Raw genomic sequence first — 288,358 nt, forward strand, 5'->3', positions numbered from 1 at the left:
GGGGTTAGGTGTTTAGTCGTGATGGTCAAGGTTGGGGTAAGGGGCTGGGGGATGCATTATGTCAACGAGGGTCCTCACAAGCATAGAAGTACGAAGATTTACACGTGTGTGTATGTGCTCCTGTACTTGCTACATAGTGAGGACCAGAATATGCATTTTACAAGCAAAGTGAGGACATTTTCTGGAAGTGAGGACATTTGGCCGATCCTCACAACTTCAAAAGGGACCTTTTATGGTTAAAACTTGGTTTTAATGTTAAGACTAGAATTAGGTTTAGTTTAAGGTTAGGATGAGGGGCTGGGGAATGCATTATGTCAATGAAAGTCCTCATAAACATTGAAGTACAAGTAAGTGTGTGTGTGTGTGTTTCACCATCCCATGCATGGTGTCGTAAGACTTCAATAAACAGAACAAAGCCTCTCTGGGGCTGGGACAGAAGGGACAGTGTGCACACAATAGATTCAATAGATTTAATATTCACAGAATCACAACACATCTGTCACATAATTGTCTCAGAGGAGACTGTCTGCTGTCTATTATTAGATAAACAGGCGCCTGTCCCACCATCAGTAAAACTCATTATGGAATATCAGAAAATGCCGTCAAGAGAGACACATTTTTAACGATATCTATGCGGTTTCTTGTGCATGATGTATAAGAAAAGCACATACACACTTTCAACCAGTTTCTGTATCCTTTCAGTACAAATCTACAGCCAGTCAGGCTGAAACTCTTCTGTTTAAAGTACTGTATTTAAGCCATTGCTATGAATAAGTGATGAGGAGCTGTAATGTTGCTGGAGGTGAGTAGGCTCGTGTTTGCTTTAATGTTTTGCTTAAGTACCTCACATTTAGTGTAGCTTAAGTATAACATCATGAATTTCTGACTGAGAGACACAATTTTCACCTAAACTCAAGTGCTCGAGGGGTTGATTCTATTTTTTCCAGATTCATAGGAGGATTTGATGTTTTTCTGAGTGGTTGATAATTTGTTACATGATTTCTGTTTTCAGGAAATGGAACATTTTAGGCAATTTAGGCAGTGTGATGTTGACTTTATTCTCAAATCCAAAATACAGGGCTGTGCAAATGTCTAAGTAAGAATGCTTTCAGAAATATAAAATCTAATAGTTTATTTTTTATCAATTTACAAAATGCAGAGTGAGTGAACAGAAGAAAAACCTAAATCAAATAAATTTTTAGTGTGACTGCCTTATGCCACCAGCAGCAGTTCTTCAGGTACACTTGCAGTTTTTGCAGGAACTCAGCAGGTAGGCTTTTCCAAACAACTTGGAGAACTAACCACAGATCTTCTGTGGATGTCGGCTGCCTCAGATCCTTCTGTCTCTTCATGTGATCCCAGACAGACTCGATGATGGTGAGATCAGGGCTCTGTGGGGGCCACACCATCACTTCCAGGACACCTTATTCTTTATGCTGAGGGTAGTTTCTAATGACTTTGGCTGTATGTTTGGGGTCGTTGTCCTGCTGCAGAATAAATTTGGGGCCAGTCAGATGCCTCCTTGATGGTATTGCATGATGGATAAATGTCTGCCTGTATTTCTCAGCATTGAGGACACCATTAATCCTGACCAAATCCCCAGCTCCATTTGCAGACTCATCAGTCCAGAGAACCTGCTGACATTTTTCTGCACCCCAGTTCCTGTTTTCTTGCATACTTGAGTCACTTGGCCATGTTTCCACGTCGGACGTTTGGCTTTTTAACTGCAGTTTTTCCGTGAAAACCACTTCTGGCCAGACTTCTCCAGATAGTAGATGGGTCTCACTGGTTTCTGCTGGTTCTGAGCTGATGGCACTGGACATCTTCCAATTTCAAAAGGAAATAAGCATAATGTGTCTTTCATCTGCTGCACTAAGTTTCCTTGGTCGACCGCTGCGTCTACGGTCCTCAACATTGTCAGTTTATTTGTGCTTCTTCAAAAGAGTTTGAACAGCACACCTTGAAACCCCAGTCTGCTTTGGAATCTTTGGGTATAACCTTGTTGATGCCGTAAAACTACCTTGTGTTTTGTTGCTGTGCTCAATCTTGCCATAATGACCTGTGACATGAAACTGTCCTCCACAAGCTCACCTTGGCAACAGAGTTTGGCTGTTCCTCACCCAGTTTTAATCCTCCTACAGCTGTTTCTGTTCCAGTTAATGAGTGTGTTTCAACCTACGTATGAAACTGATGATCATCCGCACCTGTTTGGTATAACTGGTTCATCACACACCTGGCTATGATCCTACAAAATCCCAGACTTTTTGCAAGTGTACCTGGAGATTTGATGCTGTTTTGAAGACAAAAGTTGGCCTGATTGATTGAGATTTTCCTTCTGTTTGCTTACTTTTCATTTTGTAAACTGATGAACATAAACGATTGACTTATATATTTTTTAAAGCATTCTTACTACAGAATTTCCTCACACCTGCCTAAGACATTTGCACAGTACTGTAAATCAGTGAATATTGATCTGATATGTTGATTATTGGTCTAATTGGTCTTCATATGTGTTTAAGGCACAATGAGACTACGGTGTGTGATAATAAATCAGCAGACATCTTTTCAATATAAGGTTACAAAGTGCTTTAAGATAAAAACAGAGAAAACGGATTGAAACGTCAGCTGAGATCGGGGATTAGATATACGCTGTAGTGAGGAGAGACATCAGTGACAGACTTTGAAAATCACAGGTGAAGCCAGAGGCGCTGTGGGAAAGATAATCAAGATTAAAAAATTTGAGCCGATGACAGTTATCACAGCTGAGTATGAATACTGATCACAGAGTGGACTGTGTGGTGTGTCATACTCTGTGTGATCGGATGGTTGTAGTAAACGTTAATGCACAGCCGGAGGCATTTTTATGTCTAATTGAGTTGATGCAATGATGTCCCATGACGATATAATGAGTTTAAAGAGGATGTAAACAAACTCGTTAAACTCACAGTAGTTATCATTCATATATTAATGATATCAGAAATGTGGTTACGCCACTTGTTGTCATTTAACTTACAAACACATCAGCTGCACTGAGTCAAAAGTTAGAATCTCATCTGCTCTGTGAGAAGAATAAAAAGCATCAGCATCATCAGAAGGAAGATTTTCATTTTATAACACCAACATTAGTCAGCATTTGAAGTGACTAAAGTGTGTCACGACCAGAAGCACACACACACGAGAATGGACTCAAAAGCTCGACACAAGGCAAAACAGATTGAAAGAGGAGCACTTTACAGGACAAGGTACCAAAAAACAGACTCTATTAAAAATTCTTAGAAATAGGTACTAACCTGACTAGACTCAAAAACACTCACTACAAGAAACTCTTGCTATCAATGACTAAGGACACTGGAACGCTCAACACAGGACAGAGGAAAACATAGACAATATACACAGCAGGGAAGGGAGCTCAGGTGGAAACTATCAGGGTGGAACAAACAATCCCAGGAGCGAGAAACACACAAGGGGAGGAAGTCAAGGGACCTGAAACGAGATGGAAAAGGTGAACGAAACAATAAAACAGGAAGTAACAGAAAAACACATGAACTAAACTTAACAAACTTGATGACACATAACAAAGTGAAAACGGGCCAAATGTTTGATGCATCTGAAAAACAACTCTGTTAGAAGGACTTCCATTAAATGAAAGTCGTATCAGTTGATTGACAATGTGGTTGAAAGATAAAAATATACAGAAATGGTAGACATAAAAACAACAAATTGAATATAAAACATTAAATTGAAATGAAACACAAACTATTTTGATTAATATACACTTGTGGAGATGTATAATATGTTTATTCTATGTAATTATGGGTATACATTTACGTACATACAGATGAAATATGTACTTAAATATAACCTTTTTATTTCAATATTAAATGTATAATGTATTTCGTAATATATTTCCATTTTCCACTTGTTGTTCTTCCTCTTATTCTCATAAATTTCATGTCGACACATCCTTGGACAAGACACTGAACCTCAAATTGCTCCATGCAGTCCTCCTCCACAATAAGATTCCTCCTGTATGAGTGGGTGAATGTAGCGATGAAGTGCTTTTAATGATCAAAAAGACTACAAACATGCCATAAAAGTGCAATCCAATTACATTAAGACTGCAACAGGCCTTTTTCACAGAAGACATTTTGATATGGCTCAGTGGGAAAAGCATAGACATAAATAGTCAAATGGATGATGGCTGAATTCCATTTAGCTGCCTCAGTTTTAGGGTCCTGGTATTGTGCACGCTGGTTCGGGGACACCTCAATAGAATAGAGCCATCATTAACATTATTAATAATCTGTGCTCTGCAGTCAAAATATCTGAAAAGTGTTAGTGTTTCTTCACAAACTTAACATTTTTAGAGAAGCAGCACCTTGTGTTAGACTTTTGTCCATTCTTGGTCACAAGGGTGTATACTGGCAGCGTGTACTTTCTTCCCCTGTTGCGTGCAGGACAAATGTGGGAGTGGTAGCTGGGAAGGAAACTGTAAAAGCACTCATGGACTGCTTCCCAAATGGATTGGTTGTGCATAAACTGTAAGTGACCAACCAGGATTTTATTTATAGACGACCACAAGTTCACCATTCATGTTTCTCTGCACACATGCTGTTTTCAGAGCAGGCAGACAAAGTGCAATCTATTTGCAACCAATGGACGTCTATAAAAGGGACCAAAATTCACATTTAATGAAAAATGGACTTTAGGGTGCACTTTTATTACAGATTATTTGTAGTGAGTCACAAATCGCAATTTCATTCAGTCCACATTTCCCACCTGGACTCCGGTGTCTTTATTCGAGTGCCTGCTGCACAATTCCCTGATGGCATAGAGGCCATCTGGCTAGACGCACATTAGAGTGTAGTATACTCTATTAGCCAAGTGCTTTTTTTAATACTTAGTAATGCTTTATCACAAAGTTATAAAAGAGCATTAGATGTCCTGATGTTTATATTCTAACATTAAACCAGCAGCTATCACAGTAACCACAGATTTGATGAATGAGTGTTGTTTTCATTCCAGTATTTACTGATGAAAATCTGTGATTTTAATCCTCTAAATACTCTGCGCAGCTCTCATTGGATAGCTGATTTATTATTGCCCTCTTATGTTCCAGATATCCACTAAAGCAAAGTCTGCCAGGCCTCAACCCATTAATCCAAAATGAGACAACAAGAGAGCTCAGATGAGGCAGAGGATGGTCTTCATTTGTTTTCTTCACGCTTTAGTCCCACTTTTCCATAAAACTTCATGTTTTATGGAATAAAGAAATAAATCAAATCATGTCCCAAACATGGAGTGTTGTTATTATTAGATATATTGAAGTTCTATGTATTTGTTTTACGTTTCATGGACGCTGTGGATGAATTTATTAACTGGTGTCCATTACAAAGTTAATAAAAAATCTGACACAGGTTGTCAGATCTTTTACCTAAGCACAAGTAATAATATGTCTAAAACAGTGTAAAAGTACTTTCACTACAAATAAGAGTCTTGCATTCAGAACATGACTACAAATGTATTAGCATCAAAATGTAGTTAAAGTAAATGTTATTCAGAGTGGCACATTTCAGAATAATATAATATATATGTTTATAATATATACAACATGTAAAATAAGTTTTATAGTAATAAATCATTGAATTATAATTATTAATGTGTAAGCATCACTAATGGTGTTGCTTATTTCTTACTAGTTCATATGCTGCCAGATACTTTAACCTATAATAATACATGATATGTACAAGAAGGGCCAAAGTCGTCTCCACCTGCTGAGGAGACTGAGGTCCTTTGGAGTGTGCAGGACTCTGCTCAGGACTTTTTATGACTCTGTGGTGGCGTCTGCAGTCCTCTATGCAGTGGTCTGCTGGGGAGGAGGGAGCACGGAGAGGGACAGAAAGAGACTGAACAGGCTGGTCAGGAGGGCCGCTTCTGCCCTGGACTGCTCCCTCGACTCCATAGAGGAGGTGGGTGAGAGGAGGACACTAACAAAACTCAAGTCCATCATGGACAACCCCTCTCACCCCCTGCACCCTGCAAGAAGGAACGCTACCGCAGGTCATTTCTCCCATCAGCCATCAGACTCTATAACACCAGCATCACTGGCTGATGTTAATATACTGCCTACCATCCATGTCATTCCATTCCTGTCTTAAGTGTAAATATCCTATGGTGTAAATATTTATTTCATTTCATCACAATCCATATATTTATATTTATATTTATATTTATTTTTGCTATTTTTGTCTTTTCTATTGCTTTGTTTTTTTCACTCTCCCTGTCTATATTGTTGCTGCTGTAACAAGAAAATTTCCCCCTATGGGGGATCAAATAAAGAAGTCTAAGATAATAGAGATAGATAGATTCATCAGTTGATTTATATTCTATATTATAATCTGCCTACTAGTACGGCTAACTAATATTGTCAGATAAATGTAGTGGAATAAAAAGTACAATATTTCCATCTGAACTGTGATGGAGCTCAAGAATAAAGCAACAGAAAATGGAAATACTCAAGTGAAGTACGAGTATCTTAAAATTGCACTGAGCACTTGAGTAAATCTGTTTTTATTCAACTGTTGGCACATACTTATAAGCTATTGGCTATTATCTTTTTTATTTTTCCTCTTTAAGTTGTGCTATTTAAAAAAAAAAAAATACTTTATTGAAACACTTTTGCTTTTTATGGTCATTGGAAGCTATTTTTTTTAATGTCAACAGCACAAAATAATTTTTACTGCCTTGAAATATCATGTTTTTTGTGTTTTGCTCCTTGTGCAAATAAATACACTAAATTAAACAAAGAAAATCATAGTTGAGTGTGATAAATGTCTGATACAGGCCATTTTTTTAAGTATGTGAGGTTACAGCCAAAATGCATTTCTCTCTATGCAGACATAAAATAAATGCATTTAGCACCAGGATTCTGGATTCTATGAATTATGGCACCTGGAGATGCCACAGGGGGCTCTGAGGTCTTCATATATGATAAGCTGTGCAGATTTCTAGCTCCGCCTCTTCCAAGAGTTGCTAGAAGCAACAGGAAGCGACAACCCCAAAAGAGTGCACACACACACACACACTCACAGTGGAGGCCGAAATCATATCGGCTGATTGGCTTCTCCACATCAGATCCAGAGCTGGGCTGCGAAAGCTCAGACCTGCAGGACTTGTGACCCGGTTCTGCAGAGTTATACGTGGCAGATTAGGGAGCATGTCCTCCCCGTGAGGCTCAAGTGAGCTCTACCTGCAGCAGAGGACAGACAGCCGAGGTGAGTGCACTATCTGAGCTGTAGCGCATAATTAAAACTGATTTGTGACTCATGTGTGCGACACTTTGACAGCGGACGTTTATATAATGTAGCACAGATGTGGAAGTGGAAGTTGCAGGCGGTGGTCTGTCTCATCCGCTGCCCGTCTGTACTTTGTTTGTTTTGTTTTGTGTTTTGAATGTTTTTCCTCCGCCACGTCAGTCAGCATGTAGGTGAAGATTGGGAGGGGGAAAAAAATAGTCCGTGTGGTCTGTTTGTTGCTTCACTTTTTTTTTTTTTTCGTTGCCAGTTTAATTAACAATGGGGCGCTATGGAGGAGCACCACGTGTCGGGACAGAGGGCCTGTTTCTCTCTGCCTCCGCCCACTGGCCTTCAATGTCCGGCCACATTTGACTTGATCAAGGAGATAAATTAATGAAATGTGTGGGGAGGAGTGTGAGCTTCCGCCTGGGTGGTAATCAGCCCTCATGGTGGTCAGTGGGACAGGCGGGTACATTAATGACCAGAGACATCAGTGAAAACTTCCAGGTGTGGAGCTAAAATCTGCCCCCTTTCTGTTTTCTCTGCTGGTGCGAGCTCCTCTTTCAGTGGAGATGAGGTGACAGGATGTTTTCAGGGTGACAGGTCATGCACAGCCCCAGCCACTTCCTGCAGGACCAGCAGTTTGACATGAAGACCACCATCAAGCCTGAGCATTCAGCATGATAGTGATTCTGCAATCTAGTGAAATAATGTCATTTTAAATCAAATGTTCTGTTTTGAAATGAAGGAGGGGACACTGCAGATCAAGCGGTTAGATTTTATTAGTGATAAAAGCAGTCACAGATATGTTAGATGTAGTTTAAAACCTAGAGAATATATATTATTTATGTCGTTTTTCACGTAGAGAGTTGAGTTTTTTTTGTTGTAAAACGCCCATCTCAGTACATATCTAGGTCATAATTAACCAAATGTAAGAGATCCTATCAAAAATGTGAGTTTCACTGGAACTTCAAACTGTGTCAACACCAGTATCCGCTCTATTAGAAGATACTTTCACTTTGGCATCTTACAGTAGAGACCTTGATATTTACCCCTTTTTTTTCACCAGGCTCTGTCTTCTCTGCAGTTGTCAGACATTTTTTGGCCATTTGTGGCTGTGCAGCCTCCCACAGCAGTTGCCACACACAGTCTGCCTACAGAGGGAAGTTGCTCACCCGCAAAAATCGGCTTAATCACTTTTATGTGGCATCGGACGTCTGCAGACGGCGGTCTGTGAGCTCATAACGAATGTGTCACAGATGAAGGGGCGTTCTTGAAGAACGAAACAGCAATGAATGAAGCTAAAGTAGCATTTAAATGTATTTTTTAAATAGCATCATAAGTTCTGGGAAGGTTACTAATGTTTATTGATATAATTAAACGATATGAAAAGCATCAGGGAAGCCTTTTCATAGGGAAAAAGGAATAAATTTAAGTTAGTATTATTATTATGAATCACCTGTAACCTTTAGATCACAGTTTATTTATGATTTTAATTGTTTACTTGAGGCTGACTGTGTGGTTCAGTACAGTAATTTACTGCCCAGTATTTGGCCAGTCGACGACATTATAGTTGCCCGAAAATTGTAACACAATTGAGGCGCATTTGGCTTCACGTAAACGGTGTATGAATGATGCAGGTGACATCCAGTCACTGCTTACTGCTCATTAATTTCGCTAATGAGTTTATAAGTTTTATAACGGGCAAAAAGAAAATGTAAAGAGTGAAATACATCACTATCAATATTGCCAAAGCTGTAGTGTATGAATTTGGTCATTTATGTGCCATAATTTGACACAGCAAATGAAACTGTTTGACTATTAAGACATGCTGATGGTTGTTAAACTAACGAATATAAATGCTGGCCGATATCGGCTTAACAAATAAATGTGGACTCACTGTTTGTGAAGCAACAGGTCCCTTTTCATCTAATATATCAGCTTTTTTTGATGTCGTACTTAAATATTAAAATATTACGACTTAATATAAATATTAAGTCGTACTTATAAACAAATCCTTATTAATCAGACCAAATTAGAGGTTTTTATGTATGTGTATCAAAGGGAAAGTTTACAAGTTTATTTCTCAGTTCAGTCCTGATCTGAATAATGTAGACGGGAGTTTGTATGTCTTGCAGATACACAGGAATGCAGGAAGATTCTTGTCCTCTGACTCAACTGCATAAGAGGAAGAAATGTAGTGTGTTCATGTTGACTAGTGCAACATCTCTCCCTCTTATTAAATGAAGTTCATTTTATACTTCTATAATTGTGGTTTGGCAGCATATCTGAATATTAAGCCGCATGTCATTTCTTGTTCTGTGTTGCCGCCTCATGCTGTCGACAACAAAAATTGACAGCCACATGGAGATTTTGGAGAACCTAGCTTTGGAAAATGAAGAGTGTGGTACACAACAGAAGAGAATGAATTCCTTGTTGCACTCCTCGTTTTCCACTTTCCGTGGATTGTGTTTCTGCCCTTTTGTTGCTGTACTTTTCTCACTTTCACTTTCACACTTTGCCTTCCCACAGTGATCATAGTCTATACACAGTCTGGCACAGCACAACACTGACATGTTTTCTGTGGACAGCTCAGTACTTTATTGATATTTACCAGTCGTGACAGAGTGGCAGGTACTGTTTTCACTGTGTGTGTGTGTGTTTGTGTGTGTGTGTGTGTGTGTTCATGGCAAACATTGGTCCTGGAGACACCTCTTGTAGTTGAAACTACCACAAGGCTGATGATGGCTGATGGCCGCTTTCTGAGCAAGGGCACTGGCAGTAGCAGGGTAGGAGGTAGCGTAGAGGCCATTGCTCCCCACTTTACTCCCCTGGCCCACATTAAGCCGTGGATCACTGTATCCCAGTTCCAATCGATCATTCCCTTCTACGGATCAAGTACAATCTAGATAACCTTCAGTCTTTATTGTTACAACTAACAACAGCAACTAGCATGATACATCTTACAAGATCTGCACATGCTGATGCAGTATTTTGCATAAACATCTTTTAACAACGACAATTACGTCCTTAATGAATAAAAAAATAGGAAAAAGCACATCAGACCTTTACTTGGGCCTATTGAATAAAGCTGTTTGCAGCAGACACACCAATTTGGTGACATTGCTGGTGTGATCCCATCACACGATAGTGTCTAGTGTCATTATTCACATTAAAATGACACATTTTCAAGCTTATATTTATTGGTTTGCTGCAACTAACAATTATTTTCATTACTGAATAACCCACTGATTGTTTTCTCAATTACAGTACATGTTTTGTCTATAGAATGTCAAAAATAGCAAAAATATTCAGTTTACCAAAAACTCTATCTGTATTTTTGAGAAGCTAGAACCAGCAAATGTTTAGCATCTTTCTTTTAAAAAGTCACCAAAACTATTTATTGAGTATTGAAATTTTCTCGCAAGTCAGTTGACTTATCAAATGATGGAATTGAGCAATATGTAGTTTATACTTATGATGTCCCTCAAAATGACCTGAAAATATACCTGAAGTATATGTTGCCACAGAACAACACAAAACAGACAATGCCACATTGCATTATGGGAAAAGTTGATTGACTAATTTCTCTACAAATTATTGAGTCTACAAGCTAATCTACAATTATTGAATCTACAAATTATTCAGCTGTTGTCACACAGTTTGTGCAGTATTAGTTGGCTGGAAGTTACAGTGTTAGTCAAAGATGTTTACATGAACCTAAATTCAAGATTATCTGGACAACTGTGTGCAACACGTGGATATGATATTGGTAAATGTGAGGTAAAAATTGAATGATAGTGGTAAAAAGCAGAATTTAAATTGGAACTTAATGGAGCTGATTCAACTTGAGCATGACTGAAAAGAATCACAATTTGTGCAGCTTAGGGCACACTCTGTCCTTAGATTGACTTGGATAAGGAAAAACTCATTTTAATGGTGACACAGGACTTTTAATAGTTATTTCTCCATCCAATAAACACTGAGGCAGGTGTCCATCATTCCACATCAGTGAGAACTTGCCTTAAATCGCAGTTATAGCCTTGAAGGCGGCAGGAGGAAGAGGACAGGTGTTAATGCTGAGTTAGATGGAAGGGGTTAACTGAGGATGGAGGGGAGAGGGTGTGGGAACAGGCTGAGCAGGGCGCCCCTATTCCAGGGGAAGTGTACCAAACTGGTTTGACAGATTAAAGGCTAAAACTTGAACAAAGGGGAGAAAGGAGTGGGATGATGCTCTCTCTGCTTGTGTGCCTGCTGCCTGGCAGGAGGTGGGAGTTGGCGGAGAGGCCGGGGGAAAGGTAGAAGCAGTGGGGGAAAAAAAAAAAAAAGCTGTCTGGGTTGAGTGTTTCGAAGGCGCTTTCTGTGCTGGCACAGTGTACGTGTTACGTGTATTTGCTTTAAAATGGCGTCCGTAACAGTGAGTCATCTGACTTCTTTCAGGAGGTCAGGTACTTTGTCCTGTCGCTCGTAGATTATAAAACATTTGGCGAATGTAGAAGAGCGCTGATAATGTCCTCTTTAGGTAGAAATATGTCACATTTCAGCACTTTGCTCCTAAAGTACCTGGAGAGGTCTTATGAGGATTCACTCTAATAGAGGCCAGCTCAACCAGCCATAAAATGTTGTGCACTTAGCTCCAAGCGTCGTTGACTCCCGTTGCCAGAATGGTTGCAATATACTGAGAAGTGTTATTTATTAGTGACCCCGCTTCTCACTGAAAAGGTGAAAAGTGTAGCTGAAGCCCTCGTCACGTGTATATGGTGTTAAAGCTGCACCAATCAATATTTTTAAATGTAATAATGTTTCAGATGACTGTGTTATTTGAAAGGGGGTGCGTGTAGTGAATCATCGCTCCACAATGCAGTTTCCCCTCAGCTCTACAGACTGTTTTAGCACCTTTCAGCTCTTTGTTTTGGTTCTACGGCCCGAAACATTATTGTTTTGATTCTCGCCGCTCTTATCGGGGTCATCTGTAGGTTCTCTCAGAGAAAAAACTCTTCACTGACCGACTCTACCGCCGTCACTCAGCCACAAACAGCCAAACACCATAAGACAAAACAAGCAACTAGCTTGTTGAACGTGAACGTACTACAACATTTATCAGCTGAAGAATCAGATATGTCCCTCAGGCGTTGGTAGAGACCAAAACAGACCTAAAAAGAGAGAGAATATTGGACTTAAATCCACCAGGTGGGCAGAAACACGAGTGCAGATGAATGCTGAAATTACTTTGTGTCTCCTGAAGGTGTAAATCAGCAACCGTTCGCAAACACCTGTGCGCTGTAACGTTTGTGAAGTGATAATATGCCAAAGTTGTGTTCAGCTTGTTCTGTTAATGCAGTTTTAAAGATATCTCTTTATAGCAGTATATATTCCCTGTTGGTGATGATGAGCTGAACTTCATTGAAACCTGTTGCCGTTAGACTTTGATAATATAGATGACAGTTATATAAAGATGATATCTACTGCTGTTGCGTTTATGCTGAGGTAACTATAATTATCTCTGGTTGTGTTTGGTCATTGTGGGAAATCAGTGAGCAGAACTGCTCTGTAGCATTACTTATTTATTATGTCTGCAATGTTGTCGAGCTGGACAGCAAACCCCTCTTTGATGCTGCCTCATACAGCAGTCCTCTAACTACTACACATTGGAAGAAGGTCTGTTTTACAAAGGGAATAACTGTAAAGTAGAAAAACAGGTCTTGTCCACATTCATAGATTATAGTGTTAAAACACCTTGGTTTGTTGCTGTGCTGTTTGCGAAATAAATAACTGAGAATTTCAATGACTGCACCGCTTCCATATTTCCTCCTTGGACTCTGTGGTTTACTGCTCCGAACATCAGCAGCTGCTCTGACTCATGGCTAAACGAAGCTCTCCTCCTTCTCTTCGCACTGGTGCATCCTGCAGCCGAGGAGTCACTTGAGAACCCCTCTTTTTTTCCCCTTTCTTTTTCTTTAACAAGCTGCGGCCATTTGGATGCAAAAGCTCGAATGCAATTAAATGGGTGAAATAAAGGGGAGTTTTGCTACAGGTCATATTAGACGCAGATTTCAAGGAATTTACAGACCTCAAGAAATCATGAGCATCATGAGATATAATGTCCAGAGCTCATGAAAGTGTCTTGTGGTTGAAAAGTTATTCTGAGACAAACTGCTGGCAGTGTGACTGAAAATACATTCTGCAGTTATTCAGAAATTCACACTGAAGCTCAAGAGCACTTGAGGACAGTTCTGTCTTTATCGCTGTATATCCACCAGCCTCTCGCAGCCAAAGTCTGAGAGGAGCTTATTCCCTGCCCAGTACAGAGAGAGTTCATTACACTGGATTATTGCTGTCGGATATCATGTACGTTTTTATTCATTTAGACATTTTTAGCCACACGAGTGGATAGATGTTGGTCCAGACTTAAATGTCTCAACAACTATCGGATGGATTGCCTTGAATTATTATTCAGATATTCATGAGACCCCCGCATGATCCTCGCTGCCATCAGGGCAAAATCTTCATTTGCTTTGGTTTATGACCAAATACCTGCATAACCAATGATACTCCCATCAGCCTCAGCGGCACTCTGTGTTTGGACCTAATTGGCTGTAAAATGGTAAAATGGCTAAACTACAGTAAGTGGTGAATCTGGTCGATATTAGCAGATAAACCTCAGCATGTTGACACAGTCACTGTGAGCATCTCCGCATGCTGACCTTAGCATTTGGCTGAAAGCACTGCTGCGCTGAGGTACAGCCTCACAGAGCTGCTGGCACGGCTGTAAACTCTGTCTCATTAGAATATATATATATATATATATATATAGACACACACACACAACATTTAGAAACACAAACGTCTGCTGTAATAAGTCGATGAACATAGAATCAAGAAATGACAAATATCAGGAGACATCTGAAGAAAATATGGACTTAAAATATAGATAGCAGAAATAAAAAAAAATAAAAATAATGCCAAACAACATGAAACGTGAAACACGAAAAGCAGTAATTTATCCCAGATCTGTCATCTTTACTTTGGGGGTTATTGTTTGTTTTTCTTTGTGTTTTGCCTTCCCTGTTTTGTCAGAAATATATCGTCTTCAATTATCTGTTTTGACAGAACAGTAGATTCTTGTTGTAACTATACTATTTATACTTATTCAAAGTGTGTTTACTTGGTAGATCTCATTGTAATTAATAGCATTCATAACTGTTTCATCTGGTTTGTCTCTCAGTCTGTTTGATGATGGCCATGGCCCACGGCACCAGTATCCAGTATGAGCCAGTGGCAGAGATCGGAGGAGGCGCTTACGGGACGGTTTATAAGGCCCGGGATACAGAGAGCGGGCAGTTTGTGGCTCTGAAGAGCGTTCGTGTCCAGACAGACCAAAACGGCCTGCCGATCTCCACAGTCAGAGAGGTGGCTCTGCTGAGGAGGCTGGAGCAGTTTGACCACCCCAATGTGGTCAGGTGAGACGGTTAAACAAAGCGCTGTGTTTTCAGCCTGTGTGGTCTACGATTCTCTGGGAACACGTCTCACACAAGTCGCACTGTTTTTGATTCTGCACCACAGGCTCATGGATGTATGTGCCACCCAGAGGTCGGACCAGGAGACTAAAGTCACTCTGGTGTTTGAGCATGTGGACCAAGACCTCAAGACGTACCTAGAGAGAGCCCCAGCTCCAGGATTAGCCCCTGGCCACATTAAAGTGAGAACTAACTTACACAATAACTAAAAAAAAAACAAACACACACACATCTGTCAAATATGTTAGAAAGAAGAAGTGTATGGAGGATGGATCGTTTTTAGCTATATTGGGTCTTCGGCTGACTGTTGAAATATTTAGTTTCAGTTGACACATGCCTGTGTGTGTTTGCAGGACCTGATGAGGCAGTTGCTGTGCGGTCTTGCATTCCTTCACTCTAACCGCGTGATGCACCGAGACCTGAAACCAGAGAATATTCTGGTAACCAGCCAGGGCCAGGTGAAGCTAGCTGACTTCGGGCTGGCCAGGATTTACAGCTGCCACATGGTCCTCACTCCTGTGGTAAGAACTCACCTGGAACATACCAGCAGTATACAAAGCACCTGCTGGTTTCCATTCATTTCAGTTCAAAATAAATATTAACCATCACTGAATTTGGTTTAGAACAAACTAATGTTTTTTTGTTGCTAAATTATTCATTCATGAGCATAGCTTGTTATTTGTCTCCTGACACTTTAACACAACCTCTGGTGAGTCTTCACCAATGTCTGCAGCCTGGAAACTGTAGGAAATTCTTAAATAATCTGGTATTTATGATGTTTGTGTCTCCCAGGTGGTGACGCTGTGGTACCGACCTCCTGAGGTTCTGCTGCAGTCCAGTTACGCCACACCAGTGGACATCTGGAGCACCGGCTGCATCTTTGCTGAGATGTTCAGACGCCAGTGAGTCAGCAGGATAATGTTCATTTAAAAAAAAAAAAGACTGGTGCTGTATATTTAAGTTTCTATGTTCATGATGATCATGGTGTTATCATTTGATACACTATTATGCCTGTGTTTTAAATCCAGGTCTAAAAATATGTGTTTGTTAACAGGAACAGATTTTGATGTAATTTGGTGAGAAGAGGGGCCTTGGGCAAAGGAGCAGTGCATTAGATTTGGGTAGCGATCTAATTCATGAAGTTAAAAAGCAGCAGAGATTTGATTACATATCCTGAAGGTACCTTTGCACGGCGGAGGTTTGTGCTTACAAAGTGAGTTCTTCATGTAACTCCTCAGGCTAGCTCAGCATTTGAAAGGTTTCGGGGAGAACTACTGCTCGGATAATGTTCACTGGCAATGCTATTTCGAATCATCTGACATCTTTATACATCACATAAATCAAAGGAAGAGAGGTTAGGGTGTACAAAGCACAACACCCAGAGGCCCATGTCAGGCCTCTTATTTGTTACTAAAATACTTGGTTGAGTTTAGGGAAAAATTGTGTTTTTGGCTAAATGTCGACAAAAGCATTGTGTTTCAAATCAGCGCTGACTATTTTGAATTTACCCCAAATCAAGTATTTTCTGTAAGTTAGTGCTTGGAATCGCCTAAATGCAATCCTATAAAGGTTAATCATGCTTCAATTGACAGGGAATCATAGATAAAAGGACTGAAGTACATTGACAATGAACAGTTTGCAGATATCCATCCATCCATCCATCCATTGTCTATACCACTTATCCTTAAGAGTCGCAGGGGGGCTGGAGCCAATCACAGCTGACTTTGGGCGAGAGGCGGGGCGCAACCTGGACTGGTCGCCAGTCAATCACAGGCACACAGAGACAGACAACCATTCACTCTCACACTCTCACACACCTACGGGCCATTTAGACTCATCATCTAATCTAACCTGCATGTCTTTGGACTGTGGGAGGAAGGCGGCATTATAAAACTAATGCTAATTATCTGTATGTGAATGTATTTTTTAGGAGGAAGGTTTGCACACATATGGGTGAAATTTCACAGCTTTAAATTTTATTGTCCCAAATACACTTTGATGCTCTGATAAAACAGAGCATCAAACACAATAGTATGGGTATAGGTATGCTCCAACTTTGGACTCTCCTCACTGACTATACTAAGTGCACGTATGGCTTAGTGACCAGATGTGAGTGTCCAGATTTTAACATATGACACATTTTTGTGTCAGATTAAGAGCCACTGTGATGCCTTTGCCAGCAGTTCAGGAGGGTTCAGATTGTATCTCTGTCTCGCTTCCACATTACGAGGTTATCTTTGGCCCTGGGGAAATCTGGTCTGGATCTCAGACCGTCGGTTCAGTGAACTGGTGCCAAGCAGCTGGGCTTCGCCACGCATGTCACATGTTACAGCACGGCTCTGCCCTCCTTTCAAACCAAGTCTACAATAGATTTACTCCAAATATGCAAAAATACTATTAATCGATTTTTAAATGTGACCTGGATGTAAAGTCGTTGTTATTAATGCATACTGTAGTTGTCTTAAATTAAGTGAAGTGTCCATGAAGTGTCACCAGCATCATGCATGCTGTGCTGATACACACTCACTGACAGCTCAGAGGCTTTGACCTGCTACAACACATCCAGCAAAAGTCTTAACGTGTGAATACAAGTGAACTTCTCTAGCTGAGTATTTTGTGTTTGGGCTGCCAGATCCCAGATCAGCTCAGATCCAGTGCAGTGACGTAAAGAGCAGCTCCATCTAGTGGTAAAAATGACAGATTGCACGACGACAGCGGTTGACTTCATGCCTCCGAATAATTGCCTTGGAGACAGTTAGTATAATGATGGCGGTGATGCTATAATGACACACTGATAGAGCAGAGTTACAGGGTTATAATATTATAGCTCATAGAATCGTGAATATTAACAAGCTGATCTGGGTGAGATGGTGCAAACGTGTACAAACACTAGAATCATTCAGCTTTCCCTTCATGCCAAACTGCCAATCTGTGTCTAAGGGGCGTCATTACTGTTTGCTCTCCTGCACAAACAGGAACTACAAAGACGTGAATGTGCTTCAATTTGTTAACTTTGGGACAAACTTTCTGTCTCTTAGACCTTTGTTCTGCGGAGAATCAGAGGGGGACCAACTTGGGAAAATTTTTGAGTAAGTAACAAATAGTTTCACAGTTATCTGACCAGGAGATGTATCGGCATGTGATGCATTTTATACCTATTTAACTGAAAATGATGTCATTACAGCGTTATTGGCTTGCCACCAGATGAGGAGTGGCCAACTGATGTCACACTCTCAAGAAAAAACTTCCCCCCGCTCTTACCTCGCCCTATCACTGACTTTGTTCCAGAGATAGATGAGCAGGGGACGCAACTATTGCTGGTAAGACCTCACTGTGAATTAGAAATTGAAGTGTATGGTCCATCCTGCCGGGTAATTGATTCATTTCCAACTGTATGCAGAGTTGAAACTGGGACAGTAACAGATAAGTGACCTCAGACTCATGACTCTGATGTTCGACACAAGCCACAAGAATTTCACTGGTGCAATATTACAAATTCTTGTGACCAATGTTACTTATCCAGCCGGTTTCAGTAGAGGAGAGAGCAGGACTGAGAGCAGTTCTCTTTAAAGAAAATTATGCTTTCTGCATTACAATTTACACTGCTGGTTAAACTGAGAATAGGACCTAAAACAAGGAGACGTACAGTAAACGTATACAATTATAAAGCTGGCGGTATATTTTATTTTGCCTCTTGTTATGATCTACAACATATAGGTTAAATAATAAAATCCTTATGACAAATAAAGATAACAAATGGGTTTCATTTGCTAATTTTTGGTGAATTTTCTCTGAATTCTTTCTCTCTCTCTTGTTAAAGCAATAGTTCCAACATCATGCAGTGTCCACTGGTTGCCTGGCAACTGGTCCTTGCCAAAAAATAATGTTTTTAGTAAATTATATTTTTTAATTAAATAGTATGGGTTACACAGAGAGGCAGGCTATCTGTAAGCTAAGCTAAGCTAACGTGCTGCCGGCTCCAGCTTCATTTTGATCGTACAGTATCAACCTCCTCAAGGCAAGAAAGAGAACAAGAGTATTTCTGAAAATGTCGGACTGCTCCTTTAAGATCTGAAAATGGACAGTGATGAAGCCTTAATATCCTGCTGTTCTTTCTTCCACAGAAAATGCTGACCTTCGACCCCTTGAAGCGAATATCTGCCCTGAACGCACTAGAACATCCATATTTCCGGGATGAGGAGACATTGACTCAGACAAAAAGCTGAAATGATGCAGTGAAACATGCAGCGAGAGGTAACAGAGTCTAAGTAAAGACCTGGCCTAACCATAAAGGATTTAAATTTCATTCAGCGCATTGCCTTTCCAGATGTCTGGGTTTTGCTTTGGGATGTTTTTTTGTCACTCCTGCACCAAAAAAGGAAAACGCCTGAGAAATGGAATTTAAAAAAAAAAAAAAAAAAGAAGAGGAGTGAACTTAGGGATCACTGGCATGCTTTCCAACATGTAAATGTCACAATTAATGATGTTAACATGTCATGTCTTCAAGGACAGTACCAGTGTTTTTGATGTTTGATTTCTGCGTCGGTCTCGTCAGCAGGGACTGAAGTGTCTGTCATCTCCTCTGAAATGTTGCCCTTGTTACTCTCGTGCAGCGTTTAGACAGAAGGAAGCGGAGATGTCGTCTTTTTTCGTTCCAGGCTGAACGAAGTCTGACAGAAATGACACCTCAGGGTTAGAACAGCCAGTCGTTAGTTATCTTACTGTATTTGTGTCAATATTTATCATGCAAAAGAAAAAAATGACACCACATGCTTGTGACAGGCATTAAGCTGTCTGAAGTAGTAGAAGAAAAACGCACAAGAAGAGACAAAAATACTGGTATTGCCCTTTAATTACTCTCATTAGGTGAAAGAAATAGTTTATTTTATCGGAGGACTGAAGGGTTGAACCTCATTTCATGTTTAACATTTTTTGCTAAAACCATCTGAAATCAACCAGCACTGCAACTGCAACTAAATAAACAGATTTAATCACATCCAGACTTCATTTGTGTATTATTATACAAACTGCAGTCCATATAAAGAGAATACATTTGTTTCTATGAAAACTGAAGTGGACTGAAACATTTTGTGAAAAAACTAATGAGCTCTATTAATTACTAGCAAAACTTTGGCCTCACTGCACTGCTTCTGTCCTCTAAGGCTGACCAAACAAACATGGCTGCCTGAAGCAATGAAAGCTGCTGCTTTTTCAGTTTAGTTCTCTGGTTCTTTTACAGTCGCAAATATACAGCAGGTCAAGGTCCAAAAACATTACACTTCCCATAATGCAGCTCAATAGCGTCTTTATGTCAGACTCTGCAGAATCGCCCACATCTTTCAAACTCTACAGCCTGAGTTTGTAACTCAGAATTTATGCTAAAGATTTGTAGTTTCCAAGTCCGAATCCTGGTGACACCACTGCAATTAATCACTCAAGCTTTAGACTTATTTTAGACTTTAGACTTAAAATATTTTTTACACCTTTTCACACTCAAACCGTGCAGCTGTTTTCACTTGCTGAGTAGTATGTTCCATTCTTCCCCCTTTTAAATTATGCAGAATTGTCATTGTGGTCTTAATTGATAATGAAGAATCCGATGAATTAACTACAACAAAAAACACCTGCAATATGCCCCAATCTAAAATAATGTCATGTTATATAAAAACCAGTCATACACTGTGTGATTTTTTTTTTTTTTTTAAGGACTAAAAGGCTATAAAGGCATATTTGAGGATTTGGGGAAACACAATTATTCACTTCCTAGCTGAGAGTTGGGTGAAAAGATTGATACAACTCTTGGACTAAAATATTTAATAATCTTCTAATCAAACTCAGGAAAGCGAAAAAACAAAATGGAAATTAAATTTAAGAACCCAGCTCCAACTTTTATGCATTTCTTCCTCCTTGTCATAGCCAACTAACTGGAACTAATTCATCAAAATAAGAAACAAAAATCTAAAATCTACGGTGCAAAAAGTATCTTCAATCTGCTGAACTCCAAATCTGCAAATGGAAAATATCATGTGTCACATGTTTCTGACCTAAATGAATCCGCAGTACCTACTTAAAGCTAACAGCGCATTAAAGTGCTGTAGATATTTACAGTTATTTTTGCTTTAGTTTACCTCCTGTAGGGTTTAGTTTAATCTTGTTTGGTTGCTGGTAATTGCTGTGTTTTCGTCTAAATATCAAATTCATTCATAAAGGATCTGGAAACGCAGGTTTACCTTTAAAAGGGACAAATTAAATGCAAATTAAGTTGGTTTTTGAAGCATTTTTAGAAAAAATGCTGACAGGTGAATGATGAGACGAGCAGATGGAGAAGTGGCTTCCCCCTGAAGAGAGACTGTGCAGTGAAAGGAAAAATATTTTTAACAGCCATTTTATGCATGTTTTATATCCAAGAAGCTCATTTTTTCCTTCCCTCTCTTCTATATTATTCTTCTCAACGTCATCATCATCACCTGCAAAGCCAAATTACTATCTTCAGTGTCCTCTCCAATTTAATCTAATTACACGGTACTTCATGTAGTTTCCCCTCCTGAGCATTTTTTATTCTTTTTCTATTTTATTTCCTATTGCAATGATCCATAGACGTCCAGATTTCTCCCTCCTCACTTTCTCACCCAGAGGGGACAGAGTGAGGGAGCGAGAGAAAGCAGGAGCTGCCCATAAATTGCTTTTGAAAGGGAGAGAGGAGAGGAAGAGCTGGAGACAGAGCAGATGCATTGGCAGGAGCAGAGCTGAGGGGGGTTTTCTTTCTCCCTCCTGTCTCTTTTGTTGTGCTGCCACAGATAAAAATCTGATGAACGTGGGCAAGGACCACCACCGTCACCACCACCTCACTGCAAGCCTCTCGTCCCCAGCCTGTTTGCCGGAGCTGGATCCAGTGTGGAGCTGGTTGTGCAGCAGGCTAACGGCGGGCTAGCAGGGGGGCTGCGAGGCTCTGTGGCAGCGAGAAGAGGAGGAAAAAAAAAAAAGGAGGAGGGGCCGTGGTGAGCTGGTGGGCTTCCTCTGCCTCACAGACACATTTTATTGACTTGCTAATTGGATGAGGCACTCGGAGGAGAGGATGCGGTGAACGAAAGGAGCTGCTCTCCAGAGAGGGGATACATGCACAAGGAAGCATTGCTTGGGTTGTGCAAATCCGGCTACTTCATCTCTCTCTCTTTTTTTTTTTTTTTGTAATTTTCTGGAGACATAACAACAGATGTTTTTCAGTATCTCCCAGTGACCCTCACACCGTGCATACATAATTTTATGCATGACATTGTCGAACGGGAGGCTCAAGCTGCTAGACGCTTCGTGACAAGTGAATGATTTCCATTTTAATGTTTTTGCACCCTGTTCCCTTTCACCTCTTTTTTCCCTCTTGGACTCATCAGCTGGAGCTCTTTTTTGTCAGCCTTGTTTGATGTGCCATTTGATATGAATGGTAATCTGATGGCGAGATAAATTCTTCATCAAATCAAATGTACAAGGAACTGTGTAATGGGTATTCTTCAGGAGAAATGAAGGTATGATATGAGCAAAAGCCAAGACACATACTGTAGTAAGGTGGCATAATTCAGCCAGAATTCATTTTAGCCCTAGTCAAGAAATGGATCAAGCGAATGTATTGACTGTTGCATAATTCCAGGCTGTAATCTGAGGCTGAGGCATCAACACAGTAAGAAGAAATGTTTTCTTGTATCGACCTGTGTGTCTCCATGTCAGATTTGTACAGAATAAATGAGTTGGAAAAAGGGAAGCAAAGCAAAGAGAGGGAAGGATTATGAATGAATCAGTGGTAGAGACCAGTAGTAGCGGTGTGCATTGAGGAGGATTAATGGAGGCATTAAAAAAACAGTCTAGACTTGTTTCACCACTGGGTCAGCCTTTTGAATATATTCTGGAAATTTGCAATTTGAAGTATTCCTCTTTTTTTTTCTTTTCCCAATGACTCTTCATTTCTCTATTTTAAAAGGAAACAGGGATTCCTGTCAAGTGCACAGGCCTGATAACAGACACGAACAGCTACACAGGGTTTGATGAGGCGCCTGTGTTTGATCTTGATCTTACATTTTCTTTCTCCTCCGCTCCAGTCTCGTCCTGGTTGCCATGACTGAGGTGTGCAGTTCTGGCTAGGTGAGAGAGCAGGTGCCACTGTGCTGAAGTCTGCTGTCCCAATGAGCAAGGCGGGCAACCCACAGAGACGCACCACCTACCTCATTTCCCTCACTCTGGTGAAGGTTGAGGCTGTGCCAGAGGATGTAGCGGAGAACCAGAAGGAGGCTCTTCCAGAGGGGGAAGGGAGCCCTAAGAAGGAGGAGGAAGAGAGGGAGGTGGGCCGTGCCCCTGAAAGGGAGGAAGGACCTGAATGCACTCAAGTGGTGGCGGAAGACAACACACAGGTGGAAAAAGAAGAGGAGCAGGTGCAGGTCAAATATGGCAGCCCCATTGAGTACTGGGGAAAGCCTGAGAGGAGGGAAACCCATGGATACCAAAAAGACATTGTATCTTTTGGTAAAAGCAAAGATACTTCTTTTGTACATCCACCTGTTCGGCAAATGGTCAAAGTGTATGGAGGAACTACCTCCGAGGGAACGGTGCGCAGAGAGGGGCCTCGCTCAGATGCCTTGCGCCCAAAGACGGAGCTCTACAGGGAGCCCCCAATGCTGTTCCTAAAGGGTGAAAATGGAGCGGACCTCAACAGTCGCTCACGTTGCAGCCTCCCTTTTTCCATCCCGCCACAGGTCAGCCAGCGTCCTGAAGTCCTGATGAGGTCACATGCGGGAGGTAACTCCGCATGCTGGAGGGAAGCCAGAGAGGCCAACACAGGCCTGTATCACTCTGCTAAGACTTTGGATCGAAGGGATAACCGTTTTGGGGACCAGTCCCCCTTAATGGCAGCTACAACTCTGGGGCCTTACAGGGCGTCCTGGGCCGACAGCGATGGCAGAGGCATGCTCATTCGCCCTGGAGCTCCCGCCAGCGGAGGATTTTCAGGCGTGATGACCAGGGACAGCCCTCAGGGGGAGAGATTTAAGACGGTTTCTATTTCCTTCCCTGCACCTCCTGCCACAGATGTGTCCAGGCCTCAAAGAAAAGGTACAAGTCGTACCCTGGATAACAGCGACCTACATTCCCTCTCTGAGGACCTGAAGAAGGGGAAGGAGGGCCAGGGAGGAACAATCCAGCGAGCTCCTCCTCGTGACCGAAAGATGCTCAAGTTCATTAGCGGCATTTTCACCAAAAGTACAGCTGCACCACCCACTGTCAACACTGCACCTCCCCTCTACCCGCCTGTGGAAAGGGGCTCGAGTGAGGAGGAAGGTAAGGCCACCTCCACCATGCTTCCACTGTACCCGACTTTTGATGTTTACAGCGATAATCGGCTTAATAGTTTATACCAATATTTGTATTCATATAACTTCATCATTGTTGTTTTTGAGCCCCATAGGGCTGCACACACCAAACAATATAAAGAGGAAAACAATCATTAAGAGGAGAGTTGGTCACGTGAACCAACAGAGCCACATTCACACACACACACACACATTTATCTGTAAAACAAATGGAAAACAGTTCTTCTGTGAGAATGCGGTGGAAAAAAACACATCTGTTGGTTCGGTTTTAGTTCACCCATCAGTGCTCACTTGGGCTGAAATTAAGAGATTAAGAAGACCATTTTGTTTAATGTGATTACACAGGATCACATATTTATTGTCACTTACATTGTTCTCTGGAGCTATGTGGACCTAAACCAAAAAGTTTATGCTCAAATGCTCATCTAATTCATTAATTTACTTAAACATTTCATTTATTTTGGGCATTAGTGCTGTAAAATGTGTGATATTTAATTCAGCATGAATATATTATGCATATTTTCATGCAAAGTGGAGTTGAGTTTGACTATATCACCAAAATAAAGTGTGTGGTTATTTCCTGGTAGAACAAGCTGTTGTTTCCTTAGATTAAATAAATGAGATGTGTCTTACACTTCGTGTATGCACTTGCAAGAGAAATTCATGTCTAAACATGGACACAAATGAATTAAAAGCTTTACTGATGAACAGCATCAATGAGTTATATAAGGCAAGTTTAAACTCCAGCTGAAGACCAACCAGCTGAAAAACCACCTGAGATCAGTCAGGTCTGAGCAATCTTTTATGGCTTTGAGGAATTTTTCTGCTGTTTTATTGCTACCCTGAGCTCTCAGAGAATCTAAAACGGATTCTTAGAGCCACAAAATAAGTTGCAAAAATGTCATTCAGTGAAAAAATATTGACTTTCATAACAAACAGTGATGTGTTCCTTTGTAAATGTAACACAGGACTATAGAAAAAGAAATATGAAGATCTTACTTGGGAGCTGTAAGAGGGAACAATTGAGCAAAGTTTCAAAATCAAATGGATATATTTGTATGGCAAGTAGTGAGTACTGAAGTTAAGTTGTGAAAAGAGCAGCATGTTTGCAGCAGTTATGGGACACTGATCCTATTGATAGTCAGATTTCACTCGTTCGTGTCATTTTTTTGTGGCAAAATACTGAACATTCTTTGTTTCTGGCTTCTCAAATGTGAGGATTTTCTGCTTTTCTTTGTCTTTGGTGATAGTTCTCAGTATTTAGGGGTTTTGAAGTGGTGTTCAGGCAAAATAAGCTATTTGAAGACAGTGCATTGGATTTTAGGACATTTTTATGGGCATTTTTTGCTGTTTTCTGCCATTTCACAGACCACAAACCAATTAGTCTAATAGTCAGATGAACTTTTAATGAAAATAATCGTTGCAGCTTTATAATCTAAACGTCAAGTTAATCATCTTCCTTGACAGAAGCTGGATCTATTTCTAAGGATATAGAATATATAGCCCTCCAGGAGGTCTGTGAATGAGTCTGTCAAACATACAACTCAACTAAAAACTAGCTACAAATATGATTCTAACTTGCTAACTTTAATGTTGCAGACAAAGATTTTAAAGTTTAGTACAAATTGTTCTATTTCAGCTTCGCCCTGCGTTTTAATAGTGGAGAGCGTTGAAATGCTGTTTTGTGTCTCTCTACTTTTACCAATGTGCCGGATATGTGACGTGAAATGTTTTGGATCTCTGTTATGAGGGATTATGCAAACCCTGACACTCAGACAAATGGAAATTAGTCCCGTCTTGTCAGAAACTATGAAATCACATGAAATATTCAGACCTCTCTATGTGAAATAAAGGAAATTATGCAACTTTATCAATCTTTAATCTTTATTGATACATACTAAAGAAAATCATCTATGACAGAGAGTGTGGTATTGGAGTAAGCTCTGAATAATTTGTCAGTAGTAAGTGGGACATGAATAATTAAGGTTGGGGATACACAGAGCTGTGTTCATCGGAGGAGCGAGGAGAGCGGGACCTAGCTACTTCCTGCTCTGTGCATAGAGTTAATCAGCCTTCAAATGGAGCCTATTCATTCGTCGATGCTATATTCTGTCTAAGTGTTTCTGAGCAGCATAGTCAACATTGTGTCATGTTGAACCTGCAGTTTCAGCACATTGTGTCAGTATTCTGAAGATAAATGGAGATTATTCATCAAATGTAATTTAGAAAAATATTTGTCAGCATGTCAGACACCCTCACTGGTATATTTTCAGCATCATATGTGCACAGGTGGACATCGTGTCTCTATGCCTCTCACGCACGTCGCTGTATCCATGAGAGACCATTTATTGTATAGAGACCCGGGCTGGAGGCTTCTGGAAAATGGAGTTGCCATGGCAACAGCAAGCCGTGAGAGATGCTATTTGGTCTGTGGTGTGACGCCGTTGATGGAGGAGAGTGTGGGCGTGGGGATTGCCCAAAGATGGGGATGAGGGGGTTTAAAGTTAGAATCTGTGTACCCAGAGAGGCGGATGACAGCGTGGCTCCGCCCGAACCCAACGTGACCCGACCACTTCAGAGTGTGTGTGCAAACAGTATCGGTGCTGTTGTTGTTCTGCATTGAGGGTAGTCGCTTTCACAGTGTTATCCAGAGTGTGTGTGTGTTTGTGTGTGTGTGTGTGTGTGTGTGTGTGGGTTTGGGTTCACACTTTCATTTGTCTTTCTCTGGTCAGCCTCTTTTCTGCTAATGTGTATGGTGTCCTTCATGGCTCTGTGTGTGTGTGTGTGTGTGTGTGTGTGTGTGTGTGTGTGTGTGTGTGGGTGGGTTTGGGTCCACACTTTCATTTGTCTTTCTCTGGTCAGCCTCTTTTCTGCTAATATGTATGGTGTCCTTCATGGCTCTGTGTGTGTGTGTGTGTGTGTATGTGTGTGTTTTATTAAATGTCCATTGGCAGAGACACCTTTGCTGTAATTCTATTGAGGTTAAAGCCAACCTACTCAAACCTGAATGTTAAGCGCCACCTCACTACAAAGATATGCTCAGCAAATCATTTAATGTAGAATTTAAATCTTTAAAATATGAATAAATTATTTCATGAAAGAAATCGGCATGTTTTAAGAATCGTTTTGATAATTAATTAAATAATTAGTTAATGCTTTGACGCAGTTTAATTTTTATCCCACCTTTTTTCTAGAAGTTTCCAAAACCCTGAAAGTAGTGGATATATTCCATCATAATGTAATAGTCTTTGAAGGAAAAAAAACTTTATGGCTGAATATGAGATATTAAGTGATGTGTGATCAATATTTCCTACAGAGTGTTGCACTGAAATACATCCATGACCTCATAATGAAATTAGAGAGTGAGCAATCGAGTAAGAATACATTTTAACAGTTGGTTTGGGGCTGTAACTCTCACACTGTGACTCCAGCAATAACTGAACAAATGTAACTAACCTTGCTGTCTAGTTTGTTTTAATGAAGTTTTTAAATATAATTTGGCTTTTTTTACAAAGTCTTATTTTAGTATATTGGCGCCAAATCTTAGCTTGATTTACTAAACCGACTCCCACACGACAATCCCGCACAGCTGTTGGATCATTATGATCAGAGTAAAGCATTGAAATATATATTTGGCCATAATCTCACAACTATGTGTCATCGTGACGCTTGGAATATAATGTAGGTTTTTAATATTAACACTCAGTCATCATATTGTCACTGCCAAGTGGATGTCCTTATCAGCAACACCAAAGCCAGAAAACCAACTCAAACACAGCTCTATTTAAGTTCAATAAATAACGGATCATCTCAGTAAAGTAAATGTCAAAATACAATGAAATGAGGTGCATGACAGCTTCTGTCTTGATGGGGTTGTTTTATATCCTAGTTAGTAAGTGGTTTAGTAAATCCTGATGCAATGCAAAGCCTATAAAGACCTGACGGAGGAGCAAGTTTCTCCGGAGATGCTGCTGTCTGCTTGAGAATTAAAACCGTGCTCTGCAAACACATGAGTCACTTGATAGCAGTTATTTTCTATCATTTCTAAAAGAGATGTTTCCTTTTTATCTGATGCAAAATGAAGTTGCAAATTTAAGAAACCAAAATTCCTGCTTCCCGTTAAAAGCCATCCATTTGAATTAAATTGGTCCCAGATTCAGCCCTCAAGACTTATTTTTATTAAGAGAAAATCACAACTAGTGAAATAATTTCACATTTCCTGGTGCACTTTCTTCTTTTTATGAAATATTTCAGAAATTATGGTCAATAAAACAACACTGGATCACTGCACAAGTATCTACACAAGGCTCTTGCTCTTGGCTCATTAATAGACATCAAGAACTCGAAGCTTTTTGATGAAACAGCACATCAAACATGCACGCAAAACATTCTGTAGTAGCACATCATTTCTTATTTTAGATTATCTGACATGTTTTTGACCCAAATCTGCTTCTTTAAAAGTCTTTTTGAATTGGGTTTCACCTTCTTGATACCACAGAGCACCATGTGGCATATTCTGCCTTGTTTCAGTTGAAACAGACTTCTGCAAAATTCATGAAATGAGAGAAACCGCTCTGGGAACAAGACGAATTATCCCACCACAGCTAGTTAACATCTTTTTTTAGATCAATATGAATGAATTAGTGACTTATTTGGAGGGTTTTTTTTCTGGGTGACCATAATAAAAGGCAAAAAAGTGGTATGTCTAACAATGTCAGGGTAAACTAAAGACATCTGCCATGCTCAGTAACTCACATAGACGTGCTCATTTGTACACTTGATTGAATTTTCTGGGTGCTCGCTGTCTGGGAGCTGCAGCCTCTCTTCAGCCTGACCCTCCTCACTGCATCCTCAGGAATCAGACCAAACCCGCTCAATGGTCAGCACTGACTATTTTAAAGGAACATTTTGTAGAAATATGCTTTTTCTCAGTTGGACAGTGCATGTAGAGAAATAGGTCTTGGTCTTGTTTAGCTTCACTTAGCACAAAGACAGGCAGACAAGCTTTGCTCCTCATTGTGAAGTTACCTACTTTACATATTTTCCTCACTCTACACAAACCCTGGTGACTCATGGATGTGTTTGTGGCTAGTTTGGATGCTAACAACATATAATGTGTAAACAGCTTTGGTGTTGTTAAAAGGTGTATTTCTTGCTTTTAATCGATGCTCACCACATTTGTGTCCCATTTGTATCATCACAGATCCCCTGTATGAAATACTTCTTAAAGCAGATCGGTATGTCTGAAAATGGTTAGCTATCTTGTTCACAGTCAGATCAGAAGGTCGATGATAATTTCATCCATGTGTTTCCAGTTCAGAAATGGATGTGGGGAGTTTTCCAGCCTAGACTAACAGAAAGATGGGAGGAATGCAAAAACCTAAATGTTAGCTCTGTTAAAGGTGAAAGCAAAGCTTCCAACAGCTCCAAATGGATCTTCTCTATGTTTGTATCCTGTATCTTGTTATATAGCAAGTTACCAACACATCATATCATTATAAAAAACAATCTTTGTATTATTGAATCACCTCTCCCACTTTTTCCTGTCAATTTCTTTCCTTCAGCTGCATGCACCAGCAGTCAGGAATGGACCATGAGCCAAACTGTACAAGAGCTTCACCTGGTGAGCATGAGGACGTAGCTTTCACAAAGCGGTGAGGGGGATTTGATACTAAATTAATCTCCTCTCTCGCCATGTGTGTGTGTGTGTTTGTGCTCTGCAGGGTGTTTTGGGAGGTCTGTGCAGTGGGAAGTCTGCTCTGGTCCACAGACACTTGACAGGAAGTTACCTGCAGCTGGAGAACGCTGAGGGTCAGTTTCACATGTCCTCGTCTACAACTGTTGTGTGTTTTTCTATGATGTTGTCAGTACATAACTGAGAATAGACATTTCTACCTCTCATACACAGGCGGAATTAATAGTATTGATACTGGCTGCATTCTTTTTGGATGATTCAAGTGTGCTGCCGATGCTATTAGATATAGTACATGGGTTTTTCCTGCTATGATAAGATAAGATAAGATATCTGCAGTAAAAATCATCTCTTGTGTATTTTTTCTGCTTACTTACAGGGCGTCAGTACATTAAGGACGTCCTGGTTGACGGACAGAGCCACCTGTTGATAATCAGAGAGGAGACAGAACTCCCAGGAGCTCAGGTGAGTTGGACGACTGATTAAACTTGATGTAATTTAGTCCTTACTGTAAGCTCTGCCCCTGTGTATTTTGAGTGCCGACCTTCTCCTCTTCCCCTCTCCTCAGTTTGCATGCTGGGTGGATGCAGTTATCTTGGTCTTCAGTTTGGAAAATGAGGCCAGCTTCCAGGAAGTTTACAAAATCTACCACCAGCTTGCTATCCACCGGCCTGTTTCCGAGATACCTTTCATAGTAGTCGGCACTCAGGGTGAGACACTCACACACAACATGTGCTCTGATACAAATGTTTGCAGAGCTTCTGTTCCATTTGTCTTTTGTGCTCTTTTCTAGACAAGATCAGCAGCACCAACCCCAGAGTAATAGATGATGCCAGAGCCAGACAGCTCTGCTCAGATGTGCGGCGCTGCACTTACTACGAAACCTGTGCGACGTACGGCCTCAATGTGAACAGAGTCTTCACAGATGGTATGAGTCCCTTGTGAAGCCAGTAGCCGAGCGTTGAGAATTCTGCTGCAGAAGATGCAGGAATATGAATATTATTTGGTTTTCTTTCGGGCTAATGTTTGATTTCGTATTCCGCAGCTGCTCAGAAGATCATGGCAGCCAAAAAGCAAGCTGCTCTGCTGGCTTCCTGTAAATCTCTTCCTAACTCTCCCAGTCACTCTGGGGGATCCACCCCAGTGTCGGGTGTCTTTCCAGGACAGGTAAAACTGTTATTGGACCATCTGTTCCATGCTGTCTGAAGAAATGATACAGCGTTGTACCAATTACATGTACCTTGTCTTTCTGAGTGGATTGTATATTTTAGGCTGTTGTAACAAACTCAATTATCTTCCTTTTTTGCTCAATTATCCGTCGCTCCCGCCCCCGTCCCCTGGGGCTCTCGCTCTTTCCTCTCTTTAGGCCAGTAACGGTGGTCAGAGCAGCGATTACTCCTCATCACTTCCCTCCACTCCTGTGATCAGTCATAAAGAGATCGGCAGGACAGCGAAAGGGGAAAAACAGGACAGCGCCACGCCTGGGACAGTCCGCAGTGCCACCCGGAGACGCACCTCCCGGTTTGCGGTACGTGCTGGTCATGTGATTGGTTTTTTAGGGGCCCAAGTCTTAAAAGTCTGACAGAAGTTATTTCAGACTGCCCTCTCAAACAGTTTTCATGTTTTGCTTTGAAAATAATAAAAGAGGCTACTTTTCGCCCCGCGTAGTCTCTAGATAAATGCATTCTTTTCGATGTTTGATGTTTCAAAACCAAACCATGAAAGCCTTCTTCCAAACAAAATAATCAAATAATGGACATATAAATAATGTATGAGAAAAGTCATTAATCACCATAACTTGGTTTGGAATTTGACTGTGAAGCTATGAAACACTAACTTCTGATTAATATGGAGCTGAATGGTGAATGTTTAATGTAAAGTCTGTTGCTGTCTACAGTCTACTGCTATAAAACCTGCTGGGATTATCTGACATTGTATTTAGAAGATTGCTGATGTTTTTTTTGTTTAGAATTAAACCTGTATTAATTGCAATATAGTTGATCTGGCGAACATGTTGGTAGATAAATGCTTATTTTCTTACTCAACAGACACTGAGCAACTTAAGTATTCATTTTGAGTTGTATTTTTGTCCACTTGATGAGTGCAAAATAAGCTCTGGTTTGTCTTCACTCCAACTGCTTCAGGCTCTTTAGTTTCTTAATGCTCCGCTGTGTTCACCAGCTAGTTGCTAACTTTGTTTGTCTGCAGGCTTGTACAGTACAGTGGGCGAGCTGTGTCTGCTGCTGAGGTTGATGAGACTCAACCAGAACAAAAAAGTTGCAGGCCATAAAACCAAAGCAATGAGCCAAAACAAGCTAAAACACTCCATACAGTTGCAGAGTTGGGTGATAATCTTGGGTTCATCATTATAAGCGATCCCTTTCACATTACTCGTCATCATTTGATCCATTGTTTAATATAGAAACATTGATTAGTGCAGCTTTAATGTAAGGCTACATGGCACTCACACTGAACTTCCAGTGATAGCGGTCACATCTATAATCCATCTTCTGCAGTCAGCAGAAACTCTATTCCTGTTTCCAAATACTTTTTATGACTTTGTAATGAAATGCACAGCAGTTCATTAAGAGAATGTCATTATTTTATGAGTTCTACCTTAAATCTTTTAGCCAATAACCCCATTAATGCCTCTGATGCAGTCACTGCTCTTGTCCCTTGTTTAGGGTCGGCGAGGCAGTGACTCAAACAGAAGGAGCGCAGACTGTAAGGGCGATCTGGGCAGCGGTCGCTCCATTCCCATCAAACAGGTAGGACACAGATTTGCACTTAATGCAGAAACAAATATGATGCATTTGATGACCCTCTACAGAGGACAACACACCGGCAGTCACTAGAAATCAAATGTGTGAAGGCAGTTTCATCATGCGGAGCGATGAAGTGCTGTGATCTCCCATATTGGCCCGATGAATAGGATGGTGGGTGTTTTTGGCTGCCAGCAGTCGTCATGGTGCTGCAACGTGTGCGACGAACACACAAGAAATTTGCAATAAATTCTCACTCTTCAGTCTTGTCACCTCCATCAGGGCATCTTGCTGAAGCGCAGTGGGAACTCGCTCAACAAAGAGTGGAAGAAGAAGTATGTCACGCTGTCCAACGATGGCATACTGTCCTATCACTCCAGTGTCAATGTGAGTCAGCGTGTTGACAGAGCGCCCTGAAGCGTTATGCTGCTGAAAGCACCACTGATGGCCCGTGCTTGATGGTAATGGCTGATGTTTGGCTTGGCAGGACTACATGCTGAATGCCCCCGGGAAAGAGATGGACCTTCTGCGAGTGACAGTGAAGGTGCCAGGAAAGCGACCGCCTCGTGCTGTACCGACCTGTGGCCTCCCGGTCGGGCTCAACGGGCGGGTCAAAGATGTGCCGGGACCCGAGGGTGTCAGCCCAGGTCAAAGAATAATGATATATGTTAAGACGCCTCAAAAAAACACTCTCCTTATGGAATTACATAGTATTTCCATATCCATTCTAGCATCTTTGCACTACTGTCTTTGTCCGTTTTTTAAAAATATATTCACATTGTACATAGACCTCTTATGTTTATTTTTTTGCTTAAGTTAAATGTGTCTTTGTTCAGCTTTGCTGTTTTTGTCACCCTTTTTGTCTGATTATGTGTGAGTACACGAGAGCAGTGGAAAAACCAAAGTCAGATTTCTTGTATGTGTTCACATACTTAGCCAATTAAAGCTGATTCTGATTCTGAAAAGTATAAAACAGTAACAAAAAATTCAATCTAATTACTACTTTTTAATTACCAGAGGAATTATAGCAATATCTTTTGAGCCTCAATGAGCAAGAATGATGAAAAAAAAAGACTGAGTTGGAGAGGAATGCAGGAGCCAGACTTACAATAAATGTACTGTTCATTGGATTTGAAGATTTCTTTTTGTGAAGAGGGGTCAAGCCTCTGTACTAGAATGTAGAAAAATTGCAAGGGAATGCAAAATCTCTGCAAAAGAACAAAAGAGCATCACAAGGGATTTTACAAGCTACAGAAGAGTGTCATACTCTCAGTCATACTCTGTTTCTTTTGTTTTCTCTGGTGTTCATACAAAATCAGTAATGTATTTTTTACATTTCAGTGGCTCCGTTTTACATGTCATGTTTGTTTAAAATTCCCTATTATTTAAATGCACGCTTGCTGTCATCTCTTTAGTCCCGGTGAGCGCCAGCAGCCTCCTGCAAGTGGAGGAAATGGAAGGGCTGGGTGGAGCGCTCTTCCTGAGGAGCAACAGAGGCGTGCAGCGATGTCCCTCTACATTATCTAACCACGCTCAAAGTGTTGGTGAGTAAAGGACCCTCATTTGTACATATATCTAGCATAAAAACATATATGTTTTTGAATGAGATACATTAAATTTGGGGCTTTTTGTCCTGTTGATCCTGTTGCCAGACTCTGCAGTTGAGGGCGTGTCCAGCTCCTCCTCCACCAAAGACGTAGGCTCCTCCTCCCCGCTGACAGACAGGAAGAAGCATCGCAGAAAGAAGAGCATGAACCAGAAAGGAGATGCAACCATCGGCCAAGCAGATGGTAAACGCCATATGTGTTTTTATATTCAGCATTTAACTCCCCAACAATAATAGCAACGATCAAAATAGTTTTATCTAAACATTAATAATTGATAACTTAACATTAATTTTGATAAATAGTCTCAACATATCACGTTTATTATTTCCTCTCTTTCCCTCATTGTCGTTTCTGTGACATTTTCTGTCTTCACATGCAGCCAAACGCAAAATGTGGAAGCTCAAAAGCTTTGGTAGCTTAAGAAACGTAAGCAAGACAGGTAATGTTGATCTGTCATGTCGCAACTTTCACACTCTGACTGACCTTCTGCTCATGTCACTCTGTCTGCTTGTGTTCCTGTTCTTGTGCTTTCCTGAGGGACGTTATATAATTTCTTGTAGAAATGATTTTACCTTAGATCTTAGCACGTAGGTCAGAATTTTGGTTATAATTCAGCAGTTTGTTCACATAAGAAGACTTGTGTATCCCTACTATCCTTATTTTTAACTCTAACAAACTGTTGCTAAAATTTCTACATTTGCACATGTGCTTTAACTTTCTGAGTGATATCTGCTGAAAAATGCCTGGTGTGTTGTATGCTCTGTGTATAGTTTTTCTGTATAGCTACTGTTTATTTCTATTTTTCTATTTATGTATTTTTTTTCTAGTCCCGAAGCAGTATTGAAGGTGAAAGGACAAGAATTTCATTGTGCGACGAAGCTTGTTTTTTATCTGTACATACGACAATAAAAAGATTGAATTGAATGTTTATGTTTTCCGCTGTCAGATGAGGAGAACTTTGACTTCCTCATCGTATCGAGCACTGGCCAGACGTGGCACTTTGAAGCCCAGAGTGTGGAGGAGCGGGACTCCTGGGTCCAAGTCATTGAGAGCCAGATCCTGGCCAGCCTGCAGCTGTGTGAGAGCAGCAAAAACAAGGCAAGAATGAACAAAAGGCATTCAGAGCGTTTTCTATAGAGAATGCATACACTGTTTTTATAATGATAGTTCCCTTTTTATACTCTACTGTCATTAATTAACTACATTAATTATGCCCATGCTGAGTTCACAACCCCCAATTCATCATGTTTTAACTGTACAAGAACGCTAATTATAAAAAAGTACAATAAGAAAAGCCCTCTAAGCATTTAAACTGATGCATCAGAAAAGACAGAAGAGATAAATGTGTGCTTAAATAACCTGTTCACATTAAATTCATCCATTATCTCCATGAATCCACTTACATTTAGCCAATCTTTTCTCGAAACAGCCAATATTGCCTCAGATTTTACAAGATTTTTTTTCCATGGTTTTAATTTGTGTCACTAATCATATTCATTATCCATTATCCATTATTATTACACACAATGAGATTAAAAAAAAAAATCCATTGATCTATAATCCAATCCGATTTTACATTTCAAAATATGCGTGTGAAGTCTTTATAAGTTCCCTCCACATTCCCTCCAACAGGATGCTGATGGGTCATACTTAGCATATTTGTTTGGGCTAATAAAATACTGCGTTTCCGAGCATATTCTCCCCACGTGTGAAGCAATTGTGTTATGTGCGCTTTTGCAGTGACAATGTAACCGACAAACGACAAAACGTTATGAATATTTTAACTCTGTGTTCTCTCAGTTACACCTGAAGAACATTACAGGCATAAAATGCAGCTGCAATGCCATTTTTGTGCATTTGTAGTATCGTGTGGCCCCACGTTTACCTGCCTCCATCCAGGAGGGCAGAGTCACACACACACCTGAGGTTGTGTTAATGCAGATCAGGTGCTGTAGAGCAACACTGGTATGCAAATTGGCATGAAAGTGTGTCTGTGTTTCCGTCCGCTCAGACCACCTCTCACTGCGAGCATACAGAACAATTCAATTCATTCTTTTTTGGTGGCAGATGCACCAAATGTAGCTGCTCAGCTGTTCCAATCAGGAAAAGTTTATGTTGCTGTCTTGTAAACTCCTTAAACTGATTATTTCTTTACTTAGTATTTTGTAGCAGAGGCGTCATTGTACTGTGCACAGATAACTGTATCCAAATATGACTACTGGAAGACAACCATACTTATTTTCGGCATTAGATAGCAATCATGGAAAGTACTTTTATGACACTGCATGAAATGTTCTTTCAAATCTAAAAGCGACATTATCTGCCCTTGGAGGTACATTTGGAGGGCCGTGTAATCATATTTATGTGCTGTGTATTTGCACCTTGGGACTCCTGGATAAGAACAGTTTTCTCTGAGGAGGAGCTGGCCTGGACTCTCTTCTCAATAGGAAACTGTTACTGCTGCTGCTTTTAAAAGCATGACGGCAGCGAATTTGATTGGTCGTTACCAGAATTCACTCCATCTCCAGAACTGTATGTGAGTCTGTCCACTAATGAGCTGTTCTGGTTTCTGTTTGTTGAGTGGAGAGCGCATCCTGGTGTGGGCTTAGTTCAATCGTCACCAAAACTGATAACTGCCAGTAATATAATGATTGTGAATGATTACTTTAATCCCGTGATACATCAATTTATTAGTGTTGTGAGAAATGCATGTCCCATGAGGCCAAATCCAACAATTTTTCAGCTTTACATGGTGATAATAATGAATGTAGCCATCTTCCACAGCATTTTCACCTTTTCACAATTATAATCATCGTAAGTAGCAATAGCTAATATCACAGAGGGTTTGTTAGCTGGTGTCTCTCCCATTTTAACCATGCACTGTGTGTGTGTGTTTTCCACAGGCTCGCAAGAACAGCCAGAGTGAAGCAGTGGCTCTGCAGGCAATTCGAAACGCGAAGGGAAACAACTTCTGTGTCGACTGTGATGCTCCAAGTTAGTGACACATTATTAACAGCTTCATCCTGTTTGTGCATGTTCAAATCTGTGTCTGGTTTTGGTTCATTAATCCATCTCGTCTCATGTCAGCCCTGTCCATGCATCGTCGTTCCCCAGAACCCTCGTTTGTCTGTGCAATTATCTGCATTTTTGCTCTCTTTTTTTTTTCCATTTCAAAGTCTGTAATGCTGACATAAAACATCACACAGGTTTTGTGCATCCATCCGTCTTTAGTGGGTGAGGGAAGAATGTGAAGAAAATCATTTGTGGAGCTCTTGAAGCTCTGCACATTCTCACACTAGTTGAAAAAAAAGGCCAACCAATGAATTGTTGTTTGGAAAGTTACAAAAATCTGGTTATTCAGAACCTCACCTATCTTAGCATCTAAAAGGAGCTTTTTACATCTTAGACTGTCCAAAGAAACCTGCCTTTGGACTATATATTGGCATTTAGCATACTGAATTTAAACACAGTAGCTTGTTATTAATTCAGATGTTGTAAAATCACAAAATGATCATGACAAATGACGGATGATGGAGCTACTTTCTAGTTTACAAGCTGTAAACACTGCAACTGTGAAAAAAGTGAGTGACCATTCATGTCCCATCAGTCTTTTGTGTGTGATTTGTGAAATTTGAGCACATTTCTTATATGCAGGGGAAAATTAGAGGTAGTTTTCAGTATTTATACTCCGTATATTCTGTTGTTCTTGAACGTTTGAAGGCAAGTTGAAGAAACTTACTGACATGTTGATTTAGAACAAAGATGAACCTGAATGCTTTAGTGAATCTGAAGTGTGTCACTTTCCAGGCCTTGACATGACTTCATTTCCATAAGGAAAAATATCAGCTAAAAAAAAGCTATAATACTTACTGCAATGTAAATGGACAGAGTAGGAAGGGACGTACCAGAATTTTACCGTGTTTGATTTCAGTCCAACACAATTGGCTGCAAAGCACATTAATGATGAACATTAATTCTTAGATATAGTTAGAAAATTGTCATTAATATGTCCTGATATTGAAATCAGTCCTTCAGATATTGCTAGACCAAAGAAAATGGATCAAATGCTGAATATTCTCAAAGTGTTGGAATAGTTTAAAGGGCCAGAGTTTCAGAGGAAGACATTGTGTGGCATACTGGCCGCAGATTCAACAGACCTGCTTTAAAACTTGTCCAAATGGGATTTCACACACCTCACACACCTTCAGACACTTTCGAGGCAGCACTTGACCTAACTTTAATAATTAAATGGCACATAACAAATTAAAATGGCAGAAATCTTTCAATAATTTGCTGTGTGTGTAACCTCCTTCTCTAAGATCCAACCTGGGCCAGTCTGAACCTGGGCGCGCTCATATGCATCGAGTGTTCAGGGATCCACAGGAATTTGGGGACCCACCTGTCACGTGTTCGCTCGCTGGACCTTGATGATCTGCCAAGAGAGCTCACGTTGGTTCTCAGTGCCATCGGCAACCACATGGTCAACAGTATATGGGAGGCGCGCACACTGGGCCGTAAACCAGCACCTGATGCTACACGGTACAATCACACAGCTCAAAAGAGACAATAATGCTATGAGGTGTGCCATTACTGATTTGACATAGGACAACCCTGCTTAGAAATTATGTCTGATTTTACAGGTTTCAGTAGAAAGAAACTGTCATTCTTGAGCAGGAGAAAGACGAGAAATGTGTGTCACTGAATATTCATCATCCTCTCATCATTTCTCTTCTTCTACTTCGTCTTTGCTTGTTCAGTGAGGAACGGGAGTCCTGGATCAGGGCCAAGTATGAGCAGAAACTGTTTGTGGCGCCGTTACCTCCTCCCACTCCTGGCGAGGGCCCAGACATCACGCTATCTGGCCGTCTCCTCTTGGCAGTGATGGAGCACAACCTCCCCAAGCTGCTGCTCCTGTTGGCCCACTGCTCTAAGGAGGACATTAATGCCCCCCTCAGCCTGGCGCTCTCCTCCAGGTCGCTCTTGGCGTTGCGGCTGCCCGGCTCTGCCCTGCACGCTGCCTGTCAGCAGGCTGATGTGGTGATGACGCAGCTTCTTGTTTGGGTGTGTTTTCCAACCTCTCTGATGTAGCAATCAATAAAATATCTGCATGGCTGGTCTGATTCATGCCACCAAAGAAGTGCAATGCACAGGAACAGAGGTACAGTGAAGGTGCAGTATTGACAAGGTGTGAAATGGCTTCAAATTTCTTCTTAGTGTAAAATATTGCATCACAGAAAACCATCATGTTGAGTTATGCTAAACTGGGAAAATAATAAATGTTACCCTTCAAGAACCTCTAAGTGATTCCCTCAGCACAAAAAAAGGCCTTAAAACAGATGACTCAGCAGACCGCTCAAGGTGATCTATGTGTGAAAGGCACTAAAGCTCTCTGAGTCACACCTTGTTAGGATAATTTAAGACAGTCCTGTAAAATCCGACATGCAAATCATTCCACCTATGATAAAACATCCTTAAATATAGATTGTGGGATAATTACACGATCCAGGTATTTAATCTTCCTTTTTTTATTGACTTCAGTATGGCTGTGACGTCCGGTACCGGGACGTTCAGGGGCAGACAGCGCTGGCTCTGGCTCGCAGTGCTGGCAGCCAGGAGTGTGTCGACATCTTGCTCCAGTACGGATGCCCAAACGAGCCGGCCTCCTCCGTCGCCACGACAGTCGGGTTCGCAGCAGCAGCGGCGGCGCCCGGCTTCCCTGTTGCCATGGCGCCAAGCCTGACAGTTGCCACGACGCTCAAGATCTCGCACAAGAGCGGAGGCACCAGCTTGAGTTACAGCACCTCCAGGAGAGCAGTGTCATAATTGAAATGTGGTGTGGTAAAGTGTGTGTGTGTGTGTGTGTGTGTGTGTGTGAGAGAGAGAGAGAGAGAGAGAGAGAGAGAGAGAGAGAGAGAGAGCTTGTCGCTTTGCCCTCATAATGTCCTGTACACTCACACAGGTCAGCAGGACTGATGCACATGTTGCCTGATGTTGCACTCCCTGATCTTTTAAAGGGTGGGTGTGTGTGTGTGTGTGTGGGTGTGTGTGTGTGCGTGCGTGCACGTGTGTGTGTGTGTTTGTGAGTGATGAAAACACTCACTGGTAATCACACAGGCACATTCGGTCTGCGAGGATGATTAAACCAAAACAAAAAGAGAAATTTTCCAGACTACACTTTCTGCGCAGACTGTAAGATAAAGAAACATGACATTACGGATTAACAGGAATGTATTGCACTCTATACCAGCTGGTATGATTCATATTTCATCATGCAGTCAATATTCAACTTTATTCCTCACTTGATCCAGAATGGAAATTTGCCTTCAGCCTCAAACAGCTTATCTGAGCATCTAGAGACCAGAAGTAAAGAACTGCAATAAGTTTACTACTTCACTGATGGACGTCTGTATTTTCAAGTCTGTCTCTATCTGCTTGAAATTCCAACCTTAAACACGTCCACACTTTATTTACACTTTGTTGACCGAATGTTTTAAATTCAGAGTGCATATACTGTGTTACGCTCAACACAGCCGACTGTCCAGTGCATAAATAATGTTGTGTAAGCTGAAGATTTAAAAAAAAAAAAAGAAAGAAGCCTTTACAGTGACTGAAAAGGAGAGGCAGTTTTAAAGATAATCAAAATAACTGTATAGAAATGCATTGATAAAATATTATAATTCTAAAACTTTAAAAGTGCTTCACTTTCGAGATTGTTATTGTATGATTTGTACAGTTGGTTCTGTGTATAAAACTCAAAAGGGTTACTCATAGCTGTTCAGAGATTTCCTGCGCAGCGTCTTGGTTTGGTTTTCCTTTAATAACCACCTGATTAACTCTTTGACTATCCAAGACTGAGATTTCTATGTTATGTTTGTATCACTGTGTGTGACATACAGTAAAACCTGTACATGATGTGCGCATTAAGACTCCAGCAGCAGCAGCTCATTATGAAGGCGAGTGTAATTCTAGACGTGTAAATGAACAAGTGAAATGCCTTGATTTTGATTGAATGTATACAAAAACAGATGGTTGGAGTTCATTATTTCAAACACTAACCTGTGTTTTCCAGACGATGCAGTTTTGGTGGACTGTCAGGGCGTGTTATTTTTTACTTAACTAATATTATTCCTGCTGTGACTAATTAAATAGATGGTTTAATAGGTTAAAACTTGGCAAAGGTTCTGATCTATAAAAGTGGGCCTTCGAATGACTGTGATTATATTTGTAAGTGGCTGAAAACCAACCTGAAATAGAGGAATGTTGCCCAATTGAATATTTTTAGAAAGGCATAAATAACAACCCTCCTGCAGTACTGTATGTATTTTTTGTGTTAATCTGAAGACGCCGCTGAGTGTACATGTCCGTGATGTAAGCATCCTCTCCATTTGTATTTTTTTACCCATGCAATGATTCATAGAGCATTCATTATCAATACACTAAGGCTACTGCCCAAGCTTTGTGTGTATGTGTGTTTATCTGCGTCTGGGCTCGAATATCTTTTTATTTTTTTTTACTTATTTGGTCAATTCCAGCTGGGTCAAGCTTACAACAAGTGTTAATGAGGGTCAGGGAGACTTCAGCCAACAGGAGTTTCATGCAGTATCGTTACATCACATATGCAGCTGTGCACAGAGCTCGTGTCTCAAACGGAGCTGAGAGCTGAGAGCTGTTCTCTGTTGCAGGGGGGAGCCAGTAGACATCGCTTAACGCTCGGCTAGCATTTGGAGATGAGATCTTCTGGATCAAACCAGTTCTTGTTAAAGGCCCCAACTGGTTTTTGACCTACTTCTTTCTAGGTCGAAGTCACGGGCTCATTTTTATATCATGATACCCTCGGCGAGATGGTTTCGCTTTTATGGATTCACAGAAGTAAAGTGATTTATTTCTGTTGCATAACAAACACAAAAATGTAAGAATTGGTAGCAGTTTGGTAACATTTGAGATTTAGATCTTAGTGTTACATTGAAATATCAAAAATGTAAGGTTAGGATAAACCATAAAGGAGCAGGTCACCCAAAAACACAATTAAGCTTTGATTTTTTTTTGCTGTCTGTTTCCAAACATAATCCTTTCTGTGGAATTTGGTTTATAATACTTAATAGTGTTCACTCAGTGGAGTTTTATGCATCACTAAATTAAAACTCGCTGCACTGCACAAAAAACTTCTCATGTAAAGATTAGCGATATTGAGTATTTACACCCATTAACTGCTGGGACGGGGCTGCAGCAGCTATTCATGAAACCATGAATATTCATGAAAAAGGTTTGTGTCTTTAGTAAGTCTTTAGTAACTACTTTGTAGAATCAAACTAGTTCCTTACTAAATTGGGTTACGCTAATAAAACTTAAGAAATGTCTGAATGAAGGTGAAATGTTGAGAATAAAGTCAAAGGAATATGTTATTGATATGATACAGTTTGGCAACTGCCAGTCACTCTCCTAATTTGATTTGATGGACAAAAGATTTTTTTCTTTTATTCTTGATCTTTTTCTCCACATTTTGACTTTATTCTCAGAATGCATTTCTTCCCCCTTATGCCTGGCCTTAATACTCCTCTTCCTCCTCCTATTTCAAATACAATACCTGACTAAAAAACAGATGTTTGTCATAGTCTAGACATTTTATCTCCTGATAGTACAAATCTAGTTTTATACAGTCTAAATGATATAAACTATAAATACATTTAATATTTTGTGTTTGTCTTCTTTTCCCTCCTCTGGCTGTTTGTCCACTCAGCTATTAAAACTGAAACCCTCAGGATAATCATGGAGGGAGATTCAGGAATGTGTGCCAGGAGGACTGGGACAGAGGAGAGGGAGTAAAACAGGACAAAAATGAATGCCTTACCACTGAGAATAAATTTTAGAGGAACATGTGCTGTTAGATCTGCTGTTCCTTGTAGCACATTTTGCTTTCACTTGCATTCACTTGTTAGGGTTACACCAATCTGAACTTTGTGATGCCTTTGATGCTTCACCCTTGTGGGTTTATTTTGCCGTTAAATAGTTAATATCATTCAAAGGCAAAATATCTGCTATACAGCATGAGGCTGGATCCAAGCTACAACATTTGACATAAAAGCTCTTTGATCTACTTTAATAATTTGTGTGCTACGGTGCCTTTCAGATGATGCAAGCTTGTGTGTAGCATACCCTGAAGCTAACACAGCATTGCACTGCTATGTGGTACAATAAATACTGAACTCTTGAGTGGAGATTCAGCACTACTGGAGATGTGCAAGTATTATAAAACCTCTCAGTTCCTGGTTTCCAAAACACAAATAAGACCATGTGTGCTCAAATCTGCAGCAGCTGCTTATTTTACTGATATTTACAGATTTAGGGCAAATGTGTTTTTTTTTTTTCTTTTTTACTGACAAGGAAAGAAAAAACGGTGAAACTGTTTCCAGATCCAGAGCAATCTCTAATGAGATTGTCAGTCTGATGTATTTGTTTTCTCTTTGTGAAAGTAGGTTTTAATAGATGGAACTCATTCGGCATTGTTAAGTTTGTGCCATTTATTTCAAATCTTCATTTGACAACATTTTGTGTAAGATAACATCTGTCTTAATAGCTTAAATCACACATTTGCTGAAAAGGAGATGAGCATTGTATTAGTCCTGATTGAGACGCCGTTGATTTGTCCAAATTGTCCAGATTATGTTCTTGTTGTCACTCGTGGGAAAAGAGGGGGTCACAAGTTAATATTAAAGAGCAAAACAATAACCTTTCTGCCAAGCAGCGGGCAGCGAGACTTCCATTGCAGCATAGTTGGACAATGAATATGTTGAGAAAACATATTTTTCTCATCATCTCCATCCCCTCATTGGCCACTAGGAAGCACACATTTGTTTACTTCCATCAGCTCATATTATTTGTTAGCAGTCCTGTTTCTCTGCCTGCCGCTCCCAGCCAAAGTCAGCATTGCCACAGTTTTGAATGAAAACTAAAGAAACCCCATTAACAACATGACTTTTCCTCCTTTCTGCAATCTGCAGAGGTCCATTCAGGATTAATGCGCAGTTACAGTGCAGAATGATTTGGAGGGTAAATGCTCGAAAACCATGTGGATCATTTAGAACTTAAAGGTACATTTTCAGTGCTTTTTGATGTTGATTTGAGATGACATAAGTGTTGCATACTGAGACCCCTCTTGTATTAAATGATGATGTAGCACGGACTGAATCTTCTAACTAGGCAAAGATCTTAGTGATGAACTCCCGGAAACGTTTAGCGTACTGCTCTGGATGAACTGTCGAGATTTCTGCTCCTGCCTGCAAAACACACACAGACACAGTCGATCAAAGATAACAGAATGGAAACTGAAGGCAACCTTTCACACTTTGCAGGATAGAGATGTAAAGCCGGCGTATGCTAAGCAGCCCCTTTAAAGTGCACTGATCTCTCACCCTGTGTTTGACAGCCTTGGCAGCGTGAGCGGCTTTCTTCTTGGTGTCGTACTGCGTCAGCACGTCAATCAGACCCATGAAATAGACCTCCCTCCGGGGTGCACCTACATGGGGGTGAAAAACAGCATTTGGTGAGTGGTATTGATCTGCATGTATGATCTTATCTGCTGTAGCCCAGCACGAGATGAAGGTTAGGTGGATTACAGCTCAGGACTCCTTTAACCTACTTAAACTCACCAGAGATATCTCAGTTGTCAGGACTCACCTACAGTGCTCTGAATAGCGTACACATCCACATAAGGGTCGAACTCCCCGGGACCCATCGGTTTGTAGGAGTTCATGTAGCCACCAATCCCCTCAGGTGAGGTGGAGCCAGCAGCAGGAGCCAGGCCGTTTTCATCCTCCTCTTCCTCTTCATAGGATGACTCCATCTCCTCCTCCTCCTCCATCTCAGCCCGCTCCACATCATGGATGCCCAGCAGCAAGCTGTAGTCCATGATCTTCATACGCACCAGAAACTGCAGCAAATGGATACACGCGCACAAATTATGTCAGAGAAAGCATTTTCTGCAAGCATCTTCAGCATTCAATTTTCTTACCTCGATATCTCTGTTGAGCTTGTCCATGATCTTCTCCTTCTCCTCGTCGCTCACATAAACCTTTTGCATGTTATTCCTGAAGTCTACGTCTTTATAAGTGGGAAGCTCCTTCACCTGGAAACATGAAGTGAAGGTGATCCACTGTAAAATTACATTTATCCTGGAAATCATAATATTTATTAGCATGTTTCTCATTAAAACTCAACCAGCCATCTTATTTTGGTTTGACATAAAAGTCAAATAATATTAGGCAAATGTTTTCCAAATCAACACAGTTGGAAAGATCAAAGCTCATAGTTCTGCAGTTATTTAAACTCCATCCATTCAACCAGCTATTTTTCAGTAATTTTTTTATCGAGGTCAAAGCCAAACAGAGGGGTTCTGATGTGAAAACAGTTCTGAAAATCAAATATCAAAATCACATTTGTCACAATGCACAAAACATATTAATTAGATACAATATAGGAGATGTGATCTGTCCTCGCTGACACACTTTTTAAAAAGTACATTTCTGCTGTATGTTGTTAGAAATGCAGCATGTCAGACTGGGGGAAACAGCATGAATATACGTCCACACCTTCAGACAGGCTGGTGGCACAGCAGCAGCCTATTCAGACTTGTTAAGCTGCCCTCGTTAAGCAAACCACAAAGAATCTTGCACTTAATCTGATTTTTCTCAATTTGCTTGCAGTGGATCTCACCATAACTCTTTCATACACTAGGGTCTTAAAGGCAGGGTCTGCAACTTATTTTAGAAGCACTTTTTGTTATATTGGTCTGAATTGGTATATTGGAATTCTCGACAGCAATCAATAAATGAAATAGTTTGACAAAAAAGAAAATCCTGTATCTGTGGCAGCAATGACCGCAGGAAGGCTGACATGTCTGTCGACCTATGTACAGTGCAGCCATTGCATCCTCCACAAGGCTAAAGCTAACAAGCTAGTTGCTCAAGAAGGGCAGAGAAAGTGCAGCCAAACTTTAGATAACAGCACAGCGACCGTTATGAGTTACCAGCACGAAGCACACCGAAAAACAAGAGAGAGCCGCTGTTGACTGCAACAGACACAAGCACAGCCTCTGAGGCCAGCTGCCTCAGTTGCTATAAGCTAAAGATAATGTTGCCTTGTGACGGTTTATATGATTGTGGCATTTCACAGAATTTTTATTGGTTAGACTGAAAAACTAACAGATGCTGTCAGTCAGCGGTTGTGTAGAGAACGAATGAGGGACCCAGCAGTGGTGCCCAGTCTCCTCATCTATCGTGGACTCGTCCTCCAGCAGTAACGTTAGTCAGGTAGCGAGTTCATGTGTTGTAGGGGAGTGGCTTTGGGAGAAAGCCTGAAGGGAGGAGGTCGGAAATTTTGGGTCGGATGCTTTCAAAATCTTGCTATTGGCCTTGTTTTTTTATACATATAATGCAAAAGCATTGAGCTGGTTCAGGGGTTGTTAAAAGGGCATTCCACCATTTTTACAAGACAATACTAATGCTTGATTATATTGAAAACAAACCAGACAACATCCCCTCTGTAAATCAACACAGTTGTAGGGCTGCAGAGTGTAGTTAGTTTAACAACAGCTTCTTATAAAACCTTAACCTTCACTTTAGCTCACCTTCTCTTTAAAACTTGCTTCACGAGACACCAGGGACCCCTGAGGGAAAAAAAGACTTCATGAACTCATAAGCATTAAAGCCCCTGTGTGTAGAATTGCCTTTGTGTGAGTAAAGCATCTCTCAAGTTAGAGACTTTAAATGTTCCAGTGTGCCCGCTCTTCCTTTCACAAATCTCTACATTTTCTTCTTCATAAAACCCAAGAAATCCAGTCAGTGAATCCTCATCTAGCTAAATGTCTCCTGCAGGATTTACCTTGAGATCATACTTCCTGTGTACATGCAGTCTGTGGCTGAACATGTTCCTCATAACTAACAGGTAGGTGTCCTCGCTCTCCACAGTGACTCTGTACATGGCCAGGAACTGAGGGAGCAGCGTGTTGCTGTGGCAGGTGACAATGTGCTAGAGGGGAGCAGCGAAAAATACACAATGAATGATAGGAAAACAAAGGACGGATTAACCCAGTTTCATTAAGGCAAGATACAGGTGGATCGGGTAAACATTTCAAACTAATAAATGATAAAACTAATCTAAAACTCTTATTAAAAAAAACGTATATAAATCAGGCTATGAATGATATATGGACAAACCCTCAGTAAAAACCTTCAGAAAATCGACAGGAATAAAACCAGACAGTTTGGTGTTTGATAGTTAGTTAGACACAGTTTAGTAAATTGAACATGTGACTATTAGAAATTTTATTTCCACTTGTCTGAAAGAGGACATGAAAAAAACAACTTTTTTGCAGTTGGTGCACCACAGGGAACCATTAAAGTCACCTCACAATATCTTCCTGGAGATTTCAACTACATTTCACAGCCTTATCAGTTTAAGGGATTTGCTCAAACTTAATCTACTGACCGAGGTCCTATGACGTAGTTCAAGGCTCTGGAAATCTTACATTCAGATTTATTATCATCAAATACGTGTGGGACAGGATTTGGCTTCAAACGTTAATGAGCCTTGGCCAAAGGCGTCTTTTCACAAAAGACATTAATACATATTAACATTATATTAAAATGGCTGAATTCCACTTAGCTGCTTCAGTTTCAGGGTCGTGGCATTGTCCACGCTGGCTCACTGTCACACTGTCATGGCACACTGGGATGATTAATTATAATGGAGCCATTATTAATGTTATTAGTACTGCATGTGCTTTTTGTACTTTGTCAAATGTCTGCTGTGAGAAAAGGTCCATTGTGAAAAAACAAATGCAATAACACATGAACAAAATTCCAATGTTGTGTTTATTTTGCCAGCGTATAAAGTTACTGAAACAAATGTTCTCTGTTTCGTTAAACGCCTTTGAGGGAGCGCAGCTTGCCCTTAAATCTTTCCCATCAGTCTGCTCTTCACACATTTCTGTAGAAACAGAGGTGGTCGTGACTGGGAGTCTTTGTTGTATATTACATATTGTTCTAAACTCGCTTTTAAATGTAAAAACAAGAGCTCAAGTCATGCACCATTACTTGTAGAAGGAAAAAACTGAAAATGCCAACATACATCTCTCAGCTTTGATGTTGAAAAAACCTTTGCCATGGCAACCAAGGTTAGCACAGAATGAGAGGAAAATATGTGACTAATGGAGTGTATCCTCAGATTTTAATGGCTGAAGTTTAATCACAAACTAGAAAACAGATCAGCTCGCTACATTATGGGCTAAGATAATGGTTTGCTCGGTGTGAGAGGACATTTAAACCTCCCACCACCACTAGTGAGCCCTCCACCCCGTGTCAGTCCCACCTGGTGATACTCAGACAGGATGTTGTGCATCTCCTCCACCTCCTCGCTAGAGATTTCTTTCACCACCAAAGTGCGGTCGTATGATGTCAGCAGCAGTCCCACACACTGTCCATCCTCGTCTTTGAGTGGAGGACTGCGGGCCAGAGACACCTGTGTGCGAGAGAGAGGACAGCGACGTGTGACATCAGCTGGACAATACATGAAACAGCCATCACGCCGTTAAATAACCAATTCTCTCAGAGACACCGAAACATAGTTTCTAATGCAAACAGACAGCACATTTTGAACGATGCGGCCTATTTGTGTCCGTGTTATATATATTATTTATTATGTTATTATATATTATGCTGGAACATTTTGCACAGATGCACACTATGGTTCAAGACATTTCATGCATCACTCTTGTAGATGTGCAGAATTAAAATGTTTATCGGCACATAAGTGAGCGAATTGTACAATATGGCTCGCACACAGTAAATGTGTGGTTAGCAAATGTGCACTGAGCAGAGAGGATGGTGCCTGTGTGTGTGTGTGCCACCTGGCCCATGCAAATGTTACACAAAGGAATGCAAATGTAGAAGGGATTAGATCAATGCATGCAGATAAGTGTCTGGTTTTATACAAAAGAAAAAAGCACTTAGATGCTCTGTGTCCATGTTTTTCAAACATTTTGTCTCATCTTCACGTTTTTTTTTTTCACAATTAAGCATTGATTGTGGGTTTATCATCATATAATCATACCTGGTAATCTTGGTCCTCGATCCCAAAGCGCTCTCGCAGGTTTCTGAACACCTGGGGACAGTACTCTTTGAATTTGAACTGTCCTGGAAGATTCTCTCTGGGGAACAAGGACGATTTAACACATTAAATAAGAACAATGAGGCTAGATTCACAGTGCTGCAACATTCCTCACGTGACATCTAATCAGAAACAGGAGCAACAAACGCTTCATGAAATAAATATTCTAAAAGAAAAAACTATTAGTAGATGATTAAGCTTAACATAAAGTGTTCTGCTTTCACTTTCTACACCCTCTTAAATACGACACAAATATATTTCATTGCAGAAAAGAGAACATGATTAAATTCCTGCTGTTTCTACACTGATATAGTCATTCAAAATAAGAGATAATAGCCAATTACACATTGTGTTTATTAATTAACATTATATATATATATGTATAAATGTGTGTGTATTCTATTATGCCACTAAAACATGAAGTCCATATGTGTTTAATGGCACTTGGGTGTCGAGTCTACCAGTTTATTAATTGTCCAACTTGACACCTGCATCGTTGGTTATGTTCAAACTATTTGACTAAATTCTTCTTTATCATCCAGCACTTCAAGTTGTTTCCATATCAAGCAACACTGGAAAACAAAACTGTGTGAACTCTCACCAACGTAACAGCACTTTATTGTGAGGAAAAACATATTTAATTGTTCTGCCCACCTCTGTTTAGAAGTCTTTACACGACCTGGATTCCTGAATGGATTAAAGGATTATTGAAAGCCACAAGTTTTCTACACTCTGTCCGTATGGAAACTGAACCTCTGAAGACAGAGTGTATAGTGTTGGATATCAATTTGAAACTGGCTCTGTCGAACACTGTCTCTGAGTCATGCTCATCCCCTGTGACCCAAACAACACTTTCTGATAAATTCACCAATTTAGCTCTTTTACTGTCGTGTTTGTCTGCGACGTGTTAATGTCCTTGTGTTGCACAACCACTGGGTGAAAATAACGCTGCATTTCCAACTCTAGTATCCAGTCATTCTTTTACATATAGCTCTGACAATGGCGCATACTGCAGCCCATCACCCAGACAAGCTGAATCATTACTTCTTTCATCTTTTTAGCTTGTTTCACTGTTATTGTTAGTGCTGTAGCCGTGGTAGTTTTAAAGGCACTGTGAGGGTAGAGAAGATTTGTTGCCCTCCAAAAAGGGGGTCTGCTATTTCAGATAAGCACACTAAGGCAAATAAATCATGAAATCGGTGCAAATCGCAGGAAGCAGGATGAAGGTTCCTACAATCAGGGCTGAGTGGAGACACAGTACTTGTTGAAGAGGTGGTTGTTGACTTTGATCTTGGTGCTGGCTCTGAAGTCGTCTGGGAGCAGCATGACAGGTACAGGTACCTGGCTCAGGTCGTTGATCTGCGCATGATCAGCGGATAAGCGGTTAATGGACACGTTAAGGCAGAAGAGGCCAATAGAAACACATAGCAGACACACACACACACACACACACACACACACACACACACCCACCGCGTGATTGACTCCCCACATCAGCACGCTCAGCACCGGGTCACTGGCTCGGAGAACCTCCACTTTCTGCTGCACAAAGTGTTTCTTCTTCGTCTTCCTTTTGGGCGCCAGGGCGCTCAGAGGGTTGGAGGTGGCGCTGGGAGGAGAAGACATCATCACACGGACCAGAGCGTCCGTCTGTGAGCGGGGTTGTAGTTTGGCACGGAGGCGTCCTGTGTGTGTATGTAAAGCAGGCTGAAGTCCGCCCTGTGGAGTCAACGGAGCCAACTCACCGCCTCCTGGTCCAGAGAGGTTTCCATTCAGACAGGTGACGGGTTGAGCCAACACGATGTGCTATTTGCAAATTATGACACACTTATAATAACAATAATGACATTTTTCCCATACGGGCTCACCAATAAAACAACAGAGCAGTCTAGTAACAACTAATATCTGTGTGAAACTGTATTTAGTGGGTTTTGTGCTAAATGACATCATATTCAAAGGCGTGTTTCACAGCCTTTTTTGCTTGAATGGAGAAACGTCTGATCTACATCACAGGTTATGATCTTGCTGTGGGATTGAGTAATGAGCAGATCAACCGTAGAGTAATTTTCCATCACATATTGCTTCATTTGAAGGATTTTTGGTTTCACAACCAAAAGAAATAGTAGATATATTGTTTTCAATACTCATTTTGATGTTCTTAATTACCCCTCACATTTATCTTGGGACCCTATGATGGGGGGCCCTGACACTGAGTACCCTTCATTATACTAAGGTCCAATACAAGTAGTCTCAACAAATAAAAAACATATCCATTACAAGGTTTTAATGGACTATTGCAAACCATAGTTGTTTCTGTTCACTCTTTGTAATCGTGTTCTCAGTGCTGCAGAAGTTATTGTGCTTTCGGCAGCCATTATGACAGCTTTCATAATGGTTTTATTGCAGCCAAAATCAAATAGTTAATCCTGTGCGATTACAGAAATCACCAAGGCACTCAGATTTTTTAAAAAGAATATTCATATGTGAGTTTTTTTTATTGTGATCTCAAAACACCTTTATTGTCCTTCTGTTCAATTGTATGAAAAAAAGCAACGTATTGTATTGTACGTATTTATATACCTTCCTCTTCTTCTTCTTCTCTTTTTCTTCATTTGCAAGGTTAGTTTTAAGGACTAGATGGATTTACTTTTTCATTAAAAGCAGTTTTTTTTATTCAAAAACAGGTAACAAAATGTTCTTTAAATGCACTAAAATCCACAAAGCATCCATAAAGTCTCTTATGGATTTGTCAGTCTTAACTTCCTCTTATTGATCAAGAGGGACATTTTACTAATGAGTGTCAAAAAATAAAATCATAACAATAATAATGCCCCCCTGTCTAATTCTACTTTACAAATTCAGGTTCTTAGAATAATACCTCAGGTGTATGCTCTTATTGGCACCCACTGATAAATTACGTGTTCTGTTACCAGCAATATTAACATAAATATATAATATTCAAAGTAACATAAATAAAAAGGATTACATCAAGACATTATGTACAGCAGTTACAGTACTACAATTACAGTGGTTTCAAAGTAAAGAAAAATACTGAAAATACGTGAATAAATATACATTTGTCCCAGTCATATTGTTCCTGAAACTTGGTTGATGATTGATTGATTGATTGGTTGGCATGAAATATTATTGGAGTTGAAATGTCAAAACGTGAAGATGAACACCTTGAATTTTATGTGCAGCTTTAACTGTAGGTGCAGTTTCTCCAAGTCTCAACAGAGTCTCTTGTCACAGTGTAACAGTCGGCTGGATGAGTTCATGTTAATATAAATTTGATATATTACATCTACATCTAATATAGGTAGATGTGAAAGGAATGTCTAATCAATACAGTCCTAATATGTTCAGTAGAGGGCGCAAAGAGACAAAGTTACACCTGATTTCGAAGCAGCTTCTGATTGGTGGAGAGCGGCTCCACCAATGAGGAGCTGCTGGATGAAATGCGAGACTGTGTTGAGCTCCTTGAGATTCCTCATGGTGTTCCTTCATCTTTATCTCATATCTGAAGCGTCAGCCTCCTCTGCTTTCAGTCCAGGCTTTGTGCTTTTTAACAACTCAAGCTGCCCTTCTGTTTAGTGTTGGAGGAGACCGGCATGCCGTTCTTATCCACGCACCAGCACCTGCCACGCTGCTTACCTCGAGACGACCAACACTGCACAGACAGAACAGGAAAATACATTGTTTTAGCGAGCACGCGTCTACAGGAAAGTCTGTTTTCAATGATTCCCTATAATTCGTAGTGGTTTGCAAACTCACCTGCTTCTTTCTGAAGAAACCACGTTTGTCACAGTTGGGCATGTAGATATCATGCTGCGAGTTGAATAAATGGGCATCAAGACCTTTGATAAGTGTGGTTAGCAGTTTACGACACGGAGCCTGTAGGATCAGATCAATAGATTAGTGTAAGCACAAGCCCGATTGTGTGTAATCCATGCACTGTTTCTCTGAATTACTGAGGTCATTAGATGCAGAGGATTTCTACCTCGTTTGGGTCCTCAGTAGGTGCTGGATCTGGGATCAGATAAAGAGAAAAACATGTAGTATTGATCACTTATTGCTGTGTGAATGCCTGTTTAGATCAAACAACATTCATTCTATTGTGAGGTCCGATTATCCTGTCTGAGAAGTCCTCAGCAATAGTTTTTAATTCTGATTCTGATTAAAAGCACTGTTAATACAAAAAGCACTAATAAATGAAGAGTAGAAATCAGTGGTTATACTGCGGTCACTGCATCATAAAACATTTTTCATGCAACCTACTGCGATGTCTCACCACATCTCCTTATGCTAAAGTGTTTTAATTTAACAACTTGTGAGCAGTAGGGCCATGGAAAAAGAAACTCAGGTGTGTAAACACAGGTGTGTTTCGGCGTTCAAATTGTCACTTGGCTGGTAAAAACTTGTGATCAGATTACAGGAAGATTGATTGAATGCTTAAATGTGAAACAGAAGTAAATGAAACTGTTAAAAACAGACAAATAAATCAGCGACAGACAGACAGCGTTGGTGTTGAAAATCAGCACACCTACATCCGGACCACCCTGCTTCATTCATTCACGTCGTCTCCTGAGTGTGAATCTTACCTGCCGTGCGAGTATGGTCAGTTGGGCTGATGCTGCTAGCGTTACTGCAGACTCCCCTGCCCTCCAGCAGGGCACGGAGGGGCCTGGGCTCATCCTCTGGAGGTGCACAGCGTAGACCGTGGGCACAGCTCACAGTGTAGACCCCGCATGGTTCTCCGAAGGCTGGAGCGGTGGCGTTTAGATCTACAGATGGCTGACTCTGTGAGGTCTTTGATTTACAGGTGGAGCATCCTCTGGATGGCGTGGTCAGCGGCACTGGGCTCGACAAAGCCGGCTGCAGGAGGAGCAGTGCCAGGATGTTTAAATACTGAAGCATCTCACACTGAAAGCTGTCCGCTAATAGATGGTACCAGTCCAGTCTCCTACAACTGGCCTTTTTCTATGAGAACTTAAAATCAAATTAGATCCACCAACTGCAGTGTGTCTGTGTATCCAAAAGGTGGATAGTAATTCCCCCAAGCCAAGACAAAGTGATAATGAGGCTGACAGACACTGGCAGCAGCTTTTAAAGAGCCCAAACCAGTGGAGAAAGGTATGGGAGGGTACGTGATGGAGAATGTTAGTTTTCCCTCTCATTTCCACACAGCTGAGCACACCCCGTTTCCCCCTTGAATCTGACACACACGCTCACGCACGCTCATACCATTTGTTGCCTGTCATCTTGCAGGACAGTAATGTTTTCTGCACGGACATAAATCACAAGTGATCGCTGCGTGCGCTACTCCATTGCTCTGCCTTTTCCCCCACTGAGAGGGTCATTTATTTACAGAGGCGACACTTTCATTGTAGCCGACCAATCACGGCTCAGCATGTAAATTTTTTGATCACCGCTGTTCATCATAAAAAAAAAAACAAAGAAACATCAATTGGAATATTCCCATCTGTTTCTACAGAACTGATTAGATTTTGTGTCTTATAATCTGTCACCGTTTGTTGTGGCTGAAAACTAAAATGACCAACGTGAGTAAAAATATACATGTTCATTCATTACATACAGTATTTTTTTTACTTGAATGATTTGCTTAGATGCTACTTTGCACTTGTTCTCTGCTACATTTCACAAGCAAACATTGTTCTTTTTTTCCTCCACTACATTTACCCAACAGAGGCAATCACAGATGTGACATGTAAAACCTATAAGGAGATTATTATATATGATGTAAATAGTTAAACGCAGCTCCACCTCAACCAAGTACAACATTAAGATGTTTTAATACAATGCAAGGCTCTATAATAATCGGGAGTTTTGCCACAGTACTGTGCTCTTTGTGCTCATAGCATAGTGAGCTTACAATATTGTACTCTGAGCATGATTTGAAATTCAGTTAAAAGAAATCTACAAATGAACTCGCTGATCTTATAAACTACATTAAAAGTCTCTGGTCCTTCCAACCTTTCGTCCTTGTTTTTGACATCATTGTGACGTCTCTTTAAATAGCAACCACTAAACAAACACTTTGTTCATGGAGCGTGTTTGCAGAGTTTGTAGGGCTGCGGGGCTAAAGATTCAGAGGAAGCGGTCGACACTGAGAGGCTGAAGGAGTGCCACTCAAGGTTGGATGACTAAGACATTAATAACCACGGGCAAAAAAGTCCCACCCTGCAAATTCCAGTGTCAGTGAGTCACAAACAGATCAAGTTAGAAGACATGAGCTCAAAAATCAGACAGCCTTATAACATGATGCACTGATATCCTACTTGCTGCCACTTAATCTCTGATACATATAAAATATGCTGTAGTTACATATTGTGCGTAACCCAATAGGCAGCCACAGAGAGGGTATGATGACGTAAATATCATTTCTCACCATATACAGATGATCTTTCAGTTTGCCCCTGAATATCTTTAGATGTATTAAGCCTCAGTGGAAGATACTGAATTTGCAGGATTTGTGCAGTGACAATGTATCTGGATTTTCTTTATATGTATTGAATATGACAGCTTCTTAATTCAGTTCTAGAAAAGATACCGGCCTGATTTATATCCTATATATCACAACATAAAATTACATTTGTCCTTTTTGATGGAAGGTTTTATCCATATGGTCCCCCTCTAGTATAATTTACTAATGGGAGCTTATGCTCAACATTGAAAGGGTCATAAAGGAACCCTTAAAGGAAAGGTACCAAACAATCCCTGTCTATCCAGACAATGTTGGTATAAGGCTCGTCTCAGAAAATAAAATTTCATATTATTATTTTTGTATGAAAGAAAAAAGTTTTATTATGACATTGAAGTCACTGCTTATTTATTTTAACGTCTTCAAGTCTTTTTTTTTTTCAGAATTCATCCTTGGTTGATTTGTGTGTACTGCTCATGTAAAACAGACGTAACACGCCATCTGTAAAACTAAAGGAAAAAAAACTTTTTTAACACACACACACACACACGCACACACACACACACACACACACACACACACACACGCGGCACTGCACAGGTTAAGCGTCTACTGTACACACGCTCTGAATTAATCCTGTGCTCTGATTGGCTGGGAGGGCGGGACTTCCGACAGCGCAGGTTGGACGTAAAGTGACAGACTTCAGCTCCTTAAAATTGGGAGAAAACCCGAAGGACGACGCGTTACAAGTTTTAAAACAGTAAGGAACCAACACAGGACACGTAGGCTTTGGACAGTTTGTTGATGACCTGAGGTATAGTCATGTTTAAGGCACATTATGAGCCGCACAGCGTGATTATGTTGTGTCTTGAAAGCAGCTCGCCGGCCAACCGAGTCTGGGAAATGAGATGCTGCCTTTAGGGTCGCCTCGTAAATAGGTACATCGAAGAGGTCAACACGCCACAAATGATAGTATGTGGTTATAGCTCGGGTATTTGTTTACTTTATGAAAACACATACTCAAGTTAGATACTCTACTGTTGCATTCAGACGCGTCTGGGATGAGATCTTTGTTTTCTCATCGCTTTGGAAAAATTAGCTCATAATTTCCTTTCGCTTTTCATGTTTCAAGAGGAGCATATTTTACCCCTACGCAACTTTACTACGCAGTAAAATACGTCTGCACTGAGTTATTTATTTACGTGGATCCGAGAAAAGCTGATTTAAATAACTTAGCAGAGGGCAGAGGCATACTAGATTACATGTGGTATGTCAATTTGACCTGAAACAAGTCATTGGTGAGTTGATTGACAGAAATAAAAATCGTTGAAGTGATTTATTCAGTAGAAATGCCATTCCTCAGTTCCTGTATTTCAAGTTTGTAGATTTTCTGTTTTTCTTTCTTATTCTGTTGTTAACTGATTTTCTTTTAGGTTTTGAACTGTTGTTCAGACATTTTATAGACTAAATTGATTCATGATTTGAGAAAACAATAATAATTAGTAATAAAAACAATAATTATTTGCTACCCTACACCAGTGAGGCACTGAGTTGAAATGTTGGCATTTAGGTTTGCAGTGTTTCAGGTAGAGAAAGACCAGAAACGCATCACTGACTGTCTCTTATACCCAGGCATTAACACAAGAGCCAGGCTATACTTCACTCTGTTGACGTCAGCATTGGGTGGGAGACACCTAAGGGACACACCTGACCATCTCAGCACTTACATGAATAGGGGACGTGTGTTCAGGCCTGCGGGCAGCGCACAGTCGCTGTCCGAGCCTTTGCTTGTCTTAGGAATGTGGGATTAAACGTAAATGGAAAAACACAAATGCACCAACCGCTCTCACAGGAAGGGCTTGGCCTGAGGTTCAAAGCCAGGTCCTTGTTGTTGTCAGGCAGCAGCGGAAATCATGTTGCGGTCAAATATGTTGTCCTGTGCTACTACTGCTTTTACTTTAAGGTATCTCTTTTCCCAGCAGCTTTTACGGCTACAATGACAGACTGAAGAAACACTGGAACGTTTGTTTGTTTAAATAAAAAAAAATCATCAGGCTCAAATTATAAAAGCTTCCTTTTGCCTTTAAATAACTATCTAATGTTGTTTGGCCTTGTTTTTACGATTCTGTGATGCAGTAATACATCTTTTTGATTTCTTTGCCCTGTGTCCTAGATTGTAATGATTTTCAGACATGGACGACATAAACCTTCACTATCGCTTTCTGAACTGGAGGAGACGAATTCGAGAAATTCGTGAAGTGCGAGCAGTGCGATACCGGGAGCGGCTCAAAAGGATGCTGAGGGACGGAGACATACTCAGGTACCAGTGATGAGCCGCAGACACTTTGGACTGGAGGCGAAGTCTTTGAGCCTGCTTAGCCAACCCTCCACTTTGCTCGCATTTGGCAGAAGTGATGGTTATGTTAATATTTTGTTTTTCTTTTTGGATCTCATTGTAGGTATCATGGGAATTCAGATGAAGTTGGATGTTTTGTGGCGGCCAGGCCGTTGTCCAGAAGAAACCGCTATTATGAAGTAAGAGCTGATCATGTCCATGATTATTAGGGGAACTTACTCCTGATCCACAGCTTCAGTGTGTGAATGTGTGAAAAGACAAGTCTCCTCCAACTTAGATTCTCCCTGTGTGAATGCAGTGTGAATGAGGATGTAATGTAAATGTATGTATATATTTACCATTTATTATAACGACACAGGAGTCAAAACAAAACACTTAATCAGGGAAATATTATAGTTACACTTGTTATTCTTGAGTTCGAACCTTTAAATCTGCCGGCTGGGTCGCAGTATAAGCCGTGTTTGTGTGGGTTCTCTCCGAGGACTCCGGCTTCCTCCCACAGTCCAAAGACATGCAGGTTAATTGGTGACTCTAAATTGCCGTAGGTGTGAGTGTGAGTGTGAGTGTGAATGGTTGTCTGTCTCTATGTGTCGGCCCTGTGACTGACTGGTGTACCCCACCTCTCACCCAGTGTCAGCTGGAATTGGCGCCAGCCCCCTCGCGACCCTGAAGGATAAGCGGTATAAGATAATGGATGGATTATAAATATAGGACGCATGTAAAAAAATTATTTTTTGTAGCGTTGATGGACACTTCTTGTCCCACAGTTCAGTGCATTACAGAAATAGAGGAGGTCCTCAGAGCTCTATACATTAATTTCTTGCACGCCATCTGTCAAACCTGTGAAGATCGTGATGATTAAAGTGTTAACTTTTTAGCATTAGTATTTATTATGGATTTAGGATGCAGCCCTTGTTGTGTGTTGATGAGAGGAGACTTGGCAGGCCATCTTGCCTGACTGCTTACCTTCATCTTTTTGAGCCATGATGAAAAAGAAATCGTTTCGCTTCCCAGAAGCAGCACTTACGTGAAAAACAAAGATCTTTCAGCTTGGAAATAGATTTATTGAATTATTTGGCAGCTCTTTTTACATTGTAAGCCGGGACTGGACGTACAATAACTGCTGAAGCTAACGCTGAAATCATGTATGCCAAAACAATTTACACCAAAGACTGAGGCACTATTAGCTGTTAAGTGTCAGTCCCAGCACAGAAAATAACACCAATGATATTCACACTGAATCACTTCTGAATGCTGAGCAGGTTTTCCTGTTTGTATCTTGTGCTTGAACCACTTTGATGTTGACACACTGTTCAGTCAATGTATCAAGATCAATTAGTGCTGAAAAAAAATATGTCTTGGTGTCTTTTGATTGCATCATTATAGAGCCTTTGTGATTAAGACAAGACAATAATATATTTTGGGGTCTGAAAAACCAAGTAGGAAGAGCTTTAGTCTTCACTCAGTGAATTTAGTCACATTGCCTGCAGATTTAGAATAAATGCTTTTAATATTTATTCACTTCATACAAATGTGTTTTGAGCCCCACCCCATAGTTACTGTTGCTATGCCTGTCAAGCCCTCCATTTTAGCATCAAATACGCCGTTTACAATGACAACAAACGCAGACAGAGGAAGACAGACACAGGCTTCACAGATTTGGCCCATATCTGTTGATTTCCATCCATCCATCCATCCATTATCAATATCCGTCACGGTCACAGGGGAGCTGAAGCCAATCCCAGCTGGCTTTCTTGATTTTGCCGTGAAAATGGGAATCCTGTGAAATTGGGTCTTAAATACGCACACGATCAATACTTCCATCATATTGTCAGCACAAGTCAGATTCAGACTTTAGTTTTAAACAGCCTCAGCTAGTAGCCAGTAAAATCTGTCAGCTTGTAATGAGGTCAGTAGTGTAGCACACTCACTATAACAAAGAAAGAAAAAACAGAGTGATGCTCTTTACTTTACATGCAGGAGTTGTCTGATCTCAGCCCTGACAAATTTGTTTCAACAGAGCCAAATGAATTGCGGCTCATTACGAATCATGTGCTGGTTTGTTTATGTCACTGCTCTTGGTAATCTAGACAATGCAGCACACAAACATCCCAAGACAGTGACTGTTTCTCTGAATCAACCAAGTTCGAACTTGTCTAACACACACATCCTGTCCCGGTCTGACACGGAGTGAAACACTAAATAACCCTCCCAACCTTTTATACTTTTGTGTGCTTCATTATTGTGACTCACTTTGTGGGTGTCACGTAGGAGGAGGGAGGAAGCGATTTGCGTAAATGGGCATGTGAGCTAATAAACGATTGTAGATCTGACGGTAGATTTTTAGAGTTCATCTGCATGTTTTGCACTGACACAGAAGAAGGGACGTGTTACTTTTCATTCTCAGGAGAGCACAGTTGAGGTCATGGGAAAGAACTTAAAAGTTTCCTCTTCTCCTTGCCCTGGATTTGCCAGCAGCGCTCCGATTGCAGTGCAGCGCAGTCCATGTAGGGCTCCCCAGGGATGATGTCATCTGGTCACTATTCAGTTATGATAACAATGGTAAAGGCCAGCTCTTTACTGAGGGGTTTTCACTGTGAACCAACATGCAGCGCTGTACAAAGAGAGACCATATAGTTTCAGCTTGGTTTGGAAACTTGATGAAGTGAAAAGAGAAGGGGTGCCAGCCCGAAAGCCAAAAGCAATGGCTTGTAAAAATCTGGGTTGGAGCCTGAAGGAGCAGAAACGACAATCTTTTCTGGCAAATAAACCTGCGGCACTCAAGCTGACATTTTGAAACTTTTATGTCCCCTTGTATGATTTTCTAACCTTAAAATGTGTAAGACTCTTAACTACCAGATAGTGTAAAGTAGTGGATTGTAATTAAAGGACGGGTACGTTATTTTTTTTTTTAGTTTTGAGGTGTGTATATCATTCTGTAGGTTAATGTTCTTCCTGTATTGAAATCGGAAAGTCCAAGTTATGTATGTTTTAGCATCACAATGTAAAGCTACCGGCTGTGTGTTGATGCTCGCGTCTCTGAATCTGACCGTCTTTTCTTGGTTGATAATTCTCCTCCCGTGGTCTCTGCAGGTGACCATCATCGATACAGGAGTGCGGGGAATGATCGCTGTTGGTTTGGTGCCTCAGTTCTATAAGCTGGACCATCAGCCGGGCTGGCTCCCCCATTCTGTGGCTTTTCATGCTGATGATGGCAAGTACGTGGCAATGATGATTTTCTTTACATATACTGTGGACCGAATATGGTCTATTTGATACAAGACGTGGAGATGCAGTAGGCTAATGTACTGTCTGTTTTAAAACAACAGCAGGCTTTCATATGAGCCTGGTTTTTGTTGCTGTAATCCTTCCTCCTGCCCACACTGGGCCCTAAGAGATCTCCTCTCAATGTGTTTTCAGTGTCTGTTAATGAGGAGTTCACTTGAGATGAATTGGGGGAAGTCCTGACTGGGGAAACTTGCATATTTCATGCTCACTTCTCAGAAGCTGTCACCACTTTTAGCGCGAGCTCTGTCATTCAGTGTGCGAGAGCACTTAGTCTAACATTTTAGGAAGTGGATGAAGGTTTGCTGTATGGAGTCAGATCAGTTTCAGTATGAATGCACACCGAAGGATTCATAATTGTATTCATTTATATTTTAGTATTAATTATTGATATATACATATTTTTCAATGCACATCTAGATATTTAGCGTTGTGTCTATAAATGTAAAAAAAAATCCATATATAAGAAAAAGATCATCCACAAATATATGTTTTTAAAAGTATTTTCAGTTTCATCAAAAACAGATTTGGGTGTTGTTACATTTAATTAACAAACCTGTAGAACCTGCATTTACAAACTGCTTAACGTGTGTGAACTTAACTGCATTACTGTGTGTGTGTTTTGTGAGACTCCTCTGACACAGCTCGATTCGGAGATAAGTGAAGATAAGTGGAAACTCAAGAGTATGATTTAGTGTGATCACAGAGCATCACACTCATAGATATGCACACTGTGTAGTGAAGGCTATATATATATATATATGGCATTATGAGTTAAAAATGTGAAAAATGCCAATTTTCTGCTCCTTTTGAGACGTTCTAACAAGAAAATTGCCAAAACTAAGCAAAAAGGAGTAACATTTCACAGGTGAGAAGTTGTTTTACAGTATTAGTGTATTGTGCAGCTACGTGATGACATTGGATGATATCCTCCCTCCTGCTTAGCATGTGGGGAGAATCATCTATATATGAATCCTGAAATATTCTTGTGACTCTTTATGTGTGTGTTCATCTCTACTGAGACTGATCTGATTTTATTGTACTGTAAGTTTAGTTATCTACCCTCTGAATGTTTCACCTATGTGTCCTTGTGTTTATGATAATAAATGTAAATCCAAGACAATGCTGAAACACCGAAAAAAGTCAGACTAACAGCGCAGAAGCCCTGCTGTCTCCATCACAGGGAAAGTTTTATGCCTTCATTAGAGCTCAGGCAGTAGAGAGATGACCGGGAATGACAGTAGAGAGATGACCGGAGGATGACACTGAGCAAAAGTCTCCTGCTGGATTCGAGGACATTTCTGCTCATGGTGCAGCACCTTAAAGTCTTAGGTCAGCAGGGTGCTCCATTATTTTCGGAAAAATTAAGTAGTATAAAAATCCAGGAGAAAATAAAATGCAATTTGCAGCACAAACTCCAGGCAGTATAAACATTTACAGTATATTTTTTCTTAATTTTACCATTCCTTATAGGGAAATAATGCAGGTGAGCTGCTGATTAAGTTCTATTTTTTCCTTCATTTTCTGTTACTGGAAGAAACACCTGCAAAATCTGAAAATAATTAGCCTTCATGATTAGCCATTTAACCGCCTCTACTTGTCTTTCCACAGACTGTATAATGGCAACACCGTAGGGCAGCAGTTTGGTCCAAAATGCTGCAGAGGTGACCGAATCGGCTGTGGAATATCCCTGGACTCAGATGATGGACAGTTAACAGTGTTTTTTACCAAGAATGGCAAAGAAGTAAGTGCTCCACTCCATCACATCACCGTAGACAGAATTTATTCAACCAGCACAATTTTACAAGTGAATTTATTCATAGTTCCAAGTTACTGCTCCCTAAACAACACTGTATCTGAATGTGTGCCTAGGTCGGCAGTGTGGAAATCCCAGCATCCCCCGATGCTCTCTACCCTGCTGTGGGAATGCACTCTTTGGGGGAAGAAGTGCTGTTGGACCTGAACGCCGACTGGGGGATGGAGGAGGATGATGGACAGATGATAGTTGATAGTCATGAAGAGGACTGGAGCCGTCTCCATGACGTCAAGGTGACCGGCACGGTAAGTCCTGTGAAAATATATATGTATATATATATATATTACCAGTCCTGCTGTGAGCAGGTCCACCAGTCAGGGGCATTAAAGGTGACTGGTTGTCGTGCTGAGGTTCATGCTGAGTAATGATGAAGCAGAGGGAGTATCTGCATACACCAGATTATTGGTGTGGAAAACATCAGAAAGCTTTTATTAAGGTTGGCTAATATTTGAAGCTTGACTCCATAGACCACATTTTAAGGACATTACATCACTTGTTTGTCACTCCATAACTCACAGAGGTCCTTGTCATAATGTGAAAACTACTTAGGCTCAGTTACATTTACATCAGCATCCTCATCTCTGCTTGAGGCCCGAGGCTGCAGTAACAGCTACAGCAACATAATGCACTCGAATCTCCATCCTGTCTGCAGATAAAGTTGCATTGTGGGTAATGTAGGCATCAGTTTTTGACAAGGAAGAATAATGTGTGTAATAAAAACAAAAAAAACAATATCTGCGGTTCTGCTGCATCACATTTGATAGTTTTTTTTGAAAATGCCCATTGTGAGTCTCTGTTTCAGGAGTGCAGAGCTACATTGGAGAAGTTTTTATTAAACAAAAAGTTTATGAAGACGCCTAACCCTAGCTGTTTATATTCTGGTCAGCATGACCTGACACATACAAACTCTTACCAAGTCTGACTCTGTCTTCTCAGTTGGCTTTCTTCAAAATCAAATAAGAAATATGCTGACAAGCATGGTATCAGTGACCCTTACATGGAATTATTGGGTCTATGTTAAATCCAGAATAAAAAAATCTATATGGAAGATCAATAAGGCTTATTGATCTTCCATATAGATTTTTTTTACTCTGGATTACTCCGGCCTCATTGAATAAGGCAAAGTGCAAACTTAAAGATACCAAGTGCTGAACCAAATTCTTAAGTAAATATTAGCTTTTGCTAATTAATGTAATAATATTTATATATAAATATACAATACACAATAATATATTACATAATAACATATTATGTAATAAGAGAAGATAGCTTGTATGAAAAAATACTTGACTCTCTCTCTGGTTGGGTCTCCACCCTCCCTGTGATGGCAGAGCTGCCGTGTTTGTGTCTGATTCAGGCGTTGATACACACGAGTCCTGAACTGAAAGAGGATGGGAGGAGATCGCAGCTGTATAGCCCGCGGGCAGGAGCGAGTAACCTGTATGCCACCTGCGCATTTAATCATCCTTTATTGCTACAAATGCGGCCCTGTCCTGTATGAATGCACGGCCCACAAACCGCAGTCTGATCTCCCTGCAACTCATCAATTACGTGCAGGTCTTAACACTGCATGAGAGCTGTCAGAACAGAAACCACGTCAGTAACCAAGCAAGAGTGGTGTTCTTCTGTGGGATTTCAAGGCTCATGAGGGGGGAAGACTACTGTGCTTTGATATTGCTTTTTTTTTTTTTACGTTTTGTGTCTTGTAATTATTACCTCTCAATTTGTCCAAGCAACAATTTCAAGTGCTAGCGTGTTACGTCAGGCATTTATTTGGACACAGTCTTGAAAAGTTGACACGCAGGTAGTTTGCACACTAATGTTTATTGAGACACACAAAATCCAATATTGCCTACAAATAAACAGAACCTGGTCCAGCTGTTTACAGATCAGTTAGTGATTTACTATCAGCTTTCATCCAAATGAGGTCAGCTGCAGTTACAACACTGGAGCGGCTGTTTACCTCTTCAGGTTGTGCTTACACACTGACAAAAAAGGAGGTAAAGTAGAGTGTATTAAGAAAACACAAGTTTTCCCAAAATGAATCAGGCTGTCAATGCTGATGGATGGGAGTCATTTAAATAGGTGCACAATATAAGATTTAAAATGATAAACCAGTATCATGTTGTTATTGGTGCTGAAGTGAACTGAGTGTTTGGTTTAATGAGATCTCACATTTCAAACACTGTTGGTCTGTTTTTGAAATCTAATGCAACTAGCTGTTTGTTAATAAAAGAAGAGTGGATTTATGTAGGGCCTGGCCACCCATGGTGGACGACACCCTTTTTTTTTTTTGCTAATAATGTTAATATAGACATGGTTGTGTTGTGGTCCCATGTGTGCTCTGATGACATCTGGGGAAAGATCACCCTGGAAAAGGATTCAGCTTTGGTGGTGTTGACTTCCTGTGCTGCGTGTAGTAAACATTCACGCTATCTCTGTTGCTTTTAGTACCCAAACACAGTGCAGGGATGACGAATCCAAATCCTGCCCTATTTTTCCAGGAGGAAAGAATTGCATGACGTTGCGACCCATATTTTCATCTCCTCATCTAACATCCTTAATAGGATAATGTGTGAATAAAACATGCTCTCTCATCATATTCAAGTCCCGTCTCTACCAACCTGTGAACGGAGCAGCAGCCATGCCAGTGCAAAATCAGACATGCTATCACTAGCAGTGCAAAGCAGTGTACATTCTGGGATCAAGTCCAGGATTTTTTTCATTATAATAACTCGAAAATACTCTTCCTCCAGCTTTGTTGACACACTAAACATAGAGTAGGTTTAAAAACCTGCTTTACCAAAGCTAGGTCGTGTTTATTTAGTTCATTTATTTAGTTAACGACACAAATAACCAGGATGTTTTGATGGAAAAGCTTTTTTTTTTTTTTTTATTAATTTAAAGTCAATAGAAAATATGGCAAGTCGTTTTATTCCTCATTAACGTCTACACACTGTTTGCACGGATTAAGAAAAAAACAATGAAAATAGTGCATTATGTGTTATGGAGGTTATTGGAACAGAAGCCTTGGGAATAGGGCAGCACTTCATCTCTCTATCCATCTATATGGGACAGAGAGACCGCTTAAAACGAGCCCATGCAACTTTTTCTGAACAGCAGCCACATTATATTTTCAAATGATAAAACAGTAACCCAAGTAGATGAAGCTCATTAAGTCAGACATGTATTGATTTGAATAATATTGCAATGTTTTTATTGCTTATTCAACTTTTCCTTTCCAAGACTTTCTAAGATCACTGTCTCCCATTAAATCTGCATTCATTGATTTTTTTTTTTTTTTTTTTTTTTTTTGCCTCTTGGAGGCAGCAGAACAAGCTAAATATACAATTTTGATATTCTATAACTTTACAAAGTTGCGGCGAATGCTTAGCAAGGACAGTAGCAACATCACCTGGTCACACATTCAGCAGCCATGAAGCAACATTAGCATTTGATGGAGTCGTGTTTTTGGCCACACTGCAAATGTAAATCCAATATTCACTCTTCTTTTAGCTCTGTTTGTCTCGATCAGCTACTGAGAGAAATATCTCTTTACCCGTTAGGTGCTTCACGGTTTTCACCAATAAGGTAGTTGCTGTCTTTGTCTGTCTGTCTGTCGTTTGGTGCTGGGCAGGTAACACGTAGTAGGTTTATCAGAGGTTTTTAGCTGAAAAGAGCAACAGGAAAAAAAAGTGGATTAGAGTGGAGTTTGGAGATTGGAAAATGAAAACCACAAGATAAAAGAGGCTAAAAGGAATAAATTAACCGTGAAATCATTTAAGTAATAGCAAAGTGGGGACCAGAATTAACATTTAAGTTTAAATTGACATTTACAGGGATTTTTTTTTTAATAGTCAGCATTAAGCAAAATTCCATGGGGCACAGTATCATACTGTTTTAAATTAATATTTTCACATAAATGCTCTATTGTTTTCTCATACTAAGAAATGTGCTAAGAAACACATGAATCCAGTTTCTGTGTCCAGTCTTAACCTGCAAGTGTCGCCGTTGTTTCCACAGCTGCTGGAGTACGTGGGTAAAGGGAAGAGCATCGTGGACGTGGGCTTGGCTCAGGCCCGTCGGCCTCTCAACACACGCTTCCACTACTATGAGCTTGAGATCACGGATGCTGGAGAGAAGTGTTACATCGCCCTGGGGCTGGCACGCAGGGTAAGAGCCTCCTCGTTTCAGTCATCGCCATAACGATCATATGTCATAATCATTGACACACCATGATGACACCCGCTGTACAAGCTCTGTGGTTATCTGTCGGTAAAGAAAACTTCTATCCCCCTTCTGCCCGCTCCTCGTCATCGCTCTCCCTCATACGCCCCACTGCTCTCACTGTTTCCAGTCCGAGTGATGGATGACCGTAAGAGGAAAAGCTAACAACAGAATAAATATTGTCTCATTTCACCCCCACATCTGGTTTTCCAAGAAAGCAGGTTGTTCCATTTACATGCTAATCTACCAGTTTAACTACAACACCAAAGTGAAGTATGTGAAAGGTTGGTTATGAGATAAGATGAGAGCATCGGTTTTGTCTCTGTTTTCTTTCTGTTTCTGCCTTCTTTTTTTTTTACTTCCTCTTTCCAAGCAGTCAGTCACCAGACACAAGGAGGAATAAATAAAAAAGAATTATAAGCATGCTAGAGTTCCTCAAGCTAAACAATGTTAGGTTAATGTCCTAACTAATTTTTCTCAATTAGCTGGTATTTAATCAGAAATGCTGAAATGCAGGCAAGTGTTGATCCGTATTTTTGAAACAGATTGGGTCTGAGAGAAGACCTGTTGACTGTTTACACATCAGAGATGCAGTCGGCTTCATTTGGCCTCCTATAAAGTCATCACGAACTCGCGCACGTTCTGTTCAATATAGATAAAACAGCGTAGTAACTGCTGAGGATGCAGTCACGGTGTCATTTGAGTGACCGTTATGAAATGAAGTGGCTCGGAGATTGCTGCTTGTTGTTCGCGGTAGCTGGACGCTAATTGACTGAGCGTCACTCTTCCTAAGCACACTGCTGTTTTGCCAGCTGCGATGGTGCTCACAGCCTGGGAGGTGGTGGATCACTGTTGCACTCGCCCTTAAACATTGAGCTCCCCCTGACTTCCTCCACTATTAGTTACTGCGTGCGGGCACGCCGCGCCCTCGGGTCAGATGGCACGGAGAATGGAGCTCTGTCATTTCACTGATTGTTTTCCAGGAATTGTTTTTCTCGATGTGTCTGCGGTTCTGTTGGCGCATTATAAATCCATCAATCGGCCATTCCTGAGGTTTTCTACCATCCCCCCCGTCATCTCCTGCAACATTCATCAGTCGGCTGATGGGAAGCGTTACCCCTCACTACAAAAATCAAAACAAAGGTGTCTCTCTCTGTCTCTGTCTCAGGGTAACGCATGCTTAACAGTTAGTAGTTACTCAGTGGTTGCTTATATTGGATAAAAGAGCAATTGTTCACAGTGCATTCCTTTTCTCTTTGTCGCTGCAGGGAAAGGTCGTACTGTTTTCTACGCATCAGTCATTACAGACACCTTATCTCTTTAATTCTGTGTTATTCCCTCAGCTATCTTCTCATGCTTTATCCCCCCAGTCAATATTAGATCTGTTTTATTACAAAAAATTCACGAATCCGTCCCTCCATAGAAAGTCACTGCAGTCTAGAGATGATTTAGCTGCTGTCACTTCGCTTGGTGAGAGATGATGTTGGTTTGCTGTTTGTCCAACAAACAATCTCCACAGAAGTGACACTTGCAGGAAGCTCAGTATAAAATGAGTGCAGCTCGGTTTGGAGAAGTAAATAGCAGGTGTCTACTGGTCTCTGATGAATCACTTTGAAATATTCTAGCCCTCTCAATTAACTGTTATATTCTATTGAATGATATACCCCATAGATTATGCCATTTTCCTCTGCAGTCACATGGCGTGCAACCCCAAATTTATTTAGGGAAACCTTCTGAAGGTAATTTGCAGCGATGCTTTTACTCTTCTTTGTCCCGATCAGATTAATGCCAACGCTCCTACTACCACTAAAACTCATCATCATCATCATCATCATCATGCACCGCGTGCTTCACATGAAATAGACATAAATGTAACATAAAAACCATTCAAATACAATATATGATATTAAATGGAAGATAAAGGTCATTGAAAATGAATCATTGAATGTCATTGAATTGAAATTAAACAAGTTAAATATAGAATTCATAGAAGCTTAAAAGTAAAATACAACATTTTGAATGGCCGCTGTACTGCCCTTCAAAATCATATTTTTTTTGTTTGAATCCAAACGTATATTATTTGAGATCACTATTAACATCATCATCATGGTTTCACAGGACTACCCCAAAAACAGACACCCAGGCTGGAGCAGAGGGTCCATAGCCTATCATGCAGGTGAGTGTTGGCTGGTGTGTTTTCTAATGAAATCCACATTACAGTCCAACCCAATAATTATTGTGGTGTTATGGGCAGCGCCAGTGTCTTTTTATATTTTGTCCATATTTATTGTGTCACACACTTTCTGGCAAAGGTACAAAATACAGATTTGTCAGCATGTTTTTATTTTTAATTATTATTTGATTATTAATGATATTATTGATAATGGGTTATTATTATTTCTATGTAGCTGTCTTTGGCTTCCACCAGACAGAAATAGCCAGAACGGTGCATTGCTGAGTAGTTTCTAATAAAACAACAATAGAAGTACTCTTCTTCCAGCTCAATGTTTGTTCTCCTCCGTGTCTGCATGGGTTTCCTCAGGTTGCTCTGGTTTCCTCCCACACTCTAATTCATGCAGGTCAGGTGAACTGGAAACTCTAAATTGCTTGTAGGAGTGAGTGGGAATTAGTTTGTGTGTCTGTACAGTGTGCGTCGGCTGAATAGGATCAGCGGTTACTTGACACAGCTAAACTAAATGTGTTCGATTTATAGAAATGTGGCAGATGTTGTCCTGTGTTTTGTCAGTATGTGACTTAAAGCTGTTGTCCTCGGTAGATGATGGGAAGTTGTTCCAGGGCAGCGGGGTCGGGGACGCGTTTGGACCGCGCTGCTTCGAAGGGGACATCATGGGCTGTGGGATCATGTTTCCACGTGACTACAGCCCTGACTGTGGAGGTGAAAGTCTTTTTCTATAGTTCCCAAAGCACTGTGCCTCATTATTTTACAATCTCTAATCGTCTTTCTTTTCTTTTTCTGCGTCTGGGTTCTTTCAGATGACGTAGACGACTGGGACCTCGAGGCGTTTCCCAAACCCAGCGAGGTCCAGAATGACTTGTACGCAAGCAATGAAGATGAGGAGGATGAGGGAGAAGACTTGGAGGGGAGGAAGGTCACGGTGAGATACTTTAAATCTAGGAATATCAGAATTCGCTTTGTTTGCCAAATATGTGAACTCATACAAGGAATTTGACTTAGAAAATATAATATGCTGGAATAAATATAGGATACAGTATATACAGCTTTCTTGAATTCAATGATTATATGTTTAAAAACCTTTTCATCAACTCCAAAAATATACTTTAGAATGAATAGGTACAGTGGAAGTTTGGTGTAACAGGGTTATTGCACAGATAGTTTCTGACACTGATGTTTACGGTGCATCGGAGTGACGACTTGTGGGTAGAAACTGTTCTTGTGTCCGGGTGTTTTGGCGTACAGTGATCTGTAGCAGAGGGGAGAGGTTGGAACATGTTGTGTCCATTGTGTGCTGGCTTGCAGTCATGTCCTGAGAGTCCATTGTAGTCTGTTCCTGTCCTATTTGGCGGCCGATCCAAACCAGACGCTGATTGAAGTGCAGAGAGCAGACTGGATGACTGCAGAGTAGAACTGGATCAGCGTGAATATAAAACCAGAGGCGCTCACGCCTTCAGTGCAGATATTCATGTCGTCTCTCTGCTGTCCCCTTGTGTTTGTTTAAACAGGTGTTCTTCACCAGAAATGGAAAGGTGGTGGGCAGGAGGGAAGTGGCCTTACCTGTAGGAGGCTTGTACCCCACCATTGGCATGATGAGCACTGGGGAGAAGGTCAGAGTGGACCTGCACCCCCTCAGTGGCTGAGCAGTGTCTAGGAAATGAAAACTGAGCCTTAAAATCAGAGCAAGGACGAATGATTGAGCTCTGGTGCGTTTTGGAGATGAGAAAATAAATAATATCTCCACATATCAACTCCAAGATGTTGGAAAGTCACTCCAGTCAAAGGGCTGACTGTGGCTCCCTCATGCTGTAAGACTAATCAAACTTTCTGGCAGAAAGTTTTTATCAAGAATGATCAAAATGATATATGTTATATTACATGCGTGCCTCAAAGAAGGGCTTTATAATTACATGGATTTAAGTAACATTGTTAAACCAGGGGTTTGTAGGGGTTAAACACTATTTTTGTCAATTTCAGGAAAGTTAATAAAATAACATAAAATGCCAAAAAAAAAAGGGTCTCACCAGGATAATGAATGTAAAAAAACAAAACAATCAGAGCTTACGTGGACCCTCTTATCAGCAATAGCATAAGTCAGCAGATATGTAGCGCCGCTCTCACAGCCTGCAGCCATTCTGTGCTCATTACCAGAGCTCTGCTGTACTTCCTCCTATCGATGGTGCGTTACTGACACTCACTGGTGAGAACGGTAGTCTGAAAAATAAGGCTCAGAAAGTCTTCCCAAAAAAAAAACCAAAGTAGCGCACTGAATGAACAGTGAGTTTACTCTGTGCTGCCGTGCCAGTAAAACTAGCTGCTTTATCGCTGTGGTTCTGTCAGAGGGTGGGTGCTTGTTCTGATATACAGTCATTACAGCATAGTTTGCGGCAACTGTGCCAGCCACATGCATCAGGAATTACAGGATAATCAAATGTCAAAACTATTTGTTTAATTAAATCCAAACTGTCATTATGACCTTTTAATTGGTCACAAATCAAGGTTGGTTGTTATCTCATGACTACCTGCTGTGCTTTTTTAATCAGGCCAAACTGTAGGCGGCGTACTGTCATTAAAAAATATGCAGGTTGTAATCACTCCAAAATCTTCTGATATTGCTCTAAATGTGATTTTCCAGTAGAGATATAGATGGTGTAATTACACAAATGTTCTTCAAGCGTTAAGCTTAATTTGCCTTACACACACAAACCAATAAAACAACTGAGGTCTATTTTTAGATGAATGAAAAGAACTCCAAACTCGCTGAATCCTGTCAATAAATTGAACCTCACGGTAAAAAAGACACATTTGAATTCTGAGGATCATGAGGTGTTTCGGATGAGATGGATACCAAATGTCTCAAAAAGGAAAAGAAAAAAACATGAAGAGTATTAAACCCTGTCAGGATGAGAAAAATGGAGGAGTAAACATGGTTCACTAGTAAATCAGTTCAAAATTAGAATATTTTACTTTAGATCTGAATGTTGAAAATGAAGCCATACTGTAACTAATATTTGCTGCTCTCAGGTATATTTGAAATCAAAATCTAAACAACTTTTTTATGGTTATTTCTGTGATTTTGCTGTATGTTGAAGTCAACCATTGATTGCCACAAACCTTTAATACATTTTTTCTTGTGTTTTTTTTTGTGTCCCAAACATTGCTTTCCTAATTAATCTATTGTTTAGAAACTGAGGACTGTTAAAGTAAAAAAACTTTTCTTTTCGTGACATCAGATTTTACACACAAAACCTGCCTTTTACTATAGAGATACATTATAGATTTCTGTGCTACAAGTTGTGACTTATCCATGAAAATATGAAAAATAGGCTATTAAAGGTGGCAATTTTAGAGGGTTTTAACTTTTGCCTGCAATACTGTATATTTTTGGTTACATTTTCATTTTTTAATCTGACATAAACAGATATAAGAACTTGATTTTGTATGAAAGCTTTACAACCTGATTGCTTTAAACATTTCACCTAAGGTGCAAAGTGCCTGTATGAAAAGATCCAGTCTGCAGGTGTTGGAAATGTTCCACCTGAACGTTGGTTCTTTGTGACTCTCTAGTTTGTGGATCCACATTCGCTCTTCTTCACTTCATCCCAAAGCTGTCGCATCTGTAGACTCTGAGAAGATTTAAAAACGCCTCATTGGATCCACGTTGGGTCTCTTATCTTGCCGGGGTTTGCATTTGAATGACAATTAATTACATCCATGAAGTTTCTCCCTGGTCAGCAAAGTTTTTAAAGACTCTGGTGTTCATGTGATGCTCGACTGCTGCTCATTGTGTGCTGAGGAAACACTCCGCACATTATCAAATCAGTCTGTACTGTAGACGGGGTGTAATTGTATGTGATTTGTCACTGTCATCGTCCAGTTTTGGTGATCTCACTATGTGTTAGTCACTATCTTATCTCTCAAAAATGATGGTCTTCTGCTGCTGTTGGCCGTCTGCCACAAGCTTTAAATATTTAGCCCCAAATTTCTTGTTTGTTTAATTAGACATGAATGAAGTTAAACATAATCAGGGCATTTTTCACTTTCTCTCAGTCCAGCCCTTTTGAACATCCTGTCGTGTATGTTTTTGTTTCACCTTGACTGTTCTTTCTTTTCACTTAAAGCAATAAGATAAACGTGCCATAAATAATGTACAAGAAAATAAAGAAGAATAACATTCACCAATGTGCACCAGTGGCCCTGCTTTCACTCTTTACTGTTGCATCAAATTTAATATAAGTAACATTTAGTGCTGACTGCTGGGTTTAAATGCAAATGAGGTCATTTTAGTTTTGTTTCAAATGCAGACCTAACAGTTCAACCCTTAAATTATGTATGTGTAATGAATTTTCTCTTTCTCTTGTGTGCCAATCTAACCAATTTCTCTAAAGGAGATAACACCTGCCATGCAGTTAAGAGTTTGCTCTTTCTTTTGCTTAGTTGTTACCATGGCTGTCTCGGGACACGGGACATAAATTAATGAAGATAATATTCTGACAAAACTGAAAACAAATGCACAATAAGTCTGATAGTGAATCATGGAAAAGACTCAGCTTCCTCAGAGTTCCTTATTGATGTATTTTAATTGTGTTTCAACTACAGTTAAGACTGTAATGTCCAACATGTCATCGTACAAATTATTATAAAACAGTGCAAACATTCTACGGCACATTTTAATATAATATAAAAGTGTTACATGCGACATAAACCGGATCGCATGTGAAAATGTTACACATACATCCAGAAGGCCCAAAGAGATGATATATATTGTGCTATTAGACTGATAAGATAGCTCTCAACTATATTTTCTTTCCCTTTATTGTGGAAATGATGGTTAGAACAGTTCAAAAGAAGATTTTAACAGGACCGCGTTGTTAATCTGCATATAAACGCGATTCCTTTCTGACAGAGCCATGGTGGAGGCGTCAAACAGCCATTAGACAGTATATGTGATTATGTATACAGTAGCTCTAGTTGTATTTCTACAAAACCAGAGAGCCCCCTGCAGGATAGTTTTATTAAGGTTCACTGACTTGAGTGTATACTCTCTATATAACTGTTACTTATGACTGTTAACATGCTGAGGGGAGGTAAAGGCTCAATAACAGTCAGACAGCATAGCGCTGACACCGACGGTGTCTTCATCCCTGAGAGAAGACGAGACCTGCACAATGCTGGTTTGGAGGTTTGCTGAAACCCAGTCCACATTATTCTATTTTCTGTTCTGTTTTGTTTTTCCTTTGTTCACAATCCAAACTAAGGCAATGTGTAAAAATATGAACTATAAAATACAAATTTATCCTCCAACTACATTTTAAAACTAGAGTGCTGGTGTACGCTGTTTGGTAGAAGATATTTAGGCCTTTTCTGCATTCTAGAAAGAGCAAAAATACACATAATGACTGTTTTTGCTTGATGCAGATGGTCATTAAAAAGCACTTACAGTATAATGGTTTTTGGACACACCACCTGCAAATCATGCGCTACTGATTGTGCATATAATTAGCAAGAGATGAGGTCCTGAGCTGCAATGTTTCAATTTAACAGAGGCCCACCTTCCAGTATGATCAAAAGTCATATATAAGCTGTATTAGATATTTTTACAGTATGTAATTAAAATGAAAAAAAGAGGCATTTGCACTTTTTAAAGGCAGTTATTGCATATATATATATATGCACACACCTATTACACATTTTTGCATCTTAACACTAAAATCTGACAAAGCTAAATTTGTGATCTACATACGTATACCTTAGAAAAGGAGGGTGGACATGTAAGATGTTCTTATGAGTCGGAGTCGGAGTCCTCCTCCTCTGCATAATAGCGGTTCCTCTTGATCATCTCCTCTGCGCTCAGCTCCTCAGCATCACTTCCGTCTTTGTCCTCCTCCCAGAAGCCCACATCCTGGGAGGTGCGATTCTGTTTTGCCTGTAGAGGTGGAGACGGGGACGGTGAGATGTCCGGAGAGATGCTTCTAAGAGAGCCCTCTTCCACCGCCATCTTGTCTGCCGCCGGCTTTCCTCTCCATGCTTGTTCGTCTCTTTCTTCCTGTTCCTCGGGCAGAGTCTCCACAATGGTCTCACTTGCACTTGCTGCACTTGGCATTTGAGGCAACGTCTGCTCTTTCTTTTCCTGTTGCTGAAGCTCTGGCTTATTTTCCTTGAGCGGTTCTTCGAATGAGTGTTTTTCCTCAAATGATGTTTTCCATTCCTGCAGGGTTTTGAGGGGGCGACGAGGTTCCCTGGATCCCAGGTTGGGTGCGGGGCTGGGTTTGGCTACGAGGGTAAAAGGCCGACTGCGTTCCTTAAGAGAGGAGCTCCTCCTCAGGCTCTTCAGTTCAGCCCTCTCTGAGCTCTGGAAGGATGCCGCCGGTGCCTCGTCCTCTGGGGGCCACTTGGCTTTCCACGGTCGGCCTGAGACCCCTGCCTCAGTGACTGGACTGACTGCTTCTGTCCCTGTGTGGCTCTCACCCGCCGGGGGGGGCCAGGCAACCCTCAGCCTGCGCGTCTCGGCCGGCCTTTCTGTCGACTGAAGTTTCTCACCGGAGCTGGCATTTGCCTGCGCACGTGTCTCCAGTAAGGCAGTCAGGTCTGTCACCTTAACCTGTGGGGATGTCTCCAGAGTTGGGGAAGGCTCTTTGTCGGAGATAATCTCAGCTGGACGTGTCACTGCTGCTGGTCCCGCTTGTTCTTTTGGCTTCACCGCCTCCTCACCTTCATCTCCATCAGCACGAGGCTCCCAAAGCTCCTTGTGAGGCCGATGGCCAAATCCCTCATCATAGTTGCCTTTAGCTTTAAACAGCTGGTTGAAATGGGGCTTGCAGTAGACGTTTCCATGCAGAGAGGCATAGTTCCCAAGACTAGATATAGAGAGTGCCAAAAGATAATATTTAGCAAATTTCCCTGTTTGTGGTTCTTGAACAGTCAGCCATTGAGGAGATTTTAAGTATATTTACTGCTTATGTCACAATATATGATGGAAAATTCAGGAAATATGCAATGAGTGGAAAACTAACCTCAGCTTGGTGCTGCAGTGAACACAGCGGAAGCAACTTTGGTGGTAGACATGCTGAAGAACCCCCAGCCTCTCCAGTGGGTACACCGTTTTTAGACAGGCGATGCACGTCTCCCTCACTGGTGGGCAGAACTTCTGCACACACAATAACAGGCACATGTATCCATCATTAACAAGATTTCTTTTGATGAATTATGCATGTCTGGTGCTGGTTATGATGACTAACTCACCCTGGATGCTTTGGGTTGCCCGCTGCTCTCCCCTGAAACAGACAGAATATCGTTCTGTTCTACCCCTGAGCCATTTGGGTATATTGATATTGTAGTTAATGTTCTATTTCACGTTCTACATTACAGGTAAGACTCTATCAATAACATTAACATGGGAATGTGTCCTGGGAGAATCCGCTAAGACTCACCATTGCACTCAGGTGCAGGAATGTGTTTCTGATTTACGGGTGCAGATGTTTTTGGAGCTGGCACCTCTGGGGCTCTGGGACCCTGGAGGAAACACAGGGTGAAAGAAAGGAGGAAAACAAACACTTGTGTAAACTGGCTGTTACATAATGAACCGCATTTTCCTTGTTTCTGTTGTGTCGGAAGGAAGAAATTAAATGGAAAAGGAAGACAGCAAACAATGTATGTGCATTAACATTACAGTGCTGGGTAGAGCTGTAGAGGAAGACTGTGTTGCCTGGATTACTACTATGTAAACTTTTCCTTTGGCTTGTTAAAAAAAGCTCAGTCATCTTAAACTTGTATGTATGAGAACTGACTTATTTGAGATCATTTTTAATAGTTTAAAAGTGTCAACAGTGATATTTTTTAATGTGGCTGGAAAAACTCCAGTAATATGGGAGAAACTGTGAGTATAGTTGTTAGAGTATGATCACTTATGTATTTATTTACGTATTTGCCACAATTACGGATTATTGGAGTTACTTAATTCCCATTTAAAGGTTTTTTTTGTTTTAATTAACATCATTTCACAAAATACTTATGTCTTGATATGCAATACAATGAAGTTATCTAAAAATAAAAGATGTTTAATACTGCGATGTGTAAAGAAATGTATTACATATGGCGGTTTGTGTTAAACTGCTATTAAGAATGTTTTAACTCACAGAGCGAGCAGTGCCTTGTTTAGAAACAGCAGCCTGGTACTTGGCCATCTTCTCCTTCATGGATGTCGACTCCAACACTCGGTCAGACACAGGCACGCCTAAAGCAGAGGAGATAATCACACTTGATGCTTCGACTGTGGTTCTGCTGCAGTGAACCCACATTTAACAACTGATTGTGGTTCAGTTTAAAGTATCATTTGTGTCTCGCACTGCCGTGCTCCCTGAAACAACACAGTCCGAATGAAAGATGACAAATATTGCTATTCGGTGTGTTTGTCTTTACCATGTTGGTCCATGTCGTCTGATGAAGCACTGCGCAGTTTCGTCCTGCCAGCCTGTGAGAGTCAAACGATTGTTGGAATCAGAAGTTCAGTGATTCTACATGGCAGCATTGTTTACTTCTATTATTTGTAGTTTTCCAGAGGGTACAGAGCAGGTTTTTACTAGATTCTAGAGCTTACTATGCTAGTCTCAGTCCAAGGATGAGAGAGTCTGAAATTCAAATTATTTCGAACATTACTAACATTATTGGTTTCCAGGTTGTAGTTTCACAGCCTGTATGTGAGACGTTGTCTGTCCTGTTTCCAATTCCTGCATATCACAAGTCATCAGGACTGGTGTAAAGGCATCTCATACAGGTCAGCACAGGGTAGAAGATGGCTAGTGGTGGTTGTATTCTCGTAAAAGCATAAAAATATAACTAAAACCCCAGATTTCCAAATTAACTTCTGAAATATTTTGTCCAGAATTATTCTTGCAACTTTTTAAAAAAGCTCTCAAGAACAGTATACCTGAATCCTGGCTCCATATGCTACCTTTACTGATCACATGGAAGCCTCTGACACAGTATCATGAGAAGGTCGTTAGGAGCATACTTCCCAAATACCAAACTACAGGCTCCATCTCAGTAACACTGCACTACAAGACAGAAAAAATGCCAGATATCTGCATGGACAGCCACCAACATGCCTTTGACTTGCAGTGCAGAGAACAAAAACTACTCCATTGCCCTTTACTTTAGTGAAAGAATGAGCTGCGAGTGTGTGTGTGTGTGTGTGTGTGTGTGTGTGTGTGTGTGTGTGTGTGTGTGTGTGTGCAAGTCCACGTGTCACCAACACTAATGAGTAAGCCAGACTGTTTCTCTTAGCAGGTATCCTGTACACACAAGTGGAAAACAGTTTAGGCCAATTAAAACAGCCCAGCTCTTATGGCTGCTTTACTGAAACTGTTGAGTCCTGTTGTACCACCTTCTTCCTCATCTAAACGCCAACTGGATCATAAATACGCTCAAAGCTTTGGTTAGATGGAGGCCTGGGTGCATTGGCCAACAGTATAAGAATGAGTGTTAGAGTGTTACAGTGCTCATAGTCTAGCCTGTGAATCCTCACCAAACAGCTTTTACACTTCTTCTTTCCAGGTGGTGACGCAATGGTGTTAGTCATACTATTAAGCAGTTTTTAAATGACAGCATGGGAAAAGTGACGGAGCGCGAGTAAAATAAAATGTAGGAGACATGAGAGCTGTGTTCCCTTTCAGTTGATTGTGAGTATTACTTTTATCAAACTTAACAATAAGACATAGAAAAAACTGGAAAACCAAAACCTAAAACTGAAGCCCAGGACTGCTAAGACATCCAGAATACACACTGTGGTTAATGGAAAGTGAGATAAAGACGGCTGCTCCTCAGAGGTGATCCTCTGAAGAATGAAACAGCCCTAGGTCAGGAATGTTCCTGCATTCCTCTGCTGAGGAAGGTGAAGAGTGGTGGGCTTGTTGTTTTGGGCTCAGAGGGAGAGACAGACACACACCAGGAGAGAGTCAAAGGCTCAGACAGAAATAGGTAGGGGAGAGACAGGGCGAAGTCCATGTGGGACTCGGAGGAATACATTTGAAAAGAGATGAGAGGATATGAAAATCTTAAATATGTAAATATGCTTAGCACTGTTTTTTTTGTAGAGGCAGTAGGGCCAGAGAAAGCAGCTTGGCTTGTTAGGCTGTTGGAAAAGTCATTATGGTCAGTAACAGGTGACTCTCTGTCTTTCACATGTGTAAGCTAATTACATAGTGGCCGATTCATGAGAGGTAAACTGGGCGAGTAGTGGACAAACCTTGTATAACGACAGCGACAAGTCTTGTAAATCATGATCTGCGTAGTTAAAAGTTCCTTGAAAGAAGCAAATGAATCGTGGTCGCAAAAGGAGCTTCAGGTTATGAAACAAGATTCTCAAGAATTGAGAGTCTCAAGAATGTTTTACTGGGCTGACCAACACCAGCGTAGTAAATGTAAACCATCAACAATGTGGTTACAATTAATGCCTGAGAAACGGGGCCAATAACTGCACAGCTGCTGAAGCTGTCAATAACGAAAAGACTAAGAGAGCCTCATTCATGCAAACAAATGTGATCTCAATTAATATTATATGTATGAACAAGCTGTGAGGTTTTCTACCAGTTTTGTAGGTGCTTAAATAATGTAATTATTAATGCACTGAGTAGGATGTCCTGGTTTGTTCAAGTGTTGATCACGTTGTGTCTCATGTGTATTCTGTGTACGTCCTTTAGCAGTTTCTGTATCTACCTTGCCCACGGCGTCCTCTCCCTTCTCAAACTTCATCTTCAGGGTATTCATTGGCACTCTGGGTTTTTCATAAGAGGCACAGGGGCTGGTTGGAACTTGCTCTTCAAGCTTTTCAGGTCTGTCACAGCGTGTCAGCTCACCCCTGTCCATCCCTCTCTGTTCTTCACCTTTGGGTGCTTCTGGAGCTGCTGAGGGCTGCTGGGCACGGCTGGCTGGAAGCTGACCCCCCTGAGCGGTCAGCAGGCCGGGGCTCTTTACAGGAGGACAGTTCTCAGTGATAGAAGCAGCCCTGGTCAGAGCGGGAGGCCTGGAGCGAGAGCTGGACTGGCTGGGAGGTGCGACGGAAGAAGGCTTGTCCTGATCAAGGTTCCCTGCCTGCTCCCAGCGCTTCTTCAGAGCACTCAGGTTGGCCGACCGCAGGGAGGGTGCTGCACTGTCAAAAGACTGTGAGGAAGAAATTAAAAAGCAGTTACATTTTGAGCATTTCAGCATTAAAGCAACAATATACAGTCTGTTCCTCTTATGCTGGTGTCACTCTAGGTCCAGGCTATCATCAAAGCCAAAACAGTACAAAACATACAGCCCAATAAACCCCACTTCGGCACGATGGAATAAAAGAAATGCCAGAATCTGGACTTTGCTTCACTGACAGATGACGTGAACAGCTGTTCAAAGTTGATCCAGGAAATAAATGTTTTGCTGCGGCAGCTGAGGGCAAAGATTGGCTCAAGATAAAGAGATAGCAGCGCTGAGCATACAGGCAGATTTTTCTTGTCAGCTGCATTCCTTTCCTCAAGACAACTTCACCTTTACCAAAAACCACTGAGGAGGGCTCTGCTCAGCACTCAGCCATTCATGTCATCAAAGCATGTCGAGCAGCAGGCGGCACAACAGAACAAGAGGAGGCATACTACTACTGCATGACCTCAGCGAACTTCCTTAATCATAAAAGAGGAATGAGACGATGGAAAAAGAGGATGTGGACTTGGGAATAAATCAGTATCTTATCAGTAAACCAATCAACTAATAAATCTTAGAAAACATTGTTAGCTTTTGTAGGCAAACTTCCCAGCCAAGGACAGGTCAGTAGGAAATATTTAGACACTTTTATATTGTGAGAATCTTGGTTCCTAAAAACCAAACAAAACTTGATTTAGAGTTAGTTAGAGACAACAAGATAAAACACACAATTAGTCCACAAAAGACTCAACTATCTTAGTGTGTCAGTACAGCAAATAAATCTGTTGAATCTGCAAATAAGTTAAATGAATATGTACATGCACAAGATGGACAGACAACAGAGAAGAAAGGAAAAAAGAAAGACATAAAAACAATAAAGAAAAAAGGACTGAACAAAGGGCACAAAACCCCCAAAAGCGGACAAAACGACAGACGTACAATTACTGTCTTTGTGAGGCAAGTCCAGGGCGACCGGGAAGCACTGCACAGTGACAAGATTGTTCCTGTTTTTTAAGCAAAAAGAAAAAAAACTTCTGTGAATGTGCTGGAGTGGCCAAACGAGGAGAAAGCACAACCAGACAACTATGAAAGTGAGAGTCCTTTGGCTGGTCCTTGTCCACAGGTCAGTGTGCTGACGGTGAGAGGCAGAGCTCTCCCAGATAGTTGCAGCTAGTCAAAATCCGCTCGTAAGAGCTGGTCCGACCCCTTTAACACCAGGAAAGTGAATGACAGAGAGAGAAAGAGAGAGAGAGAGAGAGAGAGAGAGAGACAGAGCAAGAGCCAGAATACCCAGGAAACCAGAGCAGGAAATGATACATTCAGGGAAAAGTTAACTCTTTGTTCACTGTGTCAGCTTTGACATTTTATCTCCACTCGCTACTAATAAAAGGCGCCACATAGGATTTATCCTTATGGACTGTACAAAGGATTTAGATAAGGCAAATACACACATACTACAATAATACAACATACACACTACAAGACAAGATGGAAGGAAAAATACAGAGACAATACAAGAACAATAGCCATTCAAATAAATCATTATGTGAGACCAGGAGTGACTCATAGCAGTGTTATACAGACTGTTAAACACTACTCAGATCTTAGAGACTGTGGGACTTGAGTCCAGATCAAGGCGGTCTCAGAAGACACATACCACACACTATAAAGGAAAATGGTCGCCATTTATTGTGGTGGTTGTATTTGTTAGCTATAAAACTGACTAATGTTTGGAGTCTTTTGTTTAAAATTCCTGTACCAGCAGGAGATGAAACTGACTTGATTGAAGAATGTGTTGGATCAGACATACTAGCCTGAAGGAGACGTTACACACTATTAAAGTGCCAATGCACCTCTACAAATCACCCATGGGTGAAGATGCATTGATTTTTCAAACACTGATGACACCAGACTAACCAGATTCTGGAAGCTCAGATGACTGTACCAAACCCATCTTGTGGTTTTTGATCTCTGGTTTGACCTAGTGTGTTCATACCCTTGGAGCTGGAAGACTGAGCACAGTAATTAGCTCCACTGTCAATGAAGTTCAACAAGTTGTGAGACCAGCTGCACCAACTCAATTTGGAGACCGTCAGGCATGCTGCGGCATTTGTTTTTTCACCATGGAGGAAAAAAACTCTCCCCAATGTGATGATAGGTCAGAAACATTTCTGTGGTGGTAAGAGGGCCAATTTACTCCATAAAATGTAACAATGTGGACAAAAATTCTGTAATTCATATTTTGATCAGTAAGTTACAAGACAAAACAATCACAGATGTCCCTCAGTTACCAGAGTGCTAAATGATGTCCAAAAGCACCACAATAATCAGTTTTCAAATACATCAAACAGAGAAAAGCAGCAGATCTTCACATTTGAGAAGCTGAAATAAAAAATATTTTGATATTTTTAATATATTTTTAACAATTTTCATTAATCTATGCAATTTATCAAGTGGGCTAACAATTACATTTCCCCCTTCCCCCAACTCCCCCTCACACACACACACACACACAGAGACAGATGGTCTTTTACGCAGCTCATTCAAACTTGCCTCAGCCACTTCAGGACACGTGTTCTCTGCTCAAATACATTAACTAGACTTCTGTATCTCTGTAACAGTGGCATCAGCTTACATTTACACAGAACACAGATCACTGAAAATGATTACGGACTACGATGAATCATACTAAAAATGTAAATGAGTATGCAGAATTAACCAGACAACCCAAAGGTGTCCGCTTGACAGAAATTAGCCCTCAGAAATTAGCATCTTTTAAGTTCCGTTTGTTAAAAAGTATGTAATACAGGAGAGTTGGCGTCACAGGCATTCATATCACGTTTCTACACAAAACCTTCTCGTAACTGTCATTATCATCCAGATCATTAAACAGAGACCATAGAGGCTAACAAGCTTTAAAGCAGCTGTCTCTCTCTCTCTCTCTCTCTCGCACACACACTGGATACGCACACTTAACATTCGCCACATTTGATATACTACACCTACAGCAACATTACCTTATATTTCTTCATGGTATTAGCTGATCAGTTACTAATTTAATCTCAGTCCTGCTCTGTTTATCACAGTTTCACATTGACAAAGCTGCTAAACTGAAGTTGGATCTGCAGAGAGCATTGCATGGGGGATTACACTGTAGTAGGATTATAGGTTTGATTGCCTGCCCATTGTAACAAGTGGCCAATGAGAGGTCAGCCAAGACAAGACATTTGGCCCAGACAGTGTGTCGGCATAGTGAGTGTATGTCTGTGTGTTTTAATTAGTTTAGCACTGCCAGCAGATACTGAGCAACTGAAGCAGCGTGCACACACTTGATTTAATCAAGTCATGTCATCATCATGTGCTTTGCTAGGAGATGGTTATTATAATGCTGTAAACAGGACGTATCCAGATTGAGTGTGTATATTAATGCTACATACTGATATTTCATAAACTGCAAATGTCTCTCAGATGAATTAAAAGGTCTCCAGCGTCCTGTATAAAAAGCTTTACGGCGATACTTACTCCTTTTTTCTTCTCAGCACTTGAGTCCTCAGCAGCTCTCTGGTACCTGAGAGACACAGAAACAACACTGACCTCTGGTGACGCAAAACAAAAACAGACTCCGAACCTTGAAAGCTGTTCAAAGGGTAATCACATGAATTCTGGCTGCAGAAATGAAATGCAGAAGCAGACTCAACATTAGTCTGAACTTAGAACAATTGGTGTCACTCAATAAATCCCTAAACAGAACTCAATCATTTTGTATCATTTCAAGTATTGTCAAGGTGATTTAGCCGATGTAAAATCCACTCCTGGAACTGGAAAGACACAATGGCATTATCTAGAAATAGGTTAAACGCCCGCTTGTTGCGTTACAGATAGTTTTACAAGTGTACATTTAGAGCAAACTTTGCTGAAAACCAGGCGCCACTCACTTGGAGAAGCGTTCAGCAATGGCATTGTTCCTCCCACGGCCACTCAGAGACAGCTCCTTCGCAGTGACACGAAGGGACTGTGCCGTCCAGGACCGTCGATTGAATGGACCGCTCTCCATCTCTGGCAGCTATCTGAGTACCTGAAATACAAACACAACGATGGTAAGCCATGTTCAAGTAAACCTATTGTGTAACTTCACTTTATTATCATTTCTAAACCTACTAGAAAAAAATAAACTTTATACCATTAACCAACACCTCCCCCGATTCTAGATTTGGATTTTAAAAAAACAGCCAGTGAAGCTTCTCTGTCCTGAAAAATTCCCTGCTCGTCTCCATCCTCTTGTCTTGTATTTGTTTACCAGTCTACCATTTACAAATTGTCCGTTTTAGTCGATTGAGACCACAACACTGGCAGTATTGCATGGCATCACCTGAGAAGAACTACATCTATCTTGACTTGTACAGACTCATCAGAGCGATGGTGCCAGAGTCCAGGTTGGCGCATGTAGAAGAACTATCTGCTGTCTGAGATCACTGATTTACAAAATGTGCTCCATCAGTTTAGCTCTCGTCGCCCCCCCTCACACACTGCTTGACATGCATACCAAAATACGCTGTATGTGCTCATTCAGTTATGCATGCACAAAAACAAGTCAGCACGTTCAAACTTGCACACCAGTGTGTGCCGCTTGATTGCAAGACAGAAACACAAGCGGCAAACAGCAAAGGCGAGCACACTATCATTATGAGAGGGTGACTGGCCGAGGGCAACATTCACAGAGGACCAGAGAAAAGCAGCAGCGTAGCACATAAAACTTTCTTTAGCTTCACTCGAACAAACCCTGAACTTCTGATACAGTTTCTGTGTCTGGAGAGAAGTTTCCTAATGTCAGAACATGAATCCCTCTTTTAATGCTCAGACAGAATGTGTTTAAATCACCGTTGGGCACAGCTGATAAACTCAAAGATCATTTCGCTCACTGTCTGGGCTTTTTCGCACGGGTGCATCTATTACATCACCAGTCAGATGCAAAGTGACACTGGTGACCAGTGGCGTGAGGACTTTGGACTAAAGTGAGTTTCAACACAGCCCTGATTCTAAACGCTCAAAAACAGTCAAATGCAACCACACCTGTGACTGTAAAACCTACATAGTTGAATACATTTACACAAATAGAATACATAGTTGTATATATTACATATTATCAATATGTACTCATATTTAAATACATGTCATTATTTTCAGTTTCTGTCAGGCTACTGTTCATGTGTCTGGATTGGTAGAGCAATAACAAAAGAAATAGTTAGACACAACCCAATGGTATGAAGGACAGTCCACTGCTCAAGTACATTATTTCTCTTACAACTCAATAGCTTAGGGCTGTTTACTGTTGCTACAGTTTTTGAGGCCTGACGGGCAAGTTAGTTTTGTCTATTGGATGTATTTAGTTCTGTGTAAAGTTATTCTATTGGTACCTGGATTTTAAGCACAAAAACAGCCTAGTTTGGTGTCCAAGCTGAAATGGAGCTTTGTTAAGTTCTCCTTTCCTGGGACACACCCTGAACAGGCCACCTGTCCGTCACAAGGATAACACGGGTGGACAGACTTTAGAGTCACAAGTCCACCTCTTTTGCATATCCTTCAACTGTTTAAAGGAAACCCAGAGCAAATGAAGAAAACAGGGAGAACATACAGAGCAAACTCCCTCCACAAAAGCGACGAGGGTTGAGGGTTGAAACCCTCTTGCACAAAGAGGGCGGCTGAGTTGACGAGAGCTGTCATTTGAAAATCAATACACCTCCAGCAGGAGATGTTTCTGATTGAAATGAATGACGGGGTGGGGTCATAGCACGCTTTTCCTGTATGTGAAAACAATTGCAATACTTTACATTCTGACTGTCTTACTTATCACCTGCTTTAGATGCCTGAGAGTAAAGACAGTAAATTGTCTTCACGGTTTTGTACAAGACGCTAAGATCACCATTTTAACCTTTTAAGCTAAATAAAAACTGTACAAACACATTTGAGCTCCATATTAAAACTTTTGCAACTCCAACAGACAATAAATAGACTTTCATTTACCTACAACTGGTTTACTTGACCTTTTTCACACATCAGGAAACAGGTAAATGGAATTTAATGAATTGGCACTCTGCTTTCATGTTTGACAGCTCCACACCTCCTGGCATGATATCAATAATTTCATATATTACTTCTCGGAATTAGAGTTAGTCTGAGAACACAGACTAACTCGTTGTTATCAATCAGAGGTGACAAAGGTGACAAAATGCAAACAAAGCCTTTACAAAAGGTCCCCTGTTTCCGCAGGGGGTGAGGTGCACCAGAGCCCTGAAACCACCGCAGGCTATCAGATGTATGAGCTTTTGAAATCTGATAATCTAAACGCCGGCACTCAGCTTCATCTCCATCACTTGTTATCAGCAGAAGGTGAATACTGACCTTCCACCCTTCGCTTTGAGACAAGTTCTGCTTAACAACAGGTAACCACAGCACAGTGGGATACAGTGTGACTCATGGGCAAGGAGGAGTCTGCATTGCTTAACACACGGATGACTTCAGACACAATTATTACAAGAAACAAAGGAACAATGTGTTGTGGAAATAATTTGTAGTTTGACCCCAAAGTGCTGAGGCGATGTAATAAACAGCCCTGCTCAGAGGCCAGCATGTTATTTAACTACTAACTATAGCTTTAATTCCAGGTGTGAAGCTGTAGTTATACACTGTAAATACTGTTTTATACTTTCATATAATTTCGTTACATGTAAGTTCTGTTGAGTCAGAGGAGTACAACCTGAGCCTCCAGCACAGACTCAGCAGTTGGACTGGTTTGGCATCGTTTAACAGGGAAGAAAAGGTGAGCAAAAAGGGAGTGTGTGCACGTGCCTTATTATCAAAATTAATGTAAAACACACAGTCATTATCCCACTTTTTTTTTTTAAATACATACTTCTTTTAAAAAAAACAGCACAGGCTAGAGTCATTAACACATGTTTTCACGTCCTTGCTGTGAGTTTAGTCTTACCTGTGCGGACTTCCGTCGTGTCTCTCCCTGAGTGAAGCCTGCAGACACCTGACACTCGCTGCTGCAGCTGCGTCTCCGCCCGCCCGGTGTGGCCCGGCCGGTAGGAGGAGTGAACACAGAGGTGTCCTGGGAGTGGAAGAGCGGGGTCATGTGACTTTATACACCAATGACCTTGGGTATTGCATTACTCCTACCTGGTGCGTTTTCTGTCTGTGTGAGCGGCGCACGGCTGCATACCACCCACCCGAAATTCCTGAGAACAACGTGTTCGATTATTTTTTAAAGCGAAGAGAAACTAAAAGGAAGTGAGCAGACTTACTCAACAACTCAGACCTCTGACAGCTTGTGGACTGACGCAAAGTGTATCAGAGTGTATATACAGAAAAATAAAGATCTAAGAACAAAACCAACAACATCCAGAGAGACAAATAACAGGAGGGGGAAATTAAAAATTATAATAATAACAATGCATAATAACAATAAGATAAGATATTCTTTTTTTAATCCCAAGACGGGGAAATTTACAACGTTACAACATCAATGGGTAACAAAAATAGTGTTATGTGCAATACAATACAAATCACAAACTGTGATATAAACAGGAGGAGATGTGAAAAAAATATGTTTAGACAATATAATAATAATGATGATGATAATGATAATAATAGTGATAACAACTGTATTTATATAACAGATTTCATACACAAAATGCAGCTCAAAGTGCCTTAGAATGAATGAGAAAACAGAAATGAACTGCAATAGGTTACATTTAACCTAACGTCCTGCAGAGCAATAGAAGTGTTCAACCATTAGTACTGTCTAAGTATTGTTGGTGTGCATGGTGCATGGGATGTTTGCATTACATTTGCCTTCTAAATAAAGCCTCCTCAACAGTGTAGTGAGAAAGGCGATCGTGCAGCTTTAATTTGAAGACCTTGTGTGATGCTGCAGCGTTGCCAAGCATCCGGCCTGCTCAAGACTCCTTGAGCAAGGCACTACATCCAGTGAACCCCAGAGCTGTGGCAGTGAGGCGGACCAATCGCTCTGCAGGGTACAACAAGTTAAATCAGACAGAATGGTGTAAAAGTGAGATTTTTTTAAGAGTTCCATGGATTCCCAAACATGGATTCCCAATGAAACAGTAGCTTACCTTCAGTTAGCCTACATACCTACAGAAAGGGACATTTTTGTCAATTTAGTCAAATAATATACAGCCGTTGCTCACTGAAAAACAACACATGATAAAAACATATTTCCTTTCCACTGAATTTTTCAAACTGATAACAATAATAGCCTGCTGCAATGTGTCCATATCACTATGTCTTGACACTGATGCATTATCCTGGGCAGTACTACTACATATTACCTCACAGCTTATGTATTGATTCTAATTTCCTATAAATAAAATATAACAGCCTATTTAGGGACTTAAAATGTCTACATTATTCTCTCTCATTTGGCCCACAATCCATCAGTTTTTATTGTCTTGATCCTATAAATGATGCTGAGCAGCAAATTACACAAATTCATTCACAATTTTTGTAAGAATCCTGACAACAGTGTCCTGTCGGTTTAAAACAATGGAGTGTTTCTGTGTTTTAACCGCTCACAACACCATATAAAGTATAATAAAAGATTTAAGATCACTTTAATTCTTAGTAGACAGGCCATTTTGAGTGTTTACTATGCAGATAATAGTCAGTGGGGGTGATTTTGGACAAGGCCACATTTTGATGTGAGAAAAATACCCAGTCACTATTGTGGAGCTTGCATAGGATGAGCATGAAGAACCAGCTACAAAGGCCATTGTATAAGCAACCAGTAACGAAACAAATGGAGATTTCCCCAACTTTAATTAGAAAAACATAATGCCAGAGGCTAATTAGCTGATGTGTGAGAACCAATTAAGGAAGAGGCTGTAGCCTATAATTTTAGTTTGCAAACTAACCGTAATGCACAAAAGAAAGGAGCAAAGATCAGCTCACTAGAATAAATCAACACTGACACAATTAACGATGACGCCATCTCCCGTTAACGTTAAACTGCATCTTGGGAGGAGCTACCTCATAATAATCAATTAGACCGTAAAATTAAAAGATTAAACGACGGTAAAAACAATTCTCTTATTATAATAATAGTCATTGTTTGTCTGGCTGATGGGAGGCGGACTGAGCCACTAAAACTACCGCCGTGTGTGTGCACGACGCTGTTTTTCTGTCATTTTAGTGTCCACTCCTTCTTTTCCATCTGCGTCTTTTCAGCCGTCGTCTGCAACAAACTAGAGGAGAGGCCAGCTCCACCACAACACCAGAGCCTCACAGATAAAAGTGGGCGTCAAATCCTCTCAGAAATACACATATACACGTATAAAAAATAGATAATTAAGTAGATCTTGTTGGCGCATCGCTGTGTGTTGTCGGGGAGCTGGCAGAAGAAGATGACCCTTTTCTCTCGGCCTGAGGAGGCTGTGCTGCTGTGTGGGGGAGTGGGTTACATCCTGTGGCGTTTCCTGTGTTTGTAAACTAGACGGTCTTGAAAACGTCGGGGCGAGTGAAGCTAAAAGGTAAATACATATATTCTCATATTTTCCCTCGATGCTCGGTGGATTCTGACCGTGCTTTCGGTTTTCTGCTGTCTCATTTGAAAATATGCACGCTCGGAAATGGTAGCGAAGGGATTTGACTGATATTACAGCGCCAATGTTAGCCGTTGCTAGCTAGCTAGCGAGCTAACAAACGTTAGCTTAATCATCGGGAGGGGGAGGCACTCGCAACGACGGCCATCACGAATGTCTTTATCGCTCAATCGTGTCTTGAACCACTTGAACTGGTGCCTTGTAGTGTTATTACTAAGAAACGATCAATTGGTCCAGTCTGCAGGATAGATACTCTCGTAAAGCTGCTGTATCAAACCGATGATCAGGTGGGCTGTAAAATATGTTCGATGATCAACGTTTCAGTGGGCGAGGGCGCCAGCGAGCAGCTAGCTAGCTGCTGTTAGCCAGCTTGTTCAACATCAGCAAAACTAACGCTGGGTGGCAGAGCGAAGGCCAGCTAAGTCAGTGCAGGAAAATACTTATTTATTTCCACATTACGTTGTTGTTATTGTAGTTATGGTATTTCCTCTGCTGGCCACTAACACAACGAGAGCCAATGAAATGTAGCGATGCGACGTAGCCGTGTAGTCTTTTAATTAGCGTTAGCCAATGTTAGCGTTACGCTAGCCGTCTATTTTCCCAGCTAGCGCTACATTAGGTAGCTAACCAACGCTAATGGCGAAAGCACCGTAGCGTTAAAGTATGTCTTTGCCTCCGTCTTACTACAGTAAACCTGTATGGTGGCACACATGCTCGGCAATTAACTTGCGCCCCAGTCAGAAAAAAAAGAACCAACGAAGCCAAAATGTAACATTAATCCCGAGAAAGCCATCACAATAAAAGAGCAATGTTTCTTTGAGTAAATTCATGGCCTCCTCGTAACACACTTATTAAAAAACCCATGTCAAAAATGCACAACCTACGATTTGATTCACCAAGTCAGCATGGGTGCAGACTCGGGGCTTTGCCTGTATGGATATATGTATATTTTCTGTCCACATATGAAATTGTAGCTTTTGCATCCTCCCTCAGTAGTAAATGTAGAAATGTAGGCTTCTCCTTTGGAAAATTGTTCCCATTTAACTTAACAAAATGCTTAGATGTTAGAGGTTTTCATTTTTTCAAAAGTTTTGCAGCCAAAGTTGCACTGTACACTGTGAATAAAGTAACATTTTTTTTTATTAGGAATGAAGGCTCTTCCCTAACAGATTCACCACAAATAATAAATTGCAAATGCACTATATTCTGTATACTTTTAAAGCAGTTCATTGTTCTCTGGATTTAAATGTAATATAAATATACATAAATCCTAACTTTTATACACTTGAAACTAATACAGCAGTAGACAATTGAATCAAATCATTTTGTACATATTGGTGGTGTGCTCGGTTGTATGTTAAGATGAGGCGACATGCATTGTAGTAAAAGCTGTTCAGTGTCAGTCTTCAACCTTTTTGTTTTGATTGACACTGCAGGCGTTTACTGATTAACAGCCTTTTTGGGGCTTTTATGTGTGTGTATATTTGAATTTTGACCTGCTAGAAAATCTCAGATTTAAAAACACTAATTAGTCATACTCAAAAAATCTGTCTGAGTGTGCTGTAGAGATTTCTCCTCTAGATTCTTTGTTATTCATACATTTTTGTGCAGTCCACAGTATGGACTATCCAGTATGTATATCCAAGCCTTATATTGGTGTGCTTCATGATTGAGTTGTTATTGTACTGTTAACTGCTTTGAAAACTAGTGAAGGAACTTTGATTAAGAACTAGAGAGGTAACTAATGTGATATAAAATAGTAATTATATTGGGCAGAATGGAAATATTACCTTTAGTGTTTGGTGTCTAACTGGTTATTAATCCAATCCAGTTCAAGATTTCTAGGAATGAATGTGCTTTTCAATTCCAGTTATCAATTCCTTAAAGCCAAGTTTCAGTGTTCCTCCATCAGTTTCAAAGTGAAAGCATTCAACATCATCAGAAGTGTACAGAACCTCTGCAAAACACAGTAGCGATACAGCAAAATACTGTTGCTGTGCAAAAATAATTTCATGCCAGAGGAGGAACCAGTATTTATAGCGTAGTGTAAGAGTGGACTGTCTTTGATGCCTACAGTAGCAGTTTTAATGCTTTCAAATCAGCTGATGTTAATGCAACCGCCATAAGTCAACAATCATTGAACTTGTGAATTGTATGAAAGATTTTTTTCTTTAAACGAATGCAAAGAAGATAATACCAAACCATTTATAGCAGCTGGTGTATTGTAGTGTTTCCAATATCATGCAGCACATTTTTATCGCATTAACTAAAAGTTTATTTTGCTGATTTAGTCCTGAATAATTTTTCAAACATCTAAAAATGCCATCTAAGGTTGACGTCAAATTATCCTCAAGTGCAATATGATTGATATGATATGTGATTTTCCATATCTAAAGGGGTAATATTATGCCTTTTGGGCTTTATTTTCATTTAATATATTTTTCTTGTGTGTCACCCAGCAGGGAAATAGGCAGGATGGGTAGTAGTCCCTACCATAACTGAACACCACACCATGCATTTGTAGGGCCTATGCAGAAGCAAATAATTGTGGAAGTCATGCCAGTTTTATTCATGTAGCCCAATAACACAGGGCAAAAAAATGGATGTAACCTCAAGTCCACCCATTGCTTACTATGGTCAACTGGGGTAGCCCCAAAAGAGAAAAAAATGTAGCTATGTATACATTATGAGTCATCAAATCTAAGCCACAACTAGTATAAACTGACTCAGTATACTCTACTAAAGTCTATGAACAAAAACCAAGCCAAACCATATACATACAATGGTACTCCACAAAGGAAGGATATTTGTGTGTTTATATTATGTGATGTTTCAATGTCGTTGTGGAAAAAGAACTTTCCCAACAGGAGTTCATGGAATATGTAACGATAAAGACAGCGTGTGATGCTGTTGTAATTTAATGTTTGTCTGTTTCATCCACCTCCTCCTCTTCCTCAGTTTTAATGCTAGATGAGTGAGGTGGGTGTGGCTTCCCACCAGCCCGACCATCCTGACTGACGGATCTCTGGATGACCTTGTCCCCACCCCTGTCCCTGCGCTCACATACACCACAGCAATGTCACATCTGCCCAGCAGCTCAGTCCGCGACCATATGAAATGGGTTTGTTTTAAGAACACCAAAGTGGTTACAAATAACTTTACTTGCAGTCTTGTGTCACTCAGGATGTTGTCGTTGATGACTAGCTTGGCAAATGCCACGTCACTGGCAATATTGTCTGAGATGCAGATCATTTGAAATTGCGGCCTGTTTGATATGGTTGGTAAAGAGTTGCTCTTCATTCTTTTTCCTCGCAGGCGGGGCTGCTTGGCTGCGAAGCTGTCCTCTCCAGTATGGCCCTGATGCAGGCCAGCTCCATGGCTGCTCCGCCCAAAAAAATGATGGCTCCACTTGGCCATGGACCACCGCAGAGAGAGGGTCCTGACCGTGGTCCCCAGAGCCACATGATCCTCCCATCTGGAATGAGCTGTCCACCCCTGGTTAGGACCCTCTTGGGAAATGGGCTGATATATTTCATGCTTGTAATATTGTGAAGGGTGTAAAACCGTTGCTTTTATGGAGTTAGAAATTTGAAGCGGGTGTAAATGCTTGAATCTTGATTATTTACTCTACTCTAAAACAACCCCTACTTCTTGTTTTTGTGTGTGAATATTTATATATTCCTCCACAGCTTTCCTAAAATCTTAAAATTCTACTTCTTAAAATTTCGATTTGCTTCAGATGACCAAACCAGCACAATATATGGACTGTATTCCACATCCCTCAGAAATTATTCAAATAGTTTAAAATTGTATTGGTTTTACAAAAATCAAGGTGCAAACTTTACAAACCCAGCTTCTTCAGCTAGCACATGATAGATGACTTATTGCTTAATTTTAGTCATGTTCAGATTTTTTTTTTGAAAGCCAACAGATCTGATATCAGGAAATAATTGACCTTTTCTGGCTCCGTAGCTTATCCGGAAGGAAGGTGAATTCCAAGCTCCCCGCCTGCTGGATGAGAAGGAGATGAGGGCCAACGAGGACATGCAGCAGAAAAAAAAGAACAGGAAATCAGTAACGCCCTGTAAAGTGAGAGAACAAGAGGGAAGGGGAGGGAAGGTCAGTGGCTGTGGTTGCTAAACGGGGAATGGTCTCTGCTCTGCATGTTCATTTTTCCTCACACACGAAATTGTGCCGATAGCTGCTCGAGCACGTTTTTGTAAAAGCACTTAACTTTATTCAAGTGCGTCTGACTTGGGGCTTTCATGTGTGCACTTTTTGTTGGTGTGGGGGTGGGGGGAGGAGCCCAGGGAAGATGTGGAGGGGGTGGAGGATCTCTGGAGAGGAAAGAGGGGGAGGGGAGCAGAGTGAAGCCGAGCACAATAACTGCAGTTGTGTGCATAACAGGGGGAGCAGTAACATGAGGGCATTAGGCCATCAGAAGGGATTGTGGGGCATTTCTCAATTCAAATGTTAATTACACGTAGTAAAAAAAAAAACAAAACAAGACAAACGTGCTTGTTCATACCAAAGATAATTTGGGTTTTAGAAAAGATAAACCATTAGAAATGTAAATGAAAAATTGGACAATGTGTGCAAAGCCTCCAGCGTGTAATCATATGCCTTACATTTACTGGCATTTTACTGGAGTTTTAGATTTTCATCAGTTTCAGAGCAGTAGTGGGTGGGTATTTTTGGCCAATTATGAAATCTGTTTGTGGTCAACTGCACCTTTCATGCAAAACATTATTGATGTACTGTTAAATTGACTGAAATGTTGAACCATTATTCTTTACTGTCCTCATTAGGGCACAGGTGGAGATGAGAATGGTCCATCATCCAAAGTGCAGAAAAACTTTATTTGTGATCACTGTTACGGAGCATTTAGGAGCGGATACCACCTGAAGAGACATATCCTCATTCATACAGGTATGGGTCATGTTGGGAACAGCTCACGTTCACAGTTAAGCCAAAACAGCTTTTAATGCCTGATTACATGAATCATTTGTTGAAAGAGACCCTGAAAAGCTTGAGTTGGACTGAATCTAGGAGTGTGCAGCAACTGTAAGGTTTTGCAATGGCCTGCTTAAAAACCTTGTTTGGTTATAGCATTTGCCTCACAGCTAAATTGGTGGTATCTGTGGGGACTTTGACTAAAACTGGTGCTCTTCGGTTTAGGGGAGAAGCCGTATGCTTGTGCCGTTTGTGACATGAGGTTTATTCAGCGTTACCACCTGGAGAGACACAGCCTCATTCACACGGGTATGCGTCCTTTAACCGTACCCATATTGCATAAATCGGACTACACCTGTTGTCCGTCACTTGAATCAATGGACAGATGCTCAGGGTTCTTTTTGTCTGTGGACAGTAATTTCCAACAAAGCCACCCCCCCCAAAATCTGTTCACCCCAAAATATAAAGCACAGTATTTGTCTTTTAAATATTGGTCCCCCATCACCAGGAAGAATTTTTAATGAAGGCAATGTAATACAGTGTGGTCCAATGGTCCAAAGTCCACTATTAAAACTTGTTGTTTCGACATTTATGATAAAGTTGTTTTTTCTTTTTTAGATATGTTAGTTGCCACAATCCTAGCTTACCTTTTTACTGGCATGTGGAAATGCTTGCAGGGTTTGAGATCATTGAGCTTTATTTTAGAGGATCCCAGAGACGTTGGAGGCACATTCTTCCCTTTCTTCAGAATATTATGTGTGGTTGCACTCTGATGCCTGTGGAGGGAGAAATCTGTCCCTCATGTGTGTCATAAACTTCAACTATTGTTACAGACGAATCCAATTTTTAATTCAAAATTGGATTTGTCTGTAACAATAACTTTCCTCCCATCTACAACTGTGATTTGTCAACATTGTTTGGCCTATGCCCGTTTGTGGCCCATGCCTGGGTTTTGACTTGTTTTGTTGTCAAATTGTGTCAACGAGTAAAGTGGGAGGTTCTTTGTTCATTTGAATATGTGTTCTTCATGCAAATGCTGTTGGGTCCTGCAGTGATGTCAGGTTGATCCACTGCTCTTCACTACTTTCTTTTGACTAGTTGAAAGTACATTAGAATTGAAACTCGGTTTAGTGACTCATATGTCTGACTCTATTACAATATACTATTTGTATGTTTAGGTTTTTGTGACGTTTCTGTGTGCCACAGGTTATTCTTAAAACAACTATAATTAATTCTGTAAGTAATTAAGTAATTATATCGATTATGTTTCTGAATGATGAGAACAAACAGTTCTGTAAACAAGACGTTTTGATAGTGGACTTGAAAGTGGACTCAAACTTGTGGACCCCAGTATATGTATGAGAAAGCCTCCAAGCACAGGCCGCAAAAAAACATGCAAGATTTATTTATTTTTTAAAATCATTTGTCAATGTTATTATTACTTTGTCAGTGAAAATAATTGCATGGACATCAAAGGACTATGGTCTTAATTGTGTATATATAAAGTGAAAACTGAGGACTTGGTAAAAAAACAATTGTGTTGCACCCTTTCACACAAATTCTTTGTTTTTCATTGTTTTTAAGAAGTATGCTGTGGGTAAGTCAACTTCCAACCTAATCGTTTTTCAAGTCAGTGACTGCCGCCCCAGTATTCACCAAAAGAAATGCATCAGTAGTAAACTAATGTTAACCAAATCTGCCCAACTCAGTTGGCAAGTTTTATGTATACGTATGTATGTATATATTATTTTATTCCAATGTCCCAGTAGCCTCAGTAAGCAGTTGCTCTTTGTAGCAACACTGCATCTGTTCTTTCTGTTATCCACATAATAAATTTTGTGATTTATTTTTTTTTTCTTTTCCACATTTTCGCTCATTTGATAGACTGAATAGCTAATAATTTTATGCTCTGTGTGTGTAGGGGTGAAGCCGTACGCTTGTTCCATGTGTGACATGAGGTTTTTCCAGCGTTACCACCTGGAGAGACACAGACTCACTCATACGGGTATGCGTCCATTTACCGTACCCAGTTCAACTTAAGAAACTTTACTTAATCAGCTAGTCTCACTGAGACAACATACCAGGCCCAAGCCACCCTTTAGGAGTTGATGGAAAAAATCTTGAAAAAACCCTAATATGTCAGACTGATATCTGACTTTAGAAAGTTTACACATTATTATTCATTTTCCCATATTAAGGGTTCCAAACTGTATATGTAGAATTACAAAAATATCAGTGAGAACTAAAATGGCTCCTGTGGACCCCTCAAAGAGTATTATCCCTCTTGTACCATTGCTGCTCAACAACATTTACTCTGTTTGGCTTTATATTTTGCCTGTTTTGTTTTTTATTTTCCGAGGATATTGTTAGCGGTACTCATTGAAGCGATAAAGCTGTTTGTTAGCTGTTATCATACATTTTGTACACAGAAGTGTACAAAAGAAAGAAGTTAGTTCTGCACATTTTGCGTATGAATGAAATGAGATACAATTTTTATTCTCAATGGATTTATCCATCATGGTTATGAGGATATGTGATACGATGTCATAGCCGCTGCATAAGAGACGGGGGTGACTGGTCACAATGCATTACAGACAAAATAATATAATTTTGCTTCAACAAGACACTAGCTCAGTCTGCTGTTGGGGAAAATCTGGTAGTTAACGGCCATATTGAAGTAGCAGATTAACTGAGAGGCCATGGTATATTATGGGAATAGTCCTTTGATGTCCACATATATTTTACATGCAGATTAATGGCTGCACAGCTCGTGTGTCAAAAACTGTAATTGTCTGGCTTTTTCATTTAATATTGTTATCGTGTAGTTGCACAGTCGCTTATACAGATACTTCTGCTGTAAGTTTATGGCGGAGATCAGATTGGAAGCTTGTCAAAGTTGGGGCGGATTGTCACTTTGGAGTGCTAGAAAACAAGCACACTTGCAACACAGGCTTTCATGCCACCATGAATTGACTTCAAACTTGCAACAAATATAATCACCACAATGTTAAGAACAAAAATGTCGTTGACACTTGTATTAGTGAATGGTGGAGAAGTGTGCTAACGTCTCTCCCTCAGCTGGCCAGTGTGATCACCGTCTTAGACATCTCTCTGCTGTCTTGCTGCTGACTTGTTTGTCATGTGTTAAACGTGCTCGGCTTGTATCCTGTTGCTGCTTTTGTTCCATGTGCAGTTTGTACTCCAGATTATTGGAAAATGAATGCTTCCCATTACAGAAGACACTTTTACTAATTAGAAGTAAAACAAATCACCCCTTCGCATGAAGCTTGATTGGAATGTGTAATGTCTGCCAGGTCCTAGTGATTTAATGCCTGTGAATAATGCTTTCCTCTGATGCTTAAGGAACGTCTTAGCTAATGTGTTGACACTTTGTGTATGTAGGGGTGAAGCCGTACGCTTGCTCCATGTGTGACATGAGGTTCTTCCAACGTTACCATCTGGCAAGACACAGCCTCACTCATACTGGTATGCGTCTGCTTACCCTAGCTCATTAGGTAGTGGTGTTTTAGAAGTGCCTTAGCTTTTCAACTCATAGCAGTGTAAACAGAAATTTAGGGTGTCTAAAATCACTGCCAGCTTCAAATATTCTCATTTTCAGAAACATTAAGATGTATCCAGACATGTGTTAGGATGGTAGAATATAAAACATGCGTTGATGATTATGTGTTGAAGCTCATCTGTTTCTGTTTCTAGCATATATTTACATACTTTTTGTGTGTGTAGGGGTGAAGCCATATGCTTGCTCCATGTGTGACATGAGATTTTTCCAACGCTACCACTTGGCAAGACACAGCCTCACTCACACGGGTATGGGTTTCCCCTTCTTTGCTACATTAGAGCCCAAATACCCTGTTTACTGAAGCTCATCTGTACCTTGTTTATAAAATGACAGTAGTCTAGTTTTCTTTTAAATATCCATGAGCAGTCCATGCAACTTTTATGGCATGCTAGAGGAATGCCTTTTTAGTTGTTCTTTATGGCACCATTTTAGACAGCATTTCCCAAGTTAGAGTGCCTCAATTGGTACTTCACTGCAGTGCCTGTAAATTACACCTTGTCTTGTCTCAGAAGACTTTTTCAGCCTTTTCAGTGCATGTAGACATTGAAAAGCTGCACTTATTTCAGCATAAAGACATTTTCTTTGAGGTACTTTTTTTTGTTTTTCTTCACGCATGTTGAAAGATTAGAAAATGTTAGCTAAATGCCTTTAGTGTGACATCATACTGGCGCTGCTGCTCTTGGCATGTCTGGATACATAATATAAGTGAGTGTGTCCTGTTCAGTTCATTGTGTTGTTTTTACAAAATATTTTGCTCTGTGTGTGCAGGGGTGAAGCCATATGCTTGCTCCATGTGTGACATGAGATTTTTCCAGAGATACCACCTGGCAAGACACACTCTCACCCATACGGGTATAAGTTTTACGTATCCCTCTCAATTGACAGCATCAGGGGTTGTAGATATTTGCCCTTGTGTGTAGGCATCGCCTGCCTTAATCCATATATCTTGATTATACAAGGTTAAAGTTAAAGCACTAGTAGATTTTTTCTTTCTTTTCTGGTGTATTGATTGTATTTGCTTATTGCTTTTAGGGTTGACATGACACATTTTATCTCTTGTATGTATAGAGACTAGTAGAGACCTTGTAATGACCTAACACTGACTACTGTTTGTAAAATGACCTATTTTGTGTACATAGTTCATGAGAACACTTTTCTAAAGTTTGGTACTGTGTGCGTTTAGGGGTGAAGCCATACGCTTGCTCCATGTGTGACATGAGGTTCTTCCAGCGTTACCATTTGGCAAGACACAGCCTCACTCATACTGGTATGCTTCAATTAATTGTTCCCCTTTCACTATGAAACTTTCATATAAACAACATACACATGATTTTTTTTTTAAATTCCCTCTATATACAATACCATAATTATGCCGTTGTTGATAAATTAATTTCCCCTTCCTAAAAATGTTTAATAGAATTTTTAGGCTTTGTTGGAAAACTGTCCACTGAAAAAGTGACTCTCTGTGTCAGTTACCATGTTTTGTGATTAACGTTGTAATGGTACTATTGCATGTGTATTATTGAGTACTATATTGCTACAAATGAAAGGTACATTACACTAAAAAGCGTTTTTAAATGCAGGCATCAAGACGCTAAATTTCTCAAGATTTTATCAGGTAAAAACAGCAATGTTTGACCTGACTAAACAGTGAAATGGTGCATCTTGAACATGGTGTTACTCAAAGTTTCAACATTAAAATGGTTTTCTACCACCACCACTAGCAGTTTTGCAGAATGACTGAATATTGCTCAAACTGGTCCAAATAGCATCGCGTAAGCCCTGTTTCTCCTTAATTGAGGATGCACAGTAACTCTTGATGTCCGCAGGTTCTTAAGCTCTTTTTCGTGTAATGTCTCCAACAGAGTTTTGTCTGTAATAAAGCATGCAAGAAGTAACAGCCTGAAAGTATTTCATTAAGTCTTTATAAATCTTGGTGTTCATGAACTTCACCTGTGTGTTGAAATACATCTGACATTCTTGTGCTCTGTTTAGGGGTGAAGCCGTATGCTTGTACCATGTGTGACATGCGGTTTATACAACGTTACCAACTGGAGAGACACAGTCTTACTCATACGGGTATGTCCTCATTTTTTTAACCATGACACGCTCTCTCTTTCCCTCACTTTGGTCATGCATGCGCTCCACATTAATGCTCACATGGCTGCTTCAAACTCGAGTTTGTATTGCTTTCTGTCACTATCCTGACAAATATTTCATGTAGCATCAACAAGGAGCTTCATAAGCACTTGCATAACAACTTTTCCCATAATTTGCATATGAAATGACATGATGACCATGAAGCAAAAATGCCAACACCACTCTTTTCAGACTTTATGTATTTGAAGCAGTTCAGTTGTAACTGGAAATTCTACTTTGAAACAATAGAGTACACAGCTTTGAAAAATTTGTTTTGTAGCCCAAACATGACTCCTAATCCTTCATATTTCCAAAAAAGCAGCCAAATTCTTATGAATACTTGAAATGCATAAACCCTGAGAACACATGAAAATATTTCATAGGCACTTTAGTTCCAAGACTCTTAGTGTCTGTGCCTTGCAGCCTCAAAGACATGAGTGCACATTAAGGTCTCTCTTCTCTATTTTGATACTTATCAAAACCTTTTTCCTGTACTCTAAAATCAAATTGAGTCAGGGAAAAACAGGTCCATGCTGTAGGTGTGTGCTGTAGGTGTGTGACTGCCTACAGAAACCAGATTGGCCCAAGCTCCCATTATTATGGACTCAAGGATTTTCACACACCGAGTCTGAGTCCTGTTCATTTTGGGGCAGTTGTGAAATTATTCTACAGTCAGTAAACAGTATATTGGTCTTTAGGGGCTCAAAATCACTGCGTGGGGTCTGAGTTGATGTGAATGGGATTTTATATTTAGTTCATATTTAGGCTAAAATTCACACAGGGAAAATTATTTTCCTGTAAAAAAAAAAAAATTCTAAACATTCAAATTTAGCTGCCTGCTCACACAGCATAGTCATTGTGTCATTTCACATTCAAAGTAATGGTGGGGAAATAATCTTTGTCTATCATGTTTGGAAACTGATTGTGTGTAAGGATATACTTTAATTTGCCAGTCTGCTTTTATAGTACAGTTTGTAAAACTAGAGGAGAGTGAGTGGTTTATTTTTGCTTAAATGTCAAGATAGGTTCTGTGTGGTTTTTCAGAGCACTTTCCATCACTATGACTATGAATCAGTTTTTGAAGCTAAATAACAAGAGTTGCTTTGCAAACAAATGTCTAATCTTGATGTGTTGTGCATAGTTGTTTACCAACTGCCTAAAATTGTCTCTGCGATCAGCGTTTCAAAAATCCCAAGTATTTGCGTCAACAAATCAATTCCAGAAATCTGTGCTCAATATGTTTAAATTATATGAACAAGCACCTGTTGGCATAGTGTTGAAAATTTGCTATTGTGCTAGTTGGAATGTGCCTTCTGGGGATTTTGGTTTCGTCGCGATTAATTGCCTGGTCATTTGGTAGATTTTTAGGTTTGATGATAATTTTGCTGTCTACATAGGATATTTTCATTATCACTCAATTTAAACGTTGACCTTTTGCTTTCGAGCAGTTACAGTTGAAGATAAATCTGGTGTGAAAACGTCATTTCCAATTGGATTAGCAGATTTTTGAAGCATGCTGGAATTTCCAGTTGAAACAAAGCGCTGATGAGTGCAACCAAACTTTACTAAGCAATTAGTAAAGTTTAACGTCGATCATTTTCGGCAGTTGTGTGTTTTATTCTAAAGTTGGTACTTTGTGTGCATAGGGGTGAAGCCGTACGCTTGCACCATGTGTGACAAGAGGTTTTTTCAGCGCTACCACCTGGCGAGACACAGCCTCACTCATATGGGTATGCGTCAGCCAATCTTAACCCTGTCACAAAATTAGGATTGTGCAACATCTGTATGCTTGATCTAGTCTTAAGTATCTGTGTTTAAACACAAATGATATATATGTAATATCAGATAGATGACCTCATCATCTCATGTGTTGTGTTATGTAAGTGGACTGTAGTTCCCCTCTGGGAATTTTGTAATTTGAAACAAGCATCTTTCGATATCATATTGTATCCTTGTAAGTAATTTTAGGGTATGACATTGGTTATTAACCACCGATATCAATTAAATCCAGATTGGTACTCTGTAGTCATAGAATAGGAGCACAGGTTTATTTATTTTCTCTTGATGGCAGAGACACAAAAATAATTCTGTTGATGCTCTGCGTTTAGGTGTGAAACCTTACGCTTGCACCATGTGTGACATGAAGTTTTTTCAGCGTTACCACCTGGCGAGACACAGCCTCACTCATACGGGTATGGGTCCGTGCACCGCGCCCATGACATTCAGTGGTAGAAATCAGTGTGCACATTTTAATTAATTTTAATTTTAATTCACTTCAGACATGTGCCTGTTTAATTTAAGGGAAATCTTAGTGCAGCTTTAACAAAGATTCCTAGTCTGTTGATGTTAGCTGTTGTCAGTTAAGATAGATAACCCTAAATCTTTTTTTTTATTAGCATTTTTTTTATGTTTGTTGGAACTACAACACTATGAAATGGTTAAAGGCATTATGAAGAAAACTTGTGAGGAAAAAGAGTTGTTTTTGCATGAATTGGCAATTGTGTGGTTAATAACCAATAGCGTATATATTAATTCCTAAATTAAAAGAGGCAAAGTAATATGATATTGCTACTTTGCATTTAGGTGTGAAACCTTATGCTTGCACCATGTGTGACAAGAGGTTTTTTCAGCGCTACCACCTGGCAAGACACAGCCTCACTCATATGGGTATGCGTCCGCCCACCTTACCCATGTCACTGAGATCAGACTGTAATCACATTATGTCAGACACAGAGCCAGCCATCTTAGGTAGTTTTCAGTACTCTTGATTGAGCCTATCCTTCAATATTTCAATATGTGAATACAATGCAAAACAAGTCTTAATGTGTAAAGCAATACAGAACTGCAACATCATCAGCTCATGTGATGTGTTAAGTTGTGGATTTGAGAATTGGTTCACACAGTTTCATGTATTCTTTTATTGGATTTCAAGGAGAAACAACCATTAAAAGCAAAAATGCATTTCTTCAAAAAGAAAATTTCAAAACGATTCTAAAAAAGTGGTTAACAACCCATCAATTCTGGATGGATATTTGAAGTATATTTCTCATTGATGGATTGTGAACACAAAAAATTGCCAAGTCTGAAAATAATACCATAATGCTCTGCGTTTAGGTGTGAAACCTTTTGCTTGTACCATGTGTGACATGAGGTTTGTTCAGCGTTACCACCTGGCGAGACACAGCCTCACTCATACGGGTATGGGTCCGTGCACCTGCCCTCCTCACATTAATGTAGATCACTATTACATAGTCTTTATTGTGATTATATAAGCAGCGCAGACAGACAAATTAGCAGGCCAAGCAAAATATTTGCATTACTAAATTTCTTAAGTCCAAGTAGGTAATAATAACTGATCCCCTCTAGAACGTTTAGCACCTTTTTAATGAAAATGCATTTTTAAAAAACTCGGTAGAACCACCAATACCAACACATTTGGCCTCGTCCTGTGCTTTTAAAACGCTCTTGCATTTTTGGTCACCACAGCTCTTAGAAATCGTCTCTCAGAAAATTCCTTCATTAGCCCTTCTTTACTAGGCGTGATTACTTGTGGTGAAACACTCACTTCATTGTGTTTCCACATTGAAATGTGCTTCTAAAGACTGACAAAGGAAAAAAAAAAAATTATTAGCATGATTGAAATCCTACTTTGGCCAATAGCCTGTTAACATAAGGCTTACAAAATTAAAGGCATTGATCGCAGTGCTCTGCGACTATAATTTTAACTATTAGAATAATAATGGCTAATCATTTTGATTAGTGATGTAGCTAAAGCGGCCAATTGTGTAGTTGTCTTTGCTGGTAACAAAATGCGTTACATGAAGGAGACTTTTGACACATCTGTTTGTTTTTGCATGAATTGGCAAATGTGTGGTTAATAACCAATAGATTAGGCATTTATTTGTAAAGAATGAAAATTGAGGCAAAGTAATATAATATTGCTACTTTGCATTTAGGTGTGAAACCTTATGCTTGCACCATGTGTGACAAGAGGTTTTTTCAGCGCTACCACCTGGCAAGACACAGCCTCACTCATATGGGTATGCGTCCGCCCACCTTACCCATGTCACTGAGATCAGACTGTAATCACATTATGTCAGATAAAGGCTCTGCCGTCTGAGGCAGTTATTACTATTCTGTAAGAGTAACTAGTTGTACATTTTTCTTGATCAAGGTTGTCCTGGATTATGATTGTAAATACAACATTAAAGCAAGTCTTCACATGTAAATGAACACAGGACTGTGACATCATCAGCTCATGTGATGTGTTTAGTTGTGGATCTGAAATTTGATCAACACAGTTTCATGTTATTTTTTATTGGACTTGGAGGAAAAAAACTCCACAGGAAAATTTCACATAAAAGTGGTTAACAACCCATCAATTGTGAAAAAGTGTTAAAAGTACATTACTGATTGATGGATTGTGACACAGAAATTAAAAGTCCTGAAAATAATGTATTGATGCTCTGCGTTTAGGTGTGAAACCTTTTGCTTGCACCATGTGTGACATGAGGTTTGTTCAGCGTTACCACCTGGCGAGACACAGCCTCACTCATACGGGTATGGGTCCGTGCACCTGCCCTCCTCACATTAATGTAGATCACTATTTTCACTTTATTGTGTTAATATGAGGGATACTGAAGTGCAGTTACACTAATAAGCTCAACGTATGCTTTTTTTATTTGTAGGTGCCCAGGTTAGTTGCCATTATTAAGATATTTACATTACTAGTACTTAGTTTCAAGTAAAAAAATCACACGTGTGAGATGAAGACTAAGTGTAGTGATGAAGCAACAAACGCATGTTGCCCTCCAGAATTGTTGGCGGATAATTTGAACCTCTTGTGTGTTACACACTCCCAGGTAATCTAATACCACTCTAGCAAAAACCTGAGACACCATCAGCGTGTGTCTGTCTGCCTTCGCTCTTTAACTTTAATTTACTTTAATTTCAATCTCGATCCAGATGGTGTCAGTGGAAATCCTAAAGGTGAACATTCAGGTTTTGATTTGTTTTGGCAGGTTTTTTTCCTTTGTTCACTACCCTTTTTAAATAATATTTGCTATGTGTAGCAGTAATACTGGAGGGCAATTCACAAAGTATAACGTGGATACACAGGATTGAGTATGTTGCTTTTTAGCTAGGTTGTAATTCCGTCTCCAGTTCCAAGAAAAGTAAGTAAATAATCAAACTTTTTTTTTTTAAACCCATATTTATCATAACTAATTTTGGTTTGACAGAAGAAATAATTTGTTTTGCACACAGAAGTGCAATAAATCTAAACCTTTCTCTAAGAAGTAAATAAATCCGAATGTGTTATTGAAACCCACCTTACCAAAAAACAGTCTGTGTATCGCTGCATGTTATGAATCAACCTAAAAAGATTATTTTTAATAACAATTCTACCAGGATGTCTCTCATTTTGCATTTACGATAGCATCCGATTGCACGCAGGCAGTAATAATGTAGTAAACATCTTACAATATTGATACAAAAAAATCTTTGAGTAACCTCAAAATCAGATAGTGACTTGATGAAACTTAATATCCAGTAATGACTGGCTCACATTCAAAGTGAAAGATTAAAAAATGACCATTAATTATTTGTTAACATCCTTGTGGTATAATTATGATCATCATAGACTGAAGGTGAGAGGATGCTGAAATAGTGTTGTTGCTGCTGTGTCAAATAAGGATATTTATTCAGACAGCGACCAAATGTTGCTCACATAGTGAATATATGACAGATCTTTGTGTTTTGTTTTGAAAACAGACATGTTTAGCTCCACATTATGTGACTTACCTCCATACTTTCTAAAAAAAAAAAAAAAGCAAATGCACATGACATTCTAAGAAATGATTAGCTTTTATCTCTGCCAGTCTTTTAGCCCTGGTGCTAGCCTGAGCTTGAAAGTTGTATTTCTTGTACGTGTGGGTGGTAGGGCTAATATATTGCTCTGTGTGTGTAGGGGTGAAGCCGTATGCTTGTTCCATGTGTGACATGAGGTTTATTCAGCGTAACCACCTGGAGAGACACAGCCTCACTCATACGGGTATGCGTTCCTTTACCGTACCCATATTACCGAGAAAGGCTCTGGCGTTTGCAACACAACAGGGTCACAGCAAACTCGAGTTTGGATTGTCAAGTCATTTGATGGGATGTTGAACCAGCCTCAAAAATACTCACCCCAGTTTTTGGGGCCACTATGTTGCGTAGATCTGGGCCACGAAAAGAAAAAGAAAAAAAAAAAGAAAAGAAATTCCACTCTGATCTACACATAATGAGTTGATGACGAGGCCTTTTAGAATACCCATTTTCAGATGCTGAAACTACACTCTTCAAAGTTACTGTTAGGGCAGTGTGTAAGTGTAATATAGTTTGAAAATAAAGATAAAGTGAAAGGCTGCACGCAGTTTGTTGGTACGAGACGCTAAAATTGATGCATTGACTGTGTATTTGTGTGCTCTTTCAGGAGAGAAGCCATTTGCTTGTGACATGTGTGATATGAGGTTTATCCAGCGCTACCACCTTGAGAGACACAAGCGTGTCCATAGTGGGGAGAAGCCTTACCAGTGTGAACGGTGCCAGCAGGTATGCATGCACACAAACCAGATACCGTCATTTAATAATTATGTCATTCAAATTTGTTCTTTGTGACACTTAAATGCCTCATTCAGATGTATACGTGTGCAATATGAAGATGGAGTTCTTGTTGTGTTAAGATAGACTCTGTGCTTTGTTGTGTTTTTATCTGTTATAAGTATTTAAACAGATTTATCCCACATTTACTTGAATTCTTAACCATACCCAATATGTGTGTTTTGAAGAACTTTTCACGGACAGACCGGCTGTTGCGGCATCGGCGGTTGTGCCAGGGTCGCAGCGTAGCCAAAGTAGAAAACCAGCCATGCTGCGAACCCCGCCCGTACCCCCAAGAACCCCCACCCGCTCCCCCCACCTGGAGTCCCCTGCATCCCCCTCCAGGCCGGCTGGCGGTCTGACATTCCACCTGCCCTACACCCACAAGGCCGCCAGAGACGGGACAAGCCACAGGGTTTCTTCTTCTCAGCTCTGTGCCGAGTGACGCCACACTCTAACACAGACTGATCTCGCAGCTCCAGTCTTGGGATTACTAATGACAGAGGGACATTTTGTGTTTTTGTTTTGTTGACTTTTTACTGTGTTTCCTTCTCTCCCCCATTTTTTTAAAGACGAGACTTTTCTGTGATGAACAGTGGTCCTGTTTTGTACTTAATCTATTTGATTTTTGCAAAAAAAAAAAAAAAAAGTTTTTATTGTTGTTCAAATATATCTGCATTTGTTGGTACTCGGGAAGGGCAGTGGGTATTGTTTATCCTGATGTGTTAGCAACAAAATGGGATGAAGTGGTGACGAAAAGTATTTGAGCTGCTTTCTAGTGTTTCCTCATGTGGCCCATTGTGACTGAAGGATCGTCACATTGGTCGGAATTAGTTAAACTGGACTTTCCTTCCAGGCAAAGTAAGGAAACCACTCTGACATCTCAAGCAGACCAGATCTTGCTAATGCAGCTAACTTTGTGTTAGGCATGAAGACATTTCACTGAAAGCAGCATCTGGTCTAAATATGACTCAAACAACAGGATTTCCCTGATTTAGTCAACAGGAGGAACAGTTTTTGATCATGACTTTGTGTAAATAATTCAAAATGTTTATTATTTCTCTATGGGACATTAGTGGTGATTTTTTTTTTTTCTGCACAGAGTGGGCCAAAAAGAAACTGAAAATTAGAAATCGGTTCAAATACGGTCTCTCGCTGCCGTTTCAGTGAGATCCTGAGGAAACCTGAGTAACTTTTGTGAGTGTTGTTACAAAAAAAACGAGAAAATGGTAATAACTGTAAACCAGGACTTCCAATAAGTGGCTGATGAGGGGGCAGCCTGCAGTTGACTGGCTCTGTGTCAGACATGAAGGGGCGAGCCACAGGAGAATCACCTGTGCATCTTGCGTTCTGTGTCGTGTGTGACACGCCGATGACTCAGGAAATGGCACAGGACAGCAGCCTCGGCGAGTCGTCCTCCCACACTCACCCAGAGTCGTGCTGTTGTACGTTCAGCTGTATATACACGGTGTATATACAGAGATCTCCAGTGCTTAGCAGAAGAGTGCGTCCTTGCCCTGTTCATACATCCCAGTCTAAGACGGTGCAGGCTGGCCACTCCAAGTCCCATTATGTTGTTTGTACAGATTCTCACATTGTGAGATTAACGGGGGTATACAAAATCTTGTGGCCTTAGTGTGTTTCTTTTTGTTTTTTTTAATTTGCCTTTTTCTCAACTGTTTATTTTTGTGGATCAGATGTATTTACTAAGACGAGACAGCCTTTCATCATCATGGTGTTTTCTCTCTCTCTCTCTTTTTTTTTTATCCTAAAGCTGTCATGGTTACAGAATGTTGACGGCTTCAGTGGCGCTAAAACAGAGTGTGTTCTTCTGTCGAGAAAGGTTGTCTTTTGATGATGATGATGAATTATTTGGGTTATCGTTACTGATTTCAGTGTGACACGGTCTTTGAGGAGCCCCTTGGAGTTTGACAGTCCTTGTGAAAAGTCTGTAGTGCTAAATTGTTTCCCACTGCAGTGCGCTGGCCGGTCGAAGGCCACAGCAGACTCAACACTTGCTTGACTCTACTACACACTAACAATTGCCTTTTTATCCAAATATTACGTGGTTGGTGTGTAACAATGGATGTCTGTCATGTCATTGGGTTTAGCCTTAAGTAAGTGCGGATACACAAATAATCATTGTAGTACTAAATGATATTGTAACAAACGATTTGTTGTACCTATGATGAACTTTGATCGTACTGTGTGAAGGTCTTCGACGGTCAGGCGGCAAGGAAGCGGCCAATCAGGGCCACTTTGCTGCCTGCTGAAAAATTTCTCAAACTTGATCCTTTCCGTGACTGCACTGGCCTTGCGGCTCAGAAACGTCGGTGCTGGGCTGGAGGATTAGTCCGCTAGGCTGAACATAAATGTACATCTCAAGACATTTCACCTGTTCTTTGATGCCACAGCAAGTAACAGATGGCTGAAACCACCATGGGTGATTTCAGGGGACTACAGTCTCATTTGGATCATACTGATGAAAAGAATTTCTTCTTCTTTGTTTTTTTTTTTCTTTTTCATGAAAGGTCCAGATAAGCTTGAGACTGAAAGTGGAGATGGGATCCCAGAGTCCATTATTTGGGCTCCTGATTTGTCCGATGAACAGATGTTTGTGTTTGATCCAAACAAGCAGCTGATGACCGAGTTAAGTGATATTTATGGGAAGGTTTCTTTAAATGGTCCATTGATATCAAGGCATGTCACGGTTCACATGCGTACGTAGTCAGTTTTTAGTTGCTCGGTTAGAAGAGGTAAAACGCAGCGGCAGTGAAGGGGCCAAGTTTGAGAAATACATTCACTTGCTCTGGAAACACTATTCCAAATCTGTGGAAGGGATACTGCTGGCACGAGCACATAGTGAAACGGCTAAAGGGCAATACAGTATATAGTTGACGTCACTTGTTAATACCTTTTTGTCATTTACTGTTTTTAGTATTATCAAACTCATTGTTAAAATGCAATAGAATCCTTGAGTCTCAGATTATTTGTTTATAAGATTGAGGTTTAATTTTTTTCAGACGGATCCAAGGATTTATTTGTCTGAGAAGTTTCTCATCACATTTTGATGATTGTTTCAAGGACCTTTTTTTATTCTGATGAAATTGTAAACACTGGAGTGAAATGAGAGAAAAAAGACAAAAAAGAGAGATGGATATTTTTTTTCCTTCAGACTGTACTAGATTTTAGGTTTTAGACAAAGCCTATTTCTCCTCAACTTGACACAGAAGGTGGATAGAACAATTTGGATCAGTACAGTTGAGAGCCCAGTATGTTCGGTAATTTTGACATTAGAGGCAGTAGTACCACAAGAAAACGTTTTCTTTCTTATACGAAGTCCCTGGTATTTGTAGTAAATTATATTGATAATGGTATTAGATGAACAACAGCATAACAGTAGCTATCACAGATTAGTTGTTTTCTTTATTAGTCTTGCATGCAGAGTTATGGTCCTCAGTTAAAATAGGATCTTGATATTGATTATTTTGTGTAGGAAAATGAGTGCATAAGAATAACTTCCTAAAAAAATGTTACAATGATTATTGTAAAATGGGCTAACTAATATGTACCCTTGTGATCCAATTAGTTTCAAGTATATGAAAATCAGAGGAGAGGCTTCTTACTATTATGCTGAAATAAAAGAATTTGTAAAGGACGTTCGAATGCTTACTGGCTTTCTTAATTCTTTCATTTCGAACATGTTAAAGATGACATTTCATGTTTAAAGTTGTTTTGAGCCACATTTTTAAATGCTGCTTCAAACATTCCAACATGAAAAATAAACGCCCGTCACGTGCGAAATCTCATCTCATGAAACCAGGTCGGCCCACAGATGATGTAGCACAAACACATCCATTTCCTTCCACATCAGGATGTGGGCACCGCCCTTAGTCACGCATGTTAGGACAGGCTCAAAGACCTGATCAGTGCTCCTTAGTAACATACTGAGGGTGGATTACCAACGGGACCCCAGACTCACAGTATGTTGACTGGTTCTGGTAATTTGATAATTTAACAGAGAATGTAAACATCAACTTGGATGGGTCCTACAAAATTAGGTGATTTTTGTGGCTGTCTTGTTGATTGCTATTGCATGAATTATTTAAACATGATATGAATGTTAAATACATTTTATTTCTTAAAACAACTGAATTAATGGAAATATGTGGGGGAAAAAATAGGCAACAATGGAAAGTGCCATAAATTCAGATTTTTATCTAAAAACATGCTTTTACGAAATATATAACCTAATAATCATGCTATGAAATTACTTTAATTATTGGTTTAATGGCTGGTAGCATAGTAATGGACCCCCTTTTCTAAACTAAACAGGAAGACAGAGATTTTATGTTACTGCCTTTCTGTAAAATTGAGATAAAGTAATTGTCACAGCGTTTAAGCGTGTTAACAGCGTGCTAAAGAGTCTCAGTGGTTTGCTTACATGCTACATATACTTAAAGAAATTTGTGTTCAACAAAATGACAACAAACTAACAGAAATATGATCATTTCATTGAAGTAGGTGGGAGCCTGTAATCTCCACCCCCAACAGTTAAATCCAGCCATGAACATTAGGAGTCAAGGGTTAGAGCTAAAACAGAACACCACCAAAAAACAGAACAAATATTCCCACAATACAGTAAAACTGCAGAAGAACATCAGACATTTCATGTGATTTATTGATGTTTCTATGTAACAGTGGCAATGCGGTGTGCCATGAATTCATATTCACTCACGCCAATAACACACCAGTGATTAAACTACATCAGGGATGGTTATGTTATTGTAAACGTTTGATTGGATGAGCCACTAAATAAGTAACTACTCATTTGCACAAGATATTAGATCCATTTCATGCACATTGGATGATAACTTGTGTGCCCATCATATCTGGTGCAGAGGCACTTGTTACTTTGTGCACAAGATCTGTATCATAGATAAAGAAAGCGACCTTCTCTCTGGCCTCCAGGGCTGTAGGAAAGTGAGTGGTAATGAGAGCTCTCTCTCTCTCTCTCTCTCTTTCTCCCATCTGTGTGAATGGTGTGCTTTAGTTTTGCCTCTTTTGTGTAGTCTGTCCTCTTTCTGGGTCTCCACAGTGGTGAGTTAGCTTATTTCCATTTCCATTTATTTCACATTCTATGTGGAGTTTTGGGAAAGGCAAATCTTGTAGATGGATGAAGTTCATTTTCTACCTTCGCATCCCTCTTGAACTGCTGATATTTCCATCTGAAGTTTCACTTATGAGCCTCTTCCGGGGCTTTGCGACTGTATCTCACAGCCTTCTTCGCCACATGAAACTTGCTCAGGTGAGTCATGTGACCTAAGCAGGGCGCTGTGGGGACGTGATAACACCTAGTGTGCTCTGATGCCCAGTGTTTTTTGTCGCCATGCACGGCACAGATGTTACCTGGGATGTTATATGTCACCCTAGTATTCATCGCCTTAAGATCTCCGCTGGCTCACCCTAAAGGTAGGACCACCCAAAGGAATGAGACCAGGGTGGTTTATGACATCAGATCTCAGGTTTATTTTTAACCACAGTTCTGTCGTGAGGCTGAGCTCCATTTTTAATAGACGGCGAGAGAGGCAAGTGGGTGAAATTTGAGTTTATGATATTTAATCACAGGACTGGTCGTGGGTTGAGCGAAGAGAAAATATTGTGATGCATGTGGTGAGAGTGAGATGAATCCTCCTACCACCTACCAAATCATGAAGCGTAAGTAACATTCACGACCAAGCTTCTTGTTGACCTTATGTACTGTGGAAACATTATTTATTGTGTTTTGGTTCTAATTTTTCTCCTAACCACCAACCGCTGGAGATGGTATCTGATCTGTGTGGAACTGTGTACAGGGAGTGAGTGGCAACGATGAGGATGGTGCGTGTCACAAGACCTGTTGCTCCTCATCAACCGAAAGCAGCTGATTGAGGCGGGTTGGGTGTTTGGACGCCTCCCTGTGGAGATATTTCAGGAATGTCCGACCGGGAGCAGACCACGGGATATCCCCAGGACACTCTGGAGGGACTAGATATCCCATCTCGGAAAACCGTGGGATCCCCCCAGGAAGAGCTGGAGAATTGAGACACTGAGGGACCAACAACCATCAGTAAGACTTTGAGCTTCTCTACAAGTCTTCGTGTTTGAGCTGCATTTTTTCAGTCATTTGTCAAAGGGAAGGTTTTTTGTCTCACACTTGAGGGAGGCGTCTGTTCATCACTTATATGAATTTAATGTACTTCTAATTTACCAGCACGTCATTTTGGACTCACATTTCATCTCCTGCTTTATTGTTCATACTCCAACGTTTAAGGAAATGTCATATAAAGATTGGATTGGATAAATATTGGAAAGTTTGGATTTTCAAATGATCTCTAATGCGTCAGACCTCATTGATTCAATCTGCTTGATCACTGGTTGGCGTCATTATTCAGACCGCATGGATCCTATCAACACGAGAGGAGAGGGAATGAGTCACTGTGCTTTTGGCCTTGGAAAAACAGAATAACATTAACATGAGAAACTTTCCTATGGGGAACTCATAAAGGGTCTGAGAGTTATCACATATGGGCTTCAAGTGTCATGGTGTTCCATGGAAAAATGAGAATATAAGCAAAAAAGTTTGTGGCGGCGCACACATCCAGACGCAATAAATCCTGGGTGCTGGAAAGAATAAATATGAAAAGCAGAACAATAGAGTCTGCACTCTAGATAATGCTCCCACGAACGTTTACTGCCACTATTTGACTTCAGGCACAATCCCTTCTCAGACGTCAGAATAATAAAAAAAGAACATTTCACACAAAGTAACTCTGACTATGAACGCTGGAACAAGTGATCTGTGTATGAACAGTGACGTATTTTAGAGACTTCACAGTACAGAAGATACAGGGATCTGACTGAAATACACATTTTTTTGTGTTATTAAACGTTTCTGATATGGTAAATTCCTGTAAAAACTTTACACAGTATTTCAGGTGGCGGTGAGGCCAAGTCATGTTGAAATGTGTCAGATAACCTTCTGCCTGCTGATCAGGAAACACTGACTGCACTGTGAGTGCCTGCTGCCCTGATGCACATTAGAAAACCAGGATATGTTTATAATTATGCTTGATTTTCTGCGCTGATATCACACCGGAGGGATCCACGAGTCTGCCTCTGTCCTGGTCACTTCACTGCCCTGTGGTTTCCCTATGGGGACACTCAGGTGTGACTGGACAAAACTGAATATGGGCCTCCCTTTTTCTTTTTGTGCAGGACTGCTGCTGGCACACAGGACGCTTGACTCCCCACATGACTACGCCTCTTGGCTGTAATGACACCGGGGTCGCTGTAGAGGGCAGCAGCCACACGATGAACTCTCAGGAAGGCGCAGCGGAAGAAGAAGTCACTCCAGCTGGTGGACGAATCCCATGTTTATCTCAAACCAAAGCCACAAAACGCGCCGTGTGCTGTGTGTTATCAATGTCTAAACTTCAGAGGAGCTGTTAGATGAAACATGTCAGGTGAAACCGCGTCTGCAGCAGAGCCGGGTGAGCTCGGCCGTGGAGATGTTGAGGAGAAGCCTTTGTGTGAGCAGCGGTTCAAACCAGCTCCGGAGGTCAACAAGACCCCCTCCTCCAGATTTCTGCAGGTAGAACTGGAGCTGAACGCCCACCTCCGCCGGCTCACGTTCAGCGAGCCGGTCCGGTACATTTACAACCCGCTGGAGTACGCCTGGGACACCCACCGCTGCTACGTGGAGAAGTACTGCCGGGGGGCACAGAGGGTGCTGTTTTTAGGGATGAACCCGGGACCTTTCGGCATGGCTCAGACAGGGGTGAGCGTAGCATTTAGGTGCATGGTCATTCTGTGTTTTTAAGCGTGTTAAAAATGTGTGATCAGTACATGGGGGTTGATGACGCACCGTTGGCCTTTGCTCATTGGTTAAGAATGCGGAAGCCAACAGCAACAGCAACAACAACAACAAACTGTGTTTTCAGCAGGTTTGTGTTGTGCTTGTGCTTGTGTTTTATCACAACATCATGGAGGACAGGTGACAGGGGTGTCACTCAGAATATGCGCTCTGTATTTGAAATCAAGGCTGAAATACCAAACCAGGAAATGCAGGTAACTTTCCCAGAAACCCCCATTTTCACTGTGTGTGAGCTGGTTTCTGTTGGGATTTAATGTGACTTTGTTTGGAGGTTTAAGAACATTAGAAAGTGAAATTAAGTCAGTTGGATCATGCATAACATGCACTTTATTCATACTTTGTTATATTATATTATATTATATTATATTGTATTATTGGCATTAAAGGTTAGGAAACAACATTGCAAAAGCATAAAACACACTCAGACACACAACCCCTAAGAGAAAATAAAATGATATTTATATATATATTATATATTATATTTTATATTTTTCTGATGTTCTGTTTCTCATTTGTACGATTTTCTTTTGCACGTTTTTTTGTGAGCGTTGTTGGAGGGAGCAAAAGGACGAGAAATTCATGTGACAAATTCATGAACTTAAATATTTACATAACATAAATCTTTATGCTGTTTCACTTATACACCAGTTTGAGCCATATTTTCCCAAGTAATCTAAAATTAGTTAATTAGACTTCATTGTTGCCAAGGAAAATTCTTTTTCAGTGTTGCGACAAAGTATTTTTTCTGTGCACAACAACTAACCTAAGTATTTTTCATGACACAGGTCCCTTTTGGTGAAGTGAAGTCAGTTGTTGATTGGCTGAAGATCACAGGGGAAGTCGGTCGTCCTCCTGACGAGCACCCAAAGCGGAGGATCACAGGACTCGCCTGCACTCAGAGTGAAGTGAGTGGCTCGCGTTTCTGGGGCTTCTTCAGAAAGTTGTGTGGTGAGCCGGCGCTGTTCTTCCAGCACTGCTTTGTGCACAATCTATGCCCGCTCATTTTCATGAGCGCCACTGGGAAGAATTTAACCCCCCCTGAGCTGCCTGCAGGTGAGCGGGAGGCCCTCCTGGCCCTCTGTGACATTGCGTTGTGCCAGGCGGTGGAGACACTGGGCATCTCCATGGTGATCGGGGTCGGGAAGGTGGCTGAGCAGCGGGCGCGGCGGGCTCTGTCTGCTGCAGGTGTCGATGTGCGAGTCGAGGGCATCATGCATCCGTCTCCCAGGAACCCACTCGCCAATAAGGGCTGGGAGCAAGTAGCCAAAGCCAAGCTGGCAGAACTTGGCGTCCTGTCGCTGCTGAACAACGTGAGCTGATCAACCATCTCTCACACTTGCCTTATCAATAGCAGCACGGAGTGGGCTCACTGTTAAAATGGATGTCACAAGTTCAAGTAAGACTCAGCGTATGCGTGATTTGATCAGTGGTTCAATGTACTGCTGGAAAATACAGGCTCACATATCTCCACACAGACTGTGTAATACACTCCTGCCTTTAAACTCTGTCGTCAGTAGCGCTGTAAAACACATCTGCTCATCAACTCCCTGTCAGCCTCTTCTGTAAAGATCTGTCTGTGCATGACACAAGGCTGTGCACCATTCACTGTAAACAACAAAAAAAAGAACACTAGCAAACACTAATGTAAGTATGAGGTGCTTTGGGTATGCTATGCTATGTGTGCAACTTTATATTCAAAATGTAAGCTCAGGGTGTTTGTTAAAATATAGCGTTTTAATGCTCTTGTTAGGTAATTGTTAGTTTAGAGAAAAAAATTAAATTTACCCTTACGGCAGCCTGTTCCTGTTTGTATTAGCCAGTGATGACACATACTGGGACACACAGTCGCCTCTAAACATGACAATGAAAGATACATCTCAAAATGTATTCCTGTGAATGTACAAGTTAGACATTATAGTTTACCTTCCAAAGGTATAAGCTGGTCAAATTAACAAATTGTCATAATAACTTCTCTGCATACATTATACAGTACAAACAAGGGTACAGGCCATAAAGGTGCAATCACCAGAAAGAGAAACTAGTCCACACTTGACTGGTGATACTAGTGTTCAGAAATATTCTGACATGACAAAAAATATTTTCTAAAAATACAGTTGTATGTGTTGTTCAGGCTGGGCTTCTGTACTATACTATTCTTTTTTTCCAAAATTCTTTTAAAGAAATATTTTAATTGTCATTTGATAATGTCATTGTCATTGTCATGTTGATAATGTGTTATCTTTGTTTACACACTGATTTTATCCACAAATCGAACAGTTCTGTATATTTCTTTGCTCAGTACTCTTGAAATTATGAGCTTCCTGTTTAAATAAAGATTGGATAATATTTTTTTGCCTCTGGTGCTCCGATGATGAAAGTTTACCGGCAAATGTGGCTAAAATTTGAGAAACAGTTACTTTATTAATCTCTTTTTAAGGGAAATTCAGGAGGATGAGGTCCCATCATGCAGTGAAGTTCGTATGACAGAAAATGTGAGAGCAAGTAATTTATTATAAAAAAACAAATTCTATAGTATGTTTAAGTGTTTGAGCAACTTATCACAGCACCCAACAGACCTGCATTCCTCTAATATACAGTCTCATTGCACTCATATAAATGTCTAGTTGTCAGACTGTCAGCCATGATGATTCTGTCTTTGCCTCCTTTCCTGGATTTATTTAAGTGCACCTACTTGTTGAATGTGAGTTTGTGCTAAAACTACACTGCCATCAAGTGCTCACAAGTGGGACCACAACTCTTGCGCAATAAATATTTAGGCATAAAGCTCCCCTGCCCCCCACCCCCCCACCCCCTCACTGCCCACTACTGAGAATTGCAATGAGCAACAGCTACCAGCCGCAGATCCCATATCCTCTGACGCTGACCCTGTCATGGGAGTTGAAGTCTGCAGCACTACTTTGCCTTTTGATGAGGTGTGTACTTGTGAACTGCATCTCCCATGAGCCACCCAGCATCCCTAATTTTACTCCACATGGTTCAGGAGATGTTGTGAAACTCTTGCACCTGACAGGATGGCTCATCACTTCCTACAGATTGATGCACTGCTCTATCCTTCATGAGGTAGCAGAAAAGACACAGTCACATTAAATTCTCAGCAGCAAAAGGTAAGAAAACTTTCAACAGCACAAAGTTTGTTCATTTATTAAAGCTAATCCAGTTATCACCTGAAACCTATGAATTCTTAAATATAGACAAAAGGAAAGATTGATCTGTTATGATGAATGTGTTTTGTTTATCTTATTTGTGTATTTATGATGCAGTTATGGTCAGCTTTGTGTTGATTACAAATTAGATATAAGACATAATGAAAAAAAATCATTGTTTCAGTGTTGGAATATAAACCAGAGCTTTTAGTTGGCAAAGATCTATCTTTTATCATCAAAGACTGATTCTAAAAACTGTGATTTAATACATGTTTCGCTATCATTTCTGATGTATGTTTATAGTTGATCATTTGCACTGTTGAAATGTACAAAAAGCAAACATATGGATAACCTCATGGCTCAGTAGGTATATGTGGTTGTTGTTGATAAACATATTGGGCCATAGGCAACTGGTGTTGTGACCAGGCTGCATTCCTGAGCGGACTCTGCTCTCACATTTCATCAGCTGTTCTCCTCCAGACTGAAACTGGAGCACGTTTCACCAGATCCACTTATGTTTTCTTTCTTCTGAACAGCTTCCTGATACCATGGATAAACAGTCCACGGTGGTGTTTCGAAATGTGGGGCAACTGTACTTCCCCCAAACCAGAGTTGAGTGTCACTACAGTGTGACCTCCGACCATCACTGGAGCAGCAGTGACTGGATAGGGATTTTTCAGGTAGATGCACCCCCCTCAGCAGATAAATCATCAATGCATGAATGATTGGTTTAAAAGAGTGTTTGTTTTCATGCTGCAGGTGGGCTGGTCTTCAGTGAAACAGTATTACACATACACATGGGCTCTTGTTCCTGAAGGCTACACTGAGGGCACCAGTGTCAACTATTGTGCAATTTTCCAGGGTAAGAAAACTTAGTTAAACATTTTAAAAAAAATTAATAATCAGATAGATCTTCTTGATATTCTTCCCTTAAAAAGCAACTTAACACCAGGCTGAAATGCAGCATTTCCCTCACATACATCTCCCCCACATAAGATGCCACTGATGGTTGTGTGTCAGAGTTGCGCTCTGTTGCACCTGTAACCACGCTCTATAGTAATGTCACAGTGTTAAACCACTGGAGGTCAGCAAAAATAAGAAAATCTTCAGCTGCTTTTAAGTTGCCGCTGTGTAGTTTGATCAGAATAACAGTTCTGCAGTAGATGAAAAGCACCATGGTCAACACTGACAAGTTTAAGATAGTTTGATTCATTTGTGGCTCCACTATTTACACTTTCTGTACATCTTATTCACTTCAAACGACCAATTATATAGTTTTTCTTTTAATTGAATAACCAAAATGTGTCTTTTTGATCCAGCGTGCTACCTGCCCCGACCCAGTGCTGTGGAGTATCAGTTTATATATGTGGATAAGATGGGAGAGGTGTGCGGCCGTAGTCGCCCCTTCACCTTCTGCGCTCCAAAGCCGCTGGAGGAGCTGGAGACTCTGAAAGAGGAGCGAGATGAGGAGGACGGAGAGGAGGAGCTGCTGCTAGTCATCCCCAGAGCTCACCTGCTGCAGGTGGGAATAAAAAATATCAGCCCTGCGTTGAACCACTCCAGATGCTAGCGAGGATATTTGATAGATACACAAAATCAATGTATTAATGTAAACAGCAAATACTTCCCTGTCCTCTCTCCCCACGTTGTGAACAGATTCGGCTGGAGGAGTGCTTGAAAAACCTTGTGGACATACAGCAGACTCTGGACGTGACAAAAAAGGAGACAGAGAGGGAGAAAGAGGACAATAAAAAAGCAAGGATGGAGTGGGAGCGTGAAAGAGAGATGATGAAGGAGGAGATCTCAGAGCTTAGAGACAACTTGAGACACAACTGTGAGCTGCTGAAGAAGGTGGAGGGAAAACACAAGGTACGGGCAGGTCGTGACACTGAATTTGTTTTGTGGTTGCCATTTCCTTTTAAACTTAATATTTTGAATTTCACTGATAACTAACACTAGGTTTTTGATTAAAAACACTATATAGCGATAACATTTGTTTTTTCTCTCTACAACATTGAAAGGATGTGAAATATAGTCAAGAAAATCTGACCTTAGAACTGAGTAAACATATGGATGAAAAAGCTGAGAGTCTGCAGCGGATCAAAGACCTGAAGGAGGACATCACGGCCCTGAATGACAGGGAGAAAGAGGGAAACATGGAACTGGAAAGGTGAGTGTTTGAGACACGGTGCATGGTCTCATTTCCATTTATTTCCTTAGGCCTTAAAACTAATGTTGTTTTTGTCCCACAGGCTGAGGGAGAGAGTGAAGAAAATGTCCAGTCAAATGAAACACGACGAGGAAAAGAGAAAGTCTCTACAGGTAATTGGTTGGTGTTTCTTCTTCTCTTGTAAAACATAGATACAGGCAGCTCTGGGAGGTCCTCCAACCCCTCAGCTCACACAAAGCAGGACAGATTTAGATGGTTTGGTGTCTCAAACCATCCATGCCTAAATTTAACGCAGGGGTAAAACCTGAGACGTTATTACTTTCCTGTTCCTTCTCATCTAATCGTGACAGCTAAAACACTCCCCTCCTTTATTTCAATTGTTTGTTCCCGTACATCTCCCATCTCTCTGCAGGTGGAGAATGAGGCTGCTCTGGTGGAGGTCAGAGAGCTGCAGGAGCGTCTGGAGGCTAGCGAGCACGCAGCTGAGAGCCTGCGCAGGGAGCTGAGGGAGCTGGGCACCCGTCAGGGCCACACTCACACCGAGCTACACCAAGCCCGACTGCAAGTGGCCCAGCTCACCCTGCAGCTGTCCGAGGAGAACCTGCTCTTCAGGGAGGAACGCGCCAACTGGGCCCTGGAAAGAGAAGCATACAAACATGCAGCAGAAGTGAGGATGAGTGAGCAGAGCCTGCTGCTGCACATGCGTGATTGTATATATGTCGACCAAACCTGAACTATTCTTTATTGTTTTTTTACGCAGACTGATAAAAAGAAATTCCAAGAGTTGATTTGTGAGGTGCAGAGGAAGGAGGAGTGGCTCCAGGAGGAGAGGATGGAGAGGGAGAAACTGGAAGCAGAGCTTGGGAGTGAGCGAGACTGCAACAGAGTAAGTAAATGAAAGTGCATCGTGGCCACCATTATTAACTAACACACAAACACATTCAGACGGTAAAAATAACTGCTCGTGTGCCACGAATCTGCATCGTCAGATCACACTTTGGAAACTGGAGAACGATGCCAGAGTTCAGAGTAGAGCTTTTATTACTCGCACACAGGCACAAATAGAAAGGCTTCCATGAACAGTGAGTAAACATTTCCTCTCACTGTCATGTGATCAGCAGCAGGAAAGAAGTCAAACCAGGTCAGACGCCTGTGTTCAGATGGTCTGAGTTTAATACTGCTGCCCCCTGTAGGTGCTGCTGAGCGAAGCTAAGAGAGAGCTGCAGGAGCTGAAGGCCAGTCTGAGGAAAGCCCAGGCAGAGAGAGAGGAGCAGCAGGTGGGCAAACAGGCAAAGATTCCACATATGCGTCTTAAAACTACTACTGCTTTTAGATAAGAGTGTTTGTTCATTTGCTCGTCGGATAAATAAGAGTGTGAGTCAGACGTTTCCAGACCACAGTCAGTGGTGGGATGTGACTGAGTCTTCATGCACTTCGCTTGAATGCAATTTTAAGGTACTTACATGTTACTTGAGTATTTCCAGTGGAGTATTTACTCCACTGCTTTTATTTGATAACTAAAGTTCCTTACAGATCCAGAGTAATAATACAAAGTATAATAAGCAGATACTTTCATTCATGTGTAATTATAGGTTAGGATAATCGATAGATAATCATAATCTAATAATACGATATACAGTATTCTGAAGGTCTGCATAATGAGTGCTTCTACTGTTGCTTCTTTGAATATATTTTGAACATTTTTTGTACTTGTACTTATAACATAGTAATGCTAAATTATGGCATTGCTATTAAAAGATTTGATTATGTCCTCCGTCACTGTTTACAGTCATCATGTGGCACATGTAAAACAGTACTGTTGATATTGATCTCTTTGATTATAAAAAGTAAGAAATAACGTTATAAATGAACATAATGAGAGGAGGCTACCATTAACACTGTTTACACTGAAAAACAGTCAAATGTAAATAATAAATTCAGTTCTTCTTCCTCCTCTTCTTATCTGTGGGGTTGAAACTGGAAACTGGCAGGACCTGGTGAACTACATCTGTCAGTTAGAGCAGAGGTTGGAGATTGTACCAGAAACTAAATCGAATGGAGAAATTCCCACATGCATCTGTGAGTAATGAGGCGTCTTTGTATGTAGCACCACCATTTCACTGCACTGTAATGAGTACCAAAAGTGACGAGTCTGTTCTGATCCAAACAGCGCCTGGCTCTTTCTCTGAGGACGACGAGGACGCTTCCTCAGCTTTGCCCAGATCAGTCTCTTCGCCTCTATTCCTGTCCGCTCACCTGGAACGGCCCGACAGCGCCGAGATCCCCACCGAGACAAACATCGAGAGCAAAGAAGACACGCCAGCCTCTGACACGCAGGTGTGCCGTCCTATTCACACGTAAACTAAACACGGCAAACACCACCTGCATCCAGAGCAAGCAGACCCAGTGGGCAAATATTTGTCCTGTTTCCCAACTGAGTCCTATGTTTTTACTCTAACTGGGTTTAAAAGAGACTTGACTTATTGACAGGACCACCAGAGTTGTTGATGGTCAAACAAAATGATCCCATGATGCTCCAGTAGCAGTTTAGCTGGATGATGATCATATTGATCATATTCGACAATTTGTAAATACAAAAACAAAATGTTGTTTTGTTGCCTCTCAAGTGATCAATTATAGACTTTGTTTATTTTGACCATAGTTTGTGCTTTTATTTCACAATAACCACAAACAACATACTGTAGGTGACAGACTATAGACTGGGATTACAGACTACAGACGAGGGTTACAGACTACAGATTGGGGTTGCAGACTGTAGATTATGATTACAGACTATAGACTGGGGTTACAGAAAATAGATTGGGGTTACAGACTATACAGTTTGCTGCTGTCTTGTAACTTGTTACAAGATGATAAATGTTTTTTTATTAATGCTTTAACTGGGTTTATGTGTTGTAAAAACCAAATAAATCTGCAATTAATCCTACTTCTCCTTCTGTCTGTTCAATCAGAGTGTGGGCAGCCAGCACTGTGAGCCCCTAGCTGGTGAAGGGAAGCGACTGATCCTACCAAAGCTCGATGACCCCGTCCTGAGGTGACGATTCTGTCTTTCTAACAGCCACTCAGTACAAACCTTGCTTCCCCCTCCATGACTGGAATCACCTCTCCTAAAATATCATGTGATGACTTCATTCGCACTGTCCTGCCTGGCAGACTGGTCGCTGTGTCATAAAAGCTGTCGTTCCACTTACTGGATGCTTTCCCTTCATGAGGGAAGAGTCACAGAGAGCACGAGAGAGTAAAAATATAAGTGCTAATAATATCTCAATAAGAGTAAAAATAGCTGCATAAATAAAACAAGTCGGTGTTAAGCAACAGTAGAGCAGAGACTGGGATTTATGACCTTTTACAACAAACAGTGTTGTCAGTTTATATTATTAGTCTCATCACCATCTGTAAAACTTTTAATTCTCTCTCTCTCTCTCTGTCTCTCTCTCTCTCTCTCCCCCTCTCTCTCTGTCTGTCTCTCTGCAGTGAGCTGGCTGACTCCCCCATGTGGTGACACAAAGAAGCAGGTTTATGTGGGTCATAAGAAAACCTGCTAGTATTTTATGATTATTCTATAGTTGTTTTGTGGCTGTTCTGGTAGAAAATGGCCTTCAGAAAGCTGTAGAGCTTAAGTCTTAAGTGTCCAGAAATGTTTTTGTTTCATTAGTAGTTTCATGAATGCAGGATTGTTAAAACTAATAACACAACTATTGTCTACACATGCCTCTCATCCTCATGTTCTCCTTCAGCCCTTCGAGCAGACACAAACTGTCCAAGAATATTTTTCAGTTGATTTTAGAGTCCATTTGTAACGCCTAGATTTTTTTTCAGCTTGTTCGCAGATCGAAATGTGGATGTGTTGCAAGTGTTTTGAGAAGAGTGTCAGATCATGCCGTGATTGGCTTGAATTTCATCCATCCCATCTTGTTTTGGTGACGTGTGAGCCCTTAACCTCTGCATGTGAGTGTGAATCCTGAAACTGCGTCCAGAGTGTGGGTGTGTGTTACGGACGGGTGTGAAATGTTCTGCTGCGGCTTGTTGAGCAAAGTGTCAGGCTGGAAGATTGTGATACTTTTGTTTATTCTAATAAAATATGATGATTAATGACATGCTAGTCTGCTTGTGGTGAAAACATGTGAAGGCATATTTAGCGTTTTCTTATTGCCTTAAAGAGCAGTGATACTTCAAAACATACAGCTACAGTATTAAACACATTTGTGGTTGCATCCCCATCCAAAGACTTTCTGTGTGTGTAAAGTGATGGCAAAGAAGGAGACATCTGGACGCTGGAAGGTCTGAGAACAAAAAGCGCTTTTATCAAAATACAAGAAAGACAACAACAAAATAAAAATAGCAAACAACAAGTGACAAACTAGCACAAATAAAAATGTAAAAACAAGAACAGTTCAGCTCAGTCTTTGTTTTTCCGTGTGTGTCTGTGTGAATCAGAGCTGTTTTGGTTTAAGTCCAATTGAAATAAATCTCATGAGGTGTCTGAATCCCTGAACATGAAGACAAGTTATTTGCACACTATGAAGACTGTGTTTATAATAAGTAAGACATCAATTAGAAAAAACACGCAACAACAAACTGTAACAGAGAAAAGATGGTTCCAGCTTCAAAAATAATTCGAAATCATGAAATCTCCTCTATCGCACAATGCAAAGTGAATATATCTTACATGGATAAGCTTAATAGAATTGTTTTTGTCCAAATGTGATGTAATATCTGTCTTTGGTCTTTTTTTTTTTTTCCACTTACAAATACAGCGGAGGCCTTTGTGACCTCTTCCAATGGCTTATCTATTGCACCAGCTCAAATTCAAGAAAACAGACAGGAGGAGAACTATTTATTCTGAAAAATCAAGGTTATGTGTTGTAGAAACATCTTTAAATACTAAAGAACAAAGGATGTAGAATTGGCTGATGGTGTGCAAAATATTAACTCTGTGTGTGTGTGTGTGTGTGTGTGTATGTGTGAGGATGATATGATTGATGATAATGCTTGTTTTTTACCTCAGTCTGATGTTTCAAATCACAGTCATAAAAAACATCATCATGGCGTCAGTGTTATTTGTTTAATTCTTGGATCAACTTCTGTCCTTGATGGCTTCACATCTGGTGCTAAAGACCATGTGTGTGACGAACGTGTGCACATGGTCATTGCTGGTGTGTGTCCACAGTGGTCATCTGTTTTCTGCTCATATCCTCCAAATCTTCTCTTTCTCTGCTTCATTCTGGGAGTAAATGTCTCCATGTGTGATTATGAGACACCCAGAGTCCTTTTTCTTCAAATATCACTCACTGCCCTCGTCTTTGAATCTCAGTTGATCCCTCATATCGATAGACTACATCAAAAATATCTTGCAGCTGCACTGCTGCAATGTTTTGTACCACTGAGAACAACATGCTGATGGAGAATCTTTTCCCTTACATTGATTAAGGAGTTCAGTTAAGTCTCACATTACCTTTCATTACACAAATACTGACAATTTTATACATCTTGCATAAGAAAAGCTGTATAGTCTCAATAAAAAAAACAAATTATTAAGTATTTATTTTACAAAATTCATGTTTTGCATCACTCATTAGATACAGCACACATGAACACACATCATTTGAAACTCCTGTGCTGCAGCACACAGGTCACCCAATGCCAAGCTTTTGTTTTGTCGTCAATTATGTTGGACGGTTGCAACCTCACTTACAAAAGATCACGTGATAGTTGGTCAGTTTGCATCGAGATCAGACTCCTAATGTCCACCAGAAGTCTTACAGTGAGATTAGTCTTTTTGCTACAACCCTTATTTTATGTGCATCTTTTAAAAAAAAGGACTAATAATTGGTCTTACTGTGGATTATGGCAGTGACAAGTGAGATCACATCTGCACAACATTGCTCTGTGAATTGGTAAATGGTCTCAGTCACACACTTAAACACACACACACACACACACATAAACGCACACCTGAGGTTTCCTGTGAAGTAAACTGCTTTGAAGGGTTAAGTCTGTTTGGATGATTCTGTGCTCATGCTTACAAAATGAAAGTATTATGGCTTAACTGTACCTGGTTGCTGTACTGAGGGCATGCACAGCATGGCCAACGACTTTAATTTTTAATAATCCTTAGTCCTTGGAGTGAGAAGAATGCTTGTGGAAGATTGGGGCGTTATGTTGGAGAACTCACACCAACACTTTTCTTAAAATACTGTATAGACAGGTGAGAGATGGTCCTGACAGAATCAACCTGAGATTATGTGATGACATTAAATCTACCCTGCAGATTGTTTAGTCTATTTTTTACTTACTATAAGTAAGTGTGTATTTTCGTTGAATTGTGGAGATATACTGCCTCTTTTGTTTCGCATTCTTTCTTAGTCGTACATCACAAGTACCAGAGCTATTACAGTTGAAGTCATCTCCCTCTCAGTCTCTTTCAGATGTTTTACCCATCAGAGATCATCATACCATGTGCTTATCACATTGTGAGTTTGAGTCCTGCTCATGACCTGCTCCCTCTTTGCTATTGCTCTCTTTACTGTCTTTGCTATTGCTTTTCACTGTGTCCAATAAAGCAGAAATGCATACAAATAAAGCTTAAAAGGCATTAAAAAAACAAAACAACAAACACATTATGTCCAGTCAAATATGAGCAGGACTGAGTGAAAAATATACAAAAAAAGCAACAGAGTTCCACACACAGGCATAAGGAAAGAGCAGAATGTGTACATGCTTAGAAAAACCATACAATTAAAAAAATAAGTAGCATATCTCTGAATAGTAATAAAAGGAATTGTGGGAAGACATTTGCAGCAAACGGACACCACATAGAGTTCTATTGTTGCAATGTATTTTTACCATCAATTTTATACAAAGCATAGCCCTTATAGATAGTGGAGGAGTGCATTTTCTTTTGTCCACCACCTCTTGTTCCCCTTTTGGGTGGACGAAACACTTGAAATATTTTTTAGACAGTCTCATTTTGGCACAGTGATTTTTCATGGCGCCCTCCTCAGCCCACTGACATTTAGTGCTTTTGCTTGTCCCACTCATTGCTGCCTATACTGAATTTAATGCATTTGCCTTTCAGTCAACATGTACAGTATATGTTAATATGTGCTGTATGCAACTGTTGTTGTATAAGAGCCTAATTCTGTGAGGTTTCTGGGAGGGGATATTGATGAGCGAGGGCTCAGTGATCTGAAGGAGGAAGCAGCATCACTGTGTCTTTCTCACTGTGTTTTCCCAGTTACACCTTTCTTTTGCACACCCGCTGCCGCCTCCCCCCACGACTCCCCGTCACTGTCCGCCCCTCGCTCTTTCTCCTCATCCCAGTAGTCGTCCTCTTCCTCTTCCTCTTCCTCCTCAACGGCCGACTCAGTGGCCTTTTCCTCTTGTTTGATGGCTTGGATGGCAGGAGGAGCGGCTGCAGCGCTGTCCCCTGAGTCACTGCTGTCTTCAAAGGCCTCGGGGTTCTCCAGCATCTCCCTGATCAGTGGAGGCATGGGGCCTGGGATCTCCGTCTTCAGTGTGATGGCTCTTTCTGCACCTACAGGCATGCAAACACACACGCACACGTAAATTTATATAATAGTTAGCGTTTATTTCCATGTTTCACTTTTTAAAGGAACCACTAACTGACAGGTTACATCCCATTTCAGGAATAAATTCCTCTTTACTGCCATGTTCTTCATATATGCAGATGATGGTATACTCTTCCTGACCAACATATTTTGCATACATGATACTTAGGATGCAATTATATGAAATCATTTTGATTTCTCATCAATCAAGGAATTTTTACCAATCCTCTCCTAAATAAAGCATTTGTTGAATTGTTTTGACACTAGTGGCATTATGCTACTTGAGTTTAGATACTGATACTAAAACTATGTTAAATGTTGTGTTGACAAAAGTAATGGCTAAAGGATTTTAGCTGGTTAAGCAAAACAAAAAAACTAATTTGACCAGGCATTACCCGTCAACTTTCAGCCCCTCGCAACTGTTGCTACTCAGTACTGCTACAAACAAACTGAATAGTATATAGTATTTGATACCCAGCCCTTCTTCTAATCTGTAGCCATGACGTGTAAAACCTCATCTGACCTTTGGTGCTGATTCCTCGGAGGTCTGTGACTTTCATCAGCATGCGGGGAAACATGTGAGGCTTGTTCGGGCGTCTGCGGCGGGTGTAGATCTTCAGAGCCTCTAGCAGCGGCTCCTGCAACTTGTCCACCTTCTGTGGTTCCTCCAGATCCATGCGGTCTGAAACAATGCGAGAAAGAAATGAGGAAATGGTTGGTAAAATAACTGGCAAAATGGATAGTGAGGGAATTGCAAAACAATGAGACAAACTTGTCAGTGCTGTAAGCTAATGCCAGCATGCTAGTAGGTGCAACCTTACCTCCACAGATGAGGCAGATGGCACTGAGCAGGCCTGTCTCTGTGTCGTCCATCTCCAAAGGCAGCAGCTGGCCAGCAAAGGCAAACACCAGGTCTGTGAGTGGGCCAAAGCCTGCATTATGCATCTGGGTCCTGTTGAGAGTCAGGCCATCTGAAAACGTCATCGTGTCCTGTTCTGGGGTGTAGCGAGTGCATATCCTCAGCATCTAAGATGAACATCACAAGGTAGAGACGAAGGAAAAAAAGAAGTAGACAGTTAGTAACATGAGGATGAAATTCAGTCCAAACAAAAATCACTTCAGCCATTAAGAATTACTTTTAAATTTTTCAGGAGCTGTTCATATTGACAAGTTAAGCAGCGTGACAAATGATAAAGCGTTAAGGAGGTGGAAGGGGTGAAAGTCAGTTAAAGACTAGCAGTAAAAGGAGCATGTGGTTGGTACCAGGATGTCCAGACATGCAGATTTGAGGAGGGTGATCTGGTCAGCGATGGTGAGCGTGGTGAAGCCTGGAAGCCGCTTGGCAAACTCCACAATCTTTATAATGCACTTAGTGGACAGCTCACTGAACTTATCCCACAGGCCCAAGTCCAGCTGTACTCTGTGGTCAGCACTTGAATTCTGGGAGAGAGAAAGAGGGACACTTTTGTCTGTGTGGCTGTGCAGAGTCCATACTGTGTTTGTCCTTTTGGCAAAGCGGTGAGCTAATGCTTGAGTGGACTGCGAGTGTTCCGGCGTGGATGCGACTATGCATAAAGAAAAAAAAACTAAAAGAAACTCACTGTGGTGTATTTTCCTAATTGGCACAGAGATGGAAAGGTCTCTTGGTGAGCTTTGCTAACTTTGTTAACCAGCTCCTCCAGTTCTCCACTGAGCTCATAGTTCTCTGGCAGCACCACTTCCTCTTTCACATCCTTCTTCTTTTTGTTCCTGTCGTTACGCACCGCTACAAGGAAAGGCACAAGATGACACACTTAAAACTCCCCCATAGCTTTTTCTTGACAGTGATTTTGAAGTATTATTCTATCAGCAAATGAGTGAGGTCCATATTTTCCTCTCACCTTCTTTGGACATGCCGACCTCAAAGCACTTCTGCAGCCGACAGTACTGGCAGCGGTTACGGGTCACTTTGTTGATCTGACAGTTCTTGTCTCTGTGGCAGGTATACACCATGTTCTTCTGGATACTGCGCCGAAAGAAACCCTGAAACCAATAAAAGAAAATATCTGGTGCACTGCTTCATGAATGGAAAAAATGGTCTCAATAACAATTCACAACAGGATTGCTGGGGGGGCATGGCTCCAGGGGTGGTAATGTTGGTTGGTCAGATTAAAAAAATCTCAACAAACATTGGATGAATTGCCATGGATTTCTTTACAGATATTCACGCTTCCCAGACAATGTATCCTGTCTGATCTGATCAACACCTGACTTTTCCTGAAGCACCACAGTGAGGTTGACATTTGTGGTTTTTAGTGAACTGCCAAGAAATTTGTACATTCATGGCCACTTCATGAGGAATTGTAATCACTTTGGCTATCCTCTGACTTTTCATAAAGGGCCATTGTCAAGTCAAAATTTGTCTAATTGTTGATTGATGGTGATTTGGTTTTAAAAAAGTTCACATAGACTGAACCGTCTTTCTTAACTGAGAAAGACCATTTATTGGTGTCTGTCTATAATACTTCAAGTGCAAAAAACTCTTCTAAAGTTCAATGTTTATTTAAGAAGCTCTAAATCAGGGGTGTCCAAACTACGGCCAGTGGTCCAATTTTCATTGGCCCGCAGGAAATTCTAAAAATGTATTGCAACACGGCCCACACATGGAACTTGCGCTGGACTGTATTGTACTTCTTAGTCTCACCGCTAGGTGGAGTAACTGTCTTGAACGAGGCAGCTTCTCTATACAATGAGTAATCGAAGAAGAAACCTGCTACAGGTGACCCAAAATGGCAGAATTAAAGAAACATAAGAGAGCAAGTTAGTGTAGAAAGTTTCAGACGCGGTGTCCGATATGAGAGCAGGAGGAGCTGCTTGATGTTAGCAGTCTAAAGAGCACCACGACGGGTGAGGATGTTTTTGAAGCTGTGCCAGATGCAGTTGGCATGATGGGACTTAAATGGGACGAGCTGTGTGGAGGTACGACGGGATGGGGCTCCAGCTGGGACAGGTGAGCGCAAAGGACTGGCCCCTACGGTGTCCGCCGAGGAGGAAGAAAGTGGAGGTAAGGCTGCTCTACCATGCTCATGTGCGCTGGCTAAGTCGTGGCTCTGTGCTGCACAGGTTTTATTCCCTGAGATCAGAAATGAACCAGTTCTGAAGAGAGAAGGACTCTTCATGAGCTCAGTGACCCTCTCTGGTTGGCATTTTTAGTGGATCTCACTGATCACCTTAACACCCTGAACAAGAGCCTACAAGGCAAAGACCAGCTTGTACCACAACTAATAAATGAAAGCCCACTAATGAAAAGGCTGTTTTTTTTTTTCTTGAATCATATTCAGTTATCAATCAAAATACATTTGATTGATTTTGCCAACTTTAATCCACTAGAGGTGAGGCGATATACATCACCTCTAGTGGATTAAAGTTAGCAATATAGCTCACTTCTAGTGAGTGGCCCAGCCCTTTGTATGTTTTTCTGTATGTGGCGCTCAGTGAAAAAAGTTTGGACACCCCTGCTCTAAATCTACAGCACATTATTTAGCCCTGTTGCAGTAATCGTGTGCAGTATTAGTGAGGATACAGTAGAGGGCAGCTTCACAAAAGCAAACATTACAGCTGTGCAGTGCTGACATCTGTCAGGCTTTAGCTGAACATCAGGTTCTCACTCTGGCCTTCGTTTCAGTGGACGTCAGCTGCTCATTTCATACATGTCCTGTAAACTCTGGCTTCATTTACCTTGCAGCCCTCACAGGAGCTCACTCCATAGTGATAACCTGACGACTTGTCCTGGCACACAAAGCACGGCTTGTAGACACGAGGCGGAGGGGGAGGAGAAGGAGAGCTGGGCACCATCTCCTCTGAGCTGGTGCTCTGGGTCTCCACCGCTGCAGAGAGAGAAAGGGAAAAAAAAAAAGAAACATTTAAGGGCTCTTATTATATCAGAGGATCTTGTTTACATAAGTTCTTAAAGTCTTTGAAACTATGATGAAAGCCAATACAACAACTGATTAAGAGAGAGCAGCCAACAAACAACCCCCAACCCCATGCAAGCCACCCCTTGGAGCCAGAAGGCGAGCTCAAAGGCAGACATTTTTAAGAGAAAAGGGAGGGGGGGGGGCACTGCTGATTGACAGGGACTTAAAAGAGACACAATTAGCTGATGGCCAGATGGCCCTGCTGATAAAATGCTGATTGGCAGCTGAGATTTGATTGGCTTCTCCATTTACTGGTGAGTGGGGGAGAGCAGCATACCTCTGTTGACTTTTCGACTGACATCTGAATTTTTGTATCTGTGTGAGTGTGTGTTTGTGTGCACGTGCGCACACGCACAAGCTCACATTTTTATTTGAAAGGCCGTCCAACCAGACCTGCCTATATACCTCCAGCCCCATGTGAACAAACAGAGGCGGGATGTTTATGAGACACGGCTGTCTCCCTCTGTTCCTTCTCACTGTCTCGCTAAAGAAAATGGCACACTGTATAACACCATTTGCTGGCCACAGGCAAAGTCATTCAACTGCTGCAAATGAAAACGGTCAAGACAAACAGTGTCAAACTGAGGCGGTGACAATTACATCCAGCTGATTAAAACCTCCTTAACCTCAAATAAAAGAGTAAAAAAAAAAAAAGTGAAACTCCAACACGCCTGGTACACATTTGAAGGTGATGACTAAAGAACAACCAGATTCCTTCGAACGTGCCTTTCAACTTTCACCTTCAGTCACCCCAACTTCACCTCCCTCTGCCCATTCCCACCCCCACTCCCTTGTTTCCTGGCCCTAAATTCCTTAGTGCAGGCTGGGCAGGGTTTAATAGTTGCCCAGGCTCATAAGCGGCCCTATAAAGGTTGTGTCTGGGATGGGAAGGAGGCCCCCGGCCAGGCTGACGGCCTCTTTATTGGGATCCAGTCACCTTGGGCAGCTATTCACATCAACAGCTCCATCCTTGGATCCCTTCCTAGTAAAAATAAAGAATCTGGGGTCAAAAACCCAAAGTCACAGCCCCTCCTGTCACCTTCAATGGATAGCACAGGACTGAACCAAATGTGGCCCCTTCCCCACCGCTGCAACCCCAACCTGAACCCACAGCTTGTCATTAACAAGAGTGGTAAGGTTTCAAAAAACAGTGAGGCAAAGGCACAAAGGAATAATCTAATAAAAACAGAGAGGGGAAAAATGAAAAGAGAAAGAAAGGGAAAGACAGAGGTGAGCCCGAGGACAGAAACTTCCCAGTGGCTGAGAGGTTAAATAAAATCCTGACCATTTAACTTTGACCTTGACTGAAGAAGGCTGTTACTAACTACACGACCAGCAGCTTGTTTTAAAATCCAGGAATGTCTTCAAATATGACAATGAATCACGACTGACAACAAATTGGGAAATATTATTTCTGACTGGATCAACATTTCGTTTACATTGACCTTAACACAGTGGAATGCAAGTGTGTGATTCTTTAATAGAAGTGTGGATATTAGTCACTGGGGCGTCTGTTACTCTTAGCGAGAACAAACTGAAATGGAAACACAAAACACACCAAGTGGGATCACTAAACACCAGTGGCCATTCATTTTTTTGACGACACGTGCATAAATTTGAACATTTCTGTTGTTTAAGAGTCCCCACAGTGGGCTTTTACCATATTAATGTCATTTCTAACTTGTGCCCAGAAAATATTTCTGACACATTGTAATCCAAAAAACATTGATCTGTTACAGCAACATGACATTAAATAGTTCCTGCTATTTCCCACATTGAGACTATAGCAAACAGCTGGCAGTCTAGAGATGAATGTAACTGGAAACGTCACGGTAATTAGACTTGAAACAATTCATCAGGCAGCAGTTCGACAAAAAAACAAAGGCTAAATTTAATGATGAATTACTTTTAAGTTATTTAAATGTGCCAAACATTCCTTGATTCCAGCTGTGAGCGAAGAAAATCATGTACACAGACTGTTATTTTCTAACAATAAGAAAGAAAAGGGGGAAAAAGGGAGCAGCCAGAAATAAGCAACAACAGGCCCAACAGCACACACACTCAGCTGTGATGCATTGAGAAAAAAAAAACAGCAATTGTTTTATCTGCTATGTGACCCAAGGCTTCAAGAATGCACTGAGCCCCTCGCTTCTCGTTTCTCACTTTTTTTCTCAGGATTTGCTGCTTTTCTTTGTCTACTGTGGTAGTAAATTGAACATATTTGAGCTTTGGATTGTTAGTCAGACAAAATAAACAATTTGAAAACAATTTTTTACAATTTTCTGATAAACTAAATTGTTAGTAGTTACTTACAGCTCTAATGGAAACATTCGTAGTTCACTGACGATTAATCTGCTCAGACAGAGAACATTGCGATACGATCATTTCTGCTTTTCTCATATACTTTTTTTTTCCAGAAAAGACATGGAGGTATGCAGGAGAAAGGATCAGGTTTCACACAAGTTTATGAGTAAACAAGGAGCTGCTTGTTAAGCAGGGGGTAAACACTATTATGTATTCAGTTTGGGGGCATTAGAGCCCAGGTGTAGGAGATGGAGGTAGAAGGGGCGGAGCTGAATGAATGGCAGTGTAACCTGATCACTGTTTTCTGTTTATATAGTAACACTGACAATGTAAAAGTGGCGCAGAGAGAACAAGTGGAAAAATAGCTCCCATTGAAACCGAGAAGCTGCATCTGGCGCCAGGAGAGAGGTAGTGACTGACACTGTCTGAGAGCGGGTGAGGAGGGACGTGACTCCCAGAAACATGACGGAGAGAGACAGGGTGAGAGACACTGGGTGAAGGCAGAAGGAGGGAGGGAGGGGTGGAGAGACTTTACCTGGTGTGGAGAAAGAAAGCGAGGAGCCAAAAACTGTCTGCAGCTGTCATCGCCCTGAACTGAGCTCAGCCTCGGAGCCTTGGCATGAAAAAAATACCTGTCTCTTCGTAACCTACAACTCACCCCTCAGTGAGTCACAACATCAATCAGCACACCTCTACTGGACACGGAGGAGACAAGACGGCTCATGTGAATCAGCCCCATCAGATGGCTGCATACACCTCCTATGCACAGCTTCACACACAACCCAGACTATAAATATAATAATGGAAGAAGACAAAGAAAAATCTTCTGCAGGGCCCTCACCCAAGTGATTGTACAGCAGTATTCCTTAATATTACTTCACCTTCTCATGTTTCTGTGTCTTTCCCACCTTCTTCCTCCGCCATGTACTCAGTGTTTGTTGTCAGATCAACACATCTCTGTTTAGACAACAGAAGCCCCTCTGAAAGCAGACACCTTCCTTATCAGCTCTGATGTCTGACAGTCTTGAAGCACGAGAAAGAAAACTTCGGCCCTGAGACGAACTGTGTCCCAAATCCATGCTAAACACTAATTGTAATTATGCAGTATATTTTATATTAATGGTTTATAGGATACTTCATGCAGTTAGTTCACAATTAATCAAGACAGACAACCATTACATTCAAAAAAAGAAAACAATATCATAAAACTGACTTCAGAGTGACAATGCCAATTAAACTTAACAGAGCAAAATGTATTTTTTTGTTGTTTTCTTGTCTGAGATCTGCCAAGAGATGTCTTACAACTAGCACCAATCAGATTTCTTTGTGCATTGCATTGTGGGAAAATAGTGTAATCAACAGCACACTCTAAAGTCAACGTAGTTTGGTCTGCATACTGACAGTGCTGAGTATAATTTACTTATTTACAAAACTCCAAAGCTGCTAAGAACAGCTACAGTACTTTCCAGAGTATGCACGTGAAATTATTTACACATGAAAGTGAACCTCTTTTAGGAGCCAGAGCAGCCGAGTGTCTGTGTGTGTTTGGCACAGATGATCTGGAGTGAGGAAGATGATGTTTCAGCGAGACAGAACTGATCTGTCACTCTGTACTGACACGTGCATGACAATCAAAACAGTGACCGACACCATGTGTCATCAGCCTGCAGTTGTTTGAATCCTTTCGCTTGAATACAGAACACAAAGACACGAGCAGGGTAAGCATGTGGTTTGTTTTACGCTGATATTGAAGGTGTTTTTTTCATTCCTCCTGGAGTGGCCGTGTGGTCGACGCAGTGTGACATATGGCCCATAGGGCCTTCATCCTGGCTCAAGCTGCCAACATCACACATTTCATTGAACTAGACTTTGGCCTGAGGGCTCCAAAGAGCCTCATGCTGGAGAGGGGTGGAGGATAAAGCTGAGGCCTGTTCGAATCTATCATCTGTTTTGTTGTTGAGCCAAACCAGGAATTTGATAAATACTTTCATGACTCAGATAAATGCAAAAATACAGTAAAAACTTTGACTCATTTCTTTAAGCCTGAATCCTCAAAACATTAATTCGGATGGCAAATTTGGTTTTTACATAACTTCTTGCTTCACAAAATGTTCGGCAGCATACTGTGGAATGTGCGTGAACATGTGAATATGTGTGTGTGGGCTGCTGCATAAGGCCACAGGTCAGCTGGGCTGTGTGTGAGGGTTTTCAGTGTCAGTGCGACAACACTAACGGAAAGATTGTGAGGAGAGAAGAGGAAGAAAACACTGGAAGAAATATAAATTCATCAACAAATAGCCAGAACACATAAAATGCCTTTGTCGAGTCAATTTTAAAGGGAAAACTTAATGGGACTTGTAAATTAAACTCTGATTGCGCAGCATGGTTTATATTCTTGGTTTTAAAATGCATGCTCATGCTCTTAAAAGCTCACTGTCCTCTGTTATAATTCATGGACAGACAAACAGTGAGGGGAAGCTACGACCTCAAATATGTTGAGCGAGTAATTACCATGACAGCAGGGAGGAGAAGGGGGGAGATCTGAGTGACAATCCTTTTCATCAGCTGTTCTAAGTTCAATACCAGCGTCCCCTGCCCTCCCCCCAGCTCAACCCTCACTAATAACCCTCTTCCCCCCTCTGTCCTCTCCTGCCTTCCTGCCCTGGCAGGAGGAGGAGTCCTTCCTGTCATTGGCAGCGCCTTTTAAAGGAAAGGCTGTGAAAACCAGGCTACTGTCCAGGAGATGGCTCAATAAAAACAGCAGCAAACAAACACTTAAAAAAGAGGCACACACACACACACACACAAACGCAAGAAACGGCGCACAAAGGCGCACACACATTTGCACAACTTAGAAAAACAGAAATCCTGGACATGTCCTCAAACCTGTGAACTCGTACACAGTTGTCAATCTAATCCTGCAATTTCAGATGTATTTTAGAAATTTGGGTCTAAAGAGCATCAAATATTCAGTCTCAGTTGAACTCGACAGTTCAAGGTGAGGTTCAAGATACAACCTAGAAAACAACATTCATGTAATATATGTACATTATTTTGTCATGGTCACTTAGTTAAGCTTGGTCTGCGTGAGTGTGCGTGGGGGTGCGTTTACGGGACATGTTGTTAAATCTGGGTTTGTCCCTCCCATTCATCATCATACATACAATGCAGCCTTTCTTTTTTATAACACCCAATAAACTCTGCTTTCTATTTTTGTTCCAGTTTTTTTGATATTACTGAATCCACAGAGTCCGCTCCCACCTTCATGCTGGGCACCCTGAATACAACATAGAGAGCCAACGTGGCCTCTCAAACACGTCTGCTGCTACTAACCTCAGCATAACCATCAGGCACGGTGTTTAAAAGCATTTTAGTATAAAAATAGTATTGTTATTAGTAATGCATGTCAATGGGTATAATGGTACACTTCTGCTTTTGTACCTGGTTTCACTTTTAAGTTTACAAGTTTCCATTTTGACTCTTTTTGTCAGATAAACCACATTTTTGCAACAAGTGTGTAAACATTTATCATGCTGTAAAACATTTGGCAAATAGTTCCACAGACGTGTAAGAATAATTCAGAATCATTACAGGCCGAAGCTCAGCCAAACGTTAATGTGCTGTGGTGGAGACAGGGCTGGAAGCTGCGACGCCGCAATCAGAGACAAGTTGAAACATGACTCACTGAATCTCACAAGATGTTGGTTTCGAGCAGCTTCTCTCGGGAACACCAGTCACCAATCAGCGGCCCGGGATTGTCTCGGTTCCTGAAGCTTTTCTGAGACTAACTGTAAAAATATGCTGTGTTGAACTTTGTTTTGAACGGGCATGCGTTTGGAATGAGAAATTTAGCTCAATCAGATCCACTTGTCAACTAGCCGTGACCTGAAGGTTTTGTCGTCTGATCATTCCCAGCTGATGATTCTGTGGGCGTTCAAAGTCACAGGTATGACTAAGTTAACACACGAACTGTAATCATGATTACTGTGAATAATGGAATAGTTGGAGTAATACTTTGATTACATTGTTTGAAAAATTCACAGTAACTAAATAATATCACATGAGATGGTTTCTTTGATAATATTTTTAGTGAGCGGAGAGAAGGATGTGTGGTCTGAAACATCTTATTTGATGCCATGTGAAAGAAAGAAAGAAATAGTGTGATTGTGTTTTTTTCTGTGTTGATGAATTCAAAGAGCACTTCAATGCAACCTCTAACTTGCAGGGTAGGTTGTAACCTGAAACCTCTTTTTCTGGCCACCTAGCCACTCCACTGTTTGTGTATCGAAAATCTGCTTTGCTTTGGCTTTTGTTCCTGCTGTGACTTCTCTGGCAAACTCTCAAGACTCGCAAAAAACACAAAAACAAATCAAACTAATGTGCAAACACGAATTTGCAGTTCCTAATGTGTAATTTCAAATCTTAGCAATTCATCTAGATCTGTTTATCTCAGTTCTTAAAGTAAGATAACCTGGTTAGGGCCATAATCAGAGTCTTGCCGAAGCTGCGCTCTTTTGCACAATTGAGTTAAAGTCTGTGTAAAAGCTATTTGTTTCGTGCTAAATAGAAACCGGTAACCGCATTTCAAGAGTTAACTGTGAAAATAAAAGGTTACAGGTTTAAGATACATTGCTATTGTCTTGTCTCCTCTTGGTCAAAAAGTTCACTGACTGAACTTGAATTTCCAGGTTCGTCAAGGTTGTTTAGGCCTCACGGTGACAGAAATTACACTGTCAAATGACACAACAAGAGAGAGAGAGAGAGAGAGAGAGAGAGAGAGAGAGAGGCAGGCCACAGGCATCCAGAGTACAAGAGTATAAACCAGTATTTCATGACCCAGTGACACAAATTACCTAATTTTTTAGAAAAGACTAGCAATGTTGGTGCCGGTACAGCCAAAATAATTATCTGAGCCCCATCTAGTCCAAGAAATACAGCAGAGAAATAGAAATACAAACATAGTCTCCCCCTAGAATTACTGTCTTTATCTCATAAATCAGGCCCATATCTTCTGTCTTTATCAGCTACAGGCAGCAACAGCAACCCTATTGTATCACAGTTAGTTGCTCTCCTCCTGTGTGGTGATATGATGGTTGAGGAGCATTGTTATACTATCTTTGAGGGACCCATTTAAAGAGAAGAGGGTGTCAGAGAAAAGGGAGATTATCACTGAATAAAGAGGAGAGCATTTCCCCTCAAGGCCTGAAACACCAAGATACAAAGAGTTATGGGAAGGGGGTAGGGTTAATCCCAAATCCAACTTCATCCCTCCACTCTTCTTTCAGCATTCATCTCTTTTAACTGCCCATGCCCCTACACACAGCCTAATCTCTTAATTGACCCTTTGTAATTGCAATTGAATCATTAAACGCTCTTGGTTACACAACACAAGGCGTGTAAGATGAGCCATGTGTGAGCAAAGAATACACACAGATTATTGCCAGGAGGAAAACACACACTGATACACACACTACTGGAAGCGGAGGTTCAAGTGTAGGAAGAGGGGATCTTCAATTGAGGAGAAAAACAAATGTCACATAGAGGAGAAACTGTCCCCCGACCGCGCAGTGACAGAGAGAGTGGACAGACTTCCCCGCTCCCTTTAATGCCTCCTGACGTTGAAACAAAGGAAGGCAGAGAGGTGCTGAACTGCCTCACATAAAAAAAAAAAACCCACAGGAAAAGATGACCCCCCTTAACACACACACACACACACACACATTTAGGAAAGAAAGCTCATGAAGTTCATGTCAAAAAGACACAGAATTTAGAGCCACAGTGTCTAACAGTGCACATTCACTAAAAGCAATGATGAAAAAATGAACTTTCATTGACTTTCCAGTGAGGGCTGCTCACATCCATGCAGGAGTTCTTGAGATAACACACAATGTGGACCTTTATTAATGAAAAGAAGTCAAAATGTTGACACGGACCATAATGAGCGTCACAGGGTTGGTGGAAATTTTGTTTCACAAGGGGGGGGGGGGGACTAAAGAAAGGTGTTGAAGTAGAATTTATTTGCTTGAATTTTTGTGGTGGCAAATGGCTCAAGACTAAAGAGTCTCCTAATCTGACTGGATTATTTAAAGTATAACATCTTAGAATAAATGAGTTTTTTTTTTAAAAAAAAAAAAAAGAGAGAAAAAATAACAATATACTATCAGCCACCTTTTGATAAATAACAACCAGAAGATAAAAAAAAATGCTGCTGTATTAATGTTAGGCTGCAGCAGTTATTTCATTATCAATTAAACTGGCCATTATTTGATTGACTGACTAACTGATTAATCATTTGGTCTGTGAAATATCAAAGAAATGGTGAAAAATGCCTCTTGCACCATTGCAGAACTTAAGATGACGTTTTCAAATTCAACCAACAGTCCAGAACCAAAAAACATTAATTGCTTTGATGATTCATTGTCAATCATGTCAAATAGAGAAAAGCAGCGAATCATACGTCAAAACAGTTGCAATTTTTTTTTTCTGACTCAATTGGTCAACTAATCCATTCAGCTGTAGTTGAAGTCTTAGCAGCAGTAGCCTAATGTGTAAGATAAAAACTATGCTGATGAGTTCTGCTAATTTTGATATTCATATAAGGAAAAGATGATTAATGAACATTTGTGGACATTTGTCTGTCAGGCTGGCATCTGGTGAAGCTCCATAGCGAGTTGAAACAGGCCCTGCTGTGGTGTTTGTCATCCTGACTGCTCATCCGTCATCATTAGCAAGCACTGAGGACCTGACAGTGCTTGATGGCCTGGTATCTAAATAATTACTGAAGATAAATAGACTTAAGGTGCTCGACCGTTTGAGCACAGCGGAGACGATGCACTTTGAAAAAACGAAAATTTGTGCGCTCAGCTGGGTGACACATATGAATAGAGTTTCAGCAAGTCAGTTTCTATAGATAGATAGAGTCAATGTTTGATTTTCCAAGCCACAAAGCCAAGTGTAATCAAAGAGTCTGAAAGTGGACTCCATGACAATAACAAAAGGTCTGCTTATTATTCTGCCAGATAGAGTATATTTTCCTCATTTATCTTTTTTTTTATCGCTGTGTTTGTCTGTGTGACTGCTCCTGTGTGGGTTTTTTTTTAACACTATATCTTAATACCTGATGCACTGTGTGCCTCGTCTGCTGAGGTCTTTTAAAGGAGCTGTCAGAAGAATGTCTAGCCTGTGGAGTAAGGAAACAGGGAGTGCTTATATGTCAAGAGGTTCACACTTAATCTCTTCACAATTGACTTCTCATTCTTACAGTCACTTTTTCCTCTGGAGAAAATTAATTCTAGCTGTGAGCAACTTCCTTAAACAGCAACATGAATCAGAGCTTTGCAAAGTAAATGATGGCTCATATGGTGAAATGGTCATTAGTCCAATCATGTCTTCATTTATCTTTTGTAAACTCTTTCTAACTAACTGGAGCTCTCTGTCTGAGTTTATTGGCCAAATCACAACAGTGTGACTTCAAGGCCCATTTGCCTTCAATCTGTCAGTGCTGTTTCTGTTTGGACGTCGGTGGTTGTTGGTTTCTGGACACATCGCCGGGTCAGGTCCCGAATTGTTTAACAGAGCTGTCAATCATGTGAAGTCATTCATAAAGAAAACAAACACGATGATGTATAAATATGCACTCCCCAACTCACTCACTCACTCTCACAAAGCGCACTAGGCACATAAACAAACAGAAAGCAGGGTGAGAATGGGCACATAGAATCGAAAGGAATCTGACTCTTCCTGTGGAGAGAGCTCTATGATAACAAAACCAGGACTCTGATAAGAACACACACACACACGCACACACGCACATGCACATGCACACACACACACACACACACACACAGCTGCTCTTTTCCAGTCTGATGGACAGGATGGAGTACTCACACTGAACGCTGCCAGTCCCAGCCCAAGCGAAGGGGTCCAGGCCCGAGAAGTAAGAGGCGGCCTTGGTGAGCATGCAGGAGCCTTGTCCGGACACATCAAAGAGGGGCCGCGGGGCCAGCCCCAGAGCCTCCATGCAGTCAAACATGCTCCTCTCAGATCACAGCAAACACAACTACAGCCTTCTACTTTTGTTCTGCAGCTGAGCTGAGAGAACGTGACGGTAAAAACTGAGAGAAAACTTCCTGTGGCTGAAAGTAAGTCAATGCCCTGCTTGGCCCAGGTGTTCCCTGCCTTTCTGTCTGTCTGTCTGTCTGTCTCTAGTTGCCCTTGCTTCTGCCTCTTGACCGTGTGTCCTGTCTCTTTCAAATTAAGTCCTCTGGATGGACAAAACCTTGTCTTTCTTGTCTTGTTTGTGCTCTGCAAGCCAAACTACTCTCACCCTCTCTGTGTTCAGGTCACTTGCCTGCCTGCTTTGCCTTGACTGCTGTAACTGATCTCAGCTCCCCTTTTGCCGGCTCTCTGGGCCTCTCACAGTCCACCACAGACACAACCAACTATCTGCATGCTCTGCAGCACAGAGTGAGGAGGTGGGGTCGAGGATGAAGAAGAGGGAGGGAAGTAGTGCCGGAGGGGGTGTGTACCTGCTCTCCGATTGGCCATGCACCAAACTTTCTTTCCCTCCCTGTTTTCTCCTTCAAGTTTTCCAACTTGCCTCTTCATATTTCATATTCTGCAAATGAAAATAAACACTCTTCACCTAACCTACCCTCTCCTTGACTCTTTCTTCCTCCTTTTACTGCATTAATTTCCCTTTTGTTTCATGGAACAAACAATGCAGCTCTGCCACCTTTAGCTAAAAACCCCAGCCTCACAAACTCTGTTGGGGCAAAAATAAAAGGTGCTGGGAGTGAGGCAATTTGGTGAGGGTGTTGTTCGCTAATTTTCCCAGTAAATGGATGCTCCCCAATGGTTTCTGTACAGGGACAGGAGGATTAAATGCCTCTCTGTGTAAGTGGCCACAGGAATACAACTGCTCATACACACTCATTCCCTGCTATTTTCCCCCAAATTAAAAGCCTATAGCTAGGATATTGTTTTTGTTTTTCTTATTTATTTGTATTATCATAGCCATAGATACAATGAACAGTGAATAAATAAGTACAATAAAGCACCAATCAAGTAAAACAAAAAAATTCAATATATACTGATAAAGTAGAGGCAAACTTCTGTATCAGTTACGATATTTGAGTTAGTTGTGTTGACAAGCAACTTTTAATTTACAGAGGAATTTCCTTGAAATAATGGCCCAGACAAATGTTAATCCATTAATCATTTGTTATTGTAAACTTTATTCTTTATATATTCTGAATTGTATGCTTGTATGTAGACACATTTCACATTTCTGAATGGTTATCTGACCTGCTGTGCGCAGGCTCGTAACTGGAAGAAATTAATTTGAAGGTGTACCAATTGAACCTTGTCTGCATTGATCTATATTAGTGCAACATTGCATAGCACGTTCCAGGAAACTTCCTGGAAGTTAATAGGAAGTTATTAGTAATTTATGGAGCCATAAAACAAAGAATTACAAAAGAGAAAAGAAGAAAAAGAAAGGCTGTGGGGTATAGATGGAATATAAGGCTAGGGCGTCATTAAAAATATACACTTAGAAGCATCTTAGAGAAAAGAATCTAGAGGGTTTTCAGCAAGGTGCCCCCCTATTAGGCCCCACTAACTGCGTCCATTAATGAATATTTAATATTTTTACAATTTGGGATGATAATTATGACCTGCTTGAGTTGAATCTTAAAGTGGAAGTCTGATCAGTTTCAGTCCACACATCCTCCTGTCTTTGTCTTTCTCAGAAGTCATCCATCTCCACGTCTCTCTGTTGTGTGGAGTTTTATGTGTCTCTTAAAGCTTCGCTTTCTCTCTTTCCATTTGGTTTTGGCAAGAGCGGATGTATAATTCAATTCCTCCAATTCAGTTCAAATGGACTCAGTTATCTTCCCTCCTGGAGCTTATTGGATACTTCAGTCACAGAGAAGTGCGACTCCGCTGCAGGCAAACCACACTGGCCCGGAGTCTGGATAGTTTGTATACGAGACAGCCTCACCCTCCTCCCTCTCCTCCTCCCTTTCCTTCCCTCGTTCAAGAGGATGAACTCTGGAAGAAACCCCCACTGGGGCTCTAACACCCCCCCCTCACACACACACACACACACACACACACACACACACACACTGACTTCCCAAATTGTCCTGCCTGTGGCTTCCTATGTTTCATACTCCTCCTGTGTGTTACAATTCTCTATTTTCTTTGTTTTCTCCTGTTGTTTGTTTATATTCCTCCCAACTCCCTGAATTCAGTTCTTTTTTTTGTCTTCATTATTACTTAGAAGATAATAGGATGTGCCCTCTGTGCTGTTTTTATATTCACATACTCTCTCAGCTATACCCTCCTCTTTTTGGTCTCAGTCAGTGGAGTTTTTTTTTTTACCTGTCTGTCACCATCATGGCCACATACAAACACACACTACAATGACACACTGCAGGGAGCAGAGCTGCACAGTATCAGCCTGCTGAGCTCTCTCCACACCTTGAGACAATTACCCTCCCCTCCTCGGAGCACCCTGCCCCCTGTTGCTGCTTTGAGGAAAGAGACACACAAATACAGAAGAAGAAGAAGAAAAAGTTTTTCGCATTTTCCTTCACTTTTGACAAAATATAAACTCACTCCCATTATTCTAGTGTGCCATTCTCACACACATAGGTGCAATTTCCAAGAGGCTCGACTCACATTACAACTATTCACAATCAGGTTCTTCAGCTATTCATCCAGTCGTCATGTCTGACACAAACACACAGAGCTGAACAATGGCCTCTCTCTGCCTCTCTGTCTGTTTCTCCACCAGCAGCTCCTCCGGCTCGGCCGCAGATATTTGCACAAAGTCTCACTGCGGTCATCAGCAAGCGCACAAATATAGTCACAAACGTAAGGCAAGAAGTGCGAGACTGCTGCTTTGCGATATTCATGGGTGTTGGAATGTGCAGCCTACAGAGTGGCAGTGGAAATGTGTGTGTTTCTGTGCATATGTCTGTGTGTGTGTGTGTGTGTGTGTGTGTGATCGAATGCATGGACAATTGTATGTGTATGTGTGTGTGCTTAAACAGAGTGCCTGTGATGAAAGACACAAAGAAAAACACACAAGCTTCGCTCTGTGCCTTTAGGTTCAAGTTACTAATATCACACACACACACACACACACACACACACACACACACACACACACACACACACTGAAAACATTACAAAGAACAAGATGTGACTAGTACAGAAATTACGAAAGGACATTGTGTTCATTGTGGAAAAATACACTCCTTTCCTCGTGATCACCACAGTGAGATTTCTTTCCTTTCATAACTAAAAATGATTTCAATGTAAACAGAATTTTGATCTTGATGTCATTCAAAAAGACTAAATAGATTGTTCCTAAAAACTTTTGCTAAATATTTACTTATTGCTGAGAAAATCCAGAGATGGTGTATATTTAAACCAATTCCAGAAAGAACTGAGCAAAAAAGCTTCAGCCAGTAAGAGTTCCAGATGAGTGTTTTTTCTAATTCCCAGTTCCCACTACTATTAGGAAAAAAAAGAGAGAACTTAATGTATGATTGAACACACAGCAGGGAGCTTTTGATGTGGATATCCGCTAATTTCAAGTCCAGGGATGTTTTGAGTTTCATCTCATTATGGAACAAAGTGCGGTCTTCCACTCATGCTGATTAGGACCTGGTTTGAATTAATTTGCAAATCCTACTTAAATTTCTACTGTAATTTTGTACAATTTTGTTCACTTTTGCGATATTGAAAGAAAAGTACTTTATTGTAGCTTCACTTGATGGTAAAAAATGGGCTCATTATTTGCACAGTTAGTCTTCCTCATTAAAAATAATTAGTATTGAAAACCCTTGCTGCAAACGGCCACAACAAACAATTAGTTTACTTAAAGAATGTCTACACAGTTAATAGAATATTTTTCCAAATCTAGCAGATGGATAAATTATCTATCATGTCACTCCCTGCCAGCAGTCAGAGGATTGAGTCCGTCCTTGGTGAAAGAGTTACAAAAACTGCAGTAGTGTGTGCTTAAGTCATGGCAATTAAATCCCTCAGTCAGATCAGTTCAAATTGGAAACGCCTTGGAAAGGGTCCCGTAATAGTCAAACCCAGCATCACCCATTGGCGACTGACGGCGGTCTGCTGCTAAGGGTCTCCAGACATTTGGACTTGACATATGTGACAGCATTGGACATATTTTTTATGCCATTTTTTAGACTCTGTACACCTAGTCCTCCAGGATTCTGAGTCATGTGGCAGAATTGATGAACACCAGTTCCAGATGAACACTGTCGTCTTTGGGACATTTCTCTCTTGGCAGGTCAGACCGAAGCATGAAAGTGAGAAACTGGTGGTTGGTGGTGGAAACAGGAGCTCTAGAAAGGGCATTAAAGTGAACTCCTCCAACCAGATTGTCCACTGGGTGCTGGTTTTCTGACCAGAGAAGAATGGTGTTTCCAAACAGTGAAGGCACTGCCCACCACTGCCAAACATTCCTATTCTTAAATAATTCCTCTCTGCTGGACTCAGATGGCTAAAGCACTGACCCGCTCACTTTCCAATCCCGTTTGCTGGGATAAAAACAGCAAACCCAATAGTGCTGGCATCTGTGTACACAGTGGAGGGTTCCCCACCAAATCTTGGTGGGAAAGCAAAACGCTGTTTCAAGGCTTCAAAAGCCACTTGGAAGGCTGATGTCCACATGAATTTGGCATCTTTTCTCTTCAAAGTGCAGGGAGGCATTGCTATTTGTGAGAAGTTGGCCACAAAGTGATGGTACCAGCCGGCCAAACCACTGCAGCTCCTTGATACTCTCTGTCATGGGAAAGTCCTGGACAGCCTGAGTCTTCTTCTCATCCACGTGCACACCAGCAGATGAAACTATGGCCAAGGAACTTGAGAGAGGATCTGAAGAACTGACATTTCTTTATAATGATGGTCAGGCCTGCCTCCTTCAGCATGTTAAGAAGAGCCTTGAAATCATAGGAGTGCTGTTTTTGAAGATGAATGTAAGATAATTGTACCCAGGTAGACGAGTGTATCTGCAGCAGATCTCTCCACAGAGTTCTTAGAGATCAGCTCCACAAGCCTTTGAAATCTGCCAGGGGAATTTTACAAGCCAAAAATCATCACTTGAAGCTATAATAAGTCAAACAGACAGATAAAAGCAGTTTTCTCCTTGCTGGTTGGAGGACCCACCTAGAGATTACAAAATTTGCTGAATATTTGGACTTAGGTCGACATCAGTCTGAGTTGCAGGATTTAGCTTTTTGAACAGGAAGGGAATGTGATGGTCCCGGCCGTACGCTCCAAATTAAACACTCATATTTCCACCCATCTTATCGTTTTTCAGTTGGTTTGGTGCCTGCTGGTTGGCTGCTCCCATTGTCGATTCAGTGCTGTGTTATGAAGTGTCAGGAGTGTGTGATTCAGTCCATGTTTGGTCGAATAATCCCGCAAACTGTGGTGAAAGTTTAAGTCGATGCAGTTTAACTTGCTTCAAAATGGAAACCACAAAGGATTGTGAAACCCCTGGAGTGGGCACGTTCCCAGAGAGCTGGCTGTTGCTGCTGACTGACTGTCTGCGTGCGTGCATGTGTGTGTGAGGGTGTCTGCCATGGGTTGACTTGACAGTTTGACTGTTACCTTGTTTTTGAATATGAAATGAACTGAACTTGAAACATTTTGTCCTGCGGGATTGATTTTCATATTTCTACACAGACGGAGATATGGACTCTTTATCAAACACACACAGACACGCACACTCTTTTGTTGCTACGTTTTTTGTACATTGGACAAAATAGTTCCTGTGTTTTCAGTGTAATACATTGAAGTGAATTAACACTTTTTCAATTCGGTTGGTCACCACTATCTTGCTGAATTGCACCTGATTTCACACGGAACTCCTTCAGTTTTCACCAATGCACCTGCATACATACATGCATCGAATAAAGATGAAATAAGATAAAGATAAATCGACTGATGTGGATATTCTTTGTCACATCTCTGATCATCTTATGTTCATCTATCCTTACTGACAAAATGTGGCCCCTCATATCTTTCTATCTCTGTCTGTAAAAAAGCCTCAGGGGCAACATGTCAAAGTTGTAATGTCATTCTGCTATCTTGAATGTTGAGCCTGACACCGTGTTCTAATAGCAAGTGAGCGTCCTCCAGAAAATGACAGGAGATAAACAGATAACACGTGCTCTCTGAACACATTATCTATGTACACACAATGACACACACACACAGTGATTGACAGGAGCGTTCAGCAGGTATTTCTACACCTTATGTCAGTCTTACAGGATGAGAGATTTTCCACAAACCTGCCTGTGTGTAAAGTCTTTGAGTTGATCAATATAGAGATTTACAGTTTCAACAAAGAACAGAACATTATAACCTTTGTAAAGGCAGGATTTAATGCAGGGCTGATGTATCAGACTGCATTTGTTTTAGGCACATATTCCTAATAAAATAGCTACTGAGTGTGTGTGGATGCAAACTAATCCACCTCGTTTGGGACACAACTTCAACACACAATACATACAGCAGTCAAATGTAGATAAATCTCGATTGAGTAAACTTGATTGACTTGAGGAAAGTAGCATTCGCATAAATGCACTAACAGGTTTAAGCTGCAGGTATCTGTTTCTGTTTGTTCTGAACTGTGCAGGAAGTAAAGAAAATCACGATATACAAGGTAAACTAAAATATGTATAATGCCAAAAAATGAAATTGATGTCAAAAATAGTTTTAAAGGGGAAAATTATACTGTCAAAGGAGGAAATTTAGTAACATAATAAATTCTGCCTTTGTACCTTTGCTCCACTTTTTATCCTTCTCTTTTAAACACTGATGTTGAATGTTTCCCGTCTCATTTTGGAGAGCAAACCAGCCGAAGACCGTTATTTCAAACAAAATATATTGGAACACTCTCTCCTTGGACCCTTATTGAGTAATAAAGCAGCGTGACTGGAGCACAATACATACGGCCCTCTCCCGATCACTCTGACTGAGTGAGTTACGCTCAATTTTCTCTCTTATCCAAATTTATAGGAAGTCCAACTTGAAAACGCATCACATGGACCTGACAGTTTGAAGTGCAAGGGTCAGAGTTACTATGAATGGAGATTCAATCAGATTGTGCTGTGAACCTGAGATGTCTGAATAACAGAATTAAACACCATAGAGAGAAGACAGATTAAGGAAATAATAATAGGAAAGATGTTAAGATGAAGGAAATAATATTTTAGTGCAATTAAATGAGAAAGTGTCCTCCACTCTTCATTTAGAAAGCACACAGTCTTTGTATAAACTCTTACAATGACTCCCTCTGCATGTTTGCTCACTCTCTTTGTCACTGTGAAGTGCAATAGCGCCCCCTGTGACTTAAAATGCACTTTTTACATGTTGAAAAGAGGAACTCTCTCTTTTGCCAAAAGCCCCATCCTTCTTTTTAAGGACCTTTCTGTTTTTTCTATTCTAATGATGAATTGGAATATTTATTTTCTACGAAAAGCTGCAAATTACACAAGGGACCATGTCATGTTTTTTTTTCTTTTTTTTTCCAGTTTGCCCTCTCTGCCATCCGCCTGCTTGATCACATGGAAAAAATTTCTTCTCTTCTCTTCTGTTCTCTTCACTTCACTTCACTTCTCTTCTCTTCAGGACATGGACATTTCTTGTGACCTGACTGATCCTCGGACCAGTGTGAACCCTCATGATTACATCAAACAATTTTACACATTTTGTGTGGAATCTGAATTAAGCTGAATGTGACATGGCAGTTTTTTCAGCTGGTCGAAGGTGCAGGTCTAAATACTGCTACATTTTTCTCTCAAGTTAGGATGCATCTTTGTGCATCTCCTTTGTAACCCTGTGACTTGTGCACATGGAAGTGATTTGCAAAGAAATTTCTTTGAATAATGAATTATTTTTATTACTCACACAATGCAGCCATCTCTTTGGGAAGGTCTGCCCCAAATCGGCCGAAGAGGTGGCTACTGGCCAGTAGGTCAAAGGGGGAGTGGCTCCGCATGGAGTTAAAGGTGAACGGATACATAGCGCGGGGGAAGCCGGTCATGTGACGCAGTTGGTGCTCCCTATTGGTTGCCATGGTGAAAAGTGCTGTTGAGGTTCAGGTAGCTTTTCTCTGACTCTCTTGTTGTTTCCTCTTCCTGCTTCGTCTTCGTCACGGGCCTACGGGGAGTCTGAAATGGGCTGGTGCCATTCAGCCCCTCTCAGCTGCTGGCTTCTCTGCCGTCTGGCTGCAGGGAGGTGAGAGTGATGCTGATGAGGGAGGAAGAGCCGGAGAGGACCCACGTGATGAAGACCAGGTCCAGACTGTGGAAAAGGAGGGAAAAGAAGAAGGAGGTGTTAGAGACCAAACTTATTACTACGCTAGCAACTCTTCTACAGTCAAATAGAGAACAACTCATACGAATATATCAGTCCCTTTCTGTAGCCAAAACAATACCTTTGATAACTCACAAACTGGGATTAAAAACGAAGACGTGAAACAAAAGAAGTGTGTTAGAGAGACAGAGCAGAGAAGCAAAGGGTCTACAACACTTTTCTCCTGCTTTTTCAAAGTAGCGCAATGATTTCAGGCAATGCCATATGATTTCAATCAGCAGAACTGTATTATAAAGGGTCTCTCTGTTCCCTCTGCCAGCCCGACTGTAGCCAGCCTGCCCGAGAACAGCCAGCCACAATATGGGTACAATTAACCCTTTACAACAACAGACACACATAACTCAGTCATTCTCACTGTACCCCACACTACAAACCCAACAGGAAGCTCTGTGTGGAAGCACAGAACGGCTGAAGGTCCGTGATGGTCTCACCGTCTCACCTTTTCTGTCTCTGAGGGCTCATGTAGTGGTTCTGTGACCCGTCAATAAGTTAAATGAGGGCAGCCCTCCCTTCTTGTTTCTCTATGACTCTCTCATCCCCTTCAGTGATTTCACGAGTGGGTGGAGCTTAACTCTCGGCGGTGGAGCTGTGGTAAATACAGCTCGGCCAAAGAATGTCATGTTGTTTTGGGCCTGCTTCGGCATGGGAATCACACCCAGGGTGGGTGAGAGACAGAGTGAGACAATTATGAATTTACAAATGTCCCTCAGTGAACCACTACGATACATATTGAGAGGAACTATTAATAATCTGTTTTTAAGTTACAGCAAAGTAACAGCAAATCCCTGTCCCTGTCTTTGTGCTGTGATAATACAGACTAACTCAGTATGCATACATACGCAGTCAGTCAGTTAAACGCAGAAGCATGTCAAGAGTCGACCCACATCTGATGTAAAATAAAACTGTTCAACATATGTAAGTAAAAATATTGGCCAAAGGAGAGCCCTTTAACAGGAGCCATACAAACACACATGGTCACACAAGCAAAACTTCATAATTTAGCAAGAATATGTTTCTCTTACATCCTTAATGATTCACTCAGATTACCTCCAGTGGTCTTGTGGTTTCTAACCATGCAGATTATAGTTTTATTTGCTTTGCGATATCTATTTCTGAGACTTCTGCCTCCAACCCAATACACTGGAGATGAATAAAACATTTGTAAGAGGTACTCACAGGACTTAAAAATCACAAAAATTAAACAGAAACATGTCTTTCCAGAAACAGCGTCCAAATAACTCGATAATCCACAGAACTGTCTGTAAGGACTATGTTTAAAACCATTCACCTGTATAGTACTGGGTAGATAACTCAAAACCTGGACAAACATGTCCAAAACTGTTTTGATGACTCAATATCATAACAGCTAAATGGAAAATATGTGTTACCTCTAATGAAAACATGTTAGTTGCTGCACCTTGTTAAAGAGCTGTGTGCTCCAGGCATCATCACTCCAAGTCCTAAGAAAATGTGTTTTTTTTTTTAACTAACCCTTTACATTAATGGCAGTTCATACTAGAATTTCTAGTCACAACAGAATTTGTTATTATTAAAGCAACATTTTGCAAAAATGTTGAAGTTACCATTGTCATAAACACAAATCATCTCCTTCACTCTCTTCGCTCCTGCTACAATGTCTAATCTGGGAATACCAAGATAACTTACTCTTACAGATGGCTGATAGTTTGTGGTGTGTGATGTAGTGCTGAAGTTACATAGTGCAAGAAGAGGCGTTCAGGGTGCAGAGTAGGAATAAAAGAGGAGCCATTTTCCCTATATCAAGTCAGTGTACCGTCAAAAATATAAAATATTTAGTCTACCCTCATTAATATAAATGGGGTGGACAAACTATTGGAGCTTATCATCAAGCATCTGTGCTACTATTATTGGAGTAAAATTCTTCTCCATCCCTTTGTTGCTACAGCATCTATTTCTTCCCACACACACAGGCACACAGAGTATATATTACACATTCACACACAAAGCCACAAAGTCAGCGCAGTCAGTGTTGTTTTTAAAGTCATATTTCCCATATTGACATTTTTTCTGTAACTGCCTGGCTCTGCTGCGGTTTCTCCTCACTGCAAGGGCCAGTCAGGGAGAGTCCCTGCAACTACTTTCACAAAGGACTTTTGTGTTTGACGATCAAAGACTGTCAAACACAGGTTGGACAGAGTGTGTAGTGATTATAAAAGTGATTACATACATGGTGTGGAATGGTCGCATTTTGCAAAACATATGCATACACATGCCCCTCGAAAAGCAGAACACAGAAACATACAAGCACGGACATGTAGGCTGCTGAAGTGAACATACACAGATGTTCTGTGACTTTAATCATGTTCATGGGCAAGTAATCAGTGGAAAACACACTGCGTTCACACATGCTGAAGCACTATTGAAAGCTGCAATTGACCTTGAAGAATGAAGCAGTAAATATAGCATGGAGGATCCTTCCACAGATGCAGCTTGTATGTTGTTCAACTTCAAGTTGGCTCTTTAACCGATCAAATTCAAAGACAGAAATCACAAGTATGAAAGCCAGATGTATAAAAGGATCGGGATGAAGAAAAAATATAGTGTTGAAAGGTTTAAAAAAAAAAAAGACAGAGAGGGGAAACAGAGGAAAAGAAAGGGAGGGGAGCTGATAGGAGGGAGTTTCGAGCATCTGGTGGGCCATGTGTAAGAGGTCCTATTAATTAGAGCCATACTAGAAGCTGTATTAATAAGAGAAAGAATGGACTGTGGTGAAGCAGCATGGGAGGAGGGAGTTAAAATGGGGCGAGTGGTTGCAGAAAACATTCACAAAAATAAAGAAACAGTTTTATTTCCACTAATAAACTATGAAATAATGTGCACTCGAGCCAAGGAATGGTTTCTTTTCTCTCTAATGAGCAACAACCCCCCCCCCCCCCACCAACACACACACACACACACACACACACACTCTCCCCCCAATGGGAATACACCTTGGGTAGTGCAACAAAAGCAGTGCTGTGTCTCCGGGCCTCCAGGCCTCAATGCTGCTTTTATGAGACCTGGCTGGGTCAGGTCAGACTGGGTCACCTGGTGCTGGTGCTGGTCCTGCTGACACACAGACACACACGAATACACTGACACACACCCTCGCACGCAGCACACAACTGATGCTCCCCTTTTCCCAGACTATGGGGATTAAAAACAGCTTTAGTGTAAAAACGATGGGGCTTTCCATCTCTGTCTTTTCCAACAAGCTGCTACACACTGTCAACTGTGCTTGTTTTGACGAAACTTCCATCAAACTGCACTTTTAGGAGCTGCTCATTGTGTTCAGTCCGTTGCTGCAACAGTGGTAAACATCTTTAAGCTGTAAACAGCTGAAATGACATAAACAATTTTTTAAATGACATGTTTTAAGTGCTTATTAGGAGCATCATCTGGATCTGGTTATCATGGGTGTAAATGTGGCTGAACTTCAGGGTTTTCCAACCCAAATCAGCTTGAGGTTACATTTATGAAACTAAATGTGCACACGCAGAAGGTCATTAACATTAAAGAGTCCCTCAACACTAAGCTGCTCCATATTTAAAGTTTTTGCATGTAAAGTGACCTGTGTCAAGATTAGCATTTCAGGAGCCAGCCTAACCACATTTGCAAGCTGCATGATATCATTTCTTTTTGCTCGGTCTGACACGTTAAACCAATCAAAACAAACACCAGACTGAGTCCTGTAGGACTCGCAGTTTGCAGGCGACAGTCATTTGTTAAAGGTGACACTGCCAGCATGTGCGTTCTGCATGTAAACAGTACTTGATTGAGTACCAGAGTGCCTCTTATTTTTCATCCTATTCTGGTCACCAAACAACAAAACTGTCACATCCTACTGGGAGTGGGACAGACACAGCCTGTTCTCTGAGATCACCTGTACTGTGCTCTAATACAACCGCAGGTTTGTATATTTCTGTTTCCATTATCAGAAGACTTAACGTGCACAAAATAACAATTTGATATTAACTCATAAATGTTACTTGTTGACCTGCTGGTCTCTGTTTTATGAGTGCAAAGTCATCCGACAATATCAACATAAATACAGCTGCATGACAATACCTGTATTTTGTGTTTGGTAGTAACAGAATTTTTTTACCTCTCTGCTACCAGATGCAGATGCTTCATTACTAATTACTTAATCATTTCTTCCTCTTCTTTTCTTGCTCTGCTATATGTATTTATGTATTCAACATAATGAAACGCTTGCATAGCATTATGACAGTAAGCGACTTTGTTTAGTCATTAGATCCATCAGTCATTGGCTTATTGAGAATTCTGGTTACAATTTCTGTCTGTTTTTTTTCTTCCCATTATAAAAAAATGCCCTGTTGGTGTGGAGATAATGTGGTGCAGCATTTTCAGTGAAATATAACTGAGGAATTACAGTCAATCTTCAGTTTTATAGCATAATGATTCCACTTTTAGGGCTGAGAAATGTGCGGTAATAGGACGTCTTTCAGTGTCAGTGTATGAGTGAACAACGGGCTCAGTTTAAGTGTTGAAATGGAGAAAAGAAAATGGAGCACGATCAGGGTGCGTGAAGTAGTCCAAAATTTGGATATCGTTCAGTACCGATGCTCTTAACTGTCCTCAGTATCATATCAATGCATTATGTAAACATGAATACACACAGAGGAAAGATTTAACACCTACTAATTTGAATTGTCATTCGCACTGGACATAAACTTTATATAGTCATAAAATGTAACTTATAAAAATACTTTTTGGATACCCACCAAGCACAAAGAAACTGATACACTGATGATCTGACACACTTTCACTCAAAGGTTTTTGACAGACATTAAAGTCCAATTAGAAGCAGAATTGTTCGGCTTCAGTCTGATAAATGCATGTCAGCGTTTGACCGTGTGCACACGGGTTTTTCCAAGGTTACATTATCCATCTGCAAGGACTAACAGCTCAGAGTTTCCTGCCCTGTTCTTACTGTTTGGACAAGCTTCACAATGGCAGTGACAAAAACAGTTGTATTGCCCGTGTACTCTTGGTGAACGGTGGCCGTCAGTACTTCTGTCGGCGTTGCCTCAGCCTGTTTTAACAACTCTTGTCTTTAAACTCTCTGAATCTTTGCAAGGATCAGTTTATCCCCCTCTATTTTTTACTGGCATCACCTGATTCAGTCTTACTCCCAACAGTCTCTTTTCTTGTCAAAAAATCAACTTTAAACTTTCTCACTCTCATAACTGACATCTAGATGTGAGCTCTCCTTGTAATAGAAGAACTGCTGTTATATAGATAGGATGAAGTCTGGGATGAAGTCTAAATACTTGAAATGGGATGTTCAGGGGTGGATGCAGTGTCCTCCTGGGTACTCTGTGGTTTGGGTTGAACATTCTTTCTCTGCTACTGGTCCCTTTTGCCTGGGTCTCTGATGTCTGCAATGTTATAAGCTCTGTTCAAACCGAATATGAGAGCAGAGGGGCAATTAACATTGAGGTGTAAAACAACCATTTCAGGTCTATTTCTGGTATTTTCAGCCAGCAGGTTGCCTTGGACTTTATTAATGTCATTTTAACGTCTTCATTGGATTTAGATTTTTAAGTAGACGTCTGTGTTTTGAACTTAACATAGACAATAACATGCTTCTTGTAAAGTCTTTGTGCTGTTTAGTACATGCATCATTGTGTCCACCCTTTTGAGCCAACTGCTAAAACCCCTAGACACCTTCATGTGATAAGAAAGGAATAGTTTGCTCTCTTTTTTCACATTACAAACCATTAGTATAACCATATTGGCGTAGGGGCTTAAAATGCCCGTCACGTAACTACTTCATATCATCACCTTTTCTCTTTACCCCCATGTTTACTTTTTATCTGTCTATGAATAGATGTTCTTCATTAATAAAACCTGCATAATTTAAACTATCCATGGTCAACATTGTAAATTATTGCAAAGCATAATGTACACAATTGGAGATTTACCTCCACCACAGTGGAGTGTAAGTGCATTGTCAGCTCTTAGGGTTTCAGAGAGAAACCTTTACAGAGGAACGTGGAAGAAATGTGCTACAACATTAGAAAGAGTCCAGAACATGAATGAGATTTTTTTTTTCCATCAAATTAAAATTAAGTCAATTATGTATAAATACATCACATAACATCGCATAATGCTGTCCTTTATTTTTTGTAATCATGCAACAAATGGATTTCATGGCAATGTTTTTTTGTCCTTAAAAGTGTGTGAATACGTGTCTAAGACAAAAAAACATGTTTGTCTGATAGTAAACATTTTTGGATCTTTTGGACAGAGAACAGGCCACATGAACCAAAAAGCTTGCTCCTTCTTTCTACACTTTTCTCCTGTCAGTAAATAGAAAATGTGTTTTTTTTTCAGTTCCCAACTATTTATTCATCTTTCTGTTCCCAAACTTTCAGTGTGTGGGTTCAGTCCAGAGCAATGTGAGTCAGCTGGAAAACAGGCAGCTATAATGGTAAAGTGGTGCAAGCTTTCTCTTTTTGAATTTGTTGGTTTCACTTCTTGTGAGGTTCTTTTATGGATATGGCCTTTGTTTCTCGGCTGTTCTTTTTCCTTTATTCTGTTATCCAATTGTATAGTCATTGTGATATTGAGTGAATAGTCCTTTTCAGCCACTTTTGACTTACATGACGGAAGAACGTTTATGGTTTTGTTCAACTTGCAGATGCGTCTATGGAGACATTACTGTGTTATAGTGATATAGGGGGAAGGAAATCAAGAGGACAAATTCAAATACAATCACTGCATTTGAAACCGCTGAGCTTCTGTGTATATAGTTAACTATAAGGCAGAGTCTGAGTGGATCTGAAGGCTAAAAATTCCCCAGAAACCAGCCAAATGCAAGGAAAAACATGACTTCAGCAGGGACAATTAGCAGTAAACCATAAAACCACAATCAAATCTGGCTTTTTCTGAGAGAATGCAGCCAAGGATGAGCTGTTCTGAACACACAGAGTAGAAAATGCACATACTGACACAGAAACCATTACAGAGGACAAAAAACACATGCACAGTCACCCACAAACAACATAATTAGATTTTCCAACAAATGACCATACTATATTTTATGTCAAACTGACATAAAAAAATGTCTTTTGAGACATACAAATATTACTGGGCTGTAAACCATCAGTATCTGACAGCCATCATATAACCGCAAAATGTTTCTGGCTGCGGCAAACACATATTTTGAGTTCATGCAAACCATTATGTTGTTAGCTTAGACTATAATGTACACACAGACGTACATACTAGGCCTCAGAACAACATTGAAATGTATTTTCCAAGCATTATTAGTCAGAAACATCTTTCAGAATGGTTGCCAGGCATTCGTGTCATTAGTTCTCCAGTAAACAGAAGCTACAAAAAAAAAAACTGTTTGAAGTTTGAGGAGGATGAAGTTGGTAACCCATTTGGTTACTATGATGTCTTTTTGGAAATACATTATTTCGCTTTCTTGCTCAGAATTAGATGAGAAAACTGATAGCACTCTCATATCAGTGCGGTTACTACCAAGTTGCAGTAAGTCACTGAGTCCGACTGTGAAATAGACACATAATCCCACATGAAAGCACATTTAAACAAATGAGATACATTGTGATAATTAATTATCGAGCTTTAAAGGAGCATTTTGTTCCCTTTGGACAGAGCCAAGTTAGCTGTTTCCCCCTGTTTCATTATGCTAAGCCAGCTTCACATTTAGCATAAAAAACATGTGAGTGGTATCGACCCATACCTTTTACAGTACATACATTTATTATAAACATTTATTTGTATTTGTTTATCATCTACAAAGCGCTTGACTTGTAGACATCGCATGCGGTTGTCATTGTTCCTTTTCATATATAGACATATATTGTGTTTAGTTTGGTCTTGAGAACTGAGATCAGCTTCAAACCAGAGTCAAGTTCCTTGTATGTGCTCACATATTTGACCAATAAAGCTGATTCTGATTCAGATCCTCTCATCCCAACTCTCACTAAGAAAGCCAATAAACGCATTGTTGAACTGATCCTTTAATGTCACACCCAAACACGGATTTTCAATTCAGTCCTCAATCTATAGAATTACAGTTTATCCACTAAAGGAATGTTTCCATCAAGTTTATGGCTCCCAGAGAGGAGTTTTATTTACTGTATACTCAACACTGCAACTTCCAAGTGGACGATCAATTATTAACAAAAGATTTTTGCATAATTTTGAGTCAATACAACTTCATTAAAAATCACATTTAACTAAGCAAATTAAAGATTGAAGTATTATAAAAAGAAATCAAAGGGGTAATTGGAAAGGGTCATGTGCATTTTCAGCTTCATAAATAAATGTAATACATTTTCAATTAATTATATATGCTTATCATTATTACTATTGTTGTTGTAATTAATTATTTTTTCTGCAACTTATCCAACGTATTCAATCTAAAGTGTCTTTGAGGATCTTGAATAAATGCTCTAGAAGTAAATTGTCTTTAAAGCTGAAACAATTAATTGATTCTTAAACTTAAAGATAATCTGCAAAACTCTTGATAACCTCTTCATGTATAATATGCATGTATATAACAGTAAACTACTTTTGGACTACTGGTTGAACAAAAAAAAGCTATTTGAAGATGTCAACACACGTTCTGTGGAATACATATAGTAAACAAAAGGAAATATATAGAAAGAAAATAACAGAAAATTATGATAATTGTTGATTTTAGTCCTGAATGTATTATTTCTACTCATCATTAACTTGGATTAGCTGTTAACTTTGCGACAACTTTGCTTCCTTGGGTCCATATTTACAAAACACAGTATAATCAAGAAATATTCACGCTACACTAAAGTACATAACAGAGTTACAGCAGTCATCAAATCAGCCAGTCTTCACCACAAAGTGACACTCAACTCTCGACTAACTTACAGCTTTACTCTCAAACACAAATTTAAACCGCCCGACATATTTGGAATAACACGGTGTGAATTCTGTGTTAGCAGTGCTAATGGGGATGATGTTGATGATAGTAATGTTTCATAAAACACACAATGTTGTCATTATGTGGAGCCACCCCTGTGGGCTGCCGGGGGTCTCCAGGTCGGAGCCGGGGTCAGCCCCTGTCGCTCCAGGCTCAGCAGCCCGGCCATGGGTCAGGCCTAATTGAGGCATTTGGTAGGCAGCTTTTCATTTAGTATTAAAGTGAGTCTAAAGACTGGCTGAACCCCCCACCGCCTGTGTCTCACACAGAGACACACACTCAAAATCTGTGCCTTGTTGTTCCTCCACAGAGAGGATTACAAGTGTGTTTAAAGGGACTTGTAGTCTGTACTGAAGAGCAGCCGCGGGCCACGATTAAACACACTGAGAAGCTCTTCAGACACACTGAGACACATTCAGCCTTGAAATTTGAAAAAGTGCAGCAAAAGCAATAATGAATGTTGCAAGTGACTTCCAAATCTCTGAAGCCAATTGGGCACGTCAAGACAGACCACAGCCAGTGCATGGCTCTCACCAAAATCTCTCAAAATAACTCTGTGGACAATATGTAACTCTGCAGAACAAGAAAACATTTGTGTCTTCCCCTCTCAAAAACAAGTAGCAAAGGCTCGCTCCTTTGTTTTGGAAGTTCCAAGTTTCCATTTATACGTAGCGAGCATGAGAGCAACACTGTACAAAATCAAACTCAGCTGACACAGACCAGCAGAGAAGATGGAGTTTTTGTTTTTCATATTGAGGAAATACAGAAGAAAGAAGTCAGTGAAACAGAGAGAAAGAGGGAGAGGAGCCAGACAGCCTCCTCAGCCCGAGGGGCTGCCATTCTTGAAAAGTGTAGAGAACAAAGATGACATTGCAATGCAGTTAAAGGAGTTATATCCAACACACCCAAACCCATGCACACACACACACACATTTTTCTGGACGTTTCTTCTCCGGATGATGTAAACAAAGGAAAAAAACAGGACTTAACCAAAAGCAGATGCAGCCACTCTAAATGTTAGATTTCAAAAGCAGAAAAAAATCTGACCTGGGATCAGAGTTCACTCAGTAGCTAGCACTCTGCGGACATCCGAGGACGGAGAAAAGGACCAAGCGATGAAAAGCATGGTAAAATCAAACCCATTCAGTCAGAAAAGAAGGTGAAGAGGAAGAGTTATATTTAGCGAGTCTGTCACTGCTCTCTAGAATGTGATCTCTAATATACTGCGTATTGTTTACACCCAGCTGTTTATGCCCCGCTTATAGACTCCTATTACTGAGGACGTGCTGATGAACATTCCTCCAGACATTAAAGGAAAATTAATCTGGAATGGATTTGTCAAGAGTTTGCTAAAGGCCTTGCATTGGAGTGCATAGCATAGAGTGGCATGGTGAGGCCGGTCAGCAGTATGGTGTTAGCGGACAGACACAGGCAGCTCAGATCAGCTGGGAGGAAGCACTCAGCAGATAAATAGCATCTTAATCACGATCATCACTCAAGCAATACATCTGTATATAGCACATGTCGCACAAAGGATTTGAAATGATTCACAGATTATAAAAAGGGCACGGGGGGATGTCAGCAAGTTTACTCACACACACACACACACAAACACACACACACACACAAACACAATGCAAACCAGCAGCAGTGACCAGACACACAGCAGACTGTCTTGTGATAGCCTGAGTTGCCTATTTCAGCGTCTCCATCCGCTTTTGTAATTGTGCGGATAGAAACCTGTTTACATAACCTTCAGAGTGGAGATGAGTGAACGAGTGTGTACATACGCAGGTAAACCAGACCTACACGGCCATTTGTGATGTTGATGGAGTGATCCATCAAGGCTGACAGCCAGTCTGCTGGCCCAGAGCCTGCAGGCTAAAGCAGCCACTTCATCTGCTGCTGGAAAATGGCCTGAGACGATCACCGAGCTCACCTGTAGCACTCAGATGGGCCAAATCTGCTGTGTGCAACTGTAGAAAGTAGTATGTGGTATGGTGTTTAGTAACTTCTGCTCTTCTTTGTGTCACTCTCCAAAAAATCTGGGTCATTCTAACATCCATTTTCTGAACATAACGCTCACCCCTGTCTTTTTCTGTGTAGGGAAACTTAGTAGTGATCTTTCAGCAACTTGTGCATCAGAGTTTATGGAGTCAGGAATAAACACAAAGATGTGTATCCATCAGTGGGGCAAATGGAAAACAAATGTGAGTGCACAAAAAAAGTACCCCTACACACACATACACACACACACACACACACACACACTCCACATCTCCACAAGCATTCATCTCCTCACATGGAGCGGCCCCGAAGCACATGCAAGTGCTGATCAGCTTTCATTCCCCTCCTTAGCTGTTTCTGTTGTTCTTTCTCCCTCTCTCGAAATCTCTGTTCTCAATTAAAGCTGTCCTCAGGAAACTCAATCTCTCCGCTCATGCTGTCCCACAAACACACACACACACACACACACACACACACACACATAGAGAAAGAGAGAGGGAGAAAGAGAGAGAGGGAGAGACACAAGGGAAGAGCAAACACACACACACACACACACACACACACACATGCACACACACATCTCACTCATGCTCTGACATGTCCTCTGTCTGTCTTCTCTTCTCACATGCCGCCAACAGTCTGAAGTTATAAGGAAGAGAAGATCTTAAAAAATGGGATTGAAAACCAAACTTACCAGACCTGAGATGTGAGCGCGGTACAGTCTGGTGGTTAGTGAGGGAGAGTGAGCGGAGAAATGAGCTGAGAAGGAGCGTAGTAGTTGTGTTTGTCAGTCAGAAGTCCTCTCCCAGCGACGATAAAGCTCAGCCTGTTGCATTCCGCCTCCTTTCCCCGTCTCTCTCTCTCTCTCTCTCTCTCTCTCACTTACACACACCCTCTCTCCCTCTCTCTCCTCCTGAAATCATTGTGTACTTTGATTCACAAACCCTGCCTTTGTCACGTGATCCAACACTTCAAATATACAGCACATTTTTTACCAGCTACAGAATGCCCGAAGGAAGGGAAAACAGGGTCCAGAAAGCTTAGGTTTCAACTTGCTGCCCACCCCCTCTCTCTCTTTCTCTCTCTCTCTCTCTCTCTCTCTCTCTCTCTCCCTCTCTTTCTCTTTGTCTCATACTCTCTCTCTCTCTTTACCTCCACTCCTTCTACACTGTACTGTCAGTCAACAGTCTTTTGTTGGATTTTGACTCTGTGAGTGTTTGTTTTGTATTTCTAAATTTGTTCCTTTTCTGCTCACCATCTAAAGATAGGTCTACACCAACACACGCACCGGTGAGCGGTGCACGCACGTGTGTGTACACACACTCACACTAATGAAACAGTCATTAACTCACAGACATACACAAACACACATGCTGCACAGGGCTGCACACCTTTGGGGATATCAATATCAGCTCTTGGCTTTTGCTCCATGTTTATAATGCCTTGACTTCGGGACTGTGGCCAGCCAGTGTGGGAGTCCAGGGGTCTGGGGCCAATCAAAGGCCACTCTGTGCTTTATTGTGACTACATACACCTTATGGGTATCAGCATCAGTGTCCTTATGACTCAGGACAATAGAAACAATCATTTGCATTCAGAACTTGTATAAAAAAATTGAAAAAATAAATAAAAAAACATGAATAATTTGAATGCAGACAATGAGTCAATTGTACAGATTAAACATATGTAAACAACTGTATGAATTAAACTTGTTTACAGTGATGTAAATATCAACTACTATTAATTGAACAATACGTTTGCTGTGCCACAAATAAGATGAGTGTGCAAAATATTGTGTACATAACAAATCGACAGTATTCTCTGAAAATCAGAGCAAGCCTGGTATATAAGTTAGATGACTTCATTAAATCTCCAAAATGCAAACTACCATGAGCTGTTTTCCATCTTTCCCAGCCTAAGAAGTACAAAGGGCCATTCTCCTGGCTGTTTCCGCACTTTTAAATCAGTTCATGTGGACTCCTCTCCTCCTACAGGATTTTCCTAAGCAAATCAACCCAGCGGTTCTCTGGTAAGGAAGCATTTAATGGAGATACATTTGATCTGTGATGAGATCAAACCTGGCCAGTCGGCCCCTGAGGGGCAGAGCTACCTGCCTCTTCATGTCAGAGATAAAACTGTCTGCTACTGTCTGACTAACTGGCCTCCGTAGCCAGTCAGCCCACTATACAGGCTACTCCACGACAGCAAAAGTCAACACAGGTCACCTTCTAAAGTAAAGGCTAAGACAAAGCACCTCTTTTCACTCTCAGTTTGACTGATTGATTTGGTTTAAAACATGAGATAAATAAGTATTTGAGTCCTCAACATAAGTTACATATTCATTTAAACAGATCAACCACATCTTCTAAAACTTACATTTAGGTACACTCAAGTAAATTATTCATTCAGTTTGTCCAAAAATACCAAGAAAATTGCAACAAGCTTATCATTATTGTTGAGTCAGTCTGCTCAATACAGAATACAAAAGCCTATCAGTACCATTGAACTTAAAGGTACAATATGTAACAAATTATATGTAAAATCACTATATTGCTGATATGTGAATAGATTGCAACATACTTGAGAACATATCCGACTTTCTTGGTTACCTGTAACAGCCTGTGGACTGGTTTCTATGTAGGACTCTGTAAGGTTTTTTCGGAAAATTCAAAATTCACCAGCTCCCCAAGCTTCAAGTGAAGCCTGTCTGGCTAACTGGGAATGTGACTCAGATTGAGGTTAAACTAAGGGTCAACATCGGCTGGACATACAATTCATGGAGGGAAATTTGTTTGCCTTGCTTCCTTGCTAACGCTGTTGCTGGCAAGTAGATATGCTTGTTGGCTAGTTGGTTACTAAACCAGCTAACGTGATGATACTAACTTGTGCATTAAGGCAAATGACAAATCTTGATTTTAGTTTATTACTGCTAAACTCTACAGCATCACCATAATTAATCCCACTTGCAAAATTAGGCATTAAGGCATCTTAGTTTTGTGATGAAACAAAGAAAACATGTCATCTAGGTCACATGTTGATGGAGTTCTAGATATACTAGATATTCTACATAAACACAGTGTTAAATGTTTGTATTTGTTTCATTTTTTGGATCACCTCAGTCACAAATATGGAACCTACTCACACCACTTTAGCCATCTGAGTTACTGCCACACTTCTCAGCAACAGTGTCAGCGAAGGGAGGTGAAAGGTTAGTCCTGTTTGTGTTTCTGTGTCAGTGAAATGCGTAAAGAGGAGGGGAGTGTGTAACGTCTGGCTGAGTGTGAAAGAAGCATTTGTGTATTCCAGACTGTAAATCTGTGAGGCGCTAATAAGCACATGCATCCACATGTTCATGCGCGCACACACACACACACACACACACACACACACACACACACACACACACACACACACACATACAGACACACAGAGACACACATACACACACTCAGACACATTCACAGACATTTTCATCCTCTCCCACTTCTCTTCTTGTTTAGTGTCAATGAGTGTCAAAGCAGATTGACTCAGAAAGAAGATTAGGAACATGAGAAGGGCTTCGATGAGGCCTGCAGGTAGGATATTGGAGGCGTCTGATAAAGATAGCCTAGAGATGTACAGCAAAGAAGAAAGTACAAAGACACGAAGGAGGAAAACTGAAGAGGAAAAAAGAGGGGAGCTTATAACTTTCTGGAGAGCTCGAAATGGGGCCCTTTTTGGCAGCAAGCAGTGGAGAAACCGCAGAATGGTGCGACTCTGGAGTCGAGGGGTGGAGGAGGCAGGAGGGGGGGAGGCGGCGAGCAAAGGACAAGGAAGCAGGGGAGAGCGGAGAGGAGGAAGAAGAAAAGAAAGGGTGAAGGAGGAGGGTGCAGACGGCAGGTTTTAATCAGCAACAGGCTGTTGGTAATGAGATCACTATCCCACTGCTCTCAGATTGATGTCATGTGAAGCTCTGTGGTGCACGGAGAGGCATGCAGAGGATGACAGGCATGCATGACAAGCTCGCTCGCTTGCTTGGGGACACACAAACATACAAGCATACATGCAGGAAGGCAGAGTTACACTTAAATTAAGGCTGGCTAATGCCCTCAAACCAATAAACACTGGCACCAAAAAAAAAAAAAAAAAAAAAAAAAAGCACATGCACAAGACACAAAGAACCTTTAATACACCACAATTCCTCGCTGTTAATTTTCTTCAAGCAAGAAAAAGAGCTGACACAAATATAATCACACCCCCGCATACACCATAAACACGTTTCAGGTCCCAAGGCTCCTTTATGTCTTTTCTGTCTCTCAAACAGCTAAACATGCACACAAAGAACATACTGTACCAGTGGTTGGCTAGACTTGTAGGCAAAAAAAGAGAGAGCAAAGGAGGAAAGAAAATGAGGACTGGGGGAAGAAAAGCAGAGTGAGAAAGGGAAGAGTGACACTCTGGGTAGCAGTTGTCAGTTTGGGGTTATAAAGTTTAACGTACAACCTGTGAGATGAGGGAGCTTTTTTCATTCACACGCATCTGAGTAAGCCGTGCATGTAAATAAAGATTCAAATTCGCTATGCCGCCACCAAACGTTGATTTTAAAGCAAATTTGCTCATTCGGAGTCGTTGGCAATGATTAGTGTATGTGGCTAATTGGAGAAAGAAAGAGAGTAGACGGGAAGGAGTAAGTAGGTTGGGGGTGTACATGTGCATCCAATGAACAGCGAATCGTTTTTCCTATATAAATGTTCCCCAAAATTCAACCATGATGTCACTATGAACCTGTTGTGAACCCAACTCTGTCAACTACCATTACTGTCTCATTCCTTCCCCGTTCCCCATCGCTCCCTCCCGCCGTACCGCACTGCCTCTCCATCTCCTTCCACTCCGTCCCCATCTTGTTCTTAGGCTTCCACTCTTTATCTTTCGCCATACGATGTTGTCTGGCAGCATTTTTCTTTTCAACACAAACTGCATATGCCCCCACTCCTCCTCCTCCTCCTCCTCCTCCTCCTCCTCCTCCAAACCCAACCCCCAAACACACACAAACTGCTCACAGCCATTTGGAAAGTCTCTGGTATAACAAGGACAGTTTTAATCAGAACAAGCTGGCATATTTTGGCCAAGACCTGCACTTATGGTAATTCAATCAGAAAGAGAGGGGAGAGAGGGGGAGAGAGAAAGTGAAAAGGGGCACACGGAGGGTAGTAGAGTGTGAGACGGGGAAATAAGAAAAACAGAGGGAGGAAAAAGGAGACAGTGGGCGGATGGGAGGGTGAGGTAGGGGTTGAGTGGTTGAAGGAGTTTGATCCACATGTGGAAATGATTGTCTAATTACAGCAGATATGTATAAGTGTTACTGCCTGGAGGACAGATGTTGATTGGAGGGCGAAGCACAACGACAACGAAATGATTGGAGGAGGGAGAAATCAAGACGGTAATTGGAGGAGGAGAACGAGCTCGAGAGAAGTGTCATGGTGGCTCCTGCATCATCTACCTCTGCTTCCTCTTCAGTTTCAGACACAAGCTTGTCTGTTTTTTTTTTTTTTTTTTTTGGGCTCTTTGAGTGGAGCTGAAAGCCAGATTCAGCCATCTCCACATGAGACAGTCCACAATAACATGCTCCTCATCAACTCACACAGCCAGAGAATGTGTAGATTATCAGCAGATGCTGCCCTCAAATGGCTGACAAAGAGTAAAAATATCTACTGTAAAGGAACACATTAAAGGAACATTGCTTCAACATTGTGGGAAAAACGTCAAGTCGCGCTCTTACCAAGAGTAACATGAGGAGATTGATACTACTCTCATTTACGTAAGGTAAATATAAAGCTTCTGCCAGCAGCAGGTTATCTTAGCTTAGACAAAGACCTGAAATGGAGGGACGGACGTTGCCTGGTTCTGTCCAAATAAGGTAACACAATCTGGCCACCAACACTTTATCCTGAGTCCCCCTATTTAGCATTCATAATAAGTGTATAAACATGTAATAAACGGTTTATAACACATTGTAATGCAGTCGTAAGCAGATATAAGTTCTTATTAATGTTTTTGTAACAAATATAGCGCCGGCTGTAGACATCTATAAGTGGAGGCTGCTATATGAACAGAAAAAGAATGATAATATAATAAAACACTGTTATAATAACATAAAATGTGTTGTCAAAGGAGAGGTTATAATTGTTGACAAAGACTGTAACAAATAAACTCTTAAAAATATCCCCATATCTGTGTATAACTACATTGTAAGCCGTTTATTAAATGTTCGTTAACTGCTAAATCAAAAATGCTAAATAAGGGGAGTTGTTTGATGTGTGCAGATACTGTAAAAATGACCTTTTAACCTTTCAGGGGATTGTGTGTCAAACTATCTCTGGGCCTGAACCACTAATTTCATAGCGTGTGTTTCACAAAAGGTTGCACTGTTCCTTTAAACTGAAGCAAGTTTCATGACTCTCAAGTTTACAGTAGGCGTACTGACATGACAGACAACTGACAAAGTGTACCAGATGATATCAATCATCATCATCATCAATCAGATGGGCGAGAGGCGGGGCGCACCCTCGACCCCAGTCAATCACAGATTTATCTCCACGGCCCTTTGATAACCACATATCTACATATCTGCTACCAAGAACAAACTGTGGGCTGTATACCTGTCTTCCATTATTTACACCTTCAAATAGCTTTTCATTGGTTTAATTGTTGGAAAATGAACAAAGCCTTGGTTGACAAGTCTCCCTGTTTGCATGAAATAGAAAGCAGCGGTGAATGTGACCAACATCTGCACTTTGTACAAAAGAAATTAACACCTAGCAATAACTGCCAAGTGCGCTACACTAGGTGGTGTCACTGAACACAGCACAGAAAGAAATGAAAAGAAATGCACTTCATACACTGACAGTAATGTTGTTATAATAAGTATTTACAAAACAACAGTGAACACACTAAATGGCTAGTACGTAGTAGGGATGGAGTCGTCCCCCTCAGGATAACCTGGCACCTCTTGACAGGAGGCCACGTGTCAACAGATCTCAGCAGACCTTAAGTGCTGCGACGTCTGTCTGCCTGTCAGAAACCGTAAATGCCCTCTGGAGGGGTAAGTAGGGGTGAGTATCAAACATAGGTTGTTACTGCTATCACAGTGCTGACATTGTTTATCAGGAAACTAATGTATTAACACACTCAGAGATGTGGTTTCTCAAGCCAGTCAGCAGTACAACATTTCATAGCTGTTTGTTTTGCCTATTTTATTGTGACCAGCTGTTCCGTACATTCCCATCAAATTCCCCCTCAGGCACCAGAGAAGTAAAATTGTTTTTGTGAACTTGGACTATTTCCTGCACAAATCAACATAGTGCGGGGGGAAATGCTCATTGTATGTATCAGGACTAGATGATCAGAATGTGCTAAACTAGGTAATCAAACTTGACAAATTGATTTGCACCAGCGATTGCATTGGTCTGCAACTTTTGCACTTCTTTGGTCTTTTCATATTATCATATGTCCTCACTTTTCATATAAAAGTTGACATCATGTTTTGGCTTTATGGCGATTGAGACGTGTATCTGTGATCATTTCCATTTGTTTCATGATGGTTGCTGCTGACACAGTTACTAGTGAGGAGGAAGAGACACAGAGACGAAAAAGAAGAAAAGGAAACTTCCTCACTTTGGGGTCCCTTTAAACCAGACCCTACCTTTACCCCTGAGAAGCCCACATTGGTTCTTCTTTTAACTGGATCAACAAACCTGGCATATCTTCACTTCTAAGTTCAAGTTCTAAGCTCTATTGCATAACCTCATGTATTCCTATAAACTAACTTATATAAGCCGTTAATTTGCCATTGCCAACCTCACCCATGGTGTCACTTTTTCCTACAACTCCTGCATCTGGACTCACTGCCAACCACTGCTTTCAAATTTTCAGTTGCTTTACTTTTCATGTTACCAGCTGGGTTTCTGTCTAAAGTCTGATGTTGACCCCTCAGCCTGGGTATTGTTGAGAAAACCTCAAATCAGAAGGTCAAATCTAATTACTTATTTTATCCTAACTGTTGTTCTCTTGTGTGGATACTTGGAGATTTTCTTTCCGTCACATTATTATTTTTTTATATCATTTAAACTCACCTCTGCTGACAGGGGAAATAGCAAATCTCCATCCCTGATGGTTGTCATCACCATGGTGACTGTCAGAGTGGAGAAAAAAAAACCAAACTGCAATCCCTCTTCAGCTAATACATGGGAGTCAGCGGGCCAGGGGAGCTGTTTCTGCATTTCAGCTGGCGGGGCAAAGCGAAAGAGGGCTGAACATCATTATTCAAAGTAAATTGGCGTGCATGTTGTTGTTGACGGCATTCGGTGTATCACTCCGTGTTTATTTTTCTGTTCCTGTCACACTTTAGCCTGCTGTATGGTGTGTTATCTTTTAGCCTGTCTGGTTTTATCTGTGGGTTTTCTGAAGAGGTGGGTGTGGGGATAAATCTCTGTAATGCGGCATCTGAACCCAGACTTTGAATCTAACCCTGGGTTTTGTGCGTACACCCTCAGTAGTGAAAAATCAGTGCAAATGGGCTTGCCCTTTAAAATTTGAAGCTATTGACATGAGTAGAACAAGGCAGAACAAGGGCCAGTGTCCCATCAGTGTAGTCCAACACTGCAGCATTTCCGCAGGGTTAGCTGACAAATGACAGATACAAGTTCTTTAAAACTTTCCAGGTACATTACATTCCCACTAAAATATTACAAAAATATGACTGTCAATATACTATTAATGTAACTGCCAATATTGAGTGAGTCATGGTGGAGTTATAAGGCGATGGACGAGAACCTCGGGCAGGGCTGTGCTCTTTCTCCCAGGTGTCACTTCAGTAACAGCATAGCAATAAGACTGAAAAAATACTAGATTCCACAAGTCACAGTATGTTTTGACAACCTTCAAATACAGGACCTCAACACAGCACGTGTGTAGCCTACAAACAGACTTACTGGCCCTTCAGTGTTCATATTACTATGGCGTTATAACTCTTATCAGAGCACCGATGCTAATGTAATGTAATTCTTGTCTGATTCAGCATCTTTGCTGATATGAACGTAGACGTCCACACCTGTTGGGACAGTGGAGATTTTAAAGGCCTCTTACTGTTTAACCACTATGAATGAGCCCCCATTCCTCACTCTCTGTACCTGCACAAGCACTGCCACCTTGTGGAAAACAAATAGTCCTGCGTTTTAGACCCGCAGCTCTGACAGAAGGGTGGATGTCCTTTTTTGGCCTAAACAGTTGATAGGCGTTGTCAGATGAGTAACAAACCTCCACTGACGCACTACGTGTTCTGCCAAACATGCACAATTCATGGTTTATCTCCTCTGACACATTTTCATTATTTACATTATTCAATCAAGTACCTGGAAAAGGCAGCAGCGGACTACTTGCCCCAAATAACTCTTCTTGTCATGATGACCTGATTCTTTGTGCTTACAATGACAACAACAACGCACCAGAGGTCTGTCTCATGCAGCAGAAGTCAGCTGCGAAGCTTATTTGAACCACAGAGGGGCGCTGTTTAATTACTTATTACATATACTGTCTCAGGTTTAAACTCATGCTAGAGTTGAGGATCACAGTGATTCTCAAAGTGTATGTCTACCAGGGGGTCTACAGCATAATTACATGTATTCATTTATTTATTCCAGTTTTAAAATGCTGAGTGAATTCAGGCTATATTCTTATTATTATTTGATAGATGTGTTCCAGTACTATTATTAGGCTCTGTTATACATAAAAACTGGGTGTTCTACTGTTCTACTTTTAAGGAAGAGTTTAGTTAAAGCAGTTAATCAAACAGCATAGCATTATGACCTCTTTAGGTGCACATTACATCTCTGCATGCCAACAAACCTGCTAGTCCTGTTGTGCCACCGTTAACATTTGATACCAAAATGGTGCACAGAAAGTAGCTGCATGCTCATATAGAAAAATATTCGCCTTATAAAGTGGTTTAAAACATGATTTAGGATAAATAGTCCCAATGGTGGAAGAACAACCTCAGCAAAAGTAGCTGAACCACGTTATATGTATGTTTGTGTGTGTGTGTGTGTGTGTGTGTGTGTGTGTGTATACATATATATGTATATATGTGTGTGTATATAATTTTATTTATATTCATATTATATCTTTTATACTACATATACTAAACAACAGCATGACATAATAATAATTCATACATTCTCATCAAAATATTTAAAATGTATAATCATAATTTTCTGTGTCATTTCTGTGGTTGGGAAACATTTGAGATTCTAAAAATGTACCGGACAGAGTCCAAATTTGGAGACATGTTTGGATGAAAGTGTGAAAAGAGAAACATTGTTGGAGGTCTCTGAGAAGAAAATGTTCCACTGTTGGCTCACTGTAATTCAAACTGATAGCCAGCAGCGGATGACACTGAAATCCAGAGCAGGTGTTGAGTTTTATATCAAACACGCTGTGACCCCATGGCCTAATTCCCTACAAAGTTGAAGGCTGCAGTGAGGAGTTCTTCATTCAGCTCACCTAAAGAGAATAAGAAAATGGCTCTGAATTTAAAAAAAAAAAAACATCCCACCCTGCCCCCAAGGCTGAGCTACGTGACCTAATTTTAATTCTCTTTTGTGCCTGCCAGCAACAGGCTGTCTTTTGGGTGCTCTCCATGAGGACACCGCGGTTTTAAGCACATTTGGGCTATTTTACGATGCCCGTGTTTGCACAAGCAGCGCCTGACCTACATTCACTCTGTCCCAGCCAATCTCCGGCGATATTTTGGCTTTCAGCAAACACAATCTGTGGAGAGAAAGGAAACGTGATGGAGAGGAGGAGGGGAGGGGAGGGAGTCACGGTGTGCACCGCCCCGTCCCCACGTGCCAGCTCCTCCACACAAAGATCGTCTATGTATAAAACGAGCTCCCACTCCTTCAGCAAACGCTGCAACCGGTTTCCGGGTGGAGAGCGTGGGGTGTTAGCCTCTGCGCATGCGCTCTGCTCGGGCAGTGGAGCCTGAGCAGAGCCCAGAGGAGGCACGTGGACATGCTTTTCCACCTCACATTGTGTTGTGATGTTTTGTTTTCTTATTTTCTCTGACTTATATTTCTTCGTTTAGAAAGGAAAGTGATAATGGAACAAATAAAAATTATTCCAGTTAAAAATTCGTGGAAAAATAAGAAAAAAATACATCAAACCACAATATGAGGTGAATGTGTCACAGCCTGACCACGTGCCTTCCCTGTTTAGGTGCAGAAAACCGCAGTATGGATTTTTATCACTGCAAACCGGCACAGGACAATGTTCTATAAATAGCTTACTAACATTATTTTATTTATTCTTTTTACTTGAAAATATTTTCCTGTATTTACCTGTAGCATATCCCACTCCCACCTCCTCCTGACCTGTTTATTGTCCCGATGTGAGGCTAAATCTGTCTCCTGAAGATTGATAAAGCCTGATCTCATCTTTTAAATGACTGATAATGTAGTGAATTTCAAAATGGAATAAAAGTGGTGCTATATTTACTTCTTAACATGACATTTGCTTTTGCATACCTGTTATTTTCCTACAAAAGTCAATGTTAAACTATAATAATATAAGATAAGATATTCCTTTGTTAATCCCACGATGGGGAAATTTACAACGTCACAGCAGACAGGAGGAGATATAAAAAATATATAAATATGTACAGTTAAGACAGAGGAGGTATAAAAATAGAAACAATATAATATATTTATGGGGAATATAAAAAAAAGAAAGGGGGAGATATTAGAAAGTATTGCACATTGTGAAGTGAGGTAAAGAGATGAATAAATATATTGCACACTTGATGTACATTATAATGCTATAACTGTCAGCTTTGGTGCAGTGTGGTCTATTAGGAGCAGCGTTGGTTGTAAAGTCTGACAGCTGGTGGAGGGAAGAACAGTGAGGGTGGAGGAGTGTGTCGCTGAAGGAGCTCTCCAGTCTTCTCTCACATAAAAAACACAAAAATGACTGATCGGATATATTTTTTTTGTTTGTTGTCGCCTGTCTAAAATCTAAAAGCGTACTCTTCACCAGATCGTGCCCATTGACACCTTAAAAACAGCGTTATCGACACAAAGGTACATTTCTGCTCTTCACACGGTGGCACCATTATATCTCTCCCCAGCCTAAACTGTGGGGCAGGACGGGAGATCGGTTGGGAGTGAGACCTCTCGCCGCCTCGGCACCTCTTCACCGTTTCCTCGCTCTCTTATCGCCGAGCCCAGGCAGCTCATTAGCATAAAATGTGTGTCAGTAGGGCAGCGTGAGCTCACATGCCATGCGCACATGCGGCACAGCTTTAAGCAGCATACCGATGTCGAACGAGCCCAATGTGCCGTCTCCACGCGGGGCTCTCAGCCAATGAGAAAGTGAGAGAGAGTAAAAAAGAGTGGGGGCACGAGGAGAGGAGGTGGGTGAAATGTTTTCAGAGAGCGTGACACAGAGAGAGGGAGAGAGAGAGAGAGAGAGAGAGGGAGAGAGAGATCTGATACACATCAACAAACAGGCGCTTGACGGGACGCACAAAAAGAGAGCAGAGAGAGAGAGAGAGAAAAAAAACCTGGTCACATTTCTCAGGCACCTGAAAACGTGCTGGTTATTTTAGGACGCGTGTTGCTTATTGATGAGCGGGGAGTGTTTAAACTACTTCCACTGTGGTCATGTTTTAATGGTGACTGTACATGGCAGGCAGATGAATGCTTTGGGACCTCTGTAATTTAGAGTTCTCCCACACAGTGATATCTCGCCGCAGCCTGGCATCACACGGAGAGTCGAGCTTCAAATTGGAAGTTATTTTGTCCAATCAGACATCTGCTTTTATTTCCTTTTCCAAATATTTATTCTAATTTTTGTTTTTCGCTGACCGGGTTCTCTCCAGAGCCGCCCCCCCCCCCATGCCCTTGGCACACCCGCGTCGGTCTGAGCTTTTGGATACACTCTCTATGCCTTGGCAGTTCATGACTCTTTCACCTATATCAACGAAACTCCTCGGTTGCAAGCAGAGTCAGTCAGTCCAGCATTAAACGTCCACAACTACACAGCACGGAACGACTGAACGACACCGATCGACTGGGAAACATGGAAAACAGTCCTGGAGGTGAGAAAAGCTTCGTGATGTGCTGAATGTGTTTAGCTGGAAATATTATTTCAGTGCCAAACAAGAGAGCGGAAATTTAAAAAAAAGAAAGAAAGAAAGAAAAAAAAGTAGACAATGGTGCATTATGGGAGCAGATGCCTTTACACTTCTTTACATCAGATATAATTCTTGTATAGTAAGTTTATTGGTTGATTATAATGATTTATCAGCACTGTTCATTCAGGTATAGTTGCACCAGTTAATATCTACATAAGCTTGGTTATTCTAGCGAGCGCAGATGTGAATTGATGCATTTGTTGTTGTTGTTGTTGTTTTTATTTAGTTTCTACTTTTAAACTAATTTACTATTTATTTAACTAATTTAATTTTTACACTATCAAATGCACCTAACAGCACACATTTTAATTTTTAAACAGCTTTTGGGACTCTCGCTGCTACACTCACGCTCAGGGGTGCACATATAGTTTGGGGGTGGATGTTGCAGGATTTAAACTGTTATTTCGGCTGTGTGACATGTGGCGCGGTGCCAAGTGCTTCTGGGCTGCAGACAGTTGAGAGTTTTGAGCGATTGAAGAGGGAAGTCCTCTCTTGTCGATCTGTGCCGCGGACTTCCGATTCTCTGCATGTAAACAAAATCACGTGAAGCGCGACCCAAAACGCTCCCGGTGCAGGACACGTTCCCCCCTTTTCCATACCTTATAGTCTTTATTCTCGTGTTACCGAGTGGGGGTCAGATGAGGTGAGCGGCTCGCCCGCTCTGCAGTGCGTGCTTTAGTTTGGACGGAGTTTCCTTCACTTTGCGTAAATGTTCCCCAACAAGCAGGCTGGGAAGTTGTGGAGTTGGAGTTGTGACTTTTCTGAGCTCATGAGTCATTTTAACTTTATATTTGAGTGAAACCCAAGTTATGTTTTTTCTTTTTGTTCCAAAACACATGACAGAGAAGTGTGTCTGGGGGCAGTCACACCCACTGAGGCAAAAACAAGCAGCCGGGGCCAAATTTTCCATCCATGTACTGGAAAAACGGAGCTCGGAGTAAACATCCCGATCTGCCAGAACCTGAATCATGATCGAAATGTGGTGGGAGCTGATGATGAATGAAGCCGAGCCCACATCCCAGCTTACTCCAAAAAAAAAAAAAAAAAACAGCCCTCGTATTTCTCTTTAACTATTAAAGGCTGTCACGGATATTAAATGCAATATTAACCCACGTGAATTTCTGTTACAGCTCTCCTATGTAGACTGAACCGGCAATACAATCTAAAATGTTAACATCGATATATTACTGCTAAAGTATGGGCGATTCAAAATGGAAAAGGGTGTCACATCATATCAAGCTTTTAAGTGACACATGAGAATCATCCAGTGCGATGACGCCACCTCTTATAACCATCACATGAGCCCCGATAGGAAAATAATAATAATAATAATAATAATAATAATAATAATAATAATAATGACTGTGTTAACCGAGCAGCAGACAGACATTTTCCCGTCCTTGAACGGCGGATTACTGTCATGTCTTCTCACTTGCCCCCCCCGCCCGCCCAGTGCACCCTGGGTAGAAACCGTCGTGATAATGTTGGGAATCATGCGCCTGATTTTTAATACGCAGTCACCCCGCCTCGAGCTGAAAGCACGTGTACACAGCCTCAGCATCCACGTGCAGCGCTCGAGCTTCACCCTCCCCACCCAACCCCACCCCACCCTCCCTTCCCGGTCGCGCACCGCTCGCGCCCGGCTCGCACGGGGATTCCTCTGTATCCGCGGATAGCTTGGTCAGTGGGTCAGAGGGGTTTAGCTGCCTTTTCTCTCCCCCTGCTCACTGCGACCGGTTGGAAATGTTCATCAGTAACCATAATGCACCAAATCAAACGCGCAGCATCACGTTTCTGTGCCTGACAGGACACATTAACCTACATTTGGCTGCACCCAACCTGGATTTTGGGTGATTGGACAAACCAGTTTCTGTTCTCACTGCGCGCGCACACACACACACACACACACACACAACTTCCTTTATTACAGCTGTGGTGAAATTGCAACATGAATTCGTTCAAAGTATAATGAACCTTTATTATGGAGACACTGAGCAACAGCAGTGTTCATAGAATAAACCTAGATTCTTGGTACAAATAATCAGTGATGAAGCTGTTGATCGGTTTAATGTTTTAATTCATGTAAAATACAAAATAGTATAATGGGGTTTTTTTTTGCCTGCAGGAAAGAATGAGGATTGGAGATTAATGTTTACCGTTTACTCTTGCAAATGTTTATTCTGATGATAAGAACTCTCTAGACCGCTGGCAGCAACCCATAAAAAGTAACTGCTAAGCAAAAGAGATGTCGAAGGGCACGACAGTACAATTTCAAAATGGATTAGACGTGATAAAGAAATATGGTGCAGTTGTTCAGTGGAGGGCTGCATATTGCTGTAAGGCTTTATGTCATTATGGCACCTGACCTTGTGTCCTGACCATTATGATCTTAAAGTATGCCACAGATCAAATGACTAAAATCTGAAATATGTATAAGTAGATGATTGCATCACCGACTGCTAACTGGAACAATGAACTTCATGCTTGGCTCTGCTGCAGATCCTGAAACTAGACTCCCTGTGGTTGTCAGCTTGACACAACCGGCCAATTCACATTAAAAGCACAGCTTGAATCGGGTGACGGATAGTATTTCCATCTAAGGATTGAGTATAAACTGCTCATTCTAGTCTATTACATGTGTATGGCTGAACCCGCAAGACCCACATGTAAAACTCGTTAAACTTTTGAACCACTGAAGTCCTTAAAAAGAAGTTCAAACTTATAAAGGAATCATTAATGTTTCTTTGCAAAACAACTGTTCTCCTCAGTTGCTTTCAAAGAACCATCCTCCTTGAACTCGCCTCACACACACATGACATGTGGCCAGCTGTTTCACGTGGAGTGGGGCTTACTGCCCATGCACAGTTGTAAACGTCCACTTGTTGGAGTTAAGAGGCGGTGCCTCCCCCCCCCACGCCCACCCCCAGCCATGACATGAGCATGATGTCCATACAGTTTGCCTGCCATCCATGCGTGCCTAGGGGGGTGGGAACACATGAGAGGGGAGGACACAGAGGACTGGCAAAGAGAGGGGCGGTGGAGCATTTTGTTTATTTTGTCGTTCTTATGGCTCTATGTGTATCCGCAGGTCACATGTCGTAACTTGTGCCTCAGTGCAGCAGGGATGATATTCCCAGAGCTCGTTCTGGCACCCAGTCAAACCGGATTCCAGGAAACAGTTACGAGGAGGCAGAATATGGAATGTTTTTACACTAGAGGGGCGGCGACTGTGGATGTAGGAAGTGGGTGTGGAGTTTGTGTGACAGAAGAGTGTGACCCTGTCCTCTGCAGGTGGTACACATGCTCATAAAGCTTTATCTCTCACACGCAAACACGCAGGGAACCACATGGGCACATGTAAAGTTTGTATGTAAAGTGAAGTCACGGCTTGCCACCACACAAAAGCCATCGGGTGTCTTACATTCAGTGTTGACACGTGTGAGCAGTGGAATTAAGGAGGCACTTAGAGCTGAACAGAAATGCAGCACGTGTTTTCTCAAGGAGAGAAAGCGCCAGAGACGAGGGAGGCTTTTTCTCAAGCGACTGAAGGTCCTTGAGAGGAAATGTGCACAAAATGACAGTGTAGATAATCCAAGGTAATAGTGCCAGCACTTGAGATTGAACTACTACTGTTAAATACACTAAGTTGTACCTCTTAACTTGCCTGCAGTAACCTGTTTGAGCAGAATAGGGCACACATCTGATGTGTTGCAAAACTGCGTTGCAGCGATGATGATGTGTCTAGAATTGGACGACAGAGTACAGTCATCATCGTCAGCATCATCATCATAACACGAGCCAAGTGACGCAGACTCTGAATGTAGATTGTGAAACGTGCTATTCCTGCGCACGGGAAACGTTTTAGTTGGCAGGCTTTTCATGCTCAGGTATTCAGACACCTGACACAGTGATCTCACAGTACATAAAAAGGAGGTCACTGTTTTCAGTTTTATTAACATGATGCTAAAAATGAAAAGACTGACTTAAAAGTGGGTGAATGGCATTTGATGGATTTTCGCATTAACACCGGTGGTATAAATGGAAAATAAAATGCTCATCTTAATTGACTACATCAAAAAAAAAAATCATTATAATGTGTCAAAAGAGTGGCCGGCAACAACGTGACTGTTACCCTCTGCACACTTTCTTGTGACTCTGTGGAATGCATAGACTTAAGGTAGCTGTGTCCTGCTGGCTTCCCCCTACGTCTGTAGTCACAGCATTAACGCCCTCTCTATTCCAAACGTGATCGTAGCACTTGTTATTGTACTGCTGCTGTTGTCTACACGGGACTGCGCAAAGAGCCTTGTGAGCCGGGCGGGAACTGTGTCAAGAGTCCATGTGAGCTCCCGGTCAGGTGGCTGGCGGATAGATGGGTCTGCAGGCCCGCAGCCAAAGTGGGGAGGGAGGAGGAGGTAGGAGAGGGAGGAGGATTGAGAAGAAGGGAGGGGGCGGGAGGAGGGAGAGGAGGGAAGACTCAGTGCTGAGAGCGAGCAGGCAGGGAGCTGGCTGGCTGAGGCTGCACGTGAGGGGCAGTCTTTCATCTTGCAGGGAAGAACACTGTCTTCAAAAGAAGGGGGGCGGTGGGGGGGGTTGGCGGATGGGTGTTGTGTTGAGGGGTAATGGGACATTTCCGACTTGATGTGACATCCCTTAACAAAGGCCCGTTGTAGCCTGTCAGCTGCACTCGTTGAGAATGTATAGTGACTCACTGTCATACTATGATAAGCATTTTATGGCGTTTCCTATTCCACATAGATATGCTGTTTTGCTCGTTTGATATGATGAAATCCTGCATTATGAGACCATAAAGTGGGTGTTTATTCAAGCATTAGATAAGGGTATTTATCTTGCCTGGTTACTGTGTTATTGTCAAGTATTATCTAGCTAGTATTATTTATTCATATAACGCTCTCCAGTGAGCTTTCAAGATGCCAAAAGTATAATCGTTCACTTAAAGCAGCCCACCCACTGGCATGACAAAGCACTTTTTTTATTTAATTGTCTAACAGGTTATAAACCAAAAGACTCAATACAGACATCCAGGTCAGAGTTGTTGTTCCTCTGGCAGTGACATTTTTTCTAAATTATTCATCAGTTCAAATTTCTGTTGTCCTACCATGATCACAGTTTTGTGTGTTTCTGAAAGCCTGCCAAGTACGAAGTGAATCAAAGTGGAGCATTGCTCAACACTTGCACTCCCACTTGCATTGTACATATGAAGGTGGATGAACCTAGATGAAGATCAGTGAGCTGAGTATTTGCCCCTCTCTGCTCCTCCAGGTGGTGTTATCTTGTATGCTGGCTCGTCCGGCAGTGCCAGCCCGAGTCCTGGCAGCCCTTCAAGTGGATACCAGACCCAATCGCCCTCCTCCCACTCGCAGCCTTCATCCCCCGAGGGTGTCTCCTTTCAGGAGATTGGGGCCCTGAAGCAGAGGGGAGAACAAGGGGGAGGAACTCCTTCTCCGAGGATGGTCTTCCAGTTTCCTGAAGTAAACAATGCACCCGTTGCCCAAATAACGACGGCAACCTACAACCATCCAACAGTGGCCAAAAGACCTTGTGGTTTCACTGGGACGTTCACCAGTAAGTATCTCCTCACTTCCCTCCTTCCTGTTCTCCTCTATCGTTACCTGCCAGCACTTTGTTATTGTGTTCCTCTCTCTGATGATGGATGTTTGCCTCTTTCACAGAGACCGGAGGTATGGTGCTTCTGTGCAAGGTGTGTGGGGACATTGCATCCGGGTTCCATTACGGTGTGCACGCCTGTGAAGGCTGCAAGGTGAGATCGAGTTAAGATAGTATTATGTGATGTTCTTTCGGTATGAAAAAAATCACATCTCCACAAAAGACAATGTTCAAGGTCTTTATCCTTTCTGTGCCTTTCTCCAGGGTTTCTTCAGACGCAGCATTCAGCAGAATATCCATTACAAGATGTGTGTGAAGAATGAAAAGTGTCTCATCATGCGTATGAACCGAAACCGGTGCCAGCACTGTCGCTTTAAGAAGTGTCTCTCCGTGGGCATGTCCAGAGATGGTAAGATATGGTATTAATGTCCTTAGTGAAGATACTTAAACACAATGGCAACTAAAATTGAAATTAGTTTTTGTTTTCTTGGTGTAGAGTAGAGGATTTCATCGATCCATGTATGCAGGGTTACACGGAGACTAAAAGACAAAAAAAATGTTCCCAAGCTGGCCTCACTCCTCATCCACAATTAGATTTTCTCTCTATCTTCTTGTCTTGTTCTGGCTCTCCACTCCCCTCCTTTTGTCTTTTCTTCCCTCCTGTCTTCCTCTCTCCTTGCCCTGCTGTCTGATTTATGGCAAGAGGAGCTCTAAAGTCCCCGCCGTCATCAGTCATGGAGAAACTGTAACAAATATAGTTTATTTTGGGAAACTGGGGCACAAAGTTGTTGATTGCCCCACGTGTTCAACAAGATGAACAGTATTACCCTTTTTTCTTCAGCATTGACACTTCCAAACATTCATTTCAGACATAATGTTATTCTGTCCTGTTAATCATGAAAAGCAACAGTGCTGGACTTGAAATTGAAATAATATTGCTACAGTTAATCTGCTCTGCCGCATAATTCCACAGCAGGGCTCCGATCTCTGGGGATGTGGCTAAACTAGGTGATAATAAATCATGGTTTTTCTGGAGCAAACATCTTTAGCTGACCCAAAAAAGCCAAAATGCGGGAATGAAAAATCACCTGCTAATTCATCAGATCGCAACAGGGAAACGCTATTATTAATAACTGTATTTTACATGTTGTCAAATGCACACAAATTAAATTAAAAGAAAAATGTCGCAATAATAATATTACAAACCCACAGATCCGCTATTTTCCAGCCATTTTAATGTCACGTCATCGGCTTGACAACACGATATCTGTTTGATCATCCAGTTTTTTTCCACCTTCAACCTTCTTTGTCTCTTCACCTCTCCTACCTGCCTCCCTTGTCTTCTTGACCTTTCCCCTTCCCACTCACTCTGTCACTTGGCTAATGACATCATGTTCAGTGCTGTTGACCCAGTGACCTACTTCCACAGAAAAAGTGGAAGACAGAAAGGAAGAGAGAGGCTGGGGGAGGCAGTGTGGCATGCAGCGTACTATAAATAGGGCCGTCAGTTGAGGTGCAGAACTGAATAGGGGGAAGGGAGGGTTTTAAAGGCTGGAGAGGAGGATGAGGCAGTTAGATGAGATGAAGGCTTAAGTGTCCGTATTGTGGTGAGACAGCTGTGACGGACACATAATAGTCAGAGACAGGAGAGAGGTTTTAGGATTAGTAATCCACATAGAGATTACAGCCTGAGTGTCAGATGTAGAATCCATATTAGAACAAGAAGTAGTTGTTTCTCTATAGTGTTTCAATGTGACAATCATTTTTTAAGCCTGAGGGTTTCTACTGTTCAGTGTATTTATTCAAGTGCTGCCAGTAAGAACCTGGCAGTGATATTGAAGCTCGATGCCAATAAAATAATAACAGAGGATGCTCTCTTCTGGTTGTCCTCAGCTGTGCGTTTTGGGCGTATTCCCAAGCGGGAGAAGCAGAGACTATTGGACGAGATGCAGAGCTACATGAACAGTCTCAATGAATCAGCTTCCATGGAAATGGACGTCTCATCTCCCGATGCCCCCTGCAGTCCACAGAACCAGACGAATGACGGAGCGGGCTCTATATCGCAGTCTTACCGCAGCACTTTAATGAACAGTGACGAGAAACCACTCAAGATGGCTGCCGGCAACAGCAACATTAGGACTTCTTCCTTCCAGAACAGTTCAGTACAGGAACCTTCCCTGTCACACTCGGCGACCCAGACCCAGCACACGGTTCAGGGGGAGCTGGCAAACCTGACATCAAGCTACCACGTCCCCACAAACTGCCAGGGGACCCCCACCAACAATGAAAACCCCACCAACACCAACGTCGACAATGCCAAGTACTCCTTCTCCTCCAATCAGAATCAGTGTCCCTTCAGTGGCAGCCTATCATCTCAGTCCTACTCAGCCAATCAGAACAGCTATTCAGCCAGTGAGGGTCCTTGCCCCTGGAAGCTAAATGGAGGAGCCAAAGTGCTGGTAAGACAATTTTTTCTTATTGTGTGTGTGAATATCTTTCAATTGACTGTCAATGACAAGTCTGTAACACCTCCTTTCCTTATGTCTCTCCCGCAGGCGTGTCCACTCAATTCATGTCCAGTGGCCCCGGCCAGTCGCTCCAGTCAGGAGGTGTGGGAGTCTTTCTCCCAGTGCTTCACCCCTGCTGTAAAAGAAGTAGTGGAGTTTGCAAAGAGCATCCCAGGCTTCCAGATGCTTAGCCAGCACGATCAAGTGATGCTGCTCAAATCTGGCACTTTCCAGGTACGCCCGGCTAAACAGAATTTATTGGTGGGACTGTGGGAGTTTTTTTAATTTACTTTCTCTCTTATCCTTTGGAGTCTCTTCTGATGCTAACCTGATTTGGTTTTGTCTGCAGGTTCTGATGGTGAGGTTCTGCTCACTGTTTGACCCCAAGGAGAGGACGGTGACCTTCCTCAATGGGCAGACATACTCACTGGCCTCTCTAAGGGCTCTCGGCATGGGCTGCTTACTGGACGCCATGTTCGATTTCAGCGAGAAGCTCGGATCTTTGGGTCTGGAGCCAGACGAGATGGCCCTTTTCATGGCCGTCGTGCTCGTCTCTGCTGGTAAGACTCATACCCATACGTGCACATACTGTGTACTGCGTACATTTCCTCGTGTCTAAACCCGGTTCCTCCCTCCTTTCTCCAGATCGCTCTGGTATAGTGGAGGTGGGAGCAGTGGAGCAACTGCAGGAGAATCTAATAAAAGCTCTGCGCTCCATCATCACCAGCCGCCGCCCGGATGACAGCACCCTCTTCCCGAAGTTGCTGCTGCGTCTGCCGGATCTGCGCACCCTGAACAACCAACACTCTGACAAGCTTTTAGCTTTCCGCATAGATCCTTGAGTTCAGAGAGCTAAAGGTGACCGAGGTATCTGCTCTGGGGACCCTCCCTGCTCCCCGCGCAAGCCTGGCTTGCCACATACAGTACACTGGCCTATGCATGATGGACAGCTGTTGTGGGAGCTGTGTCAAGTCTGGCGCTGTGAGAGGGCAAACTTGGGGGAAAAAAATATCAGTGAAGGATGTAGGCACAGCAGGAGATGGAGACTCCCGAACTCAAGCTGATCTCCAGTTGTTTCCAGGATAGCTAACAAAAAACTACCAAAACATAGACTGTGTTCTTCCTTGGGTTGTTCGAGTGAGCACCAGACCACTAAGTCATCACCTCTCCCTTTTGGAGTTTGTCAGAGAGTTTTTGTTCTGAAGACCAAAAAGAAGAAAGAGCCTGTTGTTCTTCACTAGACTTTGTCCTCCTACCCCAGCTCACAAAGCTAACAAGAGGGAAGCACATACTCCTGCCCAGAGAAAAAGGAACATGTACAAACACTCACCAACAATGATTTCTTACAGTGCATTCATGCTACGATGTTTAAAGGGCACTTTCCATACATTGAGAGGACCTCTTGAATCAATATATAACATAGCAATATATATGTCTTGATACACAGTTGGGAGGACGGTTTGTGTGTGCCCTGTTGAAATGACATAAGCTATTTTCACAACATGTCACCATGTGGGAAATCTTTATGAAAATCACCCATTTGTGATTGAGAAATGTATAACATTTTTAAGAAATGAGAGTAAATTGCATTGTATTTGTATGCGGTAATCAGGGAGAAATTATTGGTCATTTTAGACCGTGTCTGATGGGGTATATGTTAAGGTGTTTTGTTGTAAATTTTGTATATAATCTTTATTCTTGGTTCGTACCCTTGTTAGTTTGCAGATTCTTGGATATGTAAATGAAGGTAGTATTGAATTATTGTATGACATCACACACAATAGATTGCTCTACAGACTGCAAAGAGAAAGCAGTATATGAACCATGCGCTCTGAGTATAAACTTTTTATTTGAAGATATATATATATATGTATATATATATATATATATATAAAATTGAAATAAATGTATTGTCAACTGACTGCATCGCCTTGTGACTGTTTTGTGTTACGAACATTACAAACATTATACGGTTTCACCATAGAGTACCATCATTGAATAAGGTTATGTAGCATTTTCCTTGAGCTCATCTTTTTTGCATCCTCTTCCTTAATGTGATGCTACCGTCAGTATCACTGAGACATACCATGGAGCCGTAGCCTAGCAACAGAGGCAATCAGCCAATCATGCGCCAGGTCTGAGCACCATTATGGGCATTACTACTGACAAGAAACACCACTTGATTTTTGAGTGTGTGATAACAAGTAAATGCAATCTCAAAGGGAGTCACACACTATAAATATGGCAGCCACCGGGGGTAAGACTCTCGAATGGAATAAATTCTGTTCGCTGATATATGCAAATATGACAAAAAGACAAATATTCCAAGGCTTAATTTGGGGTTGTGGGTATGCAGATGCACCTGGAGATGAATAGTCAGGGTGCAGCACAAGGAGAATCCCTCACCACTGCTATCATTTCAGTCTACTGGAAGGCCTCGGGCAAACTTATTTGGGAACATTTTAAATCAACAGCAACTCTGGCCTCCAGAAGTCTTCTGTGTCTGTTTCTGAGGTATATGTAGATCATTTGAATTACTGCCAAAATCAGACAAACACATCCTTTTTGTATGCAGCACGACAGTAGGAACTACTGATAAATTACATTTTCTCTATGGGATGATCATGATTGACTGCTCCCCCCTTTTTGTCTATTGCCACTTCCGGCATTCAGGAGAACCTGTGACTCCTCATATGATTATCAGGAGACGCACATCAACCGGCGTATTTGTTTTAATTCAGTTCACTGGACAGAAGCAATAAATCGCCCACACATCAGGCGACTCTCCGGCAATAAAACCAAGCAATAGCATGTATCTCCCTCTGTGCCGACAAATGAAAAATGAGGCGTCAGCAAAAAGCCTCCCTCTGCCCTCCATTTGTTTGACCTCAGCCAAACTTTTATTCTCAGATGAAACTCTGAAAGTCCTCCTCAGCGAGCCTGACCGCAGTCCCTGCCGGAGTGGTGGCAGCAGAGCCAGTGTTCTAGTAATTTCTATGAATCACGTTGAGGTCTTCATGTGCCACCTAGTGGACAGGACGATAAAGTCAAGATCTCATTTTGGCCACGACATTATTTCACAGTTAGACACAGGGACTAATACTGAAACTGAAAGTCCAATCTATCAAAATCCATAAAACAGAACAACATGTTAGGATGTAACTGTGCGTGTGTCCTTAAACAACAGTGTGTCAGCATTTCTGTTGTGTATCAAAGTGCATCTAAAACGATTCAGGACCAGTAAACCTGAGGTCTAAAGTTCATTCTTGACCATAGAAACAACAATCGGCAATCAACTCTCTGTTGAAAGTAGCTGACCTGGAGCTTTTGATCTTATGACATGATCTTCATCAGCAAACACAGGGAGACAAACTTTTGAAAACAATATCAAAAAGCATTTGCTCATTATTTTGCCCAGTAACAAAATGGTCAGGATGGAACTGAGAGTTAGTGTCACTGAACATCCTCTCACTCCTGCTCTGCTTATGTCCCTGTGCAGAGAAGCTCAGGACAAATGTATCTGAGTAATTATATTACTAACCACTGTGTCTAGCACAGGTTCCTTCTTCTATCACACCCTAAGCAATTTATTCTTGTCTGCTGGTGCCATCTAGTGGCAACAAGAGGAAAGAGTACAAAGAGGTACTTCACTTAACGTGAGGATATTTGAGGTATCCTCACATACATTTAGTGGCATAAAAGTAATGTTTCATTCATGTCGTTATACCGTTTAGTGTCATGGTTCGATTTTTTAACAACAAAGTTAATTATTACCTTATTTTGCTTTTACCATAAGTATGTCACAACTCAGGAAGTTGTACATGACTACAACAGATAAACAAACCAAAACCAAACAGTATCTTAAGGGAACAGAATAAAAAGAGAATAGGGGGAAGGGAGAGCTGTCAGGCAAGGCAAAATTATTTATATAGCACCATTCAATTCAATTTTTTCAATTCAATTTATTTGTATAGCCCAATATCACAACAGAGTGTCTCATAGTGCTTTACAAAGTTCACTGAAATAAACAAGTGTAAGCGAACAAACAATCAAATAAAGAGTCCAGCAGTCGTTGAGGCCAATGGATCAGTCCGAAGCATCACCTGTCCTTTATTTCGGGAAGGAAAAACTCAAAAAACCCAGTGGGAAAAGAGAAACCTCCGGGAGCACCACAGTGAAGGAGAGATCCAGCTCCCAAGGACGGACAGGCTGTAGCCTTGGACAGACGCACATCCATTGGCTGATGGAGAACCACATCAGCGGGACCAGGACCAGGATCCATAGGAACCAGGGAACCACATCAGCAGGGCCAGGACCAGGATCCACAGGATCAACAGGAACCTGAGAGATGAGAAAGCACAGAAAGGCTCCGGAGAAGATAACAAGTTAGAGGCAGACATTTGGCTGACATGAGACATAACGATGGAGAGGAAGAGGAGGATAGAGAATAGAGGAGCTCAGTGCACCATAGGAGTCCCCCGGCAGTCTGAGCCTATAGCAGCATAACTAGGGGATGGTCTAAGGCCTGAGCCAGCCCTTAAATATATGCTTTGTCAAAAAGGAAGGTTTTTAGTCTACTCTTAAATGTAGAGAGGGTGTCTGCCCCCCGAACCCAAACTGGAAGGAGGTTCCACAGGAGAGGAGCCTGATAGCTGAAGGCTCTGCCTCCTGAACTACTTTTGGAGACTTTGGGAACCACCAGTAGGCCTGCAGTCTGGGAGCGCAGTGCTCTAGTGGGGTAGTACAGTACTATGAGCTCTTTAAGATATGATGGGGCCTGACCCTTAAGAACAAAAACACAGGTGAATGAAAGGAAAAAAGTACTTTGAATGGATCCTTGAGGAACTCCACATGCGGTTTTTGTTTGCTTGGATTCAAAATGACCCACTGACACAAAGTAGTTTCTGTCCTGTCAGTATGATTTGAACCAGTTTGGCACAGCGGCACAGAGTCTGGACCACTTTTCTAATCTGTCCAACAGTATGTCACGGTCATGTTGTCAAGGTACCTGCACACTTAACGGATCAAATTAGTGAGCAGAGATCTGATATTTGATTCTTAGACTGGTTGACAGGACACTGAAATAATAAATAAATGGTCTCTATAACTCTATAACTCTATAACTATAAGAGAGAATTTTATCTTTTCCAGTATTAAAAAAACATCACAAAAAACATCACATTATTCAACCATTGAAAAGGAAGGGTGATTTTGGAGGTTTTCAGGACAGTAATAGCCTCAGTCTCGCTAAGAGTTCTCTAAAGGCAATTATATCTCCATTTAATGCCTGTGATTTGCAACGGTTCACCTGACACGCCAGCAGCTGGCATGGTTGGAACGTATCCAACATGAAAGCCCAGAATTGTTGCTGCTGTGGACAAGACTTCACATTTTGGATCAGATTCAGAGCACATTTCAGTAAAGGGCTCTTCTAAGGTGGACTCTGTGTACCACTTTCAAACTGGATTAAACTAGATGCTATCATCAGTTCTTCTTTACATTTCGATGTCACTCTGTGTATTTTGTCATCAGTCAAATGCATATTATCTGCATGTATGTTTTACCTTTTTGACCTTCTTATTGTTTTAACTTGACGTAATTAATTCAGTATGTCTTCAACCAGACTAATATACTAGAGTTAGAAAACTAAATTGATGAATGAATTGAAATATTGGCATTGTGATTTCAAACATTTTTGGCCAGAATGAAGATCATATTCCCTGCTAAACTTCGAAATGCTGTCACGTTATTAGTTGTAAACACAATCACTATATTTCTACGTTCATTTCCACTGGCTGTCAGCGTGATGGGAAGGCATGAAATGTGATCAGTGTTTTCCTTATGTGTGTCCTTACTTTATGACCTATATTAAGATATATAATACAACGTTTATTTAGAGCCATCGCACTGGAGTGATTTTTAAAGTTCTTCGTGGTAAAGCAAGGAACAGTAAAACAAATATCTGTAGAGGTGGATCAAAAGTGGGTGCTTGCCAGTAAATCTCATTATTACTATTTTAAAGGTTATGTGTATGGCCCATAATGTTCTTACCCTCAATCTCATTAGTGAAGTGTGCCTGTTACTAAACCAGTCTCTTACACAAAACATGATGTCATACGTTACAGCAGATTACTGGTTATTGTTAGTGTTTCATTCTTACACATTAAAGTGCTAAAGGATAAAGGAAAGAAAGGGTGTTGTTTTTGTTATGATAATATATTCTTATGCAATATGAATATACATATGCTGATTATCTAACCATTTTTTCCCCTTAAAGTGGAGCAAAATAGTTACGTAATGCATATGTAATTCAGATATTTGAGTCCTTTGCGTCTTTCTGGTGAGCACTAGGATGATTAACTGTCCTGGAACACTGTTGAGGAGGTTTGTGCCAGCAAAGAGAGACATAAAACACACCCCTGTTCAGCAGCAGCGGTGGTACAGTCCTGCTGTTTGGAAGTACCTGGACTTTGCCACAACGACCTCATTAGGCCTAGGATAGGGGTGGCCTGGGATCAGGGTTAGGGAGAGATTAACCACATGGAGGTCTATAAAGCTTCAGTGTAATCCGCACACTGGAGACAAAATCAGAGCAACAACTCTTCAACAAGCAACATTTGTGCTCGCAACTCGCAGTGTTTTGGACCACACAAGCCTCATTAAACGAGAGAAAAGGAGCTGGGATTTTTCAAAATTTGGATTTAAAAGACCCACAATAAAAATATTTTACCTGTGACTTCAGAAAAGTGCTCCTCATCCTCAGCAACACACGAGTGCAAAAGGAGAAAAATCATGAAAAAGGGAAAGGTACGTTTTTAACTTTCCTGCCTTATGGTGACACCACGGCTTTGTAATACATTGTGTTATGATTTCTTTATGAAGATCCATGACATTTTCATGTAATTCCTTGAGTCTGTTTTTTTAAAACTGTATCAGATTCTTATATTCCCCAAAAATGGGTCCAAAAATGAGCTCATAGAGAGGCGCAAATTATAAAGGCAAAGTCATATGGTTTCTGTTTTTGATGGCCCTCTTAACAGCAACATCACAGCCAGACTCAGCATCAAAAATGATCAGCCAAACAATGACAATATATTAAAACAAAATTTTTTTTATGTATGTGAAAGGTCTCATTAAGATAAACTTTGGTTTCTCTGTGCTTCAACTGTAGTGTTATTTAGGCGGGCTGCAAATAGATGGAGGCTGAACACATCCACCCTAATCCTCTGACCTAATCAAACATGGAGCCTGTTTTGTTGACAAATCTGTTATAAAAAAAATTGTCTGTATGCAGCTTCAGCAATAAAATCTAATGTGTCACACAGTTAGATTCATACAGTTAGCCGAGAAGCTAGACAATAAGTAAAAGGAAAGTTAGTGTTGTTCTGCTTCATATGTGTGAATATGATTTTGTTAAAATTCAGGGAATGTGAAGACGGTCATGCTTTTTGTTCTTCTGATTAAAAATTTTAATGACGCTACAAGCCGTGATTCTATCCCAGCAGGTGACAGATGACAATGAGCCCCCCACTTATCAGGAGGCCACTGCAGGTAAAAACTCATCCCTTTGTATAGGTATATGCTTGAGGTTAAACAAAACAAGACAACAAGCAGACAGAAAGTGGGTGAATATTAAAATTATATTATTTGTTTCATTGCAATTTGTAATCTTAATCATTAATTGCACTATGTTTGCACTTAGTTCAGGTTTAAAAGTTGTGATCTGACTCCATACATGTGCTGGAATGTGCTTCATTATCAAAAATCATGTTGGCACAGACTTGCTTTGCCATGTGATTCATCCTCACGTTTCCTCTTTCTTCAGGCTATGAGGAGATGGAGGCCCAGTTTGCCTGGGACGACAAGACCATCCGGCGGACTTTCATCAGGAAGGTACAGACATGTAACGAGTGACACCAGTACAAAAAATTTATCACTGCGACACGTTCGCTGCTCTGACGCACTGCACTGTGTGTATTCCCTCAGGTCTACGCCATTCTCATGGTCCAGCTGCTTGTGACAGTGGCAATTGTTGGCCTCTTCTCATTTTGGTAACTACTCTCGTGCTTTTATTTTGTAATCTGTATCTCTATTTACCAGTGAAGGTCTAGATTTTGCCACTTTGATTAAAACATGAATTAAATCCATTGAATTTTTTGTCTCTACAGCGCACCTGTGAGATTCTACATTCAGACCCATCCTGGCTTGTACATGGCATCTTAGTAAGTGACAACACACCATCACATCATAACTCACATTAGAGTGTCTCCCTTTTCACCTACTTTATTCGTTAAGTTTTCTATGTTTCCCCCTTTTTTCCCCAGTCTCATGTTCTTTATCACCTACATTGCGCTGACCTGCTGCGGAGATCTGAGGTGACGTTTCTTTGCAATATAAATAGCAACACAAATCTTCATTATAGCAAATACATAATGCTGTGTAGGTATAAATCTGTGAAGTGAAGCTGACGACGTGGGTTTTCCTTCTTACCGAAACAGGCGGCAGTTTCCCTGGAATGTTATGTTTTTAGTCCTCTTTGTAAGTACTCCTCACCATGAAAACAGCACATCACAGTAGGATAATATATGCTCTGTATTCATGCACTCAAAATATACCCTAAATGTGGTAATATTTCTTTACCTTTCCCCTCAGACTTTGAGCATGGCCTTCATGATGGGATTTGTGTCCAGGTAGGTGTTTTACATTGCTTTCAACTCATCCAAAGCTTTTTAAAAGTAAAAGACTCTGCGGTGAATGTGACTGTCTTCTCTTCCTCCAGCTTTTACAACACCAAATCAGTGGTTCTGTGTCTGGGAATCACAGCTGTGGTGTGTCTGTCCGTCACCATCTTCAGCTTCCACAGCAAGGTGAGAAGAACTGCTCGGATCATTCTGCAAAGTGCTTCCAAACAACCAGAAAGTTTTAATAAATCCATCTTCTGTTATTTCTTTTTCTGTCTCAGTTCGACATCACTTCCTGTCAGGGCGTCCTGTTTTCTTTGTGCATGGTCATGCTTCTCTGTGCCATCACCATGTCCATTGTTGTTCCTTTCGGATACGTAAGTTCACCTCCTCCTCCCTTCTAGAATGATTCCATTAATGCCTCAGGTATTGCTGGCTGTATTTGTGTGTGTGAGGAGGGATTAGCCTTACAGATAATCTAGAAGAGCACTTGGCATCCTGCTATCCTTCTTAAGGGTGTTTTGTAATGCTTTTCATCTTGCACCACAGGTTCCCTGGTTACATGCCCTTTATGCTGTGGCCGGAGCCATACTCTTTACTCTGGTGAGAATATACTTCACATACTTCATATACTTCATCAATAGTGTCCAACTGAAGTTAAAGGGTTGTTTTTTTTTTTGCTCATATACTCTCCTTCTTTCTGCCACAGTTCCTGGCGTTTGATACTCAGTTGCTGTTAGGGAACAAACGCTACGCTATAAGTCCAGAGGAATATATTTTTGCCACCCTCAGCATCTACCTGGACATAATTTACCTGTTCAGCTTCCTGCTACAAATCCTGGGAGGAGGCCGCGAGTAAAGCATCACTTTTTCCTGTCTCTCAACTGCACTATTAGGACAAACTCCACAACCGGCTTGGATTTATTATCCCAACGAACAAAATGACATCAAGGCTACGTGGCTTTTGATGAATCACTATGTTTTTTTGTCCGTTTTTTTGTTTTTACGTATATCAAAACTTCGCAGGCAAACTGGGAGGAATCTGTTTGGTCTTTGCTTTTGGTCATGTGATCTTGTCTATACAACCCTGCTGCTGGTTTTGCCACTATCCCCTGACTTTAGCCAACACCTGCCTGATACCTCACTGTAGCTGTTCTCTGGCCATTCCTGTTTATCTGTTTTGTATTACTCTAGGGTTTACTCTGACCCCCCCCCCCCAATTTGTGTGTTTAAACATTAGACTCGGATGGTTGAGTATGATCAGTTTTACTATGTTTATCCAACATGGAGCCAAAACAGAAGATTCAGGAAATCTGCAGCGTTCAGCAAGGTGGAATTTGCTTTAATAACTGACTGTTTCAAAAGCTATGTACAGTAGATACACTTTGTTTTATACTTGTTTTTATTGCATGTTGTCATAGAGGACAAGTTTAAGATATTTTATTTTCTGAGCATGTATGTTTTTTGGGAAAATACTACATGTATATGTGAAATGTGAATAAGGGTATTTCAGTTAACATACATGCTTCTGCAGGTACAGCACCAACCATAAAGGGAAAGAATAAACACTTTAATGAACCTACTTTAGTTTTTAGAGATGCAGTAGAGATGCACTATTGTAACTTTAATGTGGCCTTTGGAATGTGATAGAAAATGGTGACTGTCAATAGAGATGTTTTAGCTGTACAGTGAATAAAAAGCATGGCAGGTTAATTTTTTTTTTTCTGAAGACAATGAGGTGTGTCCATATGATTCTGATATAATTCAAATAAAAATGTAAGAAAGATGGTGAACAGTGATTATTGTGATTTTGTATTAAGGCATTCAATAATTTCTTTAAAGCGAGGTGAGGTGAGCTGAACTCATTGTAGTTACCTGTACCTCTCCACTCCCATGTTGCATGCTGGGATAAACTCCAGCAAGGGTGTAGTAACACGATAGATAGATAGATAGATAGATAGATAGATAGATAGATAGATAGATAGATAGATAGATAGATAGATAGATATTATCTCGAGGATATTGACTGTAAACTGTTGTTGTTTTAAAAAGGCAGCATGTTGAAATGTCAGGAAGACACGCATTCACAGTGGAAATTCCCTGAATAAGGTTGCAAGCCAGCTTTGACCCACTGAGCTACAAATGCCCTCAGGGTAACGATGACAACCAAAACTACAGCGAATATCAGAACAACTGAAGCAACAGCAGCAGGAGGTAACATCTGCTGTCAGTAATGGCTCCCCTCCACTCTAATAGTTACCATTAGACAGATAATCAAAAACACAGTTCACCAAATCATTGAAACAAGGCTTTTATTAAAAAAAAGAAAAATTGACATATTCAAATTCAAAGAGAAAACCAAGAAAGGAGGAAAATCTTATCTCAATCAATAAAAAAACACAAGTTACAGACAATTTAGCAACTCTGGCACAGGAAGACAAAAGTAGCCAAGTGGCTTTGCAAAATAACCAAATATCAAAACCTCTTTCCTCTAACAAAACTGTACAAAATGAGTTCTTGTATAAATAAGAAAACTGTTCACAAGCAGGGAGCGACATGAGCCCATCGGATTTTCAAAACGTCTTTGATTCACGCAAACTTGGTTCATACAGTGTGAAGCAACAAGGTATGTTTTTAATATTTCGTGTTAAAAATGTCACCTAAAGACAGAATTTCAATCATGCAAAATACAACTGATTAAACAGCCCATTAGCAAAATAATAGTAAACGTGTGTCTGTATATTAACATCATGAAGTTCCTTTAAAAAAAAAAAAAAAAAATGAGGCATATTCTGTATTAACCAAATTAAGATAAAAAGGCACATTTTGAAAATCCAGACTGGGCAATATCTAACCACCTGTTTGGAAATCCTGTTTTAGCAGCAAAACATTTTGAAGCTATGAAATAAGCCATCGAATCTACATTAGGATGGACAAAAAGAGCATTTTCAAATTGGTGTGGACTAAAAATAATAAGTGCAATGAGATTTCTTTTTCTTTCAAATATTGTGTACTGTCAATAGAGCACACCATTGATCTTAGTCTTCCTACAATTTAAATGTAACTTAAGATTCTATAATTTTCATGACGCAAATTCATTTTGGAGCATCACGATATCCTGAACTATTATCTTTGTAAAAACAACCAAAACAAAATAAATAAACACTGCATTGTAACAAGTGGTAATTTCATAGTTCCAAAATCCTGTTTTTGTATTTAAAGTGATGGCTAATACATGGAATATCATTTCAACATATAAACAATATCCATGACATTTTCCTTCATGGTGCACTGAATCTGAAAACTTGCTAGTCACTGTGTTATCTGGACAGGTTATAAATCATAAAAAAAATCAAAAAACACACAAGAAGAAACAAACAAAATGGTGAAAAGAGGAAGTGGAAGGAAAAAAAAAAGGACTATTTACAAAATTAGCTCTTGTGTCTGAAAACTCTCAGCATCGTAAAAGCTCTGTATTCCTCCCGGGGCGTCTGCAGAGGCCAATAAAGTTCATAATGAGTCTGTTTACATGCACGCCAACACTCCATTACGTATACTGAGGGAAACTCTGATCATTTCTCCAGTTGTTCATTTTCAGTATCGCCTGAATCTTATTTTTGACAATGTGTGGTTTACTATGTGACGTATACAGTAGTGCCAAAAAAAACACACAAAACCTTTATCGTTAGTCATAATGTGGAATGTTGTGTGCATGTTCACCACCCTTATTGCCATCTTTCTCTCTCTCTGAACCAGCTACACGCACCAGATGATCGTGTACGGATGAGAGCAGTTTGTCTGTGACAGAGAGCTAAAAGACGGGTGGCTACAACATCTTTGGTTGCGGAAATGAGCGACAGAAACACACAGCCAAAAGTTGAGACGTGAATTAAAAAAACATGTTTTTTTTTTTTTTAAATGCAAAGACGAGGAGACAGAGTCAGAAACAGAATCATCAAACTGCGAGCCTTGAGAGAGACGTTATCACACTGCGTTTTTCACTGGATTCAAACATGGATGGTGGAGGAGCGGGAAGCAGAGCTCCTCGCGACCCTACAGCTAGCTCGACTGGCGTGACGACTAACTCGACAGCATGCTGCCTTTTTCGGTAGTATATACAACTTAGTGTCGATCCTATTCCAGAGAAAAAACATTAAGGCTTAGCTAAAAGTAGTTTTTGCAGAATTTTGGATCGCTCACAAATTCATTCAGACTTGCTGTCTCACTAAAGGCTGTAAGAAACATCTTTAATGGCACTTCCATGGTCTAGTGAGCAGTCCTTTGTAAAACCACGATTTCTATTATCTACATATCTACAGTTTTTGATGTCTGTATAAATTTAAGTTCAACATATTTGGATGTACTGTACGTGGTGACATGAGCTCCACTCCATACGCTGACTGAGACACGGCCGAGCTTGAATGCGCGAAGCCTCTTGGAGCACCGATAAGCAGCCTCGGCGTGGATCTTTTGGATCAGTGCTAAATGAAGTCATTGTTTGGTTCAGCTCTCCACTCTGAAGGACTTTCTACAAACAGGCCCGACACAACATGAGGACAGACGACACAAGGTTTGGAACGGAGATTTGCGTGGAAACAAAACGAGAGAAAACTGTGATGTGCACGAGAAAACAGCATCAAATCCCTACGCTGAGGGAAAAACAACTAACATCTAGCTACTCTATAAAAAAGCTCAACTCTACAGCTAAAATCTACTTCAAAGATAAATTCATCGAAAAAATAAGGCAAATTAGCTCAAAGGTTTTCAAGTGACAGACGAAAGAAATAAAAAACAGAAAACATTAAACTTTCTACAAACTAAAAATCACAGACAGAGAATCAAACTCAGGTGAGAACAGCAGCATTGAAACAAAAAGACTTACAGCTCCCTTTCCTTTCAAACAAATTATTCTCAGGGATCGTTAGTCTTCTATTTGATTTCCCTCATTGCTTTCGCTAAACTACATCTTAATTTAGTAACTGCATTGTTCTTTGTACACATAATCTTTCAGTAATCTAACTGCTCAGATCTAAAGCATGTTCACTTCATCCCTACAACAGAGGATGAGCTTAATGATACCTGAAGGTTTGCCACAACAAAACCGCTTAAAACCACTTCTCATGGATACGGATGTAACATGGAGTTACGTTACAACAAAACAGGATGACTATTAGCATGAACAGATGTCATTTTGACATTTTCTTTTGATGGTGCATTCAGGATTTGAACTGAATTATTAGTCATCCAACCATCAAAACTGATAAAGAATCATTTGCATCAGCCAAATATTAGAGGTCATCATTAATATGTGTAAAGATCTATCAAAGTCAATTTCATGATAGATTTAAGTATTAAATAACTTTTTTTTTCTATAAATGTATGTTTCAATGATCTAAAAACACTAAAAAATAGAACTATAATTCAAATATAAATAGAAATAATTGATTGTCTTCTGTTCACTTATGGAAGAATGGTTTAACGTTTAAAAACAAAAAAACTTGACTAAACTATAAACAATGTTATTATAGTCTGTGCGTGAATAGAAATCTCTGCAGCAGTTACAGGAAGAAGTAGCTTTAAACGGTTTGACTCCCACGGTTACGATGACTCGACACATCAGACCAGCAAAAGTGTTTGTGAGTTTTTAAATCTGTACAAATTGTTGCCCTCGCTGCTGCAAATAGAATGTCAAACAACAGACATCAGGAAATAAAAATAAAAGTTTGCATATTTTACAAAAAAATAAAAGACACATTGTGTTTCAACTCTTCCTTGAATCACCCTGAAACATCCAGAATGCTTTTTTTTTTAAAAAATAAGAATTTGTTATATTACGTGCACAAAAATAATGCTCTGTGTCATGTCCTCCTCTCTTAAATGTTTTTCTTAGTTTTTTTTAAACTTCTTGTTATGTTCCTTTTTCAGTTATCAAAATAGATCAAAGCTTCTGTGAAGAAGATTCCCACCTTTGGTTGATCAACTCTTGAGGATGTGAGCAGGAAAGTCCAATAATGTGAGTGTTGTCCTCTCTCTCTCTCTTAAAAAAAAAAAAATACAGACATACACACACAAGCACACACACACGCAAACACACACACACACACACACACACACACACACACACACACACACACACGCATACACATGTTCCTTTTGTTATCCATATTCAAGTCCAAGTGCTTGGTGATGGTATGGAGCACAGTTCTCTTCCAGCTGAATCCTGTTTGGCTGGATTCATCTCGTGCCCTCGGCCCCACCCTGCTGGGAGCTGGAAGACACACACACGTAAGTCAGTATTAACACACTGAATCAGCCCCACTGTTTAGATGCATTTAGGCCACGGCTGTCATTTACAGGAAGCATTTCACTACCACAAATCATTCAGATAAGATTTTGCAATCATTTACAGAAATGCATTTTGTCAATATAATGGACTAAATAATGAATGCGTCTCAAGTTGTAATAAATTTGAGCTTTGCAGCATGACCAATTGACTGTTTGACATCTAATCCCTTACTAACAGTTCACTAATTCGGCCACTGACATTCTTACAATAGAGCAGCCATGGCAGGCTTAACTCTTAGAGGAAATAGTTTGAAGGAGACAGAAAAATGTTCCGTCCAGGAGTTAGATGAGAGGATCAACACCACTTTCATGCCTGGTTGTTTAGTATGAAGCTGAATCCAGCAGCTAGTTAGCTTAGCATAAGATAAAGACTGGAAGCAGGGGGAAACAGCTAGCCAGGCTCCGTCCAAAGGTAACAACATACTACTAATTTCCTCAATATAACATCAGGAAGTCACTGCAACTTCATTTTTTCGGCAAGAAAATTAATGTTATTTTGAATATTGGCATGACCAAAATGTCAAACTGTTCCTTTAACATATTCCGTTTTTATTTGACACAATTGCGCCTTCATGCTGTAATATTGTGCATCCCATGTGTGTGAGCTCAGAACATAACTGCACATCTCATGAACTTGCCCCTCAGCTTTGAAGGAACACTACAACTCTTTAATTGTAATTTCCCAGTCAGACCAGTGTGAAGTATATAGGCTGATTGTTTTGAATATTATCAATGACACAATTAATGTTATTTTTATGATAAATACATTATTGCCCCATTTGTCATACAGATCACGGCTTTTATACACTTCATGGACACCAGCCTACACTGGTGTAACTTGCAGAACAGAGCAGGGACGCTTCGACTGTCCTACCTTAGCTTCACTTGGTGTGTTGGTAAGAGTAGTTTGTGTGTTCTGCGGGAGTCTCCATGGCAACCTGTTGCTGTTGACCACCGTTCTCCTAAAACGGAGGACAGGTTATTTGAAAGAAAGAAAGCTTCACTTGTTGATTAATGATAACGTATTAATTAAACAGATTTAATTAAAGATACAAAGAAGAGGACAGCCTGTATTTTCCCACTGCCCTCCCCATCAAATCAAAGACAATATCTGCCTTTGAGTGGATGAACCAAAGAACAACAGTCAGATTGACTAAAAATCAGTGCATACTGCAGGACATGTTTACTAAGAGAGGTATGCTTAACCTTCAACTTATTTTTAAATGTTTTTTCAGTTAATTCCCAAAGAAATTTAAAATATGAGTACAATCATACAAGGCATAATGAGAATATGTAAACTGGGACACCCCGAAAACCCATCTGGAGTTTAAGAACAGGAGCCGAGACACTTGTGCAATAATTCAAGGAGCCGCTGAAGACAATAACCCAATTCTACCTCTACATCCTTCCCTCTACATCAGCCTCTCCTCTCTTGCCTCCTACTTGATCTCATCCATCCAATCACAGCCTGAGCTCCTGGCCTGCTACCGTGCCTCTTCCCATTCATAGACCTGCCCTTTTTTTCCTCATTCACTATTTTGCTCATCCTGCAGGCTCCCACTGCGATCAATGAGCTCCTCCTTCCAACAAATGACTCCAGACTCCCCGCAGGCTCCAGGCGCCCTCCTGCAGAGAGCTCAGTCAGGATCTGCTACAGCAGTGGAGCACACAGACTGTGGAAGCTGTGCCAAAAGTCTCCATAAAATGAATCTGACTCTCATTCATGAGCGACAAAAGCTCTTCTAGTTCAATAACAGAGGAGCTAATATAGAACAATGCTGTGTGTTTGCTAATGCTAAAGACAGACATACTTTCATTGCACATTTTAATTCTGCATATGAGCAGATGCTAAAGCGCAATGTTAACATGGTTGGAGTGAAAAAGCTTCTACGTTCTTCTATTTCATACAAATATTGAAAAAAGAAAAGTTTAAAATAGCACAAATGTTTTCTTATACCTCAGCCTTTTGTTACAGTAAAGAAAATGTCAAACTAAAAAAAAAAAATCAAAAGTGAAAGCTAGACTTAAAATATATGCTCACGCTGCCTGATTAGCTCGTCATTTAGTATCTTCTCCAGCTCAGATTTCTGGATGGTTTGTGTTTTAGAGGAAGCCACTGATATTGATCATTTGAAACCAAGAAAATATGTCTGAGGTTCACTTGCAGATTTCTGATGGGTCAAGGTCATTAACTTACTAGCAAGAACAACAACACCAACAAAAAGTAACGGATTATATAATAACTGTCTAAGTCTGATCTGTCAAGATTCTGCAAAGACAAACTCATCCTGTTTCTGTTTGATCTTTCAAAAATAGCACATGAATCATTAATCTGTTTTTACACCACATCACCTCATGGTATCTGAAAAAGACAAAATCTCTGATGGAATATTATTTGTTGTATTTATAAAACACTGCAGAAATAATCGAAGCCAATATGTCTTCTTCTACCTGTAATTAAAACACCACACCGACAATGTCCAGCTCAGTTCATCAGTTGGCATTTTGAATAGTCACCTCCCTGACTTCTGTGATTATAACTCTGTCACTCCTTAAAATACATACAACTAAGACATGGTATGCTAAAATAAGCAGCTTCTTCAAAGCACACAACTTTTAGTAAATATGTCCTTACAAAGGTTGTAATTATTAGTCATCCACTTCATAGAAATATGAAATGTAAGCAGCTGAGGTTGAGGCTAGCTTCATACCTCTACTGGGACACTGGAGGGAGGCACTGGGGTGTACTGGGGGATGTAGGTCCCCTGCATAGTTGTGTTGGCAGGAATATACTGTAGGGAAGGCAGAGAGGAAAACACAAATTGTGTGGAGTATTTGACATGAATAACTGATCTTGTTTATTTCAGGAAAGTTAGCTAAGGGGGCAATTTTCTGCCTTAAGCATTGTGCGTGTGTGTGTGTGTGATTGGTACTGACTGTGCCCGTGCTGCCAAGGGACAGGTGGCTTAGCTGCTGGGTGAGAGGTCCCATCATGGACGTGGGCTGGATGGACATGGCGTGATCCATTGTTGGGGTAAGAACTGTACCCTGTGAATCCACAGAAACATGATGGAATCACTGATGTGCTTAAATCACAAGTGAGCCAAACGTGTAGTGAACTACAGTTTAGCTATAGAGAATGCCTGTTTGCAATGGAGTGGGTATATGAGGATGGGAGGTGGCGGTGAAAGAGGGATACTCACAGCTGGCTGCATGAGGTATGACTGATGGTGCATCCAGGACGGGCTGTGTACCTATAAATCAGGAAACACATCATGAAACTCATTTGAAATACTCAACTCCTGCTTTCACAGCCCCCTGTGAGCCTTTATTATATAAGTTTGCAGAGAAAAGTCATGGGATGTGGCAGAGCCTGAGCAAAACCTCCCCAAGTGTCTTATATAACGTGGACAGAATAAGGAGTTTGGCACAGAAAAGCAACAGGTAGTCAAGTGATGACATTAAGCCTGAGTCAAAAGTCAGTATGGCTATGAAAGGAATGGATTTAAATCATAAATAAAATAAACCACCTGGTAGGATGAGACAGGAGAATGCATGTAGGGTGAGAGGGAAGTCTGGGCGATCATTCGGTTTGGAGCCAGACTGTAGGGTGACGAGTAGAAGCTGGCAAACAGACAAAGTGAGAAGAAACCATGAAGGCAGCCGCACCATGTCAACAATCTGCAGCATGTCTCCAACCACATAAACAACATTTCTGTGCTCCTGCAATGCACAGCAGAGGGCAGCACTCTACTACACATGAAAGTACAAAGGTTATTTTCCGGAGGGTTGGGACTGTTTTCAGTCGGTTCATGCATACCACTCACCCATTTTGTAAGGCTGTGGGGTCATATGCAAGCGTCATTCCTCCCTGGGAAAACAATACACAGGATTCAGAACAAGTGAGGTCATGCAAACACCGGTGCAGTTTGCACTAAAACAGCCAGCTAGCACTGAGTGAGAATGACCAAATTTGACACTTTTGAACATGTTTTAGCTTTAATTTCCAGCAAGAAATTTAACGTATGAACACAGGAGGTCCACTTCAAGAATGATGAGTTAAAAGGGGTCCATCTCACCGTATCTCCGTCTCTAGCCCAGGGCCTTCCATTCTGGAGGTATTTCCCCTGGTTCTGCCTCTTCTTCTGACCTCCGTCTGCAAACTTACATAATAAGGGCTCTGTGGGCACTGTGAAAGCAACAGATCAAACAAGAGAGTGAATTCAAGGATCACAGCAGGGAACAAAAACACTGAGCTCTGGCACCAACAACAACAATATCAGGTTCCTATAGTACAAAATAAAACATTCCACACACCAGGCACTCCTGGTGGAGTCTTGATGAATTTGCCATTGAAATGCTGAATTATGGCCTCGCACTTCTCTGTGGACTCCATTCTAAAACACAGTCAAAGTCAAAGTTAATCCTTTAGCCGGAAACGAATTTCACTCAAATGATCATGCGCCACCATGGAGTGGTGTTTTATGTCAGGGTGCTGCAGTCTGACCTGGCAAATCCCACACCGCGGCTGGTCCCGTTGGCATCTCGGAGGATGCGTGTGGAAATGACCTGGCCAAAGGGCTTGAGCATGCTCTCCAGCTCTTGCTCATCCATATATACTGGCAGGTTGGAGATGTACAGGTTGGTGGGGTCCTGCTCTTGTTGCTGTAGACATGAAAATCAGTTCAGATACAGAACTTATGATTAGATCTCAACCTGGATGAAAAGATCTTTTATTGTTGGTGCACACGTTGCAGACATCTAAAGCTATTTCTTTATTGCTGTGAGTCCAGAGTACTAGAACTAAAATTGATAAAAGGCGTTTTAGCATAACACTTTCAAAACATCTTGGCGAATGCTTTTGCATTTGCAAATGGAACATTTCTTGTCCCTTTCACACAGCAGAGATTCATGTGTAGGCAGTAGTGTGACCTCTTTCCATCAACACATGCCATCACTCTTGGCACATTACTGCTTCACCATATCTGTGCACCATGTCAAGCATCATTTTGTGATTGGATCAAATACAGATAAAATGTTTAAAAGCCATTTGTGTCTGACCAGTGAAAAAAAAAAAAACTGAGACCCTGAATAATCTGTCGCCCATGTGCTGCATGCGTCATAGCCTCAACTGAGGCTGTTTGTTAGAAATCCACATGCACACATAAAATATACCAACACATGCAATCATAAATTTGTCTGAAAAAATAAAGTCACACATTTTGGAGCAATGCTGTCTAATTAAGAGAGCCTGGCAGCTGCAAGCAAATTAAAGAGGAGAGATTATTCAGAGACTTATTTTGTGGCACTAGCTTGAAAGTGAAACCTTGTGTGACTGTGCAGAAGCAGACAGGAAGCCAGGCATGAAGTTAAAGAGGACAGAGAGCAACAGGAGCCTGGCAACCGGGAGAAAAGAGGCTGGGCTAAAAGGAGGGAACGGGAAAACAGAGAGTGAAGGAAGAGGATAGAGCAGAGGGAGGGTGGGAGAAATGAGTAGTTTAAAAGGCTGATGTTTTGCACAGAATGAGAGAACTGACAAGATAGGAAGTAGTGGGAGTCTTGAGTAATTTGGGCAATGAAAGAGGAGGATGACAGAGAAGAGCAAAGAAGGAAAAGAGGATGAATGAGAGCCTGCTGATTAGCACGCTCTTCTCATTCATCAAAATATCATTTATCACTGTCATTTTCCATTTCGTCGCCTCTTCCCCGTGCTTGCTGCTATCAGATAGCTTCCAAACACACAAATAATAAAGTTTTCCAGTTGTGCATGAAAGAATGTGAACGAACAATTCAGAGGACAATCATAGTCTGACTGAAATACCAAACAGGAGGGGAAAGGCCGAATCCAGATGCTGGTTCAAGCTGCCACAGGAGTTTAACCAGATCTGACTGGGGCACAGTGATTGTGTTGATCTTAAAATAAAGATTAAGCATTTATGGCGTATCAACAGCGCTTAAATAATGATTTACCGCCTATATGAGTAGCCTCTGCTCTCAGCCGTGAACCACCTGGCAAAGAGGTAATCTATTTTCTGTGATTGTCGTCATTCTGGGTGCGGTGAGACGGCCATTATGTAACACAGTGGCACACTATAGATGAGACTAATGGAGTGCAAGGCTTAATAACGCAGGAACAAACCTTCCTTTTTATCCTTTTATTTACCCTTTACCTCAGCAAGCACATATAATATCATATTCAAGCATGTATTCAGCCTGATATGAGATATGAAAACGCTGCTGGACCCGCTGGGACGTCACAGTGCTTTTTTAATTTTTTTGGGCCAAGCCCTAGGTGAGCCATGTCTGCCGAGGTGTGTCTCTGCTCTGTGTGTTTGCCGGATTCGCCTGCTTGTGTCGAGCAGCCCGTGTGAGCTGACGTCTGAGTTTGAACAGGGAGGTGCTGGGAAGTAAAGAAGGGATCTATTTTTAACTCTGCCATCGTTCCCCTGCCTCCATGCACGTGGCTCCTCGGGGGCCCGCAGCCTTGGGGCTGGGGTGGCCCGTTAAGGGACTAAGCAAACTCGGAGGACAGCAAGTGCAAGGTGCGGCTCATTCTGTTTGTGAATAACACTCTGCAGCAGCCATGGTGAGGGTGCAAACAGGTGAAACTGCACTTGAGAATATTTGAAATTAAACTGATTTTAAACCACTGCTTGCTTTTTCTGACCTGAGATAACCCACTGACTCTGAAGCAGCTTGTATATTTAGGTTTTTATAGTGGCTATCAACACCTCTGACTGAGCGCATGTTGTCTGGGTGAGTCGAGTCTTGGTGTCCAGTTGCACTTGTTGGGAACTGAGATACACAGGATTGTGTGGCACTCTTACAGAGGAGGTGCAGCGAGGTTAGACTCTGGGTTTAGTTGCACTGGACTGGTTCAGGTCAGCTGGCAGCGTGGATCTGTTACAGTTTTCCAGGGCTGGGCCGAGGGAGACCCTGGTGTTACATTGCAGTGGGTCTGTTTGGGTGCAGGACAAGGGGGAGGGGGCCAGGACACTGGGGTGGAGTGTATTAAGTGCTGGTGTCAGCCCCAGGCCTGGGCCCAGACGATGGACAATGCCAGCCCATTGTGCCTGTCCCATTGACAGTGGGTGTAGTGGCACCCTCCCCTGGGCTCCCTCAATGGGGAGCCTGAGAGCCAGAGGGATCAGCTTAATGGGCCGACAAGAGTTGCTTTGACTGCAGACACTTGGACAAAGAGCTCAGAACAAGCGCTACAACAGGAGCAGGTTAGCAACATACACAAGCACAGAGACAAGGGCGTGAGGGGAGAGGAGAGAGAAGGTGGCGAAGAGGGCGACGAAGAAAGAGGAGACAAAGCGACGATGAAAGGGAAGGCGATAAGGCATTGACAAAGCAAAGAGAGTGATGATAACAAAAACTGATTAGAAAAAAAGGTAGTAATTTTGTAACAGATATCCTTCTTGCAACTGTCCATAACTGGCACAAGTTCACCCAATGAAGCTGAATGGAACACACACCTCCCTATAAACCAGAGTTTATTTTGAACCCTTGCCAACAGGACACTTGCTGCCAATCAGGCCACTGCATGTTACAATTGACCCTTTACATGACAGAGATGGCAAGTGTGTGTTTGTGGAGAAAGAGACTATGACTCTCGGTGGTCAAAGTTCACCGTGTGGGTCTCTTGAGAAGGACTACACGTGAATGGATCATGAGGTGAACTTGACAAGTTGAACCTGATGGTGACTTGGTGATTTGGGATGTAAAAGAGGAGGTGGTGGCATAACAGAGCTGATCATGACTTAGCTAATTCTTACTTTGGCCATCTGAGCCTGGACCCCGCTGGACTTCAGAGCTGTAACAGCTTTCTGTGCTGCTGCTGGACTGTCAAAGTCCACAAAGCCATACCCTGCGAAATAAACAAATACTTATTAGTTTTGAAGTTGTGTGCTTTCTTGCTGAGTGTTAAAATCAATACCACACTCATATCAGTCTATTAAATCATCCATCTCACAGGAAAAAAAACATATTTTTTGCAGTGTGTAGTGTATTTCCCAAATGTTTAAATACTCCTTTAACGGCCAAACAGCCAAAACCAGTTGAATAAGTGAACTTGACAGTGATGGAAAAAGCATGTTGTCAACTCTCAATTAAAAAAAAAGTTAGAACCAGAGTTAAAATGACACAACTCACCTTTACATTTGTTGGTGGTTTTATCCAAGATGGCCTTGGTCGACACAATCTTGCCATATCTTTATTAAGGAGAGGCAAGCACACAGAAAGCAGGATCAATGAGAGATGCATACCAGTCATGGTGTAAACATAATTACGTATTCCTTCACGCAATGAACTGTGTCAATCAAGTGTCACAGAAAAACTTCGTCTGCCTCCACCCTTCTGTCTTTATCTGCTAGCAGCTGCTGTACAGTAACTCTGTTCCCTGGTATTGTTTTTTTTTCAGACAGGAGACAGCACCCCAGGGCCAAAAACAATTTGTTCCAGGCCTGTCTTTACCCCACAATCACACACGCAGACTATCACACAAACACACACCTCTCTCCTGAATGCAGCTCTGCTCTCGGGTATTTTTGTTTCAAAAGCTTTAAAGTGTTGTCAGTCACTGGCAATATCCGACTTGCAAACAGAAATATTGACTTACAAGGGAATTTACTGTATCCTCGATCTATTTCTCCACACACAAAAGAAGGCATAAGGTGTATGAAACACAAGCTAGTGTCCAAGCCTGTTATTTAAATCCACTGCTGTCAATAGAAAAACAAAACAAAGGCCAATCAGCGAAAAAGGAGAATCAATTAATGCATAGATTAAGTATCATAAAACATTCATGGTATTAAAATCACATTAAAAGCGGTAAATGAGAAGAGTTATGCAAGATGTGGAGACTAATGGAATGCAGTGTTATAAGACGGTGCATCAGCACTACAGTATAATAGACCTGCCCTTGTCTGGTGAATTTAGCCAGTGAGGGAGGCTGGTGTTCCTCTGTTTGGGCGACATGGCGTCTGGGCGGAATGTACACTGTAACCTGATGCTTCACCCCTCCGGTTCGCCTTCCTTCCCACCACGTCCCTCTCCCTCGCTCTGTTTTTCCACCCTCGCATCGCAGCGCACCGCTGGGTCCTACACTCCCACCTAGTTTCAGTGGACATTTGCCCAGATGACTCAGATCCGACTAGACGGTCACGGCAGAGACTTATGTCACAACTGGCACCAGAGTCTAAAGCGTTTATGCGAAAATGTTGCAGCCTCGACGTTACTAAAATGCACATATGCTTTCTTTTCAGGAAAAAAAAACAGCAGCAGATTTTCACGTGAAGAAGCTTTACTGTATACCCTCACTTCAACTACAACAATAGGCCACAATTAGGTGCGTACATTCATTGAATTACCATGTAACCTCAAAATTCAATTCAATTCAATTTCATGCTGCTAAAATATACATGCAGGCAGTGCTGATCCTCATTACTGTGACTCATGACAAGAAGAATAGAGACATTGTACAGGAAACTTCCTCGCTGCAGAAGTGAATGATTCATCATCCATCGCCCAATAGCCAGATGACCTTTGCATAGGCTATGTTTATAGTTTCCCACTGTCATCCAACAGCTGCAAAGTGGTCATTAGGCATGAATATATACACAAGCTTGATATCATTTAACCCACTCAAGTCCAGCTGAAGTTGTACATTTCCTTTAGCCAAGTCTGTGGGCTTCTCTGAGCACAAATGCAAAGACCCTTTCAAAACCAATCAGGTATAAAAGACACGGTAGAAAATGATCAAAGATTTGTACTTAAGAGAAACCAATTTTGGTAGTCACATTTATGGGGCTCAAAATGATGAAACATATAAAAAGACTATTTTGGGGGACCTTGAACTGTAGACACACACACACACACACACACACACACACAGCACTCTGAGCCTATTTCTTAATTTTAGAGGCAGCTCCTTAGAGACCCCTTACTAAGTTTAGTCTGATAAGAAAATAGCAGAAAAAAAACCTACACAGACATTTGGATTCCACAATCTAAGTACAAGATGATGGTTGAAGTCATACACATACTGTTCGTATTCTGTAAGTGAAAATCCATTATTATCCAAATATTTTTGTGGAATATATTGTTAATATTTTGTGTTTTTCTTTTTCCTTGACAAAAAAACTGACTGACTCTCACGAGTTCCACACTGGCTCTGATTTTCTGAATTTCACGCTCACAACTTCCAGACAGAAAAAACACTGAAGTCCTATTGATCAGTTTGAGTTTTCATTACAAGCATGACTAAGAAAAGCAAAAACTGTGTTTCATGTTTTCTCCAACGGTGATGCCAGGAGAGTTCAAAGGTCTGAAAGCAACGGCTGCGTGACCCTCCGCTTACCTCAGCCCCTCTGCAGCGGACCAGCGGCCCACCGCACTGTGGAGGCCACAGGGACTTAAAAGACAGCTCTGACCCATAAACGGCTGTCTGACATTCTTTCCCAGCAGGCCATGCTACTCTTTTCCCACTCATTTAAGTTTCCCCTTCAAGGGTAGCCCTCCCACCCGCCCCTAAAGCCTCCGTCCTCTCTCCACGTCTCTACCACCCCACAATGACTTCTCTGTCAATGCCCTGCTTTTACTCTGTGTCCCTGTGTTTCACATTCCAACTGCAGATTTCAGATTTTCTTTGACTGTTCAAGCTTTGACAATGCGTATGTGCAGTGCACCCACACACAAATATCAACATGACTATCAGACACAAGCTGCGTAAATTTGTTCTGCGGATTTGCTGTTTGCGTGGTTCCCGTATGTAGGGTCAGAGTGGTTAAAATGGAGAATGAAGCACAGATATTATTGAGGGATGGGCTGTGGTCTTGGTATTATCAAGTCAGGCTTTATTAGTTATGGCCAGCGCTTGTTCAGGGAGGCGTGTTGTTACTGTGAATGACCCGTGGAAATGTTGGTTGTTTGACTAAAGTTCACAAATCGCTTGTGTGACATACAGCACGGCCCTGACCTGCAGCAGCCAAAACCAGTTTGGGTGCTTTATTAATGGGTTTTATCAGTGTGTGTGTGTGTGTGTGTGTGTGTGTGTGTGTGTGTGTTTGTACGGCCGACATACTATAGAGGATAGCCTATTTGTCTAGTTCACAGCTGGCCAATGCAGGCTCATGAAAAGTGGAAGGTTAGATCAGGACATGAGCAGGCAACATGCCGTACCCTTCTCTGGCCCCTTCTCTCCTTCTTTACCACCGTCCTGTCTTTTTCCCGACTCTCTGCATTCGTTCCTTATTTCATCTATTTCCCTCTAAGGCTCTACCATTTTGCTGTCAATTTCTTGTGTTCCTGCGATTGTGAAGATTTAATCAAACTGACTTTAGTTGTGGTAGTTCAGCGTTCTCAGTCACAAACCACTTTTCCTTCCTTCCTGCCTAAACAGCTCATTTTTCTGAACATCAAATCATGGCTTTAAACAATTTAATTTCATGTGTCCAACAGATGAAGAGCATAGCTCCAGACAGCACAGATGTTATCTGCTCATGAGAAGTTAGTCTCTACATGACTCTTTCTCAAACGTAACATCAAAGATAACTATCTAAAGAAACATGTTCCAGTAAAGGTGGATTGGAATGCAGCCAAAGTCAGACTATTATCAGATTGTCAGATTAATGCTGATTCAGTTTAAAGGGATAATAACTTACAGTGAGGTCAATGCTGTCGCCTTTTTGATCCAATCAACATTTACAACCAATCAGTATTAATACACAAAATGACTTGTTCAGAGATTGTGCTGTCTTCCTGTAATATCACCACTGGAAGGAACAATTTGATATTTAGTATGTTTATTTGTCATCACTCTTGTGGAGCCACAGCCAAGAGGCAAATAGTTTTAGCTTAGCAAAAAGACAAGAAGCCGAGGAAGCAGTTAGCCTGGCTCTCACTTTGGTGCAAAAATCTGGCAAGTACCACCTCAAAAGTCATCAATCAACATGTTGCATTCACATCCTTACAGAAACACTGTAATAAATAATTTGCGGTTTTTAGAAGGTGATAAATTGTGTAACACTGCATAGTAAAACTATGTCGTCTATTGCTTGCCGAAAAAGCGCCAGAAGCAGTGACTTCCCCGTGTGTTGTTGTCGCCCTGAGGTTGTATTTGTCAAAAAATAGTTACATCACATAAATTCCAGTAAAATCGTAAACTGTAGATTTTACATTTCTGTATGTGAACAGATTAAAGTAAAAAGACATTGCATGATATTAATCTTCAAGAAAGAAAAAAAATGCAAATTTTAGGATTCGCGTTTACTCATGGCGTGGAACTCTTGAGTCTCAGTTAGTTAAAAAAATTTTTTAAATGACTCACGGTTGGCAGAGCTTGACCAGGTCTTGGTCTGTAGTTCCCGGATGAAGGCCGCGGATGTACAGGTTAGTTTTACTCAGCTGTTCCCCTCCCCCGCTGCTGTTGCTGCTACTGTTCGTGTTGGGACTGGGGGGTGCCATCTGGTGGCCGGAGGACACATAGGCCTGCTGCGGTAAGAAGAAGAAAGAAACATCAGAATCAGAATTTTTGTGCAAGAACATGCAACAGTAGGCGTTGCCAAGCTGCTTCATATTTTCCCCAGCAAAAATTGGACAAGTACAGTAATGCTAGTTACTGTATTACTGAATGTGTGAAAAACTCAAAAGAGCGTTTGGAGACGTTGAGAGACAGAAAGTAATCCTGCATGAGACGGATGATTATGTGGGAGCTGCGAAAAATGATATCATACAGGCCTCATGTCAACACTCACCAATACTGCTTTCTGAGGGGAATGTGGGGCCTCTTGGCTGCCTAGTCCATATAGGGAAAAGGGGCCTCTTATGCTTTCTCCATGTTGGGTAACTTCTTTTTGACTCTTGGAACCACAAAATAATCTTGCGGTGCATATCAAAACCAAAACTCTAAAGATATAAAACTAACATTTAGTCAGTCTGATGATGCAGACTTAACTAATAGACTGGATTCAAACATTGTTTTTTACTGCAACCTCTTTCTCTTATGTTACTTTTACTTATAAAAGCAGGTATTTCTAAATGAATCACTGCCATCTGTTCAAGCTTGCATTTCTATCCGCTCCACACTCGACGACGCCATCGTTTTGACTTAAACGGTGCCTTAGCTTAACAGTTAACAAGATCCTGAGTAGCAAGATGCAGAAACAGGTTTCAGCTCAGTCCGCATTACATGAAAAATTCATTTATCAAACCAAAGCACAAACAAGAAGAATCAACAGCACACCAATTAATTACTACATGACAAAACATTGTAACATGCACATGTTGTGGCCATCTGTAATGATCTGATGTCTACATCAACCACTAATGAACTTCCTTCTCATTTCTCACAATTGGTTATTTAACTAAAGCCGTATGTGAGGACTTAATGCCAGTGAATACTAGTCGTAAACTATGGTGGTCAACTAGTCGATGACTCACCACCATGAACATGAAAGGCCATTCTGCAACAACCAGTGTATCATCTCATCTCATCTCACTACGCAATGGTAGCTCTCTGTGGAGAAATCAAACAAAAGATTGTGTAACCCTCTAGTGGAATATTTTTATTGGGATAAATTTGGTTTCATTATCACTTTGCCTGTCAGGAATCGAGAAAAAAAAAGGCCTCTCCATCCAGGAATAGATCTACTGGCTGTTTTCCAAATAAATAGCACCACTTGAGTGAGAACCAGGCACGTCAGAACTGGCAAATGTTGTGTCTGTTTGCTGTGAGAAAATGTGCTTAATCGCATTAATCTAACAGCCAAATGTTTTAATTCAATGTTGCATATGAACAAATATGCTTTCTAAATGGGCTCAGCACCGTGAGGCTGGAATGTCTCAGCTGAGAGGCCGATTGGACGGAGGCGACAAGGGGACAATGGGTTAATTTAAGAAGAGAGGAGAGGGTCACTGATCAAACTGATGGTGTTAAGGAAAAGCTCAGCAGGAAGCCACAGTCACACCAGGACCACCAGCAACATCAACCAATCCCACTAATTAGACACCATCCATATGGCTGGAGCCCCCCTAAGAAAACCCCTCTGACCTCAATTTCGCCAGCAGCATGGTGGCCGCTTCAACAACAGACTGATTTCTATGAATATAATCCTCTCTTCCTCTGCTGCTTAGGAAACCTGAAAAGTTTGCATGTGTTTGTTCATGTTAGTCGAGATGGAGACACGGCCTGCTCGAAGTAAAACAAAGAAAAGAGGCGTGTGTGTGTTCTTTCCTTTCATCTCTTTCATTCCAGGGATATTTACACGGCCCACAAGTAAAAAGGCAATAACAGCAGGAAGTACACACGAACGTGGACACCGAATTCAAGGCATTTTCAGTTACGCTCATGGTCATATTTAGTGAAATTTGAATATTCAGAGTTGCTTAAGTAATGCCAAGTTGTCAACCTAAATATCCATTACATGCTTTTCCTCAAAATTTGGTCAGTTCTTTTTTCAGATTATAAATGTTATGTTAGCTATTTTTTTCTTCATTGCACATACACATGTATTTTATTATGTCAATTGTCCACCCATTGTAAATTTGAATAATAAATAAAGCACCATCCTTTTAATCTAAAACAGGATTTGCTCCTTTCTGTCAGACAGGAAAATGTTAAGGGCCAGTGGAAAACACACAAATGTAACACACAAGCTTTGCTGTAAGAGTTTATCTATCTTGTAACGGTGTAGTTCATGATGAAGGCGTTTTTGGAGGCAGCTAATTTGTGAATGAACAAACAGGACAGCAGAGGCCTATAATCTCTTTAACACGCTCTCTACTGGAGTGGCAAGTCTCGATCAAGCTCCAGACTCTACCAAATCACTGCAACCAAACCCCAAAAATCACCATTTGGCAAACACACACATGCATTCATGCTCTCACACATGCACTTACACAATGATACTCCTATAACATTCTTGATCAACAGCTGCTTGAGATCTTGAGTAAAAATACAGTATCTGTGACCTTTATTGTGAAAGGGAACTTCAAAATGCCTTCATTACTTTTCCTGAGTACAAAAGTACTTTAAACCTTAAAGGTTTAAATTCACAGGTTGGTCATTTGTTTTTGATTAGTTGATCAGTAGTGGTTGAAAGAACAGCAAGAGCTTTGAACCAAATAAATCATGTATCCAATCTAAAACAGACATAAATCAAGTTCCCAACCTTGGGAAATTCTGATTGGCCAAGACGATGTCTTCAAATGGTTTGTTTTAGTCCGGACAACAGCCCAAAGGCCTTACCCAATGTAAGATTTCATTTACAGTGGCAAGAAGAAACAGTTAAAGTTTGGTATCTTCAACTCTTAATAAAATTCTGAATTCTGTTGATTGACTAATCAATAAAATCTGATAAGTTTCATAAACTTTGTATTGTAATGACAGTTGATTAAGGCCTTTAGACTCTCTCTTAACAGATATTCAAAGGTGTTTTCTATCACTGATGTGAAAAGAAACTGTTTCATGCTTAAAATGTAACCGTACTAAAAACAAATGCCTGCTTGTTCTGATGCCTCATTCAGTTCAGATATACCACTTTCAATCTTGCATTTCTCCTCCTCTGCTCAACGACTCCAAATTTATATCAGAAGGCTCAGAGATATGACTATGGCTATTTTTAGGACCAAACTAAACATGAAAATCAAGAACATTTCTATAAATAAAACCATTTCTCTGTCTTGATGTAAACTTACATCAATACAGCCTGCTGCAAGGTGTTAGTACTGACTGACTTTAATCTCCCCACATGTCAAAATTTTACATCTACATCACGAGTTGACATTCAAATAAGCTACCAGAAGAGTTTAGTTCATATAACCACTTTAAACGCTCACTACTTTATCTCTTTGCACAAGTCCAACCCTGTTTTTAGTCTAATTCCACCTCTGTTTTTATCTCCGTCCTCTCCCTGTGGGGCTTCACCGGTCGACCCCTCGTTGACCCACAGAATTCCATGGATTTCCTGGCTGTTGGGGGGGTCTGCCCTCCTTCCCACGTCCTCCCCGCCTGTCTTCTCCTCAGACAGAAAAGAGCCATGACTGTCTGACCAGCTGACTGACTTACATGCTAATGCACGGATTCATAGCCTGGCTGAATGAGGGCGCAGCTTCCAGCTTGTATAGAATTACGCTGCTGAGCTGCTGCTCTGCACCATCTCCGCGTCACCACCAACGAGCAAAAAGAGTCATGGGAGAAATAAGTTGATACTTAAAATCTTGCACTTCTGAAGCGTTAACAAACATCTTGGATATCTGTTTCTGTAACCACATTATTTCCTGTTTGCCATATGGATAAAAATAATACAGACAAAATCTGCTAATTTCTCATACGACATACCTTACCAAACTCTCTGTCTCGTCAACAAAGCCATATAGAGAAAATAAAATAAAAAGTTGAAATGGCATTAGTTAAATATCTATGGGAAAGTGTCTTTTCATGTTATCCTAAGGTTGGGTGAGGATTGCGTATCTTGTAAAGCAGTGGGCTGCAGTATGGCGGCAGGCAGGAAATCCTCTGTGTTTGCTCCTGATCTTATCACATGGCCATTTGAATGAGTAGCTCAGCATTCCAACCAGGTGACAGTGACACCGAACTCACGTCCAGACTCGTTCCTGAATCCTCCTTCCTTTCAGTCTGTAACCCTCCCCTTCTTTTTGTCTTTTTAAAGGCACCGATTAATCTTCAGACCATCTGTTTCTTAGTGGTGCTGATCACACCTTGATGGGTTCACGCAGTGCAAATGTAAATGCATGCATGGCTTTCAAGCCGGGTCAAGTGGCCAGAGCTGGGGAGCTTGGAAACGGATACCCACAAACACTGGCCCTCGGCTCAGCCAGAGATCTAACAAAATGTGAGGCACACCGTGTGTCTGGCATCACTGCAGTGCTTGGCATCGGATTTCTGACAGCTGTGCTTTCTCCAAGGACTCTGTCGCCCTCTCTACCTGCTCACCTTGGCTGCTTCATGCGGTTGGCACTGAGGCTGGCGACCGGACCGATCCAAAACATCTGACACATTAAACAAAGAGATAGATAAACATACACCTGGCGCGAGGCCAGAGGGACAAAGGTGACAGTACGGGAGAGTTCAGGGAGGATAGAGTCACTGCAGTGGAACAGCTGGTTTAACGCACAAATGCAAAAGTAATCCAGAGGACAGCAGTTATTTGTGTATGTAATGTATTTCCTGTTGTTGTGATATTACGAACATGCACCTATAAGCATATTTCAAATGTGTTCATTGTTTCACAGTAGAAATTACCTGAGGCATACCAATATCATTGCTGTACTGCCATTTCTTGGTGTCCATTGACCGACATATGTACCGAAATCCAGTTATTGGCCCACCTCTACTGGCCATTAATTGTAAACAGTAAAAACAGTAAAAAAAAATGTATAAGCAAGATCCAACTTCCTTTTCAATATACACAAATTGTCCTCAATTCATCCTCATGTCTCGCTGTCAATGTAGTTTCTGTCATTCAGATACATTCGGTTCACACACAGTGCCACACAGCATCTCTGTTATAACTTTTATATAAATGTTTCCATTTGGCTTATCCAGCTGGATCGGGACACCCTACCAATATTCACTTTAGCCGTTTGGTGCTGGGGAGGTCGTGAACAACGGGTTTATCAGAGCTTGTTTGCTGAAAACAGCTGCCTGCTGCTGCTAGAAATAGGATTAATGACAGCTGAGAGACTCAACCACACTATACTGTAAATGTGCGAGCTGTGAAAATGAAAAAACTTGCTTTAAAGGCTAAAAAGCTTTGAAGAGCTGCAGACTTGCCACTGCAAGGAAGATTTCACGCATGCACAACACAGTACTCGATGCAATGTTAATAAATATTGGCTGATGAGGCTTGAAAGATTCAAGGCACATGTGTTGGTGTGCACAAATCTCGTTCAAATGAACTGTTTGTCTCCAGTCCGTTTAGATGGTATGTTAATGAGGTGTAATGAACGAGTGAGGTCAAACGCTACATGTTTTAATGGATGGATGGATGTTTATAGGTCAATAAAGGTGGTTTATTGTGTTGTTTTTACCATAGATAATGTATAATTCATTTTACAAAGCATAACATCTGCTTTTAGGATGATTTTCCACCTCACACACATCGGTTGGTGTCAGTTCACGTCAGTGTGATAGGAAAATGCACTTGCTCCGACTTGAATCATGTTTGCTAGACTGTAAGTACAGTAATCAATCACACTGAACACTTAGTTTACTCCTTTTTTGGTCAAAGTTACACTATTTCTGCAGGTGAAACAGTTACAGTCGAAACTGTTCGGTAAAATACGCTCGTTGGTGCAGTTCAAGGACACTTGACATCTAACATTTGATAGGACTAATGACTTTTGAGATTAGACAGGGGCTGACTAAAGATCTGACACGAGCAATATCCTGTAAGAAAATCCACAGCACGCAGGGTCATTGTGGAAAAGACGTAAAGTTGGTCCCTTCTTTTCCCTTCAATTCTCAAGTATCAGCTTTGAAAGTGTCAAATGTCTATTGGAACATATGTTCGTAATACCGTAATATAAACAACACGGTCATACAAAAAAAAGAATAATAAGGGATTAATATTGCCACGGTGATTTCCCCACAACTCGCTTAAGTTTATATCATTTCTGTATAACGATCCTAACCATTTTTCAAATGTTCATATAAAATGACACGTCTAATAAAGATTACACTGTACCTGAGAAGAATTTAAATGTAAATTGTATTATACATCCACAGCACAAATATCGCCATGATGGTGTCTGTCAGTGACATCGCGTTTTTTGCGACTTCCAATTCGTCAGTATTTAATATCCGTCATTACTACAACATCATCCAATATCATGACAATTTCGTCCTTTGCACACTTTTGAACCCTGACAGATCCTGACAGATTTGCCACACAATCACATCCACGTCGATACAGTTTTAGATTCACAATGGTTTTGCAAAATATTGACATCACAGATACTGGTCATGATTCATCTTAGGGAGCACAGCAGTTTCATTAATAATCATTTTAATGTACTCACTTTTACATCGCTGTATATCACAATAAAATACGCTTCAGATGTCTAATTTCTTGCATCAGACGTTTTCTTCGAGCTACCTATAAATAAAAGTACTGCAAAGAATTACTTGATACTTATTTTTAAAGGATGTTTTTGGCCGTGTAACTGAATCCCCATTAATAAACCACAAGTACAGCATCTGTGACATGACGAACCTGCTTGAACAAATTCTTCGAACTCTTCGATCAAACCTGTTTATTCTGATCAAAGTATTGATGTGAGGCTTTTTTTTAAATTAACTATAGGATTCTATATTATGAGATTAAAATCAATCTTTCCTAAATGTCTATGTGTTAGCTTCTTTTCTTTGGAAGCATTGTTTTAAATTACAAAACAGAATCCACTGCTATCACATACATCAGTCAGACTCTTGTCAAAGAGTAATGTCACACAAGCAGAAAAAGGAACCTTAAAAAAAAAAAAGCATTGGTTCACATGAGGTGAAAATTAGGAAACAGTGGTGACACGTCAAAGCTTGTGGAGGTGAAAGTGAAAAGGAGAAATCCCACATTTGAAGAAGCATGGGAGACTTTGCTTGTGCTATTCTGTCATACCTGAGTGGGCTTTGTAGTGAGATCTTTTACACCCGTGTGACCACTGCACGCTCCAATTAATGTGTTTCTTTCATTTCTTTTTATATCTGGTTTTGTTTTGATTCCAGTAGAGTATGCATTGAGGCATCCATATCTTTAAATCGCAGGAGCAAGTCGACATTTGTTGAAAAGGACTCCCGCCAAGATGAGAGCAAAAATCTGATTGACAAGTAACAAAACAAGCCATTTGACGAGGCCCTGAGCGAGATACCTTGAGGAGCGACAAGCCGCCTCCTGTTATTTTTCCATCCAGGAAGCTTTACACGGAAACCCAACCAAATTTGATTTGAGAACATTAATTCTATTTATTTGAGGGAGGAAATGAGGTGCTGAGTCAGGGGAGGAGCAGCTGGCTTTAAGCACAACAGAAACCAAACACCTTTTAGTCGTCGGGCTCGGCGATCACCTCACACACACACAAAGGGCGCTTTTCTCACCCATCTGCAGGTTTATTTTCCGATCAGACTCTTATTTTGTGTGCTCGTGCAGCACGGCTATGAGAGAATGTGAGCGGGAGATAAAAAGAATGACGGAGGTGGAGGTGGGCGGAAGAAATGTTAAAAATCACAACACAGGAACTTGACCTCTCTGTGAACTTCAGCTCCACAAAAGGAGGAGCTTGAGACCACTAAAACAACCTTCCCTCCTTTTACATTCTTTATTCAATTTCCTTGTTTCCATGCTTTGTGTGTATGTTGTAGATGTTTATAATGTGTATGGTGAAGTCAAAGTCAAAAGGTATTACAGTGTTTACAGCATACATGTGTGATACTCTCTGTTATACCCTCTGTTTAGATGTAATTCTAGCTTTTTTCAATATTTCTAAAATTCTGGGGCTGTGACGCTTATCTTCACCTGCATTAGATCATTTCAGCTTTGGTGGTATTTACGTCAGTTTGACCTCAGATAGAATGTATTCAGAACAGACTGAATAATGACCCTATTATGGGCCACACACACTAGAAAACACAAGGTGAGGGCCACGCTGTCCTTCCGATGGTCCTACGATGACAGACTGATATTTCAAATAGAAATAACTGCCCCGGTGCTGCATTCATTTCAGCTTAAAGGAAAAGTTAAACATTTTGGGGGAAAAAAGGCTTTCATAACCTTTGGACAGAGCAAAGCTAACTTCCCCCTGTTTCCAGCTAAGCTAAGTTAGCCAGCTGCCAGCTTTAAGCTCACTGTACAGACGAAAGAGTGGCATCAAACTTCTCATCTGACTCTTGGCAAGAAGACAAAAATGTCAAACTTTCCCTTTAACTCACCCAACCTCTGAAATATCAAACAACAGTGAGTGACCAAAGGCTCATTATGGCTGTAACTACAAGTTAATTTCCTTATCAATCGATGTGCTGACTATTTCCATGATTATTCGGTTAATCCTTCAGTCTATGAATATCAAAAAGTAGTGAATAACACCGACTACAACTTCCCAGAACCCAAAGTGTTGTCTTCAAAATGCTCGTCTAACCATCAGTCCAAAACACAAAGAACACACAGACATATTCACATTTGAAAAGCTGGAACCAGCAAATGTTTGTTGCTTTAAAAAAAACGTCTGAAATGATAATTAGATTATCAAAAGAGTTTCAGAACATTATTCAGTCGGCTAATCAGTTAGATCATTAGTTTGATTTTTGCAGCTCTGATGTTTCTGGATCACAGTTGATCAATTAAAAACGGGGAATCTTCTCAAAACATATAGAATCGCTCCTGAACATGGATCAGGCTGTCTGCATCAAATGGTTTGGCACTTTGGATGCAGAAAAGTGCTTTAGGAATAAAATGTATTATTAGTATCATTTAGATTAGATTAGATTAGATTAGATATACTTTATCGATCCCCCATTATTTGTGGCATTATTATTATTATTAGTAGTAGTAGTAGTTATGTTTTTATTGTTATTATTAGTACCTAGAAAATGGCCGCTTATTCCATATTACGTTATATATTTATCATACATGTGATGACAGGGACCAAATGAAAACAATGAAAATGCTAATGCTGACACTCACAAGACTATTCTCCTGATGAGTCATACTGTGAACTTCCTTTTAAAAAAGGGACCTTCAACATTTTTTATTCGTCCGCAAGCTAAAAATGGTTCACTTTGATAGGAAGGAACTGTTTCCCAATTAATCTCCTCATAGCAACGAAATGAGCTCCAGAAAAGAACTGCATATAAATGTATATTCACAAAAAAAAATGCAATGTGAGTGCAATAGAATAAATAGCAAACTGTGCGTGTGCATCAAACACAAGGTTGTTTTCCTCAGACAGGCACCGGTGTTGACATCAGATCTGGGAGGATGAGCAGCCAGGCGGTGCCCAAGATCTCAGAAAGACAATATGTCAATATACATTTTCAAAATGCAGTGTAGAGTTCAGGAGCACACAGCAACACAGGCTGAGAGGAGCAGCCTGAGCAGAAGGACGGGATGAGAAATCACAACCCAACATCTCCTTGTGTAATGAAAGAGCTTTTAGCATCACTTCTAAGCCATCATGGTCTACAGACAGAAGACACATGATACAGGCAGCTTCTGAGGGATCAGATGGAGACACAGCAAAGCAACAAAAAAAAAAAGTTCCTAAAACACAGAAAATTCAGCTCTGCCATCGAGTAATTTTGCATTTTCAAGCAGGTTTGTAACTTGGGTATTATATTTGTGCGCCTGATGTCACCAAACCTTATTTCCGTTCATTTGCATAAGAGTATCCTTCCCTCTCATATTAGTTACAAAGGTGATAATGTCAACACTGAGTGTAACCACGAGAGCGGGATTCATAATTCTGGGAATGTAGTCATCATGGTCTGGTGGGATTTTTCGAGGGGTGGGGCATATTCCGCTTTCAGATGGGAAACAAGGAGAAAAAAAAAAAAAAAAAAAAAAAAAACTTTGCAAACTTACGCGGCAGCGGAGACAATGAAGACCCGATTTAACAGTAGATATGAGTGTCCGGAGCTCACGGAGGAAGAGGCACAATTCATTTAGTAACATGTTCCCCACAGCCTGCCTCTCACCCTACCCCCACTTCCACAAACACATCCAGGCGCAGACGCGCCATCCCGACGCGGCACAGTTTCCCATAAAAGTTGTTCTCTGCCATTGACTTTTTCAAATGAGTGAGCAGAGCCGTATCGACATCCTTGCTGTAGTACACACGCACAAACACTTCTAAATAAAACACCAGGCGTCCAACATGACAGGACCGAGCCGTGGCAAATTCCCCAGCCACGCAAACCGCGGCGCACGGCCGCTCCGAGGGCTGCATTTCCACTCCATTAAGTCTTAAGTTAAATTCAGTACGTTTCGCTTTTCAAGGACACTGCAGCTCGCTGTCACAAGCTCCCTTTTTTTTTTTGGTCGCGACACACACGGGCGTGTTGCCCTGCAGGGGCGAACAAGCGGAAAATAATGGAAAATCCCGAAAGCGTTTACCTTTTTGCTGTTTCTGCTGTTATAGCCGTTGTATGGGTTGATTCCTGCCCTTGGCGGTACGGAGAGCAGCATTTTTCTCGGCGCTATGTCCGGAGCGGCGAGCACAGCCCAGGCTGCCAGCTGACGTCAGCAGCTGGGGAAGTGAGAGCCTGGAGTCCCGCTGCTCGACTGAGAGAGGTGCTGCTGCTGCTGCTGCTGCTGCTGCTGCTGCTGCAAGACAGACGAGCACAGGGCAGCTCAGGGGCCCCCGCTGCTGGCCCCTGGGGGTCCCCTCACACGGTTTCCCGGGGGGAGTGGGGGTGGGGGTCGAATTCAATCACCGCCCACTGTGGGGGACAATGTGGAAGAAAACCTGGAAAAGACGCGTCTCTAAACTAGGACTCTTGAGACAAAACGCTGGTAAAAGATTTAAAAAAAAAAAAAAAACAGTGTAGTGGTGTGCCGTGTTTGTGCCCGGGGTGTGGTCGGGGGGTCCTTAATTCACTCCTTGATCTCACTTGACTTCTTTACAAATATTCATTCATCTTATTTCTGCAGTTGTTTCCTATAACAGCAATCTAAAGATCACAAAATCCCCTAATTTACATCCGATACTTCCTTATGATATGACGTGATAATAATATTGGGCTGTATATACTATACAAATCCTATAAACATACTATTGACCACCACTAATATATTGCAACTGTAAGAATAGCTGATCCAAAAATGAACATTTTCTGCCTTTTTGTCTATTAACTATTCCAACTCAGGAGTCAGCTGGCATGTTTCATATATATTAGGAAACAGCTGGACATGAGGAGACCCAGACAGCCAGAATAGAATCTAATTGTAAAAAAAACATCAAAGGTATCTACAAACTACAAATTTAATGCTAATAATGAAAGACAGACAATTTCAGCTATAATTTGAGTCGTATTTTTGCCCTCACATGAGTGCTAAAATGACGGCAGCATTTGGCCTCATCATGTCTGTTAAGGGTGTATTATAGTGCGTAACAGCTCTGCCACCTTTTTGCCCAACCAGAGTGTGTGTTCCCTCTTTGTTTTTGCTGTTGTCCTCTTCTTTGCATTTGTAACCTTCTGTGTTCTCTGTGTGTTTGTGTCGACTGCCAAGCACTCTTTAAACTTTGTTGTAGAAATTTGCGACAATATCATTATAAAGGAAAATTCTACATGATTAAAATCCCCTTGGTGAACCTATTTAAAGTTCAGACAGTTTATATAAGCAAAGCCAGTCTTTACTGAATACAGAACACCTCCAAAACACAAAGATGACCTAAAGTTTTACATCTGCAGTCTGCTTTATCTGGGCCATGACATAATATTTATGAACATTATCACATTAACTGCCTCAAATTCTTCTTTGACTGAATATTATTTCATATATGTCCGATCACTCCTCTCTGTAGATGTTTGTATCAAAAATCATCTCTGTCAACATGCGGAAAAAGTAGTTTACATGGATGGAGCATAGCTGGTGTCTCTCTAATGAACGTCAATGAGGAAGCACATTTATAAAACAACCTTTAAAATGTGTTCACATTGGCACACGGGCAAAGAAAATAATTTTGTAGAATCATAATGTCATTATCAAGGTTTCCATTCACCACAGCCACTTCTTATCCATCCAGACATTACCTCATCAGCACCTTAATGAAAACACAGAAAGCAGCAAAAACACAGTATGTGTTAGACCATCTTGTATATAGACGGATCACCACAAATTGACCAATTTCAGCCATGTGTGGAGAAAGCATTGAGGAGATATGGTCTACTTCTTGTTTGTGTCGTGACTGCCAGCCGCCGCAGCCAACTGGCCTGCAACAGATGACACAGCTTGTTTACAAGTGAGATGTCTGGAATGACTGCACTAAAACAGCCTCTATTATAATTCAAAAAGCTGCATGTTTTATCTAAAACTCTCCAACTATATGCTTGTTACATACAGTATTTGCAGCTATTTGTGTAGGTACACCTGTAGAAATGCTTTTAAGTAGAATACTACTGCAGTCTGGCTTTGGTGTCCAAACTTATAATTTCCTCTGGGATCTTACATAACGTGCAGGAGCAGCTGATGATCAAAACTCAATCATATGGTTTGGTTTGTGCTGCCCTGGATCTAACTTCAACTGCTGGTGCTCCTGCCGCTTTCCTCCCATGCAAGAAATGATTTCTCCCATTAACATGACTCGATTAATTATTCAGCGCACGCTAATGCAAAGCAGTTTCGCACGAAACACATCAGTCAAAATTTAAAGCTCTTGAGGCTGTAGTGAGGGGGGACCATAGGGCCAAGCACAGCCCATTACAAAGATGATGCCTTGCAAATGGTTTATAATAAACACCTGCGTGATTCAGTCCACTGGTCGTGGTGTAATGCAGTGGGTCCAGTAGGTGCATCTGGTGCAACGGTGTCCTGCAGTGTCCTCTGAAGGTCACAGACAGGCTGTTAAACAGCAGACACACACACACACACACACAGGGTACTAAACCTAAACATTTGCCATCGGCGTGTGAATGAGTGGTGTCCTGAAGTTACCTCTCACATCTTATCCATGGCTGCCTTGTCAGTGACTCGGCCTGCTTATCTTCTTCTGCTATATTTAAATGCCTTTTCACTTTCTGCTGTTGCCTGTGATTGGCTGTGACATGTATTCCAGCACAGATGGCAGCTGAAATGTGATGCCTAAAACGCAATGGCATTCAAAATAATCACTGCAGGTTACACTACAGAGCGATAGGTATTAATTACACTACAAAGCATTTCTGCTAGTCTGGATGTCTCAGGGCAGCCTGAATTATGCAATGTACAAGTTATCTGCTCCTTCTACGCATCATGAACTGCTCACTCTGTATACATCATGTCATTTTATTATGAACGCTGTTGTATGCAAAAACCCCTGCAAGACTTGAATCATTTTTTTCCTGCATGCACAGAAGGAGAGCATAAATATGCTACAAGCACAGAGGTGACACCAAGCACGACTCCTGCTAGAGCGCAAAGACTGTTGGACGGATAAACCAGGTCTCACACAGCACTTTGGTTTCTCCACAGCGATGAATTGACTTCCTCTCAGAATCTATGTGCCTGTTATTCAAATGAGGGAGCTGAGCTAGGCGACCTTGCCAGTCCACAAAATTAAAGTTCGCCTGTGTAGTTTCCCTGTAGCTAAAAAGTAGTTTATGATGTAGTCATCAAAAGGTAAAGCAGTATTGAACATCATTTATCCATATTTCTTCAGACTCATTCAGAAAATGCATGTCCGGCAGAACGTCTGCGGGCTGTTCCTCTGTCTGCCTTTAGGAGCACACCAGTGACATTGTTGCACTCAGCAGAACCTCAGTCTGGCACAACCAGCCACTTTGACGACATGAACATTGTTTGGACGTCAACAGGCCCGTTGCTAAGTAACCCAGCCCCCTCCATCCCAAGTGTTCTGGCCTTATTACCTCTAGGGTAGCTAAGCGGTGTGTGTGTGTGTGTGCACGCATGCATGTGTGTTCATATAAGTGCTTGTAAGTTTGTTGGCGGGAGTTTGCACAGGAATTGCCTAATGGTGTGTGTGGGGGATACAAAAGATGGGGTATCGCCTCATCTTATTCAGTTTAATTCATCACAACCTCCATGTGGTATCGAAGCCTAACATTCAAGTGTTTTGAAACACAGGCCAAAAACTGGTGCTTCATCTGGTCCAGTTTTGTGCTAAAACGCGCTTAATCATTTTGTAATTATCTAAAATAATATACAATAATATGCGACTTAACCTAAGCGATACAGAAGTCAAGCTTAATTTGCAACTGCAGGGTCAAACGCAGCGGAACAGCTACAACTACCACCCATATACAACCTATTTAAGGACAACAGCACATGTTGAGGAAATACCACCCTTCCACCCTTTGCCTGCATTAAGAACCTACACACACACACACACACACACACACACCATCAATGCTGTGGGGGTGAAGCTCTGTCATCAAAGTGGGCTGTTGTTTGGGAGGAAGGGGAGCCTGTGTGTGTGTGGAGGAAAGTGGATATGAATGGCGTGGAGGGGTTCAGGGAGTTCATGAGTGAGTGAGAGACTCGGTCATTGAGAATGTCAGTGTGGGGTTCAAGGTCAGAATGGCAAACAGAGGGGGAAAAACAGCATCCCGTGGTCTCATCATATAGAGGAGGGCAACAGGAGGAAGAAAGGGAAAAGCTCGGTTTTAAAAGTTAACATCTGAAAGCCGTGGAGGTATGGCAGCGCACACTCTCACTACGGGGACCTGTACTTTATCTATGTTTACACCTGGTTTACATCAGAAACTGGATGACTGTGAATCGCATATAGAGAAAATCTCTGCATACATGTTTAGCCCAAGTTAAACAAACTGTAAAATTCAAACCTATGTTTATGCATGATCGCTATCATTAGACATAAAACAACCATCCAGCAACAGTATTCATTTGCTTGACTTTTTAGCGACAGAAATAACGATGTGAAATTTAAGATAAGGTATTTTTCATGATACTGCACACAGTGCACAATAAAACATACAAAATCCCATATTGAGCTCAAAAAAAAAAAGTAGCTGAAGATTTTCTGAACTTAACTGGGAAACTTAACCGGGCCGGATATGTTGGTTGTTTACATCCCCGCTGTGGTAAATATGAAACAGCACAAAATGATGTGTGCTCGACAGCATGCACAAACAGATGGACGTATGTGCTTGTGAGGTTACTTTACACGTCTGCTGAACAGACCACACACACACACCCTCACACACCAGACAATCAGTCAAGCATTCCCTGTGGTTGGAATGTGTTTTTGAGGGAGAGTGTGAAAGAGGAAGTTTTGGTGAGGGAGGCTTGAGGGGACTGGTTGACAAAAAAAACAAAACAATGAATGTTGTTAGCCAGTTGCGCACATAGAAGTTTTTTTTGTGTGCGTTTTCGTGAATGAAGGCAAATACAAGAGAATACGCTTTCAGATTGGGATATAAATGTGTGTGAATGTACATTCAGCAGCAGTTATTATTTATTTTCATGCAAGTAGGCAAATTTGTATTTGCAAAATGAATGTCCATCCCATTTCTTTCAGCTCCTTCTTATTGAGGCTCTACACTAAAGTAAACAGAAGTCAGGTTAAGGTTTTTTGGGCCTTCTGGCTGCCAGAACCCTTAACCTTCCATCTTTAGTATATGCTGACTTCACATTAGTTCTTTTCCGTGACAAAAGTTTGTTCTCCCCAAAAATACACGTGAAAATGCTTTTTTATGCGTTTAAAAACATTAAAGCACCTGTAATAAATTTAGGTTTTCTTCAACACACTTCACAAAAAATGTTTTAAAAACTAATTTGGTGATTTAAAGTTGTTACTGCAAAATAATGTAAGACGGAAATACGGCTTTAGAAAGTATAATGACGTAAGTAAACTGGTTTTGCATTCCATTTGCCCTTCTGTTTATTTACTGGATAATCCAATGTCCGGTGCAGGGAATTTAGCTTGCACTTGTGCATTTATATGTTGATAAATATTTGCTATCCCTGAAAAATACAGTGAGGAAGACCTTAGGAGTGTTTTCTTAAACAATTTTGTCTCTAGTAGTCGGTCACTGTTGTTTGACCAGTGCAGGTTAGTAGAAATATCAAACAGATAAACCCCATTAACAGGTTTTCACAGAGAAACTGTGTATTCATAAATAAAAGGTTTAACAATCCTGGCCCTATCACCTCTTCTGGCATCACACCACTCGATTTTTCTTTTTTCCTTTTTTTCCCTCCTTTTTGTAAATTAGTTTTCAAGAATTTCTTGAGTGGGCTATTTACTCTTGGTTCCAGCTGGAAGTAATCTGAGCAACAGATTTGAGTGTAAAGAGGCAGAAAGAAAGCCTGGTGATGGAGTGGGAGGGAAGGAAAGAAGGGGACGAGGGCAGGGGGAAGGGGAGAGACAGCTCAGCGGATGGGGGAAGGGCTGTTTGTGCATGCCTCGAATTCCTTAGGTGTTATCAGCATTGCCCGCTCCATAATTGTTCCTTTCGAGGAGGAAAAAAAAATACAGAGACTGTACAACATTGTAAAGCTTCCCCTATGTTTGAAGACCTTAAGCGGGGGTGGGCCGGGGTGTTAAGATCTTTGAACTCTGATACTGTCATCTTTTTTTGTTACCCCTCTCATAATTAATAATGCACTGTAAACAAAGCTAAGGTTTAAGATTTTAATCAAATCATGATTCTTTTTGACAGCTTGTCAAGGCTAATTTGACTTTCATGATATAACTGATAACGTTCCTCCCCCTAAAGAAGACTCTAAAACTAAAAAATAAACGTTTATTATTCTGCTTTCAACTTCTTTTGGATTTTAGACTTGCAACGACTTATTTATCCACTAACTTTGGAAATGTACTTGTATATGTCAAATTTAAAGCTCTGCCTCCCTGCCATGTGATGTTTTATATCATTTTCCTGGTTTTAGACTTGTTCTAGTTTCTCCTTTACAACCTTACAGATAACAGCAACCATAAAGGGTTGCTGTTATCTGTAAGGTGTCACACCAGCCAAGACCCCCCCCCAGTCATTTTGATAATACCATTTTCTCAAACTGCCTGAAAGAAGCTTTTCGTGCATTGGTAAGATTAGCAGTTTCCTGTGTGGCTCCTCCAGAATGAGCAGATGAATAGAAATTCATAATAAAAATCAATTACCAGAAATATCTTTTTTTTTTGTTATAAAATGGCTGCAGTGAGTACTTCACCTCAGTGGGACACACACACACACACACAGGACGTGATTCTGGGAACTTTGATTGATGAGGTAATCCATCTGGCTCTGAAGTAAGGGAGGGGAGGATGAGAGCAGCAACGGAGAGAGGGAGAAAGGGAGTGTAGAAGATGAGTGATGATGTAGGTCCAAATCATGATGCAGTCTAGAGATTTATGCGCGTGTGTAGGCAGAGATGAGTGTGTATGAGAAGTTGAGTTTTAGCTGTAGTTAGTTGAAAATAGTAAATTTTGACATGATTTCTGGATGCTGTTCATTAGTTAGATTATTACAAATGTCACACATCTGAACAGTAACACAGTGTGAGAGCCAGTACTGACCCGTTTCTCCTCTCTGGACTTCAACCTGGCTTCCATCACAGCTGCAGCGAACTGGGCGGAGGTGCATCATGGACCTTAGCTGTGGATGAATGACGCATGAAATACTTGCTCCAGTCATGACACAAACCAGATGAATGGTGTTTTCACTTACTCCAACAATAAAATCGCCCTGGAAAGAAATACACCAGTGGAGCAGGAGAGGTCTTTTAGCAGGAGACTAATAACTAGCAGTTCTCTGATGCTTAAGACGGATGGTTTTCCATCCTGTGACATAAGAATCAATCTCACACGGAGAGGACTAATTCTGTCAGTGTCATTCTTTTTGGAAAGATGAAGTGAGAGATGTTTGAGAGAATTTGCTGCTGCATAATGTTGATACTTTTGCTCATTGCCTCTCACTTTAATACTTGTAATTGTGTGTTGCAAGACACTGAGAAATGTTAACATATTGCAGCTGGTATCAAGTTTTTATTTTAGATAGAAATGTTAAAACTTCCCTCTATTTATCTTTTATATCATGTCTGTGCTATTGGGTGCTCTCCGATGATATTCAATAATATCAAACCAGGCAAGATAATCAGGTTATAATGACTTGACCTGGCAATGTAGACATTAATCAAACCGAAGATAATGGATTTTTTTCTAAATAAGTGTGTCTTATTTGTTCCAAACCAAGTGTGCCATTCATTCATTCGACAGATACAGTATGATGTTACAACATATGCTGCCGAGGAAACAGATCAATATATATGAGAAATACAGATGGAAATGAAAATAGCACGGAGATGAATGAGGTGAGACGTTAATGCTGCGCAAAATGTCAGAATAATGAAGGATGTGCATATACAGTATCAGTGAGTCACTTTATAATGACGGCACGGTCAAATATCAGCATAAGCCTTCAGTGCAGATCTCTCTGATCTCTCTCCCTATGCATCTTAACACACACACACACACACACACACACACACACACACACACACACACACACACACACAACCTGACTTGTTCAGAAGAAGTGAGGAGAGAAGATGACGTAAAAAAGAGTAATCATGAGTCTTGGAAGTGGATCCTCGTCTGATGTGTAGCACATGACAAAGCCATTAACGCTGGGCGTCCACAATCTTTTGGCATCCTCAGTTTTCATTGTAATGAGGCTGAGGCCCTCGCCTGAGAGGGGATTATACAGAGAAACAAATAGACAATGCATATATAATACATTGCTGATAATGAGTAATATTAGCTTTCCTTTTCCCTTTCACTGCTTTACAGATTTTCTGAAGCAAAGAGTCTCTGTTTTTGGAAACGGGTAAAACAGAGATGCTAATTTAGTTTGAATTTAGTTTTAAAAATTCACAAGATTGAGGTCTGACCTTTGAAAAAACATTAAAATGAAAGTGAGGTTTGTAAGGGCTTGGACTGCTCTCCATCAGGATATCTGGCATCTGTGTTATGCTTCCATCTGCTGGTGGTTCATGTTCATCACTACTCCATGCCTGACTGACATGGACCCACATGTCAAAAATATCTGGAAAAACAGCAGCAATGCTGAAGATTCCTGTGCTCCTAAATAGCCAAAGAAGAGCCAAAGACCCACTTTATTGCCATTTATCACCAATTTTGTTTAGTGTGCCATTATTACAAGAAAAGGCAACAATTAGTGAAAGTATACATGCTTTGCATTATTACCCTGATAGTCGTGCTGTGACTCCATAGATTCATCTGGCAGCCCCTTGTGTGGGGAACCACTGCTTTAAGTACGAACATCTAAGAAGAAATGGTTCAATACATTCAACATAAACACTAGAGCGTTAAAGAGGTTTATACAGATAAAACAAGGATTGCAGACACTGATGTTGATAATATGGTAAATGAAAGGATGAAATATGAGACAATCAAAATGACGCTAATAATTATTCACCCAGATCATCTCTCTCTATCACTGTCATGCTTTTTTCCTATTCCACCTAACCCAACTACTCTGATAAAAGCATAAAATGAAACTACTGCAACCACTAAAACATATTAGACTCATGACTAATAAAAGAACCATCAGTTCCCACTGAATGATGGAAGACACTGTGCGGTAATGCTTTAGAGAGACATTTGTACTGTTACAAAATTCTACAGAACAAAAGAAAGCCACTTTGGAGCAAACTGGTTGCAGAATTATGTAAAACACTTCTGTGCAAAACTGTGTGCATCATACGTGTGCATGCCTGTGGCTCATGTGTGTGTTTGATGATGTCTAAGAAGTTCAAGATGACTACTTCTTCTACTACTTTCTTAATGCATTTAGATTTGAAAGTCTCTGTAGTTGTGTCTTCCCCTTTTTTTCCACCGAATGTCTGTTTTTAGTTAAGTTAGGATTGCACGGATGCATTTCGTATGAGGACATTTTTGGACTGGAACTCAGCATTTTGACAAGGATCAGTGTTGCTCACTGTTGCTATGTTAGCCACACTAAAAGAACTAAATTAAGCTCTGTAAATCTTGCCAGACACCTCAGTGCAAATAAAACCATTCATGGATTAGGGGTGAATTGGGGAAATAACTGACAGTCTTTATTGAATTAAGACCGAACAAGGCTTGTTTAAAGTGGCTTGTCTGTCTCTGTAAGTGCTATAGCCTGATTTCAGAAAATGAAGCAATTTTATCAGAAGAGTAATTTCTCTTCAAGCTGCCAGTGAAGTGTATAATGGTGGTGAGGCACTGAAATCAAGAAAAGATTGCTGAGATTATTCCTCAAAACAGCCCTGTGAAGTGTTTTGGTGGATATCGTTTGTGATCATTACTCATTATGTGCCTCATTTTTCTCTTTTGTATTTTATCACTGTAAAAAAAAAATCTGACACAAAGGAACTATTGTTCTTTGAAATGTAATACTGGCAGTGTAGACCCACTAGGCGTCAGTGCTGTGCAGCATTTCCCAGACAGGTCTGGTGGCTATGGTCGTCACTCTAAACCCTCTAAACTGATGAAAGGAATTCAAAACTGCTAAAAAGTGTTCGTCGATGCTAAGGATGTCTCTGCATATGTATGTGTCCCTGCTCTGTCTTGCAGAGTTATCTGTTATAGAATTACATTGAATATTAAGTTCATTTGTGTATTTCCTGAACATATTGAATATGTAACTATGATTTGATTAAAATCCCTCTTCATTGGCACTTGTTTATAAGACTCCAGACCCGCCACCATGTTCCTTCCACTTCTGATGGGCTGCGCCAGATGTTTTCTGAGTGTCTTTTACTGAAATGGCAAGTGTCAGATTACAAATGAATGTGAAAACGTACCAGGAAAACGTGGAGATGTGAAGGCTCAAAGATCAATGTCACTTACCAGAGCTGCAGCCTCACACATTGAGTCATATGACTTGGATTCAAGTCAAACTCGCAAAACATTCAGAGCAGATTTTCAGGCCAGCGTGTAAAGGCTAATGATCAGTTGTGCTTTGTGCGCTTTGGACTGAATTATTTTAACTGAACAACAGGGTTGTTTCAGTGTCCTTGTACTGTTGAGAGAGATAGATAGATAGAAAAGAAAGTGCTGGGTGGATGTGTGGTTGCATAATTTGTGTTCTTTTATGATGAACGAATAAATGTCTGCTTGTGTTTGCACTACATGATCTTTATTGTTGAGTGGCATTTGCTTTGTTTTGTTTTGAAAACAGCCCAAATCTAATTTCCTGTGTAACTGCGCAACAATTTGCAACTGTTTCTCAGAAAAAGCTTTGGAATACATGTCAGTTTTTAGCATTTACTATTTATATAATCTCATGTTGATTTGATTTTACTCCTACTGCTTTGTTATTGTTCACATTTTGAAATGACATTTCATGTAGTGAAAACACATTGTGACGTCTTTAGGCCTCAAGCATAGGAATTGGGACATGACTTAAAATGTTACAAAATTACAAATATACACATATCAAAAAATATATGCATATTATAAATGTATTTCCTCCATGTTGAGGATCATTTGAAACACTCAGATCTCAGATGGCTCATTTATGAATATGACACATTCTTGTTATATAACGTGTCAAAAAATATACAGGCAACACAAAGATGAGTGTCTGCAGTTTGTGATAAGTACTCAAAGCAATGGCAGTATGTGACCTTGGCCTTGGCCCTTTCTTAGGAACTGTTTGTCTATTTTCATTCTAAAATCATTTGGGCCTTAGTTTACACAATCTAGAGCAAAATAATTCCATGTTGGCTTTATCTGGAAACAAACTATATCTATGGTAAGGCAGAATTTGGTCTCTGCAGATCCAGTGATATTTCGTGATTCTATCCCCACTTAGATAGGATATCAAGATACATTGTGGGATTTACAAAACTATTATTAAAGAAATCAAATCATTCTAAAGATTTTGTCAGAGACACTTATGCTCATCAGAAGATATGGTACCATTTCTAGCACAAAAGTTTTGACACAAAAGGTTAGTCACATTTCTTTGGTGGAGCCCCCGGGTGGTCTTTAATGAAATAAAATGCATTTGTGGGCTTTTTGTCCATAAATGCTTGCAAGAATTGCCTAAAGTTAAACCTGTTACCCACCATGTTCCACTCTTTGCACACTACAGTGACTATATTGCATGCCATCACTTACTGGATTGTACTTTCATCTTTGCCTGTACCCTGCAGCAACAAGAAGTTTGTGCAGGATGGATACAGTGATGGTGAATCCAAAATATCATTAGTACCCTGGGGTGACTGAAGATTCCTGCCTGGAATCTTAACAGTGCATTGCAGCAGCAGCAGTGGACATGGTGTTGAAAAGACAGAGTGGAGGAGCATCTCTGTTTTGAAAGTGTTGACATATTTCTGGCAATGTTTTAAGGGAGGTTGTTCAATGTGGTTCGTAAAGGCTAGTGAAGAGCCAAACCTTAGGTCAGGATTTGTGAGTGATTTGGAAAGCTGTTCTGAGAGGGGTATGTGGGTTATGGGGTGCAATGTGGGACCTATTGGGTTGTACAACCTGGAGACCCTCTATCATTGAGCTGTTCATTTTTAACTAGCTGTGCTTAATTGTCTTTAACTCCTGAAGGATGAGGAGATCTGATATGGGTAAGACTAGGTTTGTCAATTTTTATATACAATTAGGTGTCATCTGCATAGCAGTAGAGAGATAATCCATGAAAACAAAATTAGGACACATTTGCCAGATGGACAGGAAGAACTGTTTATTTGTCTAGTGACCAGAAACTGTCATTTTGTTGTTAAAGAAGCTGAGGAGAATGCGATGGTCTTCAAAGTCAAATGCAGCACTCCGCTCAGAAGAATCATGAGGGCCCCTTTAGGCAATAATTTGTGGTCCTGGCCAGTGGTTTCTCAAAGCTGTGGGTAAATAGACTATACAGGAGGTGGGCATGGTTTCCAGGTCTGAAAAGTGAAGCCAATCGAAGGTACCTAAGAGTACCCACACACTCCACTGATTCTATGGGAGTGGAAGAAAATGACCCTACTTCTCATTTCTTACCTCTCAATTGCTAACTTCAAGTCTTCTTCAAAACAGCATGATGTTCAATTTGTAAATGATGATCCAATTTGGAGTTAAATAGATGATAAAGCAGGTTATGCTTTAGGGTATGTTTGCGACCAACCAATCAGAGACCAGTCATGCCTAAACCTAAACAATCAGAGACAGGTCTTTGTGGAATATGGATGGGAAAAAATTGTTGCTTCTGGCTCTTAAGTGCCAAACTTGAGGCTTTAAAACAGAAGTCCACAAACCCATGGATGGTATTGTGGTGGCTACACATACTTGTTATCTACAGTTTATGTGTGGGTGGGACATAATTCTATTGATGGCACCACCTGATGTACAATTTGTGGTACTGGTGTGGCTGATGTCATGACATAGTACTGCATTCCAAAAAAAGACACAGTTTGCCATGCGTGTTGGTGGGAGGCCAGTGAGGGTCATGTGGTTGTTACTGCTTTGATGACCCAAACAGGTTGATGAAACAAGTCTTTCCTTGTGACGTCATCCATGAAGCCCTCTCTGGAAGGAGAAAAGAAGCTGGTGACAACATATGGGGTCCTTCCTCATGTCAATTTTGTCTCGTGTTTCTAGCTGGGTGATATGGACAAATCAACAGAGTCTTCATTTCAAGTTTATAGGCATTGTAATTGGTTAACAAGGCTATCCCAAAGGCCACTCTTCTTTTGCCAGCATCTGAAAGACACAGCTGGTTATAGTCACCATTATCACAAAATTAGTTTGCCTGTTGGTTATTAGTTTCGCTCCCTTTAAGACTGAGGATTATATGATGGTGCAATGTTAAATGTTAAATGAGGTTTCTTGTCAGTTGGGTACAAGTCATATATTCAGCCAGAATTCAGTCCTATGGGGGCCACATGAAGGCTGCATCTTGGAAAGCCAACAGTCCCTGAACTGGGCCTGAAATGAACCTATTGCATCCACATTGCTGTGTGGCATTATAGTCTCATATGTCATTTAAGTTAGCTACCTACAATAAGGTACAGTAAGCTACAGTAAGGTACCTACAATAGAACTGCCAAATGGAAAAGTGGATCCAGGTTAGACTAATCAAAATGCTTGTTGAATTAAGCATGCACCTTTTACTTCAAATTTCAAAATGGTGAAGTTAAATTGCTTTTGAATACAGGAAATGCTTGCTCTATTTTTAAGATGAATATCCGAGTGTTTTTGCATATTTCGCCCTTGGGGAGCAATAAGTCTCATACTATCTAGATCTAAGGTTTATTTTGATTTCTCCATTCATAAATCACTCTCTTAAATGTATCTATTTTTAAGAGACAAATTAGTTCATAGGTCTTTTTTGTCTTTTCTTTTCATTTATCTAATGAAAAGCTTTATAGTTTGCTTACATTATTCTCTATTTCGAGTGTCTAATTTAATACAGATTACCATTGTCATCATGTTGCCATCGTACTAAACTACTGAAAAGATCTAACAAAAGTTAATTACCTATTTTAAAGATTTTTGATTATAAATATCAAATTTTAGATTATTTATTTGCTAATAACCATCAAATACCAAAATAAAATCATTATTATTTAGATTTTTTTTCTGCATTAATAATATTCATAACCATCCTTAACTTTAGCACAACAAGCAAAAGTGGCAAAAGTAATTGCAAGCTCCATGAACAGACCACAATGACAATGGAGAAAAATAAGCACATAAAAGAATCCTACGTGGAATACACACAGCAAAACTAAATCTGGGACGAGGACAGGCGCAGTAAGTGCTGTTGCAGTAAGTTTACATGTGAGCGAGTGAGTTGATGGAGGTGGATGAGGGGTGGGGGTGCCGGGGAGAGAGGGGAGGGCCAGAGCTCCTGCTGCTGCGACGTCACTCAGCCCGCTGACTGACTGGGCTCCAGCCTTCAGGCTCAATCTGTGGCCAGCAGCAGCAGCAGCAGCAGCAGAGGTGGTGGGGAGGAGAGCAACATTTGATCCACTTCTGCATTTCCTCCCGTGGCTTCTTCACTGGGGCCGGGAGAACAAAAGACGGACAACTGCACGATCAGAGGCGCCAGCACTCCTTCATCTCGACTGCAAGCCAGGTTAGCTTGATGCTCAGTTCAGCCTGCTAGCCTTTGTGGCAGGGCTGTCCATGCATCCAAGGAGCCCCTAAGCAACCCCGGGCTGGGAGAAGCCTTGGCTGCTTTTTTTTTTCTTTTCTTTTTTTTTTTTTTTTGCCTTGACAGTCTGCAAAAATTATTCTCCGAGTGGGCAGACAGCAGCATCCTAGTCAGCTCCATTGCGCACCCAGAAAGCGGATTTCCAGCGAGGAGCATCACCGCCTGTGCACAGTTACACGTCGTCGCCCGTCTGCAACCTCCAGCTTGACAGGACCAAGAGGCGATTGATGACTAATATTCCTCCAAGATAGGCTACAATGTTGCGCACCACGGCCAACATGTTGGCAGCAGGATTGCTTTTCTTGGGATTGTTGCACAGTTTGGAAGTAATCGCACCTGGAAGGGCTATTGATGGTAAGCAGAGCCGATTTACGCGTAACCAGAGTCTTGTATAAAATGCTTAGAAAAAAAAAAAAAAAAACAGTGTTAAATGTGTGCATTACTGGATTTATTGTGTTGTGTGTCTGCGTGCAATGAGAGTGGACTGTGTCCTGAAGGATTGAGTGGAGCAACGTGGAGAGGATCAAACCCAGGCGAGACAATTAAAGCGGTCTTTTGTTTCTGTCTCCCAGTGCCACATGTGAATATTGCAATGTCACAGCAGTGATCGCACATTTTCTCCTGCCTTCCGCCGGACACACATTTACACTGACACTCAGTGATGAAAATGTAGCATAGGCCCCAGTGGCTGCTCAAACCACTTGTTTAGACGTCGATGCTCTTGTGTTTTTATTTTTTTTTTATTTTTTACAGCAATCAGACATGCACCAGTTTCCGTTTGCTTCAGTGACAGAAGGATGAAGCCATGATTGGTGTCATGTCTTAAAAAAATGTCAGCTCTGGAGCCTTGTGTAGAGCTGTAGTGCCTCTAATGTGTCTGGGCTTCAGTCAGTTCACGTTCAACGGATTTTACTGAGTGGTGTGCGGATGTGATGACAGCAGCCGAGCTATTCCTCTGTCAAACAACACTGTTTTAGTTTTAATCCTCTGACTGGGAGTTAAAGCGAGGCTGATGTTTTTATCTCTGGTTTGGAAAAGTGTTTTCTGTGGTGCAGTTTTGACACTGTGATGCTTTATTAGAACAACAGACCCATCTATGTCTATTATATGTGATCACTCCACTTACTTTCCCTCCTCTGTAAACCTAGATGTTTAGTGCTGCTATCAACAGGCGTGTGTAGCACTGCGTCATTGTTGTCCAGTGTATTACTGAGGCTGCACAGGCGAGGACCTCCTTAAGCATATTGTGATCTGCAGGCAGATAGTTAGAAGTTCAAAACAGCTCCCCCTGCGACCTTGTGAACACACACCTTCACAGGCTGGAGCAACTTCTGGAAACTATTAAGCTTCACAGTCCCACTCACGCGCTCCTCTGTTTGGTAAGAAAGGAAAAGGGCGTTATCAAAGAGGAGTTAGTGCAGACAGATTTATCGAAATGCTTTGCAGGTGAAAACAGAATGTGAGTTTATTTTTGCAAAGGTATAACGCCTCTCATTCATCTCAGGACTGTCTGACATGTGAATGAATGCTGAGCTCGTGAGCATATTTTTAGAAGGTTTTTACTGGCGAGAAAAACGTGTCTAATACGGAGCAGTCGTCGCTGTAAAGCTAATCAGGGCTCTAAATTTGACATTTCATTAAGTTCAGGACTTTAACATGCATGACTGATTTAAACCACAAGCTGCATTTTGCGAGATTCACCGTCAAGCCATAAATGCTTCCCTTTGCCTTTGAAGTCATCTCATTGCACTTGGCAATCCAGTGCTGTGAGGTTCTTAGGGAGCAAAATCCACATAAATTACCACCTTGAAGATAGACTTGGATAGCCTGCAATCACCTGCAGTCTCTCCCTCCTCCTCGGTCTGCAGCAACAGCTGAGAAATCCTGCCTTAAAACTAACAGTTTTCTGCCTCGATGCACTGTTAGTGTTTTAGCGAAATTTTCCTCCCTGTCAGTCTTAATGCCTTGATTTGATGAGTCAGCCTTGTGCAGTAGAACAGAGGAGATCACCAAACCTTAGCTTTTCTTGAAAACCCACTGGGATGCAGAGGCCGCTGTGCGTCACTGAGCCTCTGAAGGAAACCTATTGAGATGTGCTGATATGGCCCTTATATTAATCATTCATATCATCATCATATTGTAAATTTCCCCATCGTGGGACTAATAAAGGAATATCTTATCTTATCAGTTAGATTGAATGTTAGATTTATCCGGTAACTTGGATTTTTATTGGGTGTCTGTAATTCTAACTCCTACATTTTGAATTCAACCTTACTAGACCTTATCCAGCATGTCACTTGTTGTATGGGAAGCCAGAGTGCATGTACCCAATTTCAAGCATAGCTAAATTGCTTTTTTAACCTCTTCGATTGCCTCTTTGATTTTTAGGGCCCTTTGAACCACATATGTTACCAGTAAAGTTTCTTCAGACTTGCCTGGAACTCTTCTTTTTCCATTTTCTAGACCTCTAAACTCACTGTCTCAGTACTGTAACCAGAGTAAAGACCTCAGGCCACCAACAAACCCTGAGTTTAATTGGGTCTAAACTGCTCTTTGTTTCCCAGGAGACCTCCACGAACAGTCTCAAATTGTTCAGAAGGCGCTGCTAATTGGGGGCCCAGTGGAAAAGGCCTTAATGGAAGAATTCACATTGTTTCAGTCCGTGAAAATACTTTAGTGTCATTGCAAGAGGAGATCACCAGTCCTCAGAAATTGGAAATGCTGCCCCTCAAGGCTTTAAGTGGTAAACACCTTCCATAGAAAATAAAATTGGAGAAAGGTGTCTGATATTGACGACGGCTAGAATAATTTCAACATGACTCATTTCCATTTTGTCATGCAGACTCTTATTTAAATGTTTTGGAAGATATCCTTCTGTATCTGAACTGCCCGGTTCCTCATTTCATGTTTCCTTGATTTGCTATTTTTGCCTTTTTCCTCTTTTAAATGTTAAACTTCTTGTTTTAAAACCCACCCTTGATGATAGAAGTAGCACAGGCTCTTTTCCTTTTAATTAACTCACCATCTTGTGCTTCTCTTCTCCTGCTGCTTTTCCCCTGAGGCCTTCTCTGCTGTAACATTTGGTGGAGGACTCGGAACTGGCCCAGCATTTGGCTGTCATTGGTGTGATTCTGCTATCACAATGACATCCACATGGCCAAAAGGTTACCACTTCACTGTTTACTGACAACTCAGGGCAATATGGAAAGCAGAGTACATTTGTTAGGTCCTCGTTGCTGTTGTCCTTGTGTCACACAGGCAGCATTTTAAGGTGCACATGGAAAAACAGTTAATGTAAATAAAAGAAGATATATTTGATACTGCAATGAATATGTGGTGTAGATCAGCGTAACTAAAAGAGTGTCGGTTGGTGGCTGCCTAAATACCTTATATGACCACGACTGCATAACTGAGCAGATATAAAATCCAGCACTTTGGTCAGCAGCTTTTCTTGGAGAAAAACAACTCAGGGACTAAGTAGAATTCAGTCACATTATTGAACCGATGGTTTATGCGGCTGAACAGTAACAATTAAAATGCTGTACTGCTGTATAGATTTCCTGGCACAAGACTTGACATTAGACAGTACAATTGCCAACACAACCTATAATACACAGCAAATGTGAAATCTCAGTGTCCAGGAGGTAGTCATCTGTAAAGGTGACACTAAACTGCTCCCCTTTTTGAATGCCATTAAAGTCAGTACTGTGTTTTGAGCCTAAAATGAATAGCTTGAATTTTTGGAAAATATTCTCATTCACTATTTTGTTGAGACCTAGATGAGGGGATCCACACCTCTGTTCAATATGTAGCCTACCAGCAGCCACTTAGCCTTGCTTAGCATAAAAACTACACCCACCAGTACCTTTTTAAGGCAATTAATGCTGAATCCAGGAAGTCACTGCTTCCGGCCAAGAAGTAATCCTGCACACAACCCTTAGTAAAATGGAAAAATCGGACAGAGCCTGACTAGCAGTTTTCCCCTTGTTTCCAGTATTAATGCTAAGCTAAGCTAGCTGTCTCCTGGTTCTAGACTTCTACTAAATGACCAGACATGAGAGAAAGAGAGAGCAAAAAAAGTGAATAGGCACGTTTTAGAAAATGTTGGACTATGATTTAATCTAAAGATGCTCCCAACCCACTCTGATCATCTGACATCAGGTTTAAAATATGTTCAAACAAAAGTGACTTTTTTCATAAATGGCTAGAAACACTGCTCACGTCTTTTAAAAGCTGAGCATGTGGCCTGACTGGTTAGAACAGCTCTGTGACCCACTTTAGACTTGTGACCCACTGATTGAGATACACTATCTAGATGGAGCTATTTAAGGGTTGGAGATGGAACACGGTCTCAGGAGGCCTCAGGAGAGAATAACCTGCTAGGTGATATCATGAACACATGCATGGATATTCACAATAGATTAGCCAGCAACGTTTGACACCACCGCTATCAATACATGAAGGTAAGGATAGAAAAAAAAAAATCACTGGTGATTGACAATCCCTCTCTGCCAAAGCTCTCTAATTTGTATTGTAGAAGAAATGCTCAGGTGGAGGCGGTGTTGCCTGGGCTGCCTTATTCAGTAGTTATTTCTTTTGGGATAAAATGAAGAAGAAAATGCTATTTTTGCCTATTCTGTCCATCGTGCAGCCGAAAACAATACCACTGAAATTATGTTCATGCATGTCAGAGAACAGTAACACAACAGGATCATACAACTGAACTTAAAGTTGTTGACCAGGATTTGTAGACATTGGTGGTAAGTTGGCAGCTGTGGATACTACACCACTTTTTAAGCTGATATGGCAAACTTGCCAGATACAGAGTAACATTAGTGTTTATGTTAATGGCCACCTGATGGATGCAATGAATATCCACTGTCTTTTTTAGCTCTGTTTTGCTGTTTAACAGCTCCTGCTGAGGAGCAGTTAAATACTCACCAGCTAGTTGCTAACTTTGTCTGCCATTTGGTGCAGGACAGGAAGGGTGCAGGTACCATGCAGTGGGTTTTTAAAGACGCTGTGGGCACAGGGGGAGTGAACCAAAACAGTGAAATTGCACAGAAAACCGAAACAATGAGCTGAAAGACGCTAAAGCTGAGGAAAGTTGGTTTGGGTAATAATAGGTTCATCACTACGAGCGACCTCTTTTACATAAGAGTAATCATGTGATTCAATGTCAGTATAAGAATATTAATCTGAAGTCCAAAACACTGAGGAGTGTTTTCTCCTGTAGCTGCTTCGGGTAACTGAAGTCTAAGTGCGAAGAAAGCCTTTGCTTTTGTTTTTATTACCTTTGCTCACTTCAGCTTTATGCGAAGGTGCTTTAATATTGAATCCATACACTTTTCCATGATTTACAGCCAATAGAGGAAGCAGCAGACATTTCACTTCGTGGTGTTACAGTAGCCGCCACTATTATCAGTCTGGGAATGCTCTGTCTAAGAGATCATACTCCCTTGATAATTTGGCAGATCTGAGTAAGAGTGTGTAAGCGAGAGAAAGTTATACTCAAACTTCATTAGTGATAGTCACAATTATAAACTTGGCATTGCCATATTCATATAAGGCTCAAGTTAGCACCAAGTTCTACACATCAGCTTGAAAGGGTTTGTCTCATTTTTTTATTTTGTTTTTATTGTGGACACCAACATCTGCGCAACGTTACTTTGTTTATTCTATTTCTAAATGTGTATAATATACCCAAAGTAACCCTGTAACAGGAACCCATGGTCACCCTTTAACTCTGAAGCCAGGCAGTGTCAGGGTCAGGTCAGATGACTCGTGTTGACCCGTTCATTCCAACAGCAAACATGGGTTTAACTTGCTCCTCTGTGTCAGTCTGAAAGGACTGTTTGTGTTCAACAGTGCATCAAGCTGTGAGGCTGATTTGTCAGGTTGTTCTTGTGCAATGCACAATGGCGGCTACATGGCTCATTGTTGCTGCAAAATTGAACCTATCCATGAATTTATTCAAATCATTAATGGGCTAGATAATTCAGGGAGTCATATTACTTGCAAACGCTGAATTTCAATTCCAGCCCCCCAGATAAAAATTCTCATTTTTTTGTTTGTAAAATGTGTCCAATACTGGTTCCCTCACCACATAAAGAAACAGCATATTTTCAGCATCAGCTTGCACAACAAATACATTAATTCACATCCATTTAATCCTCTGCTACACGTTTTTTTTTTTTCCACATCCATTCTTTTCAGGCACAATTGTGTGACAGAGCAGACTTGCACCTATTGTAGATTACTTGTAAATTCATTCCCTCTAGGAAGAAAATTGAACCAAACAGGCCTAAATTTTCTCAACAGTGCTTCCTGATAAAGTGCCTATATATCTAGCCTTTACAACTGAACATCCCCAATAGGAGTGCCCTCAGCTCCATCCTGGTGAACCTTTCCAGACTGTAAAACTCAAGCAAACAATAGATCTACAGTGAGACACATGCTCAACACATCAGTACCAAAGTCACTATTCATGCAAGTGTGATTTAGATTTATTCCCAAACTTCTAATCCTAAACACAAAGCACCCAACCATAACCTTATTGTAACACTAATCCCTCGAGCAGGCGTTCTCCCTTCACTCCGTGGCAGAACTCTCCTCACATGGACTTAAGTGGACCCACAATCACTATTTCTGACTTCTGCCTGAGCAAAAACATGGGTGAGAGATGTTTGGGATCCATACTTGGCAAATGTTTTAAGGTGATATCACATCCAATAAATCTCTACGACTATAATCCTCAATATTGCACATCATTTTCAAGAAATTCACATTTTCACATTTACTGTGGAGGATATCCCACGCTGCACTGCCAGTGTGGAGGCAGCGTGGTCTCTCTGATTATGTGCTTTAGGTGTTTTTGGGAAAAGAATGGGCAGCTGTTTGCTCTATTATTATTAGCCTGCACACACCATTACTAAAGTGAACATATTTTGCAAATGTCCCTGTTCTGTACCCGTGTGTTTGCATGCAGAATTGACTGAACTAGCTATCAAAATGGACACACTTATTTAAGGTCTTTTGTGATTTTTGGAGCACTACAATAAGCTGGCATGAGCTACAAGTTAGCTCAGCTTTGCTCAAAAACAGGAAACAGAAAAAAGTTAGCCTGGCTCTGTCAGTACCTCTAAAGCTCACTAAGTAACACGTTATATCTTGTTTGTTTGTACAAAAACCTAAAGCGCGTTGCTTTATGGAGGGTTATGGGCCGGGCTGTTTATTGGCTGGGAGCAGTAGCATCTTTCCTGGTTGCCTGGCAACTGCTCAGAGCCAAGGATAAAACACACAACCTGACTTGTTAATTAGAGAGCTTCAGAGGATGTGGTAGGCATACTGTGTTACCTTTGTGTGCTATCAAGGTTAGCTGTTTCCCCTTGTTTCCAGTCTTTGTGCTAAGCTAAGCTAACCGGCTGCTGGTGGTGGCTTTCTATCAATTGCCACGTCAGTTTATTTGAAATGTACTGCTCCATAAATCTGTAGTTGTAGCAAACTTCAGGCTCAAATGCGAGACATTATTGACAAAATCAGTGATTTGGATTGGCTGTGTTATTTATTAAACCTCTCGATCAATGTTTCACCGTCATTAAAACACAATGCTACTTCTCATTAGGTGTCTCATTAGCAGTTAAAGGTGCTCAGGTTATTTCAGCACATGGATGGTGAATGTGAGAGAACATTCTGGAGAATCTAGTCCCGTTCCATGGAGCTTATGCGTCACACTGAGACTTGAAACTTGTACTGGTCTTATGAAAAGGCACTAAAGAATTTCATATAATCTTCTTTAATATGTTTCCCTCGGGCGCATACTAAGTAGGCTTAATTGTCATTTTTCTCCTTGTGCAGCTACGTACAGCGTGTGCTTTGGTGGTGGTGTGGCAAAGGGATTTGTCTAAACTGACTAACTTGATAATGGCGGATCACACCTTGTGGTTTTCTGCTTCGTCCCCACTCCGCTGCCGAATTTGATTTAATCCTTATGTGGAAGTGAAAGAGGTTGTAGCCTCCTCCCTCTCAGCTCAAACACTGACTCTAGTACAAATAGCAGTCATGGTTGATTACCACTCTGGGGTTGAGACATGGTGAAATCTCGGCCAGACATCCAAATAGCTCTTAATTAAGTTCACATTTGATTACTCTGCTTTGCCTAATAGGTCCTGCCTCTCGATACCTCAGAGGTTTGTGTAGATTGACTGAGTCTGTGCTCAGATCTGACCTGTAAAATCCAAACAGTCGCAGGCAGGACTGCGTTGTCCTGCAAGACGGAGCCCCATTTTACTTGGCAGCTATCACCAGACATGAGCACATTCCTGATGTTAATTCTCCTCGGCTCTAAGTGCATGCATAACACACACTTATGTAGACTTACAAACACCCACAGACAGTCTTAGAAACACACAAACCATCTCATAAAAACGTGATTTAGCATTCAACCAGAAGGTGAGCAGTTAAGCAGCTATAGATGTAGAAAGAAACTATATAAACTATATTTCAAAAATGTTTATATAATAACGTGGGTGACTTTGTCTTCTATCAGAATTTATTCACTACTGACTAGACTTCCACGGCTCCTCCAAACTCTCCCAGAAAGGTTTATTTAAGGGGCACAGCTGGGGCCTCTTTTTCTCTGTTTTGTAACATGACAAATTGGAAAACTTTTTTTCCCCTCCGTCTTCTGTCTTCCATTCTCTCTTCCATTACAAAATCCTGAAATGTTAGCGTTGCCTGAGCTGTGGAGGATGATGAGGAGGTGGCAGGCTGAAGCCAAACCAGCTAATAAAGACTCTTCCCTCATTTTTGGCCTTAGCAGAACCCCCTCAGGTCAGCCCAGAGGTCAGCAAAATAGACCCCTACCCCCTCACTTGCTCTATTCTACATCAATCTCTTCCTATATGTCTTCCTTTTTGGCTTTGTTGTGGCTGTTTGCTGTCTCATTAGTGGGCAAACCTGGTCTTGTGTTGTCTAAATCCAAAAAGATAGTTTATCAGGGCATAGTCTCCAGATGGCTGTGGTACTACTGAGCACAAAATATTAAAGACATTTTTCACTGAGTTGATTATTGTTAATTTCCTGTAGTATTTGGTTTTTATTTTTCATTCTGTCACATTCTGTCAAGATATGAAGCTATGAGTCAATGTTGAAGTGGCTGTGTAGCAGTATTATTCCTGCCTTTGGCGCTCCGAAAAGATAAAGTGCGTATCAAGGTTTGGCCAAATGGGCGTCAATGTCGAGACTGATCACACGCAACTCTGGTTGTTTATCTTGCCCTCACATAAACCTCCCTTTCCTAAATATTTGAAAAGATAATGAAGCTTTATCATGTCTAACAGTGGAGAGTATTTGGGATAGCAGGACAATCTTCCCCCCCTTGAGAAACTGTTGAAGTGTTTTATTAGTGCGAGTACATGCTATCTTCAGTAGACTAAACTAGATGTTTTTTTTTGTAAGTGCTTTGAATAACTTCACCATGCGCCCACTTCAGCCAACACACCCACCTAAATGCTTTTGTGTGGCCTGCCAGCTTTGTTATTCTCTGCAGTTTCGGATGAATCTGAACTAAAGTTACCAAGCTCCTGAAACTAGAAGGGATCAATTCCTCGGATCTGAGCGGATCCTGAGGTAGCCCAAGGACGTTTATTCTTTCTGTGTCTAGTAAAGGAAAGCAGCTCCTGTTATGTAAAAGCATTAACTTTATACATGTGCACATTTTCATGCCTACGTATTTCTCCTTCTCAGTCCTTCTTTGTCTCTGACAGTCGTTCTGACACATACAAGGCGTGAGCGTGAGTGACTTGAGGGAAAACCCAACCCTGTTATTTTACAGAGCCAGGTAGATTCTAGGGTTATGAAACAAGACGTGTAGCAGATCTAACCAGGAGATAATTTAAACTGAAGAAGATCATCTGCAATATTCTGTGAAAAGATTATTGAGCACTGTGCTAGCGTTATGGCTCTCCAGGATGTCATGGTCCACCACTTTGGTCCGGACTGAAACATCTCTACAGCTATGGTTCGCATTTGTGGTGCCCAGTGTATGAATTCTAATGACATTAGTGCTTTTCAGTGAAATGTCTCAACAACCATTGGATGGATTGCCATGAAATTTTGTACAGACATCCATTTCCCCCTCCCCCCTTTTAATAACTTTGTTGATCCTCTCACTTTTTTGTTTGATCGTTTCCCTTGCCAGGCTCAGATGTACTTTGTGTTTAGTGCTTCTTAGCAAATGTTGGCAGTAATTTGAACGACCAGGATAATTTATATCTATACCTTTTACCAATTTACATCACTTTTAAAGCATTTTACAAGCAGACAGCAAATACGAACACCAATATACTGTATGTCAAAGCAGCCACAGCGACTACACAGATGGTAACAGTGAACAAGGAGAGGAAGAGTGAGGGTGCCAGCAACCGGGCGCGGGTGAGAGATGTGACCTGTGATCAGGTTATCATCGTATGTAATAACGCAGTGCAGTGAAGACACAGCCATTTCATACAGGAAACGAATGCATACCGATGCCCATTCAGCCAATGATGGACCTGTTCATATGAGACGGAGTTAACAGAGACTCCAGTCTGTAGTGTAGTTCACACATTTCACTGATAAACCTGAGAATTATACAGTTACATTAGCCATCAGGATCAAATGATCAATTTTGTGTTTCCAATTCTGTCCATATGCATCACCTCTCTCACCTCTCTCTCTACTTACCATATATATATTTTATAATCTATAAGCTATAACCGAATCACTCATCCTGCTATACTAATGTACAAAAACTGTACTAATTTAAGAAGCTGCTGCAGCCTGCTTCCAGCATGGCTGTAGATTCTACTGGGCCTGAGAGATGAACAGGGTTTGCAGATACTTGGCAGCACTGGGTAAGTCACAGACCAGCAGCCCTGGACTTGGTACAGATTATCTTGCTCAAGGACACGTGAATTGTGGCTGTCCGGTTGAAGGAAGGTCCCTCGATCCGGCTTTGAAGACAGGATTCCATACTGCTCAAGCTCCCTTTCAGCGCCACTGTTAACAATGCTTTAAGTCCGCCTTCACCTCAACTGCTGTTGAGTGGTGTGTGATGAGGCGGTAGTCTCGGTGTCTGCTGGAGCTTTGTAGTGCCCTGGTTGATCTCAGAGGGCAGGCCTCCAACTTATTTATAGCACTGCTGTGGGTGTCAGAGGAAATGGGGCTGTGGCTGGGGGCGAGGCTTGTGTTTGCCTTAGGAGAGGACTCTTCCTGCCAGCCGGACTGAGCTCATCTTGTAGGATAGACAGCGGCGGGGGCAGAAGGCAGTGTATTTGTGATCTGGCCGATGACCTAAAGCATTTTCACGCAGCCACCGCTTTGGTAAACACACAGGCAGCTCATTGATAGCAAGTGTGACATTCCTCCATCCCATCTCAGTATCCCAGCCCAGCTCAGGCTGTTCTCAGATCTTCAGGCCGGTCCCCAGCTGTGAGAGCCCTGCCCCCCCCTTTGACTTGTAGTACACTCCCCTGTCTCCATTTGCTTTCATAGCTGCAGTTCATCTATCTTGCGCTCTTATGTCATCCTGAGTCATATCCATCTGTTTACCATCTTCTTTTGCTCTATCCCCTTTTCAAACAAAAGACAAACACATACGAGGCCTTTTTGCGTTGTGCACCAGTTCACAAAGCCCCGAAAAACACACCTTAAGCCAAAAATATGTTTGGCTGGATCACACTTACCTACGGCCATCTTTAAACTTGGATATTTCTAACCAGATAAATCACAATTGTGTCCAGCACAAATTGAACAGCTGGCAGTGAAATTTGTTTCAACATCCATCTTCAGAAACCACTTGATTTTGTCCCACTTGACATGCAAATACAGTAAACCTGTACACTCAACATTTCCATACCACCATACCAAAGCAATAAGCCAGCATCCATCTGGCCGGCTTATCTGCTCAAGATGTCAGACCAGACGGAAGTTGTGTTCCTACACGAGGTTATCCTAAAGAAAAAGGAACAAGAACTTACAGGCATTGGAAGACTGAAGAGCTGTTTAAGCTGACGAATAGATGACCCAGCTGTTAATCAGCTGTGCCGCCATCATTAGAAACTGACGCTGCTTCAGATGATGCCTGAGAGAAGAGGACATCCAATTAGTATAAAACCTTGTTCCCTCAATTTCTTTTCCTTGCGTCTTCAGCGGTGGGGAGCATGACGTGACGGAAATGCAAGTGAGGGAGTCGTGGATGCACTGAAAGGAATTGAGATGCACACATAGTCTGCGTTTTCCTCCCTGACCACCAATGTGGTTTGTGCTACCTGGAATCTCGATGTTTGAGTTTTATTTATTTATATAAGTGAAAATCAAACATAGGACATAAAACTAATAGTCGAAAATAGTGTGCAGGGAAAGGGAAAAGGAGATTTTTCATCACCTTTTCTTCACCTCATGCTCATAACTAATGTATATTTTTTGAAGTCTAGTTTTGATTGGATGATCTAAGACATGTCATGGCGGCTCTGAACATGGCCTTCCTGCACACTCCCTTTGCCTCTCTCTAACCATCACAGCTAGCTGAGCTGTTGGTACAGTAACCCTTATCGCTGCTTCTCTTCACTAGCTAACCTCCTGACCTACTTCCTCTGCTCCCTGATATGTTTCTGTCAACAGCATCTTGTGGTTTAGTCTGAGGCGGGTATGCACTCCTCCCAAAGCCATTATTGGAAGTGGAGTTAACAGCATGTCGAGTTTAAGCATGTCAGCATCTAAATAAACAATAGACAGATGCACCGCAACTAGCTGCCTGCTATGGCTGGTGCTGACACCTCTAAACAAATAAACACGCATACATGAGAAAAGGGGGATGAAGAGCAAAGAGAAAACGCTTTAACACAAGCCTGGTTGCATTTTATGAATAATTCAAATCCTTGGGACTTCTGAGAGAGAAAAAGAGGCCCATCTACACACACATTGACAAACCTACCCGCACTCACACATACACACACACACTGATCACAGCGGTACATGGTGGAGGATAAGAAGGGAGTGTGTGAATGCGTGCAGCAAGATGTCAGGTTGAATTCATGGTATTTAGGTTGAGTTCTGCTTCACGATTTCCGTTCAACGCTGCAGTTGGAGGCTAGCTTTAAATGTAAATACAGTCATCCTGTTTATCCTGTTTCATCCCATCACCCACCACTGTTCTACCCCGCGTGTCCCTCTGTCCTCTTCATTATGATATATGCTTAAATATTCTAAATAACCTCACCATTTCCAATCAGTGATTTATATTCTGACCTAATTTGCTGTACAAGGGAGATGACACTCAGAAAACACCACAAAATAACAACGATCAGGACTGAGGTGGATGAGTTGATTCAGTGAGGCGATGTCGGAAGAAATACCCAGACCACTGCTGTTCCACGCAATGACAGAAAGAATTGAAAGGGCAGTGTGTATAGAAAAATATATTTTCCCGGATATAGAGGAGAATTACAGAAACACGAGCTCAGATGATGCAAAAACATCAGTTCAATCACAGCCTGCTGATAAATATTCAAACTGTGAACTATCCATGAGCGAATTCCAATTATGGTTGGGGATTGCCTGGTGCTCGCTTTAAATGTCAGCTGGTAAAATGATTGTTTTGTTTTGGTTTTGGAAGAAATAATGTTTTATGAAAGCTGCACATAAGGACTAATACTTCATTAGGTTTGTTATGTATTCAGCTAATGTTTTTGCGACATGTCCTTTAGTGTTCCTGTGCCCTCTATCGCCACACACACACACACACACAATATGTCAAGGCTGTGTATGGCCTCATGAATAAACACCAAAAAATGGAACTCTACATTACTGTGACATTAAAGCTAAACATTGTGTTATAAGGTCCTCGTTTTACCAGTTGTCACTTTTTCTGTGACCTGCTGGAGAGTTCGAACACTGTTGGACACGACTACTAGGTGATCTAGCTGAAATACACACGACAGGATGAGGTGCACGTTACTTGTTACTATGTGTGAACCGTGTGAGGGTGACACTTTTGAAGTACTGCTCTGTGCAGTCATCGGGGCTAATGTTAAGCTAGCTATGGATACTCAGTAAATGCCTCCAAACCATAGGATTTCTGTGCATTAATACTGCATTCACACAGTGTTGAGCTCTTATCGGTAGCAGTTTGTTGCTGAACTGAAACCAGATACAAACTGTGTTATTCCTATTAAATTAGAAGGCAACAGCTTGCTGAAATGTAGTTTCACTAAGTGGGAGGTATCCCATGAGGGAGTCGTGATATCACTGCCTAATATCACCATGAATTCAGCAAAAATGACAAAAAACTGTCACCTGTGTATGTGAAGGCTTTACAGTTGTTCGCATCCAAGATATTTCTTACTACTGCTGATGATTAATTATTAAATTTCTTCAAATTACTTTTGGAAAAAGTAACATGACTAATAAGTAGCAGGTATTTTATATTTTTTTACATTTAAATTACAAGGAACCTGTCCAAGACCAGTAGAAATAAAACAGATCTGTTGAATTATTCTAGTGGACATTTTAGTTGTAGTAGTTTTGTTAAGTGCAAAAAACATGGAGGACATGAAAATGTTTGTGAAACCAGGACAATATGAATTGTACACTCTAAGTCTGATAAAGCAATCCATTAATCATTGATTTACTTTGCTTGTCAATGGCAGGTGAATTCCAATTGAATCCATAAGATCCCAACTACTGGGTGCTGAGTCCCTATATGTTTCCCATTCAGCCGTAAGCTGCTTCTATCAAACTCCACTCATCAAGAGCTTCCTCTGAATGCCCCTGGGTGATTCAACTCTGTTGCTTGAATGCGTTTGTGTGTGTTTGTATGTTTGTCGAAGTGTTTATGTGCTGTTCTGAGGGACGTGAATTAGTGTGGGTTTGAATACGCTCCTCCATTTGGCTGTGGCTGCAGTGGGCGGTTTTTCTTCTCTCTGGAAGGTTGGATTGAAGGGGAAATGGATGATAGGGGGGCAATACACCGAACAAGATGTTCTTTGATATCCTCCAGACGTGTTGCATCACTGCTATTGGCCTGGGAACACTGACCTGGATATTTAGGTGCAGCAAGTTTATGCAAAGCCTTTCCAGGCCTACATGAGTGTGTGTTTTGCTTTTTATGTATTCTTCCTCTATCCCCTCCATCAAGCAGCAACTTTCCACGACTTAATTAGGGCCACTGAGGGCCACTATTGACTGAACACAACAGACTCCGCTTGCTAATGAGACCTCAGGAATAAAGATCACTGACACAAAAAGAGCTGTTTTTTCCAGAAATCTTTTAATGAATTCACTTTTTTCTTTGTCTCTTTTCAGCCCCAAAGACCTGCAGCTCAAAGCAGTTTGTGTGTAAAGACGGGGTGACGTGCATCTCTAAGGGCTGGCGATGCGATCGGGAGAAGGACTGCCCAGACGGCTCTGATGAGGAGCCCGATGTTTGTAAGTCTGTTTTTTTTTTTAACAACAATGAGTCTAAACAGTCTAATATAATGTATCCAGAAACTGCGGGTTAACCTCTCGTGTGCCCTGATTGTTCTGATCCTGCTGCGTCTGACTTTCACAGCAGAGTGAACTTTGGCTGACATTTAACCGTGCAGGGTAGATAATTGATGCCTAGAGAGGAAACGCTTTTCAACATATGCAGATCTATATATGGGGAATATATCATTTAAAGCACTTCCAGTCAAAGGGGTTTAGCACACTTCTTGTTCAAGCCATATAGTAGATATATTTGCCCATTCAGCCAAGTCTGAATTCTCCTCTGATATGAGTAACGAAATGAGTCAGGTTAAGCCATTTTTAGAAATATGTGAGAAATGTAATGTAGACCAAACTTTTGATTTTATTCATCACCAAAATCCAAACTCATAGTTGGTTCATGTAACATCTTCATCCAATCAGATGCTCTTTTGGCAACATGTGAATTATGTAGACTGATTAGACTTGAACATTGTTCAACAGGTTGAGTCTCCAAGCGTACAGACGTCTTGGATATCTTGATGTAAAACCTGCTGTGCTGGCTTTTAAAATACTTTTTTGTAATATCAAGGGAATGCTAATGTGTTACTTTAGCGTTTGATCCCCCCAAACGCATTTAAAAGCAGTCGCCGGCTAACAGGCTGTGTGCGTTGGCCTGTTAGATTTATTCGGCTAACCACAACCAGGCTGGAGAAAACAATGGGATGTTTTATCAGCAAGTGACAGAGGTCATTCTGCCTTTAAACAGTCCTGTCATGCTCAATTAGGAGATTTACAAAGTTGGTCTTTTTTTTTGATTGATGTGATTTCCTTTTGCATTCAGAGCCACAGAGGATGCAGTCATGAGACAAAGCCAAACCGAAAGTACTGAGAAAAAAAAGGCAGCCGTCGTTTCAAAGTCTTCATTAGAGCTGTGATGCTTTGAGGCTGAATCCCTGGGGAGGGAATGAAAGCAGCAGTGTCTTTTTGGGCAGCGTCTTAGACTGAAACGCCTGTAGTTTTCTAAGAGGACCTAGGGCTTGGGGTGGGTATGGGGGCTGTGTGTGTGTGTGTGTGTGTGTGTGTGTGTGTGTGTGAGTGCGCATGTTGGTTTTTTGTAAGGGGGGGGTCAGCCTGGGAGAGAGTGAGTGAGCGACTGGGAGGCCAGGGTAGAGTGCTGTAGCTGCAGTCTAGACACAGAGACTGCATGAGAGGAGGTCTGGAACTCATTAGAGACTCGCCCAGAGCAATGGAGAAACCTGCTGTTTTTCACAACCTGCTCTTTCCCCCCCTTCTCATCCACGGGCCAGCCTCCTTCCGTGTCTCTATCTGGGACAGAAACACCAGTGACTCCATCCCGTGTCTCCTGCTACTCCCTCTAGCTTATGCCAAACTCTCTCAAAAACAACGGTTACAGGACCCATGCTGACAGTGTCGGGATGGAAAAACCTACAAGTGAATCAGAAAGACAAAAGCAATGTCAGTCCTTATCTTAGCTGTCTTAGAATTTCGGTGTTTGCTTGAAGTTAAGATTGCTGAGATTGTTGTCAAGAAACGTGGCAAGTGCAGACACATTTCAAAGGCTAGAGCAGACACTTTTCTCTCAGGGTCAGGATGCTTTCAATTAGAATTGTGGGTTTGTTTTGGTCGTGTGCTTCATTAAATCCAAGGACAAGTCTGGTGATATTCCGTAATTTTTCGCTGGCTAATCTCATGAAAACACCAAACTCTTCATTGAATTAATACTATTAATTACAAAGTATTGCCTGAGTAAAGCCTGATGTAGTTTATTTCTCTGAGCCATAGGCGGTTATTCCAAAACTCGTAAAAACACGTCAATTAGCCACCAGGGCGACATGCTTCTTCATTATAATGAACTTGGGGTCTGTAATCCAGCAATGAAATAGTCCCCAACAAATTCAGTATTTACTCCTTACTTTAAAAAGATGGAAGTTTATATTTGCATCCCCTTTTTAAAGATTCAGGTCTTCAATAGGAACCAATGAACTTTGGGCTGAGAGCCACAGACAGGTTAGGGAAGTCAGAGAGTACTTGGAGACAGAATAATGTGTTGTTTTTGGTCGATTTGTTGGCAATTAATAAAAATAATACTGTCAGCTTTATTTTTTAAGTTTGCTTGAGTATCTTGGTGACCAAGAGTCTAGGAGACATACCGTGTAACCACTACAACCCCTGATACTCTCGACTGTCAAAAGATCCAAAACATAAAATGATATTTGGAAAAAAAAAAAGTTAAAAAGCATGGTATTCGGTAGAGAGCTGGGTGTAGGGTGTCAAAGCTGTGGAGCACTTGATGAATCCCAACCCAGGTAAATATGGTTGATTGGCATTTGTGTAGCTCATCATATGTACATAGTCTACTGAGCAAGAGAGAGATAGAAATGAAAATTGATGGAGATACCATGTTGTCATATGAAAACCTTTTATGAACCTGTAACACAAACTGTGTATAAAATGTACAACTCCCATATACTGAGTAACTTGTAGTTTTATTGTTGTCATAAATGTGCTCTTTGTGAAGGTGCTTTTGCAGATGCTTCTGGTTGAAAGATGCATGAGAGAGGTTTATTTATTCACTCATGTGGATGAGGCCTCACAGTGGCCTTTGTCAGTGTGTTGGCTATTGCCTGGGAAGTCAGCCACTGTCCAGTGCAGCTGCTTTGCCCTGCTGTGTAACCCCCACAATGCTGTTCTTTGTGCCCCTGGGTGCTGGGTCAGACTGGCATAGAGGGATACTGAAAGAGTAAAACAAAAACAAAATGGTTGTCTGGGCATATGGCCTTTATATATATATAGAACTTTGATCTGCATTCCTAATCAATGAACAATGGAAAGACATGCAATGAAGATACATGTGAAGATTATTTGCCTGATCTGTAGCCTTCAGGTAGGGTGGAGGCTCTTGTGGAGCTGCTATCTCCTCAGGCTCTAGACTTTATTGGAGTCCTGAAATATTCCCACGTGCAGTGACTGTGCCCTGGAAACTCAAGAGGTGTGTAACGTTGGAATGACGTCCCCTGCCTCTGGCCTGTAATAAGGGAAGTTTTAAAGACAGTTCCCACCTAGGCTGCAATTAGGTTTTTAGGGGATGAAACATTTCGGTAACAGCCACTTTCAGAGTGGAAAACATAATCTTTGTCCTCATGACGTAATGAGCGTCTCACTGACTGCTATCAACAGAAATGAAAGAGTGCCTTGAAAAGAAATTAAATCTGGTGATCTAGAAGTAAGACCCACAGCAGTTGTAATGAGACATAAGGGGGTTTATTGTTTTCCTCTGTAGATGAATGCTGTCATTTGCCAGTTAACCCAAATCCAGTGCTTATACTGTTCAGATATCGAAGAGGAAGTTATCTGTTTGATCCTGCCACTGTCTCCTAAAAGCAGCCACCACCCGGCCCAGATAGCCATCAACATGTCAAGGAAAACAACCTTTGCTCAACATGAAAGAGTCTGTCGTCTTGCAGCATCTTGTCCCTACAAGAACCTGCTGCAGGTGTGAGAGCATGTGCGTACAATCTGCTCTCTCCCCTCTCCTGTTTTACACACACACACACACACACACACACACACATACCCGTTTTTACTACCTCGTGGGACCCCCTGACAGGGAGCAGCCTAGTGGGAACCACCCTTTCTGAAGGGTCTACAGACATAGTTTTAACTGCTAAAATCATTAAAAATTAATGTAAACACAAAAATCACTTGAAATATAAGAAACTCTTTAAAAAATTGAAAACCTGATTTTTGCTCCCCTTGGGGACCAGTCTCATCAAATCTCAATCTTGTCACCTCCCGGGGACCAATCATGTGACATCTTTCCACATGCACTAAACTGCACTGTTAGCACTACACAATTCATGACAGGCATCTAATCCAACTGCTGTAGGATTGAAACCTTTGTCAGATTACATGAACACTGAATCTGATAGTCCAGACTGTCAGATGACAGATTTTTCTCCAGAAACAGGTCAGATTCTCACTCTAAAATATAATTTTTGTGCAAATGTTTGATTAAACAGTTAATAAACATGATGGCCCCTTTCATAAATCATGCTTGCTGCTCCGCCTGAACACTCCGATGGGTTCAGTATTAAAGATGTTACCTCCAGCCCAGCATCCATCTACAGAGCACACAATCAACCACTGCCGATTTCCCTTTTGTTTTTTATTGTTTCTGGAACATATCCATAGTGTGGATAAATACATGCTGAGACTGAATGCTATATTCTCCAGAAGGTAGGTACTCACAGCATCTCAGGTACTCACATAATTCACAGCCAACTGGCTGGTATTGTTTTGTTTCTGCAACATGAATACATATAGAAAATAAATCCATTTTAAAATTGAACACTACATTCTCCAGCACGTAGGTACTCACAACATCTCATAATTCACAGCCAACTGGCTGTCAGATAGAGTTTTAACAGAACAACCCAAACGTGGACATTGTGTGTGTCTTTGTCAGTAATATCTTCTTGCACTTTCACGCTGAAAGGCAGTGATGCGATTTTTAACATAAAACTTTACCGCTGTCCAAGTTCTTCCTCTCAGTGCTCCCGGTGAAGCCTCGATACAGCGAACACAATCTGACTTTCCTGGTACTTTACCAGATTGTATGAAGGTCATTAGTGTCTTTTCCACAGCACAGACCTCTGCAGATGACCAATGTCTCCTCTTTGACGATTCTAAGAAAGAGACAAGAGAATCAGTATTTAGAAACATGGAAGTAACATCTTGGTCTTGATACATATTGATAAAGAAATTGGACTTCTGAGATACAGGTGAAATCAGGTTTTTAGTCTCTGAGAGACAGCACCTGTCACTGAGACTCTCTGCTCCCAGTGACTAACTGGAGCCACTGGTAGAGGCCATTTCAATCAGGCTAGAATGTACAAGCCCTCATTACACATTACACTGATAAAAGCAGGTGAGTAAAATAGAGGGGGGGGGGGTCATTTAGTGTGAAATACCTGCTTTAAGTTTACTACTGTCAGACTCAGCAGTTTCCGGTCTTCTCTTTAGAGTTAACAATCCTGTTAAAATAGTAAATGTTGAGCAGATCAAAAGACAAGTAACAATTTACTCAGCTGCTGTAGCAGTTCTTTATATTATTTCACTCCAGCATGTATACAGATGGTGTATAGTCACTGAGGATGACAATCATGAATTCTAACTACATATTGATGCAATTAAAGCCAACAATTTGTGTTTTAAGTACTGAACACATATTAAATATATAATAATGTGTCCATTCTACCGCATTTAGTCTGTCTAATGTCCATTTTAGAGGCACCACTATCACACTCACCTTGCTGTCTTTTCTTGGGTCTTGAGGATTCTGTTAAAATAATAAGTACATTAATACAATAAAAGGACAGCTAACTGGGAATCTATTAAAAGATGTAAACTCATCCATTGTTACTGAAGGAGTGATCGGAGCAGGAATCAAACCCCAGTCTCTCAGAGGGAAATCTTAAACCACTACACTATTAGTTACTTTAATCAAGTTAAACTTAAGTTTTGTCTAAAAAGCAATCCATTCTGTATTTGTTGGTTGACGTACACAAGGTGTCTCTCAGATAGTTGAAGTATTTCTGCGGCTTTGAAATAAAATCATCGTATTGGGGCTAGAAAACTAAAATCAGACTTTGTTTTAATACTGCCCGTTTTTCTGTTCTGTGAGAAAAACAAAGACAGATAAACAGGAGATATGAACATCAAGTGCCGTGACATCAGTTTGTGGAACACCTGTGGCAGTAGGTTCAGCTCTCTGTCCTATTTGAGGAATAAATAGTTTACAAAATTAAAAAAATGCAGGTCACTATGTAATACCAAGACGAGCGAAAAGGGAAAAACAATTGGGAAAATGGCAACTGAAACACAGCAGTTTAGTAGATACTCCAGCCACTGCATTGCCACCCAGTCTTTTCTAAAACCAGTGTGCTGTGTGACCTGTGAGCAGTAGACTGGACTCCATATTTAAGATCCTAACTGTGCTTAAACTGTGTTTATTTCTTTTTTCAGTGGGCTGAAATAATTATAAATTAGCTTGGTGCAGTAGTAGTACTCATTTTGATAATATTTTCAGATAATGACAGTGGCATTATTTTCTAACTGAATTTTGCCAACTTAAATTTTGCAAAATAAATTAACAGAATTTCTATTCAAAAGTAGTTGGCGTACATTTGGTCGAATATTCAAATGCCATCACATTATTTCTTTAATTTCATCCCTGTAAAAGCAGGCAAGTCAAATAACAATAAAACCATCTATTGTGTGAAATACCTGGTGTAGGGTCGTCACCGTCAGACTCGTCCATTTCCTCTCTTCCTGTGGATGTTGAGGATCCTGTTAGAATATAGGAAGAAACAGCATTTGTTTTTGGTTGCTAAACTGAAAGAGGTAACTCAAATAGCAGGAGGTATTTTATTATGTAAAGATACCTGTTGCAGGGCAATCACTGTCAGACTCAGTTTCTCTTTTTTTCTTGGGTGTTGAGTACCCTGTTAACATAACAATAAATCATTCCCTTTTTAAATTAGTCAGTGTTTATAAAAGACAATGAAAGAATGGAGAGAGTAGTTTCTACCCTGTGGTATACCTCTGGGTGTGACATCACCAAACTCGTCTGCGGATGGTAGACTTCTCTTCGAGGAGGATGTTGAGGATCCTTCAAGAAAAACACACAATATGGTAAATGCATTGGCATGTGGTTAATCTTCACACTCGCCTATTGTGTTGGAAGGTATAACTACTGTAGTAGTTGTAACCCACCTGCTGATGAAGAGAAAGACAGGTCCTCCCCTGCATCGGAGAGATCGCTGTCCCTGGCTTCTGGCACTTCCTCTGAAAAACAGGGTTATCCCAAATATGACAGGAAAACATTTCCTCTGAAGTAGATCAATATTGTTTAAACTCAATTTACCGTTGGGATCAATTTGGATTTGGTCCAGGCTCATTCCCTTGAAGTCTGAGAGTCGGCCTTGTTCTAGGGCAATCAGCACTTTGCTCACTTTAGCCAACTGCAGCGTTCCTTCAGGTAGTCTATAGTACTGCCTATGGACCCGGATGTCATGGCCGAGGAAATTTGCAAGTATGTCCATCTCATTATCCCTTAGGTTTAGCACTGTGGACAGTGTGGACACGTGCTTTCTTAACTTGGTCGAGGACAGAGTTTCAGGATGCTTGGCCCCACATTCCTTTGCAATCTGTCTGATGGCATCTGATCCCCTTAAGTGTGTTTCTGATTCAGGTCTGGAGAAAAAAAAGGGATTTTCATCAGGGACACCGCAGGCCCGTCGATGTGTGACCAAGACTTGCATTGAGGAGAGCATGTCTGGAGTCAGAAGAATGGGAACTTTCCTGTCTCTTTTCCCCCTGATTTCAATGCGCTCAAAATGCTGGCAGAGCTTTTGCTCGAACTCTGAAAGTCCTAGTGCCAAATCTGAATGCACTTCTGAGCTGTCTCTTAGAGTGAAGGCAATAAGTGGCATCTTTGACACCTCACCCTCTCTCCTGCGATTGAACAGTATCACCTCACAAAGAGTCAAATTGGCCAGCTTGGACCAATTCTTCTTATTTGGATCATCTTTAAGCCTGCTTTGGTATTCTTGTCTGCACTTGTCAAGATACGTGTGCATGCTCTTAACATCCTCAGTGAAAGGGAGGAGTTGAGGTGTGTTCCACTTCCCCTCTTTTAGAGTTTGTAGGGCACGTGATGACACGCACACATCCCACTTCTTCTCATAAAGACCCCGGCTCCTCTTCAGATTCTTGAGAAATTCTTCATTGTCAGACTCTGCCATCTGCGCTTCACACTCAAGAATATCAGCGATCTTCTTCAGACTATGGCCCAGTTTCAGAGCCAAAGATGGAGTTTTGTAGAGATTTCTCTCCTCATCAAAGCCTGCCACGCCCTTTACAGCATCAATCACAAAGTTGAAGTTGGAAGGTACATAGAAGTCCTCAATCCTTTTCAGTCTGCCCATTTTCTGCGCGTGCTGAATTAGTCTACCCATTTCTCGCATCTTTTGTCTAATGTACTCATGTTTGGTCTTGTCATGTCCATGTTTTGCATAAATGTATTCTCCAAATCTCAAAATACTTTTCTGCTGTTTGATGATGTTTGTAATGTCATCTTGGTGCATACCATTTATCAGCTCCCAAACCTTATTGGTAACGCCATCTGGGGCTGGCTGTGCAAAAGCACAGAGTGACTGGATCCGACTTCTGCCGGGCTTGTTTGTATTGCATTTTTGTGAGAGCCTGCACCTGGACATGTGCCTCCATAATGATTTTCTTTTAAGAAAAGCCTTGCAGTTTATGCAGTGCATAAAGTCACTTACTTTCGCTGTTTTTCCAGATTGCTGTTTTGGGATTAGCGTTCCACGACCAGATTTTAGGACCTCATTATTATGAGCCTGGTCTCCTTTGTTTCTAATAAGGTCAAGATACAATTTTCGCTCTTTTGAGTTCAAAGGAAAGGCAACTGCTTGTGCTACAGCCGTTTCGTCGCTGTGTCTGCGTACTAAGTGCCTCGCCATTTTAAGGCAATGTATGGGGCAGTACAGACAATAATGTGGTTTATTGTAAAGTCTGCCACCATCTTTCTTTTTCTGCAGCTTCAGCACTGACACATCTTCCAGGTTTGTGTCCGTGTTGTCACTCTTTGCTCTCCTCTCATCATTATCTTTCGGAGTACTGTCCAATGTCTTTCCTCTACAAGGCTTCGACACCTTCTGTTTCACAGATGGAACCTTGCCCATAGGTTTGTCAGATCCATCTGAACTGCTTTCATCTGTGGAGTCTTTGGATGGAATATAGTCATCATCAGTGCTTTGGATGCAGCTATCTGAGGCTTCTGTATTATCTGGCACCTTGTACATCTGATCCAGGTATTCTTTGGTAAGCTGGAAAATTAAATATAAAATGACAATTGTAGCTAAATTATCTACAAGAAACATTAACAGGTATGAAAATCTTACATGGACTTGTGTTTCCCCTAGGATGGAGTTTAGTGGCTGAGGTGTGCACACATGACCTGTGCCTGCTGGCACCAGGAGGAAGGCCTAAGTTCATACAGTACACAGGTGCACAGTAATAACCAGGGTAATCTGTCGAAAGCAATATCAAAAGATGATCTGGTCAAATATAATAAACTACTCTGCACTTGTTTATGAAGAACACATGACCAAGTATGGCTCATGTACTTAAGATTTGAGAATTGTGCTCGATGGAACAGATAAATAAGATTTCAGGCTTTAGCCCAACAGGCAATACTGTACTTTGTACATTCAATTTGTTGTTGGTGTTGGAAACTAAAATACAGGGTTCACAAAAAGTTTGGGATGTTCGACTTTCAGGTGAAATTCATGGAAAATGTAAAAAGTTAATGCTACAGTGATATTATATCATGAAAGTAGGACATTTCATGTGAGAATGTGAACAGCATGATGAGGAGGACTGTTTAAATACCAGTTCTGACTGAAGCAGGAAATAATTTGGTGGTGGTTCATCCTGAAATTTCACCTGAAAGCCGAATATCCCTAACTTTTTGTGAGTAGTGTAAGTAGGCAGTAATATCATGCAGATATCCATCCATCCTCTATACCGCTTATCCATCAGTGTCGCCAATTCCAGCTGACTTTAGGAAAGAGGCGTGATCACCCTGGACTGGTGGCCAGCCAACCACAAGGCCAACATGTAGAGACAGACAACCAGTCACCCATACCTACGGGCAATTTAGAGTCACCAGTTAACGTGCATGTCTTTGGCTTGTGGGAGGAAGCCAGAGTGCCTGGAGAAAAGCCACGCAAGCATGGGGAGAACATGCAAACTCCACACATCATGCAGATAAGTGAAAAGATTAATGTTACAGCTGTAACTCCATTATTCTATACATTTACTAGGGCTGCTCTCCAGCAGTAAGGAAACAGAAGCGGCACCATTTATTAACTGACACACTGGTGCCTACACTGTACACCTACTGCTCACTCACCTGTTGCTTAACCACTAACTGTTTTTGTAGAATGAGGACAGACAAAATTTTAGCAGAGGTGCTGATCCCTCTGCATTAGCAGTGCACTTCTACTAACTGAACCTCGGAAAAACACAAGTCTGTAAGACCCCCTTAAAACCTGAAGCTGACACTTGATGTTTCCAAGAAGCGACATAAATATAGAAAATTAACAGAACTGTTCTCTGTAACCGTAACCATTTTCTCTTTTAAAAGTTAAATGCCCTGCTAGTTTTCATTAAGCAAACTTACAAATATGCTGTCAGTTCGTTGTAGGGGCGGGACATCTGGCTCGTCAATATCAGCATGTGGGCTTTCAAGACTCCGTGCATCGGTGTCGATGTCGGCATCTAGGCTCATTACCTACGGGGGAATATATATACATATATATATATAAGTACTAGAAGAAGTAGTCACTGTAACATACTGAAAAAAACTTCCTGAGCATTTGTCAAAGAGGATTCATTTCCTACAACACCAAATGATTGCCAGTTTGCTCCTGGTTTAAGAACAGTCTGCTTGTGAGGCTTGTCATTTTAAAAGTGCTTTTTTGGCACTTACGAAACTCGAAGCTGAAAGAAAGCTTGATGACCCTTCTGGTGGTGATGAAGAGGTCTCCCCCTCTTGGAGTAAACTTCCTGAGGGCTGGAAAACATAGAGGACACATGAATTACCATTTCTCCAGGACATGCAGGTCAGAAAGAGTTAAACATATGGCGCTGTTGTGTATAATATACAGTATGTGGATGGAAACACTAAAAACCAACATTGGATATAGTCAATGTTAAGAACTGCATCAGCAGTTATTAGTCTCTCCCTCAGGCCTTTGTAACTGATTCATTGTTTGACTGGTCAGCTTGCATCAAAGCGTGAAAGTAAGAGAAGAAGTGATGCACACAGAGACAAAAAGCTTGTGAGAGAGAGACTGAGTGTGAATTAAGGAGCCAACTGTGAGACAGTAGCTTAATACATTTTAATATGTTAAATAATGGTGTACTGTAGTGACTTTATATTTATTTCATTACAATAATATTGGGGTGCATGTGTTTCCATCAGTTTTCCTGGTCAACAAAGCAACTTATGCTGAATTTAAGAAAAAAGATTTATACACATTTGTAACATAATGGCAGTAAAGCTAGGTTTGTCAATGACAAGCTAAAATCTCTGCTTGTTTATCACTTACCAAACTCTGGTGAGTTGTGCATGATTCAGATGGCAGCTCTGGCAGTGATGGGGTTTCTCCGTCCTGCGGTGGAGCTGCTGTGGGCTGTACACCAGACAGGACAGATGTATTATCATAGATGTGTGTGCTACCGCTGACATATTAAAATACAAAAGGACGCACTAAACTCACCATCAACACATCCAAAGGACCAACTCATTTACCCTGAAGCCTGAATAAACTACACTGCCATCAATCTTTCTAATTTATCAAAGCTACACTGCTAATACGCTAGTAAATAATACTGGTACAATTTTTATATGCATCACTGCAATCGGTGCACTGATACTTGCACCTATAACTATTTTACAAGTTTCATATGTGAATCAATAAACTGGGAAGGGAACACTTCAATCACATATTGAATTCCAATGAACTAAATATTCAAAATCAGAATCTTTACTGTACATTGTGTAATTCATTGAAAACAAAGCGATGCAATAATGTCACTGGAAACCAAAATCACAAACCGCCTGAGGGCTGGGTACAAAACCACACTGAAAATCAGAGTAAAAAACTGAAATCTATTCTATTTAATACAATTGTATTCTGTTTGCATGAATACTGTATCACATTTGAAAGTCCACCTCATCATCATTACCTGCGTTTGGTGTTTAACACCTGTCCTGGTCTTGGATAAGTGTTTACCATGTCGCTTCCTCAGACGATGTGAGCGTGTCCTCTTCCTGGTGGATGGTGCGCTCCGTCTGCAGGAGGTTAAACACAAAACACTGTTACATCTGAGCAGAGCAGAGATGTTTACATGGAGCCATGCTTCCTTGGATTTAGAAAGATGTGTGACTGTAACTAAACTACAGTACAGCAGCCTGTAGACGTCTCAATAAGTCAGTTTCCACCACTGCGCATCTGACCGCTTCATTTAGCCCCCAGCACCGGTAACACAGCATTAGGGCGCAGCAGCAGCTTCTCTCACTGCGGTCCATAAGCATTATAACTAGTATCACTGCAACTATCACTGCAGTCCATAAGCATTATATCAACCATCACTGCAGTCCATAAGCATTATATCTACTATCACTGCAACCATCACTGCAGTCTATAAGCATTATATCTACTATCACTGCAACCATCACTGCAGTCTATAAGCATCATACCTACTATCACTGCAACCATCACTGCAGTCTATAAGCATTATATCTACTATCACTGCAACCATCACTGCAGTCTATAAGCATTATATCTACTATCACTGCAACTATCACTGCAGTCTACAAGCATTATATCTACTATCACTGCAATCATCACTGCAGTCCATAAGCATTATATCTACTATCACTGCAATCATCACTGCAACTATCACTGCAGTCTACAAGCATTATATCTACTATCACTGCAACCATCACTGCAGTCCATAAGCATTATATCTACTATCACTGCAATCATCACTGCAACTATCACTGCAGTCTACAAGCATTATACCTACTATCACTGCAACCATCACTGCAGTCTATAAGCATTATATCTACTATCACTGCAACCATCACTGCAGTCTATAAGCATTATATCTACTATCACTGCAACCATCACTGCAACTCCCACTGCAGTCCATAAGCAATATATCAACTATCACTGCAGTCCATAAGCATTATATCTACTCTGTTACCAGTGTACAGCATGTCAACACGTTACAGTAAGCGTTTAAATGCACCAAGAGAAATGCAAAGAGATTAATTCGTTATTTTAATTACAATAAAAATCCAACTCCAACTCAGCTGCTTCTAGCTAATGTGTGTAACCCTCATGACCTGTAGTTACATTAAAGTTTGATTCTTCTCACATTACTCGACATTAGCAGCAGGTGTTACCGACGCTGAAACACCAGCCATGACTGTTAGCTAGCAACACTGTCCACTAGCTATACTGTCCACTAACAATACTGTCCACTAACAATACTGTCCACTAACAACACTATCCACTAGCTATACTGTCCACTAACAACACTGTCCACTAGCTATACTGTCCACTAACAACACTATCCACTAACAACACTATCCACTAGCTATACTGTCCACTAACAATACTGTCCACTAGCAACACTGTCCACTAACAACACTATCCACTAGCTATACTGTCCACTAACAATACTGTCCACTAGCTATACTGTCCACTAACAACACTGTCCACTAGCTATACTGTCCACTAACAATACTGTCCACTAGCAACACTGTCCACTAGCTATACAGTTCACTAGCAACACTGTTAGCTAGCAACACTGTCCGCACACGTTAGCATGTGGTAAGCTAGGTCGCGTTAGCATTAGCGAATCATGCTGGCATAAAAATAAGCTTTCGGCTGCAAACACTCTAAAAGTTAAATTTAACCTAGTTAATTAATAAAACAACTCTCTGTACTTACTTGGCTTTCATTACATCGTCTCTCTGCCGTCCGACCACCGTCCGTGCTGTCCGCGTGCTCCTGAACTTCAGGTGAGACGTGAGCGGGGGGAGGGGGTGGGGCGTCGGCGTCGCAGGTAACGTGGGGACCGAAAATGTCTGGAGAAGTGTGTCCCATCTCTCCTATGTGTCCCATCTCTCCTGTGTGTCCACCGCGGGGTGGGGGATGGGCATGAGCAGCGTGGGGACCACAGTGAAAGTGTGTCCCTCCCTCGCTTTGAGTTAGTGTGGACATTTTATTGTTGCTGTTTCACAGACAGATCAGTGCATCTAGGAGAAGCCCTGTACATCAGAGCAGAGCAGGGTTGGGACACAGCCCTAAATTAGAGATCATTATGAAGTTGAGCTTTTATCATCCACACTATATAAAAGTGTATTAAGTTGACTGCCAATGCTATGCATGTAGATCTACACTGCTCAAAAAATAAAGGGAACACTACAATAACACATCCTAGATCTCAATGAATGAAATATTCCAGTTGAAAATCTTTATTCATTACATAGTGGAATGCGTTGAGAACAAAATAACATAAAAATGATCAATGTAAATCAAAATTATCCCATGAAGGTCTGGATTTGGAATCATCCTCAAAATAAAAGTGGAAAATCACATTACAGGCTGATCGAGCTTCAGGGGAAATTCCTCAAGACAAGTCCAAGTGAGGCTCAGTAGTGTGTTTGGCCTCCACGTGCCTGTGTGACCTCCCTACAACGCCTGGGCACGGTCCTGAGGAGGATGTTCTCCTGAGCATCAGTCAACTCCTGGACAGTCTGTGGTGCAGCGTGGCGTTGGTGGATGGACGAGACAAGATGTCCCAGATGTGCTGGATTGGATTCAGGTCTGGGGAACGGGCAGGCCAGTCCATAGCATCAATGCCTTCATCATGCAGGAACTGCTGACACACTTCAGCCACATGAGGCCAAGCATTGTCATCAGAAGGAACCCAGGGCCCACTGCACCAGCATATGGTCTCACAATGGGTCTGAGGATCTCATCCCGCTACCTAATGGCAGTCAGGGTACCTCTGGCTAGCACATGGAGGGTTAGGGGTTAGGGCCCTCCAAAGAAATGCCTCCCCACACCATTACTGACCCACCGCCAAACCGGTCATGCTGGAGGATGTTGCAGGCAGCAGAACGTTCTCCACAGCGTCTCCAGACTCTGTCACGTCTGTCATGTGCTCAGTGTGAACCTGCTCTCATCCGTGAAGAGCACAGGGGGCCAATGGCGAATCTGCCAATCTTGGTGTTCTCTGGCAAATGCCAATCGCCCTGCACGGTGTTGGGCTGTAAGCACAAGCCCCACTTGTGGACGTCGGGCCCTCATCCCACCCTCATGGAGTCTGTTTCAGACAGTTTGAGCAGAAACATGCACATTAGTGGCCTGCTGGAGGTCATTTTGCAGGACTCTGGCAGTGCTCCTCCTGTTCCTCCTTGCACAAAGGAGGAGGTAGTGGTCCTGCTGCTGGGTTGTTGCCCTCCTACGGCCCCCTCCACGTCTCCTGGTGTACTGGCCTGTCCTGGTATCTCCTCCATGCTCTGGACACTGTGCTGAGAGACACAGCAAACCTTCTTGCCTCAGCTCGCATTGATGTGCCATCATGGATGAGTTGCACTACCTGAACAACTTCTGTGGGTTGTAGACACCACCTCATCCTCACCTCTAGGGCTGAGAGCACTGACAAAATGCCAAGTGACCAAAACATCAGCCAGAAAGGATGAGAACAGAGAAATGGTGTGTGGTCACCGCCTGCAGAACCACTCCTTTATAGGGGTTGTCTGTTCCATTTGCACAACAGCAGGTGACATTGATTCATCAGTGTTGCTTCCTAACTGGACAGGTTGGTTTCACAGAAGTGTGATTGACTTGGAGTTACATTGTGTTTTTTAGGTGTTCCCTTTATTTTTTTGAGCAGTGTACATTTCATAATCTAATGTGACTAACAATGCGACATCACCTGTATTCTCAGTCTGTATAAATGTCAGGATGGTGCCAACAGTTGGCCTGGTCGAGTCAGTATTGGCAGAGTATGTGAACACTGCAGGTGTCCCACTGTTCTCTTCTACAGAAACAGGAAATATAAAGACAAGCTGAACAAAGGAAACATTTCTAAAACATTTTACTGAAGCATAAGAAGTTTAGGGCTATGCCGTGATTGTAACAGCCACCAAATGCAACACACAGGACGCCATTGACAAGTCTTTCATTAGGGAGGGGGCCCACTGTCATCTCCACAGTTTTGAGCTTGCTCAGCTCCAAGTTGATCTGACCCACCAACAGGCCAGCTGTTTGATAGAGACCCCATCTGTATGCAGACTAAAATATCAGGACACAGGCTAACTGTGGGTCTGGTCTCAGTTTGGACACAGGCTAACTGTGGGCCTGGTCTCAGTTTGGACAAATATCAGGACACAGGCTAACTGTGGGCCCGGTCTCAGTTTGGACACTCATCAGGACACAGGCTAACTGTGGGCCTGGTCTCAGTTTGGACACTTATCAGGACACAGGCTAACTGTGGGCCTGGTCTCAGTTTGGACAAATATCAGGACACAGGCTAACTGTGGGCCTGGTCTCAGTTTGGACACTTATCAGGACACAGGCTAACTGTGGGCCTGGTCTCAGTTTGGACAAATATCAGGACACAGGCTAACTGTGGGCCTGGTCTCAGTTTGGACAAATATCAGGACACAGGCTAACTGTGGGCCTGGTCTCAGTTTGGACACTTATCAGGACACAGGCTAACTGTAGGCCTGGTGGCTAACTGTGGGCCTGGTCTCAGTCTTGACAAATATCAGGACACAGGTTAACTGTAGGCCTGGTGGCTAACTGTAGGCCTGGTGGCTAACTGTGGGCCTGGTCTCAGTCTTGACAAATATCAGGACACAGGCTAACTGTGGGCCCGGTCTCAGTTTGGACACTCATCAGGACACAGGCTAACTGTGGGCCTGGTCTCAGTTTGGACACTCATCAGGACACAGGCTAACTGTGGGCCCGGTCTCAGTTTGGACACTCATCAGGACACAGGCTAACTGTGGGCCCGGTCTCAGTTTGGACACTCATCAGGACACAGGCTAACTGTAGGCCTGGTGGCTAACTGTGGGCCTGGTCTCAGTTTGGACACTTATCAGGACACAGGCTAACTGTGGGCCTGGTCTCAGTTTGGACACTCATCAGGACACAGGCTAACTGTGGGCCCGGTCTCAGTTTGGACACTCATCAGGACACAGGCTAACTGTGGGCCCGGTCTCAGTTTGGACACTCATCAGGACACAGGCTAACTGTGGGCTTGGTCTCAGTTTGGACACTCATCAGGACACAGGCTAACTGTGGGCCCGGTCTCAGTTTGGACACTTATCAGGACACAGGCTAACTGTGGGCTTGGTCTCAGTTTGGACACTCATCAGGACACAGGCTAACTGTGGGCCCGGTCTCAGTTTGGACACTCATCAGGACACAGGCTAACTGTGGGCCCGGTCTCAGTTTGGACACTCATCAGGACACAGGCTAACTGTAGGCCTGGTGGCTAACTGTGGGCCTGGTCTCAGTTTGGACACTTATCAGGACACAGGCTAACTGTGGGCCTGGTCTCAGTTTGGACACTCATCAGGACACAGGCTAACTGTGGGCTTGGTCTCAGTTTGGACACTTATCAGGACACAGGCTAACTGTGGGCCTGGTCTCAGTTTGGACACTCATCAGGACACAGGCTAACTGTGGGCCCGGTCTCAGTTTGGACACTTATCAGGACACAGGCTAACTGTGGGCTTGGTCTCAGTTTGGACACTCATCAGGACACAGGCTAACTGTGGGCCTGGTCTCAGTTTGGACACTCATCAGGACACAGGCTAACTGTGGGCCCGGTCTCAGTTTGGACACTCATCAGGACACAGGCTAACTGTAGGCCTGGTGGCTAACTGTGGGCCTGGTCTCAGTTTGGACACTTATCAGGACACAGGCTAACTGTGGGCCTGGTCTCAGTTTGGACACTCATCAGGACACAGGCTAACTGTGGGCCCGGTCTCAGTTTGGACACTCATCAGGACACAGGCTAACTGTGGGCCTGGTCTCAGTCTTGACAAATATCAGGACACAGGCTAACTGTAGGTCCGGTCTCAGTTTGGACACTCATCAGGACACAGGCTAACTGTGGGCCCGGTCTCAGTTTGGACACTCATCAGGACACAGGCTAACTGTGGGCCCGGTCTCAGTTTGGACACTCATCAGGACACAGGCTAACTGTGGGCCCGGTCTCAGTTTGGACACTCATCAGGACACAGGCTAACTGTGGGCTTGGTCTCAGTTTGGACACTCATCAGGACACAGGCTAACTGTGGGCCCGGTCTCAGTTTGGACACTTATCAGGACACAGGCTAACTGTGGGCTTGGTCTCAGTTTGGACACTCATCAGGACACAGGCTAACTGTGGGCCCGGTCTCAGTTTGGACACTCATCAGGACACAGGCTAACTGTGGGCCTGGTCTCAGTTTGGACACTTATCAGGACACAGGCTAACTGTGGGTCTGGTCTCAGTCTTGACAAATATCAGGACACAGGCTAACTGTAGGTCCGGTCTCAGTTTGGACACTCATCAGGACACAGGCTAACTGTGGGCCTGGTCTCAGTTTGGACACTCATCAGGACACAGGCTAACTGTGGACCTGGTCTCAGTTTGGACACTTATCAGGACACAGGCTAACTGTGGGTCCGGTCTCAGTTTGGACACTTATCAGGACACAGGCTAACTGTGGGTCCGGTCTCAGTTTGGACACTCATCAGGACACAGGCTAACTGTGGGTCCGGTCTCAGTTTGGACACTTATCAGGACACAGGCTAACTGTGGGCCCGGTCTCAGTTTGGACACTTATCAGGACACAGGCTAACTGTGGGCCTGGTCTCAGTTTGGACACTTATCAGGACACAGGCTAACTGTGGGCCTGGTCTCAGTTTGGACACTTATCAGGACACAGGCTAACTGTGGGTCCGGTCTCAGTTTGGACACTTATCAGGACACAGGCTAACTGTGGGTCCGGTCTCAGTTTGGACACTTATCAGGACACAGGCTAACTGTGGGCCTGGTCTCAGTTTGGACACTTATCAGGACACAGGCTAACTGTGGGCCTGGTCTCAGTTTGGACACTCATCAGGACACAGGCTAACTGTGGGCCCGGTCTCAGTTTGGACACTCATCAGGACACAGGCTAACTGTGGGCCTGGTCTCAGTCTTGACAAATATCAGGACACAGGCTAACTGTAGGTCCGGTCTCAGTTTGGACACTCATCAGGACACAGGCTAACTGTGGGCCCGGTCTCAGTTTGGACACTCATCAGGACACAGGCTAACTGTGGGCCCGGTCTCAGTTTGGACACTCATCAGGACACAGGCTAACTGTGGGCCTGGTGGCTAACTGTGGGCCTGGTGGCTAACTGTGGGCCTGGTGGCTAACTGTGGGCCTGGTCTCAGTTTGGACAAATATCAGAACACAGGCTAACTGTAGGTCTGGTCTCAGTCTTGACAAATATCAGGACACAGGCTAACTGTAGGTCTGGTCTCAGTCTTGACAAATATCAGAACACAGGCTAACTGTGGGCCTGGTCTCAGTTTGGACACTTATCAGGACACAGGCTAACTGTGGGCCTGGTCTCAGTTTGGACACTTATCAGGACACAGGCTAACTGTGGGCCTGGTCTCAGTTTGGACACTTATCAGGACACAGGCTAACTGTGGGCCTCATCTTAGTTTCATACTGGGCTACTGTAGCTTCAGTTTGTACAGCACACTGTCACTTAGTTTTCACCTCAGCTTAAAATCAATATTAATGCAAATGTCATTCTCTCTTAATGAGCTCATTTCATTGTGATTAAACACCTCCCTTTAAGGTTTATGGTACATTGTGTACTCTGTAATAGTAATCAATATTCCATCCAAAATATCTGGTAATCATTCATTGATTCTGAAATCAATGAACGATGTACTGTACCGGTACTGTACTGGTCCAACAATTAATTAATTTATTTGTTTGTTTATTTGTTTATTTGTCATTTAAATATGTATTTACTTCAGGCCATTAACAATGACGTCACTTCTTTCAAAGAATAAAAAGGCTTTGAAAGGAATTTAATGATGAACCGGGTCCCTTTCCTGATTTTAGGTTCTGTCATTCAATAACATGCAAGTCTGATGACATCAAAGTGCTCAGAAAGTGATAATATTCATAAAACACTAACCTCATATAACATACACACTTACACACACTGTCAGGAAAACGGACCCCACCATCCAAATACACACACCGCAATACCCTCGACCACCACTGGGGAACACACAAAGTCTTGAAAATCAAGTCTGTGGGGACCAAAATTATTTTTCAAAATAAACCTCACCAGGCATATCAGGAGGTCGTTTTCTATTGATTGCAATGCTCGTGCCTGTGGGGACCGGGGGTCGGTCCCCACAAGAAAAATTGGTCCCCATTTGGTGAGTGAAATGTCAGGTGATGGTCCCCACCAGGATAGAAATACAAACGCACACACACACACACACACACACTTGATTTCTCTCACATAGACAATAAAGCCTGCGTTTTACCTTTCTAAAAAAGTTCAAAGATGCTTTACAATGTGTTTTTCAAATGGCTCTCCCCAGTAGTCACTATTAACACACACACACACATACACACAAATATTCATGCAAGCATTACATCACACATAAAAGACTCTATGGGGTAATGTGCCTTTAACATCATGCAAATACCATATATTTTGGCAGGGATGTGCTTAAGATTAATCAGTATTTCATGTGCTGAAGTTTGGAAATCTGACCAGAATACTTAAATGCATTCAAAAACAAGCTGTAAATATTTGAATAAAATATTAACACATAAGTACCATCAACCAGCAGGTAAATGTAACAGAAGTTTCACCCTTTTTAGCTCTGTTTAGGTCTCAACTCCTGAGTGAAATGTCTGGCCTTTTAGCTGCTAAATGCTCCACTATGAGCCATTTAGCATGGCAAAGTTAGCAAGTTGCAACCCTGGTGTCTACTGTCTTTTTGTTGGGCATGAAGGCCACAATTGGTTTATGACAAGCTTTTCTTTAAAAACGGCTGCCCACTGTGACTGGGAACAATGCTAATGAGAGCAGTAAGACTCAAACAAAATGGTAAATTTGTGGGCCGCAAAACCAAAACAGTGACCTGAAAGGTGCTAAAATGCTCCATAGAGATTAGAACTCTCCATAGAACTGCAGAGCTGGGTGATCATTCTTTGTTGGTTCATCACTAAGAGGAACACCTTTTTCCATTGTTTTACTTAAGTTCATTATCGAAGTGAAATATATACAAAGTCATTGTGCTCACACGTTTAAAATTCAATACTCTTCATCTTAAGAATCCCAAACTCCTCTTAATTAAAACTTTATATTTCTAACCTTTAGAGTCAGCTACGGCTTCATCTGACAAGGATAGGAGTAAATTAAAATGAATTTGACAAATGTATTTAAATTAAATTAAACTGAAAAGGTTATCTTTCATTTGTGCTGCATGTGAAAGATTCACAAGGGTCCCAAAATGAGCTCCCACAGACTGAACTGTAATAGTGAAGATGGTTAGAGAAACAGCAGGAATCATATATAGATATGTATATACATATTTATATATACACATATATATGTGTGCTCTATTTAAAGGTGTGGTGAGCCAGTTGTGATCCACAGGCCACCAGCTGGACATTTTTAGATGAGGAGTCGAGGCTGGGGCAGTAGAGAGGGCAAAGCTGGCCCCTTGAAGCAGGACAAGAGAGCCCAGCCTGTGTTGAGCCAAGAAAAGCGTGTCAGGGGTTTAAATTTTAAAAAGACCATTATGTAATCTCAGCAGGGCTCTCTGCAGAAGGCGGTGGGGCAGGCCAGAGGCACCCTTAGAGGGGGACTGGGAGCAAGCCTGGGACAAGAAGAGAGATAAAGTGGGGTTTATGATGCGAGACAATGAGAGACATGAACGATAATAATATGATCGTTTGGGTAATTGAAGCCCCCACCCTGCATCCTGATGGGGTAGTACACACAGATGCAGAACACCTGGCTGCGCCTTGTGGCTAGTCTTTATATCTGTGCAGCAAACTACCTTGTGCCTGATTAGTAGCGGTTATAAATGGCTACATCCTGTATGTGAGAGTGCATTATTAAACACACTGCTTGTCTTCTGCAGCAGTTGTTTAACTTTGGTCTCCTTGGGTTTCTTGGCTCTTACCGTGACGATTGCTCTCATCCTCCTCTCCGACCCCCTTGGGCCTTTCCTGTCATTTGCATAGCTGTTTTTTTTTGTGCGATAATTAGTCATATGTCCTTTGAATTAGTTTTCTAATGCTCTACGTAACAAATGAAAATGACTGTCTAGAGAGGGGCTTGGCGCTTAATTTGTGATGATTAAAGTTGGTCTCTTGCTCACTGGGTAAGAACTCTAAGCCAAAACAGACTAAGTGCCTTTCTGATATTTAGTCATTCTGGGGCAGCAGTATGGCCCTGTCCGCTCTTCACAAGAAGATGTTGCACAATAGTAATAGTTTTAAGTTAATCCTTAGTCCATTGTGAGGAAATGTGAAGAAATAAGTCAAATGAATCAAATAATGAGTCTGTTCAGTCTCAGAAATAGTCACTATGTAAGAACCTTATTCAGTCTGCAATAGGTCTATTTTTCTTTTTCTTCTTCTTTCATCTGTGTGTGTTTGTGAGAGAAAAAGGGAGAAAGACAGAAAATGTGTGTCTTTGTCTGCCTGCATAAGCAGTTGTATGCAACTGTGCATGCGAGCGGTGCCTTATTAGAACTTTTATTATCCGTCCTTTTATGCACAAGCTTACAGAAATAGGCGAGTGACATACCTTTTTGAAATTTCACCATTGATTTCCTTTGTGTGTATTTCTTTACTTTTCCTCTTTCGTAACCAGCGCCGATAAAGGCTCAACCTATTTATTTGATGGGGGGCATCTGGTGGTGTTGTCCTGTATGAATCTTGTAATTTACTTTGCTGATAGAACTGTTTGTTTAGTGGTTTCTCTGCCCCGAGGAGCAGCGGTGTTGCTGTGTTTGGAGAACGCTCAGTTTGTTGTGCTTTCGAGAGCTGGATTTAGCCTTCCTGCTTTGCTTGTCGCCCTGCCAGCCACCCCAGAAGCCCCCCAGGAAGGAATGAAAATGTGGTGTTGATATCTTGGAGGGAAGGGGGTGAGCAGGGGCCAGAGACCAAAGATCCAGTCGTCAAGAGCAGAGTGCAGAGAGGGCACACAGTCTGCCACCAGGGTTGAAGCCAGAATTGGTTATAAAAAGACTGGACAAAGGTAGCTGGAGATAAACGCGCGCTGGTATTTGTGAGGCACCCACAGGTGTGGTTGGAGTGGCAGGTTAATGTGTTGTTTTTCACCTGCAGAGTGAGGTGTTTAAAGGATAGCTGTCAGAAATGAATGATGACGTTGCACCACAACTCGTATTGCTTCATCTGCTCCTCCGCTGCCAGTGATGTTTTTGACAAGACTGTGTTGGGTAGCAACATCAAAATACAGACTCCCATGTTAGCCACTGGATCCTCTCTTGGCCTAAACGAAGCTCTGGTGGTGTTGCGTCTCGTTTCCGGTGCCGTGTCCTAGTTGTTTGGAGTTTTGTTTGTTTGGCAGGGCAGATGAGGCGGGGGCTCTGGAGGGGTGCCTCGGGGCTGCTTGGTCAGGATTCGGGCGCTCAGTCCAAGAATGTGTCATGTGGGCCCAGAGCATCACAGAGAGGGTCCGCCGGTTTGCGAGGACATGATCATCAGTGGTCAGAGAAACCCAGTATTAGTATGTCATTAAGAGCTTCTGGCAGTAAACTGGTGCAGCACTATTTATTCATGAGGAGTATTTAAGGATCAACATATTAAATTATTCATCTATAGCTGGATGGTTGATGTCTGTGAAAAGTAGCACGATTATTTTTAATCTAATCTATCTTATGCTTGTTAGGATAATGTGCTGTAATAGTTTGGATGTGTTTCTCACATTATTTCATTCGCTGAAGCGACAGTAGTATTTGAATTAAAGTCAAGGCAGTGGGTAGCCTCATTGCTCTCCTCAGTTGGCCTCTTACTGGCCCACATAAAGTCCCTTTTATGTTTTGCTCCAGCACCGGCAGCATCTTGTTATTTGTTTGTGTGTTTGTTATTGGTTGAATAAGCATTGTGTTGACTAGCATGTGGAGGGGAACCATGAACTTGTGAATGGAAAATCCCCACGGCCTAACGAGCTTTGGGCTCAGGGACAGCCTCATCCAGACCCAGATCTCGGCTCCTTCTCGGTCAGCTGGGCCTCTTTCTACTACTGGAGAGGAAACACAGATCAACAGACAGTTTCCAAGATGAGTAATTCTGCAAAAACGTAACGGGAGAAAAAAAACTCATTAGTTATAAAAGTATGAAAAGTCTTAGCAAAAACTAAGGATAGTGTGTCCTAAAGTATTAATCCCAAAACAGAGCGTAATTAGAAAGTGCCAGCTCCTCTTTCATAACTGTGTCCCCTTGGCCTGTGGCCTTCGCCATTTCCCCAGCGGCTCTCCCTCCAGGTGGCCGTGCCACAGTTCAGATCAGGCTTCGCACGTGACGCTGCTTACAACACTACGGCTCAGCCTGCTTTGTAGGGGGCCACAGCCGATTTGTGTGATCCAAACAATAGCCTTAGTTCTCTTGTCCACCCCCCCCACACACACTTTAGCCCCTCTGCCCGCACTCCCTCGGACTGGAAAAGCGCATGTGATCTACCTCTACGTGTAACAGCTTAAAGACTCCACTCGTGCAAGGTGTCTGAAATCCAGCTTGCGGCAGTCTTGTTTTGATAGATGCTTAGAGAAGAAAGGCTTTGTCTGGTGACTTGGTCGTCTGCAGAAATGTTGCTTCTAAATATTTGCCTCAAACCCCATAATTGCACTGCAGTTTTGGTGAAGTTTTAAGCTGTTTGTACATCTTCAGAGACAATTTTGTTGAATTAGACAGAGCTATGGAAGAAGTGAAATCTGCCCTGATATCTGCTGACGTCTGTAATGACGTCTGCAGCACAGAAATGAATCTTTGGAACAATCTCTACTTCTCCATAGGAAAAGAATAGTCAAATCTCCAGCCTCAGTTTACACCCACTGGCACCGTCACAAGGATAGTCTTTATTGGTCGATGATGGAGACACCAGGATAATATTCCTTTTTCCTTTGATGCCCTAATTGAGATACAGAACACAATATTTGAAGCTGTGCCAGCCAGCCTGTGTGGATCTTTCATTGAACTATTCAACAAGAAATAGAGCAAATAGAAACTTCTCAGAAAAAAAGGTTTGGGTCTGCTAACCTGGCTCACTCACAGTAGAGGAATGTTGAATAAAAGACCCTGTTTAATTCAAATTAGCAATGCCTTTTCCACTGCGGCCCCGCCAACCACTGCCAGCTCGCACAAGAATGAAGCCTTGTGGGGCTCTGTCCACTTCCTGTGGATGAGGTGTTCCACTCGGCCTTCTCTGTCTGCTCGCTGCCTCTCTGACTTTCTCTTTCTCTCTGTTTCTTACCGTGTTTGTTTTCCACACTATGCCCTCATACACGTACTGTAAATGGGTCACCAGATGTTGGGGGGGGGGGGTGGGGGGGTGATGGGAGGAGATAAAGATGGAGAGAGAGTGAGGAGGAGGGACAGCCAACGGTTTGACTCTCCACATGGGCTGAGAAAGATGAGCCCTGTAGAGGAGCGATCGGTTTCAAAAAGTTCACGCATCAGAAAAAGGAAAAGGAAGTTTATGCTTATTGCTTGTATTTCTATCTACTTTTCAGTTATGGACAGCACGTACAAAAATTATCTTCTGCTATGAATCAAGTCATCCTCATTCTTAAATTTTTTTAAATGTAGTTCTAGTGTTTTGATCAATCATTAGTTCAACTTTTTTGCTTTTTTACTTTAAGATAAGAAGATCAAGACCACTGCCTTTTTTATTCGCTAAATATGAAAGTAGAGCTAGCGTGCTTAGCAGCTCTCTCCACAGTATAAATTTCACCTGCGAACACCTCTAAAGCTCAGTAATTAACATTGCTTGGACTTCCTCAAGTGTTACTGTCACTGCCCGGTCGGTAAGCAGCTGATCACCAAGAAACAGTTGTAGTTCTGAACTCCCCATAAAACCAGAAATGAACATTTATACATTTTTGGTTTGTATATGAAATAAACACACAAAATACACTGTGTTTATTAGTGATCTTTTAAGTGAACACGACCAGGCTAGCTGTATCTCCTGTTTCCAGTCTTTATGCTAAGCTAAGCTGACCACCTGCTGGCTATAGCTTCATGTTCAGAGAGTGGTATCAACAGAAACATCCCTCTGTCTGCCATGTTTGAAGTGAAGACAGGAAACAGAATACTGACAAATATTCAAGCCTCTGCATTCTGCTCTGACTGTTTCATATGAGTATCATGATTATAATATATTTATCATAAACAGAAAATGTAGTTGAAAATGTAGCTACTGTATATGGTCAGCTTTGTTAATTAGTGTCTTTAGGGCAGACGTTGTGCTGAGTCATTAGTCTCTTTGTGGAGAAAAGTTCAGTAATGAGGTCATTAAGGATAAAAACCTTCCTCTTTTCTCCTGTGATTTTAGCAGTACATTCACTTCTCTGTCGAGTTAAAGCTGCATAGATTTAGTGTCTTGGAAGGAGTTGTTTTGGCCAAACTCATATTTACCCCAGATGAATTCTTTCCCAGGGATCCCAGAGTCCTCTCCAAGCACAAACTACAATACCAGGCCTGCATGCCGCTACACTAGCGTGCTTATTGTTGGTGTTTTGCCTCTGGGATGGATTTGTGTACTCTGTAGATACAGTGAAGGTAGTCATTTGGCTCGGCCCAGTTAGGATAATGGTGTGTTTGTAATTCCTGCTAGTTTTCTCTAGTGGCCATCTTTTGCTGCCACAATGGTTCTTTGAATTTCAGCCTTGTGGTTCAAGTTGGCAAGGGGAAAAGATGAATGTAATCCATGATGAATGAGCAGGGGGAGGCAGAAGTATTGGGGGGAAAAAAAAAACAATCAAATCGTAGACTCAGTACTTTGTGTGATACAAGGAAATGAATTTGCCTTTGTGATGTCCTTGCAGAGACCGTTTATGACAACATAGCAGTTTGACAGCACATGAAGGCAGATGTGGTATGAGAAGAGGCCGCTCCACAGTGCACAAGGTTCCGCAACAATGCAGTTTTATGGTTTCCCAACCTTACAACATGTCTCTGATTAATTAGTGTAAAGTGCACATTCACTGTGATGGAACAATCACAGACCTGATCCTGACGCTCATTATTAAATTTAGTTACTGAGTGAAGGTCTTAACAATTTTCTCACTCATTAAATACGTTGCCGCACTGTTGCTGTGAAGGACATTACTGTAATGCAATGCTTATAGAACACAGATGGAAAGTGTAGAGTGTGAAGCAATGGTTTTCCCTATGTTGTAAGAAAGTGCAATCCAAAAGTATGCAAATATGAAGAGCTTAGTGGTTAGCAATGAGTTTGTGTGGGAGATAAGGATGGTGTTAAGCACGGGGCTCAGAGACAGGGTGGACCCAACAGCACAAAGCGAGAACTCACAGACAATTTAACAAGCTTTTAATTTCACAAGATACTTACAAAGACAAGATACTTACTACTACATGGCATGGAAAACTATGGCTTGGTTCTGAATACTATAGACCATTGACGCTCAGACAAGACAAGACAATCTGGCACAAGACAAAGGGAGACGCAGACTATATATACGCACAAGGTAATGGGGAACAGGTTGAGACAATCAGGGCGGGGCAGACAATCACCAAGGCAGGAAAACACACAAGGGCGGGAAGTCAATAGCCTGAAATGAGAGGAGAGTTTAGTTTTCAAAATAAAACAGGAAGTGAGAGACGAGACAAAACACAAGTGAACAAAACCAACTTAACAGACACGACGAGACATGACAGGTGGTGTCAGACACTCAGTGCAGGGTAACACCTCTTGAGTAGAAGCTGTTAAAGTCTACCACACCAGAGATTTCAGTGCGAATGGGAGCAGCAAGTTGGTGCAAATTATTTGTGCTTTTATTGTATATTTCCCTTCAGTGGAGACCAGTGGTTCCATTATCTTAGATGGTTCATAGGAATTTATTATTTTTGAGTGATGTTCACATACAGTGATTTGGATGCTTTATTTATTAACACTGGGTAACAGTCTTTGCTGGGGAAGCTCCAGAAGGTTGTTAAAGATTCACAGAGAGAGCGGCCATCCTGGCTGTGTTGAGAAAAGAAACCTCAGTCAGTAATAGTTACGGTTCATGGAGTAGTATTTGTGTTTTCTATTCTGTTTCAGTGATATCAGAGAATCAAACGATGGAAGTACTCACTTCCTGGTTGTCTCCTCAGCAGAGGGGCAGAGGCAAAAGGTTGAGGTGTGTCTAAACACCTCCTTAAGACTTCCAGGAGCAAACTACTACGATGAGGGGGGAAGAGTAGAGGCAAACAAGGCTGGCATATGTGATTATTTGTGTGCAGGTGTTGTTGGTTATTGATTGTATTTCTGTAGATATTTGTTCTCATTCATTTGTGTATTCTATCTTTATATGGTGTTATATAAATATTGAATCTGTCATACAGTTGTGGTCCAACTTAAGTTTTATAAGTTTATAAGACAGCTGGTTGCTTTTGTTGCAGTTTTTGGTGTTGGTGTGCATCACGGTTGCTGGATGTTAGATAATAAAGTGTGTTAGTGTGTTGCATTTTGCCTCTATCTAAAATTTTCAGCATCTTTGATTGTCGCATCAAGGAATGTTGTGTGTTGTTGTCCTAAAATTGTATGATACTATTCAAAGGGGTTTTCCACTTCATATGCCAGGAGTTGGCTCATTGATTTCCAATACAGGAGGAGCATGAGGAATCTTTGGAAGTCGGTCTTCATCTCGCCCATGTTTTGTATTCATAGCTCGCTTGTTTGCCGCACACCCACTGCAGGTTGCTTCTATCTTGTATCTGGGCGTATAATGTTTTGTGATGCCATCCACAGATATTAGGGAACAGATAGCTTCCTGTGCACTTACTGTGGGAGATGGTAGAGAACTTTTCTGTGTTGTCCTAGTCTGACAAATGCGCTGTCAGCCACACATAGTGCCCACTGTCTGTCAGGTTGTCTGTCATCCGCTGGCAGAGTGGAAGGGCAGTGCTTCATAAAGATTAATTTTGAAGCATGCGTGCTTTAGTGAACAGTTTATAGTCGAGACAGTATGGATGAGAGAGACAAAGGACGAAGGCACATGACAAAAAATCCCAGGGTAAGATTAATCTCAGGATATTGTACTGTATGTTCCTTCGTGGCTCCAAACAAACCCATTTGCAGGAGGGTGCGTGGAGAAGCACAGCAGGAGCTGCGTTCATAGATAAGGTGGTACAGTGCAATTTTGGTATCCATCTTGGTTTGACATTGCGCTTGTGTTTCTGCCTGCTGAGAATGACTCTTATTGCAAACGCAAGTGGAAAGAACAATTTTAGTGACTTCAGTTGTCAGTCGCGCTCAGACATCTCCAAAGTCAAACCTTTAGTTTGGCATCCAGTGCAACATTAATTGAGTACAATAGACATCAAATTGCAATTAAGAATGGGAGAAGAAGGATGTTTGGGTTAGATTAATAATTTCATTTTAATCAAAAGTTAATCAGCTGAAACAGAAAGACAGTAGACATCCTATAATGAATGGCACTATGTGTTGTCATTTGTGTGTGCAAAATGAATAAATGAATAAGTGATCAATTATTTGGAAACAATATCAAAACCACAATTAAAGCAGACTCTTGAAAAGTGACATTTATTTAGAAGATCAAACATCTCTCTTGCCTTTATTGTTGTTGTTGAGTTTCTGCAGGTTTCATTCTTTGGAAATAGCACAGACTTGGCCGGTATTAATAAATGAAACTTCACTTCTTATTTTGGCCTGACCAAACAACCATGTTTGTGTTTGTCTCTCTCAGGTCCACACAGCACCATATCACGGTGCCCTCCCAATGAGTACCAGTGTGGAGGAACCGAACTCTGCATCCACATGAGCAAGCTGTGCAACGGGGCTCCAGACTGTACTGATGGCTGGGATGAGGGCCCACACTGCAGAGGTATCACTGTCACACACACATTGTCAAACATACGAGGACACGTCCATTTTTGGGATGAGCAACATGAATGTGAAAGAGTATTCAGGTTAATAATGCAGTTCTTGTGCCAGTACATTCTGCCTCTGTGACAGAAATGGGAGCAGGGAGTCTGACTGGCTTTCTTTTGTTCTATTTGTCACTTGCTTGTCGTGCAGTTTTCACCCCAGAAATCTTCACACTGTGAAGTAACAGCAACAGATTGATTTACCACATCGACATGAAAGTGTTGGATAGTTCTGCATTTATTTATTTATTTTTCATCAAGCCGCAATTCTGTATGCCATCAGCCAGCTATCAGTTTGACATCTTGTATCTGCTGATATATGTGGAAAGACTACTTTCTTCTACATTAAATTAGGGAAGTTATGATTTTGAAACCAGAAACTAGGAAGTTATTTATGATGAAGCCAAAAAATGTAATATCCTGTTTAAATAAAGTGCTGATCAAGGTTACCGCACTGAGACTGAGAAATAGAACTTGATTGTGAAAAAAGGCCAATACAATAAATCCTCACTGGAAAGATGAATGACTCAGTGGGTAGTCATGTCTGTCAAAAGGCTACCATAGCACATACACAAGCGACAAAAATCAGAAGTCCATTATGTTGCCTTGTGCCTCAAAATGGTCTAAATCCTAACAAAGGTTGTATAAATAAAAATCACTGCTGCATGACTAAAATGCACAAGGGGCCATTACTCTTGAATAATACTGACTGCTATCAATGATAGACTGTAAGAAAAACAAAATATTTAATTATAATTCCATTATGCAGTGGTTCTGAGATTTTGATTGGCACAGTTTGTGCACCTATTTTTTCTTTTATTACATGTTTTTTCATCTGCCCACTACACCCTCAGTTAAAAAATTAGTTCAACTGAAATATTTATTAAAGAAAAACTGGGAGAGGCACGGCAAAGGACATCAAATTTTCATGTGTTTTCAGGCTGGCTGGACTTTCAGGTGAGGGTGGACTTCTGTGTGTGTGTGTGTGTGTGAAAGGTTATGTGTGTGTGTGTGTGTGTGTGTGTGTGTGGTGTATTCACCACAAAAATCAGCCAACCTGTAGCGGTACGCTGGCTTTCTGAGAGCAAATAAGGGGGCCATAGCTGTTTACTAGGGTTTAGGGCTTAAACTTGAGGTTGAAGTAGGTTAAAAGGATGGGCTTTTTTTTTTGCTTATGTTAAGTGTATATATAAAGTATGTACAGTATCTGTCATTGACATCTTTTGTTTTCTAAAGGATTAAGGGTCCCACACAGGGTTCATCTTATCGATGTAAGTGGATTGCATTCTGAATCAAAACAGAGCATTTTATGTACTTTTATTTGCTCCAAAATAAATGTTTTGCGGTACGTGTCATGGTAGGTTGTTTACATTGTTGCCCACGTTGGTTTTCCAAACACATCGCAGTTATTCGGTGCTCAGACTTGTTTTGGAAAATTCCGGGCATGTCTGTAATTTTAACTGTGGTTGCCCCAGCAAGTCTCTGGAGTGCAGTGGGAGGACTTGTGTGCTTGTCTATAGTATTGAAGGTATTGTACGGGGATTGGCAGCAGGGCACTCGCTGTAAGGAGCAATTCATCTGGTGTTTATTCTCACACGGAGCAGATCACTTAAAAGCCAGGCTAATGGCTAACAATGCACAAATGTAAAGGAAATCTGCTGACTTGTGTGGTTTAATTTTTCTCTTGTTCAGCAGTTATAGCTGTTTGGAAATGTTCAGGCTCAAGTTTAACTTCATTATTGATTTTAGGAAATTTGTTTTGTCAGTAGTTCAGAAATACAGTATGTTCAGTACAGTCAAACACTAAAAGTTTTCTTTCTTTTTTATCTTGAAAGTGTGAGGAGATTCTTGATCCCACCTCTCTCCCTGGAATTGTTGCGTTAGTGTGAATTGTGTGCCTGTGTTTCTGGGAAAAGTGAATCACTTATGACTGATAGATCTCAGCCCGATTTGACATGACTGTGTCTGTTTGACTATGATTCACTGTGCCTTGATTTATATCTCACAGGATATGCAGTGCACTTTTGAAAACTCTGCTGAGATGCCATTATGCGTCAGTCAGCTGACTGGAAGGTGTGATTGCAGCGAGGTGTGTTCGTGCCTTTCTATATTTGATGTGTGTGCAGCCTTGGAGACGGTCGGTTAGCGAGGAGGTATTGATTGTGAGCGCAGGACAGAAGTATTTGTTGATTTCTTTTGCTTCAAGTTTCTTTACACATGGAAACAATATCAATTGATGCAGCAATAGGTAGAGCAATACGCAGTAACTACTGGAACTGTTATTCTGAAAAATCACTGCAGTGAAGTTGGTTATATTTTTTTAGAATTCGCTTTGCAGACACGACTAGAATCCATAGTCTACATTTCACCAGTTACATTTTACCGTGCATCTGCATTCAGTTTCCCCTCCTGAACTATAGAAGTGTAACCACATATTTTTTTTAAGACCATGATGAACCAAAAACTAGTTCATCAATATGTGTTTAGCGTCTTAATCCACAATATTGCATTCAATATTTTCAAAATAGGGATTTAAAAGTAATTTTTTGATACCTTCTTTTGTTATACACAAATAATTAAAAAAATCAAGGCTTGCATGTCTGTGTCTGCCGAACGTGCCATTTCTACTATTTTCCCTCTGTACGTTTAAAGTTGGAGTATAAGAATGGTGTTTATTATGGTTGCAGCCCTGCATCCCGCAAACAACAGCCTTGTTAATGTCCGTGAGGATTCATTAGCGTGACCAGCTGTAATTATCTGCACCACTAACACTTCTGAAGATTCCTGTAATCATCCACTGAAACAAACACTTAAACAATGAGGTAAAGACAATTGATCTTTGGAAAAATATAGTTTTGGGTAAAAGTGGAAAATAACAATAAAATGACAATTTCAAATATCCTAAAGGTTCATAGAAAATGTTTTGCTTTCCTGTTTTTTTTTCCCCTGTATCTCTACTCCTTTTGTACGTTTGTTCTATTGTTCACTTATGACTTGTTGGCTTGAATGAGTCTCCATTTCTGAGCTCATCTCATCATCTGTGACGCATTGCGGTTGAATAGATGTTTTTTTGTTTTCAGGGACAGATCTGAACTGTACGTGAGAGGCTGTCAGTTTCTGGACTGCTGACATGCAGTCACACTATGCTCAACAACGCTTACTGTAGATCCCGTCTCTTGCCAGTTCTAATGCTGAGTTGATGGATAACTGAGCTGACTACTTGTTATCTATATGTGCCTAGTTGTCAGGAGGAGGCTGCAGAGATTGTAGTTTAACTATTTAGCCACAAACATCAAGTATTTATGTGCTTCAGCACCCTGCTGAGCCGTAAGTTTTCTTCAGAAAGTGCACAATGGAAGCTTCAGCGGCACCTGCTCCTGTTACATGTTATGTCTCTCTATGTGTCTGCCAGATAGTACCCGGCAGGATGAATGAAATATGAGTGATCACAGTACAATGTGGCTTTATGGTGGTGTGTTGAATGGATTATTACACATAATTATACACAAATCCACCTTTTATTATTAGAACCACCGATGCAGCATTTTCAGCCCAATAACAATGTCAGTGATGGGAAAGAAACATGAAATAAACAGCATATGCCACATTAGGCAGCTGGTTCTTCAGTGTCTGATGTCCTACGTTCCGATGTATGTTACGACAAAAGCTCATTCCTGTCCTCTGTGCCCCTCCCCTCTTATGTCTCCCTCCAGAGTTTATGTCCAACTGCTCGGTGGCAGGTTGTCAGGAAAACTGTGCGGTGACTCCAGGAGGGTCCGTTTGTTACTGTAAGAGTGGTTATGAGATCAGCCCAGATGGAAAGATGTGCAAAGGTGAGTTGTCACCCTGTTGCCCTCCGTGATACCTGCAGTTAAGAATGTGCCAGGCCATGTGTTTTTTCCTGCATGAGGTGGCAAAGAGCGAGCAATGACAGGATGAGGATATCACTAGATAGCTTCAAAATGTTGTTTGCTACAAACATAAGCTTATGTAGCTTATGTAGCTTACCTGTCCGGTAACTCCACATCATTGCTCAAGTTCTTTTAGCATCCAAACCCACAACAGTGTTTACTCAGGTTTTGGAGATACTGAATCAAGTGTAGAGCACAGTGGGTAGTTCAGGGGGCCTGGGAGCTTGGGCTGTTTCACACGAAATCCTCTTTAGAATCTTATTATTTGTTATTTTGTTATACAAGCCACCTTGAATGAATAACTAGTTTAGTCTGGCAAAAATAAACTGAGCAGGAGACATAGAATTGTTATTTTCTTTAATAGGATGAAGTGTTAAAATCTTTCATTTTGTTTTCAATTGTTGCAAATTTCTGAAGTACAACTATTCCCAAGCATTAACGCTATTTGTGGTGTCTGTGGTTCAGATTTTGATGAGTGTAGTGTGTATGGGACCTGCAGCCAGACCTGTACCAACACTGAAGGCTCCTACACCTGCTCATGTGTGGAGGGATACCTGTCCCAGCCAGACAACCGCTCGTGCAAAGCCAAGAATGGTAAGTACTAGCAGACCGCAGCACCACTGACTGTGGTGAATGTGCAGATGCGCAGATGTTCTGTTCATGTTTCTCCTGTTAACCGTTAGTTATGTCTACGTTACCAGTGCCAGTGGACCGCCTGCCTGTCCTGTTAATCGCCAACTCCCAAAACATCCAAGCCACCTCCCTGAGCGGCAACACGGTCCACAGCCTGCTGTCCACCAGCACCAAACAAACCACAGCAATGGACTTCCTGTACGCCCAGGAGACTGTGTGCTGGATCCATGTAGGAGACTCCCCCTCATCCACACACCTCAAATGTGCCAAAATCCCCAATCTGAAGAGCTTCACAGAGGAGAGAGTCATCAACATCTCCCTGAGCCTTCACCGTGAGTACAGCACAGCAGTAAACTTCACCCTATGCATTCATAAACCACAGCAAACTGGTTCTAGTGCTATTTAATCAATAGTAGTGCTTGCTCACAGAGGCCAGCAGTTCTCCAGACATAATACATAATACAACAGCAGACAAAGTTGCCTTGCACTGCAACAAGGCAACAAATATGTGTACTTGTGTTTCTGTGTGTGTGTTGTAGTTTTTCAAGATTTTATTCCTGGAGGCCACATATAAGGTGAATTTACATTGCAAATTTCATTGGTGTGTAGCAAGAGCCGTGGTAACAGCGCAAAGTCAGGAAGAAAACACTGCACTCCACCTGTGGCTACACAGTGATATGTCAAACATCTCATGATTTTTTCAGGATGAATTCTTTAGTTATAGGGTTTGTTATTGTTGGCATTTCACACAGTAAAAAACTCAGGCCTGCTCCACTCTCCAGAAAAGGTGTCTCGGCTTTCCAATTCAAATTTCACTCGCAATGCATCGTCTTGTCCTAATGTGATATGCATTTGCCAAATTAGATCCCGTGTGAGGAGCAGGCTTTCTTCACGCTTCATATACAAAGGAGGAGGAATAATTCTGTATTTTTATTGCACCTGACTCCATTATTCATGCAGGGGGCATAGATGTGATACAGTACAAGAAGAAACTATAAACACAGCAGATGTCCATTTCACCCACAGCCGCAGCAGCATGTGGACCTTGAAACTATTAAATGAGCTGGCTACAAGTTTGCTTCAACACGCAGGCAATTCAAAGAACACATCCAAACTGTATTCACTAGACATTGGCCTTCATATAGCCTTGTAAAAACAGTGTAAGGGCATTTAAAACAGATGTTTTTGGGTTTGCTTTCTTTCCTCTTGCTATCTGGGAATGAATGCAATTGGAATCAGAATCAGTCTACCTGTGTGATTCATCCAGCAAATCTGAATTTTCACTCCGATTCACTTTTGCTTTCGGCCCTCCAAGGTCTTAACTACCTGTCAGATGGGGTTAGCAAAACCCAACCTTGGAATACAGGCCTCAACTGATCCTCACCCGGAATGATTTTTTTTCTGGTTGGCGTCCTTTGCTGATTGGTGATTTGATCTTTGGTTTGAATATGTTTCAAATGCAAACAGGTAAACAACAGTTATTCCAGAAATGTAGTCAGAATTGAATTTAGCATCAATACCCGTGGAAGAGACGCATCCTTGCCATTACATTAAAGCAGCTGTGTTTTTTCATAGCATAGGTTTCGTTTCACAAAATACTGATGTGTCTCTTCTGCTGTGAAAACGGCAACTGAAAGGCCGTAAAGATCCGAGCAGTGTGATTGAATGCAGATGTGATGTGCTTGCGTGCTCCTGGGTGCAGACAACCTGCAGGTCAACAGCCTCCAAAACCACATCTCGCTTCCCAAGTCCCAAGTTTCAAGCCATGTTGCAGCCTGGCAGCTTGTCTTGACTGTGAATCAGAGAGAAAGCAGCCACAGAGGCAGCACATTTATCCGCACAAAGCCAGCAGGAATGAGTCATTGTACTTGTAGGAAGTTGTTTTACACGGTTTATAACATTCTAC

At 41.3% G+C, this 288,358-nt stretch overlaps 14 protein-coding genes across 31 annotated transcripts in view; 9 read left to right on the forward strand and 5 right to left on the reverse strand.

Moving 5' to 3' along the window:
• The first annotated feature begins 7,077 nt into the window (after window positions 1-7,077).
• cdk4 (cyclin dependent kinase 4) lies at window positions 7,078-19,798 on the forward strand. The gene is made up of 8 exons (XM_070842626.1): window positions 7,078-7,274; window positions 14,521-14,755; window positions 14,859-14,994; window positions 15,166-15,333; window positions 15,605-15,714; window positions 17,851-17,901; window positions 17,997-18,132; window positions 18,937-19,798. The coding sequence occupies exons 2-8, from the start codon at window positions 14,529-14,531 to the stop codon at window positions 19,036-19,038; spliced, it is 930 nt and encodes a 309-aa protein (XP_070698727.1). The 5' UTR covers window positions 7,078-7,274; window positions 14,521-14,528; the 3' UTR covers window positions 19,039-19,798.
• A 3,185-nt stretch (window positions 19,799-22,983) lies between these two features.
• Window positions 22,984-40,046, forward strand: LOC139213061 (arf-GAP with GTPase, ANK repeat and PH domain-containing protein 1-like). The gene is made up of 19 exons (XM_070843677.1): window positions 22,984-24,130; window positions 29,727-29,785; window positions 29,886-29,973; window positions 30,234-30,319; window positions 30,423-30,564; window positions 30,648-30,782; window positions 30,900-31,021; window positions 31,221-31,382; window positions 32,539-32,622; window positions 32,899-33,003; window positions 33,104-33,263; window positions 34,032-34,160; window positions 34,269-34,406; window positions 34,603-34,662; window positions 35,170-35,321; window positions 37,127-37,217; window positions 38,543-38,762; window positions 38,981-39,284; window positions 39,762-40,046. Exons 1-19 carry the CDS (start codon window positions 22,984-22,986, stop codon window positions 40,044-40,046), a joined length of 3,669 nt encoding a protein of 1,222 aa, XP_070699778.1.
• Window positions 40,047-44,374: 4,328 nt separating this feature from the next.
• Window positions 44,375-51,014, reverse strand: LOC139216190 (phosphatidylinositol 5-phosphate 4-kinase type-2 gamma-like). The gene is made up of 10 exons (XM_070847261.1): window positions 50,859-51,014; window positions 50,647-50,744; window positions 49,329-49,425; window positions 48,588-48,737; window positions 47,100-47,246; window positions 46,846-46,884; window positions 45,232-45,345; window positions 44,898-45,150; window positions 44,633-44,736; window positions 44,375-44,497 (listed from the first exon to the last, which is right to left on the reverse strand). Exons 1-10 carry the CDS (start codon window positions 51,012-51,014, stop codon window positions 44,417-44,419), a joined length of 1,239 nt encoding a protein of 412 aa, XP_070703362.1. The 3' UTR covers window positions 44,375-44,416.
• A 1,936-nt stretch (window positions 51,015-52,950) lies between these two features.
• Window positions 52,951-54,302, reverse strand: LOC139217995 (insulin-like growth factor-binding protein 6). The gene is made up of 4 exons (XM_070849523.1): window positions 53,987-54,302; window positions 53,386-53,414; window positions 53,160-53,279; window positions 52,951-53,055 (listed from the first exon to the last, which is right to left on the reverse strand). Exons 1-4 carry the CDS (start codon window positions 54,300-54,302, stop codon window positions 52,951-52,953), a joined length of 570 nt encoding a protein of 189 aa, XP_070705624.1.
• Window positions 54,303-56,495: 2,193 nt separating this feature from the next.
• Window positions 56,496-72,886, forward strand: LOC139211895 (SPRY domain-containing protein 3-like). The gene is made up of 11 exons (XM_070842319.1): window positions 56,496-56,587; window positions 58,001-58,147; window positions 58,287-58,362; window positions 61,277-61,401; window positions 63,080-63,212; window positions 63,341-63,529; window positions 67,308-67,457; window positions 69,630-69,687; window positions 70,288-70,407; window positions 70,506-70,627; window positions 71,214-72,886. Exons 2-11 carry the CDS (start codon window positions 58,020-58,022, stop codon window positions 71,346-71,348), a joined length of 1,236 nt encoding a protein of 411 aa, XP_070698420.1. The 5' UTR covers window positions 56,496-56,587; window positions 58,001-58,019; the 3' UTR covers window positions 71,349-72,886.
• Window positions 72,887-74,266: 1,380 nt separating this feature from the next.
• LOC139214017 (LIM domain and actin-binding protein 1-like) lies at window positions 74,267-87,944 on the reverse strand. 2 transcript variants are annotated; one of them, XM_070844753.1, is made up of 10 exons: window positions 87,863-87,944; window positions 84,813-84,952; window positions 84,400-84,445; window positions 80,419-80,862; window positions 78,124-78,175; window positions 77,841-77,938; window positions 77,136-77,217; window positions 76,948-76,979; window positions 76,719-76,852; window positions 74,267-76,562 (listed from the first exon to the last, which is right to left on the reverse strand). In XM_070844753.1, exons 2-10 carry the CDS (start codon window positions 84,929-84,931, stop codon window positions 75,488-75,490), a joined length of 2,082 nt encoding a protein of 693 aa, XP_070700854.1. In that variant the 5' UTR covers window positions 84,932-84,952; window positions 87,863-87,944; the 3' UTR covers window positions 74,267-75,487. The 2 variants fall into 2 exon arrangements, with proteins under 2 accessions (XP_070700854.1, XP_070700862.1); XM_070844761.1 differs by lacking the exons at window positions 84,400-84,445; window positions 84,813-84,952; window positions 87,863-87,944 and adding an exon at window positions 81,817-81,884.
• Window positions 87,945-90,165: 2,221 nt separating this feature from the next.
• znf740a (zinc finger protein 740a) lies at window positions 90,166-111,466 on the forward strand. Of its 14 annotated transcripts, none has more exons than XM_070852520.1 (21): window positions 90,167-90,425; window positions 93,456-93,618; window positions 93,813-93,995; window positions 94,470-94,616; window positions 95,306-95,426; window positions 95,676-95,759; window positions 97,372-97,455; window positions 98,853-98,936; window positions 99,195-99,278; window positions 99,799-99,882; window positions 100,214-100,297; window positions 101,026-101,109; window positions 102,816-102,899; window positions 103,278-103,361; window positions 103,753-103,836; window positions 104,284-104,367; window positions 105,126-105,209; window positions 105,646-105,729; window positions 107,138-107,221; window positions 107,642-107,760; window positions 107,997-111,466. In XM_070852520.1, the coding sequence occupies exons 2-21, from the start codon at window positions 93,574-93,576 to the stop codon at window positions 108,168-108,170; spliced, it is 1,965 nt and encodes a 654-aa protein (XP_070708621.1). In that variant the 5' UTR covers window positions 90,167-90,425; window positions 93,456-93,573; the 3' UTR covers window positions 108,171-111,466. The 14 variants fall into 14 exon arrangements, with proteins under 14 accessions (XP_070708631.1, XP_070708630.1, XP_070708634.1 ...); XM_070852521.1 differs by having other exon boundaries at window positions 90,168-90,425; window positions 94,470-94,586; XM_070852530.1 differs by lacking the exon at window positions 99,195-99,278 and having other exon boundaries at window positions 90,166-90,425.
• Window positions 111,467-115,525: 4,059 nt separating this feature from the next.
• Window positions 115,526-118,036, forward strand: smug1 (single-strand-selective monofunctional uracil-DNA glycosylase 1). Its single transcript, XM_070852535.1, has 2 exons — window positions 115,526-115,627; window positions 116,509-118,036. The coding sequence occupies exons 1-2, from the start codon at window positions 115,592-115,594 to the stop codon at window positions 117,040-117,042; spliced, it is 570 nt and encodes a 189-aa protein (XP_070708636.1). The 5' UTR covers window positions 115,526-115,591; the 3' UTR covers window positions 117,043-118,036.
• A 701-nt stretch (window positions 118,037-118,737) lies between these two features.
• calcoco1b (calcium binding and coiled-coil domain 1b) lies at window positions 118,738-125,173 on the forward strand. 2 transcript variants are annotated; one of them, XM_070837805.1, is made up of 14 exons: window positions 118,738-118,848; window positions 119,424-119,567; window positions 119,647-119,749; window positions 120,207-120,409; window positions 120,544-120,756; window positions 120,909-121,057; window positions 121,140-121,209; window positions 121,470-121,724; window positions 121,818-121,943; window positions 122,251-122,334; window positions 123,049-123,136; window positions 123,228-123,394; window positions 124,030-124,112; window positions 124,553-125,173. In XM_070837805.1, exons 2-14 carry the CDS (start codon window positions 119,436-119,438, stop codon window positions 124,578-124,580), a joined length of 1,701 nt encoding a protein of 566 aa, XP_070693906.1. In that variant the 5' UTR covers window positions 118,738-118,848; window positions 119,424-119,435; the 3' UTR covers window positions 124,581-125,173. The 2 variants fall into 2 exon arrangements, with proteins under 2 accessions (XP_070693906.1, XP_070693913.1); XM_070837812.1 differs by lacking the exon at window positions 122,251-122,334.
• A 1,423-nt stretch (window positions 125,174-126,596) lies between these two features.
• On the reverse strand, window positions 126,597-143,055 carry LOC139208215 (retinoic acid receptor gamma-A-like). Its single transcript, XM_070837824.1, has 8 exons — window positions 142,797-143,055; window positions 132,367-132,515; window positions 130,530-130,671; window positions 130,251-130,414; window positions 129,913-130,089; window positions 129,471-129,675; window positions 129,173-129,331; window positions 126,597-128,615 (listed from the first exon to the last, which is right to left on the reverse strand). The coding sequence occupies exons 1-8, from the start codon at window positions 142,939-142,941 to the stop codon at window positions 128,299-128,301; spliced, it is 1,458 nt and encodes a 485-aa protein (XP_070693925.1). The 5' UTR covers window positions 142,942-143,055; the 3' UTR covers window positions 126,597-128,298.
• Window positions 143,056-175,170: 32,115 nt separating this feature from the next.
• LOC139216623 (nuclear receptor subfamily 1 group D member 1-like) lies at window positions 175,171-185,599 on the forward strand. Its single transcript, XM_070847802.1, has 8 exons — window positions 175,171-175,447; window positions 180,827-181,129; window positions 181,237-181,325; window positions 181,436-181,580; window positions 183,065-183,630; window positions 183,727-183,912; window positions 184,028-184,238; window positions 184,324-185,599. Exons 1-8 carry the CDS (start codon window positions 175,429-175,431, stop codon window positions 184,518-184,520), a joined length of 1,716 nt encoding a protein of 571 aa, XP_070703903.1. The 5' UTR covers window positions 175,171-175,428; the 3' UTR covers window positions 184,521-185,599.
• A 4,871-nt stretch (window positions 185,600-190,470) lies between these two features.
• Window positions 190,471-193,218, forward strand: faim2b (Fas apoptotic inhibitory molecule 2b). 2 transcript variants are annotated; one of them, XM_070849794.1, is made up of 12 exons: window positions 190,471-190,485; window positions 191,181-191,229; window positions 191,504-191,571; window positions 191,665-191,729; window positions 191,847-191,900; window positions 192,003-192,053; window positions 192,177-192,216; window positions 192,331-192,368; window positions 192,458-192,545; window positions 192,641-192,736; window positions 192,909-192,962; window positions 193,069-193,218. In XM_070849794.1, the coding sequence occupies exons 1-12, from the start codon at window positions 190,471-190,473 to the stop codon at window positions 193,216-193,218; spliced, it is 768 nt and encodes a 255-aa protein (XP_070705895.1). The 2 variants fall into 2 exon arrangements, with proteins under 2 accessions (XP_070705895.1, XP_070705903.1); XM_070849802.1 differs by having other exon boundaries at window positions 191,184-191,229.
• Window positions 193,219-194,645: 1,427 nt separating this feature from the next.
• LOC139213359 (RNA-binding motif, single-stranded-interacting protein 2-like) lies at window positions 194,646-221,904 on the reverse strand. Of its 2 annotated transcripts, none has more exons than XM_070844039.1 (14): window positions 221,828-221,904; window positions 211,036-211,199; window positions 206,862-206,920; window positions 206,486-206,577; window positions 203,212-203,369; window positions 203,022-203,101; window positions 202,784-202,893; window positions 202,532-202,575; window positions 202,235-202,328; window positions 201,908-201,958; window positions 201,642-201,752; window positions 201,416-201,496; window positions 199,579-199,666; window positions 194,646-198,627 (listed from the first exon to the last, which is right to left on the reverse strand). In XM_070844039.1, exons 1-13 carry the CDS (start codon window positions 221,897-221,899, stop codon window positions 199,586-199,588), a joined length of 1,197 nt encoding a protein of 398 aa, XP_070700140.1. In that variant the 5' UTR covers window positions 221,900-221,904; the 3' UTR covers window positions 194,646-198,627; window positions 199,579-199,585. The 2 variants fall into 2 exon arrangements, with proteins under 2 accessions (XP_070700140.1, XP_070700147.1); XM_070844046.1 differs by having other exon boundaries at window positions 211,036-211,196; window positions 221,828-221,899.
• A 14,900-nt stretch (window positions 221,905-236,804) lies between these two features.
• The window catches only part of LOC139210503 (low-density lipoprotein receptor-related protein 1-like), a 105,009-nt gene continuing 53,455 nt past the window's right edge, over window positions 236,805-288,358 (forward strand). Inside the window, exons 1-6 of the mRNA XM_070840509.1 lie at window positions 236,805-236,901; window positions 251,893-252,015; window positions 281,728-281,865; window positions 285,622-285,741; window positions 286,285-286,413; window positions 286,521-286,784. Coding sequence (XP_070696610.1) covers window positions 236,805-236,901; window positions 251,893-252,015; window positions 281,728-281,865; window positions 285,622-285,741; window positions 286,285-286,413; window positions 286,521-286,784 — 871 coding nt within the window. The remainder of the gene's footprint in view (window positions 236,902-251,892; window positions 252,016-281,727; window positions 281,866-285,621; window positions 285,742-286,284; window positions 286,414-286,520; window positions 286,785-288,358) is intronic.

This window comes from Pempheris klunzingeri, chromosome 2 (assembly GCF_042242105.1).
Source record: "Pempheris klunzingeri isolate RE-2024b chromosome 2, fPemKlu1.hap1, whole genome shotgun sequence".
NCBI classification, from domain to species: domain Eukaryota; kingdom Metazoa; phylum Chordata; class Actinopteri; order Acropomatiformes; family Pempheridae; genus Pempheris; species Pempheris klunzingeri.

Excerpts from the sequence above, each read along its gene's own strand:
- cdk4 (XM_070842626.1), top strand. The coding sequence starts at position 14,529 with ATGATGGCCATGGCCCACGGCACCAGTATCCAGTATGAGCCAGTGGCA. Across the intron at positions 15,334-15,604 it reads ACATGGTCCTCACTCCTGTG|GTGGTGACGCTGTGGTACCG; the intron begins GTAAGAACTCAC and ends TGTGTCTCCCAG. Across the intron at positions 15,715-17,850 it reads GCTGAGATGTTCAGACGCCA|ACCTTTGTTCTGCGGAGAAT; the intron begins GTGAGTCAGCAG and ends TCTGTCTCTTAG.
- LOC139213061 (XM_070843677.1), top strand. The coding sequence starts at position 22,984 with ATGAGCAAGGCGGGCAACCCACAGAGACGCACCACCTACCTCATTTCC. Across the intron at positions 31,383-32,538 it reads GACGCACCTCCCGGTTTGCG|GGTCGGCGAGGCAGTGACTC; the intron begins GTACGTGCTGGT and ends TCCCTTGTTTAG. Across the intron at positions 34,407-34,602 it reads AACCATCGGCCAAGCAGATG|CCAAACGCAAAATGTGGAAG; the intron begins GTAAACGCCATA and ends CTTCACATGCAG.
- LOC139216190 (XM_070847261.1), bottom strand. The coding sequence starts at position 51,014 with ATGATGTCTTCTCCTCCCAGCGCCACCTCCAACCCTCTGAGCGCCCTG. Across the intron at positions 44,737-44,897 it reads CGCTATTCAGAGCACTGTAG|GTGCACCCCGGAGGGAGGTC; the intron begins GTGAGTCCTGAC and ends ACCCCCATGTAG. Across the intron at positions 44,498-44,632 it reads CCAAGGCTGTCAAACACAGG|GCAGGAGCAGAAATCTCGAC; the intron begins GTGAGAGATCAG and ends TGTGTTTTGCAG.
- LOC139217995 (XM_070849523.1), bottom strand. The coding sequence starts at position 54,302 with ATGCTTCAGTATTTAAACATCCTGGCACTGCTCCTCCTGCAGCCGGCT. Across the intron at positions 53,415-53,986 it reads TGACCATACTCGCACGGCAG|ATCCAGCACCTACTGAGGAC; the intron begins GTAAGATTCACA and ends ATCTGATCCCAG. Across the intron at positions 53,056-53,159 it reads GTTTCTTCAGAAAGAAGCAG|TGTTGGTCGTCTCGAGGTAA; the intron begins GTGAGTTTGCAA and ends CTGTCTGTGCAG.
- LOC139211895 (XM_070842319.1), top strand. The coding sequence starts at position 58,020 with ATGGACGACATAAACCTTCACTATCGCTTTCTGAACTGGAGGAGACGA. Across the intron at positions 63,530-67,307 it reads ACGTCAAGGTGACCGGCACG|CTGCTGGAGTACGTGGGTAA; the intron begins GTAAGTCCTGTG and ends TTGTTTCCACAG. Across the intron at positions 70,628-71,213 it reads TGGAGGGGAGGAAGGTCACG|GTGTTCTTCACCAGAAATGG; the intron begins GTGAGATACTTT and ends TTGTTTAAACAG.
- LOC139214017 (XM_070844753.1), bottom strand. The coding sequence starts at position 84,931 with ATGGAGAGCGGTCCATTCAATCGACGGTCCTGGACGGCACAGTCCCTT. Across the intron at positions 77,939-78,123 it reads AGACGACATGGACCAACATG|GCGTGCCTGTGTCTGACCGA; the intron begins GTAAAGACAAAC and ends CCTCTGCTTTAG. Across the intron at positions 77,218-77,840 it reads AACAAGGCACTGCTCGCTCT|GGTCCCAGAGCCCCAGAGGT; the intron begins GTGAGTTAAAAC and ends TGTTTCCTCCAG.
- znf740a (XM_070852520.1), top strand. The coding sequence starts at position 93,574 with ATGTCACATCTGCCCAGCAGCTCAGTCCGCGACCATATGAAATGG. Across the intron at positions 102,900-103,277 it reads ACACAGCCTCACTCATATGG|GTGTGAAACCTTACGCTTGC; the intron begins GTATGCGTCAGC and ends CTCTGCGTTTAG. Across the intron at positions 104,368-105,125 it reads ACACAGCCTCACTCATACGG|GTGTGAAACCTTATGCTTGC; the intron begins GTATGGGTCCGT and ends CTTTGCATTTAG.
- smug1 (XM_070852535.1), top strand. The coding sequence starts at position 115,592 with ATGAACCCGGGACCTTTCGGCATGGCTCAGACAGGG. Across the intron at positions 115,628-116,508 it reads TCGGCATGGCTCAGACAGGG|GTCCCTTTTGGTGAAGTGAA; the intron begins GTGAGCGTAGCA and ends TTCATGACACAG.
- calcoco1b (XM_070837805.1), top strand. The coding sequence starts at position 119,436 with ATGGATAAACAGTCCACGGTGGTGTTTCGAAATGTGGGGCAACTGTAC. Across the intron at positions 121,725-121,817 it reads CATACAAACATGCAGCAGAA|ACTGATAAAAAGAAATTCCA; the intron begins GTGAGGATGAGT and ends TTTTTTACGCAG. Across the intron at positions 124,113-124,552 it reads CTCGATGACCCCGTCCTGAG|TGAGCTGGCTGACTCCCCCA; the intron begins GTGACGATTCTG and ends GTCTCTCTGCAG.
- LOC139208215 (XM_070837824.1), bottom strand. The coding sequence starts at position 142,941 with ATGTTTGACTGCATGGAGGCTCTGGGGCTGGCCCCGCGGCCCCTCTTT. Across the intron at positions 132,516-142,796 it reads TGGGACTGGCAGCGTTCAGT|CGGTGGAGACCCAGAGCACC; the intron begins GTGAGTACTCCA and ends CTCTCTCTGCAG. Across the intron at positions 129,332-129,470 it reads CATCTGCCTCATCTGTGGAG|ACCGCATGGATCTGGAGGAA; the intron begins GTAAGGTTGCAC and ends GCATTGTTTCAG.
- LOC139216623 (XM_070847802.1), top strand. Across the intron at positions 181,326-181,435 it reads ACGCCTGTGAAGGCTGCAAG|GGTTTCTTCAGACGCAGCAT; the intron begins GTGAGATCGAGT and ends GCCTTTCTCCAG. Across the intron at positions 181,581-183,064 it reads CGTGGGCATGTCCAGAGATG|CTGTGCGTTTTGGGCGTATT; the intron begins GTAAGATATGGT and ends GGTTGTCCTCAG.
- faim2b (XM_070849794.1), top strand. Across the intron at positions 191,230-191,503 it reads TTATCAGGAGGCCACTGCAG|GCTATGAGGAGATGGAGGCC; the intron begins GTAAAAACTCAT and ends CTCTTTCTTCAG. Across the intron at positions 192,546-192,640 it reads TCTTCAGCTTCCACAGCAAG|TTCGACATCACTTCCTGTCA; the intron begins GTGAGAAGAACT and ends TTTCTGTCTCAG.
- LOC139213359 (XM_070844039.1), bottom strand. The coding sequence starts at position 221,899 with ATGCTGCTCTCCGTACCGCCAAGGGCAGGAATCAACCCATACAACGGC. Across the intron at positions 206,578-206,861 it reads AACCACCAACAAATGTAAAG|GGTATGGCTTTGTGGACTTT; the intron begins GTGAGTTGTGTC and ends TTTATTTCGCAG. Across the intron at positions 202,329-202,531 it reads CCCACAGCCTTACAAAATGG|CTTCTACTCGTCACCCTACA; the intron begins GTGAGTGGTATG and ends TCTGTTTGCCAG.